This window comes from Phyllobates terribilis, unplaced genomic scaffold, assembly GCF_046119375.1.
Source record: "Phyllobates terribilis strain yellow unplaced genomic scaffold, ASM4611937v1 Scaffold_2__4_contigs__length_985480577, whole genome shotgun sequence".
Lineage (NCBI taxonomy): Eukaryota > Metazoa > Chordata > Amphibia > Anura > Dendrobatidae > Phyllobates > Phyllobates terribilis.
Window position 1 is genome coordinate 144694724 of NW_027362762.1, and position 288358 is coordinate 144983081.

Sequence of the window (288358 nt, forward strand, 5' to 3'; positions counted from 1 at the left end):
TAATGTAGCCCAGAAACGGAAGCGAGGTCTGCTCAAAGAGGCACTTCTCAAATTTAGCGTAGAGATGGTTCTGCCTTAGCCTGAGCAGGACCTGACGAACGTCCCTCCGGTGAGTCTGGAGATCCGGAGAGAAGACCAAGATGTCGTCCAGGTACACCACTACGCAGGAGTAGAGAAGGTCCCGGAAGATGTCATTGACCAACTCTTGAAAGACGGCAGGAGCGTTACAGAGACCAAAGGGCATTACCAGGTATTCATAGTGGCCGTCCCGGGTGTTGAATGCCGTCTTCCATTCATCCCCCTGACGAATACGAACCAGGTTGTACGCCCCACGAAGGTCCAGTTTGGTGAAGATCCTAGCCCCCCTCAGACGATCAAATAATTCTGGAATGAGCGGAAGGGGGTACTTATTCTTCACCGTGATCAGGTTTAGGCCTCTATAGTCTATACAGGGACGGAGAGAGCCGTCCTTCTTTTTGACGAAAAAGAAGCCTGCTCCCGCCGGGGAGGTAGATTTCCGGATGAATCCTCTGGCCAGATTCTCCTCAATATATTCGGACATTGACCGGGTCTCAGCAGCGGATAAAGGATAGATACGCCCACGGGGAGGAGTAGTACCGGGTAGCAGATCGATGGGACAGTCGTATGGTCTATGTGGTGGTAATGTCTCTGCCTCCTTTTTATTAAAGACATCTGCATAAAACCAATAAGGAATCGGAAGTCCAGGTAGATTAGCTGGGGTAGGAGAGGGACGGACGGGATGGACGGGAACCAGGCAGGTTTTATGACAGTCTTGTCCCCAGCGAAGGACCTCTCCGGTTTGCCAGTCTAACACGGGTGCATGTCTCTGGAGCCAGGGCAGACCTAACAAGAGGGCGTGAGAGAGTCCAGGCAGAACATGAAAGGAGATACTTTCAGAATGCAGCATTCCCACCTGCAGGGTAATGGATTCGGTGATGAGTTGAATGGGGCGAGGTAAGAGGCCCCCATCCACGGCAGCGACAGACAAGGGTACAGCCAGAGGTTTGGTGGGGATGCGGTATTTCTCAACCAGGGACTGTGAAATAAGGTTCCCGGCTGCTCCAGAGTCAAGTTGGGCTAGTTCGAAATAACGGTTCTCCCCGTAGATGATCGAAACAGACAACAGCAGGGATGGAGAGGATTTATTCTTGTCTAGGTGGACCTCTCTGAGCGAACCTAGACACAGGCGTTTCCCGACCTCTCCGGGCAGGCACGGATCCGGTGCTCCTTACTGCCACAGTAGAAGCAGCTCCCCTCGGCACGGCGTGAGTCCTGACGGGTTTTGACCATCTTGGTCTGGTCGACCTGCATAGGCTCAGGAGAGTGTACCTGGGGAGAGATGGAGGGAATGACGGGTTTCTGGAAAGTAGGAGCTAAACGTGGAATCCTTCTCTCACGGGTGACCTCTTTGGCACGCTCCTGGAACCGTAGGTCAATCCGGGTGGCAAGGGTTATTAGATCATCGAGAGAGGTAGGAATGTCCCGACCAGCAAGTTCATCTTTAATACGACCGGACAGACCCTCCCAGAAGACGGATACCAGAGCGTCGTTATCCCAGGCCAGCTCCGAGGCAAGGGTGCGGAACCGTATGGCATATTGGCCCACGGTGAGACCCTCCTGACGGAGGCGTAGCAGAGAGGATGCGGATGAGGTCTTCCGTCCGGGTTCGTCGAAGACTTTCCGGAAAGCCGAGAGAAAAGCAGGCAAGTTGGACACCAGGGGGTCTCCTCTCTCCCATAGAGGATTTAGCCAGGCCAGGGCCTCCCCGGTGAGATGGGACATGATAAAGGCAATTTTGGCCCGGTCGGAATTAAACTGATGGGACAAAAGTTCAAAGTGCAGGGTGCACTGATTTATGAAGCCCCGAGCCTGGACGGAGTCGCCTCCGAAGCGAGGAGGTGCAGACAGCCGGGGACCGGGATAGGTTACCATGGTATTAGTGGGTAGCGGAGCTGCCGGGTTGCGAGTCATGGTACTGGCAGTGGCTGCAGGTGGTGCAGTCAGAGTGTCCAGGCGAGTATTGACATTCCGCAGGTGACCCAGGATGGACTCCTGTTGGGACCTTTGACGGGACAGTTCATGACACAGGTCCGTGAGCGAGGGAGCTTGGGTGCCACCGGGTTCCATGGCCCGAGCAAACTGTAACGGGTCCGGGAGGCGGAACCTCTGAGCTACTATACAAGGGGGCGGCCCTTGTAAGGGAGCGGGTGGCAGTCTCTGGGTGAACGGACAGGGAGTTACGGCAAGTGATCAGGGCAGTCTCTGGGTAAGGGGTAGGTACGACCTGTGATGGCAGAGCCTCCGGGTAGGCTAGCAGGCAGATGGTAGATGTGTGCTCCCAGGTGAGCAAGCGAGAGTCTCTGGAATAGCAGGTGGTCACGGCACGTGACGGCGGAACCTCCGGGCTGGCAGGCAGGTAGGTAACGGAGAAGCGCTCCCAGGTGAGCGGGCAAGAGTCTCTGGAATAGCTGGTGGTCACCGCACGTGACAACGGGACCTCCGGGCTGGCAAGCAGGCAGGTAACGGAGATGCGCTCCCAGGTGAGCGGGCAAGAGTCTCTGAGATAGCTGGTGGTCACAGCACGTGACAACGGAGCCTCCGGGCTGGCAAGCAGGTAGATAACGGAGAAGCGCTCCCAGGTGAGCGGGCAAGCTGGTCCATAGACAGACTGACCGGAGTAGTAAGGCAGACCGTCGGACCTCAGGCAAGCAGGCAGGTAGCTGATATGCGCTCCCAGGTGAGCGGGCAGGCTGGTCCTTTAGACAGACTGACAGGAGTAGTAAGGCAGACCGTCGGACCTCAGACTGGCAGACAGGTAACAAGTATTCAGGCAGGAATCAGGCAGGTAACTGGCAGGTAACTAGCAGGAAACTGGCAGGAAACTGGCAGGTAACTGGCAACGGGACCTGAGGGCTGAAGCACAGGTGAGACACAGGTGCAAACAACATTGCTCGGGCACCTCCATTTTGGAGGAGGTGCCTTATATATGATGAAGTCCTCCGGCCATTGGCCGGGGACTTCTTAGGACGGCGCGCGCGGCCCCTTTAAGAGGAGGGGAGCGCGCGCGCACGCGCCCTAAGCACAGGGGCCGGGAAGGAGCGCGCGCTGAGAGCAGAGCGGGAGGAGGACGCCGGGAAGGAGCGCGCGCTGACAGCAGAGCGGGGAGAGGACGCCGGGCACGGAGCAGAGCGGTGAGGGGAGCAGCGTCCCTGCCTAGCAGAGGGCAGGGACGCCAGCGCTACACTAGGCCTATTGGTTTGAAATCTATACAGAGATTTTTGGGTTTTGCCAATTATTACAGGAAATTCATTAAGAATTTTTCTGTAATTGTTAAACCTCTAACCGATCTCACAAGGAAAGGTGCGAACACGGCCCAGTGGACTACTGAGGCCATTGAAGCGTTTGAGTATCTCAAAGAGAGGTTCAGTTCTGCCCCTATCCTTTTGCAGCCTGATAAGACCAAGCCTTTTTTGGTCGAGGTCGATGCTTCATCGGTGGGGGTCGGAGCAGTTTTGTCTCAGGAGAACAAGGGTGGAGTACATTCGGAAACCGAACTGAATTATGATGTTGGAAATCAGGAGTAGCTGGCTATTAAACTTGCGTTTGAACATTGCGGTCATTTTTTGGAAGGCGCCAGATTTCTTATTCAGGTTTTCACAGATCATAAGAATTTGATCTATCTAGATGCTGCCAAGTGCTTGAATGCCCGTCAAGCTAGGTGGGCACTTTTTTTTTCTCGGTTCCATTTTTCTGTTACCTATATCCCTGGTACTAAGAATGTTAAAGCCGATGCTTTATCTCGCAGCTTCTCTCCTATGGTCGGTGCCGAGGAGGAGGAGAGCATTTTACAGAAAGGAGTTGTGGTGGCGGCTTTGGACTCCATTTTGGAGAATGGGATTCTGATGCTCAAGATGATGCTCCATCTAACACTCTCCATGGGAGGTTGTTTGTGCCTAGAGCCTTTAGGAGAGATTTGTTTGTGGAGTGTCATGAGTCTCGGTTGGCAGGTCATCCATGAGTTTCGGAGACTAAGAGACTTATCAGTCGCAATTTTTGGTGGCCTGGATGGCAGAAGGAAGTTATCAAGTGGGTGCTTCAGTGTACTGTGTGTGCTAGGTCAAAGGCTTCACATACTCCTGCTGCGGGGTTGCTTTGCCCTCTGGAGGTTCCTAGTGCGCCTTGGACTCATCTCACTATTGATTTTATTACTGATCTTCCTGAGTCCGAGGGTTTTACTGTCATCTGGGTGGTCGTGGACCGTTTTAGTAAGATGTGTAATTTGGTTCCATTCATTAAGTTGCCCTGCGCCAAGACACTCGCTAAGGCGTTTGTTAAGGAGATTGTCAAGCTCCATGGCGTTCCCATGGATATTGTTTCTGATAGAGGACCTCAGTTTGTGGCTCGCTTTTGGCGTGCTTTTTGTGACAGGTTGGGAGTCCATTTGTCATTTTCGTCTGGTTATCATCCTGAGTCGAATGGACAGACTGAAAGAAAGAACCAGGATGTTGAACAGTTTTTGCGTTGTTTTGTGGCGGACAATCAAGAGGTGTGGTCTGAGTTTCTGCCTCTCGCAGAATTTGCTCTTAACAATCATACATCCTCCTCTGCTGGGTGTTCTCCTTTTTTTTGTTGTACTGGGAGACATCCATCTTTTGGTTCGTTCTCCAAATTGGGGTCGGCGGTGCCGGAGGAGGAGAATTTTTCCGGTGATTTGGAGAGTTTGGACTAATGTACGTTGTAACCTTCAAGAGGCTAACAAGAAGTCCAAGAAGTAATTTGACAGGAAACGTAAAGAGGTTTTGTTTACTGTAGGTGACATGGTTTGGTTGTCCTCGAAGAACCTGCGGTTGAGGATTCCCTCTAAAAAACTGGGTCCTAAGTTTGTGGGTCCATTTAAAGTGCTTCAGGTTGTTAACCCGTCTGCTGTTAGGTTGGATCTCCCTACTTTCTGGAAGATTAATACTGTGTTTCATGTTTCCTTATTGAAAAAGGCTGACGTATCTGATAGGGACGCCACTGTCACAGTTCCTCCTGTGGTGGAAGACGGCGAATATGAAATTTCTCGTATCTTGAATTCTAGATGTCATAGAGGGAGATTACAGTATCTTGTCTTCTGGAAGGGTTTTGGTCCCGAAGACAACTCCTGGGTAAGGACGGATGATGTCTCTGCTCCTAGGCTTGTTAAAGCTTTCCACAGGAGGTTTCCGGATAGGCCTGGGCCTGGAGGATCCGGGGGATCCTCATAAAAGAGGGGGTACTGTTAGAACCCTCCTGTTTGTTTTTTCTATCTTGTGGTTTGCGGTCATGTGACCATGTGCCTTTATATTCCAGCTCCGCCCTTCTGGCTGTGCTGGACTACAGTGTTCTACTGTCTCTCTAGCCTGGTGCTTCAGTGCCTTTCTCTGTCAAGTTCGCTTGGTCCTCTGGGACCTCTAGTACTTTTTGTCAGTTTGTCTTTTTGTGTTCTGCAACAACTTCTGTTTAGGAGGTGTCCCTTTTTTGTCCCAGTCCTTAGTTCTCTTCACTGGGAACAGGCAGCCCGCTACATCGTAGGGATTCAGCTTAGTCTTACTGTAGGGACAGCTTTCCCCTATCTTTCCTTAGTACTTGTTGCAGATCATAACAGACATTGTTTGGCGAGGCATAGGGCAAGAAGGGTGAGGGCCAGCGCAGGAAGACGGCTGAGAAGGGCATATAGAACGGGGTCCTGTCATGTACTCTTGAAACACCTGGGAGTTTGCTGAACCCCTGCCTGGTGAACGCAGCGCAACGTGGAAGGTCGTAATCCGGAAAGTGCAACCTGAGGAACTAAACAACTGTGAGTAAACTCTGAAGACTGCACCCCACTGTCTCTGTCAATTATTACTGCTGCGCCATCACCCCCTGCACTACACTGCACCACAAGTGCTACTTCCATAACAGCAACATCTACACTGCCCTGGAGCTAAGCTCTACCTGTGGAGAGCTAAACCAACTCTGCTGCATTAACAACAGCTCCAGAGGACCTGCTCTGCAGCGGCGGCTCCCTTTAGCCACATACCACAGGTGGCGTCACAAACTGTATTTAAGAACTTTAATTCTCCTGTAAATATTTCCCTTTTGATTGACCGCCCTGGGTCACCGCCACTGTGACATCTCCCCTAGCAACGACCGGCCCGGCAACGAGTACCCCACCGCCCAGGGGGCGCGTCATTAACAAAGTTGGCGGATAACGTGAGTTGTGTCATTTTATGAGGTCTCAAAAAAGGCTAGGCAACTGCAGACCCGCGAACGCTGCTGACCACTGTCAGAGTTTGGGCTGAGGATGCAGTGCTTGTCGAGGTTGCATAACTCTGTGTCTGTGCGGGAAGCCGCAACGTAACCTCCACCTCCTCCACCACCTCCTCTGCTGAGCTACTCAGCTGCATGCCTCTGGGTACACACCAAGTGGAATCTACAACCATCGTCATCCTCTCTGTTCTCCCACTCCTTGCCCTGAGAATCACCCTCCTCTTCTTTCCTGCCCTGACTGCACAGTACAGACCGCGTGCACCTCAAGTATCTGAGTCTCATCAGGAGGATCACCTCTACCCCCAGGGGTTAACGTCTGATGGTGAGGATTTGGGTTCTGCTCAGACCCTACTTCGTCCGGCCCTGGATCAACTGAAAAATATTTTGGGCATCGCTACACATGCTTTCCCCCTCTTGATTCTGTGAAGTTTTGGATCAGACCTCTGATGCCCCAGAATAGAATATGTGAACAGCTCTGCAGTCTCACCCATCTGTGGTTCCCCACAGTCAGTTGGGCAGTTGGAGAGTTTTGATGCGGGGGAAAACAAGGGTAATTGGGGTGCCATCTCTGTGGACTGTATTGTGTGTGATGTTAAGGTGCAGGGAGAGGAGCAGAGGCCACTTGATGAAGCGCTTGTCATCTACTGGAGCACATGTTTTTTCTGGCCCTCATCTACAAAGCATACCGATGTCTCAGCATCACAGACTTGGCCCTATCTTGGATCTCTTCATACCTAACTGACCGGACATTCACACTCCCACTCACATACCACCTCCTCATCTCGCCCCCTATGTGTCGATGTCCCCCAAGGTTCAGTTCTAGGACTCCTGCTCTTCTCCATCTACACCTTCAGCCTGGGACAGCTCAGAGTCTCACGGCTTTCAGTATCACTTCTATGCTGATAACACTCAGATCTACCTCTCTGGACCTGATATCACCTCCTTACGAGCCAGAATCCCACAATATGTGTCCGCTATTTCATCTTTCTTCTCAGCTAGATTTGTAAAACTTAACATGGATAAAACCGAATTCATCATCTTTCCACCATCTCATTCACCCCCCCCCCAACTGACCTATCCATCAAAGTCAGTGGCTGCCCACTCTCCCCAGTCCCGCAAGCTTGACTCTGATCTGTCCTTCAAACGTCAGATCCAAGCCCTTTACACTTGCTGCCGACTCCAACTCTAAAATATCTGCAGGATCCGCACATTCCTCAACCATGAATCTACCAAAACACCAGTGCACGCCCTCATCTCCTGCCTCGACTACTGCAAGCTCCTGCTCTGGGGCGTCCCTTCTACCACTCTCACACCCCTCCAATCTATTATAAACTGTGCTAGCCGACTAATCCACCTGCCACCCTGCTATTCCCCGGCTTCTCCTCTCTGTCAATCCCTGCGCTGGCTCTCCGCTGCCCAGAAACTCCAGTTGAAAAGCCTAACCTTGGCATACTAAGCCATCGAAAACCTGTCTCCTCCATACATGTGTGACCTAGTCTCCCTGTACTAGTTACCTGCACGCAACCTCCCATCCTTCCAAGATCTCCTTCTTTACTCCCCTTATCTCCTCTTCCCACAATCGCATACAAGATTTGTCCCATGCATCCCCCCTACTTTGGAACTCTGTACCACAATACATCATACTCTCTCCTACCGTGGAAACCTTCAAAAGGAAGCTGAAGACCCACTTCTTCCGACAAGTGTACAATCTGCAGTAACCCTCGTTCCACCATACCGCTGCACAACCATCTATACCCTCACCTACTGTATCCTCACCCATCCCTTGTAGATAGCTTGTGCGCCCTCGTGGGCAGGGCCCTCTCTCCTCTTGTGCCAGTCAGTGACCCCTTTTCACATGTAAAGCGCCATGGAATAAATGGTGCTATAATAACAAATAATTATACTACTTGTGCTCTGGGTCAATTGATGGCACTTTCCTGGTGTCTGCCCCTAATTTGATGTGTGTGTATGCGTTTGGTTTTGACCACATTGAATCAAATGGCGTTCGGCGAATATTTCAAATCGGCGATCGTAGTCCAGACCGAATATTGAAATATTCACTCATCTCTAGTGAGGATACCCACAGCCAGTCCAGACATCAAGATACTTGGACCGTGAAAATAATATATGTATAACTGACCTAAAGCTATATACAGATAGGATGTACATCACTCTGTATAAAATTACGGTGCCAGGATAGAATACCACTCCATATACCCAGTGAAGAAAGAATCCGGCACTCATCGAGTTGCAGAAAAATAATATCAGATTTATTAGCAAAGCAATCCAAAAACAGTGATGTTTCGGTTGAAAGGGCAATGAGTGCAAATCCTATGGCCATTGAATCCCTATTCCCCACAGCGCTCATACATGCAGTAAACCATATGCAATCTGTCTGAAGAAGGTCCCTCCGATCAAAACATCACTGTTTTTGGATGGCATCGCCACCAATATTACAACTTCTCTGCCTAATTCTATACAACGTCTTTCTTCAGATGTCTCATTTCACTTATACCATGGACATGATTGCCAGAAGCTTGTGGGCATCAAGCTAAATCTCCATCAGGGCCCACAAATATTCCTTAGTAGAAATGGTCTTCTTATATGAGCCATAGGGACCTTTTGGATCTCCCTAGGCTCCAGGGCCTGCACCCACTATAGTGACACCCCTAATAAATCCCACATACACTGAAATTAAGGTTACACAGCAGTCCACACCAGCGATGTCATTGTAAAGTATAACAGGCTTTATTTGTAGTCATATGACCTCGTTCAGCCGATGAAAAAAAATAAAAGCATAAAAACATTGCAATAGCAAATATATTTAATGACGCACATACATATATGTAAATATGTGTGCTTGTATATATATGTATATGCATATTTACACACGCAGACCAATGTGCTTCTGACACTTCAAGGAAAGGTATTGTGCTGACACCGCTGATCTCTTCAGCTGAGTGTCCTGTCTCGTAGTCTCTTTAGCAGAGGATAATTGGTCATCAAAATCTTTGGCAAAATACTGAGTGGAGACTAGAGGGCTCCGTAACATAATCCAGTTCATGGTGGAGCATCAAAAGCTCCTGCACATATTGCTTATTACGGGGGGTAACATTGCTGTGCCCATATTTTAAGTTATTTCTATGAAGTTGCCCCCTGGGTGTTGTATTGCTGTTAATGAAGTCCCATTCCAGTCCTCTCAGAGAGTAAGGCTTTTTTGCATCAGTAAATAAGAGCAGAATTGAGCACGACACAAGGCTTATAGCCCTGCTTATGGCTGACCCCAGAATGCCTCATATATCAGGGGGTGAAGCCATTGCGGCTCTTTGGAGAAGTCCAAGAGGAAGAACATTCTTCCCCTCATGTGCTGGATGGCTAAGGAGTCTTGGAACTACTGCTATCTTCCTCTGTAGGGCTGCCCTCGCTGCTTTCACTGGTAGGAGGTTCACTGGGTTTAGGGGTTTCGGCGCCATCCTCAAAGGCCTCTGGATTTTCAAGCATCTCACGGATCAGTGGAGGCATAGGTCCTGGGATCTCCATTTTCAACGTGATTGCCCTCTCAGCACCTGTAGTAAGGACAATTAAACATTTCTGTTAGCTAATGAATGGGTAGCGCTAATTGTACTAGTCACTTTTACATTTTAACACACTTAAAAAGATCCATCAGCTCTCCTCGCAAGTCTGCTTTAGTAAATACTCTTAGGTCAAGTTCACATGTTGCGAATTTGTCACGGATTTCTAGTGCAGATTTCTCATTGCATATCGACAGCAATTTATCGTACAATATGAGTAAAGGGGCTTTTCAAAATCCCAGACACACGTTAAGGGAAAAAAATCAGCATGAAAGTGAAAGCATGTTATGGGTTTCCAATCTGCAGAGTGTCATTATGCAGAGTGTCATTATGCGGAGTGTCATTATGCAGAGTGTCATTATGCAGAGTGTCATTATGCAGAATGTCATTGCGGTTTTCATCCTCTTCAGTTTTTAGTAAATGGAGCAGGGAGATAGCCACAGCCAAATCCATCAAATACGTAACAAAATCAGCTTGCAGATTTTTAATACTAGAGACAGGATAGGACTGTCCCGAATGGGGTACACCTTGTTGCGGTGGGATGACCTTTACGCTTTTTTAATCAAAAACAGTGTTTGCCAAGTCCCCTATGTTATTTACATGTACTATTACTATTTACTTACTACAGGGTATAATTTTGCTTCTATCTTAGGTATCGTCGGTTAAATAACCACAATGTGAACATACTCTTATATGTTGCATGTATACCAACTTATGCTCCAGCTCATTTCTTTAGTTTTGCTGTAGTTTTTTTGTACTCTGTACAGACAGGGGCATGGCTTCCTTTTTAGAGGTAGACATTTCATTTATGTAGCTTCCCATGGCCAGGTGTCCCACCAGTCACACCCCGATCCTGCTCTGCCCCATCTACATTGAGGTCATCTAACACTAGATGAGGTTTTAATACTTTAATGGGTGGCTTTTACGCTTTTTGATCAAAAACAGTGTTTACTAAGTACCCTAAGTTATAAGTTATTTACATTCAACTATTAGTATTAACTTACTTAAGCTCATTTTGTTTCTTTCTTAGGTTTTGCCAGTTAAATGGCCACAATGTGAACATGTTTTTATACGTTGCATATATACCAACTTATTCGTCGGCTCATTTCTTTGGTTTTACTTGTGGATTTAGTTGCAGAGATTTTCCGCAATGTGAGAACATAGCCTTATTCTCCATCAAATAACAATTCTAGAGCCTCCTTTATCTACATTGTGCCACTCCTTGTTATTCCTGTTGAAATTTAGGAAAAAATTAACAAATGGGTGTTACCACCAACCACATGTCAAAGGGGTGTGTCCAAGCATAATCTGACACAGGCATGCACTGGTTGGACAGTGTCTGAATGGGTAGGTACACCCTTCCTCACTCCTAACAAACAGATGTCAATTTATCATATATTTCTACGAGGAATAATAAGAGTTAGAAGAAAAGAGTCTCTAGAAGAGTTATATTGTGAGGAATCTTTATTTTTACTAAAACAGGCATGTCAGGAGAGATCATTTCTGCAATTGTTATAACAAGAGAATCATATCCAATAATGATAGGGCGTATGGCTGTGCCATCTGGGGAATGGTTAGAAATAGTACATGGTAATTTCAGAAAATTATTTTATTACCTTTGGTGCTGATTCCTCTCAAATCTGTGATCTTCATAAGCATGCGAGGGAACATGTATGGCTTGTTGGGTCTTCGTCTTCGAGCGTAAAATTTAAGGGCTTCAAGCAATGGCTCCTGGAGCTTTTCTACCTTTTCTGGCTCTTCCAAGTCCATCCGATCTATGGTGAACAATGCATATGAATGACTTAATACCACGGTATTGGAATAACATTACACAAAGTAGCCCTATCAGTTTCTTTTCCTTTTTAGTGCAGCATGAATACATGGAGCATGATTAGCATATTGACTAGGCTATTTAGCATGATAAGTGGATAAATTAATATGCTATATAGCCTAATAAGCATGTGAATAAACCAAAACCGCAGGGAATCTACTATGCTATGGAACATTCACATCCTGTTAGAGAGGTGGCATTTCATCATGTAGAGCTAGCTATACACATAAGATTGCTGGTCAATCAGCCGCTGCTTTCTACCAACTTCCCCATTCACAAGAACACTCCACTAATAAAAACTTCTCTGGCAACAGCTTATCTCAGTGTCACATAAAAGGAATGGCCATTTAAAATCAACCGGCGTCATCCTTCTCTGCCCGGACATCATCTGTTGGAGTCCGCAGGCTTCCCCATACACATTAGACTCATTTTATCTAATGTGTATGGGGGCCTCTAAACCACTGGTGAAAAATTTTGTGTACCAGATTTTTTATGTTTTTAAACTTCACGAGTTTCAAAGTTTCTAGAAAAAAATTAAAGTGGTCTATAGAAGTCTTAAGTGCACAAAACTGCTCCAAAATGTTGGAGCAAAATATTGGTGTAAAGTAAGGCAACCACCAAAAGGTGGAATAAGGAAGAGGAAAGTGTCAAAAGGTACGTGCACATGACATCCTCTTCAGGCAGATTCTTGGAACCCACCTGAAAAAGTGCTAAGAAAACGCCAACTAGAATTAATGTGGAAACGACTTGCTGTGCACATGTTCCATTTTTTACCACTTGTTTTAACCTCTTCAGTCTTTGATACTCATGAAACGGCTGACAGAAGTGAGCTGAACAATCTTCAGGCCACTATAAAAACCTATAAAAAGAGCTCGCAATCAGAATCTAGACACCCCAGAGGAGAGAGGAAAAAGAGAGATGTGGTAGGAATCCGCTAGGATATGTGTAGAGGACACCACTCTCAGTCAAATAACAGCCAGAGATATAGCTATTATTGCAAAATTCAATATGTTTTATTATACAAAATACAACATGTGATATACAGCGATAAAAAAACATAAATGAGTGACTAGGATGAGAGGCCAGATAGAGGGTAAGGTCGAAAATACCCCAGAAGGAGGAAAGAAAACCTTAACCCAACTGCAGACAGGCCACTATCTTATATATGAAATTTAAAAAAAAAAATAAGGCTACAAAAACGACACAATAAATGTAAAATAAAATGCTTCAGGAAAGCATCTTCTGCTTGCTTAAAAAATGATGCAAGTAACATGGCATCTAAAAGACATTGTGTGCACATTCCCTAATGTGTCTAGCAAGATTCTCCAAACATTGTATGACACAACATTTTTGCACACCTGGTCTACTGTTAAGCTGTGTCAATTTAAGTCATTAGTGAAAAGTAAGTTGTGAAATTTTTTACACTTAAAAATAAAAAAAACCCTCAATGTTTGTAATACCTCCACAGATTAGGCAGATGGCGCCCAAGAGTCCAGTTTCTGTGTCGTCCATTTCCAAAGGGAGCAACTGACCGGCAAAGGCAAAAACCAAGTCTGTGAGAGGACCGAAACCGGCATTGTGTATCTGAGTCCGGTTCAAGGTCAAACCATCTGAAAATGTCATGGTGTCTTGTTCGGGCGTGTAACGTGTGCAAATTCGCAGCATCTGGAAGAATTGAGAAAAAAAATACTTTTTTTGCTATGTATTACGGAAAATGCTTATAGCGTAGGATATTTGATGGGGTATAAGCGGTGTTGCAGTTATACAAGTAAGACAAGGTCTTGAATAGTGACATGTCGGGGATCAGATATCTAGAATTATTTTAAAGGCAATGATGCTTTTTAGCTTAAGAAGTGCAGAAATTCCCAGAATTTTAGGGATGTCACATAGGACCGTGTAATGTGATTACATCTCACACATAAAAGCTGCAGATCTTCAAGGAAAATTGTACTATGAACAATCCAACAATTAACTAGATGTGCAACTTTCGTTTTTTGCATGGACACAAGTCATGGATTTGTAGACTCAATATCCTTGTAAGTCTTTTTCATGCCGATTCAGCAATTATACACTCAGTGCTAACAAAATAAAGTCTGCTAATAAGAATCGCAGTCAAGAAAATGACTGAGACCAGTAGTGTGACGGTATCGGTATCTGTGCCATGCCATTCACTTGATGCTTTGTGGTGAGCGTCAGTGTTGTGAATGCTTGGGCAGGAAGTGATATATTGTGTGATAAGCAATGCTGGTTAAGCTGTCACTACAGGAATGGAAACTTCAAACTATTTTTGCAGAATGGCAGCAGTAATAAGTATGTCATGTTCAAGAGCATTACTCACCAGGATGTCAAGGCAAGCGGCTTTCAACAAGGTTATTTGGTCGGCAATGGTCAAGGTGGTGAAGCCGGGCAAGCGTTTGGCAAACTCCACTATCTTGATGATGCATTTGGTGGCAAGTTCACTGAATTTATCCCATAGGCCAAGATCCAGTTGCACTCTTTGGTCAGCGCTGGAATTCTGGGAAAAAAAACATAAAACTTTACCAAAACAGACCAACCAAAATAAGAGATCGTATTCATATTAATGAGCCCCAACTCATTAAGCAGTTTTACACCAGAATTCTGTTGTAATATTGCAAACTATTTGTGCAGCTCATAAAGACTTTTTGAAAAATGGGCAGTGGAGTGGAGTGGAGAGGTGGCCTTGTGTGGGGTGGGCAGTGGCCCAGAATGGGGAGGGCAGTGGCCCAGTGTGGGGTGGGCAGTGGCCCAGAGTGGGGAGGGCAGTGGCCCAGAATGGGGAGGGCAGTGGCCCAGAGTGGGGAGGGCAGTGGCCCAGAGTGGAGAGGGCAGTGGCCCAGAATGGGGAGGGCAGTGGCCCAGAGTGGAGAGGGCAGTGGCCCAGAGTGGAGAGGGCAGTGGCCCAGAGTGGGGAGGGCAGTGGCCCAGAGTGGAGAGGGCAGTGGCCCAGAATGGGGAGGGCAGTGGCCCAGAGTGGAGAGGGCAGTGGCCCAGAGTGGGGAGGGCAGTGGCCCAGAATGGGGAGGGCAGTGGCCCAGAGTGGAGAGGGCAGTGGTCCAGTGTGGGGAGGGCGGTGGTCCAGTGTGGGGAGGGCGGTGGCCCAGTGTGAGGAGGGCAGTGGCAGAGAGTGGGGAGGGCAGTGGCCCAGTGTGAGGAGGGCAGTGGCCCAGTGTGAGGAGGGCAGTGGTCCAGTGTGAGGAGGGCAGTGGCAGAGAGTGGGGAGGGCAGTGGCCCAGTGTGGCCAGCTAATTCATCAGTGACTTCAGCGGTGATCCACGTTGTAGCCGTGATGTCACCCCTGCAGCCAAAATACAGAGATTAGAAGGGGAGCTGACGCTGAACGTGCAACGGTAAGTACTATCTTTGATGCTGCACAAACTACTAACATCATGAAATCTAGACAAACTCCCACATTATAGAAAGCTATTTTTATTCTGAAAATTTATTCTGCGACATTTTGAAGAAAACATAGACTGGTAAATGGTAAGACGTGGTAAAAGGAGTCCATGCATAAGTAGAGTCCACTGGGTGACTTTCTTCGACTTCTTGCGCCACAGATCAGCATAACTGACAAGTCACTCCTTAAAGAGGTTAACCAGGACTTTTATTATTGTGTATGGTACTAAGAACTAATATAACTAAGAATAGTCGCTAACTCCCTACCTGTTCGGCATGGGGACGATCTCTGCTGGCAATCCCCCTGCTTTGTTTGATTCCTACAGAGCAGAGTGGAATCAAAAAAGAAAAGAAGACGCTGTTCTGTTGAAGTGATGTCACTAGAAGCATGAGAATTGCAGGCAGGAGTGGCGCGTGACTACTCTGAGCTGGAAGAGATCATCGCCGGGCAGAAAAGGCAAGTAGTTAGCAACTACCTGCTTGTAAGATCTTAGCTCCATATGCAAAAATATTAAAAGTCCCATATAACTCCGTGAAGATCGTGTTCACACAAGCATATTTCATGGGCCATATACAGACCGCAATGCAGATCAGGAGACCCGAAGTCAGTCCGGGCATTGCGGTCTGTATATATTGTGAAAAACGCTTGTGTGAACCCGTACTAACTGTTAAAAAAGGAAACATGTTAAACAAGTTTGATGGGAAAAAAATAATTGAGGGGCGATCAGAGTACACTTCTCGTGGAGAAACTCCTCTCCGCGTGTCCGGCTCATTTATCAAGCTATGTCTCCTCTGAAACTCTGCAGCATTTCAGAGTAGAACACAACTGTTCGTAACGTGGAAGCCTACGTATTTTATGCTGTTCGAGCACCATAAAACGGCTGATAGGTTCCCTGACAAATTGTCAAAGAGAAAGTACGATTAAGCATTTCTGTCCGATACACAATACAGCATACAATATGATTTCTCCACAGCTGAGACTCTGTTAATCCAGTTGTTCTGTTTCTAAGGCTTTGTTCTGGAGGTAATAAGGAGGGATCATCAGCTAGATATCACAGTTCACTAATCATTAATTAATAAGTTTGTTAAATTTGTTACATTATAATCTTAAGGATCCTTTAAGATCATCCCGACTCCAGGATTAATACAGTAGCTGACTAGTGATTAACATTTTCATGGTATCCTGTATGATAACTTAAGGTCACCATATGCATAACACAAAAATGGGCCAATGAACGATCATTCATCAGTTGGACGAAGGGTTGTTAATCAGCAGGAAAAAAAGCATCTCACATCACTTCAGCTGTATAGGATTTTTTCAGCCGATTACGCAGCTAGCGGCTATTATTAGGCAAAATAAATCTGACATACCTGATTGCTGTTAGAATGATAACAATTGTTCGTGGTCGGACATCTGTCAAAACGAACAATCATTCGTTTCACTGAAATAGCCACTGATCATTCTTTATGGTTGAAATCGGAGAATGGGCGAAATCTACCATTTTGGACGACTTTTATCTAATGTGTATCGGGGCCTTAACAGGAACCTGTCATCTGATTTATGCTGCCAAAACCGTGGGCATCATAAATCAGAGCCTGGGTGCACGACTGCAGCCAGGTATATTTTATTCTGAAATGCTCCAGCATTTCAGTGAAAATATACTTTAAAGATCCAGCCGGGCACCATAGCAGGACACCAGACTAGTGCGGCTCTTCCCCTGGCGGCTCTTCCCAGCGCTACTGTAGGTGACTCACAAGTCTCTCCCTCGTGTCTACATTGGGAGAGACCTATCAAATACCTGCAGGAGTGATGGGAACAGATTTGGACTCTGGCGACGGACTCTGACTGGATCTCTAAAGTATATTTTCTCTCAAATGCCAGAATAAAATACACATGGCTGCTATCCTTTAGACCAGAGGTCCTCAACCGCCGGTCCGCGGACCAGGACCGGGCCGTTGGGGTTTTTCAGCTGGTCCGCGGCACCGCCACAGACAATCACTAAACATTGACAGTGTGCTCTGGTCTGCGGTGGCTCAGAGCACACTGTGTGGGGTGGATGCTGCCCGCTGTTCTAGACTCCCGCAGGGTAGACCTGTAGAGGACCTGTGATGACATCAAGGTACATAACTGTGATGTCACCACAGGTCCTGAAGCAGGGGCGGAACTACCGCCCGTGCAGCCGGTTCATTGAACGGGGGCCCCTCCAGCCTCCAGCAGGGCCGCCATCAGGGCATGACTGCCCTGACTCCAGTATGGGGCCCGGCCGGTAGGAGCCCCCTCGGAGCCCCCCTCTTGTGCGTCTCTCTCCTCATGGGGCCCCCGGCCCCATGCAAAGCGCCGGGTCCAGGACATCTCATAATTCCTCTGACTTCCGGTCATGTGACGGCGCCGTCACATGACCGGAAGGCAGGAGAACCTGGTGTCAGCGATTTGGACGAATGCCAGGATTCTGCAGGGATCGCATGGGGGTAAGTATAACAAGTTTTATTTTTTTTTAAATACAATTAACTAGGAGTGGGGGGAATGGGAGATGCACATGGGGGGAGGGGAGAGATGAGAGATGCACATGGGGGAGGGGAGAGATGAGAGATCCACATGGGGGGGGAGGGGAGAGATGAGAGATACACATGGGGGGGAGGGGAGAGATGAGAGATGCACATGGGGGGGAGGGGAGAGATTGAGAGATGCACATGGGGGGGAGAGGAGAGATGAGAGATGCACATGGGGGGGGTGGAGAGATGAGAGATGCACATGGGGGAGGGGAGAGAGATGAGAGATGCACATGGGGGAGGGGAGAGATGAGAGATGCACATGGGGGGAGGGGAGAGATGAGAGATGCACATGGGGGGAGGGGAGAGATGAGAGATGCACATGGGGGGGAGGGGAGATATGAGAGATGCACATGGGGGGAGGGGAGAGATGAGAGATGCACATGGGGGGAGGGGAGAGATGAGAGATGCACATGGGGGGGAGGGGAGAGATGAGAGATGCACGGGGGGGATGAGAGATGCACGGGGGGGATGAGAGATGCACGGGGGGGTGAGAGATGCACGGAGGGGATGAGAGATGCACGGGGGGTGGATGAGAGATGCACGGGGCATGGATGAGAGATGCACGGAGGGGGATGAGAGATGCACGGAGGGGGATGAGAGATGCACCGGGGGTGGATGAGAGATGCACGGGGGGTGGATGAGAGATGCACGGAGGGGGATGAGAGATGCACGGAGGGGGATGAGAGATGCACGGGGGTGAGCTGCACATGGGGGGGTGAGAGATGCACATGGGGGGGGTTATGTTTACATAACTTTGTTGCCTTATGAAGGGCGGGGGGGCCCCCAAAAATTTCTTGCACAGGGGCCCACTACAGTCTGTGTCCGCCCCTGGGATGAAGTAAATGCAGCTGAACAGCAGCTGTCAGGACAGCTGCCCTGTCCTGCTGCAGGGCGTGATGGGGCCTCAGTGATGCGGCTCCTGGCACAGCACATTATGTGGGGCTCCTGGCATAGCTCCTGGCGGGGACCTGGTCTACACTATATGATAAGTATGCACTAAACTCCAAATCCCTCCATTACCCCGCCCCCATATGACCAAAGCCCCGCCCACCCCACCCCCTCCTTGCTGGGCCATGGAAAAATGATCTTGTTTCAAGCCGGTCCCTGGTGCAAAAAAGGTTGGGGACCACTGCTTTAGACCAGTGATGGGGAACCCGTTTACGGCCCTCGATGACCTTTTACCTGGCCCTTGGGCAGATTCCTGGGGACCGCAGTGCTGTATTTTGATGGCTGCCGGCCCATTCATTTCTTCTTGCTCTGTGAGCACGCATACGGAGTGTTCACTACTGAATGCTGAGGTGCGTGCAGTGAAAGATTATGTCATGACACCAGTGCCAGCATCAGGACGTACTTTGTGGGCGAGTTAGCGTGTGATTTGTACGGTCCCCGAAGGATGGTATAAATATCCAAATGGCCCTTGGCAGAAAAAAAATTATTCCCCACCCCTGCTTTAGACAGACTGTGATTTATGATAGGTTCCCTTGAAGCACTTCTGTCTCACATCTTCCTCCATCTCTTACCGTAGTGTATTTGCCAAGTTGACAGAGAGAAGGGAAGGTTTCCTGATGAGCTTTGCTGACTTTCTGGATAAGTTCTTCCATCTCGGGAGGCATCTCGTAGTTGTCTGGTACCACCACCTCTTCTTTTACTTCTTTCTTTTTCTTGTTCCTGTCATTTCGCACAGCTGTTGAAAACATAATACAGACCATTGATAAGAATATATGGAGGCACATATATCTCTTTTTCATGCCTTTGAACAATCTATATCCATTGCAAGTCTCTGTACAATCCCGTGCAGATCTTTGGTTGCTCGTTTTACTATCAATTGTAAAGGGATTAATTAGATAAATAAGTATATTTATATATAGACTACTAACACTGAATAGACTGCAAGAAAATATGACAACACAAAACTTTTTTATAAGTACAAGAGCAGATACAGTGATATTCACTGTATGGAGAAAAGTAGTGAGACACATGTCTTAATTATAGAATTCAGGTTTTTCAATCAGTCCCACTGCCATAGGTGTATAACATCTGGCCCCGTGCCCTGCCATCGGCCCTTACTAATGCTTGTGACAGAATGAGTTGTTGTAAAGAGATGACTGATACCAGCGCGGTCCTGTAATAGGACGTCACCAATGTGACAAGTCAGCTCAGGACTATTCTTTCTTCCTAAATAAACGTGAAAGCGTTTATGAACCGCAACATCTCAGCCATGAAGAAGAAACCATGTAAAGTTACAGAACAGTGCTGGGACAAATAATGCATAAAAGTCACCAACGCCCTAGTGACACAATGACTTAAGGGTCCAAACCTCCTCTGGCACTAATATCAGCACAAAAATGGTGAGCTAGAAGGCGTCTGATGGAGAAGTCTGAGATTGGTGAATGCCGGGAGAACATTATCTGCATTGGGACATATGTAAAGTTTGGTGCAGGAGGGACAATACTATGGGGGTCGGCTTCAGCCCCTCAGTTCCAGTGAAGGGAAGTCGTAATGTTTCATGATACAAGATATTTTGGACAATTGTAGCTTCCACTTCGGGGGAACAGTTTGGGTAAGGCCCTTTTCTGTTCCCCATTACTAAGCCCCAGTGCACAAAACAAGGTCTATAAGAGTATGGTGGGTTAGTTTGGGATGGAAGAACTTGACTTCCCCACACTGAGACCTGTCCTCAACCACATCAAACACCTTTGGGATGAACTGGAATGGAGATTGCAAGCCAGGACCTCTCATCCAATATCAGTGTGTAACCTCAGAAATGCTCTTCTGAATTAAGAGGCCAAAATTCCCACTGACACACTATAAAATCTTGTAGAAAGCTTTCAAAGAAGACTGGAAGGTGCATCTTAATGTCTACACATTTAGAATAAGTTTTTTTGTGTGTTTTTTGTTTTTACATTTAGAATAAGATGTGAAAAAAAGTTTCTGAAGGTATAATGTGCAGGTGTCCCAATACTTTTGTTCATATAGTATATCAATTTATATAGAACTGCATTATTAAGAAAATAAGTCAGGTCACTGCAGTAGCTGACGACGTCAGTATTGGCTGAAACCTTTTTAAAGGATCATCACAATTAATCTCCAGTCATGGGAGTGACTAGCCGATATGGGAAAAGTATCCTAGTCTTGTGTCTGCTGTCTAAGCTCCCTTACAAAATGCCTCCCGACCTGAACTTTAACCCTGTAATGTGACCTCTGTCCCTGCCTGCAGGTGGTAGGCTTGAAGCACTACAGGGGACAGAGATGGATGACCTCTGGCTTCTTCTAAATCCCTAGCCTCTTCTTAATTTTTACTGTCATATATCTTACTAAAAACCAACATCTGTATACATTACCGAGAGGCAAGACAAACTAAGCATTTGTTTTCACTGAGGCTAAGACAAGTTAGTAAATCACATTATATAGAATATTTGAAGCCAGCACTGTATTACTGTATAAAGGTCAGTAACCTTTTTGTCAGGACACTTTAATCTGGGCAGTCATCTTAAAACATTGGAAATATGAATGTCAGGACATATTAAAGGGGCTCTCCGTATCTGTAGAAAAGTAGCAAAATAAATGACGAGATGTACTCAAACTGTGCAATATCTTCTGTGTAGGTGAATCTCCAACTAGGCGAGCGGTATGACGAAGACAGATTGCACACTTTGATCATGTGTTCACTTCAACTAACCTAGGACAAAATAATTATCCAAATTTCATCACTAGAGATGCAAATTTTCTCTTTAGAGAGGAAGAGGACTAGAATTTTAGTGCCACCTATTGGAAGAAGCAATGCTAAAAGTCAATATTGACTCTCTAAGGAGCCTTATCAGTGCAAAGTGTGAGATCCGGTTTGGCTGGGTGAGTGGCATGGCTGTGGAGTTGGAGCCCATTTTGGTGGAATCGGAGTCGGAGTCTGTGGGGAACATTTTTTATAAGAATTTGGGAAAGTTATGAAATGTCCTATAAATGTCTGTCCTATTCCTGATTGAAGGGTCTAGACTTTTAGCTGAGATGAATCTGTGCTACAGTAAACTGATCACTTAAACATGAGCCATGTATGAGGGAGTCGGAGTTGTGGAGTCGGAGTTGGAGTCATGTAAATTCAGGAGTCGGAGGTTTGGCTTACCGACTCCACAGCCCTGGTGAGAGGCATCTGACCGGGATCTAAGGGGTAACGTTTCACCTTGTGGAGAGTGCCAAACCATATCTCACACTTTGCACTGACGAGGAGCAGTACCCCGAAACACAGAGTCTGCAAATTGAGATTCTGGTTCTGGCTTTTATCTTAAGTAATGTGACAAGGCTCGTTAGAGTCAATATTGACTTTTAAGATTGCTACTTTCTATAGGTGGCACTAGAGTTCAAGTCCTCTTCCTCTCTAAAGAGACAATTTGCATATTTCCCAGAGGAGCATTGCGGCTTAAAAGTCTCCTCACCTTGACATGCTTAACATGTCACTCTCCGCAAGGAAAAACATTATCACTAGAGATGAAAAGATTGTCAAAATCTGACATTTTTATAGACTGATCTACCTCTTTTGAAGGAAATAAATCAACTGGCAAGTATACGAATAGAATTATGTTAAAGAATATTGTGGGGGTTCTATGTATTGAAACTAATTAAAAAAAACATATAGGGCCAGCACTTCACTATGACATGTGTTGCGCGACATTGATATAGATTGATAGATTGTAGCGATGCAATCTAACATTGGATGTAATGATTTGCTATGGAGTTGCGTTACGACCTGCGAGTGTGATACAGAATCGCAAATGTGTCGCATACAACACACCTACAATAATCTTGCAAATTTGCCATAGGCATACATGAATATTCTTATATATAGCCTTGACTCCACATTTGTTTGTATAATGGCAGGATTTTCTATTATATAGTAATACTAGTATATGTCATCACTCTTGATATGAAGTGAGTGATATATATATACATATATATATAACTGTATTGCTTCAATCTTGTGCGCCCCTTTTTCACAGTTTCCCCACACATGTGCTTGCCTCCCATTTTCCTCCATCCTGTATGTATATTTTTTAAAATAAATTTTGTATTTTTTGAATATTACTCTGGACTGTTAATGGTTGTTTTCCTGCTTTTCTATACAGATCCCATGACGAATGGTCCATTCTAGTCCATGCAAATACTTGATTGAAGGACACGTTATAATAGTTACTATTTATATACATTGATGCTGAACATGCTATCATTTTCCATGAGTCATTTGTATAACAAAAGTTTTTGGTATGTGACTTTTCAGAGAAATGCTGTCATGTGACACCTATTGCACGACCAAGGTTTGCTCCGTGTCACTGCTATATCGCACTGGATAGGGTCACATTAAGACCCTGGGGGTAGTGCGACTGCGACAAGCAAGTCGAAAAAAATCTGAAGAGAATGTACTTCTTGCGATTTGCTTGTCGTAGTCGCACTGCCCTTGTGGGTCTCAATGTGACCCCGTTCAGTCGTATTGCTCTATGACGGAGCAGCGGCCCCCGAGCGAACCATGGTGGCACCACAAGTGTCGCGGTCAAGATCACCGTGTATCCCTAGCCAGAATAATTAGTTGTCACACACAGGGAAGGATGACGATTTGTGCTATTCCTTCGATTGATGAGCACCCTTACATTTTTTAACCCTGCAAATGTAGAAACTTGATCAGCTGCTATTGGTTAAATCTTTTATATTTGTACATGCAATCAATTGCAATTAAACTACTGTGGAATATGTAAAATAATAATTGCAGTCGCTTATAATAATCTCTAACTGAACACCACTAAACATAGTAAAATATCATTTGGTTTCCCGGCCCAGACCCCACTGGAAGTTCTCCTTACTACTGTACATGTCCCTGCGTTACTCTCTCTCACCCTACTCCCTTGTGCCCTGACTTTCCTCACACATTTCCTTGTGAACTTCCTATTCACCTCGGGATAAAGTGTGCGGGACCCTAACAACAGGAAGCCAGGCGCCGGAAACCCACTTATAGCATGAGAAGGGCACAAAGACTACGTAGGGAGAAGATGGAGAGAGAGGGAACATAGGGAGAAAAAGCAGGAGTTCACCACAACCCGAGACAGGGAGCAGGGCGAGAGCTAAGGGAACCCACAATTAAAAAGACCAAACTGAAAAGAGTTAAAATGTGAGATAATGGAAGATGCACAAAAAGTGAAACAGGAAAACAGATAGGAAAAGAGTAAGTAAGCAGTGATATAGACTTGGCTGCACAACCAATAATGATATAATGTCAAGAGAACATACAGAGGGTATACTGACATTTCCCATATATTATTACTGCCTCCCTGACCACCATTATATGTTAGATTTCTCCAAGCCATTTATACTGTGTGGTATTACTGTGACAAAGTAATGATAGATACAATAATTTAGGGAAAACAAGGTGAGCATTAAGGAAGAGAAGAGAGAGAATCTGACTTGGTGGCTCAGTGGTTAGCAATGTAGCCTTGCAGTGCTGCGATCAAATCCCACCAAGGACAACATCTACAAGGAAATTGTATCTTCTTGTGTTTGCGTGGGTTTTCACTTATGCCCCAAAGACATACTGATTGTAGATTGTAGTGATCTCCGATGGGGGCAATGACTGTAAAGTGCCGTGGAGTAAATTTAAAAAATTGCAATTATGTACGCAGCCAGATTATGACCTGCAAAGACGTTTATGATCTGCCCAAAGTATAAGTCTGTGTTGGACCAATAGATAATCTAGTTTTTGCACTAAAGTATTAAGGATTTCCAAATTATTGTCAAGTTGACTTAATGCAACAGTAATTGCCGCAGTTATGTTCTGTCTATGGGACATCCATAATCAGGGCTGTACCATAAAATGAGTGGATGCTGCAGGGAAAGTGTAGTATGATGCATTGAATGGACGGGTTAGGTCCACAGTAGACATTTTTTTTTTGTTTCCTTCATAAAGGTAATCCAGAAAAAAGACCCACCTCTACGATGTCCTTAGAAGGCATATAGACAGGGAATATTTTCAAGAGACAACCCCTCTAAGGATGTTCTATAGAGGAAATAAACCTCTGTTTGCCTCTATATAAATACACAGACACACAGAGGTACAGTATGGGCTCATAGTGGGCTATCAGGATTGCAGTTGATAATTTCCTGCCCTATTCCTAGAGGAAAATAAATGAAGAAAGCTACAATCTTCTATGTTCTCAGTAATGCACTCCTCTATATTGGCTATTTCGATGTAGTGTTAGACAATAATGTTTGCAGTTATCCCATATACAGGTGCATCTCACTACAGTAGAATATCATCAAAAAGTTAATTTATTTCAGTTCTTCAATACAAAAAGTGAAACTCATATATTATATAGAATCATTACAAACAGAGTGATCTATTTCAAGTGTTTATTTCTGTTAATGTTGATGATTACAGCTTACAGCCAATGTAAGCCATAAAGCTACAAAGCTACGTAAAAAAATCCCATTTATACAAGTCAAAAATCAGGAGTCTATGCGAGCTTGCAATGTAGACCAAAACCAGTAGTGAGCCAGCTTTCACAAGGTTAATGCGTTTCAGGCCAGTCACACCTGTAGACATATGACTAGGAGCACTGACTGGCTTGAAACGCTCAGACCTTGTGGAATTTTTTTTGTGTGATCTTTCATGTCTATTAAGAAGAAAAATAAATTACCAAATTATTTTATTACCTTCTGGATGCTTGCTCATTATTGGTTTTGGTCAATGTTGATACTGCTAGCTGCCATGCAATCTTTTACACAGGGTGAGCTGACAATTACTCTGTTCTTTTAGCAGGTTGGGTGCAATTCTTTTTATGTTGGCATAAAAATCATTGTTGTTGGCAGCATATTGCCCCGTGTAAACAAGAGCATGGTGGCTCAGTGGTTAAGCATTGTTGCAGCGCTGGAGTCCTGGGTTCAAATTCCACCAAGGACAACATCTGCAAAGAGTTTTCTGCATGTTCTCCGGTTTCCTCCCTCACTCCAAATAGAAAGTTTAGATTGTGAGCCCCAATGGGGACAGCAATGCTTAATAAGTAGGGATGAGCGAACTCATGGAAGTTTGGGTGTGACCGAACTTTAGCCCAAAGTTCAGTTTGGGTACCAGAACTCTAGACTCTCTCTCCGAACTCCACTCGGAACTCCCAACACTGAAATGGACTTCCGGGAGAAGTCCGTGTTCGGAGTTCAGCACCGGACACTAGGTGTCCTGTACGAATCCCCAACTTTAAAGTTCGGGATCGCTCATCTCTAATAGTAAGTAAAGGTGCTGCCGATAAAATGATACTGTATGGGGAAAGCGATTGTTCTGTCCCTATCAGTGTTTTGACAACCTACGTAAACTAGCCAATAAATGACCACCAATCAGTATTTATATAGCTATTCTGCAGTCATTTAAAGACCTAGATTGGCCTGTATTAATGGGTCTTATGTCACACCATCAATTATGTCTCTAACGCCACGGCCCTACTATCAGTATTTAGTCAGTATTTGGCCAGTATTTTTTCTCAGGAGTGGGAGTCAAAACCAGGAGTGGGGGATAAATGCAGAATTGGTGACTTGTTTCTATTATACCTTTTCTCTGATTGTTCCTCACCTGGTTTTGGCTCCCACTCCTGAGAAAAAATACTGACCAAATACTGACCACATACTGATAGTGGGGCTGTGGCCTGAGCATCAATATAGGACATAATAAAAAACACAGAAACAAAATAAAACCCATAAAAATCCAGAAAAGTTGTAAATTGTAATTCTCTCATCACTTTTATTATGCACTTGGATTTTAACACTTACCGTTTAAAAAAACCCCCACTGTGAATAAAAAAAATAATAAAAGTAAAATAGAATGAAATGAATAATATAAGATGTAAACAATAATATATGACATAAATATCAGGTCAATGCCGCGGGTCTCACATCAGACAGCTGAAACAGATTGTATAAAATGTCAATTCAAAGGAAATAAATCTAGAAAAGACTTGACATGACCTACACAATGGAGTCCACTTCATGTAAAGTCTATGTCAATAAACAGGACCTGCTAAATAGGCTGAGATTTCGCCATTTTCTTTTAATCTTCTCCCCACGGAATTACGGAATAAAGGCTTTCACACTTTGATGATGGGAGTTGGGATCGCCTGTTACTTGAGTATATGTTTACCCGTCAGGAATTCAGAATCGAGGAGCCTGTCTTTGTAAAGAATCTATTTACATGAGCACCCAAGGGACAAAATGAGGTGCTGGGATTACAAGGAATGCAGAAAACATAGCATTAACCATGTCAGACCCGGGTGTGAAAGCCGTTACCCTCTTCTAATGGCATTACTTATTTTCTTTTTACACCCCGCGTACTATCGAAAGCTTTATAATAACTCACCTTCTTTCGACATCCCGACCTGAAAGCATTTCTGTAGTCGGCAAAATTGGCAGCGATTCCGTGTCACCTTATTGATCTGGCAGTTCTTATCACGATGACAAGTGTACACCATGTTCTTCTGTATGCTGCGACGGAAGAACCCCTGCCAGACAGAGGGAAGGATGTGAGGTGAACGGATGGGGTGAGTGTAAAGACAAAAGGAGTGAAGAAAAGAGCAATAATGAGACGGGAGTGATTTATATAAGAACAAGTGTGTGGGAGACAGATACAGTTAGCTGCGAGGACACAAGGGTAGAGATAGCGACCAATGGAATGAGATACTGCGCACATTTGACACTAAATTACAAAAGAATGAACTGCAAGATCATTGCGGAGGAGGTAAGGAACTATGAAAACAATGCGGGACATTGCTCGCTATTGATCACAAGAAAAAAAGGTTCTGAAAAAATAGTGGAATGTTTCCTTTCTAAATATGAAGCAGCCCCCTTTTCCAGAAGAACTGTTTGAATACGTACCACCCTCTGTGGTGCAAGGAATGGAGCAAATACTGAGCTGAAATCATTGATTATTCTAAATAGACACAGATGATGAATGCATGATGGCATGGGGAGAGGGAGACAAATGAGTCAGGGGAAAGTAAAACTCTAACAGATGGAGATACTGAGACAATGACAAAGGAAGAGAGGGATGAAACAGAGTTAGTCAGATAAAAGTGTCAGGAATTACTGCAAGAAAAACCAAGGTCTACGTGCTACCTTGACATGGTGGAAATAGTCATTATCAGACTTATGAGTGCAGCTGCCACACCTTAGATATCTGATGTCCCCACAAATAAACGTTTGTCAGAGAAAGTTGCTGTCAGCCACCTCTGGCAGTGGCCAATCTCCCATGAGAAAAAGGATTGGACACTGTAATTCAACATGCCTCATCCTTATATTTCCCAACTTAATCTGTCGAAGGAGGGCCATACACCTTAGGTTAAGAGCTCATTTGGAAGTCAGCTGTCTCTGAAGATCCCCCAATACACATGGCCCCCGTTAGATGATGGGATAAGAACCCAACAAATTTCATTTCGGACGGCAGATCTTTTTGCTCTCTAAAAAAAAAAAAGCGACTCTCTCATAGAGAACACAATCAGCATAGCGAGCACTCCTGTGTATGGAAGAGTTGGGAGAGAAAGTTACCAACAGCTAACTCGCATTTATGAGTTAAATTTAGAGAATCCAATGGACTCTAGAGATGTTCCACCAAATCTATTCTTGTTTTGACGTTATAAGTTGCATTTGACTACAGCTGGAGTCATCTCCTGGCAAATATTTGAATAATGTATTTCCATAATGTTCTTTTTGGTTCTTCAAGTTCTCCTCTGGATAAAATGGCTATACACATCAGGTACCTATCTTATCTCTCCTAATCCTCCTAAACACATGAAAGCTTGGCTTGGCCAAGCATGCATGCATTCTGAATAATGAGAAGAGAATAATCTGCTGCCAGACTCCTCCAGTGATGTCTTATCTCTCAAGGACAATTGGACAGAGTAGAGTCGGGAGGTTGCCATATACAGAAGATAGTAGGCTGGTGCTTCTGAAATTGACATTTGTATGCACAATTTAACAAGACTGGGAATATATCAATCAGATGAAATTGATGCTTGATTAACTCTATTTTATATTCATTTAGAAGAGTAGTGATAGTTTTTGCCTAATAGTAGCTATATCCTTGCTTAAATTCCAACAAGGAGCTTCACAAACATTGACATTTTTTGTTCTACACATGTCTATATGCTATATCTATCTCAGTCCCCTCCACAACAATGGTTCTGCCTATTGTTCAGCCGGCAGTTATCGCGACTGTCTCTCCCATACAGAGGAGTGTTCGCTCTGCTGAGTGATCCTGTGTTCTTTATAGGAGAGACACCTTCAAACATCTCTGAAGGCAACTTATCTCTAAGAGAACAAAAGGATCGGCAGTCTGAAATCAGACATACTGGATCTTTATCTTGCATATGTTGGAGAGAGTTGGAAGCCTCTATACACATTAGGTTATTGGCCAATCCCACCGGTATCAGAGAAACGTGTTTTGGATGCTAGTCATATGTATGGGGGCCTTTAAACATCATGCACACTCTACCTTTACCGCAGTAAGCAAATGCCTTATAGGGGAGTAGTGGGAACTTTCTGTGACTATTTGGCTCAGAATTACATACAGTTAGGTCCATATATATTTGGACAGAGACAACAATTTTCTAATTTTGGTTCTAGACATTACCACAATGAATTTTAAACAAAACAATTCATATGCAGTTGAAGTTCAGACTATCAGCTTTCATTTGAGGGTATCCACATTAAAATTGGATGAAGGGTTTAGTAGTTTCAGCTCCTTAACATGTGCCACCCTGTTTTTAAAGGGACCAAAAGTAATTGGACAATTGACTCCAAGGCTATTTCATGGACAGGTGTGGGCAGTCCCTTCATTATGTCATTCTCAATTAAGCAGATAAAAGGCCTGGAGTTGATTCGAGGTGTGGTGCTTGCATTTGGAAGGTTTTGCTGTGAAGTAAACATGCGGTCAAAGAAGCTCTCCATGCAGGTGAAACAAGCCATCCTTAAGCTGCAAAAACAGAAAAAACCCTTCCGAGAAATTGCTACAATATTAGGAGTGGCAAAATCTACAGTTTGGTACATCCTGAGAAAGAAAGAAAGAAAGAAAGAAAGCACTGGTGAACTCATCAATGCAAAAAGACCTGGGCGCCCACGGAAGACAACAGTGGTGGATGATCGCAGAATAATCTCCATGGTGAAGAGAAACCCCTTCACAACAGCCAACCAAGTGAACAACACTCTCCAGGAGGTAGGCGTATCAATATCCAAATCTACCATAAAGAGAAGACTGCAGGAAATTAAATACAGAGGGTTTACTGCATGGTGCAAGCCACTCATAAGCATCAAGAATAAAAAGGCTAGAATGGACTTTGCTAAAAAACATCTAAAAAAGCCGGCACAGTTCTGGAAGAACATTCTTTGGACAGATGAAACCAAGATCAACCTCTACCAGAATGATGGAAAGAGAAAAGTATGGCGAAGGTGTGGTACAGCTCATGACACAAAGCAAAGCACATCATCTGTAAAACACGGCGGAGGCAAGTGTGATGGCTTGGGCATGCATGGCTGCCAGTGGCACTGGGTCATTAGAGTTTATTGATGATGTGACACAGGACAGAAGCAGCCGAATGAATTCTGATGTATTCAGAGCCATACTGTGTGCTCAGATCCAGCCAAATGCAGCCAAACTGATTGGTCGTCATTTCATACTACAGATGGACAATGACCCAAAACATAAAGCAAAAGCAACCCAGGAGTTTATTAAAGCAAAGAAGTGGGATATTCTTGAATGGCCAAGTCAGTCACCTGATCTCAACCCAATTGAGCATGCATTTCACTTGTTAAAGACTAAACTTCAGACAGAAAGCCCACAAACAAACAGCAACTGAAAACCACCGCAGTGAAGGCCTGGCAGAGCATCAAAAAGGAGGAAACACAGCGTCTGCTGATGTCCATGAGTTCAAGACTTCAGGCAGTCATTGCCAACAAAGGGTTTTCAACCAAGTACTAGAAATGAACATTTTATTTACAATTATTTAATCTGTCCAATTACTTTTGGTCCCTTTAAAAACAGGGTGGCACATGTTAAGGAGCTGAAACTCCTAAACCCTTCATCCAATTTTAATGTGGATACCCTCAAATGAAAGCTGAAAGTCTGAACTTCAACTGCATCTGAATTGTTTTGTTTAAAATTCATTGTGGTAATGTCTAGAACCAAAATTAGAAAAATGTTGTCTCTGTCCAAATATATATGTAGGTGTTGTCCACTAGAAGCAAACCTCCTAATAGAGGTTACTTCAGTTTTAGAAACGCGTTATCTTTTTCGGCGTGCAGAGTAGAAATGAACCAAAAAAATTACAACATGGTAGTCTGATGAACAATATAAAATGACTAATGACTGGTCACTCATAAATGAAATATGGGCTCCTTCTTAACAAACAGTATCTATGGACTCAAGGGTTACATCCACACATGGCCCAAGATTGGAGAACCATGCACATCATGGACTATGGTCTCCTACCTTGCATCCTTCGCATGAACTGACCCCGTAGTGATATCCAGAAGACTTATCATTGCACACGAAGCAAGGTTTGTAAACACGTGGAGGTGGGGGAGGTGAAGGAGAACTTGGCACCATCTCCTCTGAGCTGGTACTTTGTGTTTCTACAGCTGTGTACAAATAAGAAAAAAATAAGATGGTTAGGAAACGAAAATCAAAAACATTGAACACAAATCAACTTATACTTGTGTCATAATTGTGGCAATGAGTGGTACTACAATGCATATCTTCGGTTATTTATACCTCAGGCATAGCCTTGAACCTTTTCTTCTTTCCTTTGGCTTCACAAAAGTTATTTATATAGAAACACTGCACTACTTTTAGAAGTCAAGGCTATAAGGTCAGAAGTCACACATAAACATTGTATTGTGTTCATACATAGCCACCACCACAACCATCTTCAATAATGGATCTTCCAAGGATGTACAGACATGGAAGTCAACACTAAGTAACAGTTCAGTGCCGATTCCTGAGATCAAAGCACATCCATTTACATGAGCTACATGTATAAATTCTCATAGAGCCCTAAGGTTCACGAACGCTTGTTTCACCATAGTCATGCGGTCTAACGTCTAGACTGCCAACCACCCATCTAGTGAGCAAAACGCTCGTTCCCTGGGTGAAATGATCTCTTGCTTTGCACAAAATATCATCTTTCTCGGCAGGGCATCATCCTGTGCTGCCAAGAACAATGGCAAGCTATGAGCACTGAACGATCTCTAACTGATCATAGTAACTGATCGGCAAAGTTTAGTGCCACCGGTTGGGTAATGTAAACGGACCCCAAGAGTGAACTGAGGTTGTCGTCTCGTAAATGTTATCCAGCCAACAAAATATTTAATGCCACGTTGACTAGGCTTTGTTCATGATTTCATAGTAGTAGATTGACTGAATCACCGTGAATACAGGTTCAGACTACAAAATTGTGACCTCCTGAATGTGTACAGGGCATAGGTAATGGTCACCAGAAGCTGTACTTGAAGAAAGGAAGTAGTGATGAATTTAGACAGATGGATGAGAATATCCTAATCTGAGACCTTCTAATACAGAGGGATTTCATTATTTCTTCCCCTGCTATTAGGCAGGGTATTTGACTAAAGGAAGTTGCAATGTGAATATCACAAAGACATGTGCTACTAATTTAGCACAGCCCAAAATAACCAGGAGAGGGGGAAAGAAGGCAGCCTTAACCCTAACGTAACCCAGCCTCCGCAGCCCCCTTAGGCCGAGAACATCCCTCGGGGCAGCTCTGCAGATGCTTTTTATCTGAGCTTTCAACACACATAGAATTTCCTGTTACATTGCCCTGAGAAGCACATTCCAGCTTCGCCAGGTTAAGAGCCTGGGCTCCTGCAACTTATGTCCCTGGAGAGCAGCGTGCAAAGAAGGATCCCAGATCACCACCTTCCTACATACCACCATGTAGGATTCAGCTACAGTGCATTTGTATTTTCCAAAAATCTTTTTGGTTATCATATATATTTTTTTAATGATTATAATTAATGAGGGCTATAGAATAAATATTTCTATACACATCAATAACCTTCCCGAAACAACGCCATTCAATATTGTTGGAGTACGACTTATGGTCAAATACATTGCCGCCTGGAAATACAACCCTCTAAATCAGTGTTTCCGAAACTCCAGTCCTCACGGCCCCCAACACATCATGTTTTCAGGATTTCCTTAGTATTGCACTGGTGGTGGAAGCATCATCAAGGCATTATCTCACCTGTGTAATACTCAGGAAATCATGAAAACAGGGGCTGTTGGGGGCCGTGAGGACTGGAGTTTGGGAAACACAGCTCTAAATCATACAAGATCACAAATAGTGCCATAGCTCATAAGATAATGGCGACATTGGACAGATTTATCGTAAGAGTCTAAAAAGACTGTCTTTGTTACCCATAGCAACCAATCACAGTGCAGCTTTCATTTTACCATAGCAGTTTATGAAATGAAAGCTGTGGTGTGATTGGTTTTCCTTTTACACAATATTGATAAATAAGGCCCATATATGATAGTGTCGTGGACTGAATGATGCCCGTGTAGCATTACAAAGCTCCAATAAGTAAAGCGTCATGGAAGATGAAGTTTAGCAAAAATTGAAATAATATTCTTTTTATGAGCTATATATGCTATGACATTTTGGCACTGTACATTATTAAGGGCCACTTCATGCTGGTATTGTAGATCCCTCGGTGGTCAAAACAGCTTCTCTTTCCTTGTATTGTGCCCTCCCCATCCACAAACCATCCAACCCCCCTTGGCGAAATAAAACAGACAACTTGAATTTGGATAATGTTGGCCACAGCAGCCTTTATTGTAACATGTACATAACATTTGGAAACAGCTTTGTAAAGTATCGTAAGGTCCTTGAAGCTAAAATATCTGGTGATCCCAAAGCAACCAACCGTAAACGTGATTGCATCTAGCCGTAACCCACAAGCTCGGGAGCACCATAACCCAAAGGGTTCCTTTACAAATAACAGATGCAGCAAGGGAATGTCGGGTCCCAGGGTAAGTCCCACGAAATGACAAGACCAACTAAACAAATTACAATTGAGGGATCCATACCTTGATGAATCCCCCAGACCAATTTAAAACCAACTTAAAAGACTGCGCCAAACACCATTAGCCACCATGGCCCAGCCAGTGCTCAACAGTTCGGAATTAACCCAAAAAATAGGGAAGGAGTTTGGGATCTGAGTGTGGCCTTATAAAGGCTAAATTAACCCTACATTCATCCCCATAAAACAATGCCCCCACCATCCTCCAAACAATTGTTATGAAGGCTTACGCCCATTGTTTGGGACTGGGGCTCCAGCCTTTACTATATGGTTAGTAGATGACACTGATATTTGGGCACTATGTGGAGGTACAAATTATGCAATACATTACGCTGGCCACTATATTGTAGTCAATGCCACTCTTTTGTGGACACTGTATGCCAGCGTTATATGAGCACAATTATGGTGTCATTAGGAACATTTGAAGAAGGCAAAGGGGCCAAAATCTTTTCTTTTTTAGAAAAATTACACTCTTTGGTAGATTTCAGATTGTCAAACGTGACACATTACAAGTGCATATATTGTGGTTTTCAATTAATCAGCCATAGGGTGATCTGTGAAGAAATGACTGCAATTACATTTCCTTTGACAATTAGCAGCTAATCCTCATCTATTTTGCAAGCAGCATCTATCAAGCTCCAGCTTTGTCTTCTGCGATGCTTTTCATCCAGACAGCAATGGATGACAGAGATGGAGTGGTGAGGTTAAAGGAAGGTGTTCATTACACAGTTATCTGATGTGTGGGAGGACAGAGCACACAAAGTGTTCACTTGGAAGAAGGTATAAATAGATTGGAGGAGATGTGAAAAGTTAAGAAAAGCCTATGAGGAATCCAAGAAAGAGAATACAGGCTTCTGAAACCCATCATGGCTGTATGGACAGGCTGGGTGGAAAAAAGCTGCGGGCAAAACTGCACTTTATGACCTGGCATTTCTGAACATACTACATTTTACAGGTGTCATAATACAATTAGCCCATGAATTCCTCTCCATGGAGGACACTAATTACTTAGAGGTCAAATCAACTCTCCAAACCAGCAACACTTCAAACTCTGCCATAAATCATATCTGACTGTACCACAGGAAAATCATAGTATATGACACCAACCAACCCTGCAATGAACAACCAAAATGGTTTCCATTCAGGCTCCCTTGGTGATTGCCATACACATTAGACACCAACTGGGAGGGAAGCTATCATCAGAAAATGACCAATTGTCTAATTTAGGCTTTTGTGCTGTATATATATATATATATATATATATATATATATATATATATTGTAATGCAGCAGCTTGCTAGCATTACTGTAAATGGTCCAGGATGTGTTTACCGGACCATGTATCTTCCCCTTTAACTGACTGGTCACATGACTGTGACATCACACAGGTCCTGTATGCACAGTAAAGCTCTGTACACGTGACTGGGACAGCACACAGGACCTATACACACAGCTGACTGATCACATGACTGTGACATCAGCAAGGTCCTGTCAGTATGTGGCTGTCTGTGCACAGCATATATAAACCCTGCTTAATTTGAGACAGGCGTGTTCGGTGTGAGGCGTGAGGCCTGTTCCCCATGTGTGTGGGATACCGTGATACCGTTTGTGAGAGGCCTAGTGAGGCCGAGAGTGAAGCCTGGCAGCCTGAAAGGCTAAGCCTGGATCCGATGCATGGATGTCAGTGGCCTTTGAGGGAAAGCCGGTTTGTGGAAGAGTCCTGAAAGGCGCAGGCTGGATGTGAGTGGAGACATACCAGTAGCCTTAGACGGAACGACGGCTGGAGACCCCTACCTGGGAAGCCGCAGAGCCACAGTGGTGGCAGAGTAACGGACTGAGACAGCTATACCCGGCAAAGGTAATACCCGGTGCTATATGGACATTGTGATATGAACATTGCTACTTTATTACCTTGCCGTAAGCTGTACCCTGGAGCAAGTGGGCCGGTGTGCCACTTGGCTCATGAATTGTTTATGTGTGTAAACCTGCCGGTGGCGGACTAAGATGAACTGTGTGTGAACAGCGGTTTATGAAGTGCCATAATAAACTGCAACACTGTGTGAAAAACGTAAAGACATTGCACGTGTGCATTGATTGACGCAGCGAAGCGAGTTACCCCCAGTATGATGATGAGCGCTGCCTTACAATATATATATATATATATATATATATATATATGTATATATATATATATATATATATATATATATTTGCACATATTTTTTCATATCGTGATATTAAAAAAAAATTTAATCTTGCAATTTTCACTCTGGCCACTGTTCTTTTAGACTCTAATAGCACATGATCCACCATTCAACATTGTTAACGTCACACAAGATCTGCCATTCAAAATAGCCAGCATTAAAATTATTGTTTTCCACGGTACCTTTATGTAAACAGGACATGTTCTGCAGATAGCAATGACAGCCTATGCACACATGCATTGATCGATTGTATTAGTTATAGTTCGGTGCACATAGAAAACTGCGCGACCTGTCTAAACAGATGATCAAATATCTACCGATCGGCTTGTATATAACCAATCAGAAATCTTTAACGGCTGCGCCCAGCTCATCTGAATGTGCCATTAATTTAAACTGGATGATAATCTAATTTATATGGGGACAACAGACATCTAAAATTATGGTCATACGATTTACACACATAAAATCTGTCTAGTTATGTAACAATATGGAAATGTGGGAATTAAAGCTCTTTCCCACCCAATGTGAAAATGTATGTGTGTGTGTATTTATATGCAGCATGACAGCATATGTTGGTGCTATATTAAGAAAATATCATTTCAAAAGCTCAAGGAAGTTTTAATAGTCGCTTTCTAATTCTTATTTAGTATATCCTGGTAAATCCTGCTCCCCTCCGGCTCGTTACCTTTTTACTCCTGTAAACAATACATTGTCTTTTTTTGTATATTTAAAACATTAAAACAAAAGATACAAGTACATATGTTTATTGAATACAATCCGTTGCTTCGCAAACACTCGTCCTCCGCACAGAGTTATCCGCCAAACAAACATTATGAGGAGCCAGAGGCTGACGGCAGCCATAGAGATCTATAGAGTATAGACAAACGGAGGCCAAGAACAACACTTTATGACCGGGTTTATTGAGAAGTCTCTCCGCTCTATTTGCACATAGAAAAAAAAACATTCATGACATTATGGCTATTCAGTTTAGTCATTATGTATGTTTATATACACATATTATGTAGTTGTTGGCTGAAAGATCGTTAAGACGACAGCTATCTGCCCCGACTCTCCCATACACATACACTGTGTTCTTTATGAGAGAGAGCCCTTCCAGACTCCTCTGACGACAGCATATCTCAAGGAAAACAAAAGCTTCTGCGTTTGGCAATCCAACAGCTCGGGTCAATTTCTCCTTTGACATCATATCTTGGGGGAGAAAAGGGAGACACCGTACACCTTAGATAGTAGCCCGATCCTGTCGATATTGGCGCGTTCGGTCAACTTTAGTGGAGTGTGTACAGAAGCCTTTAAAATGATTCTATAGTTTGGTAGTTACAAATCAAAGAAATCAAAGAAAATATTGAAAGCTGTTGGCCTAACGTATACTCCTCTCAGTTATCTTTCTGGACTCCCCCATACACATGAACGTTTGGCTCTGCTGAATGTTCATGTGTTTTCAATAGGGAGAGGGAAGTAAGCAGCTGGCAGACACCTTGGGCAATGTCTCATCTACCCGGAGAACAAAAGGATCGGAGCGTTTGTCTCGAAAGAGTACAGTGGTGACTAGCCAAAGTTGTCACATTCAGCCAACATTAATCTCATGTGTATTGCGGCATAGTCATCAGGGACATTGCTCTTACATACATGGAGGGGGTCCTGCTGTCCAGACAGTGGCGTAACTACAATAGGTGCAGGAGTTGCAATCGCACCTGGGCCCTGGAGCCCAGGAGGCCCCAAAAGTCCTTTTGACCTATCTGAAAAGACCAATGCTTTTAAAGATTCTGTCCTCATACAGTATCAGGATATCGGCAGCACATCTGCTGTTTACATCAGGAGATGTGATGCCGAGAACAAGTGTGCAAGCATAAAAATCATCGCACCTGACGAACAAGCACTTTGGTTTTTCATTGAGTAATTGCCAGCCTGTTTAGACGAGCCAATAACAATTATGGATTCGAGTAGGATACAGAATTTATCAAATAAATGTTCACATAATTAGCTGGTCTAGTGGACGGGTCACTTCTGGACCACAAGATTGTCACTTATTAAGCTGCATCAATTATTAAGTCTGCAGTGTTAAAATCTGGTGCAATTTGCAGTATTTTACCAGTCCCGCATAACATGTCTACGACACCCACTGCTTATATAGATATGTATACAAAGTCCGATATAATCATTGGGCGGACTCTTACGTTCTCACCACTCTCACTGCTCTGAGACTTTTAGAAAATTTCAGGCTTTACTTGTTGAAACTAGCTATTGTTAAATAACGGACACTCCCTTTAAACCTGTTCTGATAAAAAGGGCAGAAATTTTCTCTGATAGTCATGTATCCCATAACTGGGCCTCCTGTCTATGAAACATAGGCACTTTATGAATCCTAAACACGACCATGTATGTTTTCCAGCCGCGGTGCATGGAGCCGCGTAGCAGAGATGTGCGTGTGCATGTATTATCCTGTATGAGTGTGTCCTTACTTGTGTGAGCTGGGTGTGTATTTTAGGAATGTTATAGCTATGATTGAACCTCTCTGTCACAATAGCTGAAATGCTGAAGCAGGGCTAAACTGAAAAGCTTTTCAACACCTGGGGGAGAGTTTGACCCCCCCCCCAATGCAAACACCCCTCTCCTGATCCTGCCAAATCCAGAACTGACATAACCGGTCCCTCAGGTAAATGCTACTATTAACTCATTCCTGGTAAGAGATAACGCAGTATCCCATGATATACCTAAATGGCTCGGCTGATGAACATGTAATGAGCCTGGACGTTTTGTACCAAATCTGTAGGGATGGAGATTACTTTTACTAAATTTGCAGCATAACAAAAATATAAAATACTAATTATAACTAAAAAAAAAAAATAAAAAAAATATTAAATTACAAAACTGAGTAGATATGACATTCCCGGAGTCTTGAAAAGTTCACTGTGGGATCTATTACAGTAGCCATACTGGTAATCACCCATGTTTCTTAACAGATGATAATTTAGAGATTAATAATTCTTAAAGGGAATCTGTCAGTAAGATCAACCCTCCTAAGCTGTCTATATGGGCATGTAGGTCATAGGAAGCTGAATTATTCCATGACCTGTTCTAAACTATGGGCAGGACAATGATCTGCATGAGAATCTGCCTCCAGCGCTTATTTTAATTAAAGGGGGTATTACCCGTGTGAAACATGTAACTAACACAGAACAGTAGAACTGAGCTTTGTCTCCTTACAAACACATTTTCTGCAGCTCTCACAGCTCTGCTGTGAGATGGAAGCTGAAGGAACCTGCAGATGTGTCAGGTATAATCACACACAGCTCTGCAGTGACAGCAGAGAGAGGGAGAGCGGCCATTACACATCACACTGGTAACTCCTCCTTCGATTTATAATAATCTCCGGGGGCAGATTCTCATGCAAATCAGTGTCTAGCCCATAGCCAGGAACAGCTCATTTACATATACGAAAAAGGTGGATTTCTCTGGAATAACACATTAGATCGCAGATATCAAGGTTTCACATTATTCAGCTTCCTATGACATGTGCGCCCATATAGACAGCTTAGGAGGGTTGATCCTACTGACAGATTTCCTTTAAGGAGTTGGTACAATGGATGAAACTTGTTACTCACAAGATAGGTGATAACCTGCTGATTGCTAGGGGTCCCACCAATGTGGGACCTCCACTGATCCCACTTGAGTTGAGCAATGGCCCTGCCATGCACATGACCAGAACCAAGTACAGCGTTTAGCTATGTCTGGTAGTCACATACACACTGTATGGAGTGGTAGCGCGTCTATATAAATTGGCAGTAGAGATAAGCAATTAGATTCGTGCTGCCCTGGTCTAGTATCCAGGGCAGTCCTCTGTCACAGCCAGACTTCACTCTGACAATTACTAGGTTTTTGAGACCTCATGTGAAGCCTAGCCTAGATCTTGCGCAGCATCCTGATGTCTCAGACTTATGTTATACCACAATATCATAGCTTTGCAAGGCATAGTAAGGCACCCAGGATGCCAGCCCAAAGATGGCAGGCACAGAAGAGACCAGCTACCTTGCAGGACCGGACTGGACACCAACCAAGACAGCACCAATAGTATTGCTCATCTCTAATGGGCAGCATCATCTCAGCTCTTCATCATCAGAGATAAGCAATGAAGAAGGAAGAAACCTTATTTAGTAGCCAGGGACACTTGCTTCATTCATGGGTCATTAATACTAGTCATACCATGAGAGATAGAGACAATGATAAAAGAACAACTCAATCACGACCTACAAATAGCTCAGGAGCATGATGGATATAGAATAGGAGGGGATTGACAATTGAGCTTATCTCTGATGGCTCATCTCAGTATTGCCATTTTCCTCAAGTAAATAGGAGCAAGAAATGAAGATCCTAATCAGCAATTCTCTGTCCAGTTCTTTGTATGTATATAAAGGAGTGAAGAATGGTGGGGGTCCCTTTTGCCTGCTGGGAGATTCAAATGCAGTAAGACTGAGGTGTTTGTGGTGGGGGAAGGGTTGTTGATTTAGAATATGAGCCATTGTCTTATCTTAAAGAGGTGAAAATGACTCTTCTTTCTTGCCATTGTGCACTCAATCTGGGAAGTTTTGCATAGTAATTGCATACCAGAGTCAGTGGGGGAAGGCATGTCATCCATAGAAATGATCTTCAGAAAGTGATACCAGAAACTGATCTGACTTGATAAAAACAAGTTCTTCCATTGGTCAGACAAAAATTCAATATTTATTAGAATACATATTTCCATTGGAATAATAAAGCCAATGCAATATCATGGGAGCAACTAAATGTTTACATTGACCAACATAGGAAATTAGAAGTCGCTATTGGTTAAAGGTCATATTTGTAGCCTTAAAGAGGTACTCCCATCTCCAAGAGCCTATCCCAATATTTATTAGGTGTAGTAATAATAATATTAGCAAATACCTCCAATTAGAAATGCAGTTTAGCTCTCCTGATAAGCTATGTCACTTACTCTATGTGCAGGGCATTGCAGTAGCTTAGGTATCCATGGTTACGACCACTAGCAACTAACTAACTATATGAGTGGTCGTAACCATTGTAATGCAGCGACTTGCTGGCATTACGGTAATGGTCCAGGATGTGTTTTACCTGACCATGTACCTTCCCCCTCAGGTGACTGGTCACATGACTGTGACATAGCACAGGTCCTGCGCGCACAGAATGTCTGTCTGATCACATGACTGTGACATCAGCAAGGTCCTGTCAGTATGTGTGTGTGTGTGTGCACGGGATGCATATATAAACCCTGCTTGATGGGAGACAGGTGTGTTCTGTGAGAGAGGCGTAAGGCCTGTTCCCGTGTGTGTGGGACACCGACCGTGTGAGGCCTAGTGAGGCCGAGTGAAGCCTGGCAGCCTGAAAGGTCGAGCCTGGATCCTGTGTGGATGCTAGTGGCCTTGGAAGGCAGAGGCTTGATGAAGAGTCCTGAAAGGCAAAGCCTGGATCCTGTGTGGATGTCAGTGGCCTTTGAGGGAACGACGGCTAGAGACCCCCACCTGGGAAGCCGCAAAGCCACAGTGGTGGCGGAGTAATGGACTGAGACAGCTAAACCTGGCAAAGGTAATACCCTGTGTTATATGGACATTAATGTGGATATTGATATGTTATTACCTTGCTGAAGGCTGTACCTGGAGCAAGTGGGCCGGTGTGTCACTTGGCTCATGAATATTATATATATGTGTGTCGGCGTGCCACTGAGTTGGACCCGGTCATATGCGGTTTATGAAGTAATAAACTGCTGAGCATTGTTTAAAAACGGAAAGACATTGCACGTGTGCATTGATTGTCGCAGCGAAGCGAGTATCCCCCATTATGATGTCTAGTGCAGCCTTACACCATAGATGGTTAAGCTACTTGCAATGCCCTGTACATGGGGTAAGTGACATAGGTTATCAGAAGAACCATACTAAATTTCTAATTAGAGGTATTTGCTAATATTACTCTGGAACTCTCTACCTCAACATATCAGACTCTCTCCTACCGTGAAAACCTTCAAAAGGAACCTGAAGACCCACCTCTTCCAACAAGCCTACAACCTGCAGTAACCCTCGTTCCACCACACCGCTGCACGACCAGCCTTACCCTCACCTACTGTATCCTCACCCATCCCTTGTAGATTGTGAGCCCTCGAGGGCAGGGTCCTCGCTCCTCCTGTACCAGTCGCCGCCAGGTTTTGTTCAAGATCATTGCAATTGTTTTTGTATGTATACCCCTTTCTTACATGTAAAGCGTCATGGAATGAATGGCGCTATAATAATAATAATTATTATTACACTTACTACTTATTGGGATTGGATCTTGGAGATGGGAAAATCCCTTTAAGTACTTATCACATTGGATATTTTACATACTTTAAAGATATGTAATTTTTAAAAAAAAATATAGCTGTTCTACTGAATCTGGAGTCATTTCATTTTTGTTCCTGTATCTCTCCATTGATGAGACATGACCCCATCTTCAATGTGTATAAGGCTGTGTGCCCAATATGCGTCTTTCAAGCGTTTTTGCAGCGGCAATTCCGCTGCAGAAAAGCTTAAAAAACGCATGGTAGAAGGCCTGCCATGTTTCCCAATGATAATCCGCATGTGCTGTGCACATGCTGCGGAAATTTCCGCTGCGGATTATCATTGCGGAAAAAAACGCAGCACTACCAATTATTTTGCAGAAGCGCTGCTTTACGCCGCCATTGACTTGCATTGGAACGCTTGGATTCCGCATCACTGCATCTGTAGATGCGGAATCCATGCATTTCAATGTGCGGATGGTACCCGGGTGTTGAGGAGAGGAGACTCTCCTCCGGACCCGGGTACCATAGAACCTGTAAGAAAAAGAATAAAATAAAAAATAAATATTATACTTACCTTCTGATGGCCCGCGGTGCGCTTGTCTTCACTTGCCAGCAGATCGCGGTGGACTCAAGGACCTGCCATGATGTCATTTAGTCATGTGACGGCAGGTCCTTCAGTGTAGTGTACCGCGAGCTGCCGGCAAGGGAGGACGGAGCAAAGCAAGACTGCGGGGGCCATCGGAAGGTAAGTATAGATTTATTTTTTTATTTTTTACCATTCTTTAAGGTCACACTATATAAATCCATGCCGGATGCATGGATTTATATAGTGTGACCAAGTTGACAAGCACTTTCCAAGTGATGCTAAAATCACTTGGAAATGGCTTGTCAACCCGCATGTGGAAATGCATGTGAAGAATGCTTCACTTGCGTTTTCCAGCCAGGGACAAGCGTATGTACAATCTGCATGTACAATCTGCATGCGTTTTTTCTGCCAGGGAGATGCAGAAACGCTCAGGAAAAAATCCGGAGCATTTCTGCATCGTGGGCACATAGCCTTAATCTAGTCTTTGTAGCCAATTGGGCGTGGTCCTCAAGAAGACTTCCATAGAGAAGAGATGATGACCATGCCCACTTGGCTAAAAATATTAGATTTATATACAAGGAAGAAGGGGCCATATCTCAGGAACGGAGAAGCACAGGAACAAAAGAAAAACATCACCAGATTTGGGAGAAAAGCAGCATTTATACCAGGTAAAAAAAATACATATTTATAACATTTACTGATTCATCTACTGATTTATCAATCAGTCTCTCCAGTGTGTATTCAACAGAGACATAAACTTTCTGCAATGATCATGATGAACAGGTGTTGTAATAGATCTTCCATACATCAAAGGTACCTGGGGGGGCACATACCTCAGCCGTCTGTTCTCAGAGACAGCTAGTATGAATTTCTCAAGTTTTCCATTAGTTATGAAGATAATAAATCACTGCCGACATGATGATCCAGATGACAGATAAGTACATATCTGGAGTACATGCTTACTTAGCTTTGATTAGTCAAGATGTTAGTACATACTTTGGAGATTTAGCTAAATGCTATCTGATTAGACACAATTTGTTATAAAGGCAGGAAGTCAGAATATAATGCCATACGGTAGGTAACAGTGATACCAAAATGGAAGATGAGGGTATATCATATGTACTAAACCACAAAACTCTTCATTATGACTCTTTTATAGTAATATACATATTTGTAGATAAACTTCACAGGACCGCCCCCACCATACTCGGAAATTCACACAGAACTGGAGTTGTGCAGGGTCTTCATCTAGTCGCCTCCCAAGTTGTATTTAGCTAGGTTCTGGAAAGTAAAATCTCTGTTTCTGTCTGGCTTCGAATCCACAGACATTAGACATTCGTTGCTAGACTTCGCCAATTATTTTTGGATTTGGTCGACAGTTTACAGATTACAGTTTTCCTTAAAAACTTGTGATAAATGTACGATTAGCTGGCTGGATTTCTCCATACTGTCTTTTTGCAATAACCAGTTCCTACTGCAACTTCTAACATAATATACGGACCACCACTGCAGCATCGGGAGTAATCTGATGAACTATCATTTTTATCGTCATCTGAAAAAAGACATACCGAAGACTGTTTTTGACTACGAGCCAGAAATTTCATTCGGGATCAATAAAGTGTATCATATCGTAAAGGGAACTTGTTATGTTGAAAATATCTTAAGATCTGCAGGCAGGATGTTGTAGAGCAGGGTATGTTGATAAGAATGATAATACATTTTTGATGGAAAAGTTTCAGAATAACTTGAATTTTCGTCTTTTAAATCTAGGTATTTGGTATTTGTATGCATATGAGTCAAGTCCTATTCAGTAATTGACAGTCTTCCCTGATGACTGTGTATGCAGACAGCTGTCAATCACTGTGTAGGATTGCCCACTAGACTATGCATACAAACATCAGAGTTGTCATAGTTTTTAAGATTGAAAGTAGACAAAAGTCTATCGAGTTCAACCATATAACCTAACATGTTGGTTCAGAGAAAGGCAAAAAACCCACAAGGCAGATGTTAATTGTCCCATATTAGAGGAAAAAAATTCTTCCCAACTTCAATCAATATGGCAATGAGACTAGTTCCCTGGATCAACATCTCATCACAAAATCTAGTACTCATAGCCTGTAATATTATTTTTTTTTAAGAAAGTCATTCAGGCCATCCTTGAACTTTTTTTAGTGAGTCAACCATTACAACATCATGTGGCAGAGAGTTCCATAATCTCACTACTCTTACAGTAAAGAATCTACATCTGTGATGATGATTAAACCTTCTTTCCCCTAGATGCAGAGGATGCCATATTGTCATTACTCCAGGCCTAAGTGTAAAAAAAATCATTAGAAAGATCTCTGTACTGTTCCTTCATATCTTTGTACATTGCAATAAGATCACCCCTAAAGGCCTCCATACATATTAGATGGCCAACAGCTATTTGAGCTGATTGTCCCATTCACAGGAGCGCTAACTTGGCCAAGCTGCAGGCTGACACATCGGCTGGTGGCTTCTCTCCAGAACAGCGAGATTGGTAGTCAGAAATCGGGCATGCCCAATTGACATCTCTCCCTACCATCTGTTGGCAGGCACATCCATACACATTATATTTTTCACCAAACAAGTGAATATTGGCGAGTTCGGCCCACATTAGTCTAATGTGTATGAGGCCTTTAAGGCTTTGTTATTCCAAGTTGACTAAACCCAAGTTTGATAACCTGTATTGGTACTGCAATTCACCCATTCCTTTAATAAGTTTGGTAGCTCATCTCTGCACTTGATCTAGTTCAGCTATGTCCTTCTTATACACTGGAGTCAAGAAATGGACACTGTATTCTAAGTGTAGCCACATGAATGACTTGTATATAGGCAAAACTATGCTCTTGCCATGAGCATCTATGTCTCTGTAATATTAAATTATCTTCCTCTGTGTTGATTACTTTGCAGAGTTTAATATCACATGCAGATACTGAAATTGTACCCTGTATACCCTCTATAAAGTCATTAATAAATTTGTTAAAAAGAATAGGGCCCAATACTGACTCCTATTGTACCTCTGTCAACTTTGACCCAATCAGCATTTGGGAGAATACAGAGATATTGTTTTGTGCCAAATGAGTGTTTTGTATGTGCCAGCTGTCTAAAGGCTCCCTTAAGGCCTTTATGTGTTCCATTAATAATTACCCTCTGTTTCTTATCAATGAGAGAGTTGGTAATACAATTACATATATTTTATCCTAGTCCCATTGCTCTCGTTTTATGTACCAACAATTTATGTGATACTGTATTAAACACATTTGAATTCTCTAGATAGAGGACGTCCACGGCCTTACACTGGTCAAGTCTGGAACTTACATTCTCATAGAAGCTGATCAGATTAGTTTGACAAGACCGATCCCTCATAAACCCATACTGGTGTTGGTTCATGAAGTTATTTTATTGAAATGCTCCAGGATAGGATCTCTTAGAAAACTCTCACAAATTTTGACCACAGTAGAGGTCGAACTTACTGGCCTATAATTTCCAGGCTCAGTTTTTGTGCCATTTTTTAAAATTTGCACCACATTTGCTATGCGCCAGTCTTGTGGTACAGACCTTGCTATTAATGAATCCTTGAATATTATAAATAGTGGTCTGTCTATCACTGCACTTAAAAAAGTTGCCCACAATTTTTTATTATGCCCCCAATATATCCCCCCGGGGCCCATATGTGTCTTTATAATTACCTTCCATTGCAGGTTCTGCCTGTGAGTGGTGCTATCGGTGGCCGCTCACAGGCACCAGGTGACCCCGCACTGACATCACAACAAGTGAGGCGTGACTCAGCGCTGGGGTCCCCACGGTGGCTGCTGGGTTGTGGGTGGGGTTATTCCCCGCGTCACACCCAGCATCCACCGCACGCTTTCCCAATGAATGGGGAGAGGGAGAGCGCGCGGTGGATGCTGTGTGTGACGTGCGGGGTAACTCAACCCACAACCCAGCATCCACCAGTGGAAAGCAGAAGAGGGACCCTCGGCTGCAGCCTGGACTTGTTGTGACGTCAGCGGATGTCAGAGCCGGCTGCAGCCGGGGGTCACATGATGCCTCACAGGCAATTACAAAGACACTTATGGGCTCCGGGGGGATACATTGGGGAGGGGATAATTAGTAGTGAACAACCCCTTTAATCTCTGCAGTATTCAAGGGTTTATGCCAAACGATCCTGGAGATTTACCTACTTTAGTGATTTTGAGGCAGCGCTGCACTGCCTGCTGGGTTAACCAGGTGACATTTAAAGGCAAATTTATTCTATCCTTGATCATGTGATCTGTCATGGGATATTCTTGTGTAAAAAGGCATTTAGTAAATTGGCTTTCCTCACATCCTCTCCCACCATTTCACCCACATTATTTTTTAGGGGGCTAACACTATAATTTTCTTAAGAGTTTGTTACTGTTTCAATGAATAAAATTCAACTTATACTGAATCTTTTCCAACAAACTTATATATCATTCTGCTCAGTTTCTCTTTCTCTGTACTAACTAGTCCTCAGATCAGACTGCATGAGATAGCTGTTGGAAGGAACCTTCTGTCAGCAGACAGCTATCTTTCCCAAGTGCCCCATAAGAAAGAGTGCTTGGCCAAACACTCATGTGTTTTTAAAGAGACAGCTCTCTCAGCAGCTAATCTCCCCTGAAAACAAAAGAATCAGAAGCTGAAATTCCAGCTGCCCAATTTTCTCCCCCAACATCATGTGTTGTGAGAGTGAGGAGGCTCACATACAGTCAGATGGTCAGCCTGTCCAGCCAAAATTGCTAGGTTTGACTGACTTTCATCTAAGGTGTAAGGGGCCCCACAAACAACAGAGAGCTGTATTAGCAATCATTCGGCCGACAGCTATCTCTCAGACTCCTCCATACACAGGATCAATGGCTCTGCTGAGTGCTTTTGTTTTCCGTATGATAGAACCACTGCCAGACTCATCTGGCAGCGGCTTATCTCAAAGAGAACAAAAGGAATAGCAGTCTGAAATTGGACATGCCAGACTTATATATCTTGACACCATATGTTGGGGAAAAGTCAGGAGGCCCACGTACACATTAGACTGTTGGCCGAACCCGGCAAAACTAACAGAAGTCTAAAGTGTATAGCATGAAGACAGCTGGTCCAGATGAGCACCCACAACAATATTTCCAAAGTTTCCCATACAGATACCTCTGTCTGTGACATATCATCTGGTGGAATAAAATTGAAACTGACAATCATTATGTCTCCCAACATCATCTGTCGGGGAAAGATGGGACTGCTCGCCCCACCAAATTTGGCAGGTTCTCACAAATGTTATCCAATTTGTAATGGCTTTAAAAAGGGTGAGTAGACCTTAATTTTGCTGTATGCAAAAAAAATGAGTAATGAAAGATAAGTTTGGAATGTTTTTTTCTTTTTTCTGTCCTCCTCCATCTATTTTCCCCATCTTGTACATGAGTACATCACTTCCTAAGTCACCTTAAATGATGGATCATCCTATATTTACTGCATGGTTAAGAGATTGCAGCTTTCCCAACGAGCCTTTGTTGGTGGTGGTGAGCAAATTTGACATAGTTGAGGAAACAAACAAAACATTGGGTATAAATTAGCAGAAAAAAACTCCATAAAAACCAATGTTCAGAGAGGACCAGTTACATAACAGACGCAATGTGAGGCTCCATTGTATAAACAACTTAATTACATTCATCTGCAGTGACCTTGAATAAAACACGCGTGGCTGTGCTATGATGTGACACTTGTGAGGTTAGCTCAGGTCACTGAGAACTTACTGAATTAATTAACTCTTACAATCGTGCTCTATTATATACCTGATAGATGATATGCACAGGGCGGGTATATAAAAGACCCAGCAGTTAAGAGTTTTTCCTTAATATGCTATTGCTCACAGGGCAGCTGACACATAGTTCTAGAAAATATATATAATCTGCAGAACTAGCCGTAGAAAAAGTAACCAGTTCTATCAATATTACACAAAGAGTCACGTTTTTCAGTGGCTTAGTGAAAATGTACATTATATGCTCTGTCACCAGCACACAGAGGGTTCTTCTGTGTTTTGCCATCAGTGGATCTAATATACAGAATTATTTCTGGAATGTGAAGAGCACAGGCTCAGCGTGTGGACAGCATGCTGTGCTTTTCCTTGATATGCTGTCAGGATGGAGTGTTTGACTATATGAAAAATACCATCAATTGCAGAAATAGTGAGCCGTCACTTGGCCACACTTCTAAATATTCGTACCATTTTCTAAGCTACAGTGTTGACATGGGAAAATTACTGGACATATACACTGAAATGGGGTATTTCCATCTCAAATATCTGTAGCATATGTGCCCGGAGGGAGACACATATGCCATATTCTGAGCTAGAAATACAAATTTTATGTTTTTTTACTCATTTATATAGCGCCATTAATTCCACAGGGCTTTACAGACATCATCACTGTCCTCACAATCTACATTCCCGATCAGTAAGTCTTTGGAGTGTTGTAGGAAACCAGAGAACCCGGAGGAAACCCACACAAACACGATGAGAACATACAAACTCCTTGAAGATATTGTCCTTGGTGGGATTTAAACTCAGGTCCCCAGCACTGCAAAGCAACAGTGCTAACCACTGAGTCACTGTGCTGCCCTAGCCAAAGTGTTTTTGGCCAGTACATGTTGAGTTTTTAGACAAAAAAGTCTTTGGCACCATGCAGCTGTGCATTCTCTATAGGTTTCCTCTTTTGTGAACATAATCGGCTTATACATATAGATTACGGTGGTGCTCAGGCCTTAAGACAATGTATATTCCGTGCTAAATAATAGAAAAGCGGCACTCACCGTTTCCTTAAAAACAGTCCTTTATTCCATCATCAGGGACATAGACGCGGGCGGTGTGCAGGGGGGTGTGGGGAGAACAGTGGACGACGGCCGTTTGGCATTAGCAAAAAGCTTCTATGGGTCCCGTGATGATGGAATAAAGGACTATTTTAAGGAAATGGTGAGTGCCGCTTATCTATTACTCAGCACAGAATATACTTGTTGAGTTCTCACTGTCCTAAATTTATTAAAAAAAATATTGCTGGCTATGCTTTTCACTACAACTTCTTCTCAAAAACTTTTACTACACAGTGTATTTTTTATAATCAACAGCAACAATTGAAAGTGTATAGACTTATAGTTGCATACATCTATCCACACCTATGGCTGGACCATTTGAAACTGTTTCGCCAATGTGGTGTTGGTTTCTAGCCATAAAGAGGTTTTTGAGGCACGTATAACAATCATATCAGTTTCCTTTTTTTTAACTGGAGAGTGAAATTCTAGCAGAGTATCTGCATCTTGAGAGAACAGGAAGGGTCTTTATTCCACTACCTGCTAATCATTTGACCACACTGATAAAAATAAATCTGCACAAGAGGAAAATCTGTTGCCTACTCGCAACCTACAAGTATAAAGTGAAATCCTACAATACAGCAACCCAATCAACGACCCAAAATCTACAGCAAACCGCATTGTTCTAAATCTTCACCTTAAATACATTCAATCCTTTCATCTCCAGAGTTTGGAATAACAGAAAGTTAATTCCAGACAAGGACATTATATAAGTGGCACAATCAATGGACATTACTTTGGTTGGTTAGACAGTTACGAGGCCATAAATCTACATCTGCAGCCATCTAGATTGGATCTTTACAGCTACGATGTTAAGGGCATTCAACTAATCTATACTCAATCAACATCAAGTGGCATTTCAGAAGTTCTAGCCATTGCATGTTTAATTTACGGCAATGTGTTTAATTCCAGAGCATTTCAGTAGTATTACATTACAGCCCGATGATGATATCAATATCATATATAAAAATGACATCATGGATAACAATGACATCATGAATAAAAATGACAGCATGGACAATAAAAACATCATGACCATCACAAACCATCGGTTCAAGTTGAGTTTGTCTTCAGTCTTTACACATAATTCCGGCATATTATACTATAAATTACACCTGCATTGTAAGAATAAAATCCCAATCTGTGAGTAACTAGCCTATATAACTTGCCGCAATTGTCTCAAAAGAACAAGAATTCCCTAGTAAATATTCACATTGGTAAAGAATAGAGCCACATGGAGCCTCTTCTTCTGTTGGGTCTTGTCAGTAGGTATAAAGGAAGGAGAGTTTCAGCAAATTCTTTAGATAATTCTCTTGGCTGACCACCTCTTTTTAACACAAGACATGCACTTGACATCATTAAAGTTTAACGGGATCACACAAAAAAGGACCCTGAGTGCTCACAGTAATCCTCTTCCCATGACAATGCGGGATCCATTACAAAAGGCTGCCTTGCCCTACTTCTGCTTGGCTCTGCATTGCTTTGCTGACTCTGTATTTTTAGGTGTCACATCAGTCAGAAATACAAATACTCCCAGAAATGCAAAAAAAACGTGCACACAATGGTTTCTGAAGAGGTATCATCTGGTTCCCTTGTGGCAGAAGAGGGATGATGCCTTATGGCTCCCTGAATTCTAATAAAGTCATTTAAGTTGTAGATCACCATGGGTCAAAGCAGGAACGTTGTGAGAAAATTCTGGAAATCTGGGCTGGGAATGATGATGTAGCATGAGGAGCAAGTGATGTCACATACTGGGCTTTCAGTATATAGGGAATGAACTATGGTAATGACAACCTCAAACTGGGACTAATACTCTATGTGGGTGTAATGATTGGCCTATTGGCCAACTGTGCTCCTGGCCTTTCATTACTACTAATAATTAGATTTATGAGGTTGGTCATATTGACAATGACATACATATATGTATCAAGTACAATGTATTACTCAACAGGATAACAGCTTTGATTTATGGGTAAAGTTAATGGAGAAAGTCTAGCGTTGGCCGGGAAGTTATTCATAGAGTGACGATGTTCCTCCCAGTGGTAGGGGTGCGGCTGCAAGAATGATTTTCCTGCTCCTTGGCATTTTGAAGCTAGTGATGCAAGTCGCTTCCTAGCCTTGACAGTGGTGCTGACCTGAGATCACCCCACAATTTACAAGGAGCTTGGAGCTGGTGGCATTAGTCGCTGTTATTGTGATACAAAAAAGTCACTGTCCAAAGAAGCTACAACAATGTTGAAGTCAGGAATAGATGGATAAAGCCAATGCTCTTCAGATTTCTTAAGAAAAGTGCTTAATTATGGTCTAATCTCTTGAGCAATTAAAATGAACAATAGCAAAAACCCCACAAACAGTGTCAGCCCAGGGATGACTTCTGATGCCTTTTTATTTTTTGTATCTCCATAATAACCCTGTCTGTTGGAAAAGCTGGTTATCAGCCCTAGCATTTCCTGGGTAGATCTCATTACAGTCCAGGCCCTAATCCTTCTTAATAGCTTCTGAACACAACAAAACAAACAATCAAGCCTTTAGCGGAGGAGGGGATTCTCTTTAACTTGATCCCGCTGATGGCGATAGAGGCAGCAAACACACCTGTGGAATGTGCGGGGCAGAATGTCCGCTGGTCACACACCGAGCCCTCTACCCAGTGCCACCGAGGGTTCAAGCTGTACTCAGCTGATGCCAGGAGGAATCGATTTCACTCATTCTCGACACATAAATAAATACTATTCCAGGAGGAATAGTGTTGCCTTATCCTTTCACACAAACGTACACTTTTGGGATCTTCTTAGACATGGTTTCAGTCTTTCAGAAACGTCAGCTCTCATAATTAGACTAAAGTTGGCCAAACTGGCCATTATTGGTGGGCTTGGCTGATAACATAATGTTATTGGGGGCCTCTTAGCTCTTCCCAAACTGATGTCGGGGAGAGAAGGATTAGGCCGAAAACTGATCCTTTTATTTGATTAGAAGGTAAACCACCGCCAGAGGAATCTGGCAGCGGCTCGCTCCTAAAGAACAAAGGAGATTTCAGCCGAGCGTTCCTGTGTATGTGGGAGTCAGGAGAAATAGCTGAACAATTGTTTAGCAGACTGCTATCTAATCCCCCTTGCACTTTCGATAGCTGTCGGCCAAACGATGGTTCGGCCAGCAGCTATCTCACCCAACTATAACATACACAGGAGAGCTATATCTGCCGGAGTAGAGTTAGTGGTCCTCATACACTGTTGACTGTTGACCAAACCCATCAATATCGTCAGGTTCAGCCAATTTTAGCCCAATATCTGCAGGTGTTAAAGTCTATGGTAAGTAATAAAACCTTAGTTAATTGTAGACTGCCAGACGCCTATATCGGTGCTTATCTCTTTGGACATTAAACGTGCCTCATAGACTGTGAGCAGGGTCCTCACTCCTCTTGGTATCTGTGGAATTATGTGTTACTCTGTAATGTCTTTATTGTCTGTAATGTAAAGTGCTATGGAATATGTTGGCGCTATAGAAATAAAAATTATTATTATTGCTATTCCTGCCCTTCGACCAGTCCCACCAGGGGGCACAGCTGACTTTTCATGGTGCACCAGTGCCTATTTTCCATAATGTCAAAAGTGGTTGGCCACCATTTTTTAATTGATGAGCTATCCTTAGGATAGGCCATCAAAATCTAATCGGTGGTGGTCCCCCTGTTGATCAGTTGTCAGCAGCGGTCGGACATTTTCTGATGGAGCTGGAATGTATCAGATCTGTCATTTCTGTAGTGGCTGTGGTCGGATACTGCAGACCTACCCCATATTCTTTAGGACCCAGCCGTGGCCACTTTAGAAATAACAGGGCTGCTCTGAGAACTTCCGTCCGCCACCGTTAACAACTAAGTGCCGGAAGTGCAGGCTGTCACACCTCTATGGATCAAATATGGATGGCCTATCCTAAGTACGGTCCATCAATAAAAAGGAGTGGCCAACCTTGTAAACAAAATCTTACCACAGAGTCATGGTAAGGAGCTGATAACTTTTACCAGCTGTTTATAAAACTTTATTTTCCTTTTCTTTAATCAAGTATCCAAAATGGGTCCAAATTTTAGTTATATATTGGATACTGTCCAAGTCATACACCACAGAAGCCATTCATCTATATCTAGGTCTGATAAGATCTGGGAAGATACTAGCAGGCTACAAAGTATATTTATGGCTCTCCATTTACAGTAGTAAACCGGCAGTTCTGGGAGCATTGATAGTGAAACATGCTTATATTTGCATATCAATACCCAGTATTCTTAGGGTGATAGATAATAATCTTGCTGTCCCCATTAGTATAATACTGACCTATAGTAAAGACCTATGGAAAATTATTATCAGTAACCAAGCAGAGCACTAAAAAGGTCCCTGACGGGCACAGAGATAAGAAGAGCGGTTTTACGGTAACGTTCACCCCAGCACTATCTCAATTCCTGCACCATATTTCTTGAATATACCTTGTGATGTCAGAGCGTCTATCTGACTTCCTTCCCCTTCCAGGCAATTTATATTGCAATCGTTTTCGCTGAAAATTAAAGTCACTGTCTTACGCACAAAATGTGACAAAACTGGTTTGACTCAGCGATGCCAACGTGAGAGATGAACGAGAGGAAGTGAGACGTGGGAGGAAGGGGCAGACCGCGGGTAGAGATTGGGGTTAGAGATCAATAATTTATTACAAAAAAAAGGGGAAAGCCAAAATCTCAGAAGGAAAATACTGACAATAAATCAGCAGAGCGGCTTTGATTGAGAGCCCAAAATAGCTACAAAAGAGACTTGAAGGAAACAACTGTATGAGCTTTCATGGCTTTTTTTTATTTAGACTTTTGAAGTAACTCCGAGGACAAGTAGTCGTAAATGAAGAAGGAAATATATAATAATGATCACTAAGACCAATGATGGTACACAAGCTATAAAACTTAGATAGCACATATCAAAAACTGCTTAAAGAGAACCTGACAGCTGGTACATGCTGCCTGATCTATGGGCAGCATGAATCAGGCACTAGCTGTAGAATTTCAGTCAGGTATATGTGACTAAAAACATACTGTAAAAGCCAGCCAGAGACTGTGGAGACAGATCCCCGGTCCTCTGGAGTGACAGGTCCCTGCCTGCTTCCATGTATGGAGAGAGACCTGTCACTCCAGGGGAGAGGGCGGTGAGAGGCCACTGTGGACCCTCCTGTCTGACTAGTCTCAAATGTGACTCATTCCTCGGCCGGTTATTAAAGTATGTTTCTCTCTAAAATGCTGACGCGTTTCAGAGTCAAACATATCAGTGCCTGATACATGATACGTGCTGTTTATTGTTCGGGCAGCATGTATCAGGTGTCAGGTTCCCTTTAAGACCTCAATCAAACATCCTTGATTTTTCACTAATATAAAAAGCTGTCCGAGTTTCATCAGTGTTTTGGATCTTGTGTTTGGTCAGTGTGTCCATTTTTGCCATCAGTGTTTTAGCAATGATTTTTACTGATGAAAAAAAGAAAGAAATGACAAAACTTCTCCTATATATTGCATTATTATTATTCATGGACAGCACAAGGATTGTACACTGATGTCATCTGTGTGATTTTCACAGAACCATAGACTTGTGTGGGTAATTTTCATCCGTGATGCTGATAAAAAAAGAGGACATGTCTCTGTGATTTTTTTTTCAGACACACGGTCTGCAAAAAAAGAACAGCTCCATAGGTTATAATGGGTACATGTTCTATTTGTAGCTATTAACTTTAACTTCCTGTCTTTTCAGGGCAAGTTTTCAGCAGACTCCTTATCGTCAGAGAGAGGAATACAATGACGGGTAAAACCTCTATACATTGCTGATAACCCAAGATTAGAGATGAGTGAAACCGAACTTTAAAGTTCAGGGTTCGTACCGGACATCTAGTGTCCGGTTCTTAACTCCGAGCATGGACTTCTCCCGTAAGTCCGTTTTAGTGTTCGGAATTCCGGGAGAAAAGAGACCATTTTACAACACGAAAGTTCGGGTCCCCGTTGACATTTATGGGGGTTCAGGTTCTAGTTAAAGTTCTGGTAGAGGTCTAGTAGCCGAACCAAACTTTGGACTAAAGTTCGGCAGAACCCGACGAACCCAAACTTCCACGGGTCCGCTCATCCCTACCCAAGATAACCCAAGATCCACCAATCACAATCGATCCTGCTCCCCATTCCTCCACAATGACTTTAGCACATGCTCATTAGATGCTTAAATACACCAGAAAGGGTCGGAGACTGGTCATTGCTGTTAATGTTTATGTGCATTTTCTGAGAAAGTCTGAAAGAGCCTCTGTGGCCATTGTGAAAATTGCAATATCTCTAATTTTTATTTTAACAAAGATTATAATATGATAAAAACAATTTGTAAAAATAAAAAAAAAAAAATAACTTTAACACAAAAATCTGATTTAAACAGTCATTTCCTGATTCCCTTTAAGATTTTCTAAATTAAACAGAAGGAAACTAACACTGAGCCTCAAAGATTCACAAATGGCTTGAAAAACTCCACTGGTATTGGCTATAAAACTCGACAATTACTATAGTCTATAGTCAGCCATACTGACAGTGGTCGCCTCTTTTTAAACATTTAAGAGGTCTGCAAACATTTCTGCTTTTAAAGCAAATCCTTCTGGCAAAACACTGACAGAAGCCGACAACAAACAACCATACATAAGTCTAAGTGGTGACAAATATTCATTGCATCAGAATATTCACAGATATTTTTGTCTGCTGAAAGTTGCAAAGAAAAAACAAATGAAGATTTTTACAGCTTTCCAAAGAATCCATCTCTGCTTCTGATCATGGAAGCAGTAAACCCAACAAATATCTTAACTTTGAATCAGAATGATATAGAAGCTGTGAACGCCGCTAATAAACTTATCAAACATTTGCTCTTATACAAAACAGCGTAACCCACATACAAAAGGATTATGGCCGTGAAGAGGAAAGGGGGCTGGAGTGAAGCATTTGAGAAGTTTAAAGGCACTTTTACGAGGGCCCCAGACTGGTATCAACAGATCAAGGGGACAGGAAAAAAAATCGAGGCAACCAGGCCCCTTCACCCAGCTCTCACCTCTTCCATCATAAAAATAAGCACTAAAAAAGCTGGGACAGGAATGAGGGTTAAAAATGACACAGTGTTTTCCAACCCAAATTTCTAAAATTGAGGAAATTCTTTGTCTATAGGCTGCACTTCAAAGAAGAAACATTTATAACAGTCATAAAATGTTTACAGCCTAGCCGGGCCATTAAGAGCCATTTGTCCCTAATACAGGAATCCTGGTAACTTGTGAGGAAGGCAGTATAAGAAAGCCTTTGTCAGGACATCATATGGAAGGCAGGTTTCTAGGCTTCCAGTAGAACCCTCAAACCTATAATAATCTCAGCTTGCCTATTTCCGTTTATCCGCCCTTTAACCAGTCATCAGCGATTTTACTGTAGTTTTGCAGTTTAACTTGTCAAGTTCCAATCTTTTCCCACCCTCCATCATAGCTGCTTTAAAATTCCCCAGATTGGTGAGATGGGGTGGGGGGAGAAGAGGGGTGTCATAAAATGCTGGAAAATATATCATATAGAAATCTGGTACAGGGTATCTTCACTCTGGCATCTGTCCAACAAAAGGCAATGACCAGTCTTACAAGGAGCAAGACACCTAGAACTTGACTACAAGGAAGGGTTGGCAAGAGTTTAAAGGGCAGGTCATCGCTAGGTCTTCTCTTTAAACAGTCATTATTGAGGGCTGTCGGAGGCTCCTTCAGTTCTGCTAACGATCATCTGCATTATGTGGCTAGTAAATGGCTATAAGCTGCTAAAGCCATTCTCCAGAAAGGTAAAAAGTGCAAGACCTCTCTATATGCTACGTCCATACTTGTCTTTACAATAATGTTTTTTTTCTATCAATATTAATTGGTATTATAGCAAAAATAAATAAATATATAAATACATCATTATTTTCTTTTTCTTCTATTTGACAGTCCTCCATTTTCCCCATATAATAATCTTAATAATAATCTTTTTATTTATATAGCGCCAACATATTCTGCAGATTCAGACAATTTACAGACATTATTGGCACTGTCCCCATTGGGCCTTACAATCTAGATTCCCTATCAGTATGTCTTTGAAGTGTGGGAGGAAACTGGAGAACCTGGAGGAAAACCTCCCAAACACGGGAAGAACATACAAACTCCTTTTTGTCCTGGATGGGATATGAAACCAGGACCCCAGCGCTGCAAGGCTACAGTGCTAACCACTGAGCCACCGTGCTGCCCATATAAACTAGGCACCAAAGGAACCACATAAGTAGATATAATATCAGATTTTACTTCTTGAAGGGGCATTTCTATCCATTAAAGGGATTGTATGAGAAAAGGAAAACACTGTATTTCTCCTCTTTACTCCTTTATTAGGGCCTTTTCTGCCATTGCACCTCTGCTCTTTCACTCTAGTCAGGCTGAACTGCAGTACCAGGAATGAACCATAGGTATGAGTGTCTGTCTCCGGTAAAAAAAATATATTACTTTAGTAAATCTTTAGTAATTTAGTCAAATTTTAGTAATTGCAGGCAATCTATTTTAATTACAAACAAAGTGGTAATGCTAAAGAAAAAAGATAAGCAAAATAAATCTAGCTCCTTAAAGATGTAAAGGTTGGTTTGATATATACAATCCCATGTTCAAAAAACTTGGGACACTGTAAGATGTAAAGAAAACAAGATTGCGCTGATTTGGAAATCTCTCACAGCCATATTTTTTTCACAACGGGGCATATATATGTGTAAAAATGTAAAGCAAACGTTGAGAAACATTTTTCTGAAATTGTTCCACAATTTTTAGAGGCAGTTGTTGACAGATTGGTGAAGCTCTGACCATCTTTGCTTTTGAGAGACTCTGCCTCTCTAAGGCTGTGTTCACATGTCCAGAAATCATCCGTTAGGACAGATCCAGCAGCAATCCGTTGACACAACTTTTTTGTCCGGCAAAAAAAAAAAAATCTGATTTCAACTGGATCCATTTTTTGAACATTGAAGTTTATGGAAAACGGATCCGTTATATAGCCATCTGTTTAATTCCATTTGAAAATGATCCAATAAGCAAAAAACGGATCCTTTTCAAATGAAAGCAAAATGAATGGCTATTTGCCGGATCCATTTTCCATAGACTTCAATGTTAAAAAATGGATCCAGTTGAAACCAGTTTTTTTGCCCAAAAAAAGTTATGACTGCACAACTTTCTGTCAACGGATCGCTGCTGGATCCATTCTAACGGATGATTACTGGACATGTGAACATTGACCTTCTGCCTGTTTTTCACCAGTACCACTTACTTTCCCAGCCTTTTGTTAACCGTTCCACCTTTTTTGACATGTGCTGCTGACATCAATTTCTAAATGACTTTCATTTTTTGATATGAAATGGAAAAATGTCGAAGTTTCACCTTCTGTTGTGAATGAGATATGGCGACTAGAGATTTCCAAATCATTGCGTACTTGTTTTCTTTACATTTTACTCAGCGTCCCAACTTTTTTTGTAATTGAAGTTGTATAATATCTGGGAGTCAAGATAAAAAACAGGTTTATATTAGTTTGTTATTGTTCTAGTATAACTCAGATACCAATGGGGAAGTCTGAGCCTTCGTTACACGGAACGACTTTGCTGTAAGTAATACTAAATGACATTAGGGTTCTTTATATTATATAGAGCAGTCGTCTCCAGCCTGTGCAACTTCAGCTCTTGCAAAGTTACAATTCCCAGGCTGTGGCCATCAAGGCATACTGGGAGTTGTAGTCTTGCTGCACAATAGAGACCACCCATATGAATGTACATATCAGCAGTATATTCTTCAGCCAAGACATTGACACTGAACCTTTGGAGAACCCAGTTCAGCACATTTGAACAAATGACCCTGATATATACACCAGGACATAGTGAGGCTAGAAGCACATCCCAAGCTGACCCGCTTCTTCACCCTTGGTGTGGAACTCATTGTGCCTTTGCCCTTTTCTGATTGTCATCCTGTTTGTCTGTCTAGTGGCACTTAGCCAAATTTCCATATTAAAAAAAAAAAAAATCACCCGCCCAACAAGCGTGAAAGAAAATCTACATTCCGACTAGTACTCCTCCCTCAACCACACACTCAACACTCTCACAATCTGACAGTCAAAACAATACACACACAATCATACCTAAAGCAACAATCACACCCACACAGTACTGACAGCATGCCGTCAGTGAACACTAACCAACACAATCACAGTGCTCCACTCTTATCCCACACACTGGATCCCCAGAGAAAGCCCACAGGATTGTGCTCAGTCCAGAGATGCTTTGCCATAAAGAACACTTTAACTCCTTGGTCACCTGCGAGGCCTGGAAGGCAAATAATGGCATCTCCAGGCTAATAGTTTTTTACTCTCCCTTGCAGATGCGGTCTGCTTCATTTTGTGACATGTAGCAGAGCTGATTTTGTCATTAGGCACCATTCTTTATTTGTTCTTTGGGATTTGACATATCAGCAATAATACATGACAAATTCAGCTTTACTCCATGGATATGGGTCTATTTACTGTCGCACTGCAAGTTACTAAACTCCTTTAAATTAAACACTGAATAATAGTAGCACTTTTATCAGTTTGGTGGCTTCCCCCATACTATGATCTCACTGCAGCTAGAATGTGAAATCCGGCTTTATTAGACATATTATAGGATGAATTCTAATTGTCATCCAGTATGGCAGATTTAACTACTCAGACCCCCCTGGTTGTAGTAAGATGCATGATTTCACTGCACATATGGTATTGATATGCAGCAATAAAAGGAAGGAATGCAGGAGAGACTACAATGTATCACAAGCCATCATCATAATAGTAAAAGCACAAATATGCAACAATTAATATAAAACAGTCTATGAATAAAGAACAAACAGCCAGGACAAGGGACAGAAAGTCAGACCCAACAATGGAAGTGAAAAGCAGTGAGTAATAAGTGACATCCCTTATTCCATCCACAGAGCACATCATAGGGACTTCACTGTGTAATCTGTGGTTTTGCACAGGACTGCAGGTACCTATAACATTCTCCTAAGTTGATGTTGTTCCCATTGGAGACCCATGGATACAATAACCTCAGCTCTGCTACATCTGCACCCAGCACATACACAGCAGCATTGTCCTGACCCTACAGCAGTAATGTGGGTGCGATCAGATAACATTGGGATAAATTGATACTTACATTGTAAACTATGGCTTTGCATCCATCCAAAAGGGTCCAGTCCCCCAAAGCAGGCAGCCTTCCTCAGCATGCAGGCTCCCTGCGCACCCATGTCATAGAGCGGCCGGGGCATCAGAGGGAAAGCCTCCACACAATCATACATGGTGCCCGGGTGAGATGGGGCACAGGGCACCGCGGCGGGCAGGGGTGAGGTGGGCACTGTGCAGCCGCCTCCTGACCTGTGCCTGCTTTCCTCCTCTAGCACAGCCTGCTTTGTGGCATACCTTGTGCAAATAGCCGAGCTGCCTTGGGGCAGTGGGAGTGACTGGAGCTGCGATGGGCCGGCCTGTGCTCACAGCAGCCTCTCAGCGCCGGCGGCCGGCCTCCACAGCAAGGTCCCCTCTACCTGTCCCAGATCTGCCTAACAATGCTGTGCCGGTGCAATGCCACCTCTGCTGTGCCGGTACAATGCCACCTCTGCTGTGCCGGTACAATGCCCCCTCTGCTGTGCCGGTGCAATGCCCCCTCTGCTGTGCCGGTACAATGCCCCCTCTGCTGTGCTGGTACAATGCCCCCTCTGCTGTGCCGGTACAATGCCCCCTCTGCTGTGCCGGTACAATGCCCCCTCTGCTGTGCCGGTACAATGCCCCCTCTGCTGTGCCGGTACAATGCCCCCTCTGCTGTGCCGGTACAATGCCCCCACTGCTGTGCCGGTACAATGCCCCCACTGCTGTGCCGGTACAATGCCCCCACTGCTGTGCCGGTACAATGCCCCCACTGCTGTGCCGGTACAATGCCCCCACTGCTGTGCCGGTACAATGCCCCCACTGCTGTGCCGGTACAATGCCCCCACTGCTGTGCCGGTACAATGCCCCCACTGCTGTGCCGGTACAATGCCCCCACTGCTGTGCCGGTACAATGCCCCCACTGCTGTGCCGGTACAATGCCCCCACTGCTGTGCCGGTACAATGCCCCCACTGCTGTGCCGGTGCAATGCCCCCTCTGCTGTGCCGGTGCAATGCCCCCTCTGCTGTGCCAGTGCAATACCCCCTCTGCTGTGCCGGTGCAATGCCCCCATTGCTGTGCCGGTACAATGTCCCAACTGCTGTGCCGGTATAATGCCCCCTCTGCTGTGCCGGTACAATGCCCCCTCTGCTGTGCCGGTATAACGCCCCCTCTGCTGTGCCGGTATAACGCCCCCTCTGCTGTGCTGGTATAACGCCCCCTCTGCTATGCCGGTACAATGCCCCCTCTGTTGTGCCGGTATAATGCCCCCTCTGCTGTGCCAGTACAATGCCCCCTCTGCTGTGCCGGTACAATGCCCCCACTGCTGTGCCGGTACAATGCCCCCTCTGCTGTGCCGGTACAATGCCCCCTCTGCTGTGCCGGTACAATGCCTCCTCTATTGTGCCGGTACAATGCCCCCTCTGCTGTGCCGGTACAATGTCCCCTCTGCTGTGCCGGTACAATGCCCCCTCTATTGTGCCGGTACAATGCCCCCTCTGCTGTGCCGGTACAATGCCCCCTCTGCTGTGCCGGTACAATGCCCTCTCTGCTGTGCCGGTACAATGCCCCCTCTACTGTGCCGGTACAATGCCCCCTCTGCTGTGCCGGTACAATGCCCCCTCTACTGTGCCGGTACAATGCCCCCTCTGCTGTGCTGGTACTTGCACCAGCCCTAGTGTACAGGACAGGGGTCATATCCAGGTGCACAGGCTGTCAGTCCTGCACATTGCTGGCAGCTGCAGGTGTCTGACACCGAGGAAATCTGCATATAACAGCATAGATTATCCATCTGTCTGACTACCTATAATCTATCATATATCTATGTATCTGTCTATCTTTCTGTAGCTACTGATCTATAAGCTATATGGCCATAGGTATTAATCAAATTCCTATTCATCCATCCACTATCTATCTATCACCTATCCTATCTGTTTATCTACAGGTGCTTCTCACAAAATTAGAATATCATCAAAAAGTTAATTTATTTCAGTTCTTCAATACAAAAAGTGAAACTCATTATATAGAGTCATTACAAACAGAGTGATCTATTTCAAGTGTTTATTTCTGTTAATGTTGATGATTATGGCTTACAGCCAATGAAAACACAAAAGTTATTATCTCAGTAAATTAGAATACTTTATAACAACAATTGAAAAATGTTTTTAAAATCTGAAATGTTGGCCTACTGAAATGTATGTTCAGTAAATGCACTCAATACTTGGTCGGGGCTCCTTTTGCATCAATTACTGCATCAATGCGGCGTGGCATGGAGGCGATCAGCCTGTGGCACTGCTGAGGTGTTATGGAAGCCCAGGTTGCTTTGATAGCAGCCTTCAGCTCGTCTGCATTGTTGGGTCTGGTGTCTCTCATCTTCCTCTTGACAATACCACATAGATTCTCTATAATAGATTCTCTATGGGGTTAAGGTCAGGCGAGTTTGCTGGCTAATCAAGCACAGTGATACAGTTGTTTGTAAACCAGGTATTGGTACTTTTGGCAGTGTGGACAGGTGCCAGGTCCGCTGGAGAATGAAATTTCCATCTCCAAAAAGCTTGTCAGCAGAGGGAAGCATGAAGTGCTCTAAAATTTCCTGGTAGACGGCTGATCTGACTATGGTCTTGACCATCACTGATTGTGGAAACTTCACACTAGACCTCAAGCAGCTTGGATTGTGGCCTCTCCACTCTTCCTCCAGACTCTGGGACCTTGATTTCTAAATAAATCGGAACTCTGGGACCTTGTGGAGTGTGTCAATGACTGCCTTCTGGACATCTGTTAAGTCAGCAGTCTTCCCCATGATTGTGGAGCCTACTGAAACAGACTAAGGGACCTTTTTTAAAATGATTAGGAAACCTTTACAGGTGTTTTTTGTTAATTCTTTTAATTTACTGAGATAATGACTTTTGTGTTTTCATTGGCTGTAATCCATAATCATCAACATTAACAGAAATAAACACTTGAAATAGATCACTCTGTTTGTAATGACTCTATATAATATATGAGTTTCACTTTTTGTATTGAAGAACTGAAATAAATTAACTTTTTGATGATATTCTAATTTAGTGAGATGCACCTGTATCTAGCTATAATCTATCTACAGTATATATCTATATATCTGTATGGGCAGCACGGTGGCTCAGTGGTTAGCACTGTTGCATTGCAGCACTGGGGTCAACATCTGCAAGGAATTTGTATGTTCTCCCCATGTTTGCGTGGGTTTCCTCCGGGTTCTCCGGTTTCCTCCCACACTCCAAAGACATACTGATAGGAAATCTAGATTGTGAGCCCCAATGTGGACAGTGATAATAATGTCTGTAAAGAGTGCTGTGGAATTAATGACACTATATAAGAGAGTAATTGATATATAGATATATCTATATATATCAATCTACATATGTTTATTTACGAACTATATTTCTATCTATATGTATTTATACAATTGTTATGTATTGTCTATATATCTATCTATCCTTCCAGGGGTGGACTTGTCATTGGTGCAACCTATGCAGCTGCACAGGGGCCCAAAAGGTAGGAGGGCCCTTTTTCACCTCCAAAACCGAGTCCATAATTGGTTCTTGAACAGGGGCTCTTTTCTGTTTGTGTCCACCAGTGTATTTACCTATCTATCTATATATTATCTATCATCTTTCTCTCTCACTCTCCTCTCTACACTCACATATATTACAATCGCAGCTTATAATATTAGTATACATTTAAAGATTTTTTTTCTTGTATCTTCCAGTTTTTAAAGGGGACTGTCTTTCCTAAGTAATGAATTATACACTGGAGAAGAAGAAGGTAACATAGTAAAGTAGGTTGAATAAAGACCTAGGTCCATCAAGTTCAACCTTCCTCCCCCAATTGTACATTTTGTCTAATTTAACTGTAACTCACAATGTTATGTATCGAAGAAATCGTCCAGCCCTTTTTTGAAAGCTGTTATAGTGTCGGCCATTACTAACTCTTGTGGTCGGCATTCCACAGTCCGACTGCTCTGACTGTAAAGAAGCCTTTCCTGTTTAGGTGCCGGAATCTCCTTTATTCCACCCGTAATGAGTGCCCCCTGGTCCTTAGTATGGTCTTTGGAAGGAATAAGTCATGTACCAGTCCTTTGTACTGACCACACATATATTTATACATGTAAATGAGATCCCCTCTGAGGCATCTTTTTTCTAAGCTAAAAAAGCTCAACTTTTCCAACCTCTCATCATATGAGGCCTCCATCCCTTGTAATAATCTAGTTGCCCACCGCCGGGTATTCTTTGTATTTATTCAGCGCACACTTTATACCACTTACACAGTCGTGCTTCAGTTCTCTTGATTGACTATCTGCGATCATTCTTATATGAGGATATTCTACATACATTCCCACTTTCCTCTTCTTTCTACTTCGCAGTACTCCAGCTCTTACAAGATGGGGCGCCCATCAAGGAGTCAGTGTCCCCAAGAGCTGGTTCCTAGACCTATGATTAGATATTATATACCTCCTATGTTGTCCAATTACAAAGTACAAATGTGAACAATGTTCAAGAAAAGTGTAAACCATGTAATCCCAGCCCACGGGTCCTTTCACACAGTAGTTACTTTGCCCTAGATGATTGCTAATCGTCATTAACACTCGTCTACCTCCACTTACATGTAGCAATTATTAGCACTGTATGTGACAGACCGCTTGTTAGTGCGATCATTCCTTTGCATACAGCTTCATTATTGTTGGCACAATCAACAACTTGCTAACAATCAATGGTTTTACCATCTGCATAAAATATGTGAGCAAACACCAAACTAGTGCACTCTTGTCGTTTGATTGGCGGACATGTTTATATGTACTTATAACTGAGAGCTAAGAAATGTAAAAGGCTCTAATACAATTTACAGCCCCCCCCAAACACAATAGATAGCTGTCATTTGGCAGAGAGCTATGTTTCCCTAATCCAGCATATACAGGGACACTGGGCTTGGGTCAAGCACTCCTGTATTTTTATGGTAAAACCTCTATTAAACTCCTCTAGCAGCAGCTAGAACAAAGGTATCGGTTGTTGGAAATCCCACTTGCCCGATCCTTCTTTCCTCCGACATTATCTGAGTACAGTCAGGAGGAGCTCATACACATTAGACTTTTGGCTGATCCTGCTGATGTCGGCCAAGTTGGCCAACGTTAGTCTAATGTGTATGAAATGGATGATTTCAACCATAACGAATGATCGTTCTTTTCGACGAACAACTGACCGACGAATATTCATAACCGGTTCAAAACACCAGCTAGACGTATTGGATTTTTTAAGTTAATGATCAGCACTGGTTGTATCAACAGCTAAAAAAAATCCAACATTGCCCAATGTAATCCGAAATGTTTGCGGCCATCACTGAATGAAACATTGTTCGCAACAAATGATAGTTTTCCGGTCCATTTTCATCCAATGTGTTTGGGACCCTTGCAAATTAGATCTCCTAATCTTGGAGGGGTACCGACCACCATGGATAGCATACTAGAATTAGGAAGGGGATAGGGTTGTGAAGCAGAGAAGGCTAAGAAGACGCTCTTATCTTAGGTTCAGATAGGGCGAGACGGGTTTCATGAATTCATTGGAATCCTGGGGGAACCATCACTCAGGGTGACCATAGGCTGCAGCTTCTCTCAGGCACACGGTAGATTCAGTTGCTGACCAGACACATCTGACAAGAGTCTTTTTTAACAGTTTAACAGTGGAATTTAATCTGAAGCAAGGCCAGTGCAATTCAGGGATATTACAGCAACAATCTTCATTACAAGTACAGGTTAATAAAGCAGGCACAGTATTACAGTCTTCAGTAGCATAATTCAGCACAGATTAGATCTCTTAGCAGCACACTTCTATGCATACACAACCACAGGCTTTTCCTTCACAATGACTCAATAGTACACAGCATTCTTTATCCTGCATGGAGATGGAGGGGGGAGGGTTTGATGAGGGAGATGATCCCTATGACATGATTCCTTCCAGTCCTTATCTTTCTGCCTGATAAGACTCCACACTGATAGCTCAGGGAGTATATCTGACCTGTGTTTGGCTTCCCTGCTGACATGAATTCTGTTCCCTTGCCTTCTGTGAGATACAGATCACACACCACCTTTCTCTTTGGCTCCAGACAGACAGTAAACAACTTCCCACAATCCCCCTGGGGCTCTGCTAAAAATACTCCCTGTCTCCTGTGATTGTGTTAACCCCTCTAGTTGCTGGATGCTTCTGGAGCACAACACTTCCTGACCCCTGTGCTTGTGTTACTTCTAATAGTTGCTGGATGCTTTTGAAGCAACAGCACTACTTCTGCATGTCACATTATAAAACTAAAAACTACACATATTTTGTATATATATAAAAAGAGTAACAATGTCATGTACTCCAGTAATATAGTTATTGGAACAGATATTACTTTGCTCAAGTCCTCACCAATTGTGCTTCAGTGGCAAGAATATTACCATAATTACAACAATCATCTTCACGTCTACGCGAACCACTGACATTTATACATAAATATCTACACCTTTTGTAGGGTTGTCCGGGAAACAATAAAAATGGATCAAAGAGGGAAAATGCCATTAAATCAAAAGCAGACACAGACAAAAGAGGGCCCCTGTGCAAGAGCAACATATGGCCCCTCTGCAGTCCGACAGCTCGTCATGCACAATTCCACCTACTTTGGAGGTGACCCTTGACCCCTTGGGCACCTGTGCAGCTGCACAGGTTGCGCCAATATTATTTCCACCCCTGCATCAAATAATAAAAGAACCGTTACTTATCTGTTAAATCGTCCTATGATTCAAGGCTGGCACTCTTGAGCTTCCCGATGGTCAGTGTTTACAGCAGCAACGATGTGCCATGTACACATGTGACTGCTGCAGCTAATTACTTTATTTAGTGGTGTGACCACTTAGGTCAGTGACTGGCTGCAGTGGTCACATATTTCAACATAACATATCGCAGTAGAACAGTAAACAGACTGCCGAGCAACACTGGAGCTGTGGAGCTGCGGCAGTGGGGTGTATATCTGGTAAGTAATGGTTCTTTTGTTATTTTATGGCATTTTCCTCTTCCATTGGCAGGATTTTTGTTAATTCCAGATAACCAATTTAAATGACTTCCATATTATTCCCCTGATTATCTATATTTTAGCACTTATGAAATGCATTGGACCCAGTAAGCTTATCTGTGTCATGTGTCTTTTTGCATTAAAAAATGTGGTTTTGCCCACGTCGTGTTCCTTCTGTGACATGGTCAATCACAACACAAATATTTTAAGACTACGTACAATAATGGTAAAAGGGGACATGATATGTAATGGATTATAGCCCGTATCTGATGTGGCTTTGTCTTATCCCCACTTCCACCCTTTTGTATTAATACCTTACTTCAGCTACACAAGTACATTAGTTTTGGAATCAATTCAGATTACAATTTAAGATGATCTACACATCCAGATATGCGGCAGTATGTAACATTCTGCCCAAGAAAGAAATGAGCAAGAAATGAGTCATCAATAGGAACATTTTCACTAATGATAAATAAAGGAGTAAAGCATTTATGGGTACTCCACTTGCAAACAAGAAAGACTTCTATCTGAAGGACCCCGAACTTTGCTACATTACTCTACCAGCCAATTGTATTCTAGTGGACCATGTGCTATTCTGTTTGCCCAGTGGTAACACTGCTGGGAAACAAAATACTTCTTGCAGATTACAATTATGATGATTCGAACCATAGGGCTCCCTGTGATCACCCTATTTTTTAAGCCCTTTTAACAAAGAGATAACCCCCTTAAAGAGAATGCCATTCAATTATAGCCCATTTCCCTGCAACATACATTTATAGTTCCTGGTCATAATAAAAGCATACAATTTAAGTAATAAAAAGTATATAATGAAAACAGTAATGATTTATATAACAGCATTTCAAATATCACATATTATTTTCTAAGACTCGCATTTGTATGGTGTGTACATTGAACATATACATTAAAAAGTTATGCAAGCGAGTGCCATACATTGACCTACCTCTGCCTAAATTTTGATGTATGTGTATAATGTGTGCACTTAAAATTCATTAAAAAGGAATACATTTTAATTGGAAAGAAACATGCTGCTTTCCATTTCATTAAGTCTCCCTTTGAGAATAATGGAGAGAAAGAAAGCGTCTTTTATATATCTATAATAAAAGACGCTTTCTTTTACTCCATTATTTTAATATATATATATATATATATACAGTTGAAATTAGAAGCTACCATACACTATATAAAAAGATACGTATGCATGTTTTTCTCAATATCTGACATGAAATCAGAATAAACCTTTCCTGTTTTAGGTCAATTAGGATTACCATCATTTTTAATATTTGCCAAATGCCAGAATAATGAGAGAGAGAGAATGTCTTAGGCTGTGTGGCCACGATGCGTTTTTTAAGCATTTTTGCAGCAGCAATTCCGCTGCAAAAACGCTTAAAAACGCATGGTAGAAGGCCTGCCATGTTCCCCAATGATAATCCGCATGTGCTGTGCACATGCTGCGGAAATTTCCGCTGCGGATTATTATTGCGGAAAAAAACGCAGCACTACCAATTATTTTGCGGAAGCGCTGTGTTTTCGCCGCCATTGACTTGCATTGGAACGCTTGGATTACGCATCACTGGATCTGTAGATGCGCATTCCATGCGTTCCAATGTGCGGATGGTACCCGGGTCTGGTGGAGGCGAGATAATAAAATAAAAAATAAACATTATACTTACCTTCTGATGGCCTGCGGTGTGCTAGTCTTCGCTTGCCGGCAGATCGCGGTGGACTCAAGGACCTGCCATGACGTCATTTAGTCATGTGACGGCAGGTCCTTCAGTGTACCGCGAGCTGCCGGCAAGCCAGGACGGAGCGAATCAAGACTCTGGGGGCCATCAGAAGGCAAGTATAGATTTATTTTTTTATTTTTTAACATTCTATGGTCACACTATATAAATCATGGATTTATATAGTGTGACCAAGTTGTCAAGCACTTTCCAAGTGATTCTAAAATCGCTTGGAAAGCGCTTGACAACCCGCATGTGGAAATGCAAGTGAAGAACGCTTCACATCTGCTTGTCCCTGGAGGGAAAAACGCATGTACAATCCGCATGCGTTTTTTCTGCCAGGGAGATGCAGAAACGCTCAGGAAAAAATTCGGAGCATTTCTGCATCGTGGGCACATAGCCTCAAGGCATTTTTATTATTTTCTGCAAAGTCAAAAGTTTACATACATTTCATTAGTATTTGGTACCATTGCCCTTAAACTGAATGACTTGGGTCAAACGTTTGGGATATCCTTCCTCAAGCTTCTCACAATAGTTGGTCGGAATTTGGGCCCATTCCTCCTGACAAAACTGGTGTAACTGATCCAGGTTTGTAGGTTGCCTTGCTCGCACCTGCCTTTTCAGCTTTGCCCATAAATTTTCAATAGGATTGAGATCAGGGCTTTGTGATGGCCACTCCAAAACATTGAATTTGTTATCCTTAAGCCACTTTGTTACAATTTTGGCAGTATACTTCGGGTTATTGTTCATTTGGAAAACTCATTTCCACCCAAGCTTTAACTTCCTGGCTGATGTCTTGAGATGTTGCTTCAGTATTGCCACATAATCTTCTTTTCTCATGATGCCATCTATTTTGTGAAGTACATCAGTCCCCTCCTGCAGAAAAACAGCCCCACAACATGATGCTGCCATCCCTGTGTTTCACAGTTGGGATGGTGTTCTTAGGCTTCCAAGCTTCTCCCTTTTCTCTCCAAACATAACGATGGTCATTATACCCAAAAAGTTCAATTTTAGTTTTATCAGACCACAGGACCTGTCTCCAAAAATTAAGGTCTTTGTTCCTGTGTGCATTTGCAAACATTAAACTGGCTTTTTTATGTTTCTTTTGGAGTAATGACTTCTTCCTGGCCTTTCAGCCCATGTTGATACAGTACTCGTTTCACTGTGGATATTGACACAATCTTACCAGCTTTCACCATCATCTTCACAAGGTCTTTTGCTTTTGTCCTTGGGTTGATATGCATATGTCGGACCAAAGTACGTTCATCTCTGGGTTACAGAATCCGTCTCCTTCCTGAGCGTTATAATGGCTGGACATTCCCATCTTGTATGTACTTGCGTATATTGTTTTTACAGATGATCAAGGCACGTTCAGGTATCTTGAAATTGTATCCAAGGATGAGCCAGACTTGTGCAAGTCCACAGTTCTCTGCCTGATATCTTGGCTGATTTCTTTAGACTTTCCCATGATGTTACACAAAGAATCAGTGTGTTTCGGGTGTGCATTAAAATACATCCACAGGTATGTCTCTAATTAACTCAGATGTTGCCAAAAAAAAATCAGAAGCTTCCAAACACATGACATCATCATATGGGCAGTCCAGAATTGTTTAAAGACATAGTAATCTTGGTGTAGGTAAACTTTTGACTTTGCAGTAAGTAATAAAAATGCCTTAAAACATTCCCTCTCTCTCATTATTCTGGCATTTGGCAAATATTAAAAATTATGGTAATCCTAATGTACCTAAAACGGGAAAGGTTTATTATGATTTCATAAATTGAGAAAAACATGCATATGTGTCTTTTTATATAGTGTATGTAAACATCTGGTTTCAACTATATATATATACAGTGGTGTGAAAAAGTGTTTGCCCCTTCCTGACTTCTTATTCTTTTGCATGTTTTTCACACGTAAATGTTTCAAATTAGAATTTTTTTTAAATATAAGACCAAAATAACACAAATAAACAAAATATGCAATTTTTAAATGAAGGTCTTTATTATTAATGGAAAAAGAAATCCAAACCGACAGCACCCTGTGTGAAAAAGTGATTGCCCCCTCCCCCTTAAAACATAAATTAACTGTGGTTTATCACATCCTTAAGAAGCTGAGTTCAATTTCCCCAGCCACACACAGGCCTGATTACTGCCACACCTGTTCTCAATCAAGAAATCACTTAAATAGGACCTGCCTGACAAAGTGAAGGAAACCAAAAGATCCTCAAAAGCTAGACATCATGCTGCGATCCAAAGAAATTCAGGAACAAATAAGAAAGTAATTGAGATCTATCAGTCTGGAAAAGGTTATAGAGCCAATCCTCAAGCTTTGAGACTCCAGCGAACCACAATGAGAGCCATTATCCACAAATGGCGAAAACATGGAACAGTAGTGAACCTTCCCAGGAGTGGTCGGCCGACCAAAATTACCCCAAGAGCGCAGCGATGACTCATCCAAAAGGTCACAAAAGACCCCACAACAACATTCAAAGAACTGCAGGCCTCAGTTAAGGTCAGTATTCATGACTCCACCATAAGAAAGAGACTGGGCAAAAATGGCATGCATGGCAGAGTTTCCAGACGAAAACCATTGCTGAGCAAAAATAACATAAAGGCTCGTTTCAGCTTTCCCAGAAAACATCTTGATGATTGCCAAGACTTTTGGGAAAATACTCTGTGGACTGATGAGACAAAAGTTGAACTTTTTGGTAGGTGTATGTCCTAATACATCTGGCGTTGAAGTAACACAGCATTTCAGAAAAGGAACACCAACAGTAAAATATGGTAGTGGTAGTGTGATGGTCTAGGGCTGTTTTGCTGCTTCAGGACCTAGAAGACTTGCTGTGGTAAATTGAATTCTGCTGTCTACCAAAAATCCAGAAGGAGAATGTCAAGTCATCTGTTCGCGACCTCAAGCTAAAGAACAATAATCCAAAACACGCCAGCAAGTCCACTACTGAATGGCTTAAGAAAAACAAAATTAAGACTTTGGAGTGGCCTAGTCAAAGTCCTGACCTTAATCCGATTGAGATGCTGTGGCATGACCTTAAAAAGGCGGTTCATGCTCGGAAACCATCCAATGTAGCTGAATTACAAGAATTTTGCAAAGATTAGTGAGCCAAAATTTCTCCAGAGTGTTGTAAAAGACTCATTGCCAGTTATCGCAAATGCTTGATTGCAGTTGTTGCTGCTAAGGTTGGCCCAACCAGTTTAGGGGCAATCACTTTTTCACACAGGGCCCTGTAGGTTTGGATTTCTTTTTCCCTTAATAATAAAGACCTTCATTTAAAAACTGCATTTTGTGTTTACTTGTGTTATTTTTGTATAATATTAAAATTTGTTTTGTGATCTGAAACATTTAAGTGCGACAAACATGCAAAAGAATAAGAAATCAGGAAGGGGGAAGACACTTTTTCTCACCACTGTATATATATAGTATATTTAAAAAAAAATTTTTACAAAAAAGCATGACCAACTACAGTTTTCTGTACACTGAAAGAATGTAATATGACATAAATCCGACAAAACTTAACCAAAAGAATTTTTTTCTATTATGTCTTGCCCATTTTAGTCTATGGTTATACCGCCATCAAAACAGTTTTTTATTATTCAGGTGTATACGTTACTGGCACTGCATAAATGTGAACCTAGCCTAAGATAGAAATGATTTTCTCATCCTAAATTGGCCCATTAAAAAAAAATTAGTGTCTTTAACTGTTCCGCAAAAGAAAAAGTTTATGCTGATATTAATGCTACAGTAATAATACTGACATGTAATATATATGTTCTGACTGATTAATCAGATAATCTATCATTATATTCATATAGGACTTATATATACAGTATATGATAATTGTCAGAATAATAAACATATTCAGCAAAAATAAGGCTAACATAAAAATGTAATCATGATTAGCCATGAAGGCTGTAAGGCTATGACCATGACTGAGGGATCATCAGTGGTGCATTGTAAACACAGTGGGAGGCAAACACCAAGGGGAAGTGGTGCAGAAAGTTATAAAAGCAATTGTGACACTTCATAGGAATTGCACCTGTTAGATAACTTCCTAAAGTGCCTTTGAAAAGACAAAAAAAAAGAGACGTCCATTATGGAGCTATTTTAAGATCAGTGTAACTCTAAAATCAACCCTAACAAATGTCATCTACAATTCTGTTCACTCTTTTACACTGTAAAAGTGACAAAGACATGGTGCAATAAGGAGACGTTACTAGTTGCACGGAAAGCATGTTCAAGGTCTAGACACAGCACCTAATGGAGCAATAGCTCACACTCACTGTATGTAGTCTTAGGGCTGCAGTATATAGAAATGCCAATGTCATTAGACTTAAAACCAAGGCATGGCCAGGATCCTCTGCTCTGGTTAATAACAAGGGCTAAAGGGTAATAATGAGATGCAAACCACAAGGAGACATGTCCGATTTTTCTGGCAGCACGGATGACAAGGGCCAATACAAGTCGTCGTAAAAACCACATACAGCGCACGGATGGCGTCAGTGTACAATATGTCTGCTGTCCGTGTTTAACACTGTAAAATATAGGAGAAGCTTTATCATTTATTTCTGTCTTTATCCATACCGGAAAACACTGAGGTAAAAACGGAGACACTGATGAAACACGTACTTGTTTTATAACTTATAAGTAGGGAAGAAGTAATGATCATAGAAGTGTTATGTTAGCTAAACCTATCCATGGCCCATACATTTTAGCCTCTAAACCATAGATGTCAAACTCCGGCCCATGGGCCAAATCTGGCCTGCTGGATGGTAATATTTGGCCTGTGAAACCAGAACCACCACCCCAATGTGGGGCCATTATTCTGTATGGAGGACTATGTGGGGCCATTATTCTGTATGGAGGACTATGTGGGGCCATTATTCTGTATGGAGGACTGTGGGACCATTATTCTGTATGGAGGACTATGTGGGGCCATTATTCTGTATGGAGGACTATGTGGGGTCCATTATTCAGTATGGAGGGCTATGTGGGGGCCCATTATTCAGTATGGAGGTCTATGTGGGGCCCATTATACTGTATGGAGGTCTATGTGGAGCCCATTATACTGTATACTGGTTGTCCCGTGACTTTGTCCAAGTTTTTCATTTTGGCCCTCAAGTTTGACATCCCTGCTCTAAACTCTATCTCTCCATTGAAATAAGGGCTTGTTTACACTGTGCGATGCGCAGAGTTATACGACCTCCGACCGGCACCGTGCTTGTCGATTAGTGGTCACCTAGTAGTCTGTTTATATAAGGCTTCAGATGTGCACTGAATGATTTGTATTAGATCGTTCAGTGTGTATAGGCTGCCATTGTTCTCGACAGCATGAGTCCCGCTTACGCAAGACAATGTGCTGCTGAGAACGACGATATTTTGTGCAGCACAAAAAACATTTCACCTGACGAATGAGCATTTTATCCGTTGGTCAAATGTTCGACAGCCTGTTTACACATCACCATATTCGTGAAACTAATCGTGTAGTGTAGATAGACCTTAAAGGGGTACTTCAGGAATAGAAAAAAAAAAAAAGAAATAACTGAAGGAAATGTCATTATAAATAAAACCCTAAATTAATTTAATTAGCAAATCTTGATCGTTTTGTCTAGAGAAGTAATCACTATAGAATTAAAATGGCCGTCATCTTGTAACACTGACGGAAACCTCAGCTGCCTGTGAGCATGTGCAGTAAGAAGCTCCGCTGCTGAGACGTGGAGACACTTATTTTGTTATTCGGAAAGACTGAGCACAGAGACGCTTTAGCGGCCTCCTCTTACCTCAGCACCTCTGGTATCTCCAGTAGTATTAGCGGAGCCCATCTTCCTACATATAAAGGAGGGCGAGCGTCCTACTGCACATGCTCACAGGGACCTTTTCTAGCATTCTAGGACAGGTTTGTCTCAGTGAAGAAAGGCGACAACCATTTTAATTGTATAGTGATTACTTCCCTGAACCAAATGATTATGATTTGCTAATGAAATGTATTTAGGAATTTATTTATACTGAAATTTTCTATTATTAATTATTTTTTTCTATTCCCGGAGAACTCCTTTAAGACTCTGTTCATACTTATTCTTTATGTACTTATATTTGACGGGAACTTCTGTGCATATACAGTACAGACCAAAAGTTTGGACACACCTTCTCATTTAAAGATTTTTCTGTATTTTCATGACTTTGAAAATTGTACATTCACACTGAAGGCATCAAAACTATCAATTAACACATGTGGAATTATATACTTAACAAAAAAGTGTGAAACAACTGAAAATATGTCTTATATTCTAGGTTCTTCAAAGTAGCCACCTTTTGCTTTGATGACTGCTTTGCACACTCTTGGCATTCTCTTGATGAGCTTCAAGAGGTAGTCACCGGAAATGGTTTTCACTTCACAGGTGTGCCCTGTCAGGTTTAATAAGTGGGATTTCTTTCCTTATAAATGGGGTTGGGACCATCAGTTGTGTTGTGCAGAAGTCTGGTGGATACACAGCTGATAGTCCTACTGAATAGACTGTTAGCTGCTTTTTTCTTGCCATAATACAAATTCTAAGTAAAGAAAAACGAGTGGCCATCATTACTTTCAGAAATGAAGGTCAGTCAGTCCGAAAAATTGGGAAAACTTTGAAAGTGTCCCCAAGTGCAGTTGCAAAAACCATCAAGCGCTACAAAGAAACTGGCTCACATGAGGACTGCCTCAGGAAAGGAAGACCAAGAGTCACCTCTGCTTCTGAGGATAAGTTTATCCAAGTCACCAGCCTCAGAAATCGCAGGTTAACAGCAGCTCAGATTAGAGACCAGGTCAATGCCACACAGAGTTCTAGCAGCAGACACATCTCTACAAGAACTGTTAAGAGGAGACTTTGTGCAGCAGGCCTTCATGGTAAAATAGCTGCTAGGAAACCACTGCTAAGGACAGGCAACAAGCAGAAGAGACCTGTTTGGGCTAAAGAACACAAGGAATGGACATTAGACCAGTGGAAATCTGTGCTTTGGTCTGATGAGTCCAAATTTGAGATCTTTGGTTCCAACAACCGTGTCTTTGTGCGACGCAGAAAAGGTGAACGGATGGACTCTACATGCCTGGTTCCCACTGTGAAGCATGGAGGAGGAGGTGTGATGGTGTGGGGGTGCTTTGCTAGTGACACTGTTGGGGATTTATTCAAAATTGAAGGCATACTGAAGCAGCATGGCTACCACAACATCTTGCTGCGGCATGCTATTCCATGCGGTTTGCGTTTAGTTGGACCATCATTTATTTTTCAACAGGACAATGACCCCAAACACACCTCCAGGCTGTGTAAGGGCTATTTGACCAAGCAGGAGAGTGATGGGGTGCTACGCCTCCACAGTCACCAGACATGAACCCAATCGAGATGGTTTGGGGTGAGCTGGACCGCAGAGTGAAGGCAAAAGGGCCAACAAGTGCTAAGCATCTCTGGGAACTCCTTCAAGATTGTTGGAAGACCATTTCCGGTGACTACCTCTTGAAGCTCATCAAGAGTATGAAAAGCAGTCAGCAAAGCAAAAGGTGGCTACTTTGAAGAACCTAGAATATAAGACATATTTTCAGTTGTTTCACACTTTTTTGTTAAGTATATAATTCCACAAGTGTTAATTCATAATTTTGATGCCTTCAGTGTGAATGTACAATTTTCATAGTCATGAAAATGCAGAAAAATCTTTAAATGAGACGGTGTGTCCAAACTTTTGGTCTGTACTGTATATTACAGAAATCCATAGAACCTCGTATACCTGAAGAAGACCAAAAGTTGTATGTGCTTGATAGGAGTACTGTACAGAAAAGCTCAGTTCTTCTGGTACCAAAATAAAAATGAATAAACAAACAGACACCATGAGACATAAATTCAATTTGTCTAGTACTAAACGTGGTTTTAGAATTTCACGTGCACGTGACTGGGGGCGCATGACGACCACAACTGGGCCCGTGCGGGTGGGGGCCCCTCCGACACCAACACAAACTTCAACTGGATATGAGTCCTTGGACGTATTGAGGCGCAGAGACCCGTCGGGTCCATTCATGGCAATACACGCTGCCGGACAATCAGAGGCCAGCAACTGACGTCGGCGCGCACATGACTGGGGGCACATGGCAGTGATATCATCAACTCCCATTGCTTGCAAGCTGAAGTCAGCTGCCGACTTCAGAAGAGGACGCCCCTCTGAGGGGGAGCGGAGGGAACGTGAGTATAATGGTTTATTTTTTTTTTCTATGCATTAAAGAGCAGTTGCAGAACGGGGGACATATACCAGGAAAAGGGACATATTACCAGGATGGGGCCCAGGATAAGGAACACATTACCAGGATGGGATATATATATATATATATATATATATATATATATATATATATATATATATATATATATATATATATATACATACATATATATCATAATGGGGCCCCGGATACGGAATACATATCAGGATAGGGGATATATATAGCAGGATGGGGCCCAGGATAAGGGACATATATACCAGGATGAGAGATATACTGTATATACCAGGATGGAGGACTCATAGATATTCAGTATATACCAGGATCGAGAGGGGGTTTCATTCCAAATCTTGTACCGGGGCTCATGAGACTCTAGTTACGCCACTGTTCAGGGCTGTACTCTTTTTTTTCTTTACTCCTGCCATTTAATTTGCATAGGTATCAATTTCAGGATACTAATTGCAACAAAGAAGAAAATGAGAAAAGAAACAAGTCCCCGCTTTGTTCTTTCATAGGTAAGGAACATGTGACAGATTCTCTGCTGGTGGCTGTAGACGTGGAGCTTAAACCATGTTGTTCCATGCTTCTTCTTCACAGTGGCCTCTACATTAGTAAAAAGGTGAAAAAAATCAGTCCTGGCCCTGACATGGTGACGTGCTCTTCCTTCAGGTCATATTTTGCTCTATTGGGCTCTTTCTTATTTTGTTACTAATGTTTCAGAAAAAAAGTCCTAATGGGAAATGTGCTGCACAGTTTTACAAGACAACATATTTGTAAAAAATCCTACTGCAATTTCCATGTCATGTCCCATCATGCTTCATGTTCTAAGAGAGTCAGTAGAAAGAGAAGTAACTGTACATGTGGCTGACTTGCTTTTGTCAAAAAAGTATGCAAACATATTCCATTGTAGTGCCCCATGCATCATTTATATGTATAGAATAAATATCAGCTGTATTTTTCCAGTAAAATAACTGCAGCTCAATGTCCTGTACGGTGATGTATTGCACCAAGAGAGTATGAAGAATCACAAGCTGACAACATGGTGCTGACGTTACATGGGAAAAAAGTATGGTTACTGGAAACCAGTGCAGCGGCTTACATGGTAAACACTGGGACAAAAATGGGGCCTGTATCCACGGAATAACCATTCATGGTGGATACGGTTTATTCATACATCTACTCCTCAAGGGTGTATATGTAGCTTGGTCATTTGGGTTGTGCTTCTGGATTATACATGTCTTGTCAAACTCCGACCCCTGGGCCAAATCTGGCCCGCAGGGTAATTATATTTGGCCCCCGACACCAGAACCACCACCTCTATGTGGGGCTCATTATACTGTATGGAGGACTATGTGGAGCCCATTATACTGTATGGAGAATTATGTGGGGCTCATTATACTGTATGGAGGACTATGTGGGGCTCATTATACTGTATGGAGGACTGTGTGGGCACTTTGTTCTGTATGGAGGACTATGTGGGCCCATTATACTGTATGGAGGACTATGTGGGCCCATTATTCTGTATGGAGGACTATGTTGGGCCCATTATACTGTATGGAGGACTATGTGAGGACCATTATTCTGTATGGAGGACTATGTGGGCCCATTATTCTGTATGGAGGACTATGTGGGGCCCATTATACTGTATGGAGGACTATGGGGGGCCCATTATTCTGTATGGAGGACTATGAGGGGCCCATTATACTGTATGGAGGATTATGTGAGGACCATTATTCTGTATGGAGGACTATGTGGGCCCATTATTCTGTATGGAGGACTATGTTGGGCCCATTATACTGTATGGAGGACTATGTGAGGACCATTATTCTGTATGGAGGACTATGTGGGCCCATTATTCTGTATGGAGGACTATGTGGGCCCATTATTCTGTATGGAGGACTATGGGGGGCCCATTATTCTGTATGGAGGACTATGTGGGCCCATTATTCTGTATGGAGGACTATGTGGGGCCATTATTCTGTATGGAGGACTATGTGGGCCCATTATTCTGTATGGAGGACTATGGGGGGCCCATTATTCTGTATGGAGGACTATGTGGGCCCATTCTGTATGGAGGACTATGTGGGGCCCATTATACTGTATGGAGGATTATGTGACGACCATTATTCTGTATGGAGGACTATATGGGGCCAATTATTCGGTATGGAGTACTATGTGGGGCCCATTATTCTGTATGGATGACTATGTGGGGCCTATTATACTGTATACTGGTTGGCCCTCTGTGTGTTTGAGTTTGACATCTCTGCTCTAAGGTCTAGTGCTTGGTTTCCAGGTCATGCCAACAAGTCAATCTAGCTTGGTCATGGTGTTTGAAGCTGAAATTAGTTGGGGGGAAGATCACAAGCTATGTAAAGCAAAATATTTTACTGAGTAGTAGATGCTTGGAATAAAGTTATAGCAGATGTGGTCTTTTTCTGACATTACAATTCTTTTTTGTCTTTATGTTCCAAGAGTTAAAGGGGTTGTCCAGGACTATTATATTTTTTACTATGGGCCTACTGAAATAACAGGCAGGTAGTTGCTAGCAGAGACCTCGTCGAGAGCAATGATTTTTTGTGCTGCGCAAAAGATCACTTCACCCAATGAATAAGAATTTAGCTCGTTGATCGGGTGATCGGCAGCCTGTTTACACGGCAAAGTAATGAGCGCTATCTTTCAGTGTCAATGCCCCTTTCGTCAGCCAATTTGGGCAGGTTTGCATTCTGATCTCTGTAGGGTTGTCCTGACTCTCCCACGACAACAATGTGGCAGGAAAGAATATTGAGAATGTTGGCTTTCACCAGGCCCATTCCTTCTTCCTACAGGAGTCACTTACTCACCTTGTCCTATTACAAACAAACGCAGTAAGCCAAGCCAAGCGTGCACTACGTGTTTGCAGTTTCTACGTGTCTACACCATGCTTTAGTGCAGGCCGTGGCTAGGAACTAATACAATAACTTTATTACCCTGGGCAGTGTTCGGCTTCCATTCATAGGAGTAGTGCCAGCACAGTTTCAGTCACTGCCATGTGTATAGAGAGCGGCGGCTGTAACCGCGCCCCCAGCACCGACTGACAGCAGGATCAGCATTAGGGCCGGCTGTCAAGACAGTTGGGTTTCATTAAAAAAATTGTGCAGTTTCCCTTCCTTGCACATTGCTGGCTGTTGAATGAGTTAACTGAGGATCCGCCAGTGAGCTTGTTCTGATGGAATTTGTAACTCTTTAACCACAGATCACATTACACCTGAGCTGAGTTTTGTGGTCACAAAACAACTGACAGGGGCTCAAAAAAGGAATATAACTGTTTTTTGCTGAGTAGTTTTCAGAGCAGAATCTCTCCAATGCTCCAATCAAAACTCATGTTTTTTTTTTTTAACTCTTAGTCGTTTTATGGGTGTTTTTGCTCCCAAAACGCCGTAAACAAAATTTCAGTGTGAACACACCATTATCTTCCTTTTCGTGAGATCCTCTCAGCTGTTTTATGATCATGAAGTAAAGATCAACCTTGATATGATCTGTGGTCATAAATTAGTACAGAGGAGTTTAGAAAAAGACAGATAAAAGAGTTAGAGTTCTCATGTCATAATTGGCTGACTGACAGATTTTTAGTTAACTCATTCTGCAGCCGGCCATACGCTATGCAACACAGGCTACAGAAAGCAAAGGGTGCAAACATTTTTAATGAAACACATTAGCAAAAATGCTTTTTCTCCCCCTAAATAGATGCATTTAAGAAAAAAAATTGCCCCGAAGGCATAAAACATCATCTAGGTTGAATAACGCCGCAATACAACGCACAAAGAAGTCTTTGAGACATCACTGACACCTCTGTAGGCCTCTGATTTTATATGATGGCAAACATCTCATGTTCTAGGGGAATACTTTGGTAACGAGGCGCCATATAGCGGCACATGGAGCGTCATATAGTGGCACATGGAGCGCCATATAGGGGCACATGGAGCGCCATATAGCGGCACATGGAGCGCCATATAGGGGCGCATGGAGCGCCATATAGCAGCACATGGAGCGTCATATAGCGGCACATGGAGCACCATATAGCGGCACATGGAGTGTCATATAGCGGCACATGAAGCGTCATATAGTGGCACATGGAGCGTCATATAGCGGCACATGGAGCACCATATAGCGGCACATGGAGCGCCATGTAGGGGCACGTGGAGCGCCATATAGCGGCACATGGAGCACCATATAGCGGCACATATAGCACCATATAGCAACACATGGAGCGCCATATAGCGGCACATGGAGCGCCCTATAGCGGCATATGGATTGCCATATAGCGGCACATGGAGCACCCTATAGCGGCACATGGAGCGCCATATAGCGGCACATGGAGCGCCATATAGCGGCACATGGAGCGCCCTATAGCGGCACATGGAGCGCCCTATAGCGGCACATGGAGCGCCCTATAGCGGCACATGGAGCGCCATATAGCGGCACATGGAGCGCCCTATAGCGACACATGGATTGCCATATAGCGGCACATGGAGCACCATATAGCGGCACATGGAGCACCATATAGCCGCACATGGAGCGCCTGCAGCATTCCAGCCTTCTTTATGGGCTCAATGCTCACGACTCTGCTGTGTGTATGATGTAGCGCCCCTAGGGTTCGGCCGCTACAGGGGTATTGCACCTCTGCCAGAGGTGTGGTATTCCACTCCCAGGTAAGGATGGAGTATGGACCAGGGCTCAGCTGCATACAGCACACTCACCCCATTTCCGAGGGACAGCTCAACGGTGCTCCCATTAGACAGAAATGCAGGTACGACAGACCATGTCCCTGGCTGGAGTGGGGAGGGGGGAGGAATACCCGGTGATGTAGGAGCAGATAGGGGACGGTTCCTGAGCGTAGATAGGAGCCCATTGGTTGCTGGTCACCTGGGCTCATGGCTAGAGGGAGGTATAAAAGGTGGGCACCATCTTAGGACAGTCAGTCGGTTCGGACAGTCTGTTCAGTGAGAAGAGAAGACAGGGAGTGGAGGCTCTGTAGGAGCTCCGCTCAGGAGTGGGCCTAGAGAGAGGCCGAGGAAGAGAGAGTGGAGTGGAGAGAGAGAGGAGGTGAAAGGGAGCTGTGGTTTTGTCTCAGCCCAGCTCCATGAGAAAGGAGAAGAAGGAGGAACAGGAAAGAGGAGAAGGAACAGAAAAGGAGGAAAAGAAGAGACAGAGAAACAGAAGGGCTCAGGAACAAGAAGGTGGAAGGGACCCTAAGAACCCACGAGAATACAGAGTGAAGGGTCAGGCCGATTAAGGGTGCTGGATCCCAAGTTGGTGGAGGAGAAACTACCCTCAGTCAAAGACCGGACGTCGTGATCATTTATTGGTGCGACACCTCATTAAACCTGCTAGGAAGGCACCATATAGAAGAGCGGGGAACGGGATCCACGTTTACCCGCACAAGTTCGCGGCAGCTGGACAAAAGTGGGTCACTGGTTAGGCAGGCCAGAGAAAGGATAGAAGGGGGTCCTGAGCTATACTTCTGAGCTGCCTGGGAGTTGACCGAGCCCCACACCTGGTGGACGCAGCACGGCTCGGGCAGTCATTGCCAGCTGAAGTGACTTGGATATTAACCGTGAGTAAAGACCCTGGACTGCAGTACGTTGTCAGTGTGCTTTTTCGCTCCTCCGGCACTACCAGTACTGGGACTCTCACCACCATCACTCCCACCATCCACTACACTGCCCTGGGGCTGCACTCTTCCCGTGGGAAGTGACACCACCTCAGCTGCATACACCATCAGCCCCGGCGGTCTGCCCTGCAGCGGCGGTTCCTAATGACCGCAAATCCACGGGTGGCGTAGTCGGACGTTAACAACAGCACATAGCAGACTACTACTGGCCTGACCACCCTGAGCCACGGAACCGGGTTGCCACTACTACCCCCAACGTCTGCCTATTGCCCGGATCCGAGTGCCCCACGGCTCAGGGGGCAAGTCAATGATATCTTAGACCTTCTACTTCTTTTAAACCAATATTTTGGTGAAATTGGGTAGAGCATAAACATGGCAGACAGACTCCAAATAGGCGGCAACTAAATTGTTGACTGAATTAATATTCTTAAGAGCGCAGTCTACTAAATCCCAAGAAGCCGTGGCTGGGGCGCAGCACAAAGAGTGCGCTTCAGATGTGATGTCTACGCGGTTATACAACCTCTCTCCGCATTTTCCATATTCCAGATGTAGCAGCAGCCTCCATAAACAGGAGCTTAGAGTAAGATTAAAAAAAAAAAAGGTACATATCATGTTTCACACATGTGCCGCAAGCACTGAAAAGAGTCAGATACTTTTTGGTCTGATGAGAGCACTACTGTATGCAGCAGATTTCATCATCTCCATACATATCTTGCCGCCTCGCGGCTATATTTCTTTCTTGTTGGAGCAGATGTGCTAAGTGGTGATAAAAAGTTGAAGTGTGAAAAGGTCTCTGATCAAGAGTGCGACGTATGTGGAGGACTACGTCCGGGCTTAATACTTCCAAAATGGTGCAGAATAGACACAAATTTGCTCTTTTTGGGGAAAGGAAGGCAGATTTAGGAGTATGGGCACCCATAGGCGCTAATTCCTGATTTTTCCATCCAGATGCGCTCACACCTCCGCTGCCCACTTCTTCCCTTTCTGTGTCAATCTGCTGCTAGCTTTTTGGCTCCCTCGCTCCCCTTAGGTCAGGATGCAGTGGTACATTCCTGTGGCGTGAAACTCTGCATTTTCCTTTCAATCTGAGTTGCCTGCGAGAGGGAATCCATCTCCCCCTCCTTTCCTCTCGCTCCCCTCCCTGTCAGTAAGATGCAGGCAGCCAGCTCTCTATGAACCCTGCCAGAACCCCCTTTGGGTGCAGTAACCTCCATGTGACCCAGCCCTGTGTCAGTCCTTCCTTCTCTGCCTTCTGCACAATTTTCCAAGGCATTGATACTATTACATGCCTGCCCTCTCTCTCTCCCTCTTCTGGTCCCTCTACTTTCTCCTCTTGTTCACCCTTTCCTTATCCCTTCTCCCCCTTTTTTTCCCCTCCTCCAATGCCTGGTTTTATTTCTCTTGGTACCTTCTCCATATTTTTCCATCTCAAAATAGCTTTGTTTTGTTTTTTTCTGCTCTTACTTTCCTTTCTCATGAACCATTTCCCTTTTTTCTCGGTAGTTACACCATTATATTGTTTTCGTCTTACACTTTTCCTGTCCCGTTATCTGTAACTTTCCTATATGTTACATTACGGCTTCCCCATCTGATTGGTGTTTTTGTTTTGCTTTTCTTTTTTTAATACACAACAGCATTTTGTGCTTTTATGAAATATTTTCTCCCGTGTCACCAAATATTTCTCTATCTATTTGACCCTCCGCCTTTTCTCCCATCATTTCCTGTTTTTCTTTCTGTGTCTTTCTACACTGGTTTCCAATCTCGATAGTTAATCTGTCTCCCTTTTTTCTCACCTTCTCCCTCTCGGTACATATGTTTCACATCTTTTCCTAAATCGTCACTTTATTTTGCATAGCAGCGAATGCCTGAAAAGAACATGGAATCATTTAAAGTGAAGCTCTAATATCAGGAGCAAAGTCTGGGAGGGAAGAGGCAAAAAAGCAAAAACTGAATGGAGCCTCTCACTTGGGGAGTGCGTCTGATCGGCCACGCCATAACCCCAACCATATCCACTGCTGGCAGGAATACAGGGGGATTTTTTAAGTTTTAGAAGAGGTAAGAGTGCCTATTCAATTGGGATCTAAAGGGTAAGATTTCTCCTTGTGGAAAATGACATGCCAGGTCTGGCATGCCAGTATGAGGAGACTAAAACGCCTTGCATGCCTATTCAATTGGATGTGGTTTGGTTCCTGGTTCTTCCAAAACTGCATTATTGAATTGGCATGGCTTACACCAATGGGAGAAATGCCAATGGTTGACATGATCTTCTCTTACTTACAAGGCCGTCAGTAATGAAATATGGAAGCACTTTCTTTGTCTCCTATTTTACTGAGTTTTTTCAAGTTTTTATCAAATTAAAAAAATATGAAACTACAAATGAACAAAAGTGAAAACGTACTTCTTCATTGGTGAATCCAGTGAAGAACCACAGAAGCCAACGAAGTCTGAAAAATCTGTATTTTAGACCTTTTTTTAATGTCTATGCTGAGAGTATTGATATTCACCAGAAAACAGATTCATATTTTATATTCTTCGGAGTGATGTAACGGACTGATATGTATACACCATTTATTTCTATAGGGAAAATACAGATCCGTGGTTTCTCTACGGCTCAGTAGTAGATACGACATTGGTCAGGAATTGGCAAATTTGGCAACATCCAAAAATTTAAGAGAAATTTGAATCCCATCATGTACTGTGCCGCTCTACCTTCTAAGCGTACACAAGATAAAGCAATGTTCGCCCCCTTCATGTGCTGGTGGATATATTTATGTAATTAATTTGGGGATCTTTTTGAAGAGTTTTTATTTTCTGAAACATATCCTGAAGCAGTTTTGAAGAGTTTTTTAAGTGATTTTGGAGAGTTTTTTCCTGATGCGTTTTTTTTGTATCCCCATAGAAAATGCTTTAGGACACTCCTCCGGCGTCTTTTGTTCTGAAGTATCTTTTTCTGTCTTTTTTTTTTAATTGTCGTTTTCCCCAGCAGATTTTTGGGGGGGATATTTTCATATAAACTATTCAGTGACTTCCCAGCAGAATCTGCTAGAAGGATGGTCAGGTCTCTTCTTTTAGCTTCTTCACTGCTTTGGAAGCCTGAAGCTGTTAAAAGAAGTTCAAAAAGTCTGAACATATGCACAGCAAGTTGTTTTGACATCGCAATGCATATGTTCATTCTTTTTAGCATTTCTTAAGTGCCTTTTCAAGCAGAATCCTACAGAATAAAGATGTCATGTGCGCATACTCTAGTGGGACAGTGCCTAGTTTGGAGCATTATCCATCAGGAGGTGCTTCAAAGAAGCGGTATGCACTTTCCACTAGGCTATACATCGAATTAAAAAAAACAAAACGCTGGCAGCGAATAATGTCCAGAAAGATGTCAGAAAAGATGCTTCAGGGAAAACACCGCCTTCATTTTCCTGAAACGTCTTCTGCTTCAAAAACTATGCAGGTACGCCAGTGTCTATATGGCACAGTGTGCATGTACCCAAAAACTGATACTTCTAAAGAAATAAATCAAGAGTATACTGTCACTCAACTTTTTTAATTAAAGGGGTTGTCCACTACTTGGACAACTCTATCTCAATAAGCATGTTTGCACCAGTAAAATAATTACAATTATACTGATCTCTGTGGTGTCAGCACTGGCTATCCCGGGGCTTGCGTGACATTGTTATGTCAAGTGAGCCCTGCAGGCAATCAGCCCTGGCTTCACTCTCCCCATCTTCGGATGCATCAGACATCAAAAGGAAGATAGCGGCCAGTCGCAGCTCTTACTTCCACCTGATATCTAACTTGTCTGAAGGTAGGGAGAGTGAATCCAGCAGTGTTGGTCGCAGGGTTCACTAGACATAACAATGGCACACAAGCCCTGGAATAGGTAGTGCCAACACCGCTGGAACAGCATTGGCATTGGAGGTGAGTATAATTGTTATTATCTTACTGGTGCAAACATGTTGATGGAGATGGGGGTTGTCCATGTACTGGACCCCTTTAATCATTTGCTAATTAAATGCTAAAAAGGTGTGTGTAATTAAACCTAGAATACGAAATGCAAAACAGATTTTATTTACGCGATCTATATACTGACAGCCCTACCTTAGGGGGAGATAAGTGGAACATTTGATGCTGCTTATCTTTTGGAACAAAATATAGTTGAAATCCAACTTGTATAGTCATTGCTTAGTGCTTAACTTTACAGGCCTGGGTCCATAGACATGAGATTTTGTGGATATCACTACAATCAGCAGAATCCACAAAAAATACCATTAATGTGTCCAGCTCAAGAACAATTTATTGCAAGTTATTTAAAGGAATTGTCTGGTCTTAAGCTACAAGTCTGCAGTCACTCTATGTAACTGCAGACTTGTGAATCCTCATGTGACCGCAAGTATGCAATATGCCTAAGACCGGACAACCCCTTTAAGTCCAGGCTAGCACAGAATTTTGCGGGATGACACAGCCCAATGTGTCGTCTGTGGATAGGATAAATACAGGTCTCTTAGCCCGTGCTGCTTGCTCCCAAATAGTGGAGATATTTTAATACTCACTAATGTCTATAAGTGTTTGCCAAGAATCCTTATAATGTTTTGTAAATATTTATCAAATACCCCATAATGTATGTAAATGTTTACTAACTACCCTGTAATGTCCACATACCAAACAAAAATGCCCCCAATGTTGGTAAATGTTTACCCAGCGCTGTGCAATGTTTGTAACTCTACACTAAGTGCCCCCTACGAGGTTCGATATTGCTTATGCCTGTATTTTAGTACCAAGTATACAAAAATCTCTTTAAAAAAGAAAATCGTGCTGTCGCATTCCTGTATTATGTTCAGTATCAGTATATTTTGAGGAATAGAAATGATTTATTTGATTTAGTGGAAAAATAAACATCCTTGTCATACATTCAGCCTGTAAACCTAGAGGAATCGCAGCAGGGAGCTGCACAGAGTGTCAACCAGTTCATAGCTCATTAGCTTGGCTACAGATTTACCATTGAATTTAAAATTGCTGCAAGACATCTTTTATTTCATATCAAAATCTGTATTAAAAGACAAAAATAGTAATCATGCAATTTTCACACTGGCCACTGAGGCTTTTTTTTGTCTCATACTTCCTTTCCTTTCAGGAAGTGTTTTCAGTAGTCCCCTTATCAGCAGAGGCTAAAACATAGGATCCATGATGTCACAGATGACCCTGCTCCCCTTACCCTCATAATGACCTTTGCACACGCTCATTAGATGCTTCAATACAAAAGATAGGGTCTCTTTGTTGTGTCTAATGTACATGTATTCTTTCATGAAACGTAAGGAACAGTCTAAAGAAAGTCCCTGTGGCCAATATGTAAATGTCAAGATTTCGATTTTATATTTTTAATACTGATTGTGAAATAGGGGAAAAAACATTAGCAAAAAAATAAAAACCCTTTGCCAGAAAAACCTGAATTAAACAATGGGTCATTTTCTAATGATCGCTTCCCTTTAAAGGTTCCCAGCTTTGCTGGAGGCTGTGCACTCCTGAAGATTGTCAATTCGGACCGGAAATGCGACCATTCCGATGGCCCGAACTCTGTGCTCTCCCAAGCTGCTAGCAGGAACAGCTTTGCCTCTGCACGACGGGAGGAGCGCAGGGCACTGAGAGAGGTCAAATCCAGCGATATAGCCAGTTATAGAGGACCTTGAGCAGACTCTAAGGGATAGAGCCTGCACGTGGTGCACATTACCTAGGTAACTGGCCACTCTGAGACTGAAGGGTGGTCGGCAACTTAGGCAACAAGCTATAAAAATTAAAAATCCTTCCGTTCTTGGGAACTAAGATGATTTTTCAAATTTTACCCATTTAAAAATTTGAAACAATCCCTTTAAGTTTAGGGAATATGTGGAACAAAAGGTAGGCACATTATACAGATATACAGAAGTAGCAAGTCAACTTTTTCCCTAAAATCTGTAGATATAATCTCACTCGGCAGAAATATCCAAACATTCTTCAATTGTCATAACAAAAATGGTTTTCAGATGCAGAAATTACTGCAGCAATTTTAGTGTGTGAATATTTGCTTAGACATCACGTGAGGCATCACAGCACCATGTACTCACTGTATCCTCTCTAGTAGGGCATCTTGTAAATGCTCAAGGGTGTATGTCATGGAGCACATATGTTAAACTCTGGCCTGCAGGGTGAGTATATTTGGCCCGCGACACCCGGCGGGTCCTGTGCTCAGCATCACACTTTCCATTATACTGTATGGAGCACCATGTTGAGCCATTATACTGTATGGAGCACTATGTGCGGCCCATGATACTGTATGGAGGACTATGTGGGGCCATTATACTGTATGGAGCACTATGTGGGGCCATCATACTGTATGGAGGACTATGTGGGGCCATTGTACTGTATGGAGCACTATGTGGGCACATTATACTGTATGGAGCACTATGTGGGCACATTATACAGTACGGAGCACTATGTGGGCCCATATACTGTATGGAGGACTATGTGGGGCCATTATACTGTATGGAGCACTATGTGCGGCCCTTATACTGTATGGAGTACTATGTGGGACCATTATCCTCTATGGAGCACTATGTGGGCATATTATACTGTATGGAGCACTATGGGGGGCCCATTATTCTGTATGGGAGGACTATGTGAGGCCATTATTCTGTATGAAGGACTATGTGGGGCCATTATACTGTATGGATGACTATGTGGGCACATTATACTGTATGGAACACTATGTGGGCACATTATACTGTATTGAGCACTATATGGGGCCATCATACTGTATGGAGCACTATGTGGGGCCATAATACTGTATGGAGGACTATGTGGGGCCTGTATATTGTATGGATCACTATATGGGCACATTATACTGTATGGAGGACTACGTGGGCACATTATACTGTATGTAGCACTATGTGGGGCCCATTATTCTGTATGAAGGACTATGTGGGGCCCATTATACTGTATGGAGGACTATGTGGGGTCCATTATACTGTATGGAGGACTATGTGAGGCCATTATTCTGTATGGAGGACTATGTGGGCACATTATACTGTATGGAACACTATGTGGGCACATTATACTGTATGGAACACTATGTGGGCACATTATACTGTATGGAACACTATGTGGGGCCATCATACTGTATGGAGCACTATGTGGGGCCATAATACTGTATGGAGGACTATGTGGGGCCTGTATATTGTATGGAGCACTATGTGGGCACATTATACTGTATGGAGGACTACGTGGGCACATTATACTGTATGTAGCACTATGTGGGGCCCATTATTCTGTATGAAGCAGTATGTGGGGCCCATTATACTGTATGGAGGACTATGTGGGGCCCATTATTCTGTATGGAGGACTATGTGGGGCCTATTATTCTGTATGGAGCCCTATGTGGGGCCATCATACTATATGGAGGACTATGTGGGGCCATTATACTGTATGGAGCACTATGTGGGCACATTATTCTGTATGGAGGACTATGTTGGGGCATTATACTGTATGGAACACTATGTGGGGCCCATTATACTGTATGGACCACTATGAGGCCCATTATACTGTATGGAGGACTATGTGGGGCCCATTATACTATATGGAGGACTATGTGGGGCCCATTATACTGTATGGAGCACTATGTGGGGCCATTATACTGTACGGAGCAGTATGTGGGCCCATTATACTGTATTGAGTGAAAAAAATATATAAAATTATTATAATTAATATGTTAATATTAATATTGAGAAGAATTAATTTCAGCCTATTGGTTCGGCCTCCGCAACAGTCACGGTCTCTCATGTGGCCTCTCGGGAAAATTAATTGCCCACCCCCGCTATGGAGCATTATGTGGGGCCACTATACTATATGGAGCATTTTTTGTGGCCATTATACTGTATCGAGCACTATGTGGGGCCCATTATTCTGTATGGAGGGCTATGTGGGGCCCATTATACTGTATGGAGGTCTGTATGGGGATTACAGTTGGAGAATCATACTGTGATGGGGTCACAATTCTTTGTCGGGGGGATTGAGAGGGTTACAGTAGGGCCATCATACCGTGCATATGCAGGATACTGTGGAGGAATTCACTGTGGGGGTATTATGCTGTGTTTGGGGGGCACCTTTGTGTTTTTTATCTTTTGTTATTACATATTTAAATTAGGCCATTGGGCCATATGCTTTTTACTGCTCCTATATGACATATTATATTATTCCAATATTTTATTCTAAGACAACTCCTTTAACTTTGTTTCCATATGAAAAGTTCACCGTTATATTTGATAAGGAAAAACTTTCTCATTTTTAGACATTTTATAAATAAATATCAAGGTTGGCCCTGACTTTGTCCAAGCTTTTAATTTTGGCCTGTTTGTATTTGAGTTTGACATCCCTGCCTAAGAGATAGATAAGACCTATCACATGTTTAAAACGGCCCAGATTTTGCTCTAATTTTATTCTCACTGTCACCCTGAGTATCCTGTTTTGTTTTTGTTTTTTTTATGCACCATACATCTCCAGATTTGTGGGACTTTTTATTGAGTGCTTATTTTTATGTTCTTTACCAAGGGGCGGTGACTCACAGGTAATAATAAGAACAGAGAATCTTGTAAACCATGCCCCCTTACCAAATAACCAATAAAGTAGCAGTTAAAAAAAGAATACGCAAAGGCTCGAGATGAGTATGTTATTTTTTTTCCATATGTGTATGGAATGTTTGTATGTAGGAGGCTATGTGGAGGCTCATAATATATATAGGAGGCTATGTGGAGGCTCATACTATATATAGGAGGCTATATGGGGGCTCATAATATATATAGGAGGCTATATGGGGCTCATACTATATACAGGAGGCTATGTGGAGGCTCATACTATATATATGAAGCTTTGTGGGGACTCAAACTATATATATATATGGGCTATGTGGGGGCTCATTATATATAGAGGGCAATATGGGGGTTTATACTCAAAATTTATGGCTATGTGGGGTCTGTGGGGGTCCAAACTGTAAGTAGGGGGCTGTGTGGAGGTTCATACTATATATAGGAGGCTATATGGGGGCTCATAATATATATAGGAGGCTATATGGGGCTCATACTATATACAGGAGGCTATGTGGAGGCTCATACTATATATATGAAGCTGTGTGGGGACTCAAACTATATATATATGGGCTATGTGGGGGCTCATTATATATAGAGTGCAATATGGGGGCTTATACTCAAAATTTATGGCTATGTGGGGTCTGTGGGGGTCCAAACTGTAAGTAGGGGGCTGTGTGGAGGTTCATACTATATATAGGAGGCTATATGGGGGCTCATATTGTATATAGGGGACATATTAAGTGAAAATATATATAACATTATTATAATTAATATTAATATTGAGAAGAATTAATTTCAGCCTATTGGTTCGGCCTCCACAACAGTCACGGTCTCTCATGTCTTGGGAAAATTAATTGCCCATCCCCGCTATATATATATATATATATATATATATATATATATATATATATATATATATATATATATATATATATACACAGTACAGACCAAAAGTTTGGACACACCTTCTCATTTAAAGAAATTTCTGTATTTTCATGACTATGAAAATTGTCCATTCACACTGAAGGCATCAAAACTATGAATTAACACATGTGGAATTATATACTTAACAAAAAAGTGTGAAACAACTGAAAATATGTCTTATATTCTAGGTTCTTCAAAGTATCCACCTTTTGCTTTGATGACTGCTTTGCACACTCTTGGTATTCTCTTGATGAGCTTCAAGAGGTAGTCACCGGAAATGGTTTTCACTTCACAGGTGTGCCCTGTCAGGTTTAATAAGTGGGATTTCTTGCCTTATTAATGGGGTTGGGACCATCAGTTGTGTTGTGCAGAAGTCTGGTGGATACACAGCTGATAGTCCTACTGAATAGACTGTTAGAATTTGTATTATGGCAAGAAAAAAGCAGCTAAGTAAAGAAAAATGAGTGGCCATCATTACTTTAAGAAATAAAGGTCAGTCAGTCCGAAAAATTGGCAAAAACCATCAAGCGCTACAAAGAAACTGGCTCACATGAGGACCGCCCCAGGAAAGGAAGACCAAGAGTCACCTATGCTTCTGAGGATAAATTTATCTGAGTCACTAGCCTCAGAAATCGCAGGTTAACAGCAGCTCAGATTAGAGACCAGGTCAATGCCACACAGAGTTCTAGCAGCAGACACGACTCTTCAACAACTGTTAAGAGGAAACTTTGTGCAGCAGGCCTTCATGGTAAAATAGCTGCTAAGAAACCACTGCTAAGGACAGGCAACAAGCAGAAGAGACTTGTTTGGGCTAAAGAACACAAGGAATGAACATTAGACCAGTGGAAATCTGTGCTTTGGTCTGATGAGTCCAAATTTGAGATCTTTGGTTCCAACCACCGTGTCTTTGTGCGATGCAGAAAAGGTGAACGGATGGACTCTACATGCCTGGATCCCACCGTGAAGCATGGAGGAGGAGGTGTGATGGTGCGGGGGTGCTTTGTTGGTGACACTGTTGGGGATTTATTCAAAATTGAAGGCATACTGAACCAGCATGGCTACCACAGCATCTTGCAGCGGCATGCTATTTCATCCGGTTTGAGCTTAGTTGGACCATCATTTATTTTTCAACAGGACAATGACCCCAAACACACCTCCAGGCTGTGTAAGGGCTATTTGACCAAGAAGGAGAGTGATGGGGTGCTACGCCAGGTGACCTGGCCTCCACAGTCACCAGTCCTGAACACAATCGAGATGGTTTGGGGTGAGCTGGACCGCAGAGTGAAGGCAAAAGGGCCAACAAGTGCTAAGCATCTCTGGGAACTCCTTCAAGATTGTTGGAAGACCATTTCCGGTGACTACCTCTTGAAGCTTATCAAGAGAATGCCAAGAGTGTGCAAAGCAGTCATCAAAGCAAAAGGTGGCTACTTTGAAGAACCTAGAATATGAGACATATTTTCAGTTGTTTCACACTTTTTTGTTAAGTATATAATTCCACATGTGTTAATTCATAGTTTTGATGCCTTCAGTGTGAATGTACAATTTTCATAGTCATGAAAATACAGAAAAATCTTTAAATGAGAAGTTGTGTCCAAACTTTTGGTCTGTACTGTATATACACTGCTCAAAAAAATAAAAGGAACACTCAAATAACACATCCTAGATCTGAATGAATGAAATAATCTCATTGAATACTTTGTTCTGTACAAAGTTGAATGTGCTGACAACAAAATCACACAAAAATCATCAATGGAAATCAAATTTATTAACCAATGGAGGCCTGGATTTGGAGTCACCCCTAAAATTAAAGTGGAAAAACACACTACAGGCTGATCCAACTTTGATGTAATGTTCTTAAAACAAGTCAAAACGAGTCTCAGTATTGTGTGTGGCCTCCACGTGCCTGTATGACCTCCCTACAACGCCTGGGCATGCTCCTGATGAGGTTGCGGAGGGTCTCCTGTGGGATCTCCTCCCAGACCTGGACTAAAGCATCCGCCAACTCCTGGACAGTCTGTGGTGCAACATGACGTTGGTGGATGGAGCGAGACATGATGTCCCAGATGTGCTCAATCGGATTCAGGTCTGGGGAACGGGCGGGCCAGTCCATAGCTTCAATGCCTTCATCTTGCAGGAACTGCTGACACACTCCAGCCACATGAGGTCTGGCATTGTCCTGCATTAGGAGGAACCCAGGGCCAACTGCACCAGCATATGGTCTCACAAGGGGTCTGAGGGTGTCACCTCGGTACCTAATGGCAGTCAGGCTACCTCTGGCGAGCACATGGGGGGCTGTGCGGCCCTCCAAAGAAATGCCACCCCACACCATTACTGACCCACTGCCAAACCGGTCATGCTGAAGGATGCTGCAGGCAGCAGATCGCTCTCCACGGCGTCTCCAGACTCTGTCATGTCTGTCACATGTGCTCAGTGTGAACCTGCTTTCATCTGTGAATAGCACAGGGCGCCAGTGGTGACTTTGCCAATCCTGGTGTTCTGTGGCAAATGCCAAGCATCCTGCAGAGTGTTGGGCTGTGAGCACAACCCCCATCTGTGGACGTCGGGCACTCATACCACCCTCATGGAGTCGGTTTCTAACCGTTTGTGCAGACACATGCACATTTGTGGCCTGCTGGAGGTCATTTTGCAGGGCTCTGGCAGTGCTCCTCCTGTTCCTCCTCGCACAAAGGCGGAGGTAGCGGTCCTGCTGCTGGGTTGTTTCCCTCCTACGGCCCCCTCCACGTTTCCTGGTGTACTGGCCTGTTTCCTGGTAGCGTCTCCAGCCTCTGGACACTACGCTGACAGACACAGTAAACTTTCTTGCCACAGCTCGCATTGATGTGCCATCCTGGATGAGCTGCACTACCTGAGCAACTTCTGTGGGTTGTAGAGTCCGTCTCATGCTACCACAAATGTAAAAGCGCAACCAACATTCAAAAGTGACCCAAACATCAGCCAGAAAGCATTGGTACTGAGATGTGGTCTGTGGTCCCCAGCTGCAGAACCACTCCTTTATTGAGGGTGTCTTGATAATTGCCAATAATTTCCATCTATTGTCTATTGCACAACAGCATGTTATATTCTGTTGTTTAAGTGTTCCCTTTATTTTTTGAGCAGTGTATATGTGTATATATATATATATATATATATATATATATATATATATATATATATATATATACAGTACAGACCAAAAGTTTGGACACACCTTCTCATTTAAAGATTTTTCTGTATTTTCATGACTATGAAAATTGTACATTCACACTGAAGGCATCAAAACTATGAATTAACACATGTGGAGTTATATACTTAACAAAAAAGTGTGAAACAACTGAAAATATGTCTTATATTCTAGGTTCTTCAAAGTAGCCACCTTTTGTTTTCATGACTGCTTTGCACACTCTTGGCATTCTCTTGATGAGCTTCAAGAGGTAGTCACTGGAAATGGTTTTCACTTCACAGGTGTGCCCTGTCAGGTTTAATAAGTGGGATTTCTTGCCTTATAAATGGGGTTGGGACCATCAGTTGTGTTGTGCAGAAGTCTGGTGGATACACAGCTGATAGTCCTACTGAATAGACTGTTAGAATTTGTATTATGGCAAGAAAAAAGCAGCTAAGTAAAGAAAAACGAGTAGCCATCATTACTTTAAGAAATATAAAGGTCAGTCAGTCCGAAAAATTGGGAAAACTTTGAAAGTGTCCCCAAGTGCACTAGCAAAAACCATCAAGCGCTACAAAGAAACTGGCTCACATGAGGACCGCCCCAGGAAAGGAAGACCAAGAGTCACCTATGCTTCTGAGGATAAATTTATCTGAGTCATAAGCCTCAGAAATCGCAGGTTAACAGCAGCTCAGATCAGAGACCAGGTCAATGCCACACAGAGTTCTAGCAGCAGACACATCTCTTCAACAACTGTTAAGAGGAAACTTTGCGCAGCAGGCCTTCATGGTAAAATAGCTGCTAGGAAACCACTGCTAAGGACAGGCAACAAGCAGAAGAGACTTGTTTGGGCTAAAGAACACAAGGAATGGACATTAGACCAGTGGAAATCTGTGCTTTGGTCTGATGAGTCCAAATTTGAGATCTTTGGTTCCAACCACCGTGTCTTTGTGCGATGCAGAAAAGGTGAACGGATGGACTCTACATGCCTGGTTCCCACCGTGAATCATAGAGGAGGAGGTGTGATGGTGTGGGGGTGCTTTGCTGGTGACACTGTTGGGGATTTATTCAAAATTGAAGGCATACTGAACCAGCATGGCTACCACAGCATCTTGCAGCGGCATGCTATTTCATCCGGTTTGCGTTTAGTTGGACCATCATTTATTTTTCAACAGGACAATGACCCCAAACACACCTCCAGGCTGTGTAAGGGTTATTTGACCAAGAAGGAGAGTGATGGGGTGCTACGCCAGGTGACCTGGCCTCCACAGTCACCAGACGTGAACACAATCGAGATGGTTTGGGGTGAGCTGGACCGCAGAGTGAAGGCAAAAGGGTCAACAAGTGCTAAGCATCTCTGGGAACTCCTTCAAGATTGTTGGAAGACCATTTCCGGTGACTACCTCTGGAAGCTCATCAAGAGAATGCCAAGAGTGTACAAAGCAGTCATCAAAGCAAAAGGTGGCTACTTTGAAGAACCTAGAATATAAGACATATTTTCAGTTGTTTCACACTTTTTGTTAAGTATATAATTCCACATGTGTTAATTCATAGTTTTGATGCCTTCAGTGTGAATGTACAATTTTCAAAGTCATGAAAATACAGAAAAATCTTTAAATGAGAAGGTGTGTCCAAACTTTTGAATTGTACTGTATATATGTATATATATATATATATATATATATATATATATAATTACTATACTTTCCATTTAATGCTTGATCAAACTGTAATATAAAAACTAAGCCTCGCTATCACCTCTCTGGCCATTGACTTTTTTCTCCTCCAGCGTGGTAGTGACATCCCAAAGGGAAACTGATCCCACAGTTTGTTACGGGATCCTTCATATCACCATGTACATCAGTTGTCACGCCAGAGCCTTCAAGGATGCAGATTCAAAACTATTAAACATTGTGTTTTTTTATATGACTCCATATATTTGCAGTATAAACTGGTGAAAAAGCCTGATTGTAACAGATGCAGTTTTGACATCAGTTATGGTCAGTCAAGGAACAAGAAAACTGATCTTGATTGTATGAATAAATGGAAACCCGGAATTACATGGTCATTGCACTTTAAGACAACTTTGTCTCATTTGATAGATGATGTGATTAGTAGACCATCTCCAGTTCACTCTATCTAAAAAATATTTCTTACCCCTGAAAAAATGATTCCAAAATGTTGACACGCTCAGGTCAGCAGAGCCAACGGCCAGTCCGAGGATTGCTATGCGATCCTTGTTCAAGTAAAATGGCCGTCTGGTTACACCCTTAAGGTGCTGTCAGAATGCTGATGAAGAGGAACACTCAAAAAGAGAGAATGGCAAGTTATAGAGCATGAGAATTGGGACAGTTCCTGGACATATTAGACTGATATGAATACCATTGGAAATGTTAACTCTTTGTAAGGGATGAGGGCAGCAAGACCATGTGTTTCTACAGGTATTTGTGTGAAAGGACAGGTGCACTTTAATGAGACAACCATAATAGCCTTGTATATTTGACCAATAACCAAATTAGATAATGAGCCATAGGTTATCTATACTATGAAGAAGAATCTGTAACCTGAGTTCACCACCACCTGACAAGCAGGACCACACAGTGGCTCAGTGGGTAACACTGTTGCTTTGCATCGCTGGGGTCCTCCTGGGTTCAAATCCCAAAAAAGGACAATGTTTGTAAGTTCTCCCTTTGTGTGCATGCGTTTTCTCCAAAGGCATACTGATAGGGAATAGTGATAAGCGAGTATGTCTTATTAACCCTTTCGGCGAGCACACTCAGGTGCTCACCGAGTATTTTGCCATGCTCGGGCATTTCTTTTACTATCGCCGAGGCGGCATGTGTCACGGCTAACAAACAGGCAATCCTTACATGTGTCACATCTGTTTAACAGTCGTGACATGCTGCCGCGGCGACAGTAAAAGAAATGCCCGAGCACGCCAAAATACTAGGCGAGCACACTCGGGTGCTCGCCTGAAAGGGTTAATTAGACATACTCGCTCATCACTAATAGGGAATTTAGCTTTTGAGTCCCAATGGGGACAGTAATAATACTGACTATGAAGCGCTGCGGTATATTTTGGTGCTATATCAATAAATATAGTAAATAAATATGTGATTACAAAATAAAAATGATGTCCAGTGAAATAGCTCACTATAGCACCATGTTATTGTTTCTCCATTCTCACACATATACTGCTGCTGTTCTGTTATTGGTGGTCTATGACTCCTATGAACCTGAAAGTGCTTGCACCTAACACACATATGCCTCTGAAAAATACTGTAGAAAGCATGCTATGTGTCAATTGTAAATCATCACAGCTTATTAGGGTGTACGTGTTTTTAAAGGAACATGAATTAGCCAATGCTAGTTATTCATATAGCCTAAAAACCCACAAAAGCAGAAGTTGGTATTTCCATCAGTGGTTCTACACCCAGGCTTGCCCCGCCCTAGCTACTTCCAGTTAATGTCTCTGGTCACACACATGGAACCAGTTAAAGTCTAGAGAGGACTTTTTGGCACCTTGGGGTGGAATCTCCAGAAACAAAAATCATTAGCATCTGGAAAGGGTTTGAATTTGATGTGTCGTGACAAGATGCATAAGGAAAATATAGCCATGTACAGACACAGAGCAGTTATGGGAGCTTTAAATATAGATCTGCTGTAAATGCGATGAGAATCTCACCTCTGATCAGTAATGATTGTCTTGCAAATGCATCACATAATATAAGACAGTGATTCATCTCCTATTTTCTCTTTTATGTAATGTATATAGTAAACGGGGTATACATCCTTGGAAGGCATCTGATAGATACATCAATCATGCATTGGGGATGTGTTGCAGCCAATGGCACGGGGAACATTTCACGGTTAGTGGGAAGAATGGATTCAATGAAATCTGTAAAAAAGTTGAAAAGAGGATGGCTTCTACAAATGGCAATGATCCTAAACACACGTCAAAATCCACAACAGACTACCTCAAAAGGCGCAAGCTGATGATTTTACAATGGCTCTCACAGTCCCCTGATCTGAACATCATTGAAAATCTGTGGCTAGACCTCAAAATCCCTCAAACAAGAATTGAAAGACTCTTGTCTCGTCAAAAAAAGCATTTACAAGCTGTGATACTTTCAAAATGGGAATGCTACTAGGTACTAACCATGCAGGGTGCCCAAACTTTTGCATCAGCCCATTTTCCTTTTTGTAATTTTTAAAATGTAAATATGAAATATATATATATATATTTATTTATTTTTTTGCCTAAAATACAAAAGAAATGTGTAATCTTTAACTTTAGGCCGTTTAGAGATTTGACCAGGGGTGCCCAAACTTTTGCATGCCACTGTATATGCCAAAATACAACCAGTCTGATCACTGCCTCTCAGTGGAGTGCAATAATGCTGTCCCCATAGACAAGGTTTGTTATTTTTGTTTGGAAGGTCCTGACATTTCTGACAGTTTTTGTTAAAAAATTGTCTATATCCAACAGAGGCTAATGGCCCAATACATCAAGACCAGTGTTGTTCACGCTTGTCTTTTTGAGGAAAGTCAGACACTGCTGATTCATGAAGAAATGTAAGCATCTTCATGAATCAGGAGCGTTCACCTCTGTGGACGCTTTGCCACAGTCCTACTCCAGCCTTCGCTGGAGTAAAATTTGTTGTGTAGCAAACACTGGTGCTCATCATGAATTTGACGAAGGCCAGATATCACGCCCCATCCTGGCCCAGCTCTGCCCATTTTGTTGAAGGGAGAAACAGGTGTGAAAACACGAAAAGGCTAAATTTTGCGACTTTTCAAAGTTTTTCTACCCTAAATGTATATAATGTCTGTGGTGCACTATTAATGTACACACTGGAAAAATCTTGCAATGTATTAACCAACGTGCCCATATACTTATTTTATTATTTATTTTACTTTATATAGCACCATCGTATTCCACAGAGCAATATAGACATTATTATCACTGTCCCCATTGGGGCTCACAATCTACATTCCCTATCAGTATGTCTTTGGAGTGTGGGAGGAAACTAGAGAACCCGGAGGAAACCCACCCAAACATGGGGAGAACATACAAACTCCTTGAAGATTTTATCCTATGACTTTAGTGGCTAAACTTTGGGAAGTACAATTGATTATGTGCTTAAATGTTCCTGTGACTGAACAAAGAAGTAGGGCTGGTGTCCTAGCTGGACCTTTGAAGATCCTGTTGCTAGGTGGGAACACAGAGCATGGCGAAGCCAATATGCTTCAGGGGATGAGAAAGTGCTTTGGGAGAGTGTGTAGTTTACCGCGTGGGGTGCTGGACTGGGAAATGGCTGGTCTTAAGGCCCCGTCACACTTAGCGACGCTGCAACGATCCCGACAACGATACGACCTGTCAGGGATCGTTGCTGTGTCGCTATGTGGTCGCTGGTGAGCTGTCAAACAGGCAGGCTCACCAACGATCAGGGGAGCAGCGACATCGTGGAAAGAATCTTTCCACGATGTCCTGCTCCTGGTTACCAGCCTGCTGAAGCAAGAGCAGGCTGGTAACCATGATAAACATCGGGTTACTAGGGGCACACGCGCACCTAGTAACCCGTTGTTTATCATGGTTACCATTCTGCTACGGTGAGCGGGAGGTTACCGCTCACTTTAGCAGACTCGTAACCATGATAAACAACGGGTTACTAGGTGCGCGTGTGCCCCTAGTAACCCGATGTTTATCATGGTTACCAGCCTGATCGCTGCGCCCGCTGGTCACACACAGCGATGTGTGCTGACCAGCAGGAGGGCAATGACCAAAAAATGGTCCAGGACACTTTGCAGCGATCAGCGACCTCACAGCAGGGGCCTGATCGCTGCACAGTGTCACACATAGTGACATCGATGGTGAGGTCGCTCTTGCGTCACCAAAACTGTGACACAGCAGCGATCTCGCTAGCGATCTCGCTATGTCAGACGGGGGCTTAAGGCCAGGTTCACAAGGCTGCACTAAAACTCAGTCACATCTGCAAATTGCTCCATGTGACTGTCCTCTTAGTGGACGTCTTCTAAAGACATACTCTGCCTTGGTCTTAAAAACAGACCAGACTATTGTATGCTTAATTTTTTTTTTGATTGGGTCAGTGTGCCGTCCACTGAGCACACAGATAGCACACTGGCCAAATAAATACATGTCTGAATGAGCCCTTAGCAAGAGATATTGTAGGTGAACACTGTGGCCACCAGAAGTGGTAACTTGTCTCTCTGAGAGGTGGAGAGTGACTGGACCAGGGGTTGGAAATAGTGACTATGGGGTCTGTGAGGAGCTATGGGAAGAGGTTGCTGGCTGGACCAGTGTTAGACAATTCACGTGAGGTCTAGGAAACCATGTCTTCTGGTCCAACACTGCTCTCATCCTCTTTCAAATAAGATGCTTCTCTTTTGCATCTTGAGTGAACAATCGTATTAACAGGAGAATAAATATTGTTGAATGTCTACTAGTTTTTTAATCAGTAATCAGACCACGTCTCTGGTCACCAGATGAGATTGGGAATGTCTTTTTTTTTTTTATTGGGTCGACTTAAGTAAAACTAACAATTTTAGCATTATGGATGCAAAGGTTCGATTTATTACTTTTGCTTACTTGAATTGTCCTGCTGAATTCAATTGCAGTGAATAAGTCCCTTTGTCATTTTAGTTTATACACAAAGTAGATGTCAGATTTAAAGGGGTTAAAGAGCTGCCTGACATGCCAAAAGGTCATGGGTACCCTGCAGCAGCTGGGCCTGATAATTGGAAGCAGAAAAGTCAGAGTTGTGTGGAAAGGTAAAGGCCCAGATCTGTAGTTCTCTAACTTTCTGACACTCAAGCCTTTATGGACAGATCTAGACATTCCCTCACTCCTGTGTCCAACATCTGGAGAGACGTCACATCCTGTCAATCGAGACTCAGACGCAGCTAAGAAATGCCCCATAGCTCTGCCGCCCAGAATTTCCAGACTGAAAGTGAAATACAATCAGGACCATTAAGCCAACTGTTATATAGACATATTACTTCTAATAACGAGTTACTAAGTTCTTTGGTAAGGAAAGTGGGCTTTGCTAGGGCACAATACTTCCAAACCCAACAGGTCCCACTAATACCAGTTTATAACAGAAGGATATTCTCTTTAAATGTGGAGCTGGGAAAGAACTATATGTCCTGCAAACCCTGTGTTTTAGAACAGAATGTGAGCATACAGTCCGCCGACACACCCTACCCAGAGCGAGAAGAAAATACAGGTTTCCTGTTCTAAACAAATCCATATTGGTTTGGGACCACAGCACAATTGCAGTAATTCTCCCTCTTCTGTGTGAACTCTGCTGATCTTCCAGTTTAGGCTGACGGTGTGCTCTATTTCTGGAATAATTCAATTTGTACAGTTGGTGAAGTATAAGCCACACTCATGGAAGACTGAAACACCATTGACCTCTCACTGAAGTTGTCAGAGAACTCTGTTTTGGAGCCAGCACAAAGAATATATGACAAATATGACACTCATAGAACTTGAACTGTTCTTTTTTTAAATCGGATAATTGTTATAGAATTTATTTTTTTCACAAGCAAGACAACAAGACGAATAAAGGAAAAAACAGTAAAACAACACTGGTACTACATTACCTTTATTCTGAGAGCAAAATGTGGCCTCATTTTTAAAGATCCAGCTGCTAAGACAAACATGGTCATTCCTAGGCATCAGCTCGGTAACGCCTTGGCTATGGCTACAACCACCCTCCCCTCCTGTGTATACCTGGAACTTTCCTAGGTTGAATCAAGATGAAGTAAGTAGAAGAGATAGCCCAGGCTCAATTTAAAGCCCATGAAAGTTTTTATCATCTTAATATATTGAAATCATCACATTATATTATACTCATTTTGCCTTTCTACCAGCTAATTCTTCTGTTTTCTATTAGGTCTATGACATCACATGATTAAAGCGAACCTGTCTCCAGTTTTGCCCTATATGAACTAAGACTATTACCTTATTCAGCGCCTGTGCTGCATTCCATAAATGCTTATATAACCCCCTGACTCCCCTTGTAGACCCCCCCCAAAAAGCTTTTTAAATTCTCCCACACGGCATCGTTGCGGACCGATGGGTGAGGCTTTGGGCCTCTCCATTTCCCCCCGGCTGCTGCTCGCCGTCCTCCTACTTTAATTGATGTGGATGACACCTAGCTTCATCCACACTGCTGGTGAAATTTTGCGCATGCGCACTATGCTTTGCCCAACTGCGGACACAGCCAAAAACATAAGTGCGCATGCGTGAGAAAGGTTGTTCACAATTGAAACGTTACCACTTTTCCACTATTTTTTGGAGTGCTGCCTGCTTTTCTTATTTCTATATAGATAGATAATAGATAGATAGATATAAGATTGAACATAGAATATACATAGATGAAAGATAGAGAGATAGAATATACATAGATGAAAGATAGATATGAATACATAGATATGGAGAGATAGATAGATATAAGATAGAATATACGTACAGTAGTTAGATGAAAGATAGATAGATATAATATTGAAGATGGAATGTATACACACTGCTCAAAAAAATAAAGGGAACACTTAAACAACAGAATATAACTCCAAATAAATCAAACTTCTGTGAAATCAAACTGTCCACTTAGGAAGCAACACTGATTGACAATCAATGTCACATGCTGTTGTGCAAATGGAATAGACAATAGATGAAAATTATTGGTAATTATCAAGACACCCTCAATAAAGGAGTGGTTCTGCAGGTGGGGACCACAGACCACATCTCAGTACCAATGCTTTCTGGCTCATGTTTTGGTCACTTTTGAATGTTGGTTGTGCTTTCACACTCGTGGTAGCATGAGTTGGACTCTACAACCCACAGAAGTTGCTCAGGTAGTGCAGCTCATGCAGGATGGCACATCAATGTGAGCTGTGGCAAGAAGGTTTGCTGTGTCTGTCAGCGTAGTGTCCAGAGAACTGGAGGCGCCACCAGGAGACAGGCCAGTACACCAGGAGACGTGGAGGGGGCCGTAGAAGGGCAACAACCCAGCAGCAGGACCGCTACCTCCGCCTTTGTGCAAGGAGGAACAGGAGGAGCACTGCCAGAGCCCAGCAAAATGACCTCCAGCAGGCCACAAATGTGCATGTGTCTGCACAAACGGTTAGAAACCTACTCCATGAGGGTGGTATGAGGGCCCGACATCCACAGATGGGGGTTGTGCCAGACGTGACAGAGTCTGGAGACGCCGTGGAGAGCGATCTGCTGCCTGCAACATCCTTCAGCATGACCGGTTTGGCAGTGGGTCAGTAATGGTGTGGAGCGGCATTTCTTTGGAGGGCCGCACAACCCTCCATGTGCTCGCCAGAGGTAGCCTGACTGCCATTAGGTACCGAGTTGAGATCCTCAGACCCCTTGTGAGACCATATGCTGGTGCGGTTGGCCCTGGGTTCCTCCTAATGCAGGACAATGCCAGACCTCATGTGGCTGGAGTGTGTCAGCAGTTCCTGCAAGATGAAGGCATTGAAGCTATGGACTGGCCCGCCCGTTCCCCAGACCTGAATCCGATTGAGCACATCTGGGACATCATGTCTTGCTCCATCCACCAACGTCACGTTGCACTACAGACTGTCCAGGAGTTGGCGGATGCTTTAGTCCTGGTCTGGGAGGAGATCCCCCGCAACCTCATCAGGAGCATGCCCAGGCGTTGTAGGGAGGTCATACAGGCACGTGGAGGCCACACACAATACTGAGCCTCATTGTGACTTGTTTTAAGGACATTACATCAAAGTTGGATCAGCCTGTAGTGTGTTTTTCCACTTTAATTTTGGGGGTGACTCCAAATCCAGGCCTCCATTGGTTAATAAATTTGATTTCCATTGATGATTTTTGTGTGATTTTGTTGTCAGCACATTCAACTTTGTACAGAACAAAGTATTCAATGAGAATATTTCATTCATTCAGATCTAGGATGTGTTATTTGAGTGTTCCCTTTATTTTTTTGAGCAGTGTAGTTAGTTGAAAGATAGATAGATATGAATAGATAGATAGATAGTTGGATAGATAGATATAAGATAGAATATACATAGTTAGATTATAGATAGATTGATCTGCCATTTTTAATCTAAATGGGAAATCTCCATTCTCAGTGCTTTTTAGTCTAATTTGTAGAGAAGAATATGCCGTAAGTTTTCTACATGCCCATTTTTATTAGGTTAATCATAACACATATATTAATATGGGTAAAAGAAAACCACAGGATGTAGCTCGGTGGTTTAAAAAGCAAGTTAGTGATTTGAAGGGGAACCTGCTTCAGGAAATAGTAACTTTGAAGACATCATCTATATCACCAGTAGAACATTTTAGATCTTTAACCTGCTCAGAAACATGAAATGATTATAACCTGATTCTGTTGGGCTGATGGGTGTCTATCCATATGTAACTTATAGGTGAACATCTCAAAACCAGATCATGTTATTCAAAAGTGTAGCTCAGTAGTTAAGAAAACTATGGTTGTATGAAAGGGTACTAAGGGTGGCCATGTATATAACTGTGAGCCAAACCCAGCGATTTCTGAAGGGCAGGCCAATCAAACCATCTAATGTGTATTGGGGTGAACCGACTCTCCATTGCAGATGTAGGGGAAAAGAAGGGTCTGCTATAAGCAATGCATGCAAGCTCAGCTAAGTTGAGCGTTCTTCTTTATGGTGGAGAAGGGATTTGCAGAGATAGTTTGGTCAAACGAGTGATCGACTGACAACTATGTAAAGCTTAAACTCAATTTACAAAGTCAAAAACACTAAAGTTACATTTTCTACCCAAATAGCATGTAAGTTCTCTAAGGGTAATGTCTTAAGTATTATATTTTAGATAAATTCAGTAATCTATATAAGAGGAATCTTTCATTTGTTCCAATTTTTTTAAATTAACTTTGTAACTTCTGTTATTTTTTTAAAATTGAAATTGAAGTCAATTGGCCAAGAAAGTGATGAGTATAGCCTCCTCCCCTAGGAACCAGGACACAACAGGGGAGCTGCATACAGAATAGCATCTGTTTGTATAGATGCTGCTATACTGTCTTTACTAAGTTTTCCAGCAGTAATATAGAACTGTCATAAACTGTTGCCCTCAAATGATGAGATGACTTTGCTCACTCTGCCCAAGCTGTACAGTAAAGCTAAAAAGTGAGCAGGTGGGACAAATGAAGCTTTTATTTCTGCTGTAGCGGTCAGTGTGGAAACTGGAATATTTCAAAATTGTTGTTTATGTGGACAGTCATTTAATAGAATAAAAAACACCACCAACAATGTCAAAATATAATAATAATAATAATTACATAATGTGTCATTTCCCATAGGTATTATATACATATTATTACATATTATTTGCACTTGTCGTGTTAACTGCAAATATTTATATATTCAATTTATGGAATATCCCTCCAGAGGCTCTGTTATGAAACAGACCCCCAAAAGTTTAGGGCCTCCGTAATATGTTTTAACATAAAGAAGTTATTAGTTCATCTATGCACAGTGAGTGGTGATTGAGAATTGTATTGTATGATATGAAAATTAATGCATTTAAGCCCAGCAAGCCAATCATAGGACCCACACAGTAACATTTCAGGCAAGCTTTGAAACCCCTAGACTTAATTACTAATAGTTAGTGGAGGAATATTCATCATTTGTCCTGTGGTGGTGTTGCAGGGAAATTAAACACTAAAAGATTTATTCACACTTTTTTTTTTATATCATTTTAAAACTCCCATGACAAGACAGCATCTGTCCTATCAACTTTTGACCAAATCAGAGCACCAATTATTGGACTTATATAGTTGGGACTAAAAGGCTAAGACTGTTGCAGATTCCAGGTTTATGCAGAGCCAGTCAGCATTCAGACATTGTGGGAGAATAAATCGTTTTATTTGGGACATACAGTAACCTTTATCTGCATCATCACAGAGGATACAGGAAATAACACACATAGAATAGATGACATACAATAGGATCTAGATCAGGGGTCTTAAACTCGGCCTTGTAAATGGGCCGCACATAGAAAAGAATTGAATCAGGACAAGATGGCGTTTTCAGTGATACCATTTTTTTTCTATATGAATTTTTGATAACTTTTTATTCCATTTTTTTGTGTTAGTATAATGAAAAAACTACATTTTTTGGCGTATTTTTCTTCTTTATGGTATTCATTGCAGGGGTTATGGTAGAGTTTTATAGCTTTCCGGGTGTGCCGATACTAAGCATGTACTTTTTTGTTTACTTTAGTATTTCCATAAAACAATATTTTTAGAGGCAAAATATTTTTTCACTATTTTTTCATACTTTATTTTCAAAACATTTTTGTTTACTTTAAAAAAAAATTCCTTTTTTTTTCTTTACCCCCAATTGGACCCATATAGTAGTATGTTCTTACAATTGACCCCATATAGTAGTATGTTCTTACAATTGGCACCATATAGTAGTATGTTCTTACAATTGGCACCATATAGTAGTATGTTCTTACAATTGACCCCATATAGTAGTATGTTCTTACAATTGGCACCATATAGTAGTATGTTCTTACAATTGGCACCATATAGTAGTATGTTCTTACAATTGACCCCATATAGTAGTATGTTCTTACAATTGGCACCATATAGTAGTATGTTCTTACAATTGGCACCATATAGTAGTATGTTCTTACAATTGGCACCATATAGTAGTGTGTTCTTACAATTGGCACCATATAGTAGTATGTTCTTACAATTGACCCCATATAGTAGTATGTTCTTACAATTGGCACCATATAGTAGTATGTTCTTACAATTGGCACCATATAGTAGTATGTTCTTACAATTGGCACCATATAGTAGTATGTTCTTACAATTGGCACCATATAGTAGTATGTTCTTACAATTGGCACCATATAGTTCTGGCCTATATCCTGCAGTAATGTCCCCCTTTCTGGCCCCATTTTGTAGCAATGTCCCACCCATCCTAGCCCCATTCTTGTAGAAATGTTCCTTCTCCAGCTGCTTTTCCATACACATTTAAAAAAAATGTATTCTTCTCACCTGTCCCCACTTCCATGGCGAACAGCGTCATTTTTCTTCGCAGCGAGGGCAGGGGGGGACGCCTCGTAGTGACGCCATGCGCCGCCAACAATGGGCACGCTGCTCCCGGCCTCTGATAGGTCAGTGACTGGTATAGGTATTAAGGTTCTGGGAACCGGTAGTTCTCTGTACCGCAATACATTTATATTTAACTATAATAAAATGCTGGTGTTATGCACACGCCCGGGCTAAGCGGCGTGTGCGTGTGATTGTAGTGATTCCACTGGACCGTGCCGGAGAGTGAATGCCTGGAGGGGCGTGACTAAGTATTCACCCGATCCGACCAGGGTCGCACGACGGCATACGACGCCAGTGCACCAAGGAGGAACCGAGCAGAGGGACCAGGTGCTACTCCAGGACAGACCCCGGACACGGCTGTTGACCCACACAGGGGAATACAGGAACAGGCTGGTAGGCTGGCACACAGACTGGTGGGTATAGGCAGGCACGACTGGTATGCAGGCAGGGGGGTAAAGGCAAGCACAGCTAGAGTGCAGACAGGGAGGCACTAGCAGGTAGGAACACAGGCGGGATAGGACCCAGTACACACCGGGACTCAGGAACAATACAGGCAGAGGGTTACAGGCAAGCACAGCTAGAGTGCAGACAAGGCTGAGCAGGGAGGACAGGGCTCTGTTCACACGGAACAGACAGGAAGGGAAAGACAGAGCCAGATACTCACACAGTACTTGCAGAGACAACAAGCAGGAGTTAGGTAAGAGTTCAGACTCTGCAGAAAAAGGAAGGGAACGGACATAGAGGCAAAACAGGTAAAGGACAGGAGAGAGTTCAGACTGGAACTGAGTGTACGGAGGAGACCGACACTGCAGAGGGATACAGGAGCGGGTCTGGGAATACGGCCCCCAGAGAGGCGAAACGAACAGGCAAGGAGCGTGTTCAGACAGGCCAGACCAGACGCAGGAGCGGGTCTAGGAAATCGGCCACTAGAAGGCGGAACGAACAGGCAAGGAGCGTGTTCAGACAGGACAGACCAGAGAACACAAAAAGGACACAGTTCAGACACGGGAGCTGATACCGCAAAGCAGGAGACATACAGGACTCAGTTCAGACACGGGAGCTGAGACCGCAAAGCAGGAGACATACAGGACTCAGTTCAGACACGGGAGCTGATACCGCAAAGCAGGAGACATACAGGACACAGTTCAGACACGGGAGCTGATACCGCAAAGCAGGAGACATACAGGACTCAGTTCAGACACGGGAACTGATACAAGAAGCAGGAGACAAGAGACGGGACCTGGCACCTTCAGAGTGCAAGCACACACTGAAGGAAACACTATGCTCAGGCAGGGATAGAAGGGAGCTGCTGAGCTATATACCAAGTGACAGACAGCAATAGGCTGAGGACGCACAAGGGGTGTGACCCACAGCAGGTACAAAAGGCAGGAAGTGATCGGGCGCCGCCCTTAAGCAGCAGAAACAGACACAAACAGACAGCATGGAGGGAAGCCAGAGAGACATTCTGGACAGGAGATCAAGTGCGCCCTCTTGCACAGTGGGAGATGGACCACCATGCAAGGACGCCGCCAGGTATGTTACAGCTGGCATGAGCGGGTCACAATCGCTGGACCGGGTCGAGATTGTCTCGGGAAGTTCCGGTACCCACTGGCTACTGAGTGCAGCCTTAGGGGACACATGGACTTCGGGCCATGTGTTTGAGACCCATGATTTAGAGGAACTGCATGTAAATAAACAAACCATAACAGTTAACACATCGCCATCTACTGTTTGCTCAAGATTGTCCCTCTGCAGCATGAGCCTGCTGCTGATGTACATTGGAGCAAAGCAAACACAACCTTTACTAAGTAAGGTTTTTATTTTAATGATTACATTGTAACACTATTACACTGAATGACGGCAGCTTACAATGAATGGCTGCCATAAATCAGTCAATTTGTTGTTGTAATTAATGTGTTTTTATAACAAGGTTTGTTATTAGTTTCACAAATAATTACGAAGATGAAAAGACACAGTCCCCTTATTTTTTTGCTATTTTATCAGTCCTTGTAAACCGTGAGCATTCTGTTAACCTTAGTATTGATGGCAGGTTTCCGTGTAACCACCGTAACACCACAAATGCTAAGACTCTGATTATTTCTTAGTATGTATATGGTCGGGCCCAGTGCTTTTACAATTGGCTCAATACATGTGCTATGTACAATATTGTGAAATTGGAGGGTATGTAGTTTATGGCCAAACAATTTGGTTAAGTGCTGCCATAGTGTGGCCATAATATGCCTATATATATAAGTAAGCAACTTTTACAGTGTATGACACCTGTGTTGAATAAGACCTTTATGTCCTAGACAGCAATAAATACAGGAAGCTCTGCTTTCTAAAGGAGATGCACTAAAGTAGCCTGAATTGGAGTCGTAAAGTTGTCTGAGGAGGGAGGGGGTCCTTCCTGAATGTTTATGGTGGTGGGAATAGGACTTGGGGGGGGGGGGGGAGTTCAGAGTGAATTACCGGCTGGCCAAAAGGAACTGTAGATCCATGTGCCAGGTCAGATGTGAGGTTCAAGGGGAGATGGTGACAACCATGCTGTAGGCTGGGAAATGCCATTAATCAGTGATAATTGAGGGAAATGTGGTTCCTACTGACTAAATAGTCTAAATGGTCAAAGACAATTCTACATGGGGGTTATGACTTCTTTCTTTAATCAACAAGTTCATGTAATACTACAATTATATATTGGGGGTTACATAATATACTAATAATAATAATGGGAGTAATTTTATAAGGTTCAGAAAAATAGCGTATGTTGAACTTTTTTGTAATATATTCTGTCGCCGTTTATATCTTGGGCTAGTCCTGTGGAAACAAGCCTTAAAGCCCAGTACACATTGACTAAAAGTTGTCAGTGCCTGCCGATTTCGAGGGGATGGACACACCACCTAATGTGTACGGGGCCGCCTCACTCCCCTCCCCAGGAGACATGAAGATTGGGTGGTTGGAATTCAATTGCCAATCCTTTTCTTCTACGGGGAGATAAGCTGCTGGCCACGAATTACCCGTAGACCAAACCATCCGTGAGCTAACAACTATATCATTGCCGTGATGAAAATTTTCCAATAGGCATGGGTCTGGCCAAACTTGGACCCGGCGTTAATATTTAGCAAGTAGGATCCTTTTCTTCCACAAAGTTGAAAATTAGGAGGCTCACGTACACATTAGATGGTTGGCCGCTCCTGCTGAAATCTGCATTTTGGCAGACCTTTAAAGGGGTTATACAGGACTATTATATCTTTTTTTTACTATGGACCTAAAAACTAACAGGCAAGTAGTTGCTGTCAGAGGCAACTACCTGTCTGTTCTACCCAGCGCAGAGCGGTCACCGTCCACTCCTGCCGGGAATTCACTGCTCCACATCAACAGAGCAGCTCATCTTCTTCCGGGCTGCTTTGTCGACAGGACCGGGGCATGACTGCCAAAGTCATGCTGATTGTCTGCAGGCAGTTAAGCAGCGGGGAGCCGGTTTTCAATCAGCATGACGTCGGCAGCCACGCCCCATCAACAGAGCAGACTGGAAGAGAAGCCATTGCCCTGTCGTCATGAATCGACGTCAGGAAAGGTCTGTGACCACTCTGTGCTGGCAGAAATCAGCGCCTGGCACAACAGGCAGGTAGTTGGCAATTACCTGCCTATTAGTTCTTAGGCCAGTAGGAAAAAAATTATATAGTCCTGAAAAAACCCTCTAATGTGGCCTTAATAGAGAAGGTTTCCATCTTTCTGCTTTAGAAACCTGATTTTTAAATGATATCAAAACTGCAGAGAGGCAGAATACCTTTGTTTAAAGGATGAAAAGGCTGTAAATTTGAGGAACAAATGGCTCATTAGAGGAATACAATATGACATCCTTAAGTAACGTGTGATGAGGTATGTCATTATATCTCCCTGATTGTCAACATGTTCAAAAAAATTGGTTCTATCACAATTTTTGCTGATTTTTGGCTACAACCATGTGGATCACTATGCAGTGCCCATATATATATATATATATATATATATATATATATATATATATATACAGTGCATTGTGAAAGTATTTGGCCCCCTTGAACTTTTCTACCTTTTGCCACATTTCTGGCTTCAAACATAAAGATATACAATTCTAATTTTTTGGGGACGAATCAACAACAAGTGGGACACAATCGTGAAGTGGAACGAAATTTATTGGATATTTTAAAACTGAAAAGTGGGACATGCAATATTATTCGGCCCCCTTGAGTTAATACTTTGTAGCGCAACCTTTTGCTGCGATTACAGCTGCAAGTCGCTTGGGGTATGTCTCTATCAGTTTTGCACATCGAGAGGCTGAAATTCTTGCCCATTCTTCCTTGCAAAACAGCTCGAGCTTAGTGAGGTTGGGTGGAGAGCGTATGTGAACAGCAGTTTTCAGCTCTTTCCACAGATTCTCAATTGGATTCAGGTCTGGACTTTGTCTTGGCCATTCTAACACCTGGATAAGTTTATTTTTGAACCATTCCATTGTAGATTTTGCTTTATGTTTGGGATCATTGTCTTGTTGGAAGATAAATCTCCGTCCCAGTCTCAGGTCTTTTGCAGACTCCAACAGGTTTTCTTCCAGAATGGTCCTGTATTTAGCTCCGTCCATCTTCCCATCAATTTTAACCCTCTTCCCTGTACCTGCTGAAGAAAAGCAGGCCCAAACCATGATGTTGTCAACACTATGTTTGACAGTGGAGATGGTGTTTTGAGGGTGATGAGCTGTGTTGCTTTTACGCTAAACATATCGTTTTGCATTGTGGCCAAAAAGTTTGATTTAGGTTTCATCTGACCAGAGCACCTTATTCCACATGTTTGGTGTGTCTCCCAGGTGGCTTGTGGCAAACTTCAAACGAGACTTTTTATGGATATCTTTGAGAAATGGCTTTCTTCTTGCCACTCTTTCATAAAGGCCAGATTTGTGCAGTGTATGACTGATTGTTGTCCTATGGACAGACTCTCCCACCTCAGCTGTAAATCTCTGCAGTTCATTCAGAGTGATCATGGGCCCTTTGGCTGCATCTCTGATCTCCTTGTTCGAGATGAAAGTTTAGAGGGACGGCCGTTCTTGGTAGATTTGCAGTGGTCTGATATTCCTTCCATTTCAATATGATCGTTTGCACAGTGCTCCTTGAGATGTTTAAAACTTGGGAAATCTTTTTGTATCCAAATCCGGCTTTAAACTTCGCCACAACAGTATCTCGGACCTGCCTGGTGTGTTCCTTGGTCTTCATGATGCTCTCTGCACTTGAAACATAACCCTGAGACTATCACAGAGCAGGTGCATTTATACGGAGACTTGATTACACACAGGTGGATTCTACTTATCATTACCAGTCATTTAGGACAACATTGGATCATTCAGAGATCCTCACTGAACTTCTGGAGTGAGTTTGCTGCACTGAAAGTAAAGGGGCCGAATAATATTGCACGCCCCACTTTTCAGTTTTTAATTTGCTTAAAAAGTTTAAAATATCCAATAAATTTCGTTCCACTTCACGATTGTGTCCCACTTGTTGATTCTTCCCAAAAAATTAGAATTTAATATCTTTATGTTTGAAGCCAGAAATGTGGCAAAAGGTAGAAAAGTTCAAGGGGGCCAAATACTTTCACAATGCACTGTATATATAATATATATATATATATATATATATATATATATATATATATATATATATATATATATATATATATATATATATATATATATATATATATATATGTGCACATAGTCATAAATTTGTCATGAATGCAAAGCACTACATATTATCATACAATGTTGATGTTTTATCGTCGGGCAGCACTTCATGCTCTTGATGACCTAGGATGAATATTTGTGCCATGTAAAAAAATGCCAACAAGGAGACAATAAATGGATAGGACCACTGTAGTTTACCTAATCCATTTGATTTTTAATATACTTTATATCTGTTTTAGGTGTTCTCTTTTGTTTTGTACTTTTTCTTAAATATTATTCGAATGTGACATTTTAAAAGACAACCTGTCACTTACCATAAATATGTAATTTTTTTTACCTGGTGTAAATGCCGATGTTCTCCAAAAATCTGACGTTTATTTTTCGTTCCTGTGCCCCTCTCTTCTTGAGATTTGACCTTCTCTTACCTCAATATCAATCAAATTGTGTTATCCAAGTTGGTGTGGTCCTCAAGTAGGAAAGGATTTCCTAGTAGGAAAGGATTGAGGAGCACGCCCATTTGGCTAAATTGGCTAGATTTATAGAAAGGGAAGATAGGGCCATATCTCAGGAACGGAGAGGCAGGGGAACAAAATAAAAACAGGAAAATGGCAGCATTTACACAAGGTAAAAAATACATATTTATGGCAAGTGACAGGTCGTTTAAGATTTAGATCAGTCTATAACAACAGTGATTTAAAAATGTCAATGCGAACACAAAGAAGGATCCAACATGCCCTATTCTTTTTTTTAGTGGAGTTGAGTTGCCACAAGAGGAGGTCCAGCAGGCGGCTTACTCCTCTCGCCTCTTTTACAGCACATGCATACTTGGCAATATCCAGAGAATGCATAATGGTATCCACATGTCCCATTGTAATCCTCTCCAATAACGATATATTGGAAAATCTATATTTGTAGGAATGCATGGTCTTAGGATTCCATCAAAGGCCATAAGTGATTCAGCCGAAGAACACAAAGGACCAAACCGTGTCCTATAGAAAACCACATTTAATGGCCGAAAATAACTTCCACTAATAAGCAGAAGTTCATACCCCAAATTGTCATAATTAAATATTTTCTTTATTTGTTTGTAAGAGTTCACATGGAAATACATGTGTCAAGATCTCGCCCAACAAAACTGGCACATTACCAAGCCGAAGAAAAGATTAAAATTAATTAAAATGAATAGGCCTTGTGTTGAGACTAGGCCTATTGTTACTGTTACTGAAATTAATTACTTGTCTGGCTATTTCCTCTCCCCTACTGAGTATTAGTAATTAGTCCATTAATGTTTCTCACCAGGATATTCACTTTTCTAACAGGTTTCATTCAGAATAATGATATCATTAATATGATTCCTGAGATACCAGCGACCTGATCTGCTGGGATCAATGAGGAGAAGTGTAGGAAGTATCGCTGGACCTGTCACTATTCTGCAGATTAGTTTTAGTACACTAATTTGAGCCATTCCTCTGTTATTCCTCCTGGGAATGTTCAGATAAAATAAAAAATAAAAACAGACAGCTACTATTTCCCCTGTTAAAGAGAATCTGTTAGCAGCTATTTGCTATGCAATCTGAGCACAGCATAATGTAGGGGAAGAGAGCCTGATTCCAGGGATGTGTCACTTGCTCAGCAGCTTGCTGTAGTTTCGATACAATCAGTGTTTTATCAACAGGAGATTATCACTAGAGGACTAGGTGTCATGTGCAAGGCAGTCCAGCTAATCTGTGTAACCCCGCCCCCACCACTGATGGTCAACTTGCTGACAATGTACACAGGAAGCTACGAATCAGAGGTGTGGGTGTGGTTATACACAGGAAGCTGCCAATCAGAGGTGTGGGTGTGGTTATACACAGGAAGCTGCCAATCAGAGGTGTGGGCAGGGTTATACACAGGAAGCTGCCAATCAGGGGTGTGGATGGGATTATACACAGGAAGCTGCCAATCAGGGGTGTGGGCTGAGTTATGCACAGGAAGCTGCCAATCAGGGATGTGGAATGGGTTATGCACAGGAAGCTGCCAATCAGGGGTGTGCACTGGGTTATATATAGGAAACTGCCAGTCTGGATTGTGGGCGCGGTTATACACAGGAAGCTGCCAATCAGGGGTGTGGGCTGGGTTATATATAGGAAACTGCCAATCTGGGTTGTGGGCGCGGTTATACACAGGAAGCTGCCAATCAGGGGTGTGGGTGGGGTTATACACAGGAAGCTGCCAATTAGGAGTGTGGGCGGGGTTATACCCAGGAAGCTACCAATCAGGGGTGTTGAAGAGTAGTGTTGAGCGAATTTGTTCGGCATTTCAAATTCAGGTTCATGTTCAGGGTTCCGGCTTGTTTGCGCCAAAAAATCGGCTCTGCCCATGAATATCTCTGATTTGCCACGCTGTCACGCAGATGTTATCTGATTTTTTGGAGCGAACAAGCCAGTACCCCGAACATGAACACGAATTTGAAATGCCGAACAAATTCGCTGAACACTATTGAAGAGGTTATACACAGGAATCTGCTAATCAGGGGTGTAGGTGGAGTTATACCCAATAAACTGTCAATCAGGGGTGTGGGTATACACAGGAAGCTGCCAATCAGGGGTGTGGGTGGAGTTATACACAGGAAGCTGCCAATCAGGGGTGTGGGCAGGGTTATACACAGGAAGCTGCCAATCAGGGGTGTGGGTGGGGTTATGCATAGCAAGTTGCCAATCAGGGGAGTGGGTGGGGTTATACCCAGGAAGCTGCTAATCGGGGGTGGGGGGGTGTGGGCAGGGTTATACCCAGAAAGCTGCCAATCAGCTGTGTGGACAGGGTTATACACACGAAGCTGCCAATCGGGTGTGGGCGGGGTTATACCCAGGAAGCTGCCAATCAGTGGTGTGGGCGGGGTTATACATAGCTCAGCATTCTGAGCACTGCTACATGTACAGCAGGGAAAACAGGGATTCTATGAAAAATGCACCAAGCAGTCCGGTAAGTGTTACGTCACTGGATTCAGGCTTTCAGCCCCTACATCATGCTTCTCTCAGATTACACAGCAAAAACCTGCAGTCAGATTCCTTTTAATGGAGCATGTTCTGACATTTTTGAGGCCATACCCTATTCATAAGGTGAACAATGACACCAAGTATTCTTACATTTCAAGAAGGTATCACAGAGGAGCAGCCAAACACTTCCTGGGGATGACAAGACTATAATACTGGAAGTATTGGGTGCATATGTCTCATGTGTAAGTGCACATTGGTGACCTTAGTCTTTATTACAATTACCAGGTTGGATTTCATTTGCACTTGAAGAACAGGATCAACCACCTCCACTTACAAAATATGTCTGGCTTCCTCTACACACATTCATGCTTGAGTTGGTATTGCTTTATGTCTGACTCTTGCCTTATATATAGAATGACATGAATGCTTTCCTGTTTATATGTTGTGAGCCGTTGTTTTATGTTCCGTGTATCCATATTTACACTATATCTGCATTTGTTATACCTCCTGTCTTCATCTTGAGTACTGAAGTCAACTACTCCGCCATCTTGTGGTGGCTTGCTTCTATTTATGGCGGAGTGGGACCGGGAAGGGAGGAGGCAGGTACTCGACGCCTTCCATGCCGATATACCAGAATGACTGACAAGTGGCGTGACTGATGCAGCGCACTGGACACCATCGCATGCAGCTGCCCTTCACATTGAACTTCTATTGTTTTTGATACTAGGAACATACTTGGAATGCTATCATGGCTGTTTTCTTACCTCTGTCAGAAAGTAAGATTGATGAGTCTGTCCACAAGTCGCTGACGGCACGGAGAAAGAATATAGATAGTAAACACATGACTTTCCTATTGTCAGGTTTCTTGAACTGAGTTTGAACTTCCAGGCGAAATAAGGTACAGATTTCTAATACAAAGGAGAAGATGGTGAAATCGAGAAGCTGCGTCAGTGGATTAATAAAAAGTGGATTTTATCCCATTAGGTCCTGGTTAAATACTCATCACGGTCTATACACCCTATGGGTGCACATACACCTTAGTGCTCGTTCAGATGAGCGCAATTTACGTCCATGTGCGGACTGTATGTAAAACGGACAGCATGAAGACAGCACGCAGACCAACGCGATTCAATGGGGTAGTTCAGATGAGCGTTTTTACACATGGACCGATGGACCGTGTGTTAAAAAGTGCAGAATTCACTACTCTAATCTGTTTTGCAGATCATACTTGCCCATTAAACTCAAAGGGTGTTTTAAAAAAGCAGATGCCATACGGGCACCATCCGTATATCTGTTTTTATTTAAAGATTCCATTGCATTTATTAACATAGGAAACCGTATTTGGTCTTGCAAACTTTTTTAATTGTTGATATATAAAACTGATGCCATACGGAAATCAAAAACGGACAAATAGACAATATACAGATAGCATACAGGTGACAATACAGATGAAAAATCGGCCATTTTTTCTGAATGAAATCCAGATAATTTTAATGTGCTCATCTGATCCCGACCTTAGGGCTCGTTCAGATGAGCATATTAATCGTCTGTGTGCTGTCCGTACACAAAACGGATAGCAGGCGACCAGCACAAGGAACAATGACAATCAATGTTGAGATTCTGATTTGGCTTTTATCCTAAGTCATATTGCAAGACTCATTAAAGGGTTGATTGTAACTTGTAGGATCGCTGCTTCCAACAGGTGGCACTATAGAGTTCAAGTCCTCTTCCTCTCTGAAGAGGCAATTTACATATTAAATTTACCAGAGGAGCCTTGCATGGCGAATAAGCCTCCTTACATTGGCATGCCACAGCCAGTATGTCACTCTCCACAAGGAGAAACGTGGACCTTTGTTCACATGAACATTTATACACATGGAGCGATGGTTTGGTAAAAGCTCACATCATGTGCTACATTGATTTGTATTCCTGATCAAACTCGCCCATTACAAGGTAATAAGTGCACAATATCAGATCACATACAGTTAACCGTTCATATGTTCCTCGTTTTTCATGGATCCATTACAATTAGTAAGATAGGAATCTGTATTTGATCTTTTATTATTTTTTAAATAGTTCATGTAAAAACTGTAGACATGTCAAAAACTGACATACGGGTGGATGTAAGAAATGGACATACGGATTCAATACAGGTATGAAAAACAGACAATAGGAGCACAATACAGATGTAAATAATTACGCTCGTGTGAACTCGGCTTTAGGCCACATTCAGACGTCCATGTTTTCCATAGATATAACATGTACTTGTTAGATTCTATGGGGCTGCTCATTAGTCTTTCATTCTTTGCGGACCAAGTGTCCACAAAAAAAAACTGAGACATTGTTACACGTATGCCGCCTAAGTTCAGATAGGGGCGAGACCGGTCACATGAATTCGTTGGATTCCTGGGGGAACCGTTACTCAGAGCGATCATAGGCTGCAGCTTCTCTCAGGCACAGGATAGGTTCAATTGCTGACCAGACACATCTGACAAGAGTCCTCAGAAACGGTAGAACAGTAACATTTAATGAGGCACAGCAAGTGCAATTTAAGTGTCTCTTTGAGCAACAGGCTCCAGTAACAACAGTACAATCTCCTTTGCAGCACAGTAGTACACAGTCTATCCAGTAGCACAGTACAGCACAGTTTTAATGCATACACAACCACAAGCTTTTCCTTCACAAGGACTCAGTAGTACACAGCATTCTTTATCCTGCATGGAGATGGAGGGGGGAGGTTTGATGAGGGAGATGATCCCTATGATACGATTCCTTCCAGTCCTTATCTTTCTGCCTAATAATACTCCGCACTGTTAGTTCAGGGAGTCTGTCTGACCTGTGTTTAGCTTCCCTTCTGACCTGAATTCTGTTCCCTTGCCTTCTGTGAGATACACATCATACACCACCTTTCACTTGAGCTCTAGTCAGACAGTAAACAACTTCCCCACAATCCCCCTGGGGCTCTGCTAAAACACTCCCTGTCTCCTGTGACTGTGTTAACCCCTCTAGTTGCTGGATGCTTCTGGAGCACAAAACTTCCTGTCTCCTGTGCTTGTTTTACTTCTAATAGTTGCTGGATGCTTTTGAAGCAACAGCAGTACTTCTGCATGTCACAACATGTCTGTTTTTGATCCGAGTCACTCTATGAGCCTGTGAAAAACTAGGATCACACTGATGTTACAACCTATTGGTCGTTTGCTAGATGAAGCTTGAGAAATCTCTGCCAATATTTTTATATAGATGAAAAACTGATGAAACGTTGATGATAAACACTGACCAAACACCGGACAAAAATCTGATCCAGCACACTGATGGAGTGTGGACTGTTTTTCTAATGTACAATGTGACATGCAGAAGTAGTGCTGTTGCTTCAAAAGCATCCAGCAACTATTACAAATAACACAAGAACAGGAGACAGGAAGTGTTGTGCTTCAGAAGCATCCAGCAACTAGAGGGGTTAACACAGTCACAGGAGACAGGAAGTGTTTTAGCAGAGCCCCAGGGGGATTGTGGGGAACTTGTTATTGTAGTCTGGCTGAAGCCGAAGAGAAAGGTAGTGTGTTATCTGTATTTGATAGAAGGCAACTGAACAGGATTCAGTTCAGGAGGGAGGCTAAACACAGGTCAGATAGACTCCCTGAGCTAACAGTGTGGAGTATTATCAGGCAGAAAGATAAGGACTGGAAGGAATCGTGTTATAGGAATCTTCTCCCTCATCAAATTCTCCCCCCCTCCATCTCCATGAAGAATAAAGAATGCTGTGTACTATTGTGTCCTTATGAAGGAAAAGCCTGTGGTTGTGTATGCAGAGAAGTTTGCTGCTAAGAGATATAATCTATGCTGAATTATGCTACTGAAGAGACTGTAATACTGTGTCTTGTGAAGAAACTACTGTATTGTTACTGGAGCCGGTTGCTCAAGAAACTCAGACTGTACTGTTATGAAGATTGTTGTTGTAATATGCCTGAATTGCACTGGCCGTGCTTCAGATTAAATTCCACTGTTAAACTGTTGAAAAAAACTCTTGTCAGATGTGTCTGGTCAGCAATTGAATCTATCGTGTGCCTGAGAGAAGCTGCAGCCTATTGTCGCCCTGAGTAACGGTTCCCCCAGGATTCCAAAGAATTCATGAAACCCGTCTCGCCCCTATCTGAACCTAGCGGCGTGCGTCTAACAACAATCAAAAGATGGACATCTGGATCTGAATGATGCCTTAGACAGCGGTTGGCCAAACACTTGTCATCCAAACCTGGACGTTCTTCTGCTGCAGTATTCCCCAAATCAGTGGCTAGGTTGCCACATTTGGCTTTTCTCCCTCGGAGGTGGCTCTCTTGTTGCAAATACCATTATGTACTAACAGCGCCAGGAATATGAAGATTTCACTGACTTACCACCGTGGTCAAAACCATCATTGGGTACACAGCATAGTAAGAGCCGTACATTTTGGATCTATTTTATATACATTTTGACTTGGAAAACTTCAGCATGACTCAACATCATTGTCTGTGAAGTGTAAAAGCGACTTGTGAGCTAAAAAACGTCAGTGATCTGTCTTCTAATGTAAATTCAATAGGGACTTTCAAAGGGCAAATAAAATGGATCAGGCAGAGCTGTCATGGCTGCGTAATAAACAAATGTCATGATGCCAGTCTGAACAGAGCTTTACTGATCTGAGGGTATTGTCAATTTCATGTAATTTCTTTTATAGGGTTAGGCTGGCTTCACACCTCCAATATTCATGGCCTGAGTATGAGCCCGCGATGTCTGGACTGGCAATGGGTCTCTTGATCCAACCTCAACAGCCTGATAGCCACATTACTGTATATGAGGCTGTTGAGTTTGGGCCAGGAGACCTGTGGTCATTGTGTGAAGCCGATCTTACGCTGACCATGCCTGTACACGTCAAGTGAAGCAAAAGAACTAGAGAAGACATAAATTGGTTGACTTACCTTTATATTGTTTTTTATCTAGAATTTTGAAATTAATTCACACTTCTCACTATGAAAATGTGTCCCCTTTTTAATGAGCCTTGGGGGCCAGTACAACATTGTGTTTACTGACGTAAATCGCTTTGAAAAGTCACAAAATTGTTGCGCAATGTGGAGTTGCAGAAAAATTTAGCAACTTTTGCCATTTTCACACAAGTTTCAGGCAGCACGTCAAAACGAGCAGAAGTGAGGAGGAGCCGGAGTGGGATGGGGCATGACTACACCAGTCCACCTGTCAAATTTATGTAAAGTGGCGGCGTTTCTTAAGCCAGAAATGTTACTCCAGTCTGTGACTGAAGCAACATTTCTGGCGTGGCGCATGGCTCTGCACACCACGTATAAGATGTGCTGAATTCATTAAGTGGCGTGCACCTTTTAATGAATTTGTTATATCTTATTCCTGCACGTCCCTCATTAAGACTGGCGTACAAAATGCCAGTCTTAATGAATCAGCGCTGTAGAGTTTTATACACAGTAATAGGCCTAAATCAAGGAAATAAATAATAAAAAAGTAAAAAAAAATATTGGTGCATTTTTTATCCCAATATTGAGGTGTATTCACAATAAAGGCTCTCTCACACGAATGTGATTTCAGTCCGAGTGTAATCCGACAAAACAGCGAATAGCACTTCGACCAAAGTTATTCTATGGGGCCGCATGTCCAATTTTTTTCTTGGACCGGCTTGGAAAAAAATTGCAGCATGTCCGAGTTTGATCCGATATTCGGATTGCACTCGGCCATGCAAGTCAGTGAGTGCGTGGAAATCATCCGACTGCACTCAGATGACATTCGAGTGCAGTCCAATTTCCGCGCTCTGACACAATGGAGAAAATAGAGACATTTTTTTTCCTCCATCTTCTCCTCACAGTGTGCTCATCCGCTATGCTGATACTGTGATCAGAGTGTCATTTGCGTCATTGGTCCGATTCTCTTGGATGATTGAATCTACGAGCGTGTGCCATTAGCCTAATAAATCTTCCCCACTGTTTGTCGATCACCCATAAATAGGGAGCGGCTTTGGAAAAGTGTGACTTAGCTTTTTGCAGCGAGAATTTGGTGCAAAAAGATTGGTGCTCATTGATTCAACATGGATCATTGTGATAAATTTGACAGATTGTCAGATTGTCTGCATGTTAGAGAAGATTAGTAAATCTGTCTCAATAATTAATGATCTAAAGAAAAAAAATTATATATTACAGCAAATTCCCTAATTAAAAACCTATATTAGCACTGAAATAAATCTATGTGCAGCTTTTACATACTGGTGGCACTAATACCCATACGTCAGTCCACTGATGAAGAACATGGCAGATGGGATTGGTTTTAGCATGGACTGGTTTGCAGCCCAGTTCTGATGAAACGCTCATTAAAGTCTCTAAAGAGAACTTGGAGCACAAAGCAGATTGTTGAATATGTTTAAGATTGCTTCAATTTCCTGTGTTTTTGCAAAAATGTATTTTTTGGAAAGGCTGGTGCTGGCAGCTCCGTCAGTAGTGGGGTCAGTCTGAGAACAGAAAATGGTCGGAGGGGTATGCAAAAAGGTGCTGAGGTGGAGATTTTCTATGTAAAGAATACAATGATTGATCGATGGACTCTTTTGTTATATACATCCTTATTCCGAGCTGCCTAAATGATGCACATCACATACATGTCGGAGGGGGAGGCCCCATTCTGGTGTATCACCCAACTTCCCTGGACTTCTGAACATCAATGTTATATAATGTAGTAGTAAGGGAACAGTGGATATCTCCTAGAAGTCTGAAAAAGTTGGATATAACTCTTTTTGGGTCTTATCAATTGTCATACAACTTTCCCAAAAACAGACATAAGTATAAAAAAAATAAAGCAGCAGTATCGACGAGTCCAGGACTTATAGATGCCAATATTTTACGGCCGCAGTGATGCCATAGTTTATGGGGCAGGACAGTGGAGATCACTATATTCCTTTTTAGAAAAATACATCTTCACGTGAAGTTCTTGCAAAGCCCCCAGGTTCAAGGAAAGAGTCATCTTTGGTGGAGTTAGTAAATTAACACTAGACCACGGCGCAGTCTATTCTATATGTAGCCTGCGGAGTGCCTCCATTTGAAGCCCTGCCTAAAGAAAACAGTGTGTTTTGGAACAGCTGCTATGTATGTTGCGAGGGGGGGAAGCTGGTATTACAGCTTATTCTAACTTAGATTTTACCCCCACCTCCCTGGCAAACTCCATCCTCACCGCCCCTCCCATCCTGCTCCTCCTAGGTTCAATGGAAGGACACTATGCTGAAAACCCCTCCTCTGTTAATGAGACCACTACAGAACTCTGCTGCTGGAGCTGGCGCTGAATGAGTTAAGCTTGCGTCTTACTGACTGATTTGCTCCCTCTGCAGGTGACAATAGGGAATGACACTCCCGTATAGCCTGCACAATATAATTTATAGATCTAAAAATGTGTTACCTGTTATGGAACTTTTAAAAATAGATCCAAGAATTTTTTTTCCCAGGTACTCTTTTCTGCTATTCACTATTACACTACAGTCACACATCCATTTTTCTCAACCATGTGCTATGGCTTTTTAACATACTTTTTTTTCTTGTCCTTTAGTGTAGCCTATTATTATTATTATTATTATTATGCTTTGCTTATATAGCGCCATTAATTCCACAGCACTTTATAGACATCATTGCTGTCCCCATTGGGGCTCACAATCTAGATTCCCTATCAGTATGACTTTAAAGTGTGGGAGAAAACTGGAGAACCCAGAGGAAACCCATATAAAAAAAAATTGATTTTCATCACACATCTGGCCAAAGCCAAAAAAAAGGGACAATTTTCCTAAAAGTGTAGATGCAGATTATATACTGAGTTGTCAAATATTGATCATAACTGATAGATTGCTTCCATATTAGGAAAATAAATCTCAGGTATTCCCCATAATGAAGATTTGCTTTAAATCACCACAATTATACAGATTACAGCAGGATGATTTGTATTATTGCCCCGAGTATGATTCTGTGTTTACTAACAGATTCAAAGATCAATGAGCTTTGTATATTGCTGGGGTTGTCCGGGCTTAGGCTACAAGTCTGCAGTCACTCCATGTGACTGCAGACTTGTGGATCCTCACATTGCGCACACGGCACACTGTATGTGATATGCGTACATGCGGTCACATGCCGATTAGATGGGCAGCCTAGCGCAATGCAAGTGTACTGAGGGAGGCTGGATACGTCTCAGTGTAACGTGGCCGGAACTATGCGACCGCCCGCTCCTGGTGCCAACACTCAAGAATCCTCCCAGCATGCAGCGTGCCCAATGTGAGGATTCACAAGTTTGCAGTCACATAGAGTGACTGCAGACTTGTAGCCGTAGGCCACAGGCAAATCCTCTAATGGATCAGAGAGAAAAATCCAGCATCCAAGCGTCGGCCATAAGAGTTGGAGCTGTAAAAACAGCCGTGGACGGCTAAGCAACGCTGTATCCGTAATAACCCTACAAATGAATGGGAGCTACAGAAACAACATAGCTTGGTTGACGGAACTGGACAGCTATCTAATGTCTATGGCGGCCTTCATCTTTACCCCCCTCTTCCCCGGCAGATTATAGCGGAGATAAGGATACTTCTACTCTCAGCAAGATAAGAAGGGTCTGTCAGCTAATGTGTCTCGAAGGCTTAAGGGCCGATTCAAACGGGTATATGAAAAATCCTCCATTTTTCATCCAGACAAAAACGGACGATTCTTCATCCACATGCACATGCCATGTTCGTTTTTGACATCAGTTGACATTCATTTTATACATCAGCAGCTAAAAACATTATACAATTCCATCTACAGATTCCTATGTTAAGAACTGCACTGGATGTAGTTACAACAGACGCCATATGGTCCATTTTTCCATTTTTACAGATCAATTGCATTTAATGGAAGAGTCTAATCAAGAGCATGCTGAGATTTTTTACAAGCGGACCATTGTTTAAAGCCTACCTCATTTATTTGCATTGGTCCATGTGCTGTCTGTGTGTCCATCAGTCTGGCACACGTCCAGGACATGGACTGAAAATATGCTCTGAATGAGCCCTGAGGGCCAACTATAGCCCTGATCCGACCACCTGTGAAATCTTGCTTGTAATGCAAAGACATTTTCAGGTCTCCATACACACTGGTTTGTTCCCATCTGCCTATTGAAATGAACATGTATCTCACCATAGCTAAATGTGCATGTATATAGTATCTCTTATCTGGCTGCCCAAATGTGCCCACACTGATTCGGCTGCCACAAATTACCAACGTGGAGCCGGACCACGGTCTTGCAAATCTATTAGCGATCTAATATGTCTGGTAGAGTGGAGCAATCAGTTGAATGCTCATTTTGCTGAATGCTATCACTCCCAATTACACATGCTCCCTCAGCATGGCTGAGCATTCATGGGATAAGTAGGAGAGAATGAAGCAAGCCGCTGCCATACATCTCCAAAGATAACCAAAGGATCTAGTACTTAAATTCAGAATGGTCAAACTTCACTTCGCCAACATCATCTGTCAGGGGAGAGCCAGGGCCCCCCCATACACATTAAAGGGAACCTGTTATGTAAAATAACGCTATTAACCTGCAGATATGGAGTTAATCTGCAGGTTAATAGCGTTTTGATGCCATGCAGCGCTGGTACTGAGAGCCCCACTGCCAGGAGGAAATATACTTTGTTCCTCCTGGCAGCGTTCAGCTTCCAGTCATAGGGGTGGTGCCAGTACAGTGTCAGTCATTGCTCAATGTATAAAGAGTAGTGGCTGTAACAGCGCCCCCGACACTGACTGACAGCCGACTCTAATGCTGAGCCTGCTGTCAGTCAGTGCCGGGGGCGCAATTACTGCCGCTACTCTCTATACACAGAATGGTGACTGAAACCTTGTAATCGCCACCCCCGTGACTGAGTTAATTTCTTCCTAGCAGTGGGGCTCTCGGTGCCGGCGCCGCACGGTATCAGAACACTATTAACCTACAGATTAACCCCATATCTGCAGATTAATAGTATTATTTTACATGACAGGTGTCCTTTAAATGATTATTTAAATAACTTAGACAAATTAAAGGGTTTGGGGGACATTATTCTAATGTATATGAGGGTCTTATAGGGTTATTCTCATCATGAGAAATGGTTAATATTGCTTTGTGCTTGTAAAGAACAAGAAACCTTCCAATTTACTGTTTACTGCATGTTGCCTGCTCAAGGAGTGATGCGCTTACAAGCTCTTTTCAATAGCTTCTAAGTCTTTAAGCCCTGCTCCGAAGCTGGCCGAATTATTGAATCCGACCGGCTTCAATGCCACTGTCTTCTTTCAGTGCTGCGCAGTGTTAGGTGCAAGCGGTACAGCCATGCTGTTTATACAAGCAGTGAAACATTCAGGGGGGCACCACTCCCCAGCAATCAAGAAGTAGGCCGGGAGCTGTGTGCTCCTGAATATCAATATTGAGAACAACCCTTTAAGCATCAGCAGTGTGAACAGTTGCCTTGGTTCTCCATGCCCTAGTTCAAAGACCACGAAAGATTCATACATTTCCATCGTCAATAGTAATCCATTCATCTGGAGTAATGATTCAGTTTATCACTTTAGCCCTATAACTAAAAAGTCTGGTCAAGTCAGAGTGGTGGTACCATCAATGTACTCAGTACCAGGGGAACAAGCCCAACCTGCTGCCAGCACTGTATACAAGATCATTTCAGTTAATGGTTTCCTAATGATTGAGTAAAGGTTATAGTTCCACCAGACTCTTCATGTTTTTATGTTCTCCAACACCAAGAAGGAAAGTCATGTAATTATACACTGTGTTCCAAATTATTATGCAAATAATATTTTCTCAGATTTTCCCAAATTACCTATATGAATTGCAGTCATTGTAATTTTCCAGTCAAATAACTATTAGAGTACAATTGAAAGGTTTTTGTACAAACTGCCTATGATAACAGTATATTTAAAAAAATAAAAAACTCAAACTGCACTCAAAATGCATGTTCCAAATCATTATGCACAGCAGAGTTTTCAACCTTTTCATTTTAATAAAGAACAAAAAAATGGTCATTTTTGAAATTATAAGCATTAGCAGGTTATTACAAACTGAAATCAAACAGTTTTCAACTCAAAACTTTATTCTAGGTGATGTTACATTTGCACATAGGACCGCTTGTTCGAAAGGAGCTTCTGAACTCTCTCGTCCATTGAATTTGTCAGGTTTTGGATGGTTTCTGCTTCAATTGTTTTGCATGAGGACAGAATACCCTCCCAGAGCTGTTGCTTAGATGTGAACTGCCTCCCGCCATCATAGACACTCCTTTTGATGATGCTCCAGAGGTTCTCAATGGGGTTGAGGTCAGGGGAGCATGGGTGCCACACCATAAGTTTGTCCCCTTTTATGCCCATAGCAGCCAGAGATGCAGATGTGTTATGTGCAGCATGAGACGGGGCATTATCATGCATGAAAATGATCTTGCTGCGGAATGCACGGTTCTTCTTCTTGAACCATGGAAGGAAGTGCTGTTTGAGAAACTCAACATACATTATGGAGTTCATCTTTACCCCTTCAGGGATCCTAAAAGGGCCAACAATCTCTCTCCCCATGATTCCAGCCCAAAACATTACTCCACCTCCTCCTTGTTAGCGCCGTAGCCGTGTTTGCATGGGGTGTCCATCAACCAGCCATCCTCCACTCCATCCTTCTGGACCATCGAGATCATTTCATGCATGATAATGCCCCGTCTCATGCTGCACATAACACATCTGCATCTCTGGCTGCTATGGGCATAAAAGGGGACAAACTTATGGTGTGGCACCCATGCTCCCCTGACCTCAACCCCATTGAGAACCTCTGGAGCATCATCAAAAGGAGTGTCTATGATGGCGGGAGGCATTTCACATCTAAGCAACAGCTCTGGGAGGGTATTCTGTCCTCATGCAAAACAATTAAAGCAGAAACCATCCAAAACCTGACAAATTCAATGGACGAGAGAGTTCAGAAGCTCCTTTCGAACAAGGGGTCCTATGTGCAAATGTAACATCACCTAGAATAAAGTTTTGAGTTGAAAACTGTTTGATTTCAGTTTGTAATAACCTGCTAATGCTTATAATTTCAAAAATGACCATTTTTTTGTTCTTTATTAAAATGAAAAGGTTGAAAACTCTGCTGTGCATAATAATTTGGAACATGCATTTTGAGTGCAGTTTGAGTTTTTTATTTTTTTAAAAATATACTGTTATCATAGGCAGTTTGTACAAAAACCTTTCAATTGTACACTAATAGTTATTTGACTGGAAAATTACAATGACTGAAATTCATATAGGTAATTTGGGAATATCCGAGAAAATATTATTTGCATAATAATTTGGAACACAGTGTAGAAATCACAGGATGGATAGAAATGTTGACGAATTTATTCAGTTCAGTATCGAGTATGAGCGCCACGTGCAGTAATACCCAGACTTGTTGCTTGTGCTATTTTGAGCAGCCTGTATTGCCTAAATGTGCTACCATGATCTGCAGCATCTCCAGACTTGTCTCCCTTCAAGCATATCTGGGACATCATTAGTCGATAATTGTAAAGGGAGCTGCCAGCAGTGGATCTTGGTTATTTGCCCAGTGCATTTAGCGTGGCAGAACATTCCTGGGAGAACCATTAATAACCTCATTGATAGCAGCCAAGACATGCAAGTGCCTGTATTTCTAAATGTGCCGCTCATACTCGATCCTGAATAAATCCAGAGGCTTTAAAAATGTTGTTTCCATTTTTTTCACCATTTGCATATCACTAACATGTCTATCCATCCTGTGATTTCCATAATCCCACAACTTGCAATTTCAATATTGAGGAGTGTATATGTGATCTGGGACTATTTTCCTTACTTTAATTAAAAGCTGAGGTGTTGGAAGGTCAAGAATGATTCCTGGGGGAGAGCTGATCTTAATCCCAAACCCAAACACATTCATCTTGAGAATAAACAGGCCTAATGGAATAAGAGTGGACTTCAGTGATCAGATGTCTCCTTGTAAAGAAGAATAGTGACTTGTATAGACTCCATCCTGGGATTAGAGACAATCTAGACAAGAGGACAGGAAGCTAATGGGTTTATGAACCATAAAGAATTAGCTGGAATTTAACGAGGACATGATATATTGAAAGCTAAGTATTATCTATACTACATTACTCAAAAAACAGCAGCTGATATGTCCGCTGTGCGCCCCCCTGGGTATCAGAGCGGATTTTTCATTGATGTATCAGGACTGCTGAGCGTGCACCAGACTAGGAAAGTGAAATTCCCATTCTCTGGATCTCTGGCATAATGTCAAGGAAGGTTCAGGGATGAAATGAATGTGATCCGGAAGTTTTTCTGACATGTAGAAAATCTGGGTGAGATGTGACATGGAATGAGATAGACCAGAAAAAGTTCTCATTAAATGCTTTATCCTATTCTAATGCAGAAAAGGGGTTACATTGTCTGAACCCAAACTTTTCTACTTCTCGTGTTCAGTTTAGAGCACATTCTTCTCCAGTTCCTCCTAATAAACATCAGTCTAAAAACACATGGCAGGGAATATATCCGAGACCTTGGAGAGTCGCGCTTACCTAATCGGACCTGATTTAAAAAGTGTTAAGTGCAGGGGATGATGTCCTCAACAAATCATTGCCTCAGCCGTAGGGGTTAAATCATTGGCGCTAGTTGGAAAAGCTTCTCCCCCCTTTTCATCCCCCAGGGGAAAACAAAAAGATTCATCTACTAATACAATTAGGGAGGCTAATCTGTCAGATACAATCAGCACCCGGGGGTCTCTCCCACACAACACACAGTAAGTCATTACATTACCTGTCAATAAGCCTCCCCTAGGAAAACAAACACAGACTTCTGCTGGAAATGCACAGGATTGTTTGCACTCACACTGAAGTCAATAGGGCCGGGCCATGTTGGCCTTTCAATGGACCTTAAAGGATGGAAGTGAGTTTTTGGAAATAGTGCACAGCTATTACTGAGCCCATCACGTATTACGGGCCCAATTCATCAAGATCGGCGTTATTCATACCGGTCTTGATGAGCAGACAAGCTGGAGTCAGACGCTCATGGGTCAGGAAGAGGCGCTAGACTAGTGGCGTACATCTCTGCGTGCGCCTCGTCACAAATCCTACTTATGTCCCAACTGGAGTAAGATTTGTGGCGTAGCGAATGAATTTGATGAGCGGCGATCACCACACTCCCCTTCCTGCCCCAGCTCTGAAAATGATGTGAGAATGCCAAAAGTCGCATAAGTTTAGTGCATCTTCCAGTTGTGCTCAAATTATGTGACTTTACAAATCTTTTTACGCCAGAATAAGGCGGAAAAGCTTTAATGAATTGGGCCCTATGTGTATTCACTGTAGATGTTGGTAAACTTCCTTATATATGCAAAAAAAATCCAATAGTAGGGCCATAAAGTATTCAAACTAACAATCTGCAAAAAGAAACTTTATAAACGACCACAGATATCAAGATAAAAAACTACATTTTATTGATATATTAATTAAAACACATAGTGAAGATACATTAAAAAAAAGGTGAGATACAATACACTAAGGCACAGGTTGGGTATACGCAGATGAGGATGCAGTAAAAAAGTCTATATAGTTAAGATGAGTAACCAGTGCAGGTGGTACTCACATGCATAATCGTAAATTAGACTGTTGTCAGTGGTAAGAGACATAATACAAGACATGGCATAATGTCAATCACATATAACATCAAATGCATGATACACAGATATTAAATAAACTAGACAAATATAGATGTACATAAAACCTGTATTACCTCACACATTTGGTCCGGAATCCCACCACCCCCGACGCGCGTTTCGCATTAAAATGCTTCGTCCTGGGGTGGCTATATCTTTACTATATAGACTTTTTTACTGCTTCCTCATCAGGGTATACCCACCCTGTGCCTTAGTGTATTGTATCTCACCTTTCTTTTCATGTATCTTTACTATGTGTTTTAATTCATATATCAATAAAATAAACTTCCTTATATGTTAGAAAATTGCAAGAAGAATTATTTCCAAATAGTTTTCACTTAAAGCATTTTTCACTTTTCATCAAATGGTTGAAGTTTTCCCTCTTCTGGACATTGGGATAATAGGAATTGTTATATTTGAGATTCTCGAATGCCAATTTAATTCTGTTTTATGTCTCGCCAGTTGTGAACTGAATCAGTAAAATGCAAATGGATGAATATATTGGCTCACCTCTGTTCCCAAATATTAATGTTTACTAATATTATATTAGAATATAATGAGAATTTGGAGCAAATCCAATGACATGCTAATTCATACACATGTGATAACAAGTTCTCCAAACCCCACCACAAATATACTTGTCCAAGCATGCATATTTATTATGATTGAGACACCTCTGGCGGCGGCACATCTCCTGCAGAAACAAAGGATCGGGTATATTGAATTCCAACATGTCCGATCCTTCTTTCCCAAATTGTCTACCAACAGTCTCTTCTTTGATGGCAGATGTCTGAGGAAAGAAGAATCAGGCCAAATTCTTTCTGTTCATGAGAGATAAGCTGCTGCCAAAGCTGTCTGGCAAGGTGAGCATACATGTGAATTAGGGGAAGGGGTCCGAAGAAATAGTTGTTGGCTAAAGGTGCATTCTTATAGGGAATTTATCATACACAAGTTAATCAAAAATTGTAAAGTATTAATATCTTAAATAAAAAATACAATTTATTTTTACTGGTATAAAATATGAAAAATGATTTAAAAAGTTTTGATACTTACACCTTTTAAACACTAGGGGGAGCAGCTGCTGGCATTTGTCATGAAAATCAAGTGTAGTGCCTGCTCGCATTGCGGCTGCAGTAAGTGTGGGCGGGATCTGCTCCCATATCTCTGATGTCACTCCTCCCCTCCTCTTCGGGGTGTTTACAATAGACGGAGGGAAGATAAAGTTTAGGATCACAGTGCAGCGCCATTTTTTTTGGTGGCTGCAATGTGATCGCGACATTTGGACAGTGTCACTGCAGATTGCCCCAGGTCAGAATGATTATGGCGGAGTCAAACATGTATTGATTTTTTTGCTTTAATGTTGAGAAAAAAATCTGAAGTTAAAAAACAAATTTGTCATGTGTCACCATTTTCCGAGAACGGTAACTTTTTTTTAGGTTCATGGAGATGTCTAAGGGCTTGTTTTTTGCTTGATGAGCTGACATTTTTATTGATACCATTCTGGGGTATATTCAATGTTTTGATCATTTTTTTATTGCAAATTTTTAGTCTGAATGTGGACATCTGAATGAGGCTTTACTGCTACCACCGCAAAGCGGTGCAGGCGAGATGACTTTGTCACTGGTTACTGCACTCTACATGTTGAAGTTGAGCATGCAGAGTGCACTGTACCCAGAGAACAAAAGGATCGGCCACTAAAATTCATCAAGCCAGATCCTTCTCTCTTCCAACACCATCTGTCAGGAGAGAGCCGTACACATGAGATGGTCTGAAGAACCCACCAAAATTTATTAAATGTGCATGGGGGCCATTAGCCAACTTTTTGACAGTGAGGGTAATCAATGAGTAGAACAGGCTGCCACGAGGGGTGGTGAGTTCTCCTTCAATGGAAGTCTTCACACAGAGGCTGGACAGACATCTGTCTGAGATGGTTTAGTGAATCCTGCATTGAGCAGAGGGTTGGACCAGGTGACCCTAAAGGTCCCCTCCAACTCTAACACTCTATGATTCTATGTGTTTTCGCGGAGGATAAAACAGTAAGCTAGACCCCTCCAACTCTTAACACTCTATGATTCTATGTGTTTTCGCGGAGGATAAAACAGTAAGCTAGACATCTCTTCCCCCCAGCTCCTTTGTCAATGACTTATCAACAAAAAATAATCTGGCATTTACATTGTAACAGCCCAATACTTATTCCCCCCACATCATCTGTTGGGGAGAGTCTGGAAGCCATCATACACATTAAATGGTCACCAATCTGGTCAACTTCGGCTGCTTCGGACCTTACTCTATTGTGTATATTAGGATATATGGCCACATTAAGGCCAACTATACCCTTTAGATCAGTTAGGACAAGGGAATAATCTGTTATTTCCCCACACCTTTGGCACAAGCTGGGGGAACATTGGATCGGTTATTTTGAAATACAACCTGTCCAATCTTTCTTGGTACTTGGAATCATCTAATATACATTTTGAGATGGAGCAGGTCCATGAATATCGCAGACAAAGAAGACATTTTCCTAACTAAAGGCCCGCCTACACATTAGACTAATGTTGGCTGAAACTGCCGATATCGACAGGTTCGGCCAATGGTCCAATGTGCATGGGGCACCAGCTGACTGATAGTCGGGAGAGATGTTGATCACGCATGTCCGATTTCGGACTGCCTATCACATTATTCTCCCAAGGATATGGTGCCGGCTGACATGCCAGTTGGCGGCTTTCTTATAAAGAACACAGGAGCTCTCAGCCGAGCGAGCGCTCCTGTGTGTTGGAGTGTTGGCTGAGAAGGCTGCTGGCCAAACAACTGGCCGAAACATCGTTTGGCCGACCGTCATCTAATGTGTATGACTGGCCAAAGTCTATGTTCCATCATTTACCGCCATAAACAAAAAAGAAAAGCACACTAAGATCTTGCTCACACATATTTTTTTTTAGCATTTGAAACAAAGTACCATTGACCCTAAAATGGAGACAAAGAAAAATGCTGCTTATATCCACTTTATAATATTGTGCAATAGAATGATTCTGAGCTCGTTCATTGCATTGATAAGTTGCGATACCTTGAGGGTTTTTGTATGAATGATTGTAAGATCATTTATACCGTCATACAGTTTACGAGCGGCAGGCAGATGCCTGTTATACGATGGGATGTGCTGATGACAAACGATGTTTTTAAAAGATGCAATTAATGACAAATAAGAGAACTATCGTTCAATCACTGGTGGTAATTGTGATTGATTGTTTATACGGGTGATTATTACCCCAAGAAACAGGCCCTTATGATTCATTTAGGACCCATAATGCAGAACCTAATATTAGGGTGCTATAGAGGACTTTATGAGATAGACGGGATCCTAATTGGCTTCAGGTTGGCTGAATTTGATTTGAGATAAGACTATCTGAAGATTTTATCTTTTAGACTGCAGACGACAATAGTGAGAAAAACAGTATTCAACAAAATGAACAAGGAAACCTGTACAAAACATAGGAAAGTAGTTGTCCAAAGGGATAAAGTTCCATTAGATGTTCCTTTTTAGACAAAAAGCCAAACATAATCTACCTGTAAAGTCAAAGATAAAATGAATCTGATTTTCACCAAGAAGATCCTATTCAACTAGAATCAAGAGATGTCTTAAAGATTATTTTAGTCAATGGAAGATAAAGCATCTAAGAAAACAAAATGACTACAATGAGACACACACAGAAACAACTTGGGACCCATTTACATTAGATAGCTGGTGGAAAAAGGATCTTTCCGCTTACAGCTATCTCTCCCGACTCCCCCATATAGAGGAAGGCTTGGCTTGAGTGAGCACTCCTATGTTCTCTATGAAACAGCCAACTCTTCTGACAGAGGCTTATCTCCAAGGAGAACAATAGGATTGATTGTTGGAAATGCAACAGACCAGATCCTTCTCTCCCACACTGACATTATCTGTTGGGGGAGAGTTGGGAACCCCCATTCCCCCATACAATTTAGGCTCTTGGTGGGTTTGATTGACTTTAGTCTAATCTGTATAGGGGCCTTTGACAGAGTTGGCCTGCCTCAAAAATAGTTTACCCTGAGCTTCAGAATAGCATAAAAGAAGAAAGCGATTAAGACTATGTTTACACGTTGCGTTGCCTTTTTGCAGAGTTTTTTTTTTGCTGTTTTTTATGCAAATGAAAAGCATTTTTTTTTAAATACCAGTGTAGCGCCCCGAGGGTTCGGTTGCTACAGGGGTATTGCACCTCAACCAGAGGTGTGATATTCCACTCCCGGGTAAGGATGGAGTGTGGACCAGGGCTCAGTTAGCTGCATACACACACTCACCCCATTTCCGGGGGACAGCTCGATGGTGTTCCCATTTATATATATGCAGGCACAACTGACCATGTCCCTGGCTGGAGTGGGGAGGGGGGAGAGAACCCAGTGATGTAGGAGCAGAAGGGGACGGTTTCTGGAGCATAGGAAGGAGCTCATTGGGTGCTGGTCACCTGAGCTCAGCCATAGAAGCAGATAAAAGGTGGGAGCCATCTTTAGTCAGTGGTCAGAGAAGTAGTTCAGCCAGAGAGAGCTGACAGGGAGCTGTGGCTCAGCCTGAGCTCAGCTCCACGAGGCAGGCCTAGGGTGAAGGCCGGAGCCAGAGAGGAGAAGAGAAGAAGGAGAAGGAAGGAAAGAGGAGAGCCAGAGGAGTAGAAAGGCTCCAGAAACAAGAAGGCAGAAGGGACCCTAAGAACCCACGAGATATCGGGTGAAGGGTCAGGCAGAATAAGGGTACCGGATTCCCAAGTTGGTGGATGTAAATCATCCCTCAGCCAAAGACCTGAGGTCGTGATCATCTATTGGTGCAACCCCCCGCCAAACCTGCTAGGAAGGCACCATATAGGATAGCGGGAAACGGGGCCCACGTTTGCCCGCATAGATCCGCGGCAGCTGGACAGAAGTTTGGTCACTGGTGGGGCACGAGAGGCCAGAGAAAGGTCAGAAGGGGGTCCTGTGCCATACTCCTGAATTGCCTGGGGGTTGACCGAGCCCCTCACCTGGTGGACGCAGCACGGCTTGGGCAGTGACATGGATAACAACTGTGAGTAAAAACCCTGGACTGCATCGTTGGACTCTGTGTTATTTCTGCTGCGCCTGCACCATCACCCCCAGCATCTACTACACTGCCCTGGGGCTATCCTCTTCCCGTGGGGAGTTATACTATCTCAGCTGCACACTAACACCAGCCTCAGCGGTCTGCCTTGCAGCGGCGGTCGTTCCTGGCCGCGGTCCACGGGTGGCGTATTCGGACATTCATAGCTCTACAAATAGACTGCCACAGCATTTGGTCTGACCACCCTGAGCCACGGGATCGGGTTGCCACTACTACTCCCAGCATCGCACTGAAGCCCGGTTCCGGGTACCCCACGGCCCAGGGGGTGAGTCACCAGCATAAGCCATGAGATTCCAGAAATCTTATGCACGTTTGTTTTTTTTCCTGAATTAATTGGAAAATTGCTGCGTTTTTTTAAATCTGCAGCATGTCAATTCTTTCAGTGTTTTTGCAGCGTTTTATTTCACCATAGAAAACAATGAGAAAGTGGAAAAAATGCTTCAAAAAAACTCAAAAGTGTTTTCGGTGAATAAAACCAACTTGATTAAACGTGTACTGAAGACAAAGCACACATGTAATCTATAGCCAAAAAAATGCTGCAAACACGCAGCGAAAAAAAACGTGACAAAGCTGAAAAACAGGCACTTTTTCTAACAAAAAAACAGGCTCTCGCTGCAGAAAAAAATGCAGCATGTGAACATAGCCTAATACACATCTTAACACTTCACTTTGATCCTGTGCTGCCACTTTCCAGCTCTCTAAACATGTAACTGCTGCAGCTAATCACTACATCAACGCTGCATCCACTGATTGGCTGCAGCATTCATGTTTACAAGCATCATTGGAGGCCAGGATAGAGAGACCAGTGGTGGACCCATGAAGATGCAGTGACATTGATAAGGGGAGAATTAGTAATCTTGATATTTTATACCATTCTAAAGCTTTTGGCAAGCAATTTTATCGAGTTGGATAACTCCTTTGTGTGTGTTGTAAAGGTTAGTAATTGTATGAACTTGGAATGATGGGTTGGGCAGCTTGGCTATCCAAAGACCAGGAGGGGAGTCCAAACCAAACATTGACTAGGTTTACATACACATATTTTGGCCTTCATTCAGACAATTATCTAAAACAATCTACATTGGTGTACGTAAATGAAGCCTGCCAAAAAGAAACGTTTTCTCTCATCATTATTGATAGCCGTGTGAAGTGTATATTTCTTCTAATACCACGTACATCTTATACGGAAATGGTGGAAGATTTATAATGAAAAAATGGTTGCAATACTAACAAAATATATATTATTTTTAATAAACGGCTGTCTCCTACTAAGCGTCGCGTCAGTGATACTGATCTGAATTATGAGATTAGTGTGAGTAAACCTAGCCAAACAACACAACGGTTTCCATATAGCTGTGCATATGTATTTGTTCATGCAGTAGCTCTTTAAAGGGGTTTTCCACTACTATGTTCCCCCCCAGTAAAATAATAACACATGTATTCACCTCCAGTGTCGGCACTGTTCCAGCGGTGTCGGCACTGTTCCAGCGGTGTCGGCACTGTTCCAGCGGTGTCGGCACTGACCCTCCTGGGCTCGCACGACCCCTGTGGGCAATCAGTGCTGGTTTCACTCTCCTCTCTTAAGGATATAATCTGGAAGAAGTGATAGAGCAACCGCAGATCTCACTTCCTCTGGATGTCTGAATTGTCTGAAGGAGAGGAGAAAGAAGCCAGCGCTGATTGACCTCAGCGATCACGCGAGCCGAGGAGGGCCAGTGCCGACACTGCTGGAACCGCACCGGCACTGGAAGTGAGTGTAGGTGTTATTATTTTACTGGGGAAACATATAGATTGTCCGAGTAGTGGACAACCCCTTTACTCCCTTAGAATTGTTCCAACTGATTTGACCGAATTGACATTGATTCTTAACCAATTCTTTTAGCACAACAGACATAACAATTATCATCAATGACATTTGCTAAGTTTGGAACATTATTCATAACCATTCCAAATTTTACCATGATATCTAACGTACAGTTAGGTCCATATATATTTGGACAGAGACAACATTTTTCTAATTTTGGTTCCAGACATTACCACAATGAATTTTAAACAAAACAATTGAGATGCAGTTGAAGTTCAGACTTTCAGCTTTCATTTGAGGGTATCCACATTAAAATTGGATGAAGGGTTTAGGAGTTTCAGCTCCTTAACATGTGCCACCCTGTTTTTAAAGGGACCAATAGTAATTGGACAGATTAAATAATTGTTAATAAAATGTTCATTTCTAGCACTTGGTTGAAAACCCTTTGTTGGCAATGACTGCCTGAAGTCTTGAACTCATGGACATCACCAGACGCTGTGTTTCCTCCTTTTTGATGCTCTGCCAGGTCTTCACTGCGGTGGTTTTCAGTTGCTGTTTGTTTGTGGGCCTTTCTGTCTGAAGTTTAGTCTTTAACAAGTGAAATGCATGCTCAATTGGGTTGAGATCAGGTGACTGACTTGGCCATTCAAGAATATTCCACTTCTTTGCTTTAATAAACTCCTGGGTTGCTTTGGCTTTATGTTTTGGGTCATTGTCCATCTGTAGTATGAAACGACGACCAATCAGTTTGGCTGCATTTGGCTGGATCTGAGCACACAGTATGGCTCTGAATACATCAGAATTCATTCGGCTGCTACTGTCCTGTGTCACATCATCAATAAACTCTAATGACCCAGTGCCACTGGCAGCCATGCATGCCCAAGCCATCACACTGCCTCCGCCGTGTTTTACAGATGATGTGGTTTGCTTTGGATCATGAGCTGTACCACGCCTTCGCCATACTTTTCTCTTTCCATCATTCTGGTAGAGGTTGATCTTGGTTTCATCTGTCCAAAGAATGTTCTTCCAGAACTGTGCTGGCTTTTTTAGATGTTTTTTAGCAAAGTCCAGTCTAGCCTTTTTATTCTTGATGCTTATGAGTGGCTTGCACCGTGCAGTGAACCCTCTGTATTTACTTTCATGCAGTCTTCTCTTTATGGTAGATTTGGATATTGATATGCCTACCTCCTGGAGAGTGTTGTTCACTTGGTTGGCTGTTGTGAAGGGGTTTCTCTTCACCATGGAGATTATTCTGCGATCATCCACCACTGTTGTCTTCCGTGGGCGCCCAGGTCTTTTTGCATTGATGAGTTCACCAGTGCTTTCTTTCTTTCTCAGGATGTACCAAACTGTAGATTTTGCCACTCCTAATATTGTAGCAATTTCTCGGATGGGTCTGGCTGTGTGCCCACGATGCGTTTTTCAAGCGAATTTCCGCAGCGTAAACGCTTGGGAAATGCTTGGTAAACCTTCCCCCATGGTCTCCAATGCAATTCCGCACTTTCAATGCCCATGCTGCGGATTTTTCTGTAACGTTTATGCTGCGCTCAAAAATCCGCAGCATGTCCATTAATTTTGCGGAAGCGCTGCGTTTTCGCCGCCATTGACTTGCATTAGAACGTGCCAATTCCGCAAGACTGCATCTGTACTTGCGTAATTGGCGCATTCTAATGTGCGGATGGTACCCGGGTGTGGAGGACAGGAGACTCTCCTCCACACCAAGGTACCTTAAAAAAAAGAATAAAATAAAGATTATATTCACCTTCTGACGGCCCCCGGACTCCTTCTCTTCGCTTGCCGACAGATCGCACAGGACTGAAGGACCTGCGCTGACGTCACAGTCATGTGACGGCAGGTCTTTTCAGTACAGCATACTGCGATCTGGCCAGCAGCCAGCACAGGAGCGCAGCAAGCCTGCAGGGGCCATCGGAAGGTAAGTATTGGTTTATTTTTTTATTTTTAACCACTCTCTCGGGTCACACTATATAAATCCATGCCGTTTGCATGGATTTATATAGTGTGACCTAGTTGTCACAAGCACTTTCCAAGTGATGCTAATCGCTTGGAAAGCGCTTGTCAACCCGCATGCGGAAATGTCAGTGAATAACGCTTCATTTCCGCATGTCCCTGGCAGGAAAACGCATGTTAAATCCGCATGCGTTTTTTTCTGCCAGGGAGATGCAGAAACACTCAGGAAAAAATACTGAGCATTTCAGCATCGTAGGCACATAGCCTTTTTTCTGTTTTTGCAGCTTAAGGATGGCTTGTTTCACCTGCATGGAGAGCTCCTTTGACCGCATGTTTACTTCACACCAAAACCTTCCAAATGCAAGCACCACACCTCAAATCAACTCAGGCCTTTTATCTGCTTAATTGAGAATGACATAACGAAGGGATTGCCCACACCTGTCCATGAAATAACCTTGGAGTCAATTGTCCAATTACTTTTGGTCCCTTTAAAAACAGGGTGGCACATGTTAAGGAGCTGAAACTACTAAACCCTTCATCCAATTTTAGTGTGGATACCCTCAAATGAAAGCTGAAAGTCTGAACTTCAACTGCATCTGAATTGTTTTGTTTAAAATTCATTGTGGTAATGTCTAGAACCAAAATTAGAAAAATGTTGTCTCTGTCCAAATATATATAGACCTAACTGTATTACCCTCTATTTAAAATTTGGATCTATGCTCCAAAAATTTCCCAAATTTATAATTTGTCACATTCTGAGCAAAATTACAAATGGCCCATTATGACAAAATGTTTACATAATGTTATGGTTGTACCTAAAAGTAATGCAGAGAAAGCAGTCACGCCACAGTCTTGGTGCCTGAGGTTGGTCAAGAGAGCCTCAGTATCAGAAGACACCAAAATTATCAAAGACGAAAAGTAGATAGGGGGACATGGATCGGTAGTTTTATTAGAGGTCAAAAATGGAAGATAAATTTCAGAATTTCTATCCAGATTTGTGGTCGGAAAATCTGTAGCATGAATATCAACCACATGACATGGAAAAAAAAAGAAAGCAGAAATTGACCCTCTGTGCAAATTTTCGCTGTAAATTTTACCCATAGAGTGAAATCCGCAATAAAATCCACTGAGGAAAATCTGTATGTGGATATATTGTTATAAGGCTTTGTTCACATGACCGTATTTTCGCTCTGAGTGCTGTCCTTGAGAAAAACTGACAGCCCTCGGACCAATGTTAATAAATAGGGATGTTCAGATGACCGTTTTCATGGATCCACTTTCTGCGAGAAACAAAATTGCAGCATTGCACTCCATATTTTGAGTCTTGCATATTCAAGTCTATGGGTGTGCAAAAAAAATCCGATCCCATATGGATCATCCATATCATCTGATATTTATGGATATATTGCAGTTCTTTAACGTAGGAAACTGTTTCTGGTCTTGTAAATTTTAAGAACTGCTGATGTATAAAGATGGATGCCATATGGATGTCAATACAGATGAAAAATTATCTGTTTTTTTTCTGGAAAAGAATCGGATGATTTTTTTTTTAGACACCAGTGTGAACTTAGCCTAAGAGAAAGAAGCTTTTTTTAGGTTTCCCCCAAGACCTTTGACTTTGTTTTTGTGCAATGTTATTCAGAATTGTGTCATCTTTGCAGAATGAATGAAGCGTATGAGTGGAGTTCCCATTTAATTTCATCCTCTGCAGAACCAATAACCTGGCTCACGCTTTTTATTACTGCAATAATGCAGACCAGATAGAGCAGAGCGCTGAGTGCAGAAAGGTACGAGGTAAAACCCATTTAGGAGGTGAGATCTGGATCTGTGGCAGTATGGGGTAATATTTTCCAGGTGTACAGCCAGCCTGTACTAAAATAAAAGTTGTCACACTCAATTCACAGCTAAAGTCAACCTCTGCTTTAACCCGATGTTGCCTATTCCTAAAAAGTAAAATGTTTCAGAAATCTACAATTGAAAAATGTAACTAATTTATTAATTTTTTTTAGGGAAAAAAGGCCCATCCTACAATGCTACTGAAAACATGCATATTAGAATAGGTTTACATGTAATAGAATTGATGCAGAAAATTTCTACAGCAAATCCACAGAAAGATCCAAAGCTACATCAGTGTGGATTTTGTTGGGGAGTGGGGAGCCGGCAGTCAATCAGCATGAAGTCGACAGTCACGCCCCATCAACAGAGCAGCCGGAAAAAGAAGAGCTGCTCTGTTGACTTGGAGCGGAAGGTTCAGGTAGCTGTCTCTGTTAGTAACTACCTGCCTGTTTTTTTTTTAGTTATGGGCCTAAAAACTAAGTTCTGAACCATTCGTTAAGGGGTTAAAGTTTAGGAGCTGGACCAGTGCTTATTGCAATTTGGTAAGACATTGAACAAAGTAGAAGTCAAAGTAGAAGTCTGCAGTAAGCTCCTGAGCTCCCTCCAGTGGCAGCTGTTGACAACATAATTTATTGTGCCCTTACTGCGTAAAGGAAATTCTATTATTGGATAACAAGCATTAATATACGGAGATACTTTCCTATTATTTATTGTGCTCTTTTACTAGCGCCAGTGACACCTATTGTTATTATGTGTAGTTTTGGTCACGCGTACAACATATTCTATAAAGTGAATGAAAGATGTGGGTTTAATGTGCATTTACATTGCAGTATTATAGTGATCGAGCATTTATAGGAACCCTCGTTTCATAATAATAGGGCAGTGTAAACAGGCTGCCAATCACTGAACACAACACACATTCGTCGGGTGAAATGATCTTTTGTGCTGTACAAGAGATCATTATTCTCAGCAGCACATTGTCCTGTGTAAACAGGACTCAAGCTGCCGAGAACAATTGCAGCCTATATGCACTGAGCCATCTATTACAGAATGTACAGTGCACAACTTTCTCGGCGCGTGGTCTGCCTGTGTGAACAGGGTAGTGAGTGACTGTCAATCAGCCAATGAGTTGCTGATCAGCGGCTGTTTATTGTAGGTGTAAACACACTTTTAGTAAGTTACTATTAGGGATGAGCGGACCCGTGAATGTTTGAGTTCGTCGGGTTCGACCAAACTTTAGTCCAAAGTTCGGTTCAGGTACCAGAACTCTACCCGAACTTGAACCTGAGCCCCATAGAAGTCAATGGGGACCCAAAATTTGGTGCTGTAAAACTGCGGTAAAATAGTCTCTCTACATCCGAACTCCAAACTCTGGGAGAAGCCCGTGTCGGAGTTCAGCACCGGTACGAACCCCGAACTTTACAGTTCAGGTTCACTCTTCAATCTCTAGCTACTATCGAAATATATAAACTGCACAAGTTGATCAAAAAGTCAAGCTAAAAAGGATTGTATAGCACTATGCCCAAGAGCGCATTTCAGCTGGAAAAAGAGATACTATCTTAATGAGGTGACGAAGGCACCGAGACAAAAGAGACAAAAGAGAGGAAACACAATCAATGGAGAACACATTAGCACCAAACAAATGGGACGCAGCAGCATTGTCTGGATTACACCTGGGTAACAAAATGCACAAAATGCTGAAATATCCATAGCAAATTATTCATGTACCACACAAGGAAGATAAAGGTTCCTCAGGGCTATATATGTTCTTTTCTTAGTCACCTGAAACATGCTTCATTGTGTTCAGCTGGTTTACATGAAGTAATTATAAATATAATGCAATTTAGAATATTGGATGGTGGCAATAACTGAAGGATCTGCACAGCGATCTGTTCCCTATTTTAGAGAATAGTAGGACCATCAAGGCTTTTTTCACAAAATAAATAAATACAAATTTTCTAAGGTTTTTTTAACTTGCAAAAATGGAAACTAGTATGAATACGAGCAGAGGAACCCGTCAATTCAATATAAATTGTACAATGCCATTATCCAAGGTTTACTGAAATCTCCAGTTTAGAAAATCCATTTTCCTACTTCTATTTTGGAATTCTGTGTTAATAGAGAGGATTTCATGTTATGGATCCTCATCTCTTGGCCACGGTAGAGAGTAACTTACAAAAAGGTAAAGATGAGCAAAAAATTTTGAACCATACTGGTCCAGTGTCCACTTTGGTCCTCCATGGCTGCCGGACCACAACAGGGTTCACTTCTGCGCCTGAAATCTTGGGCACCTGTCATTAGACCTCGCTCAACATCATGCGATGCGTCACTCCATGACCTTGTAAGCTTAGTAATGTGGGCTTAGTAAGTGACAGATGAACCAAAGATTGCCAGTGCAGAAGTGAATCCGGCTGCAACGGAGTGTATGCTGCACCAGGGTAGTTTTAATCTTTTTGTTCATCACTACAGATAGTGTCTTTCGCTCTGGAGGACCCACTGATTTGAACACTGTAATACTTCATTTAGTCTGTGGTGGCGCTGCAGGGAGATTTTACACTCCCTATAGCTCCAGTGTACAGCTGATCACTTGTATTCCTAGTAGAGTGATACTCCGTGATCTGCCATTTTTCAAGGGATCTCAAACAATTAGAGATTTCCAAAAGGAAGAAAACAGTGTATTTTTCAAACTATATTTTATAAAAAAAAATATGAAAATTCAGAGTCCTCAGTGGTTGATACCTTTCAAAAGCCCAGTGAAAAGATAACAAATAGCAGCTTTCCAAAGTGCACAGGTCTCTTCATCATCAGACAAATTACACGGTTAGCGGTGTGGAAATTAATGGCGCTATATCAGCAAGTAGAGTAGAATAAAATATTCCTAAAACCAAGGCTTGTATGTCATAGAAAGTTCTAGATGAGAAAGCCATCATTTTTTATTCTTTTTTTTTTTTAATTTTATCAACTGACTACCTCACAAAGTTTGCATTTTGTGAAAAATATATAATTTTAGCACACTGTTGCAATAGTCTATTATGTGGTAAAAGGAATGGTGTCATTCAAAAGTATAACTCGTCCCTAAAAAACAAGCCCTCATACATCCACGTGGACAAAAAAATAAAAAACGTATGGCTCTGGAAAGAAGGAGAGGCGAAAACGTAAAATGGATGTCGGTCACGTTGGGAAGGGGTTAAAGAGGTCAAAAGTGGCTCATTACAGTTCTAGGAGACCTTTGGGTGCTATACATGTTTTTTCTTTGGAAATTAGAGACTTTTCAGCATTGTGAAAATGGTCTATTCGCTGCAAAACTAATTTTTGGGGAAAATTCGGATGCGTTTGCGAATTCGAATTTCAAACAATCCGCTTATCTTTACAACTGATATTGCTTTACACGCCATGAGAAATAATATGGGAAGCGGTTTCCAAAATATTCTGAAAGCAAAAGAAGAGTTATAGTAAATGACATTTTTTTTATTTTACATACTTCAATTTTGTCAAACACATGGGCCACAGTCGTTGCGTTAAAGAATCCCGGCTGCCCCCGAAGGTACACTTTGTGACCCTACTGATGACGAGGTCATGAGGTCATCAAGGACCGGACAGGGCTCAGTACCTGAGGGTGTCAGGAAATGTGTCCAGCTAGTCTCCAGAGAGCAAATGTTAGCCTACTTATACTGGAAGCCATCAACGCTGACCAGCGGGGCAGGAGGGGAGTTTTAAGGGCTTTGACCTTATCTGAACAGGTTATTATTGGCAAATAATGACTGTGTGGTAACACTGATTAGAATGGATTGATCGCCTTGATCAGACAGAACTAAATGCAACACTAATATGTTTCTAGCGCTTTTTAAAGTCAAATTAAGTTGTTGGTCAAAGTGTGTTTTCTTCATTAGAATTTAGTGAGATAATTGGTTTATCTCATCTTATCTATTGATTATTTCACCATTATCATTTTATTTAAAGCAATAAAGTGAAAAAAGGTGTCAGGAATAGTTTAGATAACAGCATCAAAGCAATGTAGCGTAGATAATGTAAAAAACAACTGCACAGAAGCAACAGATGTTACTGACAGATCATGGACACAACAGAGCTATGTGCAATAACCGGGAATGCCAGCTCTGGACTCAAGTACAAGATATGCACCTCTTCTTTTCTATCCGGTCCATGTCAGGTTCCTGCAACATCAGGGATTCCAGGATCGTGCGTTCCCATATTGTTTTACAACTCATAGGCCAGTTTCACAGGTCCGGATATTTCCAGTACAGGAAAAACCGGCAACAGAGATATCCGTGTCCCATGTGTGTCACATGTGTGGCAACCGTGTGCCGCCCGTGTGCCGCATCAGGATCACACGGACCGGTGCCTGGGAATCAGCGCTACAGTTAGCGCTGTTCCCAAGTGCCGGGTGCTGAACGCTGCCCTCATCATGGTTCCCTGCTGGCGCTGCGATCAGCACCAGCAGGGACAATGATGAGGGTAGTAGTAGTCTGCTCCCGCAGTGTCCCCACCTGTAAAAATAAGAATAAAATAATAAAATCCATATACTCACCTGTCTGGTGATGTCCCCCTCTGTAATCCTCTGATCGTTGACGCTGGGGAGAATGAGCCACTTCAGCGAGCGGCTCCAGAGCAGCAGCTCGGGAACGGTGTTCTGTCGCTCACTGAGCGCAGCTCCGGAGTGGCTCATTCTCTTCAGCTCCCTGGCATCAGCGGTCAGATGATTACAGTAGGGGACATCTCCAGACAGGTGAGTATATGCATTTTGTTATTTTATTCTTATTTTTACACAGGGACACTTGCGGGAGCAGATACTACTACCCTCATGATTGCCCCTGCTGGTGCTGATCGCAGCGCCGGCAGGGAATCATGATGAGGGCAGTGTTCAGCGCCCGGCGCTTGGGAACAGCGCTAACTGTACCCCAGGCGCCGGCTCGTGTCACACGGATGACATACGAATGTCACCCGTGTCTGACATTTTGCGGACCATGTATCTGCAAAAAAAATTGAGATGTCAGCGTCTGGAGAACATGGACACATAGTCCATGGAACATTGACATGTGCACAGACCCATAGATCTGAATGGGTTTGCGTGTGTCAGTGTCTCCGGTACATGTGGAAACTGTCACTATACGTACCGGACACACTGATGTGTGAAAGAGCCCTTAAAGTAAGTTCAGCAAACTGTTACAAAAATCTATCTACAATTACAAATCACAAATCTTAATATGAATTGTATTTGTTACTTTCTGCATGGAGCTATTATTTAGTCACTGTATGTTGGAATTATATGAGCGCTGTATGGTGGTGGACTCTGTAGACATTGTGTGGCACTGTGACTTTGGCACTATACAGTCTATTATTTTGCAGTGTATGCTTAGGGCGGTACTGTAGAGCATTGCTATATAAGCATATGTATGAAAGTTTCAGCTTTCCCACTGTTATGTGGTCACCTTCCTGTATGGCGTTAAATAGACACTATACCACACTATATAGTTTTGGAAGAGGACTATCTATCTATCTATCTATCTATCTATCTATCTATCTATCTATCTATCTATCTATTATATATATATATATATATATATATATATATATATATATATATAAATATAAATTTGACATTGCAGGTTTTTTTAAGGCCCCTTTAAGGTTCATTATGTTCCACCTTTAAATATAATATGCAGATTCACTACAAATCACAGCTTTTCAATTAATTTATGAACAAGTCCAGTGACTTCATTGGTATGTGAAGTGCAGGAGCCACAAGTGGAGAAGAAAAACACATTACTCATTTCTCCAATACCCCACAGAAAAAAAAAACACTTATAGTTCTGTGCAGTTCTGAAACAGGGGTTCTGGTGTCCTAAAGAAAGCAAAAAGTACAATACATGTCACTAGATATCATCCATTTACATGAAAAAAGCAGGATGGGAACGAGTGACAGTCCTGCAGCCAGACGGCTTCCTGTACTTGTTCTGATCTGTAGGTTGAAGTGGGCAGAGTGCCAGTCAACACCCCTTTAAGCCTATCCTGGCAGGCAATTCATACCCAAGGACATGAAGTCACAGCATGCAGTCAGCGGGGGGCGAGACGCAGAAAAAATGTTAATGGGGAGGGGAATATAAAGGATAAAACAATAAGAGGAAGAATGGTAAAGTGAACAAAAATGAGTAGAGATGAAGAAGTGAGAGGATATGTAAAATAAAGAATAATAATAATAAAAAATATATATGTATAAATATATATTAGGCAAAAATGGGCTGCCATCAGTCAGGAGAGGAGCTGTGTGGGGGGAATATTATGGAGAGTAGCTGTGCTAGTGCAGTGAAGTTAACGGAGTTCATCAGCTATGAACTCCACTCACCTTATTCCTGTCACCGCGAGGCTCTGATGCTGCGCTATCACGCGCAGCTCAGTGTCTCTGCTGGATGCCAGGCTGAATGGTCGCTTCATGCAACCATTCAGCAAGGCATCTAGATGTACCAGAGCTAGACTCGTCACGGGACAAATGGATTATCTTCTCGTCAGACAGGTGAGAAATATGGTGATTTATTATTTTCCTTTTTCCATAATAAATGGGTAAAAGAGGGGGGGTGTTTATTTCAAATAAAGGTGTCAGTGTCTTTATTTCTATTAAAGTACTTTATTCTGGATATGTATTATTTACAATTTGACTATGGGGTTAGTAATGGGGGTGTCTTATAGACGCCTCTCCATTACTAACCCCTGGGTTTGATGTCAGCAGCCATACAAAGCTCACATCAACCCTAATACTACTACCCCATTTGCCACCGCACCTGGGCAAGTGGTAAGATCAGAGGCTAAGCGCCGGAATTTTCTCATTTTATGGATGCGCCATTTCTGGGGTGGCTGAGAGCTGATGTTCTTAGTCTGGGAGTGGCCAATATCCATGACTCCTTCCTAGGCTATAATTATCAGCCCGCAACTGTCTACCTAGCCTTTGTTGGTTATTAATTAGGGGGTAACCCCCACATCATTTCTTTTGGCGCTATAAACATGAGCCCCAGCTGTCGGCTTTTCCTCAGCTGGTTATTAAAATTTCGAGGGACCCCATTTTTTTCTTTAATTTATTTTATTATTAGCTAAAAAAGTGAACATTAAACTACACACGCACTGCACTAATTATATGTGTCACTGACATCTTTATATCTATCTATTCTATGTATGGTATATACAGTATCTATTCTATTCTGACGGGTCACAATTTAAATGAATTTACTGTATTTGGCTAATGAAATGTCGGATTTTTTAAGAGACAGGAGAATAAAAATCAGACAACACTTGCATTGTCTGAGTGCCGTGAGATTTTTTTTCTCGCACCCATTGACTTACATTGGTGAGTCTCATCTGATATACGCGGCCACTCGCAGCATGCTGCGATTTTTTTGTCAGTCTGATCTGAGCTGATGAGCAGGGACTCATAGAATAACATTAGTCAGAGTGCAATCCGATTTTTATCGCATTGCACTAATCCGTTTTTCTCCATCTTTTATCGCCCCCGCTCCCACCAGTCTTCAGCAGGTTGTGTTTGCTGGGCCATCCAGAAGTCACTACTCAATGAGCTAGCCCTTGTGCTAGACCTCATAGACTTCCATTGAGAGATTGTGACCGTTACCTCTGACTTCCGATCAGTCAGAAGTTGCGGTCACAAGATGGCGTTGTGGGACCGGAGCAGCGCCGATAAAAGATTATGATGGCGGTGTGTAAGTATAAGACTAGGGTCAGGGAACTTAGATGAGTAGTACCACTCCAGAGCTGAAAAAAACAAAAGCTGGAAAGGTGCTTTTTTTATATATACAGTACAGACCAAAAGTTTGGACACACCTTCTCATTTAAAGATTTTTCTGTATTTTCATGACTATGAAAATTGTACATTCACACTGAAGGCATCAAAACTATGAATTAACACATGTGGAATTATATACTTAACAAAAAAGTGTGAAACAACTGAAAATATGTCTTATATTCTAGGTTCTTCAAAGTAGCCATCCTTCAGTACATCGCGAACTACCGGCAAGTGAAGAGAAGGAGAGCGGGGGCCGTCAGAAGGTAAGTATATATTTATTTTTTATTTTACAGTTTTCTATGGTACCCAGGTCCGGAGGAGAGTCTCCTCTTCTCTAGACCTGGTTACCATCCGCACAATGGAACGCATGGAATGCGCATCTACATATACAGTGATGCAGAATCCATGCGATCTAATGCAAGTCAATGGCGGCAAAAACGCAGCACTTCCGCAAAATAATTGGTAGTGCTGCATTTTTTTCTGCAATGATAATCCACAGCGGAAATTTCCGCAGCATGTGCACAGCACATGCGGATTATCATTGGGGAACATGGCAGGCCTTCTACCAAGCGTTTTTAAGCGTTTTTGCAGCGTTTTTGCCGCTGCGGAAACGCTTAAAAAACGCATCGTGGGCACACAGCCTTAGTCTTGTAAATTGTAATTCCTGCAGATGTATAAAAACGGAGGACATTTGAGATGAAAAAGCATCCAATTATCCATATTTGTATATAGTTTTGAGAGCCTGGGCAGCTTGGTGGATTCGTGGTTAGCACAGTGGCTCAGTGGTTAGCACTGTTTCCTTGCAGCGCTGCGTTCCTGGCTTCAAATCCCACCAAGGATAACATCTGTAAGGAGTTTGTATGTTCTCTCCGTGTTTGTGTGGGTTTCCTCCGGGTTCTCCGGTTTCCTCCCACACTCCAAAGACATACTGATAGGGAATATAGATTGTAAGCCCCAATGGGGACAGTGATGATTGTATCTGTACAGTGCTGTGGAATTAATGGTGCTATATAATCGAGTAAAATAAATAAACCTAACATTATGGAAACCAAATTGTCCTCTTTACAATACATGAGGACATTCTGGCCTTATTTAATGTCCGTCATTGGACACATCCATTTCATTCATAAGTTCTGATTTTCTGTGGAACTCCAAATACTTGTGTGAACACAACCTAAGATCGCTGGGCTTTGTAATAATTGATGGAAAGCTGCAAAAATGACCTCGTTTAGATGTATGGAACAGATTTTTAGTTGTAGGTGTTAAAGACTGCAACAAATCTGACACTCTGAATATACTCTTAGGCCACGGCCTCACTATCAGTATTTGGTCAGTATTCGGTCCATATTTTTTCTCAGGAGTGGGAGCCAAAACCAGGTAAGGAACAATCAGAGAAAAGGTATAATAGAAACAAGTCACCAATTCTGCATTTATCACCCACTCCTGGTTTTAGCTCCCACTCCTGAGAAAAAATACCGACCGAATACTGATAGTGGGGCCGTGGCCTTAAACTAAATTTGTGGCTATTCACAGCATTGCTTGGGGATATTCTCTGATTTCAGGGCTGGGCCAAGGGCAAGGCAGAGTAGGCAGCTGCCTAGTACCCTATTGAAGTAAAGCCCAATTTATGAATCACAAAAACCCTTTTGGATATCCAACCTGCTGATGGCACCAAAGGAGCGTTCCAGTTGTTGGACCTTAGACAGACAGACATGTCTCCATGAAGACAGTTGTACAATTTGGAGAAGCATTATGTGAACTGGTCCTAACCCAAATAACTACCATTTAGAGCTGATGATTACTGATGTAGGGTTCAATCACCGTGATATGACATATCGACTGGAGCTTTTCTTAATAATACCATGGTCCATAGTATAGAAATGGCACATGGAAATGGTTAATTGCTTAAGAATGCAGTCATCAGCATCAAAAATCAGCACACAGCTTATAATTGAGTAATCATGTTCTGTCTAGAAAAAAAAAGAAAAGAGTCTGATCAAACATCAACCAGCTGTGGAAGGAAACACATTTCAGCAGAATGTCCCTTTAAATGCAGTCTTTTCTTATACCAGCCATTTCTTTATGCAAATCTGATTCTCAAGAAAAATGGAAGAACATATGGAAATAATGAGAAGGAAAGAAATAGGCGTACAGAGAAACTGATTAAAACCACACATGGCAGAGCTGCTATTTTTGTCACTGGGGTTCTGGGGACCCCGAGGTAACAGAAAGAAAATAACCGTGTGATATGTCTCCTGTATATAACTGTGTGATATGTCTCCTGTATATAACCGTGTGATATGTCTCCTGTATATAACCGTGTGATATGTCTACTGTATATAATCATGTCATATGTCTCCTGTATATAATTGTGTCATATGTCTACTGTATATAACCGTGTCATATGTGTCCTGTATATAATCGTGTGATATGTCTCCTGTATATAATCGTGTCATATGTCTACTATATATAACCGTGTCATATGTCTACTGTATATAATCGTGATATGTCTACTGTATATAACCGTGTCATATGTGTCCTGTATATAATCATGTCGTATGTCTACTGAATATAACCGTGTCATATGTCTCCTGTATATAACCGTGTCATATGTCTCCTGTATATAATCGTGTCATATGTCTACTGTATATAACCGTGTCATATGTGTCCTGTATATAACCGTGTCATATGTGTCCTGTATATAATCATGTCGTATGTCTACTGAATATAACCGTGTCATTTGTCTACTGAATATAATCGTGTCATATGTGTCCTGTATATAATCGTGTCATATGTCTCCTGTATATAATCGTGTCATATGTCTACTGTATATAACCGTGTCATATGTCTCCTGTATATAATCGTGTCATATGTCTACTATATATAACCGTGTCACATGTCTACTGTATATAATCGTGATATGTCTACTGTATATAATCGTGTCATATGTGTCCTGTATATAACCGTGTCATATGTGTCCTGTATATAATCATGTCGTATGTCTACTGAATATAACCGTGTCATTCGTCTACTGAATATAACCGTGTCATATGTGTCCTGTATATAATCGTGTCATATGTCTCCTGTATATAATCGTGTCATATGTCTTCTATATATAACCGTGTCATATGTCTACTGTATATAATCGTGATATGTCTACTGTATATAATCGTGTCATATGTGTCCTGTATATAATCGTGTCATATGTGTCCTGTATATAACCGTGTCATATGTGTCCTGTATATAATCATGTCGTATGTCTACTGAATATAACCGTGTCATATGTCTACTGTATATAACCGTGTCATATGTCTACTGTATACTCATTACCAAATCTGAAAGTGTCTCTTGCCGTCTGCCATGCATACAAGACATTAATCATGGACTCCTTGCCAATAAAAGATTTGGTGTGTACACAATTCATTACTCAAACTTCCTTCAAGTGTTTGCTCACCTTTAGTGACCCTGCCCAAATGTAGAGAATTACTTACAGAGCAACTCCCTAGTGCAGTTCTCTTATTGGCATTACTCCACTTAGCCATAGGTGCATTACTATGATAATTATATTTAAAGGGGTTGTCCTCTCCCCGTCCTCCCAGCTGCTTAATTGACAGCTCAGATCAGTGGCTTTGGTCCACCACAGGTCTGCACTCTGCGCTCTATGACACGGCCAATTGGCGCAGCTTTGCCTCTGTAGCATCAGAGGAGCTCAGTGGGACCTAAGATGGCTTAGATCGGTCGCTAACGGTGTGCTGCACTGATCTGGCCACTTTCAGAGCAGTGCTTACAAGCTCTATTGGAAAGCTAGGTAAGTACTGTTCATGTCTTGCCATTGCTGCTAGATTGCAGAGGTGGCTGGTAACCTGGGCAATGCACAGTAAACAATAAAGTAAAAAATCACTTTCTTTCTTGAGAAATGAGGGGATTTTTAATAACAAGTAAATTGCAAAGTTGCTTGTTGTTACAAGCACTTTGCAATTTTACTCATTTAAGATGATGAGACTAACCCTTTAAGGCCTCCGGTTAAGGATAAATGCACATGCAAAGGAAAATCTGCCTCAAATCCAAAGCAAAATCCACAACTGCATTGTTCTCCTCTTTGCAGTACAGCCATCATTAATCGGAGTAGCATATTTACAGGTCAAGTAAGGGTGGAAGAAAAGCACCTCTTTTTTTCCCCCTAAAACAGTGAGGAGCCTGATATTGTAACTCCGTCCTATTAACAGGAATGGGGTTAACCTGCGATACAAGGCACTACCCATAAACATGAGTGGGGTTGTTTCCAGAACAAACAGTGAGCTCATTTCTTTTCATTTCATACAACCCTTTTAAAGGAAATCTGTCACCAAGTTTCCGCTGCCCTATCTGAGAGCAGTATGATGTAGGTGCAGAGACCCTGATTCCTGCAATGTGTCTTTTTACTGGATTACTGGTGTAGTTTTAATAAAATCATTGCTTTATCTGCTACAGATCTATCAGTTCACTGAATGCTGAGCTCTGTATAACCCCACCCACACCGCTGATTGACAGCTTTCTGCCTATGCACAGTGTACACAGAAATCTGCCAATCAGTGGTAAGGGTGATATTACAAAGAGTTCATGAATACATAGGACTACCAGGCAGCAGGTTTAATATCTCTCTAATGATAATCTCTATCTACTTTGAGGTCTGTGATGTACAGGCCAGAGGCTGGTCTCCTAACCTGAACTCAACAGCCTCCTACCTTTAAAGCGGTCAAGTCTGGTCAGGAGACCCCCTGCTGGTCTGTGCATCGATTTCTGTACTTAAGCTGTGAAACAGGGATGTGTAAATTCAGACTAAAATATTGTTATATCAAACTACAGCAAGCAGCCCAGTAAGTGATAAAGCTCTTGAAATCAGGGTCTCTGCCCCTACATCATGCTGCTCTCAGATTAGGTACCAAGAACCTGGTCATGCATTCCTTGTAAGTTACCTGTTCCTAACATGCACATTTAGCTTGTATATGCAAGATATTTCAGTGGTGCAAGGGAGATAAGTCTCATCCGGTCATCTGTGATGCCACCTATCTCCTAGAAAGACGAGACCGCTTGTCAAGAGATTTGGTGGTCACGCCAAGTCTTCTTCCAATGCCAGAACGGGAATCCTCTGCAGTCTTTTATCTGCTCCTTACACAATTAATTAATTTTGCAGGGAAATAGCTGTTTCAGCCGCAAAAAGCGTGGGCCGTTACAAGTATCCATGCGAAACAGACGTTTCCCTGAGAAATTAAGTGATTTTATAAAGAGTAGACCTCAGTTTGGGCCTTGTGTGTGACCACAGCCTGGTGGAAAATCTACTGTCTCGTATTGCGCTGGCCAGACCCCTTCTATAAAATACACTACCAAAAATCTAAGTAGAGTCGCATTACATTAGAAGAATATTTTTTAGATCAATACAAACCTAGAGCAATATTATCCGCAACAAGGTGCTGAATTCGGCTCTATAGTGCACATATTGTTACGGCTTACATTTCTCTGTCCATCACTGGTGGAGATCAGCGGTATAACAATATGAATGAAGCTTGTCTTGTCTTTCAGGACAAACAAAAGTTAATATAGTCACTCGGTGCATAAATAGTCTGCATATTGTCAGCAGCACATTCCCTGTTCACACTGGAAGATGTGCTGCCAACAACGATAATTTTGGAGGCCAATTAACTGGTCAAAAAAAAAGTGTTCTTACAAAAGCTCATTTGGCAAATAATCAACTCATGTACAAGGACCTACTGTGGTGGCCAAAAGTATTGGCACCCCTGCAATTCTGTCAGATAATACTCAGTTTCTTCCTGAAAATGATTGCAATCACAAATTCTTTGGTATTATTATCTTCATTTAATTTGTCTTCAATGAAAAAACACAAAATGAATTGTCCTAAAGCCAAATTGGATATAATTCCACACCAAACCTAAAAAAGGGGGTGGACAAAAGTATTGGCACTGTTTGAAAAATCATGTGATGCTTCTCTAATTCGTGTAATTAGCAGCACCTGTAACTTACCTGTGGCACCTAACAGGTGTTGGCAATAGCTAAATCACACTTGCAGCCAGTTAACATGGATTAAAGTTGACTCAACCTCTGTCCTGTGTCCTTGTGTGTACTGCATTGAGCATGGAGAAAAGAAAGAAGACCAAAGAACTGTCTGAGGACTTGAGAAACCAAATTGTGAGGAAGCATGAGCAATCTCAAGGCTACAAGTCCATCTCCAAAGACCTGAATGTTCCTGTGTCTTCCGTGAGCAGTGTCATCAAGAAGTTTAAAGCCCATGGCACTGTGGCTAACCTCCCTAGATGTGGATGGAAAAGAAAAATTGACGAGAGATTTCAACGCAAGATTGTGCGGATGGTGGATAAAGAACCTCGACTAACATCCAAACAAGTTCAAGCTGCCCTGCAGTCCGAGGGTACAACAGTGTCAACCCGTACTATCCGTCGGCGTCTGAATGAAAAGGGACTGTATGGTAGGATACCCAGGAAGACCCCACTTCTTACCCCGAGACATAAAAAAGCTAGGCTGGAGTTTGCCAAAACTTACCTGAGAAAGCCTAAAACGTTTTGGAAGAATGTTCTCTGGTCAGATGAGACAAAAGTAGAGCTTTTTCGGAAAAAGCATCAACATAGAGTGTACAGGAAAAAAAAGAGGCATTCAAAGAAAAGAACACGGTCCCTACAGTCAAACATGGCGGAGGTTCCCTGATGTTTTGGGGTTGCTTTGCTGCCTCTGGCACTGGACTGCTTGACCGTGTGCATGGCATTATGAAGTCTGAAGACTACCAACAAATTTTGCAGCATAATGTAGGGCCCAGTGTGAGAAAGCTGGGTCTCCCTCAGGGGTCATGGGTCTTCCAGCAGGACAATGACCCAAAACACGCTTCCAAAAGCACTATAAAATGGTTTGAGAGAAAGCACTGGAGACTTCTAAGGTGGCCAGCAATGAGTCCAGACCTGAATCCCATAGAACACCTGTGGAGAGATCTCAAAATGGCAGTTTGGAGAAGGCACCCTTCAAATATCAGGGACCTGGAGCAGTTTGCCAAAGAAGAATGGTCTACAATTCCAGCAGAGCATTGTAAGAAACTCATTGATGGTTACCGGAAGCGGTTGTTCGCAGTTATTTTGGCTAAAGGTTGTGCAACCAAGTATTAGGCTGAGGGTGCCAATACTTTTCTCTGGCCCATTTTTGGAGTTTTGTGTGAAATGATAAATGATTTGATTTTTGCTTCATTCTCTTTTGTGTTTTTTCCTTGCAAGCAAATTAAATGAAGAGAATAATACCAAAGAATTTGTGATTGCAATCATTTTCAGGAAGAAACTGAGTATTATCTGACAGAATTGCAGGGGTGCCAATACTTTTGGCCACCACTGTATCTGCTCAACACAATGTGAATAAAAAGAATTAGATAAACTGAACTTCGGCGGGATCAGCCGACTATCTAATGTGTATAACGTAGGGATGAGTGGACCCGTGGAAATTCGGGTTCTGGTTCCTGACCGAACTTTAGTCCAAAATTCGGATCTGGTACCAGAATTGTACTCGAACTTGAACCTGAAACCGAACCCCATTGAAATGAATGGAGACCTGAACTTCGGAGCTGGAAAATCTTTCTTCCCTCTCTCTTCTCTTTCTCTCTCTCTCGACTTCCAGGAGATGTCGGAGTTCAGCATCGGACACTAGGTGTTTAGTATAAACCCCAAACTTTACAGTTCGAGTTCGTTCATCTCTAGCAATAGAGGCCTCCAAAGCCTATACTGAGAAATGATGAATCCTGTTGAATTTTAGCAGCCGATCGTTTTGTTCTGTTGGGGGATAAGAGGGGTCCGGCAGTGGCTCTCTCATACAGAAAACAAGAACACTTTGTCGAGTTGAGCGTTCCGATGTATGATGTAGTCAGGGGACATAGCTGATAGTTGAATGATTGACCTGCCAGACCACGCCAGCGTTTGCTGGAGCAAATCGGAGGTCTCTCTTCAATGTAAGTCTATGAGAGCCTTCTTCTGGCCTTGTTCTGGCTCTCATAGACTTGCACTGAGAGATTGAGATGTAACTTCTGATTTCTGCCAGCCAGAAGTTGCAGTCACAAGATGGGGCTGAAAAAACCCCACTGGAGAGGTGCTTTAAATAGGAGGAGGGAGAGGAGAGGAGGACCTACACATGCACTTCTATGGGACCTACACATGCACTTCTATGAAGCCTCACTGACTCTGTGACTAAGTGAAAGCTCCATAGTTGTTAAGAATGGCTTCCGTAGTTTAGCTACTTCCTGGACTAAGGTCAAAGAGTCAAAGCATAAATGACTGACACAGGAAGAAAAGCCTGAGACCGAACGCTTTATCTTTGGTCATTATTTTTAGGAGTCTAACTGTAAGGGACATACAGAATTAAGTTACTCAGGACGTTGGGAGCCTCAAAACGTCCTCATACAGGTAGTCAGGAACATTTCTCTCCTCCCTCAGGAGTGCCCAAGAGTATGTTTCCTGATTATTATTATTAATATTATTACAAAGATAATTACATGTTGAGGTTCATAGGAATGAGCCACTGCACCCATGGGTGCGGCTGACTTCAGGGAATAATACAATATCTCTTGTGTAAAACATGCAGACGTTGGCATCGCCTCCCTCTGACATGATCTACCTATGCCTTCATGCAGGCGCTGACGCTGACATTCTGTAGTACATGGCCGGAGGGAAGAGTAGTCACTCAGTCACCTTTACACAGTTACTGTCACTCATGTTCATGTTATCTGAGGGCAAAAAAGTTACTTATATGAAGTAAACGCAACAATCCATTGCTGTTTCCATTCATATGTGTTTGACCTCAAACTGCCTCCATGACACCAGACGACATATTTTCTGCTCGACATCTAAATAATTTGCATTTTTCAGGCTATAAGATGCATCTGACTTAAGGACGCACCCAATTAAATAGTATACCAACTTCCCAGGTGATCTAAGGAAATAGAGGAGTTAATGTCACTAACTTGGGTCCTTCAATAGAATAATAGTAATAGTACGGATACTCTTCACCCTTCAAATGGTTATTATAATCACAAAGGGTTAAAATTGCAAAGTACTTGTAAAAACAAGCAATTTTTCAATTTACTTGTTAGTCAAAAATACTTTCCGTTCTCAAGAATGAAGATCTTTTTAATTTTATTGTTTACTCCTCATTGCCAAGGTTACCGGCCACCGCTGCAGTATATCAGCAGTGGCCGATCTTCTAGGTAAGTTCTTTTCTACGGAGCTTGTAAAAGCTGTTTTGAAGCTGGCGGGTATCACTGGAAAGTGCTGTTAGTTCCAGATGCACTCAGCTTCAGTACCCCTAATCTCCTTCGATGCCTCAGAGGATAAGCTGCCTCTCCTTGCAGTGTTCGAAGGTGCAAAGTCCAGGCCATTAGCGAACCCATGCCACTAGTCCAAACTGTCAAGTGGGACGCACCGCTCCCAGCAAGCAGGAAGCCGGAAGGCAGGGGAGCAGTGTGCTCCTGAAGATCAATGGCGAAACAACCCCTTTAAGAGAAGTTGTTGTGGTGAGGTGTTAGCTAATCTCTGAGAGTATTCTAATGAGTATATACTAAGGATATACCCTGCAGCTCCATTTATATGTATACCCTTGAGTTGTATATAGTGTCTTCATAGCTCTATGCAACAAACAATTTTGGTCATGTGCTGTAGTCAACTCCCTAGGGAGAGATGAAGGGCAGCCATTTCTCCCTCCTCTCAGTACGTACACCACATTAGCAGGCTTGTCTCCCTCACACCCCCTCCATTTTAATCTTGTCCTTGTCCTGTGTTTAGCATGCCCCGGAGTTCAAGGCTTCTCCCCTCACTTGAAGCCACAGGGAGATGCTTGATTGGAGAGGAGTTACTGTATGAGTATAAGTGTGTGCCGCCCCAGGCAAGCAGGAAGAACCAATGTTGGGAGGAAAGCCTCGGAAAGCTCAAGGCTTATGTGCCAAACTAGGCCGAAGCCTGGAGAACAGGGGGTGAAGAAAGCTCATGTCAGAATCACCAACCCACACAAACTTCTACTGTAAAGTGTCGTCTCGTGCTGAAAAGGGGCAGAGGAAGCTGCTAGTCCAGCATGAGAAAGATGGAGGTCGTCAGAAGCCCTCTCAAGACCCAGGCACTCAATACCACAGGGCCCAAGCTCATCACATAATTATTAAGAAAAGTGCTATATGTGTCCTCTGTCCATTCCTTGAGAACCAACCACCCAGGCAACCCACTGTGGGCTATAAAGACGCCTGGGCTTTTTAGCAAGATTTTTTCTTAAGAAACTGCAGAAATACTGTCTGAGAGATTAGACAAGATCCATTATTATTTATATTTTTAAATTAATTGGGTAAGCTCAGCCATTAATCTACCACAGAACTCATAGGCACTGTCACTGGTATTTTGCCTCCTTTCTGGTGTCACCAATAGTATTCCGCAAGAGGATATAATGCTCATCACATCAAACAGCAATAATCAACTTATCTGATCCATATTGCTCGTATTGGAATACGATGCAGATTTTCCACTGGCCAAAAATGCAGCGCCCTGGTGAACATACTCTAAGTGGAGTGTGGTTGGGTAGACAGGTAGTGGTTGAGTAGTCAGCAGTGCCTTCAACTTGCTCCTCTTCCCCACCATAGACATTGCAGTTGAGTTCTGGATCATAACCTAAAGCTGTTAGCAAAAGGTTTACTTTTTTGTGTCTAACAATAAATGTAGTCCATGTAAACCCCTTCCCCTTAAACACGAGGGCTTGTTCACATGGAGTTTTTTTTCTGGGAACTTTTCTGGCAGAAAAATCCACATCCAAAAATTCTTAAAATACACTTTTTTTGCACTATTTTTGTGTATTAGGCCACATTTCAATGATGAGCTTTTGGTGAGTTTTTGATGTTGCAGATTTTTTGCACAATTTTTGCACCCATTAAGTAAAATAGGTTACTTGCAATTTTTTGAAAATCCGCAGCATAAAAACCTCACCAAAAACTCATTGTGGGAACATAGCCTTAGGAGTTTTTTCTACTTCAGTTAATGTCAGAAGTTAAATTTGAAGCTTTTTTTTCCATGCTGAAAAAGTCATGTGGTTAAATAAAAAACAGCACCATGTGCACTGTAGGTGAATTTTACCAAAGAAATTAATCAGAAGCTCATTCAAAGAGCATTTCAAGCATTTTTAACTTTGATTAAAAAGCAGAAGATGTTCTAAATTCCCTGTAAAAAAAGAAGACTCTGTGTGAACATGTCCTAATATATCTCCTAAACTTGAATGTCTCTTAGTGCCATAGCTTTTACTTTCCAGTTATAACATTTCCATCACTTATTTGTAACATTGTATTTACAAGATTTGTAACAATTCATAAAACTGCATACTCACACAGAGAAGCCATTTCCTTGGGCAGGTCAGTGGGGAAATTCCGAAAGAAGTTCCCATTGGCTAGCATTTCAAAAGGTGGGGAGCTCCGCATCCCTCCGCTAAAGGCAAAAGGGTAAACAGAAGGAGGAAAGCCATTGACGTGACCAAGTGGAGCACCAGATCCGCAGAGACGCTCTTTGCTACTGTTTGCCATGATTTTATTGTATCTCAGTAGCTTTAAAAAGTTTAACTCCAAGAAGATCCACCTTAAACAACCAGGTCTTCTCTAGTTATTCTGCAATAAATCCATCCTGGGCATTCGTGTGTACTGATGGAGGATCCTAAACTTGCGCTGTAAACTTTCACATTTCTTCCTGAAAAACAGGATCAATAAATCAGTGTTATTTTGAATCCATCTCTTGAAGATTTGCATTCGCTTCTGTTCAGTAGCGACTATGGCCATTCTGCTGTCACATATAGCAATCATGAACTAGTAAAGTTTTTTACACCTATCCATTAAGTCATAAACCATAATCATCTACTGAGCTGTCACTGGCCGTGAATCATCACCCAAACGAAAACTACAACATATAATACACAGGACATGTTGGTTTTATACAGTCTCACTTCATATATTGTAGCTTGCATGAAATATTGACATTATACTGTATTAATTTTGTCTTTTGTCTGCCATCCGCCACCTTTATGTACTATAGGTCACTTTCAGACGTTCATATGTCAAGTGACCAGTATATCATTAATCAATAAATAAATGTAATAGGGAATAGGGCTACATTTTGCCATAATGTCCATTGGTAGCTCAGCTCCTTACTTAATTACTCATTTATATAGAGTCATTAATTCCACAGCACTTTACATACATTATCATCACTGTCCCCATTGGGGCTCACAATCTAGATTGCCTATCAGTATGTCTTTGGAGTGTGGGAGGAAACCGGAGAACCCGGAGGAAACCCACACAAATTCCTTGCAGATGTTATCTTTAGTGGGATATGAACCAAGAACTCCGATGCTGCAAAGTAACAGTGCTAACCACTGAACCACCATGATGCCAAGTTAGCCTTCCTCCAAGAGGGAGCAAACTGGCTCTCTACTGCCACCTATTGGAGTTAGTCTGTCCCTTTATAGAGCCTGGCCACACAACAGGATATTAAATCAAACCACAGCCTTCTCATAAAGAAAAACACACCCTTCTGCAGAAAGCTGTTTAGGGGTTCTTGACTCACCAGTGAAGGGCGCTGGATGAGGGGACTAGTGGGTACTGTTTGTCCTTATGCAGACCACAAAGCTGACTAACTATCTTAAGTCAAATGGTAAGGCTTGTCAAAGGGTGACATTCTTTTTCTTGGAGGAAAGTTAATTTGCATGTCCTTTTTGTAAGGGAACAAAGAGCGTCTAAAAGCTGCAAAATAAGTCAATCTGGTCTTTTTTCTGATAGTAAATGGAATCGGTCACCAGGTTTCTACTAGCCCATCTGAGAGCAGCATGATGTAGGGGCAGAGACCCTGATTCCAATGATTTATCACTTCCTGGGCTACTTGCTATCATTTTGATACAATCACTGTTTTATCTGCTGCAAGTCTATCAGTTCTCTGAATGCTGAGCTCTGTATAACCCCGCCCACACCACTGATTGGCAGCTGTCTGTGTACACTGTGCATAGGCAGAAAGCTGCCGATCAGTTGTGGGGGCGGGGTTATACAGAGCTCATGAATATGGAGGACTACATGGCAGCAGGTTTACTAGTCCTCTAGTGATAATCTCCAGCTGATAAAACAGTGATTTCATCAAACCTATAGCAAGAAGCCCGGTAAGTGACACATCGCTGGAATCAGGGTCTCTGTCTCTACATTAGGCTGCTTTCAGATTAGGTGGCAAAAATCTGGTGACAGATTCCCTTTAAAGGTATCTATCTAATGGAGCCTTAAAACAACTCAGTAACTGCTTGGTGGTGGTGGCCCCTTGACAATTGTATCGTTAGCCCTAGTGTCATTTTGTTGTAGCAAAATAGCAAAAATCACTTTTTTGGACAAGTGGACAAGGTTGGCCTGGCAGAAGAGGGCAAAGATAAGATAAAAATTGAAATGACTAAATACTCAAAGTTAGAAGTGGTGCCTCAAATCACATTTGCTCGGACTCATTTCTAAGAAAGCCTGGTGGGGATAGCAAAATTCTGCCTTTTCATCCGAAGTTCCAAATAATGGAACCAGAAGAGGGCGCCATACAGGAGTTAGGAACCTCTCTGCGGGTAAGAAGCCATTGCACGGTGACATAATGCACACCACGGCTGTATATGTTCACCTGGAAAATCTCCTGCAGAATAGTAATGGAGGGTACAGTGTACTCAGGCAAAAAGTTTGTTACTTTAAATTTTACTGGTAGAAGAGTTGACTTTAGTGGTTACTTTGTATCCAAAGGAAAGTACATAAAGTTCCAATGTGTGCAGCCGCCTGTAATTGTTTCTTATTAAGCAAATGTACACTACTTTAATCTATGGCACATGTTACTGTTTGTCACAACTATCCCGATTCCAGCTGAGCTTTAATAAAGTATTCCTGTTAGTTAAAGGGGTCATCTAGAGAGCAAATAACAAATGATATTGTATTTTTAAGTTTTGGTTAAACTCTAAAACCCTACGTCCATGTGCACATTTTTGTCCACGGTGTGTAATATAATAGCATGCAGTGTTAGTAGTGCGAGGATTTGTTCTTTATTTGCCACATTTGATCATGTAACTCTTTAGTGACCAACTTTTTGGGTCTTAAAGATTAAGCAATTTTTTTTTTATTTTTGCAACTGTTTTGAAATATACAGCACAGACCAAAAGTTTGGACACACCTTCTCATTTAAAGATTTTTCTGTATTTTCATGACTTTGAAAATTGTACATTCACACTGAAGGCATCAAAACTATGAATTAACACATGTAGAATTATATACCTAACAAAAAAGTGTGAAACAACTGAAAATATGTCTTATAATCTAGGTTCTTCAAAGTAGCCACTTTTTGCTTTGATGACTGCTTTGCACACTCTTGGCATTCTCTTGATGAGCTTCAAGAGGTAGTCACCGGAAATGGTCTTCCAACAATCTTGAAGGAGTTCCCAGAGATGCTTAGCACTTGTTGGCCCTTTTGCCTTCACTCTGCGGTCCAGCTCACCCCAAACCACCTCGATTGGGTTCAGGTCTGGTGACTGTGGAGGCCAGGTCATCTGGCGTAGCACCCCATCACTCTCTTTCTTGGTCAAATAGCCCTTACAAAGACTGGAGGTGTGTTTGGGGTCATTGTCCTGTTGAAAAATAAATGATGGTCCAACTAAACGCAAACTGGATGGAATAGCATGCCGCTGCAAGATGCTGTGGTAGCCATGCTGGTTCAGTATGCCTTCAATTTTGAATAAATCCCCAACAGTGTCACCAGCAAAGCACCATCACACCTCTTCCTCCATGCTTCACGGTGGGAACCAGGCATGTAGAGTCCATCTGTTCACCTTTTCTGCGTCACACAAAGACACAGTGGTTGGAACCAAAGATCTCAAATTTGGACTCATCAGACCAAAGCACAGATTTCCACTGGTCTAATGTCCTTTCCTTGTGTTCTTTAGCCCAAACAAGTCTCTTCTGCTTGTTGCCTGTCCTTAGCAGTGGTTTCCTAACAGCTATTTTACCATGAAGGCCTGCTGCACAAAGTCTCCTCTTAACAGTTGTTGTAGAGATGTGTCTGCTGCTAGAACTCTGTGTGGCATTGACCTGGTCTCTAATCTGAGCTGCTGTTAACCTGCGATTTCTGTGGCTGGTGACTCGGATAAACTTATCCTCAGAAGCAGAGGTGACTCTTGGTCTTCCTTTCCTGGGGCGGTCCTCATGTGAGCCAGTTTCTTTGTAACGCTTGATGGTTTTTGCAACAGCACTTGGGGACACATTCAAAGTTTGCCCAATTTTTCGGACTGACTGACCTTCATTTCTTAAAGTAATGATGGCCACTCGTTTTTTTTTACTTAGCTGCTTTTTTCTTGCCAAAATACAAATCCTAACATTCTATTCAGTAGGACTATCAGCTGTGTATCCACCTGACTTCTGCACAACACAACTGATGGTCCCAACCCCATTTATAAGGCAAGAAATCCCACTTATTAAACCTGACAGGGCACACCTGTGAAGTGAAAACCATTTCCAGTGACTACCTCTTGAAGCTCATCAAGAGAATGCCAAGAGTGTGCAAAGCAGTCATCAAAGCAAAAGGTGGCTACTTTGAAGAACCTAGAATATAAGACATATTTTCAGTTGTTTCACTCTTTTTTGTTAAGTATATAATTCCACATGTGTTAATTCATAGTTTTGATGCCTTCAGTGTGAATGTACAATTTTCAAAGTCATGAAAATACAGAAAAATCTTTAAATGAGAAGGTGTGTCCAAACTTTTGGTCTGTACTGTATATAAAAGGTATTCATAACTTTTATAAATTATTTAGTGTGAGGCTGGGAAGACAATTGTTATTACATAATTTTTTTTAATTTCACGGCGTTCATTGTGCATTACAACTAACATTGTAATTTTATTGTCTGGGTCATGGCCATATTAAAGGAGTTGTCCATTAACCGGATGAGTGTGGATCGGATAGCACACTGACCCATGTCTCTCCTTCAAACTACATATCAATAGCCCTTTCCACTTCCTGCCGACTCCAACTTAAAAATGTCTCCCGGATCCGCACATTCCTCAACCATGAATCTGCACAAACACTAGTGCACGCCCTCATCATCTCCCGCCTCGACTACTGCAACCTCCTGCTCTGTAGCCTACCCTCTAACACTCTCGCACCCCTCCAATCTATCCTAAACTCTGCTGCCCGACTAATCCACCTGCCCCTCCGCTATTCCCCAGCCTCTCCTCTCTGTCAATCTCTTCACTGGCTCCCCATTACCCAGAGACTCCAGTTCAAAACCCTAACCACGGCATATAAAGCCATCCACAACCTGTCTCCTCCATATATCTGTGACCTAGTCTTCCGGTACTTACCTGCATGCAACCTCCGATCCTCACAAGATCTCCTTCTCTACTCCCTTCTTATCTCCTCCTCCCACAATCGCATACAAGATTTCTCCCATGCATCCCCCCTACTCTGGAACTCTCTACCTCAACATATCAGACTCTCGCCTACGGTGGAAACCTTCAAAAGGAACCTGAAGACCCACCTCTTCCGAGAAGCCTACAACCTGCAGTAACCGTCACTCCACCATACCGCTGCACGACCAGCTCTACCCTCACCTACTGTATCCTCACCCATCCCTTGTAGACTGTGAGCCCTCGCGGGCAGGGTCCTCTCTCCTCCTGTACCAGTCGCCGTCATGTTTTGTTTAAGATTATTGTAATTGTTCTTGTATGTATACCCCCTTTTCACATGTAAAGCATCATGGAATAAATGCCACTATAATAATAAATAATAATGTTATTCAATGGAGCAATGATTTTTTGCACTGACAGAATCCATGTGATTTGACTCTGGATTCGGATAGGACTCAACCATTCAAATCTATGGGTGCGAGAAAAAAATATGGAAACATTGCAAATCTATAACATAGGAAACTCTAAATGGTCCTGTCGCTGTCAATGGAACTGATGGGGATGGTGTTCTCTCAAGCCATCACTGCTCCATTCACATGGGATTTTGGAACCCTTCTTTTGACATTATTCTTTAATTCTGAGGTGGTGGACCCCCGAGCGATCATACATTTATCACGTATACTGTGCATAGGGGATACATACGTGGGAAACCCCTTTCAGTTGACCATACACAGGTGCATCTCGCTAAATTAGAATATCATCAAAAAGTTAATTTATTTCAGTTCTTCAATACAAAAAGTGAAACTCATATATTATATAAAAAGTCATTACAAACAGAGTGATCTATTTCAAGTGTTTATTTCTGTTAATGTTGATGATTATGGCTTACAGCCAATGAAAACACAAAAGTCATTATCTCAGTAAATTAGAATACTTCATAACAACAGCTTGAAAAATGTTTTTAAAATCTGAAATGTTGGCCTACTGAAATGTATGTTCAGTAAATGCACTCGATACTTGGTCGGGGCTCCTTTTGCATTAATTACTGCATCAATGCGGCGTGGCATGGAGGCGATCAGCCTGTGGCACTGCTGAGGTGTTATGGAAGCCCAGGTTGCTTTGATAGCAGCCTTCAGCTCGTCTGCATTGTCGGGTCTGGTGTCTCTCATCTTCCTCTTGACAATACCCCATAAATTCTCCATGGGGTTAAGGTCAGGCGTGTTTGCTGGCCAATCAAGCACAGCGATACTGTTGTTTTTAAACCAGGTATTGGTACTTTTGGCAGTGTGGACAGGTGCCAAGTCCTGCTGGAGAATGAAATTTCCATCTCCAAAAAGCTTGTCGGCAGAGGGAAGCATGAAGTGCTCTAAAATTTCCTGGTAGACGGCTGCGCTGACTTTGGTCTTGATAAAACACAGTGGACCTACACCAGCAGATGACATGGCTCCCCAAACCATCACTGATTGTGGAAACTTCACACTAGACCTCAAGCAGCTTGGATTATGTGCCTCTCCACTCTTCCTCCAGACTCTGGGACCTTGATTTCCAAATGAAATGCAAAATTGACTTTCATGTGAAAGTAACAACTTGGACCACTGAGCAACAGTCCAGGTCTTTTTCTCCTTGGCTCCGGTAAGACGCTTCTGGCTTGTCTATTGGTCATGAGTGGCTTGACACAAGGAATGTGACACTTGTAGCCCATGTCCTGGATACGTCTGTGTGTGGTGGCTCTTGAAGCAATGACTCCAGCAGCAGTCCACTCCTTGTGAATCTCCCCCAAATTTTTAAATGCCCTTTTCTTAACAATCCTTTCAAGGCTGCGGTTATGCCGGTTGCTTGTGCACCCTTTTATACCACACTTTTTCCTTCCACTCAAATTTCCATTAATATGCTTGGATACAGCACTCTGTGAACAGCCAGCTTCTTTAGCAATGACCTTTTGTGGCTTACCTTCCTTGTGGAGTGAGTGTGTCAATGACTGCCTTTTGGACATCTGTCAAGTCAGCAGTCTTCCCCATGATTGTGGAGCCTACTGAAACAGACTAAGGGACCTTTGTAAATGCTTAGGAAGCTTTTGCAGGTGTTTTTTGTTAATTATTCTAATTTACTGAGATAATGACTTTTGTGTTTTCATTGGCTGTAAGCCATAATCATTAACAGAAATAAACACTTGAAATAGATCACTAATTATAATGACTCTACATAATATATGAGTTTCACTTTTTGGATTGAAGAAAGGAAATAAATTAACTTTTTGATGATATTCTAATTTTGTGAGAAGCACCTGTATATTCTATAGATGCTGAAAAGAGAAAAAGCCAGTGTAAGACCCCTCTGTAGTGGCTTGTCTCCTTTGAGAACAAAGGGTTGGATGTGCTGAAATTGATTTTTGGGGGGATAAGGATCTGACATGTCCAATTTTGGTCCTTCGATCCTTTTTTTCTCCATGAGATAATTCACCAGAAGGGGAATCTGGCTCTGTGGGAGAGATGGACAAGATAGCTGCCTGCCGAATTAAAGGTTGAACCATTGTTCAGCTGAAAGCCTTCTGAGGTGTATCGGGGGGCTTTAGGGCCCACATACCCAAAACATAGCTCATAGCCCAATGATCACTTGTCTGACAGCTATCTCTCCCAACTGCCCCATACACAGGAATATTCGGCTCGGCTGAGCGTTCCTATGTTCTCTATATGAGAGCTGCAGACAGAATCAATTAGCATCGGATTATCTCCAGAGAGAAGAAAAGGATCTGCAGAGGAGATTCAGCATGTAGGATCCTTTTTTCCCCTGACATCATCTATTAGGGCAGAGTCAGGAGGCCACCATACATGTTAGACCATCAGCCAATCCCACGATACCTGGAGATTCGGCCAACTATTGTCTAAAGTGTATGGGGGCCTTTAAACCACTTGAGAGTAAAAAATCCCACAATTGTATGGTATAAACTGACCAACAGACGGAGGTCATAAAAGCCATGAGAGCACATTTTCCATGTTCCTATAACTTAAAGGATGAGGTGCAGCCCTGGTTGTACTGGTGCCAGTCTCTGGTCTGGGCAGATGCACAAGAAACCCTTTCACCTAAAGTCCATGTGAATGTTTTAAGGACGAACTTACAAAAAGTTGTGTTTCGAATCCTCTTATGAACCCTACCAGTTAACTCCTCACTCTCCAAGACCCACAGAAAAACCTTCACTTTTTTTTTTTTGGTTAATGGGGCTTGTTGTAATGTAGTACTCCGTGTACTGGGTATTTGTTATACTTTGTAATCTAATTACTAACGAGATAAAGCGTAACATGGAAAAAAAAAACAATCCTGGCCATCTTCTGAAAACTACCACATTAACCCATCACTCACAGACATTTTGTGAAGGGTTAAGCGCCGACAGTGGCGGCAGCTGAATGAGAGAACAGGGTGTGGATCTGCTTTCTGTGTGTGTGTTTTTTTTCCCCTCTTTTGAGCCGTGTCCAGACTCGGTGGAAATGTGTGCCGCATGCAACATATGATTTAAATCAGGAGTCTTTTTGGGCTGTGAGATAAATAGCGCTTATGTTCTCACTGCCAGCGCTGGGGCAGGCTTGGCTCCCACTGAGCTGCAGCCTTGGCTGTACCACCCCGAGGGCAGAAACTGAGCTCAGATATTCCACATGGAACTCAAAACCACACTCCTAACTCACAACAGGCTTGCTCTGTCCCTGTGCCGTCCTTACTCTCCCCCCTACCCTGTCTGTCACCCGCACCCCCTCCCTGCTATTTCCTTCGTTGGCTCTTTCCTTTTTTCCACATCCCTCCTTCTTCTACTTCTCTCCTTTTCAATCTATAGTTATTCTGTCTTGTTCTTTCCTTCTACAAACCACTTCCCTGAGCTACTTATTTCATTTCTCCATTTTATGACTCATTTACTTTTTAATTTCACTAAATATTCCCAGTCTCATTTAATCCAAATTTTCAACTACTCCAGTGGGCTGCTGAGTTTCCTTAACCTCTTCCAATGTTTGTCTAGTGTAATGTTCCTTCAAGCAATAAACATTGCGATTGCTGATACGTATGACCGCTCCGTATAGAACATCTTAGAATTTCTGGAGAAAACACTACCTGTAATATAAGTTCACTTGTGATCTACTTTTTTAACAGGTATTAGTTATCCCAAATTTCCATATGTTCGAGCAATTTTGTGTTATGTAGGCAAATTAGCTTTCACCTAGAAGGGAAATATGCAAATTGTCTCTTCAGAGAGGAAGAGGACTAGAACTCTAGTGCCACCTATAGGAAGTAGCAATCCTAAAAGTCAATATCGACTCTAATGATCCTTGTCACATGCTTTAGAATTAAAGCCAAAACCAAAATCTCAATTTGCAGACACTGCGTTTCAGGGTACTGCCCCCTCATCAGTGCAAAGTGTAAGATCTGGTTTGTCTGGGTGAGAGGCGTCCAAGGAGTAACATTTCTCCATGCGGAGAGTGACATGTCAAGCCTGACATGCCGAGGTGAGGAGACTTTTAAGCCGCAATGCTCCTCTGGGAAATATGCAAATAGTCTTTTCAGAGAGGAAGAGGACTAGAACTCTATTAAGTGGCACTAGAGTTCTAGTCCTCTTCCTCACTGAAAAGACAATTTGCATATTTCCCAGAGGAGCATTGTGGCTTAAAAGTCTCCTCACCTCGGCATGTCAGGCTTGACATGTCACTCTCCGCAAGGAGAAACATTACCCTCCTAGAAGGGAACAAACATATTGTGCTAGCGGCACCTGTTGGCGCTGTGTCACAGCTTAACAAGTCTTGCAACATAACAAGGGATATTTGACAAGCAATACACTCATCTACAAGTGGCTGTTTTTGGGTACATTTCATCATTATTTACAGAATAGCTCCTTCCAAAAGGTGGCACAAGCGAGATATTTTATTTTTTTCCTTCTGGGAGTGCGCCTATTTGCATCTTTTTCTTCCACAAAGCAATGTTAGTCAGGCTCCATCCATAACCAGCCTTCTTGAAGGAAATCTGTCAGGTTTGCAAAGGCCCCCAAACCACCAAAATTACGTTCCTCAGGCCTGTTCGTACATTGCAGCAGAGTATTTGATCTCCTAACCAAGAGTTACTACAACTTTTAATCCATCTCTCTTAATATGCAAATTTGCCAGGACTAGTCTGGTGGGGTGTTGCTTCCCCTACATTAGCCCAGCCTCAGATATGTAGTCACGCCCCCCTACAGTGATTGACATCTTCTTCACTGTCCAGGAATTGGCGTTAGTATGCCTTTCTGGGCATGATGAAACCAAGGATTCCCAGAGTCATTCCAGATATCCCGGGCTAAACATATGGAGTGTTTTTATAGGTGGTTTCATCAGGACAACCCCAGTTGGTATATCCTGCCAATATACTGTATGTCGAGAGCAAGATCCACAGAGATCGTCATATTATATTGGTGGTGAAAAACCATCTTTAATGTGCAGGTGCTTTCATGTGAGGGGACTGATGTATTTGAGTAAGGGATCCAATTTATACCAATGGGCCTTTTACGTGGGCAGATATTGTGCCCGAAATGAGTGAGCTGATCAACACTGGTTTTTCTCCATTTACGTGAAGAAATCATTGGTGCTGTAGCCTGTAAGGGACAAATCAATACTTAGTGGGATTGTTACCTCTCATACAGTTCCAGTAATGTTGGCAGCTCATACCTGTTTACCTGGGCTGAGGTGGTGATGATTTTAGTATCCACATGAAAGACTACAATAAGACATTAAGCGGAAATTAATGTACCAGTGATCAAGAACAGACCTTTGTAGGAACATTTTTCTGCCCAGTCATTGATGGCTGTTAAAGTGGAGTCCCTATAGAAGAGACATAGGTATATGTGGGGATACATGGATTTCTTGTCCATTAAAAGACCTTTATGGTAGGTTCTCAATTGTTATGGTCCTCAGAGAGTAACATTCGCTATGATAAGATAAGATGGGTCAGCCATGGGTCATTACAGTGGTTTTCCGGTTTTGAAAAACCTCTTTCTCCCTTCTGCAGTCCTCACCGGGTCCAGTGCTCACTTTCCACCGCTGCTCACAGTTATTGTCTGCAGTGCTGATGTCACATCGACAGTGCTGCAGGCAATCACTGAGCTTAGCGGCTCTGACCATGTAGACAGCACAAGCTTCTCAGAGCTGCTGAGCTCATTAATTGGCTGCAGCGCTGTCACCACTGCAGACAATAACAGCCACCGGGAGCAGCAGTGGAGACTCAGGCTGTAATAGGGGAGCGTCGGTAAAGTGCAGATTGTTTTTTTTTAAGACAAACTGCAGCCAGGTAAAAATGGGAAACCCCTATAAAAATGTCCCACAGATAGTACAGGTTATGTGCAAACATTTAGTGGGCAATCAGTAGCAAGCAGGTAGTCATGTCCCAGTAGCTACAGTGAGAGACAACTAGTCCAAAGCACAGCTGTAGTCAAAACAGCTGAGACCAGGATACCAGAGAATAACACTAGCTCTTCAGCCAGGGTAAGGAAATTAAGAAACAGGAACATGAGTAGTAATTTTATTTATTTTGCTTGCTTACTTATATTGCACCATCAAACATTAGCATCACTGTCCCCATTGGGGCTCACAATCTAAGTTCCCTATCAGTATGTCTTTGGAGTATGGGAGGAAACCAGAGGACCTGGAAGAAACCCACACAATAAACAGAGAACATACAAGCTCCTTACAGGTGTTGTCCTAGGTGGGCTTTAAACCTAGAACCCCAGCGCTGCAAAGCAACAGTGCTACCCACTGAGCCACCATGCTGTCCATACTAAAAATTGAGAGAACCAACACACAATAGATAGCTGTCGACCAAACAATGGTTTGGCCAGCCGATATCTCTCCCAACTGTTTCATTCACACACGCGCACTTACTCTACCGAGTGCTCCTATGTTCTCTACGAGAGAGTCGCTGCCAAACTCCTCTGGCGGTAGCTTTTCTTCTGAGAACAAAAGGATCGGCAGAGTGAGATATATTCTTATCCAGCCTGACATCATCTGTCAGGGGAGAGTTGGGAGGCACCCCTATATATTAAACTGTTGGCTGAGCCCATTAGTCTAGTGTGGAAAGGGGACTTAAATGGGTTTCCCATGAACAAAGTTATTTTTAATCAATAGACCTTGCAATAATAAGTTCCAGAATTGGATGTATTTAAATAAAATGCATGGCACAGGGATGGTGCTGCATTCCTGTGCCATGCAGGCGATCAGAGAAAAAAAAGTGAAAGTCCCATAGTGGGACAAAGTAATAAAGTCTAAAAACTATCAGAAAGTGAAAAAAAAAAAATAAAAAATTGTAAAAATATTTTAAAAAAAATAAATAAATAATCCACCAAAAATAAAAATATAATGTACCCATCAATAAATATTATTATAAAAAATAAATAAATAAATAAATAAAAGTACACATATTTGGTATCGCCGCGTCCGGAACAACCTGACCTATAAAACTGTCCCACTAGTTAACCCCTTCAGTGAACACGGAAAAAAAAACGAAGCAAAAAACAATGCTTCATCACCATACCGCAAAACAAAAAATGGAATAACACGCGATCAAAAAGACGAATATAAATAAAAATGGTACCGCTGAAAACGTCATCTCGTCCCGCAAAAAACAAGCCGCCATACTGCTCCATCAGCCGAAAAATAAAAAGTTATAGCTCTCAGAATAAAGCTATGCTAAAAAATAATTTTTTCTATAAAATAGCTTTTATTATGTAAAAGTGCAAAACATAGAAAAATGATATAAATGTGGTACCGCTGTAAACGTACTGACCCGAAGAATAAAGCTGCCTTATCAATTTTACCACACGCGGAACAGAATAAAAAAAACAAAAAAAAAACAATTCCTGAATTGTTGGTTTTTGCTTATTCTGCCTCCCAAAAATCGGAATAGAAAGCGATCAAAAAATGTCACGTGCCTAAAAATGGCACCAATAACAACGTCAACTCATCCCGCAAAAAACAAGCCGTCAAATGACTGTCTGCCAAAATCTGGAAAAATTATAGCTCTCAAAATATGGCGATGCAAAAACTAGATTTTACAAAAAATGCGTCTTTTAGTGTATGACAGCTGTCAGTCATAAAACCCCCAATGAAAAAGTGTTTTTTTTTTCACTTTTTCAATTTTACGAATCAATTTGTGAAGCACCTGGGGGTTCCAAGTGCTCACTATGCATCTAGATAGGTGCCTTTGGGGGTCTAGTTTCCAAAATGTGGTCACTTGTGGGAGAGCTCCAATGTTTGAGCACACAGGGGCTCTCCAAACGCAACATGGCGTCCGCTAATTATTCAAGCAAATTTTACAATCAAAAAGTCAAATGGCGCTCCTTCCCTTCCGCCCTGCCGTGCGCCCAAACAGTGTTTTTTCCCCACATATGGGGTATCTGCGTGCCCAGGGGAAATTGCACAACAAATTTTGGGGTCCATTTTTTCTTGTTACCCCTGTGAAAATAAAAAAAATTGGGTCTAAATTAACATTTTTGTGAAAAAAGTTAAATGTTCATTTTTTTCTTCCACGTTCCAAAAATTCCTGTGAAGCACCTGAAGGGTTAATTAAGTTCTTGAATGTGGTTTTGAGCACCTTGAGGGGTGCAGTTTTTAGAATGGTGTCACTTTTGGGTATTTTCTGTCATAAAGACCTCTCAAAGTGACTTCAAATGTGATGTGGTCCCTAAAAAAATGGTTTTGTAAATTTTTTGGAAAAATGAGAAATCACTGGTCAATTTTTAACCCTTATAGCTCCCTAACAAAAAAAATTTTGGTTCCAAAATTGTGCTGATGTAAAGTAGACATGTGGGAAATGTTATTTATTAACTCTTTTGTGTGACATATCTCTCTGATTTAGGGGCATAAAAATTAAAATTTTGAAAATTGCAAAATTTTCAAAATTTTCGCCAAATTTCCATTTTATTCACAAATAAACGCAAGTGATATCGAAGAAATTTTATCACAATCATGAAGTACAATATGTCATGAAAAAACAGTCTCAGAATCAGGGGGATCCGTTGAAGCGTTCCAGAGTAATTACCTCATAAAGTGACAGTGGTCAGAATTGTAAAAATTGGCCTGGTCATTAACGTGCAAACCACCCTCGGGGGTTAAGGGGTTAAGATCCTGATTGGAACCAAGCACAACAGATAAGTGTTTTTTAGCCTTTAGTCTGGAACAGATCTATATATTAGATGTCCCATCATCAAGACATCTTCTACAATATATTTTCTGCTGGAATAAAGCATATTGTATAGTAATAATTATTATTATTATTTATTATTATAGCGCCATTTATTCCATGGCGCTTTACATGTGAAAGGGATATACAAAGCACAAACTAATTAGGGATTAAGTAGACTTTGTAACATCATTGACATTTATAGATCCATTACGATAAAGTCCGTACAATAAATGCAATATTGTTCTTTTCTATGGCGCCCAACCCAGCCGCCTACTCTACCTACCTCTTGTACTAACTCTGGTTTATATAAAGGGAATGTCCACCTTAACCTCATTTTTTTTGCATTGTATGCTTTATGTAAAAACATTTCTGTAATTGATTTTGAATTATTTGATAAGATCAGAATTAAGCAAAACTACAGATTTTTCAATTTTCAGCCAACTCTAGAAAAGTGTTTTTTTTGATGTATTGCATGCATGCCAAAAATAAAAAAGTGTCAATCTACCCTCCTTCTTCAAACAAAACTGTGCCATTGAGGGCACTGGTTTATAGAAGAAATCATTAAATCCCATAGCACTATTATGTCTTAGTTTACTTTTACTCGTCGGCTTGCTTCATTCAGCACATTTTTGCCATGGTTTGGAGTTCATATCCTAGTGATCTCAACTTAACACAGCTTGTAAGAGGCATTTCTGGAATCTGTAGCAAAATAATGTTCAGTGTTAGATTCACATTGACCACCAAGACTGCGCTGATCAACCTTCCCACCCGCCTAAGGGCTGTAGAAGCAATTCTTCAAGTGGAGAATAGCTCCGTTCACATGACATATAATGGAACATGCCACAATTTTTGCTGCAGGATTAATGCAAAACCTAACAGAATAAAACCCTTCATTTACCCTTGTATGAAAATGAAGTCGACCGCCCAGCATGCAATCATTCTCTCCATGCCCGAACTGAAGAACGGGTAAGAGAGTGACATTAGAGGGATGCTTTAACTTGACATCTCAGACAGGGGTTTAGGATTAGAATGGTTTGGGTTCTTTCCCATGGGTCGTATCTGCAGCGGAAAAAAAGCAGCAGAATCCTTGTGGTGTTTCCGCATATTTCGCCTTTGCATTGCAGAAGAAATAGGATCTTGCCAGTAGAATTCTTGTTTCCCTTTTGGGGATTTGGCTCCAATCAGCCAAAAATTCTAATGGTCACCTAAAAGCCAACACACGATGGACCACACAGGTACCCAACTAAGCAGTGAGTAAGCAGTGGGTTGTTTTGACAGCACAGCTCACTGGGGTAATTTGCATCTTAATTTTAGTAGTGAAGCAGTTTTTTTTCCTATTGAAAACGTTCCTATATTTTAATTTTGGGGTTGGAGCGGTCCAAGAGACAAACTGAAGCTCTGAAGTGGCCTGGTGTCATGGTGCTCTCCGAGCTATTATGTCCTTTGCAATGACTAATAAGAATAATATTCCCACCGCAAACTTGAAGAGCTGCATTCCTTAAGCTAGAACTTAACATGTAGCGTTGAAAGGGTTAATGACTTCTTGCCGCAAACCCAGAGATGGTTTATTAACACTTCTCTTGCCAAGATATATATATATATATACGGTATCTGAATATCTGCTACTGTGAAAGGCAATGATGAAAAATCCCCCTTTTAGTAATAATACTGTTCTTTGAGGTCTCAGAGTAATCCTCAATTCTTTAAAGTTCCAGAATTTCTCAAGCAATAATGACATATGATCCTATTATAATGCTGGACAAATAAATGGGTCTTGTAACGCATGCCATGAGGTCTGAATCAGCTATAGGAGTTATTGTGGATAGGGACTCCATTTTTGTATGTAAGGAGAGGTCTTAGAACTTTCTTGTCCTCTCTAAAAAAAAAAAAGGGTCAGCAAACCCCCAAGACTCTCAATAGATCAATTATTACCAAAACAGGATCTAGTACTTATGATTTACAAGAAAAATAGTCTGATACTCGGTCAAAAAAGCATTACAGATACAGAGAAAGATGTTTAGACTTTTTGAACACAATTATGGTTTCGTCAGACTTGTACGTGGCGTCTCCATTTTTCGGGATCTGGGGCCGGGTGAGGGCTTATTTTTTGCGCGCCGAGCTGACGTTTTTATTTATACCATTTTGGGGTAGATCTGATGTTATGATCGCCCGTTATTGCATTTTGTTGCGGCGACCAAAAACACTTAATTCTGTCGTTTAGAATTTTTTTCTCGTTACTCCGTTTATCGATCGGATTAATTTTTTTTTTATATTGATAGATCAGGCGATTCTGAACGCGACGATACCAAATATGTGTGGTTTTTTTTTTATTGTTTTATTTTAAATGGAGCACAAGGGGGGTGATTTAAACTTTTATATATTTTGTATTTTTTTAATATCTTTAAAAACATTTTTTTTACTTTTTGCTTGCTTCAATAGTCTCCATGGGAGACTAGAAGTAGCAATTACCTGATCAGCTCTGCTACATACAGGCGATGTGCAGATCGCCTGTATGTAGCAGATTTGCTCATTTGCTATGAACACCGACCACTGGGCGGCGCTCATAGCAATCTGGCATGACAACCACTGGGGTCTCCTGCAAACCGCGGGTTGTCATGCCAGCCCATCGGTAACCCGCGATCATGTGACAGGGTCACCGATGGGCTGGGTACGTGACGCGCTTCCGACGCGGAACTGTTAAATGCCGCTGTCAGAGATTGACAGTGGCATTTAACTAGTTAACAGCCACAGGTGGATCGCGATTCCACCCACGGCTGTTGCAGGCACATGTTAGCTGTATAAATCAGCTGACATGTGCCCGGTTTAGTGCAGGCTCAGCGCCGGAGCCCCCGCTGAACCGGGGGTTACGACGTGGTGCGAACTATTACGTACCACGTCGTAAAGGGGTTAAATGAAAAGTGCCATTACTAGTGTGCTATGTAATGACTGACAGTCTGCTCTTTACATGTCTCACACTGGTAAGTTCTCCTTTCATTTAAAATAGGTCCTGGAGGCAGATTCTCAGGGAGATCTATGTCCGGCCCATAGATCTTAACAGCTCATTTACATACTAAGTAAAGTGTGGATATTTTTGGAATAAAACATCGGATCTCAGATAACAATGTATCGTTTTATTAAATTTTTTATGCCCTATAGGCCCATATAGATGACTTAGGAGGGTTGATCCTACTGCTAGATTCCCTTTAAGCTTGGAGTATTGAAAATCTAGTCATACACAGCTGTATATTGTCCTATCTTTCGAGAGATTTTCACAATACTCATTCATTTCTTTCTCAGTGACAGTGGTATGAATGCGTTCAGTAATCATTTACATCCATATAATGACATTACTCTCTCCATTGCTTGGTATAATAGCATACCTTTTGGAGACTGTGCATGCCATGATCAATAGCAGCAGTCATTGTTTGGATAGGTGACTAATTACTAGGTGCATGGAGTCGCAGCCTTTGTCCGGGACGTCATTTGTTTTGAAATATACATTGACAAAATAAGCTGTTGCTGTTGAGATCTCAAAAAATAAGGTGTGCGCTGATCTTTAGGAAGTGGTTGACTTGTAGTAACATAATGTGCGGATCTTGGGCAAATATTACTTATATTTGGATACTAAGAAAATGGGAGTCAGAAATATGGCCGTGTTATCAACAGTAACCTACATTTTCTTCCCAGTACAAGTAATAACGAAGTCTTCAGTGACGGAAACTTTTTTGGCCTACCAAGACTTAGGAATTTTCCAAACACTTAGCACTGAGTGCCAAGACCAGCTACAGATGGCATTGGCATAGTAGATCAGTTCATAGAGAATGGCGTTTACTAAAGGGATATTGTAAATATGATTACACTAAACATTGTATAGTCAGATGTAAGATATCAGTACTCTTACAGCATAGTGGGAGTGAAAGAAGGACAACTGGGGACGAGGGCAAGGCTGCGAATAGTGCTAGATGTTATGAGAGGTGCATCACAATATTCTGCATTATTTGTAAGAGAAAATAAACATTTAAAGGAAATACATGACTATAAGCCATGATGGATTATCATTAGGTCACGATAGGAAATCCACAAGTTCCCAATGTTCCAAAAGGCCCAAGGTGGCCCAACGTTCCAATACAATGATCTGCCACTGATCCAATCTGACCCCTCCTCTCCTAACTCATCTTGAAGGGTCTGCAGTGGACGAAGGGACGAATTAAGGAGAGAGTGAGGGGAATGGAAACGCATTTACATGCAGATGCATTTGCTTGTATGCTGTATCATGCTGTCTCCGCAACCTCCACCTGTGAATTTAATTCATTTTGCTCGAAAGAGCTTGTCTATTAATTTATTTACTTTTTGTAGAGTAGATTTGGAACAAATTACTGCCTCGATATTAGTCTAAGGACTTTTCCCATCTGTCCAAGTCTGTTTTAATTAGAGCTGGATCCTGCCTAACCTTTAAATTTGTAGGCCTAAGCCCATGAGAAGCAAGGGTTGGGTAGGTTTCCATCTATGAGAGTCTAGAGGAAAGGTTTGGCATGACCATCGGATAAAATAGAAAATCCTTTATTCAAAAGTCTATTAAAACAAATAGGTTCCATTGTGAAAATATTAAAAGCTGACGCGTTTCTGGTTTATGTCGCGTTAAGGTTTAGTAGTTTAGGTTTCCATCAACTGGAATCTTCCTTGTCGCTGGCAGATGTGTTCAAACAATTTTTCCAAATGTGGACAAAGAACCTCAAATTTATAGGAACGGTCTATACTCCAGCATTGTAGATCAAACCTCGTATATTCTATGTTCATATATATCTTAGCGCTCTTAGTGTGGGATTGTACGTGGTTGTTTGCTATAAAAATGAAGTCACAGTAACCTGACCTGCACCTGTACATTCATTGCATTTGCTTAGAGTTGTTTGCTTATTTCATTTTTTGGAGAGGAAGCGAACAATTGGATGGCTGTAGCAGCAATGCTACAAGAAGGGTTGACATAGAGATAAAGAAAAGATATCTAAAGTCCTGAGAAAAAAAGAAAGACTGTCAACTTGTAGCATGGAGGCAGATGACGAGGCTACATAGTGTCAGAGTAGGGAGACCACACAGCAGAGAGGCGTCAGCCCCAACAGAGGTAGAAGGTACTGGGCTACTGTTTGAGGGAAAGACTGTTCTCATGATCAGAAATGGTTTGTAAGAACAAGAAACTTTGCAATTTACTTGTTGTTAAATGTCCTCTCTTTTCCCCAGAACGAAAATTAACTTTATTGTTTACTCTCATTGCTTATATTACAGACAACTGCCGCAGTCTTTCAGAGGTAGCCGGTCTCCTACGCTTACAAACTGTTTCCAAAAGAGCTTGTAAGCACTGCTTATCAGATCCGGGCAACTCCAACATCTTTACTCTACTCCGATTTGGCAGAAACAAAGCTGCTCCTGCTTGCAGCATCAGAAAGTGCACAGTTCAGGCCGGCAGCAAGACGATGCCACCAGTCTACACTGTCAATCATGCAGGAGCACAGTGCCCCCTGGCAAACAGGAAGCTGGGAGGCTGGGGGTGTTTCACTCCTGCAGATGAAGGTAAAAAAAAACACTTTGAATCCACGGCTGACTGTAGGTATGGTCGTCTTGATCGGGGAAATCTAAAGCAGCAGACAATCTGTATCTACCCTTTCCTAAGATGTAAATCTTGTACTAAGTGTAAATGCAAAGATCAGTATGTAGACTTTGGCCCCGATTCATCAAGTTTGACATTTGCTACACCAGTCTTAATGAAGAGTGCACTGGAGTAAGATGCATCAAATTCATTAAGAGACGCACACTTCTTAATGAATTTTGAGCATCTTTCAGCTACTTTGTACCACCACAAGAAATTTTCTACAGTAAGTAAATTCCAGTAAATTATGATTCATTTATAGGTCATGCACAGCTTTGCCCCCTTTGACTAGTTTTTAAAAAGTTTGCAGAGTTGTCCAGGACTGGTGAAAAAATGTCAAAAGTTGCAAAATTTTTGCACATATAGGAGTTGCAGAAAAAAATTGCAACATTTCAAAAGGTATTACACCATAATTCTTGGGAAAAGTGATGTGGACTACATTAAAGGGCCAATTGATCATGTGCAACATAGAAAATAACTGCACAAGGGTGAGCGGATTTATCAGTTATCACAGTTTGTTATCATGAATTCAATTGTTGGGAAAACTCTATAGGTGCTCAAGGAGCTGATCTGAGAACGCACCTTCTACCCTTGCTCCAATAAGTTCAGCATGATCTGTAGATGGAGAATGATTCATTTAATTTTACCCCATTTCTTTTTTCTCCGCCAATTACTTTAGTCATTATATATAGAAACTAACTGGTAAAAAATAATAATTGTATGTACAATGCTTTTTTTAAGATATCTAAAAATGTCATTCTGAGTAAGTTTTGCCCTAGGCAGCTGCCTACAGCACCTACCAATATCCCTGCAAATATTTCCTATAGGGATTTTAGAGAAGCCAGAGAGTGATGCCTCATGCACAGCAATGCCTATCCTTTAGAAAGAAAAAATGGGTGACTTTGATGAACTCATATTTTTGGTAGTTTTGCCGACAATATATGTTCACTTACGAATTGAAATATTTCTTTACCAGAGAATGAGCAGCAGACGGCTCACTCACTGTAATACGCTTCAAGTTCATAGGAATTATGGATGTTCATCCAGATCACAATCAGTCTCGGCGCATTTCATTGGCTCCCAACACATTGGGAAAGGGTAATAAAAACAGACAACTGAAAACGATACATTTCATTGTAACATGTGTGCTAAATAACCCAATAAAACTCTTGCCCAGGTCTCGCATTAGTGCCAAATGATAATGAATTGCCCTGCTAACATAACAGACGCATAGAGAGCTGCTCAGACGGCTAAACTACCCTAACTAACTCATCATTCATACATTTTTGGAGTATGACATATAATCCTGACTGTCTTTAATATTAGGAAAACAACAATGATGAGAAATTTAATTTTGAATTCCACGTCAAATTAAATCCTGACAATGGCTCATCTTCGTGCACTGGAGGCCAAACACGACACATGGCTTGGTTTACTCTCAGAGTAGGTGCAAATTAAACCCTTTCTCAAGAGCTGTAATTTATCTGCAAAATATCTGGAATGAACTCATGTTGGCTGGATCGATCTCACATATATTATCCATGCACCAGGAACTTTAGCCGCAAGTCTGTATAGTATTGAAGCTAGTGTTATTTTAATATAGATGTATTCAGTGTCGGACTGGGGTGCCAAGGACCCACCAGTAACCATCTCCAGGGCCCCACTTTTCAGCTACATGCAAATCACAAATGTATATGTAGCACCCCGAGGACTCGGCTGCTACAGGGGTATTGCACCTCGATCCAGAGGTGTGGTATTCCACTCCCGGGTAAGGATGGAGTGTGGAACATAGCTCAGTTAGCTGCATGCACCACACTCACCCCATTTCCGGGGGACAGATCAATGGTACTCCCACCAGATAGATGTGCAGGTACGACAGCTTCTGTCCCTGGCTGGAGTGGGGGGGGGGGGGGAACATCCCAGTGGTGTAGGAGCAGAGAGGGGAGGGACTCTGGGCATAGGTAGGAGCCCATTGGGTGCTGGTCACCTGGGCTCGGGTGTCAGAAGGGAGTATATAAGGTGGGCACCATCTTAGGACAGGAGTCAGTTCGGTGAAGCGCAGTCTGGAGGAGAAGAGGAGAGGAGCTCAGCCAGAGAGGGCTGACAGGGAGCTGTGGCTCAGTCTGGGCCCAGCTCCAGACCCAGGCCTGGAGATGAGGCCTGAGGCAGAGAGAGAGAGAGAGAGAAAGAAGAAGAAGGAGAAACAGGAACACCAGGAAAGGCCCAGAGACGCAAGAAGAGAGGGAACCCTGAGATCCCACGAGTTAACGGGTGAAGGGTTGGCAGAGAAGGGTACCGGATCCCAAACTGGTGGAGGCCAATTATCCTCAGCCAGGAACCGGAGGTCGTGGTCAAGTCTTGGCGCGACCCCTCGCCATATCCACCAGGAAGGCATACCATATAGGGTCAGGGAAACCGGGAAAGGTTTCACCACCAGAAGGCCCGAGGGAGCCGGACAAAGGTGGGTCCCTAGTGGGGACGGCCAGTAGAAAGGAAGAGAGGGGAGTCCTGGACCACGCTCCGGAATTGCCTGGGAGTTAGCCGAGTCCCTCACCTGGTGGGCGCAGCACGGCTCGGGTGGTCCTTACTGCGCACAAGTGACCTGATAAAGAACTGTGAGTAAAGCTGTGAAAACTGCAACCGCACGTCTCAGTGATTCCTTGTCACACCACCACTACCACCATCATTCCTCCCTGCCTCGCCAGCTTCCCTGAGGCTATACCCCTCCCGTTGGGGGTTATACCATCCACGCTGCACCACCGTACCACCGGCCTCAGCGGTCTGCCCTGCAGCGGCGGCTTCATAGCCGCAATCAACGGGTGGCGTAGTCGAACTCTATAACGTCTTAATGCCGAGCACTGCCACTTAGTTTGACCACCCTGGGCGTGGACCGGGTCACCGCCACAAGAAGACTACTACCCCCATCGGATCCGGCTCCGGGTATTCCCCGCATGCGCAACGCTGCCCAACATGGCCCAGGGGGCGCGTCATATATACCAATGAACTGGGTAGATTATAAATGAATAAGATGCTGCCATTGTCTGTACATAGTGATTCAGGTATATAGTTCCAAGTACTGCTGATATAAGAGGGTGGTGGCCCACCAGAGGATTCTCCTATTCTCCTGTGGGCCAGTCCAAGCCTGGATGTATTGATCGGAGCAAGCAAAATCTAAAGGCCCCAATACACAAGTTGGCCAAATTGTCAGATATCAGTGGGGTCACTAGACAAGGTAGTGTATATGGGGTCCTCCTGCCTTACCTCAAAGAGATGATGTCATTGGAGAGAAGGTTCCAGCCTGTTGGATTTGGCCAATTTTTTTTTTTCGCCAGGAGAGTCTAGAAGCGTCTCAAGAGCACTCAAGAGCACTCCGCTGAGCGTCCAAGTCTATGGAGTCGGGGGGGATAGCTGATAGCTATCTAATGTGTACGGGGGCTATAAGATTGGCCATACACATAGAAAAACTATCTCTCCTGATACATACTCAGCTGAGAGTGAATATGTTCTGGAGAGGAAGAGTGGAGAAAGCCACTTCCAGACTTCTCCACTTATTTCCATGATATCTGCCATTAGGGAAGAGTTAATAAGTCGACATATATATTAGATGGCTCTGTCAATATACATCTAATAGGCTGGCCAGATTATGAACAGAGTAATTTGTCTAATTTAGGCTACATTCACACATAAATGTGACACGTCCTAGTGCTGTGGATATTTTGTCTTGGACAACACACTCAGCCATAGAGTTTCATCGATCTAAACAAACATCAGTTTTAAAAGTGAGTCCATCTGTCTGGTCCATTAGCCTCAGAACAAGTCCTATTCTGATCAGATTTTCTAGATCAGACTCGGCAATTAAAGTCTATATGGATCTGTGAGAGACAGATTAAACTAGGAAAGACAGACTTTGTACAGAGCTCCATCCGAGTTTCATTCATTTTTAACTGTCACATTGTTAAGAGTCAATGGATAAAAAAAAAGTTCAGACAGTCTACCTGCGTCAGTGAAAAAAAAGGGGTGCAAAAAAAACTGAAGCAACTAAGATTACACCTCCAAAAAAAAAATAGGTCAATTTTTCTCGAATGGCAAACCTTACAAGGATGTGTGAATCTAGCCTTACAGTGCATTCACACATCCATGTGTAGTGTCAGAGAGCACACAGACCTGTTGAGTGTGTCCTGTTTTGATCCTCAAAATCGGACATGCCCTAGATTTTCACAGATCTCATTCTCAGATCCTTCATTTAACTCAGTGTGTCTGTGTGTTGCCCCCCAAAAATTGTGAAGCTCTCGGACATTTCGCATGGACGTGTGAATGCACCCTTAGTGTTCTTTCTGTGAAGGCAATTTAAAAAGACAAAAATTTGTGTCATAGTTCCCAATTTGTTCTGTATCTTGGGTATATGCTGGACTTGTTTTAGGTTGGTTGGTTCCTTCTTCCGTCCACTTCCCTCCCTCGTGATCCATGTAGTTGTCAACTAATACAATGATATAGCGCCCAAATAATAAGAGCAAAATAATAATAATATAGTGTAAGGCGCCTGAATCTCACTACCCAATCAGTAAGCTAGGGCATGTATGAGCGGTCACGTCATTCAGAAGAGGAGCGGAACGGCACTGGATACCGGAGAAGGTGGTGGTAGATGAGTATATTAATACACACACTACATTACATCCACATATTCACAGATTTAGAGAAAAAAAACTTCATGGGAGGCTTCTTTAATGCACACAATAAACAGTCATTGATTGCTAACTGCAGGTGCTGAGACACAACAACATAATATAATATACAATTTAATATACAGTACAGATCAAAAGTTTGGACACACCTTCTCATTTAAAGATTTTTCTGCATTTTCTTGACTATGAAAATTGTAGGTTCACACTGAAGGCATCAAAACTATGAATTAACACATGTGGAATTATATACTTAACAAAAAAGTGTGAAACAAATGAAATTATGTCTTATATTCTAGGTTCTTCAAAGTAGCCACCTTTCGCTTTGATGACTGTTTTGCACACTCTTGGCATTCTCTTGAAGAGCTTCAAGAGGTAGTCACCGGAAATGGTCTTCCAACCATCTTGAAGGAGTTCCCAGAGATGCTTAGCATTTGTTGGCCCTTTTGGCTTCACTCTGCGGTCCAGCTCACCCCAAACCATCTCGATTGGGTTCAGGTCTGGTGACTGTGGAGGCCAGGTCATCTGGCGTAGCACCCCATCATTCTCCTTCTTGGTCAAATAGCCCTTACACAGCCTGGAGGCGTGTTTGGGGCCATTGTTCTGTTGAAAAATAAATGATGGTCCAACTAAACGCAAACTGGATGGAATAGCATGCCGCTGCAAGATGCTGTGGTAGCCATGCTGGTTCAGTATGCCTTTAATTTTGAATAAATCCCCAACAGTGTCACCAGCAAAGCACCCCCACACCATCACACCTCCTCCTCCATGCTTCACGGTGGGAGCAGGCATGTAGAGTCCATCCGTTCACCTTTTCTGCGTCGCACAAAGACACGGTGGTTGGAACCAAAGATCTCAAATTTGGACTCATCAGAGCAAAGCACAGATTTCCACTGGTCTAATGTCCATTTCTTGTGTTCATTAGCCCAAACAAGTCTCTTCTGCTTGTTGCCTGTCATTAGCAGTGGTTTCCTAGCAGCTATTTTACCATGAAGGCCTGCTGCACAAAGTCTCCTCTTAACAGTTGTTGAAGAGATGTGTCTGCTGCTAGAACTCTGTGTGGCATTGACCTCGTCTCTAATCTGAGCGGCTGTTAACCTGCAATCTCTGAGGCTGGTGACTCGGATAAACTTATCCTCAGAAGCAGAGGTGACTCTTGGTCTTCTTTTCTTGGGGCGGTCCTCATGTGAGCCAGTTTCCTTGTAGCGCTTGATGGTTTTTGCAACTGCACTTGGGGGCACTATCAAAGTTTACCCAATTTTTCAGACTGACTGACCTTCATTTCTTAAAGTAATGATGGCAACTCGTTTTTCTTTACTTAGCTGCTTTTTTCTTGCCATAATACAAATTCTAACAGTCTATTCAGTAGGACTATCAGCTGTGTATCCACCTAACTTCTGCACAACACAACTGATGGTCCCAACCCCATTTATAAGGCAAGAAATGCCACTTATTAAACCTGACAGGGCACAACTGTGAAGTGAAAACCATTTCTGGTGACTACCTCTTGAAGCTCTTCAAGAGAATGCCAAGAGTGTGCAAAGCAGTCATCAAAGCAAAAGGTGGCTACTTTGAAGAACCTAGAATATAAGACATATTTTCAGTTGTTTCACACTTTTTTGTTAAGTATATAATTCCACATGTGTTAATTCATAGTTTTGATGCCTTCAGTGTGAATATACAATTTTCAAAGTCATGAAAATACAGAAAAATCTTTAAATGAGAAGGTGTGTCCAAACTTTTGGTCTGTACTGTATATGTATACAATATACATATGTATACAATGTAATATACAGTGCCTACAAGTAGTATTCAACCCCCTGCAGATTTAGCTGGTTTGATAAGATGCAAATAAGTTAGAGCCTTCAAACTGCAAACGAGAGTAGGTTTTATGAACAGAAGCATAAATCTTACAAACCAAAAAGTTATGTTGCTCAGTTGAATTTTATTAAATTTTAAGCATAAAAGTGTGGGTCAATTATTATTCAACCCCTATGTTTAATATTTTGTGGAATAACCCTTGTTTGCAATTACAGCTAATAATCGTCTTTTATAAGACCTCATCAGGCCGGCACAGGTCTGTGGAGTTATCTTGGCCCACTCCTCCATGCAGATCTTCTCCAAGTTATCTAGGTTCTTTGGGTGTCTCATGTGGACTTTATTCTTGAGCTCCTTCCACAAGTTTTCAATTGGGTTAAGGTCAGGAGACTGACTAGGCCACTCCAACACCTTGACTTTTTCCCTCTTGAACCAGGCCTTGGTTTTCTTGGCTGTGTGCTTTGGGTCGTTGTCTTGTTGGAAGATGAAATTACGACCCATCTTAAGATCCTTGATGGAGGAGCGGAGGTTCTTGGCCAAAATTTCCAGGTAGGCCGTGCTATCCATCTTCCTATGGATGCGGACCAGATGGCCAGGCCCCTTGGCTGAGAAACAGCCCCACAGCATGATGCTGCCACCACCATGCTTGACTGTAGGGATGGTATTCTTGGGGTCGTATGCAGTGCCATCCAGTCTCCAAACGTCACGTGTGTGGTTGGCACCAAAGATCTCGATCTTGGTCTCATCAGACCATAGAACCTTGAACCAGTCTGTCTCAGAGTCCTCCAAGTGATCATGAGCAAACTGTAGACGAGCCTTGACATGACGCTTTGAAAGTAAAGGTACCTTACAGGCTCGTCTGGAACGGAGACCATTGCGGTGGAGTACGTTACTTATGGTATTGACTGAAACCAATGTCCCCACTGCCATGAGATCTTCCCGGAGCTCCTTCCTTGTTGTCCTTGGGTTAGCCTTGACTCTTCGGACAAGCCTGGCCTCGGCACGGGAGGACACTTTCAAAGGCTGTCCAGGCCGTGGAAGGCTAACAGTAGTTCCATAAGCCTTCCACTTACGGATGATGCTCCCAACAGTGGAGACAGGTAGGCCCAACTCCTTGGAAAGGGTTTTGTACCCCTTGCCAGCCTTGTGACCCTCCACGATCTTGTCTCTGATGGCCTTGGAATGCTCCTTTGTCTTTCCCATGTTGACCATGTCTGAGTGCTGTTCACAAGTTTGGGGAGGGTCTTAAATAGTCAGAAAAGGCTGGCAAAAGAGATCTTTAATCCACACATGTGAAGCTCATTATTCTTGGTGCCTGAACTACTTCTTAATACTTTAGGGGGACCAAACAGAATTCTTGTGGTTTGAGGGGTTGAATAATAAATGACACTCTGAATTAACTTTTAACGTTTAAAAAAAAAAAAAAAAAAAAAATTTGCTGCAGAGCATTTCCCACTTCCAGGCTGATCTACAGTACAAATGTCACAATGCCAAGTTAATTCCGCATGTGTCAACCAGCTAAATCTGTAGGGGGTTGAATACTACTTGTAGGCACTGTATATAGAATACACAATGTATCCTATTCCCATTTTGGCATTTTATCTTGCTGATTCCTGGAGGTCCAACTTCTGGGAATCCCATTGTCAATGGGACTGCCAGAGATAGCCATGAACAGCGCTCAGTCATCACCGCCAGTCTTATAGACAACTAATAGAGAGGAGGCACCAAAGCTCCATTTTAATGGGGCATTTCAGAGCTCGTTTTGCAGAATCAGTGAAAATCCTAGCCATCAGACCCCCTCCAATCGGCATGTTGGGAATATCCATTTACGCCTATATGAGCTGTGCTGTGGATCCTAAAAACCTGCAACAGGTATCAGTAAAATGAATGACCTGTTTCAAGCAATTTAATTAGCAGCATGGCATAAACATGAGTGTATTGACATGGCATCATTAGGAGATTATCATAATGAATCCATCAAACATATATTATAAGTTATTTACATACAATAGACTTTATAATCCTATAATCCTATAAACAATCTGTCTTTGCATCAACAATAAAGAAGCTTGGCTTCCATCACTGAACAAAATTCGGGTGCTAAGAAGCTGGGGCAGAGGTGGCAGTGGTACCTGTTCCTTGGCACCTGTAGTAGCTTTCAGGCCTCCCTGCCACATAGGAAGATGCCAGTGTTATAAATGACACGTTGAAGGATACAGATCTTTTATTGGGAAGCTTTTAAGGTTGAGATAAATATATTTGAAGATGACTTTATAAGCACTCTACAGCGACATATTTTCCTGGCAAATACAATAAATTTCCCAACAGAAAACTCCAAGTCTGACTGTAAGTTGTAGTAAAGGCGCAATTTTACTGCAAACTCATGGGCAATCAGATGTCATGGGAAAATTCTAGTCTAAAGTAGTATCAGGGGAAATATGAAGAACATACACCTGTAAGAACCCAATTCTGAAAAATCTGCTTATCCTAATCCATCCCATGGTCATTTGGACTTCTGCTACTCCAGTAGGCTATGTTCACCTGTTGCTTTTTTGCTGCTTTTTTTTCTGCAGCCAAAACCTGATCTCTTGGTAGTAAACAAGCTGCAGACAAAACACAGGTGTTGCTGCCTTTTTTGCTCTTTTTTTCAGGATCCCAAAATTCACCTTTGCTTCCACCTTGCAAGCATGAACAATACATGATGTTAGGCCACCAATGCAAGACATGTGAAACCATAAAACATTTTGGAAAAAAGGGCAATTTAATCTAATTATTTAGTGAAAAAAGTTTTTTATGTCTGAAAAAATAGTGACTATTTTGAACAAAATAGTTGGATTTATGTATGAAGCGCAGCTGTGAACTAAGGTTATATTGGTTCATGAAGAAATATACAATTGCAAATATGGGGGAAGTTTCATTTGGTTAAGGCATGTTTACCCAACACATTGGTAGGGAATTGAGTTAGTAAGGCATTGTTTACTTTCACACATTGGTAGGGCATTGAGTTGGTAGAGCATTGTTTACTTTCACACATTGGTAGAGCATTGAGTTGGTAGAGCATTGTTTACTTTCACACATTGGTAGGGCATTGAGTTGGTAGGGCATTGTTTACTTTCACACATTGGTAGTGCATTTAGTTGGTAGAGCATTGTTTACTTTCACACATTGGTAGGGCATTGAGTTGGTAGGGCATTTTTTACTATCACACATTGGTAGGGCATTAAGTTGGTAAGGCACTGTTTACTTTCATGCATTGGTAGAGCATTGAGTTGGTAGAGCATTGTTTACTTTCACACATTGGTAGGGCATTGTTTACTATCACACATTGGTAGGGCATTGAGTTGGTAAGGCATTGTTTACTTTCATACATTGGTAGAGCATTGAGTTGGTAGAGCATTGTTTACTTTCACACATTGGTAGGGCATTGAGTTGGTAGAGCATTGTTTACTTTCACACATTGGTAGGGCATTGAGTTGGTAGAGCATTGTTTACTTTCACACATTGGTAGGGCATTGAGTTGGTAGGGCATTGTTTACTATCACACATTGGTAGGGCATTGAGTTGGTAAGGCATTGTTTACTTTCATACATTGGTAGAGCATTGAGTTAGTAAGGCATTGTTTACTTTCACACATTGGTAGAGCATTGAGTTGGTAGGGCATTGTTTACTTTCACACATTGGTAGGGCATTGTTTACTTTCACACATTGGTAGAGCATTGAGTTGGTCAGACATTATTTACTTTTACACATATCACTAATTTAATCAAACTGTACCACTACTAACAGTCATTCTCATGTGAGGATACCAAGAAATTATGGTCTCAACTTGAGAAAATCACAAAAATAAATGGATTTCACATCCTGCTGTACCAGCATTTTTTTCACCAAAAATGCTGGAAAAACTGATGGCTGCATTTTTGTTGCTTTTTTGCACTTACTCATTGTTTTCTATGGGTGATAAAATGCTGCAAAAATACTGAAAGAAGTGACATGCTGCAGTTTTAAAAAATGCAGCAATTTTCCAATTCAGTCAGGAAAAAAAAACAATCATGTGTATGAGATTTCTGAAATCTCATAGCTTTTGCTGGTACTGTAAAAAGCAGCTTTTAATTTGCGTAAAATAACGCTACAAAAAAGCAACGTGTGAACATAGACAAAAGCTTAAAAAGCATCTCACTCACCAAGCAACATCTCTAAGTAGAGATATAGTCCATTCACTAGCCCTGATAACTGAAGATAAGAGTAATTTAACAGAACTCAGCTTTCTATATAACACATACAAGAAATAGAAAAGCATTGTGTTTGCAGTCTGTGGAACCATTCGACGAAACATTCATGCCTGAGCAGTAATGTCTCCCACTGGGGAGTAATGTATACAGCATAAGAAAAGGCGGTTTTTAAACTGCCCCCTTTAGAGTTGTAATTGCTCATTAATATTAGTTTTTTTCTAAATTCCATTATTTCCTGGAGCCTTATGTGATACATAGCAATGTACAACTGCAGTGTCACTGTCACTTTTACTTCTCAGCAGACTCATAAACGCATCAGATGTCAGCACCGATCATCTTAAATGCATCTAGACTTTCTGTACAAAGGCCAGATGTCTCAAAAGACATCTGCGAGTTCATTAGTTTACAGTCAAATGAAAGCCACTTGTATATCAATATATGGCCAGCTTTATATTTGCACATTAGACAGCAGTTTATGAGCACCGCTGTACTTGCGTTTCAGGGTCTCTGCTCTATGGGGGGTCATTGCCAGACAGCTTTGTCCAATCTCTTTTCTTAGGGGGCTTTAGTTCTCCTCCTGTTTGATTTCTGATTACAACGCTGGAGTCATTATTTCAAGCAGCATTAAAGGGGTTGTCTACTACCCCTTTAAAAGAGCACCCCACTAGTGCACCCTGCTGTGCTTAGTAACCTAGAAAGGAGCAAAAAACGCTGTGCAGGTGCCCTGCTCCTCACTCATAAAGCCATGCCCGCTTACCAGAAATCCCGCATAGTACTTTGCACTAAAATGCCTTCATATGATTTTAGAGGTATGTGCACACCAGGTCTTTTCAGGTGGGTCCGCTCCGAAACTGACTTGAAAAAGCGGCCACATTTTTTTCAAAAGAATGTACATATTTACTGTATTTCAATGTAAAAACTACTTCTGGTTCATATGTTCAGTCTTCTGAGCTTCTTTTATCCACTTCAGGTTTCCAAGTATGCCAGGCGGTTAAAAGAAGTAGAACGGCCATTCTTCTTTATAACATAAGTCAATGGGAAGGTTCGAAAGACGCCCAGAAGTCTTTTTGAGCATTTTCCCAGCGTTTTTTGTTTGAAAAACTGCTAGATGTTGCATCGTTCTGGAAAAATGTCCAGAAAAAATGTGTTAAAAAATGCACAAGAAGGCTGCAAAAATGCTCAAAAAACATCAGTGGTGAAAATGCAGAAAAGACTCAGGAAACAACCCAAAAATCTATAATAAAAAGGAGCTTCAAGAAAAAAAACGACAGCGTTACTTGAAGCTTCTTTTTCCTGAAATCCTTAGTGGGTTCACCCACCTGAAATAGATGTTATGTGCGCATACCCGAGTGTGCCAAAACAACTGTGACTCTCACTAATCACTGGTAGGATTGCCCCCCAATGCTAGTCCAAGTGCCATGCCGAATGAAAATGATCACTCATTGTTAAATTTCACCTCCAAAAAAACATTTCTTCTAGTTGAAATCAATCAAAAATCTAATGTGAATTGGCACCTTTAGACTCATGCAATTCACGGATTCTTTTGCATTTTTGACCAGCAGTGATATTCTTCCACCACCAGAATAATGGCTATCAAAAAATATGAAGATGTTCCATCCTATAACTGTGGTTTTAAAAAAAATCTTCTAATTAATTGGCTTTGAATGCCGTGATTTAAGAACAGCTATTTTTTACACCAGGGATCTATTTTGCTAGTACTGCCATACAGATTATCATTACAGCTGACGACGAGGTACCAGATTTTACATCTATCACCATTCACCAATTAGGATTGCATCTTACTTTTTATGTAATTAAAAGTTGTGTACCAAGTGAATGCGTCTCTCTAAGTATAATTAGTGGCTTTCACCATCCTGATTATGGACAGTCTTTGTAAACCACGCTGTATAACCATTCACTAGCATAGAGAGCCTTGGTAGACCCATGGGCAGCAGCATCTAAACATGGCCAACGCTGAATATATCCAATGCCAATGACATCTCTTTAGTGGCTCCAGACTCACAAATGGTTTCCTACCACTCCAAATATATACTGGATATGTGAAAGACATACGGGCTCCTACCTCCATCTATGGTGGTCATGTCAAATCATACAAGAATTTTGGAAAATTGTATCCCAAACTTTTATCTGAATTGCTCCACACGAACATAGTCCTAACCCCTGAACATATTTTTCTAAACTTTCCAATTGATCCAGATAAAAAGTTGTTATCTAAATTGGCCTCCTTTGTGTTAACAGCCGGCAAACTTCTCATATCTCCACTATGGCGCACTTCAAATATACCAAACAAGAAACAATTGATCCTCAAAATTGATCAACTATACTATACTGAAGAACTGGCTGCACTCTCAATACAAAACCTCATTCCCTTTCAATATGTCTGGAATCCTTGGCTGATCTACAGGAATTCTACTAACTTTCTGTCCTCAACCATTTAATGCTTTATTAATATTTTGAAGATTTGACTAAGAATATACTGGACCCCCCACTCCCTCCTTCCTTTTCCTTCCCCTATACCAAAGTATGTCTTAACCCCTCCTTTCCTTCACTTTCTTTCTTTCCGTCTCGATCTCTACCTGAGACAATCTAGTCTATTTTCTACTTTATGGTTCTAGTTTGTATATTTAAGGAAAAAAAAAATTCTCTTTTTGGAATCATCTACTTTACTCTTAAAGTTTCTATATGACAAACCTCTCCACTACCTCTGATATAACAAGAATAATCCGCCTGACTTTATAAGTATCTCAAACTTTTGTTGACTTGTTATATACCTTCAAAGAATCTTTGTGAAAAAAGGTTATCATTTGTTTGTCTTTATATGTATTTTGATTCTCAATAAATAAAACATTAAAAACAAACATCTCTTTAGTGGCATAGTGTGGTGGGGGATTCACAAGGGTAATTGTCCTGTGGGCAAAATTCTATGAGGAGCAAAAGCTCTGAAGAAAAAATTAAAAGTCCTACTTTCTTCTTTTTTATTTTAAAATGTTGCAACTCTAAGAAGTGGTTTAGCTAGTGCCAAAGATCCAAGGCAGTGCTCATACCACAGACATCAGGTCCAGTGCCCTGTATCTACAGGCAAATGCCTTGAGCTATATTGGTGTTGTTCTACTGTATGTGCAGGGGAGTAAAGAGGGTTGTTCAGATTGGGAGAGTATAAACTTTTTTTTTTTTAAAAGGGGTGGCTCAAAGGTGGCATTATTACTTTTGGAGGGGACACTCGGGACACATCATTACTTTCTAAGGGAGCACTAAGTGGGCATCGAGGCTATGTGGGCACGATCAGGAAAATTTCTGCAGCGTTTCTGCATCTCTTGGCAGCAAAAACACTGTGGAAAATCTGCATCATTTTTTATGCATTTTCATGCGTTTTTTGATGCGTTTTTGCCTGCGGATTTGCCATGTATTTTTTCCAATGCATTGTATAGGAAAAACACAGGCAAAAACACACAAAGAATGGACATGCTGCTTCTTTTTCTGCACATGAAATTCAGTCAGAAAAAAATCCTGATCATGTGCACAGAACTTGCAATATGTCATAGGAAACCATGAGATAAGGTTTGCAATGCGTTTTTGGCCCATTTCTGCATGGAAAAAACGCACAAAAACGCACTGTGTGCATATAGCTTAATACTTTCTAAAGGGGGCACTTGGGGTCATTATTTTTTTTTAAGACTGCACCCAAGAGGCATTATTACTGGGTCAGGGGGCGCAATACTTGCTTTGTCCTGCGTGCTGGCAACACACACTACATCGCTGCATCTCTTAAAAGTCTCTGATCTACTAGATTAAAATATTTTCCCTACAGTCTACAATAGTGATTCTTCTTTCAACTGCGGGCAGAGATTTCTTTTATTTCCTCTATTTGCCATCAGATTCATGTACAAGTTGGATCTGGCCTGTGCATTAGATAGAGTTGTGTTTACACAGCTGATCACTTTGTTGGTAGAATTCCCTCTCAACTTAAAATAGAACAGGTAGAAATTAAAAAATGATTTCACCCATGATTGTTCCTAAATGAGTCGTGTCATCCACCCATTGCATTGCAACTGGAATGAACTAAATAGTATTCAAGAGGATAAGAGGTGTTCTGCAGTAACCAGAAGCAGCTACTACACATTGAATTTACAGTGCCACCACCCAACGGAGCTTATAACAACTGATTGGTAGGAGTACCAAGTGTTACACCCTCACAGATCTGATAATAATGACCTAACTGACCTATCCTAATATTGATGACTTATCACACCATATGACCGGACAATTTCTTCAAAGGGATTGTCCAGTCTTGTGAAAGTCTGCAGTCTCTCTATGTGACTGCAGACTTCCGAATCCTGACAGCATGCTCACTACACGCTGTCAGGATTCTCCAGTACCAAGACCGGGTGGTCATGTAACCATAAGCATGCAATTTGCATACATGCAGTCTCGTGCCGATTAGACGCGCTTGGCCTCACTGTATACAAGTGAATTGAGCAAAGATGATCACGTCTAGTTGGAATGTGCCAGGAAGTATGCAAATCTCATACTTGCAGTCACATGACAACTCCGTCTCGGAAGAAATACCAGGGAATCCTGACAGCGTGCGAGGCACATGGTGCAAGGATTCAGAAGTCTGCAGTCACATGGACTGACTGCAGACTTTGACAACCCCTTCAAGCAAGTGAAATCTTTTCTATGATTGGTTGGTTGCTTTTGGAAAGAAAAACAGTTTTTTTCTTAGAGATCTGCCCCATAATGATTGCATTTATCATAAATTTGTATTACCTGTATGTAAAGCCTCAGACCTAAAGAATTACTGTAATACTCTGGAATAAACTCTACGTGGGGTATAATTAAATGAGCAAGACATTATCACATCAGTCATGATCATGGCTGCAATCAGGGTACATATACAAAGTGAGATAATAAGCTGGCATGATCATAATTCAAGAAGCAGTATACGGTTCTGTATATACACAACTTAGAAAACTGTATACACACTTCCATGTAGCCACTCATATATGTATAAACTAACAGATGCAGCGGAGTAAATAATCCGAGTGTGTTTATAAAGAAATCCCTATTACTGCCATAATGGGTTAGAATATAATGTGTCGCAGTTACACATTGGTACAATGAACTGTAAATAAATAGCAAGACAATGGCTAAGTGTTCCTTATAGGCATAGACACACTGATCTGGCCAATACGCTGTCATGCCTTATGGTGGCCATAGCAGTGGGTTCTCTCATCATCATCAATTGGTGATATTGCAAAGTACAAGTAAAAACAAGCAACTTTGCAATTAAACTCTAATCCTCTCCGTTCTCAAGAACACTTAATTTCATTGTACACTGGTCTCTGCCTAGGATACTGGCCACCTCTTCAGTCTATCAGAGGTGGCCAATTTCCTAGGCAAGAATTGTGCGTGCAAGCTCTTTGCTATAGAGCTTGCAAACGCTGCTCAGAAGCTAGACAAATTACTGAATCCAGACAGTTTTAGTGCCTCTGCATTCTCCGAAAGGTACAGAGGTAAAACTGCCTCTGTTATCACCATGCAAAATAACAGAGTTTGGGCAGATGACATGACCATGCCACTGTTCCGAAAAGTCACTCATCAGGGGCGCACCCTAAAGAGTGAGCAGCAAGCCAGGAGGCTGCAGATAGGTGTGCTCCGAAACTACAATTTGAGAATCACGAGCTTGTGGTAGTTGTGATACTCACTTTATGTCCCACTCTCCAGCTTTCGAGTGTCTTTTTCTAGATTGAGTCCAACATAATTTTTTGTCTCAATTTATTGTATATTATCGGGGCTGGCTGACTGATCATTTTAATAGCTAAGTCAGCCCCCTTCTCAGGTTCTTGTAACTCTGCCAAACACTGGCCCATGGGCCAAATCTGGCCCGCAGGGTGATTACATTTGGCCCTCGACCAGAACCACCACCTCTATGTGGGGCCCATTATTCTGTATGGAGGAGTATGTGGGGCCTATTACACTGTTTGGAGGACTATGTGGGCCCATTATACTGTATGGAGGACTACGTGGGGCCTATTATACTGTATGGAGTACTATGTGGAGCAGTTATACGGTATGGAAGACTATGTGGGGCCCATTATACTGTATGGAGGACTTTGTGGGGCCCATTATACTGTATGGAGGACTATGTGGGCCCATTATACTATATTGAGAACTATGTGGGGCCCATTATACTGTATGGAGGACTATGTGGGGCCCATTATTCTGTATGGAGGACTATGTGGGGCCCCTTATTCTGTATAGAGGACTATGTGGGGCCTATAATACTGTATGGAGGACTATGTGGGGACCATTATTCTGTATGGAGGACTATATGGGGCCCATTATTCTGTATGGAGGACTATATGGGGCCCATTATTCTGTATGGAGGACTATGTGGGGCCCATAATACCGTATATTGGTTGGCCTGCGACTTTGTCCAAGTTTTTCATTTTGGCCCTCTGTGTGTTTGAGTTTGACATCCCTGAGAATGGGGCACCTTTCATGACATCAAGTATATTACTATCAATGTTAAAAAGTTATTCCCAAATTAACAAGTTATTATAACCCTATAACCTGCATAACTTAATAATTTACATTTTTTAACATTTGTATATCCTCTTTTAACGTAAATGGGACTGAGTTGCAGTACCGGTTACATCCTTTGGACAAATGTGGTGCTATTTTTGATAAAAGGCACTCATGTTTTTCTAATCTTATACAGCCTCTTGAAAAATGTTCTCATACCTAATTTCCCTTAATAAGATCAATAATTCATTGGCATATTTTATCAGTAAATATAGTAAAACAAGCAATTTATATGATTAGGTCAAAACTGTCTTTGGAGGCCCAGGTAATGACTGCTGAAACGGGCCCACACTGGACTTTCATCTGCCACTTATCCTCATAGAAAAGTTATTTTATATTGAGTGGTTTCAAAGTAAAAATATAGATAATAGATGAAAAAAATGTACAGAATTTAAAAAAAAAATGCTAGCATCTATCCACTTTGAAAACTGAAAAATATTTCCAAATATCTAATTTAAGACATAGTCTGAGAATAATTTATTTTTTATTATATGGCTGCAGACATAGAAAATAACAAACACACCAATACTCACCCTCTCCAGGTCCAGTGCTGCCTCCTCTCCGCTGCTCTAGTTTTTGTTAACATTATGTGACCACCGCAATCACTGTAGACAGCACGAGCTGCCGAGCTCAGTGATTGGCTTCAATAGTCACACGCACTGTAGTTGTGACGTCACCGCTGCAGGCTATCAACAAAGACCGGAGAAGAGGTGACGATGCGTCACTGGACCTGGGGAGGGGGAGTGTTAGAGTTTTTGTTGTTAGCTATGTCTGCAATCCTATAATAAAAAAAAATATTCGTGGACATCCCCTTTAATTTCCATGTTACTGTAGATGACCGCAAATGATATTTTTCACAGCTGTGAAATTTTTGCCACCCCAGATGAGAGTCCTGAGTATTGAGGATGTGAAGTCCAGTGGAAAGATCGTGGAGTTTAGTATAATTCCATATGAGCATCTCCTGAAGACACTGTACAACACCACTGCTGTGGATCTCCCCAGACAGCTGGGAAAGGCGAGCTGAACACACCTACCATAGAGAAGCGCGCACAGCCTGGAATCATTATCCAGGAACAAAGGTTTCATTTTGAAAATGACTCCAATGAAGATGATGAGAGGATTGCTCGCAATGCCTTCTGAGCATATGACATATCAATGAAAACATTTGAAACCCATGAGCGCTTTTGCAGGCCAGCTGGCCCAATGATAATGTACGGTCCAATCACAATCAACATAGTTTGCAGTAATGCAGGAAAGACATGCTTAATTATACAATACAGCATCAAAAACGTCCATGGGTCACTTAGCCAAGCCTATGAGTAATGCTAGAAACTAGACAAAGCTTAAATAAGCGCCATATAAATGATACCATCTCACTCCGGTCAGTAGTCTTCTCCTAATTTCACGCTGAGATCTTTAACTCTTTTACTGCGGGTAGATTTGAGCAGTCCATACGCATTAAAGGGGTTATCCAGGACTATTTTATTTTTTTTACTATGGACCAAAAAATGACCTGCCCGTTCAACACGGCACCGACATACTGACCACTCCTGCCGGCGATTCTGCTGCTTCACGTCAACAGAGCAGCTCTTCCTCTTCCGAGCTGCTCTTTTGATGGGGCGTGACTGCCGACACCATGCTGATTGACAGTCGGTTCCCCGCAGTTATGCAGGGGGGAGACGGTTGTCAATCAGCATGACATTGACAGTCATGCCTCATCAACAGTAGAATAAAGAATATTCAAAGTATAAACACAAGGAGAGTGTCACAGGTTTACTGCGACAGAGAGGACTCTTTCAGCAGTGCAGGAGTTAAATTGCTCAGCTTTGAGTCTCTGTAGCTTCCTTCTTGGAAGTTCTCAGCTGTGCAGTATCAGCCACTCCCCTCTTCTATTTAGTTTCTGCTCTGGCAATCTAGATTGCTAGTGTTAAGTCTTGTACTGCCTGGTGAGGTGACTGTTGCTTGGTGTTTTGGCTGTGTGCATAGTCCCTTTCTCTTCTATTTTTGTTTACCTTCCTATTCCCTTCGGTGTTTTCTCTCTGTCTGTGAGTGCATATTTTGTATGTTTGGAATTTTCATTTATCCCTGCAGGTCCTTTCCTTGTTTGTTTGGTTTGTGTATTTACATACACTATTCCTCATCATTTCCCTGGGTGGGGGGGGGGGACAGATAAGGGCTGATTCAGGAGAACTGCAAGGCATGTGGCCCCAGCATCTTCACCATCAGAAGTAACCTGGGGAGCAGAGATAGCTAGGGCGCATCTATCGTTAGGGACTGGGTAGGAGCCCCTAATCCCAGTTTTTAGACAACAATATTGTGACAGAGAATCTTTGAGGTGCTAGTGAAAATGGAGTGGATCCCAAATATACAGCCAAAGAATTATTAACTGCACACTCAGTTTGGTCCAAGCAAGGACAACCTACATTACCCTGGCTTCTGGAACACCCCACAACATTTTTGAGAAAGATTCATCAAATAGAAACATCAATTCCTTGTTGCAATCAAGAAGCAATTTCTTCCTTTTGCATACATTACCTATACCCATATAAATAAATAAATATCATCGCTGCATGCTCCATCAACAGAGCAGAGCGGATGAGAAGTTATTGCTCGGCCGACGTGACATCAGCAGAAGCCGCAGAATTGGTGACAGGAGTGGTCTGTGACCGGGCACAACAGACAAGTATTTAGCAACTATCTGCCTGTTAGTTCTTAGGCCTGTAGTAAAAAAAATAAAGAAGTCCCAGATAACCCCTTTAAATAAAAGTTGTCCAACAATCTAATATGTGAAGGGGCTTTGAGGCCAACCGACATGGAAGTTTTTGGGGAAAAGGATGGTAGGTCATGCTGGATATTAGCATGCCCAATAAGAGCGCAAGCTTTCTGTCCTTTACCAAATAATACTGGCTGAGCATTAGAGTTAGGCAAAAAATTTCACAGGACCCTAGTCCAGCGGCCACGTCAGTAGTCCATGGCTGCCAGACCAGAGCCTTGTGAACCTCCTACATTCAAAAATTCCCGATGTCTCGTCTGATTACTAAACCCAGCATCATTGCTGCGGTATGACGCACTCACGACATCAGAGAGCTCCTATAATGAGAAGAGGAGCTGGGAGTGCCAGTAGGTAGGAAAAGGTTCGCAAGACTCTGGCGCGGTGTCCATGTGGCCATTAGACCATGGTCCTGCAAATCTTTTTAATCAACCCAACTGAATGTGTGTGTTTATGGGGGAGTAGAATAAAATAACTGCCAATTAATTATTTTCTGCCACACAGAAAAGACCTTGTTATACAGGACTGCTTTGTACTAGAAAAGTGATCAATAAGTAATTTGGGGGCCAAAATTTCATTAGCTGCTTCACAGGCAAATGGCATTGTGGCAAATGAGCCAACACTGGCTCCTATTTATACCAGCGACACGTAACATAAATTATGACTGGGCATTTAATTGTAATTACGGTAGCTCTATCTGAAGACTAGATTTTCGATCAAATGTTATACATTATGCCCTTAGTAAGGGGGAGAGAGACGATGGGAAATCGCCTAAATGATGGATTAGAAGCATCCATAGTTTGCAAAAATATAAACTTTATTATTAAAATCATGGAAAGTTAATGTGGGATAAAAAAACACCAACAATAATTGCCATGTCGGAAAAACACACAGGGGGACTGAATTTGCCCCTGAATTTGCTGAAACGCGCGTCGGGGTTGCGCACATAGGGTGACGGTCCTCCGGTTATTGACACTTGTCACAGGTAATAAGTTCATATGCCTTTTTGGGTTACTGCATTTAGTCTCAGCTGTGATTGCGTATATGTACACATCAGATTGTTCTTCTCCTGTTGTGAGTCATACGTGTCCTGGAATGTCCACAGTTCAAAAACATATGTACATTGAGATTTATACGACTATATGTCATTTAGGTGTTATATATAGTAATTATATACATATGAATTCAGTCCTCCTGTGTGTTTTTCCCACATGGCAATTATTGTTGATGTTTTTTATCCCACATTAACCTTCTAACCTTTAACGATTTTAATAATAAAGTTTATATTTTTGCAAACTATGAACGCTTCTGATCTATCATTTAGGCGATTTCCCATCGTCTCTCTCCCCCTTGCTATATAGGATGATCTATCCTTTATATACTCCTTGATTTGGCAGCCAGTAGTACTCATTAATACTAACATGTATAGATATAATTTGTATACAGTATATTGCTGCTTTCTGTAAGTTATTCCTATTATGCCTTTAGTGTACTGTATCTAATGTGGTGTTCACACTGGCATCACGAGCTCCATGTTTACAGGGTCCATGACAGATTTGTTGCAACACATTTTGTAATAGTTGCTAACTTATATCATTGATTTATAAAGTGTCTGCTGGGAATCAACTTTACACGATAATCCTTTACTTTGTCTATCTAGGGATGAAATAACTTCATGGAATTTACTGACCCCGATGCCAATGTAAACAGCGCCTTATACACCTATAACACTGAAATTACCTGCATAATATTATGTACGCCCCCTCATACCAAAACAGATCCGACCTGCTGAGTTGTCCTTTGGAACATGGACACCAGCAGCAGATCCTTTAAACATGAACATTATCAAGCAAAACAATCAACTATGAGATAAAACTTGAATGGGTTGCTCATTTATGGGGACAATTATTTTCTTTAATTAAATGCATTTATTTGAGCCTACAAATCTTTTTATTTTTTCTGTCTATAGCCTCTGTGTTGCACTGTCTTTTGCTGGCTGCAGAATGAGTTATCTGAGAATCTATCAGTGAGTTTGTTCTGACAGAAGAGTGTTTAACTGTTTTGTCTGTCTTTTTTTTACCTCCCAAAGGGGAACAAACTCCTTTAAGAATCAACTATTCTTGTAGCTAACCGTTCACAAATCGTTACTGTGCCATTACAATCTTGTCAAAGTCGCTCCCTGCGCTTGTCAATTTTTTCTGCTTCCAACAAATGAACTTAGCAATTTTCACAAGATAATCAGCATAATGATGATGCGGCTAATGGTGTATAAGTCCACTCTAAAATGATATCAACTATACTCTGGGGCCGATTCAATAAGATTGGCACAGTGCATGGCAGTCATAATAAAGGGCTCACTAGAGTAAGATGTTCTGAATTGATTAAGATGCTTCTTATTTCACTTGAATGAATTTGGCGCATCTTCTCTGTAACGTGCTCCTCACCAGAAATAGTACTCCAGTCGAGACTGGAGTAGCATTTCAAGCTTGAGAAGTAGTGTCCCTTTTAAAGCACCACGCCACTAAACTAAGTTCCCTGCATTTAGTCTTATATTTACCAGACTTCATCTGTTCTTGGCGCCGCTCCGGTCAGTCTCCAGTAGTTTGCCGCATCGGAAGTCACTAGTCAACGTAAGTCTATGAGAGACAGAACAAGGCCAGAACGAGGATCCATTGACTTACAGTGATTCTATGTTCACACATCATGTTTGTTTTTTTTGCGTCAATTTTCTGCAGTAAAACCTGATCTTCAAGGGCATTTTGTTCAGATTTTTTCTTGCAGTTTTGGTGCTTTTTTAATATGTTTTTGGTGCGTTTTTTGAGCTTTTTTTTTTGACTGTCCTTCTGTGTTTTTTTATGCATGTACATAAAGTTCTGTAAGAAAAATCAACATTATTCTATTTTGGCATCAAGAACGCTGAAAAAACGCGATACTAATTTTGATCCGTTTTTGATGCATTTTTTTCACCTCCCATTACTTTCTATGGGTGAAAAAATGCTGAAAAAACGCTGAAAGAAGTGACATGCTCTATTTTCCAAAAAACCATGCAAGGCACAAAATCCTGAACAAAAAAAAACATGAGGTGTAAACAGAGAATTCTGGCTTCTCATAGACTTTGCTGGCACTGCAAGAGGCAGCTGAAAATTTGCATAAAAAACTGCATAAAAAAACGCTGAAAACACCATGATGTGTGAACATAGCCTAAGAGCTTGTGACCATTACCTCTGCTCTGACTTCCGGTCATTCACAAGTTGCGGTCACAAGATGGCGGTGCAGGACCGGAGCGGCGACGAGAAGAGCTGAAGACGGTGGCTGGTAAGTATAATACTAGGGTCAATGAACTGACTTAAGTGGCACCACTCCAGCGCTGAAATAAAAAACAAAACTCTAAAGTGACGCTTTAATGAATTTGATGTTGCGATGACGCTTCCTGCCCCGACCCCTTCACATCTTTGCCTGTTTTGGCAGAGCTGCTTCAATCTGGCGTGAAAACGCCTAAAATGTGACCTTTAAAAAAAAAAAAAGTATTTTATGCCAGTTTCTGGCACAGAAGCTTTTATGAATCGGCCCCTATGTGTCTTGTGGCTTATGCCCAAACACCATATTATGGATCCATAACAATACTGTATATTTGGCTCCATCAGCCTGAATCATCTACAGTGATTGCGCATGGGCGACTACTTGACTCCAAAGAGATTCCAAATAGTTTTTTTAACAGAAATATTTCAAATATTGTATTTTGAAGAAAAATAAATTCAGCGCTGAAAGCCTTATCCTGCCATCTAATCATAACTGCGAGGCTATAAACAGACCCTGAATTGAAAATGTAAGGCATTAATAGAGCGATCGCTCAGAGTATAGTACTATTACGTAATATAAACACACATACATATGCATATCCAGGTACGCTGGTAAATCTGTTCCCTTAACTTTCTCTGGTTCAGTGTCCAAGATCCCCCCTTAAAATAAACGCCAGGGCTTGAATGAACAAGGCTCCTATTCACCAGAGCCCTCCTCTGTCAATCCCTCTTATGTTTGGCTTATTCAAATAAAATAAAGTGATATATGCTTCTTATTCCACCAGGCGAGCCCAGACCCGCTGCTCATTAGTGGCTCATGTCTGGCTGGAGAGAGGGAGGTCGCATATCCTGATTTCCAGGAGGGCTATTAGGGAAGAAGGAAGGGGGGTGGGTGAAATTGGCAGCAAGAGGCACCCAGAGGCAAGGCAAACTTCAGGAAAGTAAAGAAAACCTACACAACCAAGTAAGGAAACAATCACCGGCATTCACAGTGGAGCATGGGATAGCTGCATTTATTTAAACACATATAATGTCGTAATTATGTTGTTTTTCCAGGTTTATTGTTGCTCAACATTTTCTGCAATTCAAAAGCAAAAAAAAAATGTAATAAAATATAATGAAGAAAACTAAATAGTAGCTAGTAGTAATGATCGTAAAAAAAAAAAAAAAGAAATCGAGAAATGTGACAAATACTAGTCTGCAGATCCTAATCATTGTAGCTGAATATGTTACCAATCCAAAGTCTTCAGGATTTTTAGACCCTCGTTGGACATCTACTGGAGATCTACTTTGAACCTCTTATGCCATCTGCATGGACACGTAGGTCGTAGAAAGTTGAATAAAATGACACCTTGATATCTGTGATCCTATGTCTTATTCCAGAGAAATCCACGTTTTTCTTAATATGTAAATGAGATGGTAAGATCTATGGGCCGAACATACATCTCTCCAAGATTCTGCCTCCGAAGGTTGTTTTAAATGAAAGGGAGACTTACCAGTGTGAGACATATAATGACTGACTTGTCTCACACTGGTAACACCCCCTTGTCCATTTAAAATAAGCTCTGAAAGCAGATTCTCTGAGAGATGTACGTCCGGCCCATAGATCTTAACTGATCATTTACAAATTAAGAAAAACATGGATTTCTCTGGAATAAGACATCAAACCGCAGATATCAAGGTGTCATTTTATTCATCTTCCTATTACTTGCATGGCCATACAAATGGTTTAAGAGTGTTGATCCTACTGACAGATTCCCTTTAAGGGCCATTTAGACAGTTTGGGAAACAAGCATACCTAGGAACACTCATTCCCAATTATTGACTTCTGTAATCAGGCAGGCAATCACCTGATGAGCGACCAATTTGCTCATTACTGAGTTGGGACAACTTTTAAGCAACTTGAAAAATCATTGTTCTCGGCAGCACATGTCCTTTATAAACAGAGTATGTGCTGCCGAAACATGATGTTTTATGCACACAGAATGATCGTATTACTATTATTCTGTACACGTAGAAGTGTGGCTGGCTTGTCTAAGGCAATGTTCACATGTCCAGTAATCATCACTTAGAACGGATCCAGTGGAAATCTGTTGACAAAATAGTTGTGCAGAAACAACTTTATTGTCTGCCTGAATAAAAACTGATTTCAACTGGATCAGTTTTTTTAACACTGAAGTCTACAGAAAACAGATCCGTTAAATACCCATCTGTTTTTCTCCCATTTGAAAAGGATCTGTTATTTGCCTAGTGGATCAATTTCTAATAGATGATTGCTTGAATGTTCACATGTCCACTAGTATATGTGAAATATTTATTTTTACACCTCCAGTAAGCAAAATACGGATCCTTTTCAAATGGGAGAAAAACAGATGTGTATTTAAAGGATCCATTTTCAATAGACTTCAGTGTTAAAAAAACGGATCCAGTTGAAATCAGTTTTTTTCAGGCGGACAAAAAGTTGCGTCTGCATAACTTCTTTTGTCAATGCATTGCTCCTGGATCCATTCTAAGGGATGATTGCTCGACATGTGAACATAGTCTTAGTGGGACCTGAGTTTTTCCTCAATTATAAGAGGCACTATCTTCCTCTGCCTGTGTAGAAATAAAATGCATGTTTGTCAGAGTGTAGATACAGCCAAGGCAGATAATGGTGGCTCTTTCCTAGTGTTCTTTGGCAGCAGCAGGCAGTTTGTGTATATTGGCCAGAAACTTGGAGAGCAGTGAAGGTGTCACCATCAAATGATTTATTATTTACCCAAAAAGAGGTGAATAATTTTAGCCTTTGTGAGTTACAAACGTAGATGCTCTAAATTATGGATATTTGCTTGGACTTGGAAAGAGTGTGAGATGCATGGGATGTCCTGCACTTATAAGCTCAGTGTTAGACATCCTGTATTAATGGACCAAGAGGGTGGGGAATGTTTTCCTGAATTTCCAGAATATAATTATAACCCTTTACGATCAAAACAGAGCTTCATTCATTGACCTGAATCTCATGGCCTTGACTTTTTGACCTCAGCGTGGAACTTAATTGAAAGCCAAAGTGCACACTACAAAGTTACCCACATCTAAGAAGTGATATACAAAGTTCTGCAGCATATTGTAAGTAGAGTTTATTCAATGGAAAAACTACCATTACCAAGAAGCCATATATCAGATTATCGATTAAAGGGGACCTGTCACCAGGCCTAAAGTGGCCAGTTATTGTTCTTATTTTATTCCCGCTGATCCACTGGGCATTCCATTTTTTTTTTCGTCTGTTTTTTTTAAAATCCTCCATACGGTTCCAGTGATATGGGACTTTTTAGTTAGTGTTAATTATTCTGGTCTTTACCAAGGGGGCGTTGCTCACAGGATTATCTGGGGGCGGGTCTTAATTACAATGTGAGCCACACCCCCTTGTAAAGACTATAAAATTAGCACAAAATAAACATGTCTATATATTTGCAAACATATTAAGGATTGATAAAAAAACGCGTCATGCTCAGGGAAGCGTCTGGAATGAAATAAGAGCAAAAACCGGCCTCTTTTTGACCTGGTGACAGGTCCTCTTTAAAGCAAATTGAGATACAACAGAATTTTTTTATTTTTTGCAGTTTTATTTCAGCAAATGATCCTAAATCATCTGATGACACACATTTTGATAAGGTAAGGGTCTGGAGAGGTACAAGGATCTAAACCTGTCCATACTCACTAAATTGATGTCACCCAAACTTGCCAATTATGGTGGGTCCGACTAAACACTTAATGTGTATGGTAGTGTCCTGATTCTACAGATGTAGGGGAGAGAAGGATGTGGAAAGTGCATTTCAATAATTCCAATTATTCTCCTCTCAGATAAGATAAGCCACCAAGGGTGTCCGATAGTAGCTTACTCCCATCTTGAGAACACAGGAAAGCTTGGCTATGTATGTCTATGGAGGGGTCAAGAGGAATAGTTGTTGGCTAAACTAGCATCCAGGAGAGCCGGAGAGAAACAGTAGGTCTCTCCTTTTAAAAGGACCAAGCAAGAAAGTAGGGAATGGGTCTAAGGCTCATGAAAAGAGAAACCAACACCGGGCCCTTCTGTCCTGGGGACCAAAAGCCAGGTAGCATATTAGCAGGTCTATGGAGTCGGCGCTGGTTTTGAATGTAGTCAGTAAAAATGTTTTGACTGACTGCAAAAAAAAATCTATTAATATTGCAAAAATGTATTAATTTTCATTGAAACTTAAAAAAGTATGTTCTGATTCGTAGTGCCCTGGTTCAGTTGCCACATCAGTAGTCTGTGACTGCAAGATGGGAGCCCTGCGAGCCACCTCCTACATGATGCTTTTCCTGATTTGTAGGCCCAGGGCGACATCATTGTTGTGGTGTGCCACATCCCGGGGCCTAGAGAGGCAGGGGGTGATGGCAGATAGGAGAGGGTTGACAGGGCTTCTGTTCGGTGGCCACGGGCTATTGATTTAGCCTCTGGACCATGATCTGGACCTGCAAATCAATTTATTCATCTGTAGTCTTCAATCTAAGGTCTCTAGTTATAAAGAAAAAACACAGAAGAAAGAAAAGCTTGATGTTACTGTTTTACTAGAGCAAATGTTTTATTACTAATTTTTGTACATTGATGAAAGACTTGGAATTGGAATCTGGAAAACTAGGAGTCGGAGTCAGAGTTGGAACTTTGGCGGACAGACTCTACAGCCCTTCATATTAGCGTGTCCAGTTTGATCTTCGCTATGTGATTCTTTTTCTCATTTACTTCAATGTATACAAGAAGCATCTTTCAATTGTTGATTCTTGACATTCAAGTAATTTTTAATCTATCCCCTAAATTTACTAACCAATAGATAAGTTACCAAACATACAATGTTGACCTATTATTAAATAGGTTGTTCAGGACTTTTAATATTTTCACATATGGGTCTAAGAACGAACAGGCAGGTAGTTGGTAACTACCTACCTGTTCTGCCTGCAGCCGATTTCTTCTGGCTCAAAGCGATCACAGACCACTCCTGCCGATGATTCTCTAGCTTCCGCTGACATCATGTCGACAGAGCAGAGTCTTCTCTTCCAATATGCTCTGCTGACGGGTGTCTCTGCCGCTGTCATATTGATTGATGGCCAATTCTCTACTACCTAACTGCGGGGAGCCAGATGTCAATCAGCATTACATCTGCAGGGACTCCTCTTCGACAGAACAGCGTGGAAGAGGAAGAGCTGCTCTGTTGACGAGAGATGAAAGAGTGAACCGGCAGAGATCGTCAAAACAGGCAAGTAGTTAGCCGCTACATACCTGTTAGTTCTTAGCCCCATACAGAAAAATAATAAAAGTCCTGGAAAACACCTTTAATGATCTAGATTTTATGTTCTCTAAGTCTATATATAATACTCTTGTGTTAAAAGCTCTGTCCTCATAGCCGTGTAACAATGTAACAAGGCAGATATATCACATAAAACTGTACAACATATTTACCATACTCTGCACATGTACCACTGTATACACATATGCTGAAAATAATAGACAAATATAACTGGAAAACAGGTAAAAGCTAAAAATATATGTACAAAATGTCCAAACAGTCAGACCAGGACAGAACACGTGATTAGCCCTTGTTTCATTGCATTTCCTGTTATGATTCAGGAGGTTATAAATGCTGTACTGAATTCTTTTTTTTTCTCTGTCTTAATCCTGCCCTGCAGCCCTCCATGTATTTTTTAGCATTACCGCACCCCACAAATAATTGTAGCACTGTATATTAATCCTGCCCTGCAGCACACTTTTCTTTTCAATTGTTGACCACACGCACATAAGCTCATTACACCAGTTGTTTGCCCAGCATGAGCGCCCCCGTAACTCGACAGCATGTCTTTCCAACATAAAGCTGATGGCCAATCCAAATCACCAGCCAATTGGCACATAAAATGTGTGCTACTCCAAGAAGCAGTGGGCAAGGCCACTTTTAGAATTGTTTTTCAATTGCCCTGAAAAGCCCTTTTCAAAATGGAAAATTATTATTCCTTTATTCCAAAAGGCACAAAGCGCTTCTACAGAAATTCTCAAATTTGTCAATTTAATCCCCCTTCTATTAGGCCATATGCACATACCAAACACTTATGTGCCAGAAATGCCTATGGTTTAACAAGCAGAGTACAGTCCTCATTATGGAAAGTTGTTTTGGGACTTAAATATTCCATTCCATTATTATGCTTACATTAATTTCCTTAGCACTGCATATTAATGATTATGATTGGCCTTACAACCAAAGTCAGTAGGGCAGACAGCAGCAAGAGACTAAACCTGGTCATACATATTAAACTGAAGTAGATGGATGGTTGAACATTCGCTATACGATCGATCGTCTACTGCATGAACATTTTACAGATGCAGTCACACACAATTACTCTGTTACTGTCATTTAAAGGTAGTCTCTCAGTCTAAACTAACTGTATATGCTAAGCACATAGCCTTGTAGGGGATATATTTTTTTTAATGGCCTTCTGCTCGATCTGGTGACATGGTGACTTGATGGATGAAGGATCTGCATGAAGATCAATCTTGTGCAAGCCTAGATAGGTCCACCAGGGTCTTCTCCGCCGTTATCTTGATAGTATCAACCAATTGGGTTGTTTGTTTTCCTCATTGCCTTGTTCCTACTATCCTTCCAACCATGATGTCTTCCTCCAGTGATTGCTCTCTTCGTATGATGTGTCCAATGTAGGCAAGTCATGGCTTGGTGATCCTCATCCAGATGTCCGTGTTTAATGTACAAGTTCTATCTGTGAATTTTATGATTAAACTTGTACCTATGACAGTCTATGGGGCTGTTCACATGTACGATTTTTTTTGGCGGACCGAGTGGTCCGCGCAAATTTACCGAGACGTGTCCGATATTGAGTGTCTGATCAAAATCGACAATGCAAGTCTATGAAAAAATCGGACTGCACTCGGATACCATCGGTTCATGAATTATGAACCATGACAAGCACAATGAATATCTTTCAAAAGCGATTGTTGATTTTGTCGCAAGGTCAAAAATCGTCTTTTTTTCTGTCTTGAACTGATTTAAGACTTTTTAGAGCAAAAAGTCGCACATTTCGCTACATGACTCAAAAATTGCACCAAAACACTGGCATACTCAAAAATACACCAGGGGGGATTGGAGTGAAGTTTCACCAAATTCTGTCACCTTTTAAAAAGTCGCAATTGATGAATCAGGCGAGATCATCTGGAATCACTAAACTCCACCCACAAGACTGAATACAAAAAGGCGATCGCATATAAAATAGACTGCAAAAAAAGCACAAATAAAATACTTGAGTGCAAACAAAAAAATGGTGCATAAAATACAACACTAGACAAAAAAATCAGGCACAAATGCAATGATGAATCAGGGCCTGAATTTTTCAGCAATTTACTGTAAAATATTTTAAACTGTTAATATAATACAGTTTTTCAAAGGTATTAACACAATCAACGTGTTTCTTCCCATGCACAGTGCCAAGACCAAACATGCTTAGAGACCACTCCTGTAGTTTAACAATGAATTAAATTTAATTAAAATAAACTTGTACCAGAAAAATAGATATAAGTGCCAGTTCCCAAGTGTCTGCCTAACCCAACAGTAAGCAGCCACAGAATACATATGACTACATTGAACTATTAGTTTTATATCAATGGAGACAGCCCGGCTGTCATTGTGGGAAACAGAGCTTGGATAGGTGGGATTTCATCTACACTATCCATTGTCCTTTGCTTCATTGAAATAACATGACCATTTGGCAATCTGGTGATGGTCAGTTCTCATCAATGAACATCTACAATGATAAGAAGATATTTTCCTACACCACCTTACTTACGCCACCGCTCTACATTACCCGCACAACCACTACATTACCCATACCACCACAGTACATTACCCACACCACTACTTTTTAATTACCTGCACAACCACTGTACATTACCTGCACCATCAATCTACATTACCTACTCCACCACTCCACATTATCTACACCACTACTCTACATTAAACGAACCACCACTATTCATTACCCTCACCACCACTCTACATTACCCACGCCACCACTCTACATTACCCTCACCACCACTCCACATTACACGTGCCACCAGTATTCATTAGCCTCACCACCACTCTACATTACCTGCGCCACCACTCTACATTACCCTCACCACCACTCTACATTACACGTGCCACCACTATTCATTACCCTCACCACCACTCTACATTACCCACGCCACCACTCTAAATTACCCTCACCACCACTCTACATTACCCACGCCACCACTCTACATTACACGTGCCACCACTATTCATTACCCTCACCACCACTCTACATTACCTGCGCCACCACTCGACATTACACCTACCACCACTATTCGTTACCCTCACCACCACTCTACATTACACGAACCACCACTATTCATTACCATCACCACCACTCTACATTACCCTCACCACCACTCTACATTACACGAACCACCACTCTACATTACCTGCGTCACCACTCGACATTACACCTACCACCACTATTCGTTACCCTCACCACCACTCCACATTACCCTCACCACCACTCTACAGTAGGCTGGTAAGGTGCCAAGTATTGTCTGTGTCAGGGAGGTTCATACTACAGAAAGTAGAGGACCTAGAAGAAGATGTTCTGGTCTGTAAGCAGCTTATCATTTTATTGTTTTGGATCAATGTATTGTTTATAAAAGTCTCACATTTATAAACTAATAAACAGCTTCTATTTTACTCCAAGGTCATATAAGGTAGTAGACTTGTATCTACACCAAGAGAGGTTCAGCTAATTTTATATATATCTGAAAAAGGTTCCAAGTAAAGTCTTTGGGAAAGATACACAGCAAATGTCTGTGATTCCAGCTTACCTAAATCTGGTCATATACATGTGATGGCTGTCCTGATTATTTCCTCCCACCCCTCCCGTCCTAAACCCTATTTCATTAGTGAGAGGGGGATAAGCTGCAGCTCGTCACATCTGACAGCACTTATCTCATAGGTGAACAAAGGACTGGGCATGTTCTCTCATGTGTATGGCCGGCTTTAGGCCACTGTGAAGGTAGATTTTTGGTCTGTATGAATTGTGTCTGCTTTTTCACAAATAAAGAAAATATGTAGTACAAAAAAAAGTCAATGTATCTTTAAAAATAACACAGCTCTACAGAGCCAATGGTCCACAAGTATACTAGCCAACATTCTACATATCAGCATCATATGGTGGCCATAAATTACCATAGTCCAAATCCACTAATTTTGACATGACTAGGTAACTATAGGTTTATAGGGGCCTTGGAAAACTAAAGTATACTAGCCAACATTCTACATATCAACATCTTATGGTGGCCATAAATTACCATAGTCCAAATCCACTAATTTTGACATGACTAGGTAACTATGAAATGTGAATCAAAGGTTGGATGTCACATTTTAATTATTTGCTCTCAAAGGCAAGAAATCCCCAAAGAGTTGGACAAACCCAACCATTTCGGTGAGATCAGTCACCACTCTAATGTGTATGGGGTCATTCCAACTCTCCCGACAGATGAAATTAGAGGAGAGAAGGATCCAGCCTGTTTCAACAGCTACTTTCTTTGTTCGGTGCAGATGTAATCTGCCGATAAGGAGTCTGGCAGAGCCTTTTTCATAGAGGACACCATCAGGAACTCTTGGCCCAGCAGGGCATTACTGTGTATGAAGGAGTCAGGAGAAATAACTGTCAGCCGAGCAATCATTCGGCCAACAGCTATCTAATGTGTTTGGCCAGCTTTAGTCTCCTCACTGTACTAAAACCCATGTATGTGTATGAAGCGGTCGGGAGAAATAACTACTCGCTCTGTCGACAGACATCAAAGGAGAATTTCATCTAACATTTATGTCCACCTTTGTACTCTCTACTGCTCTTCTTCCACATCAAACTCTCACTTTATCTCTTTGGGATTTCATCAGTGGCCTGTGAACAGCTTGATTTACATTTCCACTTGACCAGTTACTATTTTAGAAGACTAAATGACAGAAGGAAAGAAGAAATTCTGGGTGACTGAACAGAGAATGAGATGCAATTTCAACCACAGCCCATGGACATTGATGGTGCTGTTTCTGGTAGAGAAGTGGAAGTAACAGCAGACGTTAATAGGGCATTTATAAAATGGCCTCACAAAACATATACCAACCAAGAAGGCACATTGTGGTACAGAATATAAAGGAGACCTTTCAACCAGCCATACTATTATTTAGCCCCTTCACATTCCCACTAGTTTTGATTATTAGGTGCAAATGTTTTTGTCCTCTTTGTTTCATGGCCTCACTAATTGGGCACGCTGAAGGCCTCATACACAATAGACTAATGTCGGCCGCACCCACTGACGGGATCGGTAGACAGTCTAAGGTGTATAGGGGCCTTGGAAAACTGATTGTTGGGTGAAATGTTGATTGGGCATGCCCAATTTCAGACTGCTGATCGTTTTTAGATAAGATGCTGCCAGGCATATCTGTGAGCAGGTTTCTCATAGAGAACACAAGAACGCTCGGCCTAACGAGAGCTCCTGGGAACAGAAAGACGGCTGAGATGGCTATTGGCCAAACAATCTTCCAAAGTTTTGTTCAGCCGAAGTCATCTAATGTGTATGCCTGCTTAGTAATATTCTTATATATTTTAAGGAGAGTGATAGGTCCTGACTATATTATATTGTTTTCACAGGAACCTAGGATACATACATTGAGTACATTGACTGTAAGTACATACGGTACACACCATTTGAATGCCGCAGATCAGACCTCTGTATCCATTACAGTTAGTAGTTCATTTACAAAAGAAATTTTGAGTTGGACGATCATTTTTGCATTTGCACAATTCAAAGTTTAAAGGCAAAAATCCAGATTTTGCAATTTGTATGTGCTTTGTTTTTAGAGTACTTTACTCAACTGTGCTTAAAACAACTCAGTTTCCATATTTCTGCCCAATGGATTGCGTTTCCACAAGTCCGTAAAGTTTTGGTCTGAATGTTGGTGCAGAATTTTTTGGACGTGCTTTTCTCATCTGCAGTGTTATTTGAACTTTTGTTAAACCTGCTTGCACATGTCACCCAGAGTGTTTCTGTATATATTACATAGTAATTATAGGCTCACTAAAGAGACTCTAAACCTTTGCCAGGTCACTGGCCCTAAAGGGACTCAGCCAGACAGCTCTGGATTCAGATTGTTCCTATCTCTTGCTACTACTGTTCCCCAGATGTGCGCAGTCTACTACATTTTTCTAACAGCTTGAAAATTAGATATGTGTATTAAATGTTTTGGAAAAGTTCATTTTCAGTTTCTGTAATTTTGGTTGTATTTTTTGATACAGGTTTTAGGAATCCAAACATAGACGTTAGTACCAAATATAAGAAGTTTTAATCTTTTGTTTTTAATGTTTCCTTTTGAGTTGTAGATCCATTTTCTGCCAGCTTTTGCACCATAATTGGCATCTACAACTCCAAGCTAAAGAAGTAAGGTAACAAAGATAGCTCTGCACTTATGCTTTATAAGTATCCCCCCCAGGAGCCTCTAAGCTTATCTCCCATCCTGAAAGACCTGGCCAATCCATTCATTTCATGGGCAGCCATTTATTTGAATGACCGCCATGTACTGATATATCTCGCTTGCAGCAATCACTGCAACATACATATTTAGGAGTGGGCAGCCAGCTGTCAATTAGTATGACGTTAGCAGTCACGTCCCGTCGACAGAGCAAGAAGAAGAGCTGCTCTGTTGATGCGGAGCAGATGGACCGCGGGAAGGAGCGGTCGGTGACCGCTCTGTGTCGGCACCGGGTAGAATAGGCAGCAAGTTGCCTCTTTTAGCAACTACCTGTCTTTTAGTTTTTAGGTCCATAGTAAAAAAAAAATGTCATGGACAACTCCTTTTAAGGCTCCCAAATCCATTGGAAAAAAGTGAATGATCGTTTGTCAGTGGTAAGTAAAGCTTCTCAGACTGCATCGGCTGTGCTGGATTGTTTTGGTTGATATACAGCCAGTGCTTATGACCAACCAAAAAATCCATCATGCCCGATTGGTCTTTTGAAAGATAATGAATATTAGTCAGTGGGCTATTGCTTTGCCAAGGTGGATAATAAGATTTGTCAAATTCACAATGTATTACATCTGATTTTCAGCTGATGTGTATGGAGGTCTTTAGTGGCTTTCATACGCCAATATAAAAAAAAGATGATTGTCGGAGTCATTTGTGCCAAGTCTATTGTTAAGGTCCATGCATCTTGGTGCATTTTGAACTGAGCCAAAGTTAGAACATTAAATTTAGGCCTTCTATGAGTCGGCGTTAATATGCATCCTGAATTTGCACCATTTGAGGCTATATATCTAAAATGTTGTTGCTTACAACCCTCTCAATAAAACATACCCACTTTTGGTGAGCATAACGTAAAGAGAAAACATTTTGCTCAATTTGCAAAACTTTGCCCAATTTTCAACTCTCTGGAGCTCACTTACAGCCAAAAAACGTCATAAACTGATTAATAAATGGGGGATAAGATGGTTAAAGTAGGTTGCATCAAAAAAGAAAGACAATAAATAAAAAAGACGGGACAATGAAATGTATATATGATTAGTTAGTCAATGGTGCAGCATGGGTGGCAAAATATGGAATGACAACTTTAAAGTCGTACAATTCCTGGTAAGCTCATTTTAGGCTGCACCCTTGATTGTTATCTGTGGGGCGGTGTCTTTGTGTAAGTACTTGTTCTCGAAGCCGTATACGACACCCTTTGAAATCAATGGGCACCTATGTTTAGTTTAATTGCTTTAGCGGGATTGTTCTCTCTGTAGCCTCCTTTGACCGAGGCCACAAAAGAAATGGGGCCGACTGAAACGGGCAAGTTCTTTCACAAATTACTGAGTTGTCAGCATTTGTGTGACTTTCGCAGGCTACACTTTTAAAAATAGCACCGATTTTACACACTTCAGTCCAAGGTAATTGTATGTTTTCCATCGTGATTCATAGTTTATTTAGAACAGCCATAGAAAAATAAAGATGTTCTTCCCGTCTGCAATGAACGTAATTCACCCAACCATACTAAATGCATCGTAATTAAAAAAAAAAATCAAACTGTAATTTACACAACGGTCTAATGTAGATGTTCCCACAGCGAAACTGTAAAAGTAGAACATCAGATGATAAACATCTGTGGAAGCATGAGACTATCAGCTCAATGAAATTAGCCATAAACTCTCAAAATATGTAGAGGTAATGCACATGCCACATAGACATAGCCCAGGGCAGCAAGCAAGAAAAATGTCTACTCAAAGATCACTGTGATTTTTTGGCAGATACACACTAAAGGCAATTTGTGCACAAGTTTCCACAAACTTTACATGTATCAATAGTAAAATGGAATATAAGAAACTTGGCAATGTATCTCATCAAAGAAATCTGCTTCTTTCTCCACTCATAAGCCATTTTTTCTTCTATCCCCAAACCATCCTGAACTCATCATTTCTGTACCTGCCAGGACTGACAAATGACAAAAACCCAAACTCAGATTTTTTTAGATCAAGGCTACGCCTACATACCTGCCCTTGGTGAGCTCATATGGGAGCTGGTTGTGGGATGTGCAAACTCTTTTAGAAGTTTGAGATCCCCAACTTTCAGAATATCTTTGCCCCTGGAGGTCCCAGGTGGGAGTTATCGTTGTCGTGTTTTCTATTACAATTTTACCTTTCTATAGAGACGAAACATGGCACAGATAGCATCATTCATCTGACCGATATTAAGCTGGAGTTGTTTGACAAGCCTTACGGTGATGTGAGTGAGTGCGCTATGTTCGTCCCTTTGCTACGACACCAAAAATATATCTCCCACAAATATTGGATCGATGCAAACCCCAATATTCATCACTGACTACAGAAAGTCTGAGATAATTCATTTGAACAGAGGAAGCCCTTATTCTTCTCCGCCTCGGAGTATCCAAGTTCATTGAATTATTGGCTGGTTCTCATCAGATTTCCAGTGGTATTTACCTGTTCATGGCAGGAGCTCCTGCTTCAAAGAAGGTTGAAGTGTCATCTCTTTGTCACTTCTCCAGTTCTAATTAATCCCATATGTTCAATGTGAAGGTTATATGTCCCCTCTCTGGAGATGTCTTTATGGATTTTACAATTGTCTGCCCTGGATTGGGCAGATTTAGCTTCATCAGGAGAAAAAATCCAAAATAAAATGAATCTACCAACATGAGATTGTTTTTAGAGAAATACTTGTGGAGGGACCACAGGCATCTAAAAAGTCTATACCATTATACATAAATATCGATACGGAAACATGCACATGACAACACTTTGGAAGATGGGAAATTTACCATAATGCCCATATAACAAAGTAAAAACAACACTAATTCTTTCTGGTTCAGCAGAGCACTTCCGGGCCTCATCATGATACTCTGATGTGTGTATTGTACATCTCCCTGGAGGTTGCACATCAGTTCCCTGTGCCATCAACTTGGCATTAATAAGTTAAAGTCAGCCTTTATAGATAACAAAATTCAGATCAATTATGAAACATTAGTACAGAACAAATTGATACATAATTAGTGAAAACTGAACTTCAACTTTAATGGTTTATTTCCCATAACTATATAATGTCTACCTGGTATTACCCCATAGGACGTGCAAGTAGGCAAATCTCAATCATGATGTTCCTATCTAGAGATGTAACTTGAAGTATCTGCACTTAAGCAACAATTTTTCGCAGTACTGTGGCAAAATTGCAAGTGCTGTATCTCCTATTGTTAGTACCACGTATCTTCCCTTCATCTGACCTCCACCCAAGCAATCACATTTTCTGTTTTTTCCTTCCCTGGTTAAAACAGGTTTAACTTTACAACAAAAGAAATATTCCTGAATCTTGACCATCTCCTTTATCTCTACAAATTTTAAATATATTTTTGTCTGAAACAATCGGGCATTTCAGAGAAAGATCCAGCTGGAGACCATAGTAGCAGTCAAGACTAGTCTGGCTGCGCCCCTTGCCGGCTCCTCCCAGCACCGCAGCAGGTGATTATTAGGTCTCTTGCATAGCGCGAAACCTGTCACTCACCTCTAGCAGCGCTGGGAAGAGCAGGTCGGGGACAGCACTAGACTAGTTTTGTCTCCTGCTATGGTCCCCGGCTGAATCTTTAAACTATATTATCTCCAAAATGCCGGAGAATATCAGAGAACATTATATTTGGGTGCAATCATGTAGCCAGGCTCTGGTTCACACTGCCTGTCGTTTGGGCAGCATGAATCAGGCGACAGGTTCCCTTTAAGTAAAGGAAGGTCCGTGTATGAACCCACCATATTCTTAAAAATCAATAACAGGTTCAGACAAAAGAAGTCTAATAAGCTGATTTAAAATAAGTACTGATGATATGGTTTTTCTGTGCAATTGCAAAAGTTGCCTGTGTGCTTTTTGACAGTAGGATGTTGTGCTCAAGACACCAATGACAGGCTCAACGAAAACCTATTCTGTAGCATGGGTGGAAAAAAAATCTCTTTACAACCAGTTCTAATATAAAATAAAGAACTTGCATGAAATTATTTTATATGCGTGATTGATCAGTTTTCTCAATATACAATTTACTTATATGACTTTTAGGTGTTGTCCTCTATAAAATTTTACTACTCCATAGGCTCATAGACCGATAAAGTAAAATCACCCTCCCCGGGTCTAGCGATGACTCTGTGCTACTGCTCCGGTCTTTGTTGATCAGCTGCAGCAGTGACATCACTTCGACAGTGCTGCAGCCAATCACTGGGCTCTGCCAACCACAGAGGGAGAGCCTCTAAGCCCAGTGATTGGCTGCCGCAGTTACAAGTGTGGATAGTTGTCATATCACTGCAAATCAATAAAGACCAGAGCAGCGGCAGAAAGACAGTGGGACGGTGAGTAAAAGCTCAGTATATTTGATTAGTCTCTTTAGTAATAAAAATAAAAACAGGAAAAGCCCTTTAAATAATTCATTTTTGATAGGAATACAGTAAAGAAAATACACATGTGTATTACATAACTGCACAATTAAAGGGGTCAAGTTATCACCTATCTGCAGGATAAGTGATAACTTGTTGATTGGTGGAGGTCCGACCACTGGGACCCGCACTGATCAGCAGAATGGGGAATTTTTATATGTCAGAGTAGAGCGACAGCTCAACCTGACGCTTCATTCATTCTTTATAGGGCAGTGTTTTGGATCCAATTTTCATCAGTGATTTGGATCCAATTTTCATCAGTGTTTTGGATCCAATTTTCATCAGTGTTTTGGATCCAATTTTCATCAGTGATTTGGATCCAATTTTCATCAGTGTTTTGGATCCAATTTTCATCAGTATTTTGGATCCAATTTTCATCAGTGATTTGGATCCAATTTTCATCAGTGTTTTGGATCCAATTTTCATCAGTGTTTTGGATCCAATTTTCATCAGTGATTTGGATCCAATTTTCATCAGTGTTTTGGATCCAATGTTCATCAGTGTTTGGTCAGTGTGTCAGTTTTTACCATCAGTGTTTTATCAGTTTTTCTCATATGCCAAAAGAAACTGATGCAGATTTCACACGCTTCTCCGTTCAGTCATTGAAAACTGGCAGCACAAGAATGCAACTAGGATGGCGTCCATGCGCTGTCCTCATTTTTCCCAAACCCATAGACTTGAATTGGGTGAGGATCAAAATAAAACCTTTCTCCACAAAAAAGACACGTGTGAACAGCCCCATAGACTATAAGGGGTACGTGTTCTATCCGTAATAGGGTACGTTCATTCAGGCAAACATATATTTGGTCTGTGCTGTCCGTGTGGAAAACGGTTTAACGACGGCCGTCTGAACTCAACCGGATAACAAAATGTATGTGAAAATCGGACGTGTGAAAGGAGCATATGTAAGATGAAAGGAACTTTTTTGGTATATTGGCTGTAAAAAATTACAATCATATATATATATAAATATATATATATAATGTCTGTAAAGCGCTGTGGAATTATTGGTGCTATATAAGTGAGTAAAATATATATATATATAAAATGAAAGCTACAATTTCAATATAGCACAGGATCCATCCGTAAAAATTTTGTGAAACAGAGTGGAGTAACAAATATGGAATATATCATGCATATACTAATAGCCCAAAAAGTGTATGAGTCAGCGATGAGAAAAAAAAGAGAAATCCAAATACATTACATGGTAACGTTCGGCCAAAGGACCCACAATTATTAATTTCTTCCTTTGAAGTTCTATCCTGGGACTGAGCAGTCCAGCAAATCGCCCATTTCTGTCACACTCCCTACAATCTAAGTGTCTTCAGCACACAAACCAATGCTGTGGTTACCTCACCACATCACAGGGTCATTAAACCGCTCTTCCCCGAACTCCCTCCTTTTACCATCATCCTCCTGGGTACCACACACAAAATCACAGAGCCGCAGTCAGACACCGCTCCGGGGGGGCAAGAGGCGGAGCAGGAAAGGGTGCTGTTTCTTTCCCCGTATGCCAACCCCCCTCTGCTGACTTCACCTCACCTTACCTCCTTCCCCCCAATACCCTCTTCTTCAACCTCCTCCACTATAAAAATATTCACACATGATGGAAAATAATAAATGTCAGTGGAGACTCCTGCTGGTCATCCTGGGAATTGCAACAAAATATATATAGTTTTTTTTTTAAACCAACACAACTAAGGGTTAATTGGTAAAGGTGAGCAAAGTTAGTATACAGACAGTATGTAAAATAATCTGCTATATACCAAAGTGGATATATATAGAAAAGGATTTTATTTTATATTCCCAATCCAAAAAGAAACACAGACATGAATACGTCATTAACCCATTGGGGGCAGCATTGGTAATGTACCAGGATAACTATACAAGGGGCGACATACTGTATATATTAGATAGAAGTTGGTTGATGGTTGAACAATCACTGAACAGAAGATATTTTTTGAATGATTGTTCAGAAATACATAAATTCAGATAATGCAGTAAGTTTGCCCGCAGTCCTATGGAAAACTAATAATAACATATGGTGATCTAAGGCTGACTTGTGCCAGATGGCAAAACTACTAATGGTAGTAATGGCCTACACAAAGTGGCACACTTGGAGGAGGGTTAGTGATAATACATCTTACTTTACACAATATTTTCTGAAAACAAAAAGTTTTATGCATAAAATACTAATAAATACAAAATATTGATATAAATAAAATATAAAATAATAAATAAAGCAAAAGCGAAAAAAGCCCAAAATTACAGTAAAGAGACATTTATGGTAAAAGTGATATTTCGTAATGATCTGATGAGCCTCATGGCAAGGAAAAAGGGTGCAGAGCGAAAATTGTCATTTAAAGCAAAAACTTCCTTGTGCCTATGAATAGTCTTATCCGGGCGGCTACATTCTGCTCCGACAAGAGGCTTGTAAGCCAGGGCAATGTATGAGTAGGTCTGCCCAGAAAAGTTACATAGGTTGCAGGTCAGGAAGCCACAAGTTAGGGAGGGAAAGCCTTAGAGCATCTTAGGGTGCAGGCAAAAGTAGTAAAAGAAGCCGAAATGGAGAAAGTAAAGCAATAGTGCAGAAATAGGAGGAGGAAGAAAGGAGTAACGAGAAAAAGGCTGAAAAGACTAAACGGATCTAGAAGTAAAAAGTGAGAATGAAGATAGAGAAAGCAGAAAGAGTCACGAAGAAGAGAAGGGGGATCCGGAGTACCAAGAAAACGAGGTTTGTAGACAGAGCGAGCTGACAGCCGTGACCTCTGCCCTTCCTCAGCCAAACAAAAAAGCAACGTGTCAATAGAGGTCTGTCCCCCGGCTCCGATCTCAGAGGGCACAGATGACCAGGGGGCAAGAGACCCAAAGACTGGGAGGTGAAGAACACGGAAAAAGGGCACCAGCCGGGTTCAATTAATGAAGGAAAAAAAATCTCTTCTAACTTCCTGAGATGAGAAATCTTCCCTCCTCCCTGAAAAGTTCCCTAAAAGAAAACAATAGCCGTCCATCCCCCACCAGTTCCCATCAGTGCGGAGAGCCAGTGGCCACTCACCTTGTCCACAAGTCCAGCCTCCAGCAGAGAGGATCTCCACCGCGTACCTGGCTGCGTGGATGTGAGTGTCTGTATCCGCCGCCACCCAGCAGACAGTGAGTGCGCGTGTGTGAGTGTGTGTGAGTGTGTGTGAGTGCTCTCGCCTCCTCTCTTACTTACACTACCAACTCATTACAATCTGCTATTCATAACCCGGGTCATGTGACTCCACTCACAAAATATAAAGCACATTTTTTTTTTCTCTCTTCACAAACCACAGAATGAATTTCAGTGGAAAGCACGGAAAATGTCTCCCCCCCCACCCTTCCCCGTCTTCTGGCTGTGCCATTCCAGGCAATGTAATTTCAGTCATTATATGACCATCCTCCTGGAGAGGCCTGGACAAGCATTCCTGTGTACATAAATACATGTGTGAGGACGGACGGACATGTGCCGGAGCGGAGAGTACGCACAGATCTGCACAGAGGAAAACACCCGCAAGTTTTTTTTCCAAATTTTAACACTTATAAACATTTCTTCTAAAATAAAATAAAAAAAGTTGCTAAATCAAAATTCATGAAAAGTTTTAAAAGTAATAAAACAATATCTATTCTTTCTGGGAAAACTGGCTACAACTAGAGCTTCTAACCAGGGTTGTCACCCAGCTTTCCAAAAATCCCGAGAGGCAGATCTGACTAGTTTTGCACATATAAAGAAACAAGGGATGTGATGCTGTCTGGGAAAGTAGAATTAGAAATTCGGGAGGGCTAGGGGTTACCCCTATGGAAGATGCAGCTTTCTGTACACAGATGTGAGTAGTCTGTGTTCACATGTGGCAGTTTTTTTACTGCAAGGCAAATCCATAGCAAAATCTTCTTGTAATACACATTTCAATGTTTTTGACACCTAATCTGAGAGTAGGATAATGTAGAGACAGAGACCCTGATTCCAATGATGTGTCATTTACTGGGCTGTTTTCTGTAGTTTTCATAAAATCACAGTTTTATCAGCAGGAGATTAACACTAGAGGACAGCCAGGTAGTCTGACCACACCCCCACTACTTATTGGCAGCTTCAGTCTATGCACATCGTACACAGAAAGCATTAAAAACCTTCCAAGCAGTAGTTTGGCTGGGGTTATACAGAGCTCAGCATTCAGAGAACTGCTAGATCTGAGCAGAGAAAACAGTGATTTCATCAAAACTGCAGCAAGCAGCCCAGTAGGTGATACATCACTGGAATCAGGCTCTCTTCCCCTACATCATGCTGCTCTCGGATTATATAGCAGAAACCTCCTGACAGATTCACTCTAAAGGAATTGTCCACTTCAGAGGACAATTTTTTTGCTACTATTTGGGGGCTAAGAATCATTTTTGCAATTTGGTTTCAGTAAATATTTTGCACTGTTTGGTTTTTACCAGCTCTGTTTCCCTGTACGTTCAACTTATATGTGATCTATGGTCATATATTCGCTGAGAACAGCTAAAAAAGACAGTAAAGAGTTAGAAACTCTCAAATTAAACCATCAGAATGAGCTCACTGACTGATTCTCAGTTATCTCATTCTGCAGCCAGCTAAAGACAATGCAACGCAGAGGCTATAAATGGTACACAGTGCAAAATTTTTAATGTAACCCAATTACAAAAATGTATTTATTTTTAACCAAAAATACATTTAAGAAAAAACAAGTCTCCAAAGTTGGATAATATTAATTGTCCTCTACTGGACATGCCCTTATTAACCCCTTTACCCTCGGGCCATTTTCCGTCTTTGCGCTTTCGTTTTTTGCTCCCTGTCTTCCCAGAGCCATAACTTTTTTTTATTTTTTAGTCAATATGGCCATGTGAAGGCTTAGTTTTTTCGGGATGAGTTGTACTTTTGAATGACACCATTGGTTTTACCATTTAGTGTACTGGAAAATGGGAAAAACAATTGAAAGTGCGGTGAAATTGCGCAGTTGTTTTTTTTTTTTACCATGTTCACTAAATCCTAAAACTGACCTACAATTATGATTCTCCAGGTTATTACGAGTTCGTAGATACCAAACTTGTATAGGTTCTCCTTTAATTATTTTATGGTGAAAAAAAATCGCCATTTTCCGAGACCAGTAGCGTCTCCATTTTTCGTGATCTTGGGCTGGGTAAGGGCCTAATTTTTGCGCTCTGAGCTGATGTTTTTATTAATACCATTTTGGGGTAGATCCGATGTTTTGATCGCCCGTTATTGCACTTTATTGCAATGTTGCTGAGACCAAAAAAATGTAATTCTGGCATTTAGATTTTTTTCTCATTACAACGTTTACCGATCAGATTAACTCTTTTTATATATTGATAGATCGGGCAATTCTGAATGCGGCGATACCAAATATGAGTATATTTGATTTTTTTTTATTGTTTTATTTTGAATGGGGTGAAAAGGGGGTGATTTAAACTTTTATATTTTTTTTATTTTTTTAATATTTGTAAAAAACATTTTTACTTGCTTCAATAATCTCCATGGGAGACTAGAAGCTGCGATGTTCTGATCGCCTGTGTGTAGCAGAAATGCTCACTTGCTATGAGTGCCGACCTCTCTTACATACACAGCGCTGCATCCCCTGGTACGGCATAAACATCCTGCGGGGGCATTAGGTGAGCACTGCAGCCAATCAGCAGGAGCTGAACAGCTGCAGTTTTTGTAATTCTTCTCTTTTCTCTGCTCTATGTAGAAACAGGAAGTCTCTTGTCCCTGCAGAAATCATTCCCTCTTCAACTCCTGACCCAGCTGCTAAGCTCCTCCCCCTGGCATAGACTTTTGCAGTGACTCATGACTCATGCAGGGAAAATTGACCTCCTGTTTCTACATAGAGCTTAGAAGGATTTAGCTAGTCTGTTGTTAATCACGTGATGTCATAGACCTAATGGAAAAGAGAAGAATTAACTGGGTAGAAAGGCAAAATGAGCAATTGTAAGTGCACAGCGCTGTATAATATGATGATTGCACTATATTAATAGGATAACAATTTTGATGGAAGTGCTACTTTACCTAAGGACCTTAGAGCAGCATCAAGATACACAATCTAAAGGGAGAGAAGAGAATATGTGAGACGTTCACCACTAGAGCGCCCGGGTTATCTGAGATTTTTTGATAACTAGAGGCCTTAAAATGAAGAACATAAAATATATTTATGTTATTAACATTTCTAAACTTTTCTATATTCCTATGGAAATTAATAATTCAGCTGTGCAGCATTGATAGATAATACATACTTTTTTACACAGAACCATGTGCCGCCGAGAACAATGATTTTTTACGCTGCACATAAGATCATTGCATCTGATGAATGAGCGTTTTGCAGCCGTTTTACACTGAAAGATAATCGTGAAAGGAGTGTTTTTAACAACACACATTCATGAATATCTTGCAATGTTAATGCAGCTTTAGGCAACAATATATACAGGAACACGACCACTAGGACTGGAAAAGAGAACATATAAGGGCAGGAGGCTCGTAGCACTTTTATGGGGCATTTGGTTGGCACTGTTTTAGGCCATGTGGCTACACTTCCATACCTCCCAACCTTTACACAAGAGAAAGTGGGACAAATTATGAGGTGCGCTTGACAATTTTGGCCACGCCCCTAGTCAGACCCCCCCAAGCCACGCCCCTAGTCAGGGCCCAAGCCACGCCCATTTACCATTTCTTTCTCCCCTGGCAGGAGGAGTTGTCAGAGGGGCGGTGGCAGTGAGGAACATTCAGCAGACGCCCGAGACTGCAGTGCATAGATCCAAATCTGGGACTTCCTCTGTATCTGGGACAGTTGGGACTAGAGATGAGCGGATCAATTCACGGGACTTCGGTCCAGATTCCTGGCCAGTGCTACCTGGCAGCTAGTCAGGAGGCCACGAATCTCTTCCCTTCCAGCGTGACCTATTGTTTAGCCAGGGCTGGCACGACGTCATCTGTGCATCCTGCTCATCTCCAGTTGGGACCAATGGATTTATGATTTGTTTATTCATTAATAGTCGGAGCCACCAGAACTTTCTCATCCTCATGTAGCTTCACTATACGACATGCGGCTTTTTGGTAAGGCCGTGTTCACACGTTGCATAAATACTGTGTTTTTTGTTTTCTGCAGGTGTCCACAACAAACTACACAATAACAATCTTCTCTGATTATTGCACCTTTGCTGCAATTTTTATGCCTTTCCCCTTATTTGATGCGTTTTTGGTGCAGATGTGAAGCCGCGTTTTTAATGTGCTGTTTATAGTACAGAAAAGCTTTGATTCTGCACTTAATAAAGTAACTGCAGTTTCTATACATGCATTTTTTTAGGCTCCACATAGAAGCCTGTAGAGAAAGAAAAGCACCAAAATCGCACAGTTTAGCAGCGTCTTTAGACGCACAGTTGGCGCAGTTTTCTTGAAATCACATCTAATTTGCTTGGACTGTTAAACACAGCAGAATTTCTGCACATAAAAAGCAGCAGAAAAAAACGCCACATTTATGCTACATGCGAACATGACCTATATGACATCTGATTGACATGGATTATGCACATTGTATACAGAAAGCATAAAAAAACCTTCCAATCAGTGGTGTGGGCAGGGTTACACAGAGCTCAGCATTCAGCGAACTGCTAGATCCGAGCAGAGAAAACAATGATTTAATCAAAACTGCAGCAAGCAGCCCAGTAATATATCACTGGAATCAGGGTATCTGCCCTTACATCATGCTGCTCTCAGATTACATAGCAAAAAAAAAACTGCTGGCAGATCCAAATTAAAGGAGTTGTCCACCTCTGGGCACAATTTTTTTTTTACTTAAATGCATGTATTTGGGGCTAAGAATAATTTTTGCAATTTGGTTTCACTAAATATTTTGACTGTTTGGCTTTTACCGTCTCTGTTTCCCTGCACATTCAACTTTTATGTGGTCTATGCTCATTTGTATGGGGCATCTAGCTGGTGCTATAAAGAGGACACTTATTGGCTGGCTATGATATGTGGTACCCTGAATGGCAGCTTTATGATAACACCCTTATGGTATGTGTACGTGATGCCTTTTTCAGGCAGATTCCGCATGGAACACACCTGAAAAAGTGCTAAAAAAACTCCTAGAAGAATGAAAATATGCACCGCACTGCCAATGTCAATGAAGCATTTTCTGCTTCAAAAACTTAGCGGGTTCTCCAGCATGTAAAAGACGTCTTGTGCACATACCCTTATGGGATTATGTATAGGTCCATGCTTCATGTGTGCCCTTATTGTCATATGTGCTAGCAGAGTAGCCATAAACCACCAATATAATAAAAAATATAATTTATTCAGAAAATTCTTAAAATAGTCACCATTACATCTCCCCTTGAAAAAGCTACAAGCGAAACGCGCGTTGGGGTGGTGTGGTTGGGCTCATCTAACATCCACCCTCATTATGGGTAAGCATTACTTTTCATAACCTATGCATCGATTTCATTCATAGCCTATGGCTATCTGGCCTTTCTATTAATTTTGTGTCATTATGACTCATTGATTGGGTGTACTGTATATTGACTGCTGTTTTTGATCTGTTTTGATGTTTCCCACCTCCTTTGTTCCTCCTTATTTGACTGATATGTATGTAATGCTGACTATTTTATGAATTTTCCTAATAAATTATATTTTTTATTATATTAGTGGTTTATGGCTACTCTGCTAGCATCAAGCTCTCGTTCACTGCCCCAGTGAGCGGTCATCAAACTGTGTCTCTGTCTACAATTTAGCACCTGATTATTGGATTACTTTTATATATAAATTGTAGAATTCTGTATATCCTATAATTTATTCTTGAATTCTCTTTTTTCATTATTTTTTGACAGCTCCGATCTGGGTCCACCAATGTCTTTAATGAAGCGATAGCGACAATGAGTAAAGGACCTTCAGTTCAGAAGATCAGATCCACATTTTTATACAGTAACTGTACAGGAATAGTAAGTTGTAGATAATATTTGTAGATGATATTTTACCTTTGGAAAAAGATCTATTCATCAAGAAATAAAATGCTACTTGTTACACAAAAAGCTTTACGTAGGTTGAATAGTAATTCGGCAACAACAAATAAACATGAAAAATCCATATGAATAGTTTTATCTACTTATATATCTTGTAGAATCCATGGGAAAAATATAAAAATAGTTGGGAGACAGTTCATCCTTAGGTCTGACATGTACATTATTAAAATTATTCTGTGGCTCCTGTGGTTAAATGCTATAGTGTAAGAAAGGAAGCCAGGGACTCGGAAAAAATCCATAGAAAATGCCTCAGGAATTATACATGATTGATTGTTTATATTTTATTAATGTCAAACCCCATCAATAAAATGAATATAATATATAGACATAATTTAGTATGTTACCTAAAGCCTATATATTTCACTAAATACAAAGCGGAGAAGAAAAGGGGAGTGATTGTCACTGCGACTGGCGCTGGATTCTGCAATGATGAAGGATTCTTGCCTCCAACCTACAATAGAGGAACAAGAAGACAACTGTTCAACATGTGTGGAGACATAACCCGTCAGACATCTGGATAGAATGAGAGCATATATCCACCAGCATGTGCATGAAAAGAGGTACCCCAGATAGTCAGGGGACAATATGACTAGGAGGCACAGTATTACCCCCCAAAAATTAAAGAGGTTGTCCACTACTTTTACATTGATGGCCTATCTTTAGGTTAGATCATCAATGTCTGATCGGCTGGAGTCCGACACCCGGCACCACCGCCCATTAGCTGCTGTCGGCGGCGGCCACCGGCCGGAAGTACATACTTGTCGAGCTGCTCCGTCTACTTGTAGTGGCCGCCGCAGGGTACTACACATCCACCTCCTATTCAAATCAATAGGCGGAGGATGGGTAGTACCCTGCAGCGGCCACTACAAGTAGACGGAGCAGCTCGACAAGTATGTACTTCTAGCCGGCGGCCACCGACACCGACAACAGCTGATCGTCAGGGGTGCTGGGTGTCAGACTCCAGCCAATCAGACATTGATGACCTCTCCTAAGGAGAGGTCACCAAGGTAAAAGTAGTGGACAACCTCTTTAAGGATTGGACCCCACACTAGAGGTGGTGAGAAGTTCAGTAATTTCCTTTTGGAATGTGGACTTGGGAAAATTGGTCTGAAACTTTATGAATTTGGCAAAGTCATCTGCACCGACCCTTTATGAGTCACTATATGGTTCAATATTATAGGATTCTCTCTGTGGTAACATAAAGGAGCATATTCTCCTCTGGAAACATTTCTTCTCACTCAGCAGTTTGTTTTTTTTCACACGATCTCAACAGTAAAATCTCTGTACGTCCCCATATCATATTGTAGATAGAAGTATAGAAGGTAATTTATGAATTATGGATCTGTACAACCAGAGTCTGAAAATGTATTGAACTGCTCAGTATCTATTATTTGTTGCTAATCATTATGATTTGTGAATTTTATGATGAAATATGGACCAAGAGAAGAGTAGTAATTATCATAGATATTAATACAAATGCTGCACATTATTTTATGAGAAAACTCATTCTAGGGGTAAGAAAATATATTTTAGGTACACCATTTAATATGGGGTGAAAAAAATCAGATCATCTGTTGGGGAGGAATTTAGTGCAGAGTCAACACTAGGAAAATCCCTTAAAGATGTCAGGGTTCCCCTGGGCTTGGGTGGCAACTACAATTGGGTAAAGGGAATCTGTCACCACGTTTTTTGCTACCCCATCTGATAGCAGCATGATGTAGGGGCAGAGACCCTGATTCTACCGATGTGTCACTTACTGAGCTGCTTACTGTAGTATTGATAAAATAATTCTTTTCTCCGCTGCAGATCTAGCCGTTCTCTGAATGATGAGCTCTGTATAACCCTGCCCACACCACTGATTGGCAGCTTTCTGCCTATGAACAGTGTACACAGAAAACTGCCAATCAGTAGTGAGGGCAGGGTTATACAGAGCTCATGAATATGGAGGTTTACATGACTGCAGGTTTAATAGTCCTCTTGTGATAATCTCCTACTGATAAAACAGTGATTTTATCAAAACTACAATAAGCAGCCCAGTAAATGACACATCGCTGGAATCAGGGTCTCTGTCTCTACATTAGGCTGCTTTCAGATTAGGTGGCAAAAACCTGGTGACAGATTCCTTTAAACATTTTTTAGGCATAGTAAACCAAGTGTGGGGTACATAGATGGCTTACTGTGTATTCCCTATGGTATAGTATAGTAGGATATATTGATAATTGACCCTCCACAAACCCTCCACAAAAGATTTGCGCCCCTCGGAGTCCTATAGTTGTTACACTTGTTATCAGGGAAGCAATAATCTTATCAAATAAAACTCTTATGTATATTCCCACATGATCATTCATGTTGTTCAATGTCCTGATCTATGCAAAACATCATATGATGATCAATACGTAGGTTTCATCGGAAAAAAATAGCGAGAAAGTCCCATTACTCCGACCTCTGCGGCCTTTTTGTGCATTGCATTGGTCCCTGTACAGATCCCTTAGGTGCACCTCTTGTAACATTAACCTTATTAGAGTATAAACCATTTATAAGTCATCTCTGGATAAAGTCTTTCAGCCAATTTCTTTCTCCAGTTACAAATTGTACTTTCCAGACCAACAGACTTCATACTTCTACATGAAGTGCCTGTGAGGCACGGTGTCACCGAACTCTGGAATATACTACATCCACCGCCAGCCCTCTCTCCAAATTCCTGCTCACTTCATAAAAAGCAAGCAGATTTCTTTGACAAAGCTGCCCTTTCATAACGCCTTGCCGACTACTGCTGACTATATTATTTTTTGAACATATCCTTCAACATGATTCCTTATGAAACCCTCAAGTGATTTTTTCACCGTATATGTTAAATGTACCGGTCTGTAGTCAGTACAGTCAGGAGGCGACCTAATCCCATTTGGTATATAGGTGCTACATTTACTTTTCAGCAGAGGAATTATTCCTCCTTGGTAAGAGCTTGTAAAGCAAATCTTTACCTCTAGTGAACCTTCCCGTATAAATTACAGAATTACATCCAGAGCATTCTGGGCATTTATAGACCTATAGTTTGCTAACAGAAGTTTGCGATTTCGTGGCAACCATTATAGCAGCCATGCTCCTATCTCTGTGATTTTAGCTGAACATGACAGCCTTCTTCTCCCACCATAGATATAGTACTGGCACTAAAATGGCACTGAGGGGATCTAGTCAAATAAAATTTCCCATACCAGTTATCCCTTATAAATGTAACCCTTTGAGGAGCCATATTTGTTCCATAGTTTTAAATCCCCCCAAACTTACTATGCTTAAAGAGGATGTAAATACTTTTATGCCCAAAAAGACAAAAATATTCTAAGAGTGATACCTTCATTGGCTAACCAGAAAAAATATATTTGTAAGTTTTCCTTCGTCAGACAAGTTTATAACAAAAAAAAGCCAAAAATTAAAAGGGTTAATTTTACAATTACTGAGCTAAATAATCTAAAAATTAAAAGTCCTTCTTCACCATATATTTTTTTATGCTTTTAGACTATGTTCATATGTGTATTAGGAATTATGTTTTTATGGTCTGTAAAGGGAACAGAAAATGGAATTATTGCAGGGGATGGAAATTTCGGATGACAGACACATGGACCCCATTGCCTATAATATGGTGTGTCAGGCTTCCCTGATTGTGTCCATCATTTAAAAAAAAATTACAAATTAATGAGAGATTATATAGATAATGATCCTATAAAAAAAAACATTTTCTTTTTATCACATCTTCCCATTTCTTAGTCTTCTACCATGCTGCACCTATATACTAGAATGCTTTTTATCAAATTTCAAGCATTCAGATTTCCAATGGTGCCCTGACCACTTTACTTCTAAGGCTATGTGCCCACGATGCAGAAATGAAGCAGAAAATTTCTGCAGCATTTCTGCATCTCCCTGGCAGAAAAAACGCATGCAGATTGTGCATGCGTTTTTCCTGCAGAATACATGCAGAATACATGCGTATCCACATGCGTTTCCGCATGCAGATTGACAAGCGCTTTCCAGGCGATAGCATCACTTGGAAAGTGCTTGACAACTAGGTCACACTGTATAAATCCATGCAAATGGCATGGATTTATATAGTGTGACCGTAACAATAAAAAAATAAAGCTATACTCACCCCCGATGCTTCCTGGCTGGTTCCTGGCTGCCGGCATATCGCGAGACAGAGCGGTGAAGGGCCTGCGGTCACATGACTGTGACGTCACCGAAGGTCCTTCAGCGCTGCTGGCATGCAGAGAGAAGCCTTCGGAAAGGTGAGTATAAACTTTATTTTTTATTTTATTATTTTTTTACAGGTACAATGGTACCCAGGTCTGGATGAGAGTCTCCTCTCCTCCAGAACTGGGTACCATCCGCACATAGAGACGCATAAAATCCGCTTGTACAAATGTACAGATGCGGATTCTATGCGTCTCAATGCAAGTCAATGGCGGCCATTCCGCTGCGCTTCCGCAAAATTAATGAACATGCTGCGGATTTTTGTACGCAGCATAAACGCTGCGGAAAAATCCGTAGCATGTTCATAGAACATGCGGAATCCCCTTGGGGACCATGGGGTGCGGATTACCTAGCGTTTCACAAGCGTTTACGCTGCGGAAATTCCGCAGCATAAACTCTTGAAAAACGCTACGTGGGCACCCAGCCTTAGAGATGTCTATGCCAGCAGTATGTAAAGTACAAAATAAATATGTAAGAAATATTCAAAATTGTTAAAAATTCAGAATACTTTTATTCCTTGGTTGCTCACTTTGTGATGAATTGATTGTTTCTAGAAGCTACAGTTAATGGCCAAATGAATTTCTCCTTTAAATGTAACCTATAGTAGAAACCTACAATTATTCAAAATATATATATATATATTGTGGTGCAGCAGCATGGCTGTGGTGATCCAGTGTGTGTGTTTTGCTGAACATGTACCTTTCCCTCAGGTGACTGGTCACATGACTGTGACATCAGCAAGGTCCTGTCTGTGTGTGTGTGTGTGTTACAGGATATATAAACCCTGGGTGATTTGTGACAGAAGTGTTCCTGTGTTGGGAGTTCCTGGGTTAGGTGTTCCCGTGTGGACACCGTGTGAGAGGCCCAAGGCTGTTCCCTGTGTGTGGGGGAACACCGCTCGTGTGAGGCCTGGTGGACTCCTGGGAGGTGAAGCTTGGATCCTTGTATGAGAGTGTAAGGGATGCTAGTAAGCCTCGGAGTGCCAGACAAGCGTCCTGGAGGTCAGAGCCTGGATCTGAGAGTGTGAGAGATGCCAGTGGCCTTGGACAGGAGGAGGGCTGGAGACCACGCTTGGTAAGCCCTAGAGCCACAGTGGTGGCGGAACAAAGCGGACTGAAGCAGCTACAACCCGGGCAAAGGTAAAACACTGCTTGATATGGACATTGATATAAGTGACTTTGCGGAGGGATGTAACTGAGAGCCAAGAGGGCCTGTCTGCTAGTTGCAGGGCTCCTGGATATTATATGTGTAATATGCCGGTGAGCCACTAAGATGGACTGAGTGAGCAGCGGTTTATGGAGTTAATAAACTGCTGAGTTGAGAAATACCGAAAAATATGGCTGGTGTGTTTTAAATTGACGCAGCGAAGCGAGTATCCCCCAGGATAATGACAAGCGTTACCTTACATGTGGTTCGAGAGTGCGGGCAACTGCAGTCTGGTTGCTAGGGGCAACTGCAGTCTGGTTGCTAGGGGCAGCTGCAGTCTGGTTGCTAGTAGCAACTGCAGTCTGGTTGCTAGGGGCAACTGCAGCCCGGTTGCTAGCGGCAACGGCACAGGACAACGAGTGTGGATGAAGCATCTTGCTGCAACTCGGCGGGGTTGCGAAGATTGTCGTCGCACTCAAATCCGGTTGTTTGTTGCAACTCGGCGGGGTTGCGAAGATTGTCGTCGCATTCAAATCCGGTTGTTTGCTGCAACTCGGCGGGGTTGAAAAGATTGACGTCGCACTCAAATCCTGTTTTGCGGTGGCTCGGCGGAGCCACGATAATTTGTTCGGGGAGAGCGGTGAAGTTCAAGTGTGAACAGTGTACCGTGATGGCTGTGAGCAAAGCAGCAGATGTGTTTGGAGCTGTTGAGCGATTGAGGGACCGGTTGGGACTGGAGCAGGTATTTGAGAAACTCTTACAGGACATGGTGCAGGAACCGCAGGAGCTGTGGGCACCATATAGAATGGCAGCAGTGGACCATTCTATGGACTCTCCGGGGGCGCCAGTATTGTCCCAGAGTGCCCGGGGAGGTGGTAAGAGATGTTGTGAACTGAGTCCTAAGACTGTCGCTGAGGTTTTCTGTAAAAATTCCCTTACAGGTGTGGTTGTTTAAAAGGGGGCGGAGTCTAAAAAGGGGCGGATTTTCACAAGAGTGTGGAGTGTAGAAAACTGGAAATTGTTACTGGTTGCTGGTTGGTACCTCCCAAGAATGACAATGTGACCGTTGATAATAGGCTAGCTGCAGTGGAAGGGGGTGACGTCAAAGTGGGAGGTGACCTGTTAGTCCACAACACCATAGGGAGTGACGCAGACCCCATAGCTGACAGTGACACTATGGAAGTAGAAGGAGAGGTCAGTCAGGAGGGGATAGATGAGGTGAGAAAGTCAACCTCGCGTCGACGGCGCAAGGGCCATAAAAAGGTTGCTCTGGTAGTCTTGGCTGAAAATGAAAATAAAGGAGATGTAATGCTGTGTGCTGTTGTTACAAGGGTGGATCCTCCTTCAGAGGCAGAAGAGGAGGTGACGGACCAGGAGAACGTGTCCTCAGACCAGCGGTACCTGGAGTCTGAATGGCAGAGGGTATACCAGGTTGTGAAGAACTTACAGCAAGATCTAAAGGGAAGCAACGAGGAAGTTGTCCAGTGGAAGGAGATGTTCCACGCAATTAAGGAGGACCGCCGCAAAATCAAGGAAGAGGTTTTGCAGTTGAAGCTTGAGAAGGAGGCGCGGCAGGATGGAGTTTCTGGACGTGAACAAATCCTAGAACGACTGCGCAAACAGCTCAACCAGGAGCTGTGTGACTCCAAGAAGGAGTGTGGTGAACGCAGTAGGGAACTGCAACGGATTAAGAGAGATTATGAGGATCTCCTCAAGGTGAAAGAAAAACTAGAGGAGGATAAGGCGGGTGCAGAGCAAGTGCGCCAAGTGGTTGAGACCACTCTGCAAGATAACCGTGAGGAGAATGATGATCTCCGCAGAAAGACCCTAGGTCTGGAAGCTCAGGTGAAGGAGCTACAGATGTCCTGTGATACTCTCCAGAAGGCGGAGACGTACCTTAAGGAAACAGTCAGCAAGATGGAAGCTGAGCAGGAAAAGATGGAGGAGTCTGTCGAAGAAGCCACAGACCAGGGCCAGGAGTTGGTCACTGGAGATGGGAGGTATGAAGCAGATACTTCCTCGAGTGATGTGAGCTCGGATGATTCGGTGGATGTAGGAGCTGAGATCAAGGAGCTCAAGGAGTTGCTACAAGCCCAGTGGAAGCAAGAGAAGCTTGAGAGACTGGCTGTTGAGAGCCGAGTGGGCGCATTGGAGACAGAGATGTCTGAGAGAACCCTACTGTTAAGGGAGCAGTTGAAGCAGGAAGAGCTTCAGAAATGGGCTGCTGAGAGGCGAGTAGCTGAGCTAGAAGAAGAAGTTTTAGAGCTCAAAGATCGCCTAGAAAAGTGTCACGCAGTGAATGAGGCCTCCTTGGAGAAGGGAAAGGGCAAACAAGTTGCAGAAGTGATCGAGACGAAAGTTCGTGAATTGGTAGCTGTGAGTCAGCTCAGGGGAAGCGTAAAGGGGGAAGAAGCTGAGAGTCAGTTGTCCCTGAACCCTGAGCTCGTTGATCGTCTGGAGACCGAAACGTCTCGGTACAAGTGCCTCGTAGATGTACCCGAGGACTTGAGGGAAGAATGCACCAGTGAGTCCGTGCATGAAGAGTTTAAGAAGGCCATGGGAGCCTGTAAGGTGTACTTGACCTCAGAGGCTAGACAGCTGGTGGTGCTGTCCACGACCGAAGTCACAGTGAAGAGGGTGGCGATCCTAAGTGACATACACTGGCGATGTATTCGCACAAAGCGGTTCCTCCGGTTGAAGACGGAGCAAGCTGCTAGACAACTGGAGCTGATGAGAAAGGCTCACAGTCTGCGGGAAGAGGTCATCCGGGTGCCTCATGTTCTGGTGAGAAAGCCCCTTGGGAGAAATGGCTGAGCCATGCAGATGATGCTGAAGAAGTCTGGTGTGGTGAAAGTAAGCAGTCCACGTGATCGTCAGGACTGGATACCGGATGAAGACGGCAGGGTGTCATTCTACGCTATAGGAACGGAAGAAAGTCTTGCCGATATGAGCATGCTGGTGGAGTACCGAGTGACCTACCTGCGAGAGGTGGAAAAGTTGAATCTCGCTAGGCTGCGAGTGAATGGACAGCATCATCTGAGTAGCAGAAGGTGGCAGCCGTCTAGAGATTGTGAGACCAGACAGAGAAAGGGCCCCCTAAATAGCAGAACAGCTACAGCTGAAGTTAGGGACCTTTCAAGATGTCCTGAGAGTAGTGGGTGTGGGTTTAGAGGTAGTGAGACCTCCAGTGACTCAGGTTTGGGTGACCCATACAAACGACCCAATGGAGTGCGGGAGAGTACGGAGTCGAACCGGACCTTAAATTCCAGAGCATGTGAGTCACACTGCTGTATTGACCGCTGGGAGCGGGGGAGACCTGGTAGGGTTTCGACTGACCGCTGGGAGCGGGGGAGACCTGGCAGGGTTTCGACTGACCGCTGGGAGCGGGGGAGACCAGACAAGGTTACGACTGACCGCTGGGAGCCGGGGAAGTCTGACAAGTTTACGACCCGGAAATGTGACTTGACGAAGTCGGTGACAATGGCAGATAGTAGGTCCCTGAGGAATGGGCTAATGTAATTGACTAATGTTCCAGGGGCTGAGCAGCGCAATGGTCAAGTTCACGGTCTCTGTGTGAACTGTGGGTTATAGACTGTTTGTGTATATTGGGTGTTCAACCCCACAAGTTTGAACAGAGGGGGGGAATATGTGGTGCAGCGGCATGGCTGTGGTGATCCAGTGTGTGTGTTTTGCTGAACATGTACCTTTCCCTCAGGTGACTGGGCACATGACTGTGACATCAGCAAGGTCCTGTCTGTGTGTGTGTGTGTGTGTTATAGGATATATAAACCCTGGGTGATTTGTGACAGAGGTGTTCCTGTGTTGGGAGTTCCAGTGTTGGGAGTTCCTGGGTTAGGTGTTCCCGTGTGGACACCGTGTGAGAGGCACGAGGCTGTTCCCTGTGTGTGGGGGAACACCGCTCGTGTGAGGCCTGGTGAGGCCTGGTGGACTCCTGGGAGGTGAAGCCTGTATCCTTGTATGAGAGTGTAAGGGATGCTAGTAAGCCTCGGAGTGACAGACAAGCGTCCTGGAGGGCAGAGCCTGGATCTGAGAGTGTGAGAGATGCCAGTGGCCTTGGACGGGAGGAGGGCTGGAGACCACGCTTGGTAAGCCCTAGAGCCACAGTGGTGGCGGAACAAAGCGGACTGAAGCAGCTACAACCCGGGCAAAGGTAAAACTCTGCTTGATATGGACATTGATATGGACATTGATGTGGACATTGATATAAGTGACTTTGCGGAGGGATGTAACTGAGAGCCAAGAGGGCCTGTCTGCTAGTTGCAGGGCTCCTGGATATTATATGTGTAATATGCCGGTGAGCCACTAAGATGGACTGAGTGATCAGTGGTTTATGGAGTTAATAAACTGCTGAGTTGAGAAATACCGAAAAATATGGCTGGTGTGTTTTAAATTGACGCAGCGAAGCGAGTATCCCCCAGGATAATGACAAGCGCTGCCTTACAATATATATATATATATATATATATACACACAGTACAGACCAAAAGTTTGGACACACCTTCTCATTTAAAGATTTTTCTGTATTTTCATGACTATGAAAATTGTACATTCACACTGAAGGCATCAAAACTATGAATTAACACATGTGGAATTATATACTTAACAAAAAAGTGTGAAATAACTGAAAATATGTCTTATATTCTAGGTTCTTCAAAGTAGCCACCTTTTGCTTTAATGACTGCTTTGCACACTCTTGGCATTCTCTTGATGAGCTTCAAGAGGTAGTCACCGGAAATGGTTTTCACTTCACAGGTGTGCCGTGTCAGGTTTAATCAGTGGGATTTCTTGCCTTATAAATGGGGTTGGGACCATCAGTTGTGTTGTGCAGAAGTCAGGTGGATACACAGCTGATAGTCCTACTGAATAGACTGTTAGAATTTGTATTATGGTAAGAAAAAAGCAGCTAAGTAAAGAAAAACGAGTGGTCATCATTACTTTAAGAAATGAAGGTCAGTCAGTCTGAAAAATTGGGCAAACTTTGAAAGTGTCCCCAAGTGCAGTTGCAAAAACCATCAAGCGCTACAAAGAAGCTGGCTCACATGAGGACCACCCCAGGAAAGGAAGACCAAGAGTCACCTCTGCTTCTGAGGATAAGTTTATCCAAGTCACCAGCCTCAGAAATCGCAGGTTAACAGCAGCTCAGATGAGAGACCAGGTCAATGCCACACAGAGTTCTAGCAGCAGACACATCTCTACAACAACTGTTAAGAGGAGACTTTGTGCAGCAGGCCTTCATGGTAAAATAGCTGCTAGGAAACCACTGCTAAGGACAGGTGTAGCACCCTGAGGATTCGGCTGCTACAGGGGTATTACACCTCAAGCCAGAGGTGTGGTATTCCACTCCCGGGTAAGGATGGAGTGTGGAACTGAGCTTAGTAGGCTGCATGCACTACATACATCCCATTTCCGGGGGACAGAACGACGGTACTCCCACCAGTATATGTGCAGGTACGACAGCGTCTGTCCCTGGCTGGAGTGGGAGGGGGGTGGAACATCCCAGTAGTGTAGGGGCAGATAGGGGGAGTAGTCTGGGTAAAGCTAGGAGCCCATTGGGTGCTGGTCACCTGGGTTCACACATAGAGGGAGTATATAAGGTGGGCACCATCTTAGAATAGGGTCTTTGGTCAGAGAGCCTCAGGAGAAGCAGAGCAGAGGAGCTCAGTCAGGAGGGCTGACAGGGAGCTGTGGCTCCGGCTGGGCCCAGCTCCAGGGCCAAGCCTGCAGTGCAGAGAGAGGAGTAAGAAGGCCCAGAGACGCAGAAAAGAGGGAACCCTAAGATCCCAGAAGCAGACCAAAAAGGGTGAAGGGTTGGCAGAAAAGGGCACCGGATCCCAAGCTGGCAGAGGCAGAAGTAACCCTTAACCAGGAACCGGAGGTCGTGGTCAAGTTTTGCCACGACCCTCACCATATCCACCAGGAAGGCACACCACGAGTAGGGCCAGGGAAGCCAGAGAAGGTTCAACCACTAAGAGGCCCGAGGGAGCCGGACAAAGGTGGATCCCTGGTGGGAACGGCCAGGAGGAAGAGAGAGAGACAGGGAAGCTCAGGACCACGCTCCGGAACTGCCTGGGGGTTAGCCGAGTCCCGCACCTGGTGGACGCAGCAGGGCTCGGGTGGTCACTCAAGGCCAGAGTGACTAAAGCAACATCAGTGAGTAAAAACCCTGAAACTGCATCTCCTGACTCTGCCTCTCCTTCCTGCATCATCACAACCCCCATCATCTACACCTGCTGCCCTGAGGCCATACCCCTCCCGTTGGGGGTTATACCATCACTGCTGCACATATACCACCGGCCTCAGCGGACTGCTCTGCAGCGGCGGCTTCAAAGCCGCACTCAACGGGTGGCGTAGTCGATCAAATTAACATCTACTGCCATAGACTGCCACTTAGTTTGACACCCTGGGCACGGACCGGGTCACCGCCACAAGGACTACTACCCCCATACAGATCCGGCTCCGGGTATCCCTTGAACATGGCCCAGGGGGCGCGTCAACTTTTGGCGTAGTCGGCAGGATAACGTGCCCGCAACCACCGGTTACTGCGTGCCTGAAGAAAAGTTCATATTTACCGTAAAAAGAAGTCTCCCGCCAATTCCGGAGGGTCCCCGCCATCGGACGCCATCTCGGATCGTTTCCCGCCGTTTGCCTGCCATCTGCAGTCTTTTCCCGCCATCCACAGAGTTTCCCGCCATTGGGAAGCGATTCCCGCCATCTGGGAAGATTTCCCGCCCTGGCAGAGCGGACGCCATTATGGGCGTGCCAGAGGGTGGCAAGAGGCCACCTCCCATCGTGGGCCAGGACCAAGAATGGCGCCAAAAACGAAGACCGCCCCCACCAGCAGATACTGCAATGATTGAGATGTCCGTCAGCGTGGGGGGTCTGCCCCTGGAACTGACAATCACCAAGTTGCCCCAGGACCGCCCTCAATGGGGGCGGAGAGAGAACAAAAGAGAGAAGATGGGAGCAGCTTGGAGGAGTCTAGAGAGAACACACCCGGAGATGGAGGGAGAGTCAGGCAGCACCGACCCTGTGGTCAGGAGCCTGTTGCAGGCCGCCACTCCAGAAGGCCTGCTGGAGATCCTGGCGCAGCTCCCCGGAGATCGGGAGCGTGCACAGACCGCGCTGGAGGGCCTCGCACGGAAGATGGCCCGGGTACAGCAGGAAGCGCTGGCGGAGTGGAGCAAGGAGATGGCCCAGCAGGCTGGAACCCGCCAGCGAAGCACGCCACCCACGACAAGGAGCATGTCCGCCTCTGAGGAAGGTGCAGGAGGGACGACGGCCGGAGACGACGCCGCGGAGGGAGTTGAAGAAAAGGGAGCAGGTAATGGGGACGACAACACCCCGTGCCCGATGGTCGCAAGCCTGCCCCAGCTCCCCGTCGCAGAGCCCGAGACCCCACTCACCACTCACGTTGCTGCATCGTCACCGCTCCGAGCTAGGCCTCAAGCGGCAGGAGCCGCGGCCACGCCCCCTGCTACGTCATGCGCCTCGACTCAGAGCGCGGCCAAGCAAGAAGCGCCCCCGGCCTGGTCGCAAGGCCAAGTACCCCCGGGCGCCGCCGTCTTCACAGCGCCCTCTACCTCCATCATGCCACCGGTCTGGTCGCAAGGCCTGGTAGACCCGGGCGCCGCAGCCTTTAAAGCGCCCTTTGTATTCAGACTACCTTCGGCCTGGACGCAAGGCCAGGAGCCCCTGGGCGCCGCAGACACCACAGCGCCCTCTGCCTCCACAGCACCCCGTCTGGGCGAAGACTGCTCCGCACAAAACACCACCCAGGATGGGCTGCTCTTCGTGTGGCCACCTGAATATATTCACCCTCGATTCCGGAGGGAACGGCCTCTGGATGAGCCTCTAATTCCGGCTCCTGCGCCCGCCAAACTCGATCCGCTTCCGTTGGAGGACGCCCAATTTGAGTGGGACCCTACCGGTGAGGACCTGATGGGATTCACCGAGGAGACCCGGGCAGCCGCAGCCCAGCGTATGGAGTGCTGCCGGCAACAATTGGAGGTTTTTGCTAAGGAGCGACGAGAGAGGCGGGTCCGCGAGGAGCGGCTCCAAGTCCAGAGCGCCGAGCAAAAGCGCCGGGCCCGCAGAAACCCCCGTACTGCCCACGGTCCCCGTGCCAGCGGGACTGTAATAAAATTCCAAATGGAGCACGGGTGGGGTTTTATACGGGACCACAGAACCCCCGGCGACGTCTTTGTCACCCGCAGAGACGTAGAAAGCCATCTGCCGGAGGGACACAGAGGTCGTGACCTTTACCTGGGAGATGAGGTCACCTTCACCCGGCACCAGTGTGCCAAAGGACCCTATGCCCTTCATGTACATCGCCTGACTGAGGAGGAGCTGCGGTGCGAGGAGGAACAAGAGGACCCGGACGGGTCTGAAGATTACCCTCAGGCAGGAGCAGGAGGACGTCGCCACTGATGTACAGTAGGAGCACTGTAAATAGTTACCCGTGAAGGTACAATAACTGTTGCCAGTAAGATATAGTCCCCGTTGGGACCAGTGAACTGTTCCAGTGTGTCCCATCTCCCCACAGGCTGAGGACTGTGAGCAGCCATCCCTTTTCCCCACTGGCCGAGGACTGAGAGCGGCCATATCCCTTGTAAATAGTTGCGCTTCTTAAAGCGCCCCCTACTGGTTTTATAGGAAACTGTTTTTTCTACCAGAGACTGTGGCACTTACCTGGTCACAATTTGCACAAGTGGCCGGAGGTCAAAAATGTTTTATATGAAAAGTTTTATTATGATGAAAGAGTTAATATTATTTTATGATGTGTCCGTAACATTTTAAAAGAGAAGTACCTCCCATAAAGGGATGATTGAAGGTTACTGTTTATATATTTTATATGTAGTGCACTTTAAAAAGCTTGTATGTTTTATGTTTTTGCTCTTTTACAGCCCGAGGACGTGCTGTGATTTACCAGGGGGGAATGTAGCACCCTGAGGATTCGGCTGCTATAGGGGTATTACACCTCAAGCCAGAGGTGTGGTATTCCACTCCCGGGTAAGGATGGAGTGTGGAACTGAGCTTAGTAGGCTGCATGCACTACATACATCCCATTTCCGGGGGACAGAACGACGGTACTCCCACCAGTATATGTGCAGGTACGACAGCGTCTGTCCCTGGCTGGAGTGGGAGGGGGGTGGAACATCCCAGTAGTGTAGGGGCAGATAGGGGGAGTAGTCTGGGTAAAGCTAGGAGCCCATTGGGTGCTGGTCACCTGGGTTCACACATAGAGGGAGTATATAAGGTGGGCACCATCTTAGAATAGGGTCTTTGGTCAGAGAGCCTGAGGAGAAGCAGAGCAGAGGAGCTCAGTCAGGAGGGCTGACAGGGAGCTGTGGCTCCGGCTGGGCCCAGCTCCAGGGCCAAGCCTGCAGTGCAGAGAGAGGAGTAAGAAGGCCCAGAGACGCAGAAAAGAGGGAACCCTAAGATCCCAGAAGCAGACCAAAAAGGGTGAAGGGTTGGCAGAAAAGGGCACCGGATCCCAAGCTGGCAGAGGCAGAAGTAACCCTTAACCAGGAACCGGAGGTCGTGGTCAAGTTTTGCCACGACCCTCACCATATCCACCAGGAAGGCACACCACGAGTAGGGCCAGGGAAGCCAGAGAAGGTTCAACCACTAAGAGGCCCGAGGGAGCCGGACAAAGGTGGATCCCTGGTGGGAACGGCCAGGAGGAAGAGAGAGAGACAGGGAAGCTCAGGACCACGCTCCGGAACTGCCTGGGGGTTAGCCGAGTCCCGCACCTGGTGGACGCAGCACGGCTCGGGTGGTCACTCAAGGCCAGAGTGACTAAAGCAACATCAGTGAGTAAAAACCCTGAAACTGCATCTCCTGACTCTGCCTCTCCTTCCTGCATCATCACAACCCCCATCATCTACACCTGCTGCCCTGAGGCCATACCCCTCCCGTTGGGGGTTATACCATCACTGCTGCACATATACCACCGGCCTCAGCGGACTGCTCTGCAGCGGCGGCTTCAAAGCCGCACTCAACGGGTGGCGTAGTCGATCAAATTAACATCTACTGCCATAGACTGCCACTTAGTTTGACACCCTGGGCACGGACCGGGTCACCGCCACAAGGACTACTACCCCCATACAGATCCGGCTCCGGGTATCCCTTGAACATGGCCCAGGGGGCGCGTCACAGGCAACAAGCAGAAGAGACTTGTTTGGGCTAAAGAACACAAGGAATGGACATTAGACCAGTGGAAATCTGTCTTTGGTCTGATGAGTCCAAATTTGAGATCTTTGGTTCCAACCACCGTGTCTTTGTGCGACGCAGAAAAGGTGAACGGATGGACTCTACATGCTGGTTCCCACCGTGAAGCATGGAGGAGGAGGTGTGATGGTGTGGGGGTGCTTTGCTGATGACACTGTTGGGGATTTATTCAAAATTGAAGGCATACTGAACCAGCATGGCTACCACAGCATCTTGCAGCGGCATGCTATTCCATCCGGTTTGCGTTTAGTTAGACCATCATTTATTTTTCAATAGGACAATGACCCCAAACACACCTCCAGGCTGTGTAAGGGCTATTTGACCAAGGAGGAGAGTGATGGGGTGCTACGCCAGATGACCTGGCCTCCACAGTCACCAGTCCTGAACCCAATCGAGATGGTTTGGGGTGAGCTGGACCGCAGAGTGAAGGCAAAAAGGCCAACAACTGCTAAGCATCTCTGGGAACTCCTTCAAGATTGTTGGAAGACCATTTCCGGTGACTACCTCTTGAAGCTCATCAAGAGAATGCCAAGAGTGTGCAAATCAGTCATCAAAGCAAAAGGTGGCTCCTTTGAAGAACCTAGAATATAAGACATATTTTCAGTTGTTTCACACTTTTTTGTTAAGTATATAATTCCACATGTGTTAATTCATAGTTTTGATGCCTTCAGTGTGAATGTACAATTTTCATAGTCATGAAAATACAGAAAAATCTTTAAATGAGAAGGTGTGTCCAAACTTTTGGTCTGTACTGTATATATATTTGTAATTGCTCGGGTAGAAATTTACTACTTGATTTACATGCTCCCAAATAATCTGGTCATGTAGTTTGTGTACAGCCTCTAGAGCATGGCTGGGAGAACCGTCTAACATGTGTCTAGCTCAATAGATAATGTGTTATTAATGTTAGGAAGTATTTTCTCTCAAAGGGTTAATTTTGTTGTAAGCTTTTTGTAAGATTAAACTATTATTTTAACACAATGCTGCATCAAGTGTTGGGCAAGATGGCAGCTTCCTAAATCCAAGGATAAAAATGTATGGTACGACATCTGTCACATTTATATCTGCAGAAATGTCCCTCATATAGTCGTCCATATGGGACAAGGTACTAAATAGTAATACTTAATTCTGGTAATTTATAGCATTTAATTAAGTGTTCCATTGTCAGCTTTGTTAGAGCTAAATTATGTTTTACATACAGTACTGTGAAAAAGTTTTAGGCCGGTATGGAAAAAAATGCTGCAAAGTAAGAATGATTTCAGAAATAGAAGAATTAATACTTATCCATTGTGCAATACCACCAGGACAATGGCCTCAAACATACAGCCAATGTCATTAAGAATTATCTTCAATGTAAAGAAGAACAGGGAGTCCTTGAAGAGATGATATGGCCCCACAGAGCCCTGATCTCCCAACATCATCGAGTCTAGACAGAGATAGGAGGATTTGCACAAGCTTCATCCACAAAGGATCTGTGGTTAGTTCTCCAAGATGTTTGGAACAATCTCCTTACCGAGTGCCTTTAAAAAACAGGGTGCAAGTGTACCTTAAAGAATTGATGCTTTGATGCTGTTTTGAAGTCAAATGGCAGTCACACCAAATATTGATTTGATTTAGATTTTTCTTTTGTTCATTCACTTTGCATTTTGCTAATTGATAAAAAAAAATTATTACCACTTCTATTTTTGAAAGCATTCTAACTTTGCAACATTTTTTCAACTCCTGTCTAAAACGTTTGCAAAGTACTTTATATTAAAATATACTGATTGATTTAGTATTAACCACTAAGGTCCCTTACTGTATCTCTCTATGCATTTGATTGTATATAGTGCCACATCAAAATTTCTTCAAATGAGAGAATAAATGTGTCATGTACCATTGTGCACCACATTATGTATTCACCAATAGAAGCAATGCTTGAAATAGAGAATGTAGGGTTTCGTGCCATCTAACAGGGCTTTGCTGTGAGCATGAGCCCTATTATTGCAATTTGTGCAGCTGTTACTTAATTTGTGGGCAAAAAAATATAAGACTAAAAGACTAAAAGTTCTCATCCTTGGTTCCCGACCCCTGGTCAAAGTCTGAATAGATAGGTAATGTGCCTTCAAATTTATGAGATACATATTATGGATACTTATGGCATTTATTGTGGCACTCCAGTAAGATCTTGATCAACTTTGAGTAACTTTAAGGCCACGTTCAGTATTTGGTCAGTATTTTGCATCAGTATTTGTAAGCTAAAATCAAGGGTGGAACAATCAGAGGAAAAGTACAATAGAAACATGTCACGACTGTTTTTGGCTTACAAATACTGATGGAAAATACTGACCAAATTCTGAAGGTGTGAACGTGGCCTAAAGGTGGGTGTCAAAAGACATCTTTCTCTCCTGGACTGGGGTGGCAAGGGCCTACTAGTAACATTGACTCTGGGGGGCCCACTGTTCAGCTACATGCAAATCTGACATTACCTTCATTTACATAGTTATTTATGCTTTTATATAATAATAAACTGAGTTGTTTGTTAAATGAATGATAAGATTCTGCTTTTGTCTGTGCATAATAAAGCAAATTTATTGTGCCAGCTGCTGTTCATGTAGAAGGGTAGGGGACCCACTCCTGCAGAGGGGCCCACCAGGGAATTTTCCTGTTCCCCTGTGATCCAGTCCAAGCTTGGATGCTTACGATGCAATTATCAAAGTATTGATTGGAGACTACTGCACTGAAGCCTTCTGCATGAATTTTAATCTAGCTCTAACCCTGAGGAGCAGTAGCCTTTTAGAAAAAGTCCACCATTGACCATGATGCTTTTCTGCCTAACGATAATGGTAGGAGCCCAAAAAAAATATACAATACAATAACAATAAAAAATAAAAATTACAATGTGAACAAAACTTTACGACGGTTACTGTAAATAGATCATAAGGCTATGAAGTATGAAATACAAGATATCTAAGTGGAAGAGATTTGTAAGCGTACTTCTAGAACTACACTTTTTGAGTAAAAGTATACATACAGACGATAAACACATCATGTCTAGTAAAGTAGAAGGAAGATGGAAACAGTTAACCAAGAGAAGGAAGACCAATTCATTTTTTGGTTACATTTTGTCATGTATATATACACATACATGCTCACGGTTGGAAATAGTAATGTTTGAATAGAGCAGGAGTTAGGCAAAAGAAGCAGCTGCTGCAGGAAAACAGAGATAAACAGCCTCAGGTCTTCAAACAGGTTTAACCGGTGAAAAGCGATGAGGAGCTGAAAGAGGGTGAGGCCAAGTAATATTAGTGCGCTTGTATGACATGCATGTGCATGTGCAAGAAGGGACTCTACAGATCCGAGCATAAATCTGGGCCATACAAAGCCGTGTCTTCATAAAGGTTCAAGACGTGGGTCAAAAGGGAGTAGAACATTCAAAACGCAGATCCTAAAGGCTTTGTATATTAATAAGTGAAACGATGGTCCAACTCCATAGGGAGATCTAACAGTATAGTGTATTGTGAAGACCATAATGGTGAAGTTCACAAGCAGCGGTCAGGGACAGTAGGGAGACGCCAAACAGAAGTAAGCAGGCAGCAATGGACGCTCAGGAATAGGAAAGCTGAAAAATGAGAAGGTACAATCAACGCAGAACAGAAGGGGTTCATTTCACAGTGACAGAGGGAATCTCACACTGCAGGGTGGTGCTACGAGCAGGACAAAAAGCTCATATCGTTGCTTCTTTCAACACTCTTTTTTTGATCATCAGGTCTTTATATGGAAACTGCTTCTCTGACAGGGATCAGACAAGCCTGGGCACACCTAGAGTCGCACACATTTACAGACACACAGGATTCCCATTTAAGAACAAACGTAGGTGAATCATAGTTATTATTCACGTTCATCTGCGTACCCTCGGGGCGCAGGGCATGTTCATCTTCTCCGAGACCACAGGGTGCCACACCTAGCACCTTCATTTATACCTGCATTCCTCTATGTGCAGCAACAAGAGCACCTCTGAAGGTCTATTCTGTTGGGCCAAAGTGAGTCCTGTCCTGATGAGAACTGTGCTTTCAATTATGATACTGCACAAGCACTTCAGTTGTTGGAGAAATGGCAAAGAACGCACTGACAAGGCCAAGACACATGACAAAATCTTCCATGAACTTGGTGAACCTTCAACAAGGGTCACCAACACCTACCAGGACAAATCAATGTCTCGCATCACTATGGCTCATATACTGGTAGAATAGGAGTTATTTGGCACCAGGACAAAGCTTTACTTGTGTAAAGCGCAATAATACAGATTACCAACAGCATCATGCTTACTTTAAACGGGTTGTCAATCTTCAATAGATTCTCTAGAACACATTCCTGTTTTACAGAACATGGGATTATTTTATTAATTCCTTATGTGTATTTTACAAAAGTATTTAATATAATCCAGGCCCATCCAGGCTTATTCTGGCAGATAAAGATGGACAGTTTGGTAGTGCATGTATGTAGCGCTCTCCATTTATGTCTATGGGAGCAAGGTTGCTTGGCAATTTTTCAAAACACCATAGAATTGAATGTAATTTCACACATGTGCATGGGCACCACTCCCATCCATCTGTGCCTAGATGAGGCTGCTATTGGTCACCTCTGTTCTCCCAAGAGATGGGAGTCTCACAAGAGTAACCCCTGCCCATCAGACAATTTGACATTTTCTGTGAATATATTATAAATGTCTAAAACTGTGAGCATCCAAGAAAAATGAGCCAGATGGAAGCAGGAATCAAGTTCATTGCTGCTCACCACACCTCTGAACGGAATACGGACCTTTACTATAAGAACCTGTATTCTGACTACGGCACAGCAGACACAGGTTATCACCTGAGACCTAATTTATCAGCCCTAGTGTAGGGAATTTAAACACATCTTGTCTGTGGTCTTTAAAATGACATATGACTCATGTTAAACGTCTGTTCTGAAACAGGCACAACCTCTAAAAAAGTCTGACGTGTTACACATGTGCTTCACTTCACTTTCCTCACCTTCAACACTGATATTATGTTGCACACTAGGCTAACAAACTACACCCTTACCAAGCTATTGTCATACTCCTACCATGCCCTGATACACCCCTTAAGATTGACAACTTTACAATGTGTTTGGAGATGGTGGTGTTAAAAAAAAGGCCATTTACATTGCTAATTTACACAAAGAAAAATTATCTATGCCCAATAGTAATATCGTGGCTTTTATATTTCTATGTGGGTATCACATGGACTAACTTAACCATAAACTAGCAAGCTCAGTTGTTGGGGAACAGTTGGTAACCCCCTATATGTGTATGGTCAATTGCAGTTCAGCTTTAGTCTATGCCCATTCCCTGGGAAATCAAAGGTACTGGCTGGAACAAAGTAGATGGAACCCCTAATGAGTGTCATGGACCTGGTGATTAGTGTTGAGCGAATTTGTTCGGCATTTCAAATTCGTGTTTGTGTTCGGGGTTCCGGCATGTTCGCGGCAAAAAATCGACTGCGCCCACAAACATCCCTGATTTGCCACGCTGTCATGCAGATAATCTGCGTGACTGCGTGGCAAATCAGGCATGTTCGTGGGCAGAGCCGATTTTTTGTCGCGAACAAGCCGGAACCCCGAACACGAACCCGAATTTGAAATGCCGAACAAATTCGCTCAACACTACTGGTGATACTATTGGTGGGACCATGCTCTAAGGGTATGTCTCATGTACCAACAAAGATTGGTTTAATTAGGACTACAGTTATATCATTCACGTTTGTGACCCCTACATGATGCCTTCTGACAACGAATTGCAAAACGTGTGTTGAAGGGTTAGTGGGAAGTCCTACTTTTAAGACCAGATCCTTCTGAACTCTCACAATACCACCAAAGTCAGATATTTAGTGCCTTTAAAAAAAAAAAAAAAAATTCTCATTGTCTTATGTGGTTGCAGTTGCATCTCCTCCTCCTCCAGTCCGGTGCAGCCAGTTTCTTGTAATTTAGGACTTCATTTGCCTGAACCTCCAGTTTATGACAACAACCCCAAGACCTGCATAAGAGTCCTCATTCAGTGTACCATTCACTTGCAGTACTGTCTAGTCACTTGTAAAACAAATTGTGTCATATCCCTGTTGTCTCACAAAACTTTAGTTTGGGCCTTCCTTGTATGGAAGAGAAACGACTTCTTCAACCTGCTTTACAGTCCAAGCTTTCATTGATTCTGAGTCTCCTGATAATTTCCGACAACAAAATTTCAAACAAAATTGGTACAAAATTTCTGTAGCTAAGTTGGAGAAATCATTCTTTATAGTCCAAGTTAATGGTAATGTCCTACCAGAAATCATTCACCGTTATTTTTGACCCTACTGGTGACAGCGACCTGTCAGAGACAAACTTCCTTTCAAGTTCTTCAGAAATCCAATAGTCCTCTCCTCTTAGATCTTTCTTGACCTCAGAACACTACACTACTGTTTGATTGGAATTCTGGACAGATTACTTACTGCCACCTTCCATGCCTGTTGACATTTAACCACCATCACTTCTTCCTTTGATACGAACTTCTGCAGCCTACCAGGACTTTTTATGGTCTTTGTGATTGATCCTTTTAATAAGAAGCAAGCTGAGTTTCTACCACCACACTGCCCTTATGACTGAAATATTAACTAGCTCCCTAGTGGTACTCCACCCTGTAGTATGGTCTGCTACCTATATCTCCCCGAAGCTAAAGCCTTGTTCCAATATATCAAGGAAAATCTGTACATCTGGACAAGATTTTACACCCAAGTATTTTTCTCCTACATATTTTGGCTTATTTTTGTAGACTTAGACCTTAGGTAAGACTATAATTAGATTCACATACCCAATGGCATATTTAGAAGGTTGCTCCACTACGGTTATATTGATGACCTATTCTGAGGATAGGTGACGGTTGCCGGACCCCCACAGATCTAATATTGATGACCTATGATTTCAATAGGTCATCAATATAAATGTAGTGGACCAACCCTTTCAAATTGCAGATGGAAGATGTCTTTTAATACTTATGATAGACACTCTGAGCACCTTCTTATGTCTTTCGGGTTAGTAATTCTCCAGTCATGTTTAAGGAGTTTTCTGATTATATATTCTGGGACCTTTTGTCTGTATGGTGGCATACCTCAATGACATACTTATATTCTCTTCTGATTTTAACGCTCAATGGTAATGTCTGCACAGTTCTTCAGTTTCTCCAAGAGAATCACAATTCTACACTGAAGAAATGTTTTTTTTTGGGAAGGCTCCCTGCCTGACATTTTCAGGTAGATCTGGACAAGCTCTTTGCAGTACTTAAGTGGCCTCCAATTTATCCAACTATTTATGCAATTTACTCCACACTTTTTCCTTCTCACAAAAACCTGCCATTCTAAAGTTAGATAGAAATTTCTCATATTCATCAATCCAATCTTACTAAGTCTTTCTTCTTAGAAGTGGATGCATCTTTTGTAATTGTGGCAGTTCTTTGAAAGAAAGGGAGTAAGGGGAAGACTCTATTCTATGGTGTCTTCTCCAAGGTTTTTCCTCACTGAGAAGTAATGCTGAATTGGAAACAAACTTCTGGTCATATGATTGGACATTGAGGATGAGCTGGAGGAAGTTCCACATCCAATCTACACGGATCATAAAAATATGTTCAATAGACAAATACAGTAGACAATACAAAGATCAAATTCCATGCTCTCCATCTATCGCCTTTACTTTTGGTCTTCTCTGGATCAAGATGTAAAAAACTTTGCTGCTGCTTGTGTCCAAAAAACTTAACATCAAAAGACCACAAGCTTGCTTCTGCCATTAACAACTACAGACTTTCCTAAGGAAATGTTGCTTTGGATTTTATTACAAAATGGTTGAATTCCTCTGATTGCATTGTCATCTGGGTAGTAGTAGACTGCTTCTCTAAAATAGTACACTTTATTCCTTTTAACTGGCTTTCCTTCCTCAACCTGTTTGGCTTCCTTGTTTGTGCAGCACATTTTCGCCCTACAAGAGCTTCCCAAGTACATTGTCTATTGCAGAGGGCTTCAATTTACTTCCAGATTCTGGTGAGTGCTCTGGTAGTTAGTAGCGCTATTTACCAGTTAAATTGTCAAGTTGAGTGCATTAATCAGATGTTGAAAGATTTCATTAGAGGCTTTGATGCCCTAGTTAGGACCATTGTTTGAATTTATACCCATGGACACAGTTTGCTTGCAATAAACACAATTGATCATTCACCCAGGATTACATTTTCTTCTTACAGTATGATTAGTATTCCAAAATCCTTCTTCCTTTCCCTACATTCATGGAGGTACCAGGAGCAGATGCCACTTACACAGATTTCCTTTCCATTTAGTAGGGTGCTAATAATTCATTAGGGAAAGCTATATTGCATTTTATAAAAGAATGTGGACTAGAATGGCAATTCTTTCCCTCTTCTAAACAGATCCATCTGAAATTTTACAAGCTTGCTCTCTTATTTTTGGATCCTCCTATCGTTTCAAAGGGAATGTGTCATCAGAAAATGACCTATTGTTTAAATCAAGATTTTCGTTACACATCTTTTTTAAAAAAAAAAAGTGTCAGTATTTTTTTTTCATATCGTGCTCTGTATTAAAAAAACAAAATTAGTAGTCTTACAATTTTCATACTTGGCACAGGGGCTATTTTAGACTTTTAGGCCAAGGCACAGTAAGACTGGCATTTCATATGCCAGTCTTGAAGAGGGGTATACAGGAATAAGATATGCGAAATTCATTATGGTTTATATGCCACTTAAAGGGGTTTTCCCACCAAGAAAGTTAATTTTAATCAACATTTTAATTAATAGATCTTTGAATAATAATTAGCTCTATAATACTATGTGCTTAAATAAAATGTTCCTGTGCTGAGATAATGTTATAAATGTGCCCCTGTTGTGTACTGTGTAATGGCTGTGTCTGATCGTGCAGGAACATGGTCTATCATACCACATCTCCTGGGCAGAGGAGGAAGCAAAAGAGTATACAGACAGGAAAGCAGGGGATCACAAAAAATTCTTTGTTTGAAGTAAAACATCGATTAGAAACAGGCAGTGAAATGTTTTACCTCACTGTGGCGCTGAGTCACTTCTCACGGACAAGCCGTGAGTCGGGATAGTCAAGGAGTCTGAGGTCAAAAGCCAGGAGGGTACGTCATAAACAGAAGGAAGAGACAAAGGCGTAGTCAGGGACAGAACGCAGCTGGAGTGAGGGACAGTGTTAAGTTCTGTGTGTGCGCACTCTGCAAAAAATCTTGTGTGTGTGTACTCTGCACCCGTGTCTGTGGGAGTACTGTGCATCAAAACAAAGTTTTCTACTCTGCACCTGTATCTGTGGGAGTAGTGTGCGTAAAAACAAATTGTTCTACTCTGCAGTCGTGTCTGTGGGACTAGTGTGCCTTTAAGCCATTTTTTTTACTCTGCACCCATGTCTGTGGGAGTACTGTGCTTAAAAAAAAAAATGTTCTACTCTGCACCTGTGTCTGTGTGAGTACTGTGCATAAAGACACATTTTTCTACTCTGCACCTGTGTCTGTGGGAGTAGTGTGCCCAAAAACCACTTCAAAAAATGAGGAGAGCATCAAATAGGAGACGTGGATGTCGCCACAATGCTGCTGGTGGTGGTGTAGTTGCTGCAGGGAGAGGACGTGGTCGTTCTGTGCCTGCTACGTGCAGAAGTGAAACACCTTCTTCTGGTGCATGTGTGATGCCCCTGCGGGTCCAGTTGCCACAGAGGTACTGCATCTCACCCAGAGGTGTGGTACTCCACTCTCAGGTAAGGAGGGAGTATTACCCGGGGCCCACACACCCACATCCAATACACTCCACTTCAGTAGGGAAGGGCGAGATTGCTCCTAAGGGGGAGCACAGTCCCTGGTCCCTAGCTGGAGGGCGGAACTAGGTAGAGGAGGTGGGTGGAGGAAGTAGATAAGTGGAGCACAGACAGGAAGAGTATAAGAATGAGGGGAACCATCTAGAAGGGTCGAACCCTGCTCAGGAGAGCAGTGTAGGAGGGTCCAAAGAGAGAGGAGTCGGGCCTAGTCCGAGAGGCCCAGGAGGAGTAGAGTGAGAGAGGATGGGAGCAGAGGGAAAGGCTCCGGAGACAGAGGGGATCCCAGGGGCACGGTGAGTGCAGGAAGCCACCCGTGCGTCCGAATTCACACGGACATGGAGGGATCAGCCCGCAGAAGGGGACCGGACCCAAAACTAGTGGAGAACAACCAGACTCAGCTAGCCAACCGGAGGCTGCAGCATTTTCAAGGTGTTGCAGCCAAAACCCACAATTATATCGCTGAAAAGGTGGCCTCATAGGTTCCAGGGGATTGCAAGTCGCCCGACAAGACCTGAGGCCACTAGCTTGGGACACTGATTGTGAGGCGCAGGGCAGGAGGGTGAGAGCCAGCGCAGTGAGACGACCGGGAAAGGTACATAGAACGGGGTCCCGTTTAAGTGCTCCTGAGGTACCTGAGAGATTGCTGGATCCCTACCCCGGAGGACACAAGACGACGTGGGCGGTCATTCCTGACTGCAGCAGTGACTTGGAACTGCTTTGAACTGTGAGTAAAGCCTGAAGACTGCACCCCACTGTGTCCTTGACTCATTATCTGCGCCATCACCTGCATTACACCACACAAACAACATCTACCTCATAAAATCACCATATACTGCCCTGGAGCTCAGCTCTGCCTGTGGAGAGCTGAACCAACTCTGCTGCGTCAATATCAGCTCCAGAGGATCTGCACCGCAGCGGCGGCCTCATGTAGCCGCATACCACAGGTGGCGTCACGAACATTGTCTCTAAAAACTTTATTCCCCTTTTACTTTCCTTTTTAATTGACCACCCTGGGTCATGGACCGGGTCACTGCCACCGTGACATCCCCCAGCACCAACCGGCCCGGCTACCGAGTACCCCATGGCCCAGGGGGCGCGTCACATGCAAACGACAGGACGTTCTGCATCATTTCGTAGGGCCGTGTACCTCTACACGAATGGTGAGGCCAGAACATGTTGAGGCGGTGTTAGATTAGATGGCTGAGTGTGCCTCCATTTCTTTCGAATTATCTTCCACCGGTCTCCTGCAGAAAGCACAGAGTTGGCAGCTGAGAACCATGGTCATTCAGCTTCCACCTCACCCTCTTGAAAATCAGCCAAGCAGTCTGAGCCCCAAATCATGCAGCAGTCTCTTCTGCTTTTTGACGACTCAGCTGGCAGGGGTTCCGTGGCCTATCCACCTGGCCCTGCCCCAGAAGTGTAAGAGACTGAATGCACTGATGGCCAACCACTTATTATGTTGGAGTATGAGTACATGGGAGGGCTAGTGCACACGGTAGGTGGACACCACCGCAGCACATCTCAGAGGATGACGAAAGACAGGTGCCAACTGCTGCATCATTCTGCGGTTAAGAGGGCAGGTGTGAGGAGTGGTTGGAAGATGATGTGGGGTATGATAAGGCCTTAGACCCCACATGGAGTGAAGGCCATTCTAGTGGCGTGTGCAATTTGGAGGATGAAGAGGTGCTCATGCTGCCCCAGCAGAACAGCAAAAGAGGGAGCAGGGTGCAAAAGCCCAGTGGGTGGCCTTTTGCCAGTTTGACAACTTCTACCGCCCACCATGCCAAAGAAAAGAGCAAACCAAAGCCAGTTCAAAGGAGCTCCCTGCCATGGCATTTCTTCAGCCAATGTGCTGACGACAAGACACTGGTGGTTTGCACACTGTGCCATCAGAGCATGAAGCGAAGCATAAATGTTCTGAACCTGAGCACCTGCATGCATGACAAGGCATCTGAATTCCAAGCACAAGATGCAGTGGAGTACACATCTTAAAAAGAATGACAGATCTGAGCCTCCTCCTGCTCCCTCTTCACTGCAGTCTCGACCTCCTCCTCCTGCTCGCGATCAACAGGACCGCCTGCCTCCCAACAAAGACAGGATGTGACACCACCACCAAGGCAGACCTTGTGGTCTGCCTTGTGGCAAGTCTACAGTCAGAACGTATGTTTAGCATGGCAGGTGGTGAGATCACAGACAGACGCATCCGCCTGTCCACAGCCAACGTGGGGAATCTAACATTCATAAAAATGAACCTGGCATTGATCCCACAGGACTTATCCATACCTTTTGGCTGACTAGACAACTATACCAGCAGCACCCAGCCATTGTTATACTCTATTTGCCATTTGTTTCATTTTGGGGCCTCCCCAAATAAATTTAAAAAAAAAAGAAAAAAACAAAAGTGAAAACAAAAAAAACACAAGAACATTGTTGGCTACCTCTTTCTCTGCCTCTTCCACCTACACCGCCACGTCCATCTGCACCTCCTCCATCTACTACACCTCCTCCTCTACTTGGACCTCTGCCTCCTGATTCTAGATCATTTTTTTTTTATTCTATGTTCTTTTAAGTTAGTTCCCTGAAAAAAAAAAAAAAACAGACAAACACAAAAACGTTCACCTCCACCTACTCCCCTCTTGGACCTCCGCCTCCTAATTCAAGATTTTTTTTTACATTTTTTTATTTTAAGTCGTTTTCCTATCCACATTTGTTTGCAGGGAAATTGTCCTGCTCTTACCTCCATTTTGCTACATTTTGCAGCCCCCTAGCCCTTACTATGACCATTTTACAGCCATTTTAAAGCACAGAAGTTCGGGTCCCCATTGACTTCTATTAGGTTCGGGGTCAAGTTTGGATGCCGAACCGAACTTTGAACTACAGTTAGGCCGAACCCGAACAAGACACTGGTGGTTTGCACACTGTGCCATCAGAGCCTGAAGCAAGCGAAGCATAAATGTTCTGAACCTGAGCACCTGCATGCATGACAAGGCATCTGAATTCCAAGCACAAGATGCAGTGGAGTACACTTCTTAAAAAGAATGACAGATCTGAGCCTCCTCCTGCTCCCTCTTCACTGCAGTCTCGACTTCCTCCTCCCGCTCGCAATCAACAGGACCTCCTGCCTCCCAACAAAGACAGGATGTGACACCACCACCAGCAGTGTCATCGAGCATCTCCACACGGTCCCATGGAAGTGTTCAGCTCTCCATTCCCCAGACACTCAAAGAAAGAGGAAATACCCCCCTACCCACCCACCCACAAGCCATGTTCCTGAATGACAGCATTTCCAAATTAGTGGCCTTTGAAATGCTGCCATTCCGGCTGGTGGAGATGGGTAGTTTTTAAAAACTGATGGCGGTGGCTGTACCGCAGTACGTTGTACCCAGCTGCCATTATTTTTCAAGACGGGCCATCCCTGCCATGCACACACATTTTGCGGACCAAATCAGGTGTTCACTGCACAATGACATCAGTGGCAAGTTTCACATAACCACCGATACGTGGACCAGTAAGCTCGGCCAAGGACTTTACATCTCCCTAACTGCCCACTGGGTAAATGTAGTGGCAGCTGGGACAGAGGCAGAAGGCGTTCTAGCGCATGTCCTACCATCACTGAGGATTGCTGGACGTTTCTCTGTCCAGGTTACCCCTTCAGCCTACTATACTTCCTCCACTCCACTCATCCGGTCACAGTAAGATCTGCACCACCCACTTCAGCAGAACCGGGGGAAACAACAGCAGAGCAGGGGGAAACAACAGCAGACTGTTATCAAACTCATCTGTTTAGGGGACAAATCCCACACTGCACAAGAACTGTGGACATGGATCAAACAGCAGATAGATGAGTGGTTGGTGCCGGTGGACCTCAAGCCCGGCCTGGTGATGTGCGATAATGGGTGAAATCTCGTAGCAGCTCTGGACCTAGCCGGTTTGACGCATGTCCCTTGCCAGGCGAATGTGCTGAATTTGGCGGTGCAGAGATTCCATAAAAATTACCCATGTATGCCAGAGCTGCTGCTGAAAGTGCGGGCAGTGCGTGTGCACTTTTGACATTTTCACCTTGCTGCTCGCCTGCCTTCCCACTCACTGTCTCATATGAAACTCCACCTTGCATATGCTGGAGAGACTGTGCGAGCAGCAGCAGGCAATAGTGGAGTTTCAGCTGCAGCACGTGAGTCGCTCTGCAGAGCAACACCATTTCACCACCAATGAGTGGGCCTTCATGCGGGACGTGTGTTGCGCTGCTTTGAATAGTCCACCAACATGGCCAGCTCTGATGACCCAATCATGACAGTTACTATAAACACTTTTATGCCTGCTGGAAAAAAACACTTCAGGTGATGCTGGATGGGGTGGTGGTACAGGAGGAAGTGGAGCAAGAGGACCAGGGCCAATTAACACCGTTATCAGGCCTGTTGTCCACACATGGCTCAGAAGGTGGATTCCTGTACCAGTAACAGCAGCCAGGTATACAACTGTCCAGCCACGGGACAGTTTTGGAGGAGGAGGAACTGTGTTCACAGCAGGGTGGCACTTAAAGCACTTCACGTGCATCACTAGAGCGTGGCTGGGGAGGATACACAGGACCAAGACCATACACCTCCCATTGAGGACAGCGGATTGTTACCACTGCTGATTACTTGGTGGCCTCCCTGCTGAATTCCCCGTTACAAGAACAGCGCATCATCACTACCTCCATCACTGGAGCTGGATCGCAAAATGCGTGAATACAAACGCATGCTGGTAGAGGCACTACAGATGGTGTTCCCACCTGACAGCAAGAGCTCAGTGGAAGAACAAGGCAGAGGAAGAGGAAGTCTCCAACGCAGCTGGGACACTGCCACCAACTTGGAAGGCATAGCCGAAATGTGTTAAAACTTTTTCAGCACCCCACAACACAGGATCACTATCTTGTACAGTCCGTAATAGCAGGAGGCAGTGTGACAACAAAATGGTGGAAAAGTATGTGTCCGCACATCTCCACGTACTAACTGCTGGGTCTGCCCCATATATCTTCTGGGTCTCCAAATTGGACGCATGGCCTGAGCTTGCCTTTATGCCTTGTGGTCTGCCTTGTGGCAAGTCTACAGTCAGAACGTATGTTTAGCATGGCAGGTGGTGAGATCACAGACAGACGCATCCGCCTGTCCACAGCCAACGTGGGGAATCTAACATTCATAAAAATGAACCTGGCATTGATCCCACAGGACTTATCCATACCTTTTGGCTGACTAGACAACTATACCAGCAGCACCCAGCCATTGTTATACTCTATTTGCCATTTGTTTCATTTTGGGGCCTCCCCAAATAAATAAAAAAAAAAGAAAAAAACAAAAGTAAAAACAAAAAAAACACAAGAACATTGTTGGCTACCTCTTTCTCTGCCTCTTCCACCTACACCGCCACGTCCATCTGCACCTCCTCCACCTACTACACCTCCTCCTCTACTTGGACCTCTGCCTCCTGATTCTAGATCGTTTGTTTTTTTTATTCTATGTTCTTTTAAGTTAGTTCCCTGAAAAAAAACAAAACAAAACAACAACACAAAAACAGTTTTGGATATCTCCTCCCCTGCCTCTTCCACCTACTGTACACCACCACGTTCACCTCCACCTACTCCCCTCTTGGACCTCCGCCTCCTAATTCAAGATTTTTTATTTTATTTTTTTTTTTTAAGTCATTTTCCTATCCACATTTGTTTGCAGGGAAATTGTCCTGCTCTTACCTCCATTTTGCAACATTTTGCAGCCCCCTAGCCCTTACTATGACCATTTTACAGCCATTTTAAAGCACAGAAGTTCGGGTCCCCATTGACTTCTATTAGGTTCGGGGTCAAGTTTGGATGCCGAACCGAACTTTGAACTACAGTTAGGCCGAACCCGAACATCAACAGGTCTGCTCATCCCTACTAGTATCGTCTCATTGCTAGAAGAAAATGAAAAGGGAAAAGTGCTTCATTGGGCAAGCATCTATGATCTCACGTCTCTTATGATACACATTGTTGTGTCCAGAATGCAACATCTGTATGTGCCTCTTAAAAGGTATTTAGGATGGAAGCTGCTGCAGATGACCCTTATCTGGATCCAGTCAGGATGAACAGGCACACCCTAGTGCACCTGGACTAGTACAGTGTTCTCAAAGAAGCAGTGTGATGTGCCGAACCCTACCTTTTGTTACTGTATATACCTGTCTCGGGTATCCCGGGCTCCGCTTCCTACTTCTGGGGTTCCTGCCCTTTGTTGTGTAGTAGAAGATAATGAAACATCAGGGGAACTCTTGCAAGATGTGCCAGTGGTGAAGAGACTGCTATCTGCTGGCCAGGCGGAACCAAGTTATGCTAGAAGATTTGAAGTGGGAGGAAATTCAGATGCCGGACCTTATCAGGTGACCTCCAGGAAAGATTTCCTGGATATAAAAGCCCAGAGCGTCAAGCCACAGGCAGATTTGACACCAGGCTGCAGAGCAAAGCAGACATGCTCCAGAGGTACCGCAGAGCCCAGCACAACAGGCCTCAGCCAGAGGCCTGCGTCGCCTAAGTGCCAGACACCGCCTGATAAGGTCCGGTCCCCTCACAGAAGAGCCCAGAGTTCTGCGGATGTTGGCCAGAGCCAGGACCCGCGCTCTGCATTAATCAAGTTCCCGGGATCTGACGTCGCCTGTTAAGAGCCGAGGTCTAGACTCCTTTGCCCCAAGCCTGAGAGACTACTGCCGATGGTTATGACGAGAAGAGCTGAGAGAAGACCGCAACAGGAGAGGTACAGCAGCAGTAGCAGAGGAACCGCGCAAGTGAGCAGGGCCATCACTTCTAACTTTCACCTATTATACCGGGGACATTTGGGATTAGGACTTCAGGTTGGGAGGGGGCCGGTTGGTGAATGTGAGACTAAAAGGGACATGATTGACTATATCCAGAAGAGACTTGTGGCCCAGCGGGAAGAACCGGTGACCCCCGCTAGGGCCATATAGTTAGAAAGAGAACTCACTTGGTGACTCCCATGACTGGGTGCATCACATTTTTGCAAAGAACTATACTGTTACTTACTGAAAAGATCTTTTATTGTTATTTCAAGCTACTGTTTGTTACCACTGTTACTAATGACGAGCCCCCTGGGCCGTGGGGTACCCGGTGCCGGGCCGGTAGATGCTGGGGGAATGTCATAGTGGCAGTGACCCGGTCCATGACCCAGGGTGGTCAATAAAAGGGGGGTTATGTATAGGGGATTTATAGAGTTTTCATAGAGTTTGTGACGCCACCTGTGGAATGCGGCTAAAGGGAGCCGCCGCTGCGGAGCAGGCCTCTGAAGCTGATGTTACTGCAGCAGAGATGGTGTGGCTCTCCACAGGAAGAGCTAGCTCCAGGGCAATGTAGATGATGTTGCAGGTTGTGCTGGGCGTTGTAGTGCAGGGAGTGATGGCGCAGCAAGAAACATAGAGACAAAGTGGTGCAGTCCTCGGGGTCTTTACTCACAGTTGTTGCAGTCCAAGTTATAGACGTCAAAGTAACTTCCCGTGCCATGCTGCGTTTACTCAGTGAGGGGTTCAGTCCACCCTCAGGTATCTCCGGAGTACTTAGCAGGACCCCCTTCTGTGTCTTCTCTCTGGCTGTCTCCCTGAACCTCATACCAAGTGTCCCAGTCCAGTATCTGCGGGCCTTGGCGGGCGACATCTGTTCCGTCCCCTGGGTCCTATATAGCTACCTTCCTGGTGAGACTGGTATGGAATGTTGGCTACAGGACATGAAATACTGCAGCCTCCGGTTTCTAGTTAAGATGTACAATCTTTTGCTAGTTGAGGGATCCGGTACCCTGTATGCAGCCTGACCCCTCCACCTCCCGGTAGATGCGGGCGTACGGGTGGCCTTCTGCATGGCCCGTACCCCTAGGGTCCCTTCTTCCATTCCTGGAGCCTCTCTGATCCCTCTCCTCTCTTCTCTCCTTCTCCTCTCAGACTTGGGCCTCACTGTCCAGGCCCGCCTCTGGAGCAGAGCTCCTACAGAGCCTCTGCTCCTGTCACTTTCCTCCTCTGACTGAACTCTCTGATCTAAGATGGTGTCTCTACTTATATCTTCCTTCTATGTGCTCCTCCTAACTACGTCCTCCACCCACACCCACTACATGGTTCCTCTTTACTAGGTTCCCCCTCCCACTCCAGCCAGGGTCCAGGGACTGTGCTCTCCCATAGGAGCAATCTCGCCCTGCCCTTTGAAGTGTGGTGTAATGAATGCAGGTGTTAGGGTCCTGAGCTGTACTCCTTCCTTACCTGAGAGTGAGATACCACACCTCTGGGTGAGATGCAGTACCTCTGTGGCGACCGAACCCTCAGGGGCGCCACACCCCCCCTGGTAAAACACAGCACGTCCGTGGGCTGGAACAGAGTAAAAGACAAAGCATTTTAAAGACATGCAAAATTTTAGATGCATCACATATAAGATTACCAACGTAACATTTCTTCCCTTTATGGGAGGCACATTTTCTTGAACGTTTCAGGTTACTATACAAAACATTATAAAACTCTTTTCACTTGTATAAACACATCTTTCGCATATAAAACATTTTTCTCATAAACATTCTTCATATCAAACATTTATTAACAGGTTACAGCATGATCTGCAACAAGGTGTCCACTTTCTTTATTAAGGTGCAAACTTGAGTATGAGGGACCCGTCCGAAAACCCTCAACGTAGGCCCTGGGCGTGGCTGCAGGGCATTGATGATCTGGTCATTGGACCACGTCTTCAGCCACGCCAAACGGGTTTTTGTTCTGAGGTCATTGTTGTACATTTATAAAACCAATAAGGGGCACTTTAAGAAGTGCAATTATTTACAATGGAAAGTTTTTAGGGAGATCACCGTCCTCTACCCTAATGTCTCTATACCCTTCCGGGTAACTAAAGGCATATGTAAACAAGAATTTATTTTTTTAATTATAAACTTTTTCCAAACTTGCAGCATTCTTGCTTTACCCTTACGGGTAACTATATACAGTTCCTTACAACTCATGTTCAATAGTGGAGTTCCCGCCGGGGGAACTCCCCATTTTTACCGACTGACCCAGCCAGGTGTTCAGCCTGGTACTGCGGGGGCACGTCCTTTCTTTCCTTTGCCACCTTGTGGAATTGGAGGGCATACCACCCGCGCTCTCCTTTGTGACGGGTGAAAGTGACGTGGTCACCGGGATAGAGGTCTCGGCCGGGATGCCCCTGCTGGAAGTGGGGTTCTACATCCCGCCAGTTGACGAAGACGTCTCGATCTGTCTGTGGCTCCCGGATAAAGCCCCACCCGGCGTCCAAGTCAAACTTCACTATTATCCCCTCCAGACGAGGACTGGGTTTAGTGGAAATTGCTTGGCGGGCCCGTGTCTTGGCCCCCATGTTTCTGGCCTCCATGCGCTCCCATTGCACCTGCCAGTCATGCTGCTCCTTGTCCAGCTGCAGGAGCTCCCTCCTGCAGTACTCTTCTCGCCGGAGGGCATGGGCCTGAGTCTCCTGCGGGAACCCGATGAGCTCCCCCTCCCGGTTGTCCCATCGGAACTCCTCTCCCTCTGTGCAGACAATCGAGAGCGCAGGTGTGGGAGCAAGGGGCGGTCTCTGCTGACCTTCATTCCTGGTGGACCAGTCGAAGGAGGGGGTCCCGTATCCCCACTCGGATGCGGAGATAGGCGGCTCTGGTAACGGGCCCAGGAGCAGGTCTTCCGAGCAGGCGCCCGGGTAGTGGGAGGATTCCGCCAGGGGATCGAGGAGCGGATCGGCGGAGCTGGCCAGGTGGTATGGAGATTCCGCCAGAGGATCGAGGAGCGGATCGGCGGAGCTGGCCAGGTGGTATGGAGATTCCGCCAGAGGATCGCAGAGCTGGTCGACGGAGCAGGCCCCCAGGGTAGTGGATTCTGGGCCTGGGAGCAAGTCGGGATCGTGCGCGCCCGGGTACGGAGGAGCCACCAGGGGGCCCAGGAGCAGGTCAGCGCGGTCTGCGCCCGGGACAGGGAAACTCTTCCTACCTGCTCCCGCGGCCGCTCCTTGGCTGCTCTCTGCCTTCTGGCCCTGGTTTGGCTCCGCCAGGGTAGGGGCGCTGTCGGTGGAACACGGAACTTGCTGCCGCCTGGCCTCTATCTTCCCCAGCATCTCCTTCTTCCAGCCGGCAATGTCTGATCTCTCAGCCTCTCCTACCCGCCGGCTGAGCTCACGCATCTCTGCTTTAAGAAACTCCACGTCCTCCAGGGTCAGCTTGTAGATCACCTCCGCCAGTGTAAGAGGTGTCTCGCTTGGCTGCAGGCCTCGGGTCGGGGTCTCAGGCTCACCTCCCTCCATCTTGCCTGCCGGGTGTGTTCTATCTGGTCTGCTGGAGACCACACCCTATTTCCCAGTTTTTGTTTCTCCTCTCCCCTTTCTGGGGCGGTCCCATGGCTGCTTGCTGTCGGTCACACCTGGGGGTGTTTTCCCCACCTTGATGGACACATCTATGTGTATGGCCACAGTTGCAGGGGGCTGGTTGCGCTTTTGGCGCCGTTCTGGGACCCGGCCCATGATGGGAGGTTCTGTATTGTTGTCTTTGATCATGCACATAATGGCGCCCGTTCTTCTGGGGCGGGCGCCACATTCAGTCTTTAAACACAGTCTCTAGGCGCACAATACCCGGTGATAACAGGTGAGTTACATATCCTGTTCGTGACGCCAAATATGATGCGCCCCCTGGGCCGTGGGGTACCCGGTGCCGGGCCAGTAGATGCTGGGGGAATGTCACAGTGGTAGTGACCCGGTCCGTGACCCAGGGTGGTCAATAAAAGGGGGGGTTATGTATAGGGGATTTATAGTTTTTATAGAGTTTGTGACGCCACCTGTGGAATGCTGCTAAAGGGAGCCGCCGCTGCGGAGCAGGCCTCTGAAGCTGATGTTACTGCAGCAGGGATGGTGCGGCTCTCCACAGGAAGAGCTAGTTCCAGGGCAATGTAGATGATGTTGCAGGTTGTGCTGGGCGTTGTAGTGCAGGGAGTGATGGCGCAGCAAGAAACACAGAGACAAAGTGGTGCAGTCCTCGGGGTCTTTACTCACAGTTGTTGCAGTCCAAGTTATAGACGTCAAAGTAACTTCCCGTGCCATGCTGCGTTTACTCAGTGAGGGGTTCAGTCCACCCTCAGGTATCTCCGGAGTACTTAGCAGGACCCCCTTCTGTGTCTTCTCTCTGGCTGTCTCCCTGAACCTCATACCAAGTGTCCCAGTCCAGTATCTGCGAGCCTTGGCGGGCGACGTCTGTTCCGTCCCCTGGGTCCTATATAGCTACCTTCCTGGTGAGACTGGTATGCAATGTTGGCTACAGTACATGAAATACTGCAGCCTTTGGTTTCTAGTTAAGATGTACAATCTTTTGCTAGTTGAGGGATCCGGTACCCTGTATGCAGCCAGACCCCTCCACCTCCCAGTAGATGCGGGCATACGGGTGGTCTTCTGCACGGCCCGTACCCCTAGGGTCCCTTTTTCCGTTCCTGGAGCCTCTCTGCTCCCTCTCCTCTCTTCTCTCCTTCTCCTCTCAGACTTGGGCCTCACTGTCCAGGCCCGCCTCTGGAGCAGAGCTCCTACAGAGCCTCTGCTCCTGTCACTTTCCTCCTCTGACTGAACTCTCTGATCTAAGATGGTGTCTCTACTTATATCTTCCTTCTATGTGCTCCTCCTAACTACGTCCTCCACCCACACCCACTACATGGTTCCTCTTTACTAGGTTCCCCCTCCCACTCCAGCCAGGGTCCAGGGACTGTGCTCTCCCATAGGAGCAATCTCGCCCTGCCCTTTGAAGTGTGGTGTAATGAATGCAGGTGTTAGGGTCCTGAGCTGTACTCCTTCCTTACCTGAGAGTGAGATACCACACCTCTGGGTGAGATGCAGTACCTTTGTGGCGACCGAACCCTCAGGGGCGCCACACCCCCCCTGGTAAAACACAGCACGTCCGTGGGCTGGAACAGAGTAAAAGACAAAGCATTTTAAAGACATGCAAAATTTTAGATGCATCACATATAAGATTACCAACGTAACATTTCTTCCCTTTATGGGAGGCACATTTTCTTGAACGTTTCAGGTTACTATACAAAACATTATAAAACTCTTTTCACTTGTATAAACACATCTTTCGCATATAAAACATTTTTCTCATAAACATTCTTCATATCAAACATTTATTAACAGGTTACAGCATGATCTGCAACAAGGTGTCCACTTTCTTTATTAAGGTGCAAACTTGAGTATGAGGGACCCGTCCGAAAACCCTCAACGTAGGCCCTGGGCGTGGCTGCAGGGCATTGATGATCTGGTCATTGGACCACGTCTTCAGCCACGCCAAACGGGTTTTTGTTCTGAGGTCATTGTTGTACATTTATAAAACCAATAAGGGGCACTTTAAGAAGTGCAATTATTTACAATGGAAAGTTTTTAGGGAGATCACCGTCCTCTACCCTAATGTCTCTATACCCTTCCAGGTAACTAAAGGCATATGTAAACAAGAATTTTTTTTTTAATTATAAACTTTTTCCAAACTTGCAGCATTCTTGCTTTACCCTTACGGGTAACTATATACAGTTCCTTACAACTCATGTTCAATAGTGGAGTTCCCGCCGGGGGAACTCCCCATTTTTACCGACTGACCCAGCCAGGTGTTCAGCCTGGTACTGCGGGGGCACGTCCTTTCTTTCCTTTGCCACCTTGTGGAATTGGAGGGCATACCACCCGCGCTCTCCTTTGTGACGGGTGAAAGTGACGTGGTCACCGGGATAGAGGTCTCGGCCGGGATGCCCCTGCTGGAAGTGGGGTTCTACATCCCGCCAGTTGACGAAGACGTCTCGATCTGTCTGTGGCTCCCGGATAAAGCCCCACCCGGCGTCCAAGTCAAACTTCACTATTATCCCCTCCAGACGAGGACTGGGTTTAGTGGAAATTGCTTGGCGGGCCCGTGTCTTGGCCCCCATGTTTCTGGCCTCCATGCGCTCCCATTGCACCTGCCAGTCATGCTGCTCCTTGTCCAGCTGCAGGAGCTCCCTCCTGCAGTACTCTTCTTGCCGGAGGGCATGGGCCTGAGTCTCCTGCGGGAACCCGATGAGCTCCCCCTCCCGGTTGTCCCATCGGAACTCCTCTCCCTCTGTGCAGACAATCGAGGGCGCAGGTGTGGGAGCAAGGGGCGGTCTCTGCTGACCTTCATTCCTGGTGGACCAGTCGAAGGAGGGGGTCCCGTATCCCCACTCGGATGCGGAGATAGGCGGCTCTGGTAACGGGCCCAGGAGCAGGTCTTCCGAGCAGGCGCCCGGGTAGTGCGAGGATTCCGCCAGGGGATCGAGGAGCGGATCGGCGGAGCTGGCCAGGTGGTATGGAGATTCCGCCAGAGGATCGAGGAGCGGATCGGCGGAGCTGGCCAGGTGGTATGGAGATTCCGCCAGAGGATCGCAGAGCTGGTCGACGGAGCAGGCCCCCAGGGTAGTGGATTCTGGGCCTGGGAGCAAGTCGGGATCGTGCGCGCCCGGGTACGGAGGAGCCACCAGGGGGCCCAGGAGCAGGTCAGCGCGGTCTGCGCCCGGGACAGGGAAACTCTTCCTACCTGCTCCCGCGGCCGCTCCTTGGCTGCTCTCTGCCTTCTGGCCCTGGTTTGGCTCCGCCAGGGTAGGGGCGCTGTCGGTGGAACACGGAACTTGCTGCCGCCTGGCCTCTATCTTCCCCAGCATCTCCTTCTTCCAGCCGGCAATGTCTGATCTCTCAGCCTCTCCTACCCGCCGGCTGAGCTCACGCATCTCTGCTTTAAGAAACTCCACGTCCTCCAGGGTCAGCTTGTAGATCACCTCCGCCAGTGTAAGAGGTGTCTCGCTTGGCTGCAGGCCTCGGGTCGGGGTCTCAGGCTCACCTCCCTCCATCTTGCCTGCTGGGTGTGTTCTATCTGGTCTGCTGGAGACCACACCCTATTTCCCAGTTTTTGTTTCTCCTCTCCCCTTTCTGGGGCGGTCCCATGGCTGCTTGCTGTCGGTCACACCTGGGGGTGTTTTCCCCACCTTGATGGACACATCTATGTGTATGGCCACAGTTGCAGGGGGCTGGTTGCGCTTTTGACGCCGTTCTGGGACCCGGCCCATGATGGGAGGTTCTGTATTGTTGTCTTTGATCATGCACATAATGGCGCCCGTTCTTCTGGGGCGGGCGCCACATTCAGTCTTTAAACACAGTCTCTAGGCGCACAATACCCGGTGATAACAGGTGGGTTACATATCCTGTTCGTGACGCCAAATATGATGCGCCCCCTGGGCCGTGGGGTACCCGGTGCCGGGCCAGTAGATGCTGGGGGAATGTCACAGTGGTAGTGACCCGGTCCGTGACCCAGGGTGGTCAATAAAAGGGGGGGTTATGTATAGGGGATTTATAGTTTTTATAGAGTTTGTGACGCCACCTGTGGAATGCTGCTAAAGGGAGCCGCCGCTGCGGAGCAGGCCTCTGAAGCTGATGTTACTGCAGCAGGGATGGTGCGGCTCTCCACAGGAAGAGCTAGTTCCAGGGCAATGTAGATGATGTTGCAGGTTGTGCTGGGCGTTGTAGTGCAGGGAGTGATGGCGCAGCAAGAAACACAGAGACAAAGTGGTGCAGTCCTCGGGGTCTTTACTCACAGTTGTTGCAGTCCAAGTTATAGACGTCAAAGTAACTTCCCGTGCCATGCTGCGTTTACTCAGTGAGGGGTTCAGTCCACCCTCAGGTATCTCCGGAGTACTTAGCAGGACCCCCTTCTGTGTCTTCTCTCTGGCTGTCTCCCTGAACCTCATACCAAGTGTCCCAGTCCAGTATCTGCGAGCCTTGGCGGGCGACGTCTGTTCCGTCCCCTGGGTCCTATATAGCTACCTTCCTGGTGAGACTGGTATGGAATGTTGGCTACAGTACATGAAATACTGCAGCCTTTGGTTTCTAGTTAAGATGTACAATCTTTTGCTAGTTGAGGGATCCGGTACCCTGTATGCAGCCAGACCCCTCCACCTCCCAGTAGATGCGGGCATACGGGTGGTCTTCTGCACGGCCCGTAGCCCTAGGGTCCCTTCTTCCGTTCCTGGAGCCTCTCTGCTCCCTCTCCTCTCTTCTCTCCTTCTCCTCTCAGACTTGGGCCTCACTGTCCAGGCCCGCCTCTGGAGCAGAGCTCCTACAGAGCCTCTGCTCCTGTCACTTTCCTCCTCTGACTGAACTCTCTGATCTAAGATGGTGTCTCTGCTTATATCTTCCTTCTATGTGCTCCTCCTAACTACATCCTCCACCCACACCCACTACATGGTTCCCCTTTACTAGGTTCCCCCTCCCACTCCAGCCAGGGTCCAGGGACTGTGCTCTCCCGTAGGAGCAATCTCGCCCTGCCCTCTGAAGTGTGGTGTAATGAATGCAGGTGTTAGGGTCCTGAGCTGTACTCCCTCCTTACCTGAGAGTGAGATACCACACCTCTGGGTGAGATGCAGTACCTCTGTGGCGACCGAACCCTCAGGGGCGCCACACTAACGTGGTTAGTTAACCATAAAGTGGTTATATCAACCCCTGACTGTTCCCACCTTGTGGTCTCTGTGTGTTGCATTCCGGCACCTGTGTTACAGTTGTGCTTGACGTCAGGTTTTACAGGTTGCCCGGTGTGGATCTATGATTTCACCTTCCTAAACCTATTTAAGGCACATTGACACCCGTTTTGAGATTAAGACTCCTAGTCCGATAGTGTGCTCCATCATCTGTGCTTTTTGTGGTTTATGTTTGTGACGCGCCCCCTGGGCCAGTACTGTTTGGGGGATACCCGGAGCCGGATCAGATGGGGGTTGTAGTCTCCGAGTGGCGGTGACCCGGTCCGTGCCCAGGGTGTCAAGCTCAGTGTGTGGCAGTCCTACAGATGTTGCTGGATGTTCTTTAGTGTCGACTACGCCACCCGTTGATTTGCGGTCAATACGGCCGCCGCTGCAGCAGGGTCCGCTGAGGCTGGTGGTGTGTGTGTAGCTTCTGATAGTATAACCCCCAACGGGAGGGGTATAGCCTCAGGGGGGTCAGATGTAGAGGATGGTGGTTGTGAAGGTGCAGGATGAATCAGCAAGAAGACTCAGAGTCGGGCTGTGCAGTTCAGGGGTTTTTACTTACGGGTGTTCTTATGGTCACTCTGGCCTGAAGCGACCACCCGAGCCGTGCTGCGTCCACCAGGTCCTGGACTCGGCCAACCCCCAAGTAATTCTGGAGCGTGGTCCTGAGCTCCCTTTCTGACTTTCCCTCTCTTCTGGCCGTTCTCACCAGGGATCCACCTATGTCCGGCTCCCTCGGGTCTCTTGGTGGGTACACCTCCTCTGGGTTCCCTGACCCTATACTTGGTCTGCCTTCCTGGTGGATTTGGTGAGGGTCGTGGCAGATCCTGCCCACGACCTCCGGTCTCTGGCTAAGGTGTGCTTTTCTCTCTCTGCCAGCTTGGGATCCGGTACCCTAGGTGCCAACCCTTCACCCTGTTGCTTGTATTCTGGGGTCTTGGGGTTCCTTCTCCTTCTCTCTGGGTCCTTCTGACTCCTCTCTCTCTCTTGGCCTTGGAGCTGGGCCCAGCCGGAACCACAACTCCCTGTCAGCCCTTCTGGCTGAGCTTCTCTGCTCTGCTCCTCTGACTCACTCTACAAAGACTGACTGACCCTGATCTAAGATGGTGCCCACCTTATATACTCCCTCTATGTGTGAGCTCAGGTGACCAGCACCCAATGAGCTCCTAGCCTTACCCAGACTGCTCCCCCTATCTGCCCCTACACTACTGGGATGTTCCACCCCCCTCCCACTCCAGCCAGGGACAGACACTATCGTACCTGCACATAAACTGGTGGGAGTACCGTCGATCTGTCCCCCGGAAATGGGATGTATGTAGTGCATGCAGCTAACTAGCTCAGTTCCACACTCCATCCTTACCCGGGAGTGGAATACCACACCTCTGGCTTGAGGTGTAATACCCCTGTAGCAGCCGAGTCCTCAGGGTGCTACATTCCCCCCTGGTAAATCACAGCACGTCCTCGGGCTGTAAGAGAATAAACATCCAAAACATACAATTTTTTTTTTTTCATAAAACATAAACATATAAAACATCATATATTATCAGCATAAACTTTTCATAAATAACATTCTTGTTCCTCCGGCCACGGTGCAACTTGTGACCGGGTAAAGTGCGACAGTCTCTTCAAGAAAAACAACAGTTTCCTATAAAACCGGTAGGGGGCGCCTTAGAAAGCGCAACTATATACAGGGGGAAAGTGGCCGCTCTCAGTCCTTGGCCAGGTATAAGGAAGGAATGACCGCTCTCAGTCCTCGGTCAGTGGGATTAAGGGACACACGGGTTAACAGTTTAATTTGCTGGTCCCAACGGGGACTATATTTTAACTAGCAGCAGTAACAGTTCACTGTACCCCGACGGGTAACTATATACAGTCTCTTTACCGTACTTTAACGACGGCGTCCTCCTGCTCCTTCTTTATCTTCAGACCCGTCCGGGTCCTCTTGCTCCTCCTCACACCGCAGCTCCTCCTCCGTCAGGCGATGCACATGGAGGGCGTAGGGTCCTTTGGCACACTTGTGCCGGGTGAACGTGACCTCGTCCCCTACGTACAGGTCACGACCTCTGTGTCCCTCCGGCAGATGGCTCTCTACGTCTCTGTGGGTTACAAAGACGTCGCCGGGGGTATGATGGTCTCTTATGAAGCCCCACCCATGCTGCAGGTTGAATTTAATCACAGTCCCGGTGGTACGGGGACCATGAGCTGCACGGGGGTTCCTCCTGGTCCGGCTCTTCTGCCCTGCTCTCTGTTCCTGCAGCCGCTGCTCACGGATCCGCCTCTCTTTCCGCTCTTGCTCAAAGGCTGCCAACTGCTGGCGGCAGCACTCCACTCGCTCTGCTGCAGCTGCCCGCTTTTCTTGAGTGAACCCCATGAGGTCTCCTCCGGTGGGGTCCCACTCGAATTGTGCTTCTTCTAGCGGGAGCGGGGTTCTCCTGACGGGCTTCGGAGCCGGAATCAGGTGCTCGCACAGGGGCCTTGCTCTTTGGAGTTCCAGTTGGTAGTACTCCTGGGGCCATACAAAGGGCTGCCCATCCGGGCACATGTGCTGGGCAAATAGATCTTCGCCCAGGTGCGGCACTCGAGATGTTGAGGGCGCGTTGATGGTAGCGGTGCCCGGGTTGACCAGGCCTTGCGACCAGGCTTGGGGCACCCTAAAGGTAAAGGGCACCATAAGGACGGCGGCGCCCGGGGGTACTCGGCCCTGCGACCAGGCCGGTGGCTCCGCGGAGGTAGGGGGCGCTGTTGGAATTGCGGCGCCCGGAGGTACTAGACCTTGCGACCAGGCCGATGGTATTTCCTGTTTCGTCGCGCTCAGGGTCGAGGCGTGTGACGTCACAGGGGTCGCGGCCGCGGCTTCTGCTTGAGGCCTAGTCCGGCACGGTGACGATGCAGCGACGGGCACGGCAGGGGGAATTTCGGGCTCTGCGACGGGGAGCTGGGACAGGTACACGGTTTCTCGGCTCGGGGTAGAGACGTCCCCTTTACCTGCCTCCAGTTGTCCAGCTCCCTTCTCGGCGCCGTCTCCGGCCTTCACTCCTCCTGCACCATCCTCAGAGGCGGTCTGTCTCCTCGTCTCGGGTGGCGTGCTCCGCTGACGGGTTCCGGTCTGCTGGGCCATCTCACGGCTCCACTCCGCCAGCGTGTCTTGCTGCACCTGGGCCATCCTCCGTGCGAGGCCCTCCAGCGCGGTCTGTGCACACTCCCGGTCTCGGGGGAGCTGTGCTAGGATCTCCACTAAGCCTAGTGGGGTTGTTGCTTGCAGCAGGCTCCTGACCACTGGGTCGGTGCTGCCTGTCTCTCCCTCCATCTCCGGGTACGCTTTCTCTGGACTCCTCTCCAGACTTCTTGTCTCCGGGTGCGCTCTCTCCAGACTCCTCCAGGCTGCACCCATCTTCTCTCTTTTGTTCCGTCTCCGCCCACATTGAAGGTGGTCCCGGGGCAACTTTGTGATTGTCAGTTCCAGGGGCAGTTCTCTCACACTGATGGACACTTCCAGCATCACAGTCTCTGTTGGTGGGCGCGGTTTCCGCTTTTGGCGCCATTCTTCGGCCTGGCCCACGATGGGAGGTGGCCTTTTGCCACCCTCTGGCACGCCCATAATGGCGTCCGCTCTTCCAAGGCGGGAAATCTTTGGAAATGGCGGGAATCGTCTCCCAGTGGCGGGAAACTCCATGGATGGCGGGAAAAAGCTGCAAATGGCGGACAACCGGCGGGAAACGACCTGTGATGGGGTCCGTTGGCGGGGACCCTCCGGAACCGGCGGGAGACTTCTTTTTGAGGTAACGGTGAACTTTTCTTCAGGCACGCAGTACCCGGTTGTTGCGGGCACGTGATCCTGCCGACTACGCCAAAGTTGACGCGCCCCCTGGGCCAGTACTGTTTGGGGGATACCCGGAGCCGGATCAGATGGGGGTTGTAGTCTCCGAGTGGCGGTGACCCGGTCCGTGCCCAGGGTGTCAAGCTCAGTGTGTGGCAGTCCTACAGATGTTGCTGGATGTTCTTTAGTGTCGACTACGCCACCCGTTGATTTGCGGTCAATACGGCCGCCGCTGCAGCAGGGTCCGCTGAGGCTGGTGGTGTGTGTGCAGCTTCTGATAGTATAACCCCCAAAGGGAGGGGTATAGCCTCAGGGGGGTCAGATGTAGAGGATGGTGGTTGTGAAGGTGCAGGATGAATCAGCAAGAAGACTCAGAGTCGGGCTGTGCAGTTCAGGGGTTTTTACTTACGGGTGTTCTTATGGTCACTCTGGCCTGAAGCGACCACCCGAGCCGTGCTGCGTCCACCAGGTCCTGGACTCGGCCAACCCCCAAGTAATTCTGGAGCGTGGTCCTGAGCTCCCTTTCTGACTTTCCCTCTCTTCTGGCCGTTCTCACCAGGGATCCACCTATGTCCGGCTCCCTCGGGTCTCTTGGTGGGTACACCTCCTCTGGGTTCCCTGACCCTATACTTGGTCTGCCTTCCTGGTGGATTTGGTGAGGGTCGTGGCAGATCCTGCCCACGACCTCCGGTCTCTGGCTAAGGTGTGCTTTTCTCTCTCTGCCAGCTTGGGATCCGGTACCCTAGGTGCCAACCCTTCACCCTGTTGCTTGTATTCTGAGGTCTTGGGGTTCCTTCTCCTTCTCTCTGGGTCCTTCTGACTCCTCTCTCTCTCTTGGCCTTGGAGCTGGGCCCAGCCGGAACCACAACTCCCTGTCAGCCCTTCTGGCTGAGCTTCTCTGCTCTGCTCCTCTGACTCACTCTACAAAGACTGACTGACCCTGATCTAAGATGGTGCCCACCTTATATACTCCCTCTATGTGTGAGCTCAGGTGACCAGCACCCAATGAGCTCCTAGCCTTACCCAGACTGCTCCCCCTATCTGCCCCTACACTACTGGGATGTTCCACCCCCCTCCCACTCCAGCCAGGGACAGACACTATCGTACCTGCACATAAACTGGTGGGAGTACCGTCGATCTGTCCCCCGGAAATGGGATGTATGTAGTGCATGCAGCTAACTAGCTCAGTTCCACACTCCATCCTTACCCGGGAGTGGAATACCACACCTCTGGCTTGAGGTGTAATACCCCTGTAGCAGCCGAGTCCTCAGGGTGCTACATTTGTGCTTGCATTCATCCCTGCTGGTTTCTACTTCATCCATTCTACTGATCCTGAGATTTCTGGTGAGCCTTTACAGTCCTTGCTGCCCATGTGCTTTCCTGCTTTCTGCATCTACACCTGGGGCCTGGTGTCCACCTGGACCTACGGCTTAAAGGATCCATCTCACTTGGTGAACCTTCACAGCTTATACACTTCACAAATGCATTGTTGTTTCATTGTCTACAATCTGTCCTGACCTTAGCCTATCCACCATGTTGGACTGAACAGCACTTGTACTGACCTGTTGTCGCCTTACTAAAATTCCGCTCATTGTTTTGGTCCTTCATGGCAGTCATTGGAAACAAAAACTTCTCTGGGAGCGGAAATCTGGGGACTCCTTGTTGGCAAGTCTAAACCTCCTTGTCTTCAGACTACTCCCCATTTTAACCTACGTGAAGTTCATTGGTGACTCAGTGGGTTACTTCAATTCAGGTAGACATGGAAATTTAAATATATTCATATTAACCTAAGTAGTCCCAAACATACGTGTACAGGTAAGATATGTGTAAAATAAGGATGGAATATGAACTTGAATATGACAGGCCTAAACTGGCATAGGTTAGCAAACAGCATTTCACTGGAAAATGTTACACATGCATTGTAAATCTTGTGCACGTCTATGGAAAAGTAGACCACACCTAAACCTAAAAAAAAATCATCTGCAAGGAATGGAGACCAGATGCTCTATAAATATGGCATATGTGTTTATGCCATGCTAACCTTCATACCTATTCCAAAAACACTTTCTTAAAACAACACTGTTCCTTTATATGTACAGAAAAAAATTCTAAGGGCTTAAACCTTTATTGCTGCATTGCCAAATTAAAGCATTAGGAGTTAAGTATAAGTTTGTCATATGGAATTAAACACGTCAGTAATGTTATCTATGATATCCAGCGTTAATGCCTATACAGGTTTACTACACCATAAATCTGACACAGTTACTGTTCAACTTGTTTTAGTAGTAAAGCAAGTCTTAGTTATTCTTCTAGCAAAGTAAAAGTAGAATCCAGAAATATTATTCTATGACTAGCAGGTAGCATCTATAATAATGTAATACCATTTCCAATTGTAACTTGAAGCTTGGGGATCTCAATGAAAAAGGGACCCCCAGCTTTTACTGGCCTTTAGTAGTACTGGTCTTCTATTATGGTCCAAACCTTCTGGGTCCCCCTACGCTCCAAGGCCTGGGGGAGACTACCACCCCTGCAACCGCAATTGTTACTCCTCTGGCTATTGTGGAGCAATGACTAGAATTAATTCTCTATGAATGCCAGGCAGTATCTACAAATATATTTCTATAAGCAAGAAATAGCTATTTTACATATGGGGAAATTTATTAAGACTGGCATTTCAATACTTTATGTCCCCAAATCATAAATTGTCGGGGGAGGGGGAGGGGGGGTTTAAGTCATCTTCCTTTTTTGTCTTGTAGTATTAGTTACTGTCTTAGGTTCCAAATTCATCAAAATTCACTGATTCATGAACTAAAAAATTGGCTTTATTTCTGTATTCAACCTGTCAATAGTCGCACAAAAGTAGAAAAAAATCGCTTCAAAATTTTTGTGTATACAAAAAATACACCAGGGAGGGACAGGAGTGAAATTGCGCCAAATTTAGCAACTTTTTAAAAAGTCGCAATTGATGAATCAGGTGAAAACATCTACAATTGCTAGACTCTGCCCACAAAGCGGAAAAAAAAATAAACAAGAGGTGATCACATATAAAGTAGACTTAAAAAAAGGGGCAAATAGAATAAGGAATTGGGTGCAAACAAAAAAAGGGTCTATATTTTTATATTGAAGTGAGATGCCCTGACCCCTATAGTTTAGCCGAGCCAATTTTTCATGCCAGTAAGAGGTAAAAATGTCACACATTTTATATCAATTCCTGAAAAATGGTACAGGCACTCAACAGAAAACACTTCTTCATACACTTCACTGGTGCTCAGCAATAATGAATAGAGAAAAAGAGTCTAAGAAGATAATTGCTTGTCACATAGAAAAAGATAAGTTGCAACACTCACCAGTACTTAAAAAGTCTGCAAACTGTATTCCAACAGCATTATAATACAGCGAGGAGACATGTGGAATGTTCAAAGTTTGGTGTCATGCCAAATGTGCATGATTTTTTCTCCATCATGGTACCACTGTTTGGTTACCACATTTTTCCATGTTCTTATTGGTTGTTTACACTATGTAATACTATTATAACCTTTATACAACTTTTGGAACATCAACTGTCATTATCATTGTTGCAAATATTGCGAAATTTAAAGGAACATTCTGAGCAATACTTACAGTCTGAGTTATGCTTATTTCAGGGTGTGAGTACATGACAAAGGCATTCTCATTCTACACACTTGCCAACAGTCCTGATTTTGCTAGGTGAGTCCAAAACCGACCATAATATGGACATTTCATTGATGTGACAGAGCATTTTTCGGGCATTCCAGGGCTTTTGTGAAGGTAGAGTTTAAAGAGAACCTGTCAGCACAATTTTGTAATGTAAAGATCTGGTTGTGATATCGCTGTAATACTGATTAAATTGAGAAATTAGCTTTGTGGTTCTTTAATCACCATTTAAAGCTTTCTATTAATTAGATTCGGGTGCACAGGGGCCGGACTGTGCATGGGGTCTTCTCCCTTTCTGGGATTTCCCGGCCCCTCCGCCTACCTCTGATCCTTGAATGTCAGGTCACTGCTGAGACTTCAAGCAGAGGAGGCTGGTCATTCACAGAGCGGAGGCAGCAGAGGGGTCGGGTGTGGCGCCCCTGAGGGTTCAGTTGCTACAGGGGTACTGCACCTCAGATAGAGGTGTGGTATCTCCTCTTCTAGGTAAGGATGGAGCATCACCCAGTACCCTACTTTACCACTCAACACTACACCACTCCTGTCCTGTAGGGGGCCTAAATGCACCAGCGTGCTGCCCCGGCCCGAGATAGAGGAGATGGGGGGGAACCAAAGATAGGGGGAACCATGTAGTGGGTGAGGGTGGAGGACACACTTTTAAGGAAACACTTATAGATTCATATATATCCAACGGCCATTTTTAGTTCAAGGTCCTTTGATTGTGGTCTTCTGTCGGGGTCCAGCAAGAGTCTGTAGCTGGCGGAAGGTTTGCGGTCCTTGTGCTCTGGCCTTGAGACGAGGAGCGGGTCAGAGTTAACCACTGTCTCTACCCGGTCAAGGTCCTGACCTAAGAAGGCCTTAGAGGGGAGCGGAGGAGATAGGCTCCACAGGCAAAAGGATCCCAGGGGGATACGGACGGAGCGGAGTCGCCACCTGTATTCTTTATTCTCCTCCTCACTATGCTCCGCTCTATAGGCCTCAAGGAAACCGTTCTCTCCTGGTTCTCCTCCTACCTCTCTGACCGCTCCTTCACTGTATCTTTTGCCGGCTCCTCTTCCCCTCCTCATCCCCTTACTATCGGGGTTCCGCAGGGCTCAGTCCTAGGCCCCCTCCTCTTCTCTCTATACACTGCCCCTATTGGACAAACAATCAGCAGATTTGGGTTCCAGTATCATCTCTATGCTGACGACACCCAATTATACACTTCTTCCCCTGACATCACCCCTACCTTAATACAAAATACCAAGGATTGTTTGTCTGCTGTGTCCAGCATCACGTCCTCCCTCTATCTTAAACTGAATCTCTCCAAAACTGAACTTCTTGTGTTTCCCCCCTCTACTAATCTATCTCTACCTAACATCGAAATTACCTTGGAGGGGTCAACCATAACTCCCAAGCAGCACGCCCGCAGCCTTGAGGTCATATTCGACACTAACCTTTCCTTTACTCCCTATATCCGATCATTCACTCGCTCCTGTCACCTGCATCTTAAAAACATCTCCAGAATCCGATCTTTTCTCACTTTGGAAACTGCTAAATCTCTTACTGTTGCTCTTATTCACTCTCGTCTGGACTACTGCAACTCTCTTCTGATCGGTCTCCCTCTTACCAAAATTTCCCCTTTCCAATCTGTCCTGAAAGCGGCAGCCAGGGTCGTATTTCTGTCCAGCCGCTTCACCGATGCCTCCACCTTGTGCCAGTCATTACACTGGTTACCCATTCTCTACAGGGTCCAATATAAACTCATTGCTCTCACCCACAAAGCTCTCCACAGTTCTGCACCACCTTATATCTCCTCTCTCATCTCAGTCTATCGTCCTACACGTGCCCTCCGTTCCACAAATGACCTAAGACTAACATCCCCCATAATCCGCACCTCGCACCTCCGTCTCCAAGACTTCTCTCGTGCTGCGCCAGTTCTCTGGAATGCTCTACCCCAGACGATCCGATTGATGCCTAGCCCTGATGTCTTCAAGCGCGCTTTAAAAACTTATCTCTTTAAACAAGTCTACCACCTCAAATACTCAGTAAACTAACTTTCCCCTGTTCCCTCCTAAATACTATTCAGAATCTGCCCCCTACTGTTCATCTGTTTCTACACCCTCCATGCACACTATAACTGCACTCGGTAATTGAGTATTGCACTTGAACATACAGGCTGATGACCGGATCATACAGCATTATATGATAATCCCGACTTATTATAATTGCCTGACCTGAAATAACAAGCACTTTCCACCTATTGTGTCCCCCCATTTCCTTGTAGAATGTAAGCTTGCGAGCAGGGACCTCACTCCTGATGTAACTGTTAAACTGTCTCACCTTGTATTGAATTTATTGTTTGTACATGTCCCCGCTTAATTGTAAAGTGCTGCGGAATATGTTGGCGCTATATAAATAAAAATTATTATTATTATTATTTATTCTGGCCTAGTCAGAGGGATTCCTGCTGCAAGAGGTGTGACCGGCTCCCGATATCTGACTTTGTTACTTCACGTCTAAGTCAGAAAAGCCCGGAGGCTTAGTGGATCCCAGGGGGATACGGACGGAGCGGAGTCGCCACCTGTATCTCTCACACTGCGTTTATCCAGTGGGACCCGGCCTTACACCACGTTCGAACCACACACAGTCAGGAGAAGACTTAGTGGAAGAACTTACCAAGGAGAGGAACACACACCAGAGGGGTCTCGACAGGTGCTCCTGATCTACCTGGGAAGTGCTGAACCCGCTTCCCAGTGGCCGCAGTACGCTGTGTGTAGCAGAGAGAAGCTTTGCGGCTAAAGTTCATCTAAAGTGAGTAAAGAACCGGATGACTTCACATACCGCCTCAGCCTGTTATTTCCTGCACGGCACTGCACCCACCATCCCTTCTCACACTGCCCTGAGGCCTGCTCCGCCTGTGGGGAGCCGTCCCATCTTAGCTGCCCATAACACCAGCCTCAGTGGACTGTAGCAGCGCTGGTGGCCCTCACCAGAAACCACAGGTGGCGTAGTCGAGCAAACCACTAAAAGAAGCCCATTATTTTCATGTGACAGCCCTGGGCACGGAACGGGTCTAGGCCACGACTGCATCCCCCGCAACACCTACACTGACCCGGCTCCGAGTAACCCCATTTCCCAGGGAAGGCGAGGCGTCACACGGGGAATCACAGAAAGGGATGAGAAGACCCTGTGTACAGTCCGGCCCCTGTGCACCAAAATTTAATTAGCAGAAAACTTCAAATGGCAATTAAACAAGAACCATAAAGCGGATTTCTTCACCAAAGGTATCAATGTAATCAATATTACAGCACCATCACTGCCATGTCTTTACTTTACATAACAAAATCGCGCTCACAGGTTCTCTTTAAATAAATACATACATGATGCGTCAGCACCCTGCAACTAATGAATACATGACCTCCAATATTGCTGCAAACATTAAAATCGTAAGGTACTTAGTTAGCATTTTTTGATCAAAGAGTGCAAAAGCCATCCAACCAGGTCAAGGTGTACCTTTTAATATGGATGGTCCCTAACCATCATTCTTACCTGTGAGCGGCGCTATTACTGACCGCTCACTAGGCATCATGCAATAGCACCGCTCACAGGCAAGAATGACGACACCAGGTATTTACAAAAACACTTCTTTCCACTCTTTAAATCGATGGGGGCATTATGAATAGTAGTGAACAACCTCTTTAACATTTGCAGCAATATTGGAGTTCATGTATTCATGGCTCATTTTTGCACAGGTTAATTCTACCTACATTGTGTTATATGGTAATGCTTCTAATAACTGCACACAGCAGACAATATGTCAATGCCAAGCTCCTGGGAAATCAAATTAGTCAAATGGGTCAGGTGCGGAAATGTGGCACCCCAGGGGTCTGGTTGCAACAGTAATAGAAATATTATGTCTGAGAGCAAGTGGGAGGTTTCCCTGGACAGGAGCCCTAAGCATGCAACACTGCCCGCCCAGACCTGGGAGGGGAGGAATCTGCCCTTATAAACTGGGTCTGGGGCGGGATTAAGTCAGTCAGAGCCTAGTGAGTGAAGTCCCAGACAGAGACGCAGTCTGGTCTGGAGGACAGCAGACACAGGGAAAGCAAGAACTAGGAGCTCTGTAGGAGCAGGAGCGAGTGCCAGAGGCTGGAAGCTAGAAAGCTCGCCTTGGCTGAAGACACTAAACCCGGACACGGAGTCCGAGGCTGTGGGGACATCCAGGTCCAGCAGCAGAATCCAACCAGCAGGGGATTCCATGTCCTCTGGCCTTAGAAGCCCGGAGGCACGGTCACAAGCAAGGGACCAGCACCGCCATCGTGAAGCGGAGGCTAACGGAAGGCCCCAAGTCACCGGCCATACGGGTGAGCACCACACGGTATACTCAGGGACGTGGGCTACTTCTACCCGCATAGAGCAAGGTAGCCAGGAAAGAGTGCAGATAGTCGGGGAGGCCTACAACTCCACCTGGCCAGGGGAGATCCTACTTGCTTACAGACTGACCAGGCCCCTACTGCTAACCAGTACTCCCGGGAGGGTCTGCGTTATTCCATCAGTAAAGACCCTGAACTGCACCACATGTCTCTGTGTTTCATCGCCGCACCAGCACCATCAGTACTGGGACGCTCACACCATTACTCCCATCATCCACACTAGCTGCCCTGAGGCAATACTTCTCCCGTGGGGAGTTATCCCATACTTGGCTGCGCATATAACATCAGCCTCAGCGGTCTGCAGCGCAGCGGCGGTCCCCACTGACCGCAATCCACGGGTGGCGTAGTCGGACATTTGTCATCACACTCAGACTGCCACTGGTTTGACCGCCCTGGGCACGGACCGGGTCACAGCCACGGAGGACTACAACCCCCCAGCCATCCGGCTCCGGGTATCCCTTGCACAGCACAGGCCCAGGGGGCGCGTCAGAAACATTTTGGAATGGAATGAGGCAGATCATCTTTATAGGCTGTGAGTGCCGAACTAGACCGAAAGGCAGCAGTGTTAAAATAAAGCAATAAATAAGCATAGTGACACTTCAATTTTAAAGCAAGAAAATTAGATTTAGTCAAAGAATACTTCTGATCTGGAGACATTTTACATAAAATATTACAGTACTGTGAAAAAGAAAATAATTCCTTATTATATTACCATTAACAGTTTGTCCCATTGAAGGCAGGAGGGAACTGATAATAGAGAAGGGAATCCACTCTCTGCTCCCCTGCCGACTGTCAGCAGCCTATAGTGTCATACGGCATATATATTTATTACAGCCAATATCCTATTTATAAACTAGAGACTACAGTAAACTGTGGCTTATGGCTTCATGATGGGTATGTAAGGCAACTATGGTGAATATGACATTACCTTGACTGCTCTGTTCTGTTCTCAGATCTACGCAGTCTGTCACCAGCTTTTGCCATCTAATCTGAGAGCAGCATAATGGGGAGACAGAGAGCCTGATTCCAGTGATGTGTCACTTACTGGGCTGCTTGCTACATATTTTTTCTATAAAATCACTGTTTTATCAGCAGAAGATTATCACTATAGGACTAGTAAACCTGCTGCCAGGTAGTTCTCCATCTTCATGAGCTCTGTGTAACCCCACCACCACTACTGATTGGTAGCTTTCTGCCTATGCACAGTGTACACAGAAAGCTGCCAATCAGTGGTGTGGGCGGGGTTATACAGCGCTCAGCGTTCAGAGAACTGGTAGATCTGCAGCAGTAAAAACAATCATAGAATCATAGAATCATAGAATGGTAGAGTTGGAAGGGACCTCCTGGGTCATCTGGTCCAACCCCCTGCTCAAAGCAGGATTCACTAGATCATCTCAGACAGATGTCTGTCCAGCCTCTGTTTGAAGACGTCCATTGAAGGGGAACTCACCACCTCTCGTGGCAGCCTGTTCCACTCATTAATCACTAGTGTTGAGCATTCCGATACTGAAATATCGGGTATCGGCCAATATTCACTGTATCGGAATTCCGATACTTAATTCCGATACTTTTATAATATCGAATACCGGAATCGGAAGTTCCCATAATGCCTGCGCTCTGCAGTGTCTCTGAAGGATGACAAGCTGGATGGCAGCGCTCAGCTGCGATCCAGCTTGTCATCAGAATGCCATCCCAGCGTGGGAGAATTCTCCTGATTGTTTAAAAGCCGGCGGGCGGTATAAAGCCGCCGGCTTTTAAACAATCACGCAGCCCCATACTGCTTCCCCGCAGCCTCCCACCCCGATCCTCCGCTCCCCTCGCCACCTCCCATCCCGATCGTAAATTAGGACCGGGCGGGGAGCGCAGCACCAAGGAGCGAAGGACCCGGGCGGGGAAGCCGGCAGTGAAAAGACTTCACCGCCGGCTTTCCCGTTCTGTGCTGCGCTTTCCCGCCGGTTATTTCAAATGAACAGCTGAGGTATCAGGTGATGCCGATCAGCTGTTCATTTGAAGTAGCCGCGGTGCCCTCAGAGGGTTCATGTGAGTTCATGCTTGACTGCATGAACTCACATCAACTTTCCCACGGCCGCACAGGTCAGCCTCACCTCCCGGACCCGTCATGATTAGTGTGTGCGGGGTGTGTGTGTGTGCGGGGTGTGTGTGCGGGTGTGTGTGCGGGGTGTGTGTGTGCGGGGTGTGTGTGTGCGGGTGTGTGTGCGGGTGTGTGTGCGGGCAGACATAGGCCGATGTGACACTACTACTCCCATCGGCCTATGTCTGTCCCCCGTCCACTCCTGCCAGCAGGATCAGCTCGATGGGAGCAGTAGTTCCCATCAGCCTGATCCTGCTATTTAAATTGCCCTACTGTGTCCCCAATAAATGTTAAATACATGTCATTGGTGGCCAGTGGTTACCTAAAAGAAATTAGTTCATACATTACCTGTCCCCGCCGATCGCCACCTAAAATAAAGTAAAAAATAAAAAACTACACCTATACTCACCAAGACACCTAATTCCCCGAAGCCATCGATCTCCTGTAATAAAATATAAAATAATAAACCACAACCTTATCCTTACCCCTCCGTAGTAGTCCACGAGTGTCCCACGAAGATCTCCAGTTCAGAGCAGCCACATAGAATGTGACCGCTCTGAACCGCTGCCGCCGCTAGAATGACGGGGCCGTAAGGGTTCACCGGAGTTCAGGCAGCGCTGCTCCGGTTAGCTCCTTTACGGCACTGCTGTATCGTGAGAAATTCCCACGGTACAGCACTGCCGTAAAGGAGGTCTCCGGAGCTGCGCTGCCTGAATGCACTCCGGTGACCTCAGTCAGTGGCTCCCGCTGCCGGGAGCGGACGTGTTCCCGGCAGCGTGAGCTTACAGCAGCCATGCACAGCTGTCACCATCTCCAGATGTGACAGCTGTGCATGGGAGATCAGCGCAGGAACGTGGACAGGTAACTATTTTTTTTTTAGTAAACTAAGAATTAAATAAAATGGTGTTTTATTTCAAATAAATTATTTTTTTCTGGGTGTAGTGTGTTTTTTCTTTTTAACACTTTGTAGGTTAGTAATGGGGGTGTCATATAGACGGCCATCATTACTAACCTGGGCTTCATGGCAGCTGGCGCTGACATGAACCCCACCACTATTACCCCCTGCCACCGCACCAGGGCAGCGTGGAAGAGCGAGGCTAAGTGCCAGAATTGGCGCATCCTATGGATGCGCCATTTCTGGGGCGGCTGACGGCTGGTGTTTCTAGCCTGGGAGGGGGCCAATATTCATGGCACCCTTCCTGAGCTATTAATATCAGCCCCCAGCTGTCTGCCTAGCCTTTGCTAGCTATTAAAATAGAGGGGACCCCACGTCATTTTTTTTTGGGGGGTCCCCCATTTTAATAGCTAGTAAAGGCTAGGTATTCAGCTGGGGGCTGATATTAGTAGCCTGGGAAGCTCCGTGGGTTTTACCCCCTTCCCAGGCTTCAAACATCTGCCCCAGCCGTCTGCTTAACCTCCGCTAGAGACTAAAATTATGGGGGATCCCACGCCATTTTTTTTTTAAATAAATCCTTTATTTTAACACTAAATGACATTTGAGGACTTAATAAAGATGCAGTCCCTAAATTATTATTTATTTTTTAATAAATTTTTCCCAAAACTTTTGACGTGGGCTTCGCCATATTTTTGTATGCCAGCCAGGTACAGCATCCAGCTTCTATGAACGCGCCATTTTCCGGGGCGGCCGCGGACTGCAATTTTCAGCGGGGGGGGGGAGGGCAAAAAGCTTGGGCCTCCCTGCGCTGCAGATTCCATCCCCCAGCTGCCTAGTTGTACCTGGCTGGACACAAAAATAGGGAGAAGCTCCACGTTTTTTTTTTTTTAATTATTTCATGAAATTCATGGAATAATTAAGAAAAAAAGGGCTTCCCTATATTGTTGTGTCCGGCTAGGTACAAATAGGCAGCTGGTGGTTGGGGGCAGCCCGTTCCTGCCTGCTGTACCTGGCTGGACACAAATATAGTGTGAAGCCCCACGTCAATTTTTTTTTAATTATTTCAGGAAATTCATGAAATAATTAAAAAAAAATTATGTGGGGCTTCGCCCTATAATTGTGTCCAGCCAGGTACAGCAGGCAGGAACGGGCTGCCCCCAACCACCAGCTGCCTATTTGTACCTAGCCGGACACAACAATATAGGGAAGCCCTTTTTTTCT

The 288358-nt window shown here is 43.4% G+C and overlaps 1 protein-coding gene across 4 annotated transcripts; it reads right to left on the reverse strand.

Moving 5' to 3' along the window:
• Positions 1-9017: 9017 nt before the first annotated feature.
• Positions 9018-225411, reverse strand: RARG (retinoic acid receptor gamma). 4 transcript variants are annotated; one of them, XM_073662939.1, is made up of 10 exons: positions 225206-225411; positions 162851-163203; positions 31157-31305; positions 27035-27176; positions 26452-26469; positions 19182-19345; positions 14033-14209; positions 13155-13359; positions 11480-11638; positions 9018-9857 (listed from the first exon to the last, which is right to left on the reverse strand). In XM_073662939.1, exons 2-10 carry the CDS (start codon positions 163041-163043, stop codon positions 9667-9669), a joined length of 1398 nt encoding a protein of 465 aa, XP_073519040.1. In that variant the 5' UTR covers positions 163044-163203; positions 225206-225411; the 3' UTR covers positions 9018-9666. The 4 variants fall into 4 exon arrangements, with proteins under 4 accessions (XP_073519040.1, XP_073519041.1, XP_073519043.1 ...); XM_073662940.1 differs by lacking the exon at positions 26452-26469 and having other exon boundaries at positions 225206-225401; XM_073662942.1 differs by lacking the exons at positions 162851-163203; positions 225206-225411 and adding an exon at positions 61006-61296.
• Between the last annotated feature and the right edge of the window lie 62947 nt (positions 225412-288358).

Excerpts from the sequence above, each read along its gene's own strand:
- RARG (XM_073662939.1), bottom strand. The coding sequence starts at position 163,043 with ATGGCAAACAGTAGCAAAGAGCGTCTCTGCGGATCTGGTGCTCCACTT. Across the intron at positions 14,210-19,181 it reads AACTTGGCAAATACACTACG|AATTCCAGCGCTGACCAAAG; the intron begins GTAAGAGATGGA and ends TTTTTTTCCCAG. Across the intron at positions 13,360-14,032 it reads CCGCTTGCCTTGACATCCTG|ATGCTGCGAATTTGCACACG; the intron begins GTGAGTAATGCT and ends CAATTCTTCCAG.